At 40.4% G+C, this 263,395-nt stretch overlaps 5 protein-coding genes across 9 annotated transcripts; 2 read left to right on the top strand and 3 right to left on the bottom strand.

Moving 5' to 3' along the window:
* Positions 1 to 37,956: 37,956 nt before the first annotated feature.
* adamtsl3 (ADAMTS-like 3) lies at positions 37,957 to 187,437 on the bottom strand. The gene is made up of 32 exons (XM_080520951.1): positions 187,188 to 187,437; positions 184,677 to 184,777; positions 161,247 to 161,366; positions 108,912 to 109,039; positions 104,222 to 104,267; positions 101,252 to 101,488; positions 95,911 to 96,037; positions 90,472 to 90,546; positions 87,360 to 87,517; positions 84,604 to 84,715; positions 84,333 to 84,471; positions 83,830 to 83,880; positions 80,363 to 80,573; positions 79,530 to 79,677; positions 78,092 to 78,176; positions 74,443 to 74,726; positions 74,230 to 74,359; positions 67,912 to 68,122; positions 67,650 to 67,829; positions 66,354 to 66,507; positions 60,484 to 61,227; positions 60,120 to 60,363; positions 55,281 to 55,405; positions 53,539 to 53,676; positions 52,060 to 52,242; positions 51,752 to 51,877; positions 46,845 to 47,099; positions 45,116 to 45,299; positions 44,623 to 44,827; positions 44,431 to 44,534; positions 43,575 to 43,789; positions 37,957 to 41,602 (listed from the first exon to the last, which is right to left on the bottom strand). Exons 2-32 carry the CDS (start codon positions 184,734 to 184,736, stop codon positions 41,490 to 41,492), a joined length of 5,292 nt encoding a protein of 1,763 aa, XP_080377077.1. The 5' UTR covers positions 184,737 to 184,777; positions 187,188 to 187,437; the 3' UTR covers positions 37,957 to 41,489.
* A 4,415-nt stretch (positions 187,438 to 191,852) lies between these two features.
* Positions 191,853 to 200,252, top strand: lmnl3 (lamin L3). Its single transcript, XM_080520964.1, has 12 exons — positions 191,853 to 192,468; positions 193,512 to 193,668; positions 195,196 to 195,321; positions 195,408 to 195,578; positions 195,667 to 195,792; positions 196,393 to 196,613; positions 196,724 to 196,934; positions 197,176 to 197,283; positions 197,515 to 197,631; positions 197,793 to 197,903; positions 198,016 to 198,070; positions 200,132 to 200,252. The coding sequence occupies exons 1-11, from the start codon at positions 192,074 to 192,076 to the stop codon at positions 198,046 to 198,048; spliced, it is 1,776 nt and encodes a 591-aa protein (XP_080377090.1). The 5' UTR covers positions 191,853 to 192,073; the 3' UTR covers positions 198,049 to 198,070; positions 200,132 to 200,252.
* Positions 200,253 to 201,487: 1,235 nt separating this feature from the next.
* LOC308148956 (E3 ubiquitin-protein ligase MARCHF3) lies at positions 201,488 to 206,228 on the bottom strand (the record flags this gene model as incomplete). Its single annotated transcript, XM_080520548.1, has 4 exons — positions 201,488 to 201,646; positions 202,183 to 202,389; positions 205,089 to 205,284; positions 206,095 to 206,228. 4 exons carry the CDS (start codon positions 206,226 to 206,228, stop codon positions 201,488 to 201,490), a joined length of 696 nt encoding a protein of 231 aa, XP_080376674.1.
* A 5,285-nt stretch (positions 206,229 to 211,513) lies between these two features.
* Positions 211,514 to 212,716, top strand: gjd6 (gap junction protein delta 6; the record flags this gene model as incomplete). Its single annotated transcript, XM_080520975.1, has 1 exon — positions 211,514 to 212,716. The coding sequence occupies one exon, from the start codon at positions 211,514 to 211,516 to the stop codon at positions 212,714 to 212,716; it is 1,203 nt and encodes a 400-aa protein (XP_080377101.1).
* A 5,506-nt stretch (positions 212,717 to 218,222) lies between these two features.
* sh3gl3a (SH3-domain GRB2-like 3a) lies at positions 218,223 to 249,263 on the bottom strand (the record flags this gene model as incomplete). Of its 5 annotated transcripts, none has more annotated exons than XM_080520987.1 (11): positions 218,223 to 218,425; positions 220,192 to 220,257; positions 221,576 to 221,644; positions 221,771 to 221,895; positions 222,609 to 222,712; positions 224,450 to 224,608; positions 226,107 to 226,240; positions 227,583 to 227,726; positions 227,811 to 227,883; positions 229,989 to 230,057; positions 249,219 to 249,263. In XM_080520987.1, the coding sequence occupies 11 exons, from the start codon at positions 249,261 to 249,263 to the stop codon at positions 218,223 to 218,225; spliced, it is 1,191 nt and encodes a 396-aa protein (XP_080377113.1). The 5 variants fall into 5 exon arrangements, with proteins under 5 accessions (XP_080377113.1, XP_080377114.1, XP_080377115.1 ...); XM_080520988.1 differs by having other exon boundaries at positions 221,606 to 221,644; XM_080520989.1 differs by having other exon boundaries at positions 221,612 to 221,644.
* Between the last annotated feature and the right edge of the window lie 14,132 nt (positions 249,264 to 263,395).

Raw genomic sequence — 263,395 nt, 5'->3', positions numbered from 1 at the left:
AGAGCTGATTGGTTAAATATTAACATGTTAAACTCAATTCAGTTTTATTTATATCACGCCAAATACAATGCAGTCATTTCTAAGAATTTCTACAGAGAAAAACTATTTCAACGGGACGAAACCTACAGAACCAGGCTCTATTCAAGATTATATTCTTAGTTGAAAAGCTCTCAAGAGCTGTGTACATTGAATATATTAAAAACAGTCAAAAACACATCACTTTTCATGAGATGGCATTATGACTTGTTCAGGACTTAACTCTAAAATTTAAGAACTTGTACTTGACTTAGGACTTGCCTGACTTGACTTGGACTTTACTCTCTGGACTTAAAGAAATATCTTAACCATGAAGAAGTAAGAAAATAAAAGTCTCACACAATCCACACACTCTCCATATATAAAACCTTCCACACTGTCGTGGCTGACAATCATGAAGTGACGTTGATCTGTGAACTGTAACTACAATCTCAGCCCAGTACCTGATTTCCATGCAGAAAAGTCTCAGACTATTGCGAGTTCACCAGTCTGAAAAACACATACTGTGGAAAATAAATGATAATCTTGCAAACTGTATTTATCAGGGTTTCAGTCGAAATCAGTTTTCAAACTTGATTTAAAAAAAAAAAATCATCAAAGTTTGTCATGAAGCAACTGTGGTTGCTTTTTTTTTAAATTATTGTTTATACAAAATCCTTCAACCGTTAATCTACTTGTCCTCAATTATATAACAAGAGTTAAAACAACCTTAGAAAGTAATTAATTTTTAAACTTTTCAAATAAAGTTTAGAAAAGTGAACAACCCATATAAAAGAATAATGAAGAATAATCCGGAGAAAGAACAGCTTGCTACTGACACATTGGGTGCAGCAGTCATGAACCGGCAGTTCTTATTCCATTGAAGAAGAGTCATTGTGCAGCATTTAACAGAAAACTCACTAAACACAATTTCCGATGTGGAATATCTTCCAGAGGTTGCATGAACTTAAAACATGTGGTGGGAGTACGGTTCACTCCCAGATGGCCAAATTGGAAATTTTCTTCAAATTGCTCTAATTAATTCATATCTTTGTGAGGGGGGTGTAATTACTCTGACAAATATGTGATGTACCTGTGGGGAAAAGCTATTTTAATTTCCTTATGTGAACATTCTGGCAGTTCTCTTCACCCCATGGGAGTTACAGTAATTACATTTAAAATATATACTAAATGTTCTGCATCTGCCAGACAGACCTGAGCTGAAGCAGAGCCTGAAGCTGCGGTCTGGCTCTGCTTTCTTGATTACAATAGGTTCTATGTGATTTAATGATTTAATATAACATATTGTATGATGGGATTATATCTGTCTGAATTTCAGAGGACAAATTCCTAAATATGTATTTCAGCTGTAATATTTATCCCACTTCTACGCTGCTTTGTCCTTTTAAAAGTTGCAGGCTCTTGAGGCGATCCCAGTTGTTGTGAAGCTGCTGTGATCTGGTAACTCTCAGCTTTGGCTGCAGCGTCTCATTGGATGTTTCATTCTCCTCTGTGTGTTTCCTCAGTACAGACTGCCTGGTCATATAACTCAGAAGCTTCACTGGAGGGAATGATGCAATTCAAATGTGTATTCATCAGAATAAATGGGGGATTATGCAAGCAGTGGTGGTAATACACATGATTTAATAACTTGTCTTCAGAAAGGGACGTCAAATCGCCTCTCCATGAAAGTACAAATTGATGTTTTTTGATGTTTTTTTGTTGGTTTCAATGCTGAATTATTGATTTTACACACCCAATGTTTTCTGCGATTTCAAAAGAAATTAGTAAATTTTCACAAGTTGACCGACTTATTTAATCAAACTTCCAAACCCAACTCCAGCTCTACATGACCCTAACATGGATAAAGTCACATAGAAAATGAATAGAAATGATAGATTTTTTTATGGATTTAGTGACTCTGATATATTTTGTTCAGTACGACGAAGCTTCTCATGTAAATGAGAGAAAAATGAATGTGGTTTATCTCCAGGTTCTGATATTTGTCCCTCTGACAACACAACTGAGGTGCACGATAACAAATTCATGAATGTGTTGAAGACAGATCTGCTCATTGGGGTTTCTTGTGCTGAGCGGTGATTGATAACATAGATACACTAGAGAACCTGTGAGGTTAAACTATTTACACCGTACAGAGACACAAGAAATGATCCTGCTATAAAGACTCCAATCCACCATTCAGCTGGTTTTAGGATTATTATCAGGGATAATTTATCTGCTGCTCTCATGGAAACAATCAAGTCTCACTGAGATTTCACCAAATGTTTTTCCTCTTGTTCATTCAAGTGAAGCGTCTCATTAGAAATAACAGTTATATATATTAATAGAATGTTCATGCGCGGTACAGGCAATTTTTCTTTTCCCTCTGACTGCCTGTTTACGACCACAGACACAATTTTATTCTGAAGCAAATATTCATCTGTAAGAAGCTCATTTTTATTTTTTTTTGCTGTGAATATACATGCAGCTTGTTATGTGTTGTTATCAGAGCTGATAGCTCATGGAAAGGAGCAGATGTTCAACTGGAGCCCGACATTCATTACACGGGCCATCATCCTGATGACTGCGATGCCAATCCTGTGCTTGTTAGTCTTATCTGGACTGGATTCTTTCTCCCTTCTTTTAATCTGGAGCGCCGGCTTCACCCTGCTGCTGATGGTGGTCTGATGTGTATGTGATCACTGTTAGCAACCAAATATTTACACACACACACACACACACACACACACACACACACACACACACACACACACACACACACACACACACACACACACACACACACACACACACACTGAATATAGCATTTCCTGTTAAGTAGATTAGATTTTGGATTTTGGATAGAGAAAAGACTTTGGATGGAGAACATCTTTGGTTTGATTGAAGGAGGTGGAGTTTGCATGTTACCCCTGCTCTGGATTCCTTCTCTGTTCATGAACTTTTGATTTCAGTTATTTGGTCACTCTAAATTATCATACGTGTAAATTTGACCATCTGTCTCTGTGTGTTTGTCCTGTGATGGACTGGTGATCTGTTCAGTCTGGATCCTGCCTTGACCGATACTCTGCTGTGACTCCACGTTGGATGAAGGGGGGTTGAATCAGGGTGGATGACATTGACTGAGGACTGGTCTTATTCACACCACCAAGTGGTTTTCTTGACATCCTGGATGCTTGTGCACCAAACACCAGCAGATGGGATTAACGAGAACACGGTGAACCTGAGTGCTTTCACAAAGGCTCAATCCTCATTAGCGGCTGTCCCATATTTCATTTTAATGGACAAATATCGTTGCATCCATCTGAGAGGCTCCACTAACCAGCAACACAAGGCTGTGTCCATCTTCCATATAAATTTGAAACACACACTTGTAAAAACAGCACTGAGCTAGTTTCCTTTAGCAGATGCAAACAGATCGTTTGCTGTTTAGAAGCTGAAACACAAAAGTCCGAGAACAAAATTATTCTTTTGGTGGCTGTTCATATCTGAACAGCTCTGCTCAGTATGAAATGGACCTGGTGAGAGAATTAGACCTCCCTCCCCGCTAATTCTTCTAAGTGAAAATCCGAAAATTGAAAATGTGCAAAGCGACTCCAACCGAAATACTGTGGAGAAAGGAGACGTGTCAGCAGCAGTGTGGGAGGCACATGAACACTCATTCAGCAGGTCAAGATTTGAGAGGCTGCTGCAGCTTTGTGATATACACAATGTTGGAGCTTTGAATGACTGGATTGGAGTTTTTCTGTGTGAGTGTGAGTGGAATTAAGAATGAAACTGAAGATTTACTGAATTACTTTCAGGTGAAAGTGGATGAGAGGGCATGAAGACACAAAACCAGCAGCGACGTTAAACTGCAGAAGAGCCTGCACACCTTCATAAATATACCAAACTAAGCTAAAATCTAACTTTTATTTTACTTTAGAACAGAAGTTTTAGGAGGATGAGCTCCATTCAGCTTGGTTTTATTTGTTCTGGGAAAGACACAAGAATACAGGAAAAAAGGAGACTATGCAAACTCCACTCTTAAAGGAGCCTGGAGTCAAAACAGAATCTTTGCAGTGTGAGCTAGGAGTGCTAACCACTACACCACTATGTATCCCTGATCTGTTATTGTGTTGATATATTGTTGAAAATTATACTGTCAGGTTTTTTTGTGGGGGGGTCAGAAAGAGTGATTTGGGTGCATGAAGGTTGTTGCTTTTTTCAATTTCAGTGAATCGTAAAGAATGAGAAAAGATGTTAAATAACATCTGAAGACAGATGTGATCCAGACACACTGTGGTTGCTTTGAATATGAGATAGGAATTGATTGCCAAGTGGCACTGATTTGTCCAAAGTGTCCTGCACAGGTTGGAAATAGTTCATTAAAGTAGAGGAAACTATACCACCGTTGTCCTTCAGTGACTGCTGCTCTTGGCTTTATTTCACTTTCATCTTTGAAGCCTGAGTTATAAAGTCCATCTTCTGACAGTATGGTCAGTGCTTCCAGCTAAACAGATCGCTGTATGTTGGGATAAAATATAAAATCAGGTGTTTATTGAATGTAAGAGGACAGCCCAGAGTCTCAAAAGGGTTTTTTTTAATCTTCAGCTTGTCCCAGTCGACCAGTAATTTGCTTTTTCTTCACTTAATTTACCGCTATATTTAAAGGAAACTTGATGCTTGAGGCTGTCCACTGTTAAAAATTCATCTCTTTTCATTTTTGTTGCGATTGCTGCTGCAAAGGCTCCAGGATTCAGGCATCTCACTGAGAGTAACGTCCCCAAGCAAATATAACTTTACAGCTCAACTGGAATGAGCCACTGTGGATCCGTCACATAATTACGAGTCCATTGGCCAATATGGTCCCATCTGGGTGGGCAAAGGCTACCATAAATTGCTTGAAAGCTAACAGTCTCAGGTGTCTGAAAATGCATGATAACCTTTTCAACTTTCACCAAAGATCAGGAATTGTGAAAAAATATGGAAAACTGTGAAAATATAAAATTGCAATAGCTCAGCATACAAAATTGATATACATTGGCAATAAATGCCTACTTATAGGTTATTTGATATGGGGAATTAATTTATGGCACTCTATCATTAAAGGTCAAGGTCATGCTCTAAAGTCAAGTTCAATATAAAAAATAGGCAAGATCAAGGATATGACTTCATTAACATGCTCTAGATACCACCACATATATTTTATAGCTCAAAGAGTAATGTATGCTTGAAGACAAGGCTATGGGCTTTCAGGAAATGTGTAATATGTTTCGCAATTTCAGATCTTTGCCGAGCTGTAATTTCTAAAAGCAAGCAAGTTGAAAAGGTTATCATGCGTTTTCAGACACCAGAGACTGTTAGCTTTCAGAAGCCTTTGCCCACCCAGATGGTACCACTTTGTCAAAAATAGGCCTCTGGCCCATGGACCATACTGCAGTTTGAACTTTTCAGAACTTTACAAATTAAATTTCTTCAATAATGACTGAAATCTTATGTTGCCACCTTCTCCAGTGTTTTCCACTGAGAATTTAACACTTCAAATGTTAATTACATGTAAAATTAGTGACTCTGTCGTTCTGCCTCCAAAGCAGCTGAATAACAGCTCCAGACCCTTTTGTTTCTTCCTGATAAATATTCATTATGTTTCCCTAGGCATCACTGCAGTCTGTGTGTGTGTCTATAAAGGGTGTGATTTCTTTTACCACGTGTGTTCAGTGAGTGGCTACTAAATGGGATGGAAATCGTCATCCAGGTAATGAGTCCATTGCCTTCATTAAAACAGCTGGAAGCTGTTCAGCCTGAGTTCAGCCAGTTAGATGAGCTGCGACAGATAGTCAATGCACAATGTTTGTGCAATTATAACAAGGTCGATCTCAAGGGAAAAGAAATCTCAGGAAAATCAGGGAAAAAATCCTCTTCTTCAGATCAAGTGAACCTTGTGAGCACCGTGCAGCACATTTGAAACACTGATCAGGGAAAACAACATTTTACTGACTCCATGTTACTAATGGGAAAATAATATAGTAGAAAATGTGCTACAAATGTGCAAATTCAATCAAAACTATCAAAAAAGATAAATACAAAATAACCAAGGTGCAAGGAAATAACAAAAGCAAATGAAACTGGAGCTTCACTGAAAGGTGTAGTGGGGAAAATAAGCACAATAAATGTTTGTCCATGTTATTCACTTTATCTGTAATTAATCACAAAATATAACTGTGCTCCTCTGGAACAACTTACATCCTGCTTGTCTGTTCTTCCACAGATCGCCATGTGATCCTGGACACAGACTCTTATCTTAATTTTATACCTGTCTGTAAAAAACAGTTCATTTTATATCCTCCTAAATCTCTCAACAATTTATATCTATCAAGCTGACCTGCCTTTCACCTTCTTTGGGAATCCTTTTATTAATGACTGAACAAATCTTTATTCAGTCCTCATCGAAAATTACTCTTTCACTGTGGAATTTTTGGCTTTCTGGTTTTCCTATTATCATGATCAATTCTTCTTCTGATATACTGAGGAGATGGACAGTGTGTCCAGTTTGTCATCTGTGCCACCAGCAGCCACACTGCTGATACTGAACTATGCAGAGCTCACACAATAAGCCTGACTGGCTCTCCTGTCCAAAAAAGCCTTGGCTGGACAGATTCTCCTCATGCCAATGTTATTACTGTTGGAGGTCTGTGATGGATGTTCACTGGCTGAGCCTCACAACAAAAGCTGGTTTTATCCTATTAGCGGAGTGCTAACATGTCTAATTCCTCTCGAGCACATCAGTCTGTCTCTTCGGATGCAGCAGGTAGAGAAAAGTTCTACGGCCCTGCGGGAGTCCAGGACACACTAACTGTTCCCCTCTATGTGGGTATGATGGAACAAGGTTTAAGACTGAAATGCTTCGGCCTGCCTGTTGCAATGTGAGCCAATAACCCGGGCCAGAAGAGGCAGGGTGAAATGAAACCTGCAGAGGCATGTCAGAAATGTTAATTCTGCTTGACCAGGCATAAATAACATTGTGAGAGGAATTAGAGCTTTTCCTGTGCTGTGAGGTTCACTGACACTGGAAGAAGTGTTTTGGTGGTGGGCCTGCACCATCACTTCTCCAGGAGAAACAGTTTCTTCACTCATATGAATATATGTCGGGACTGTTGCTCGATGACACTCCAGGTGAAGGACACAATTTAATTAGCACTTCAAGGATCAGTCCATTCTTTCACTGGCTTATGATATTTTCCACATCCTTTATTGTGCTGCAGTTTTCCTCATGTATTCGCACACACACACACACACACACACACACACACACACACACACACACACACACACACACACACACACACACACACACACACACACACACACACACACACACACACACACCTCCAGCTGGGTCTGTGGTGACATCACTGAAGCAGAGAAGCCAATTTTCCTATTTTTGGTGAGACATGTCCAGGAAAGCCTCTTTCCCTCCACCTCTCCCACTCTCTATCAAGGTCTCGCTCTGCCCATCCCGCCTTTCATCTGAACTCTTCACACAGCTGATAAGATAAAGGGTAACAATGTGTGTCAGATGCAGTGAACCTGTCAAGTAGATGACTGTATCACTGGACTGTGAGGTAACGCTGCTGTTCAGTGTCACAGGGTGGGGTGGTAGCTGTCGGTCACATTGCAGCATGCTGTGATCTTAATGGGATGGTGCTGTAGGACATGCAACCACAGTCTGTTCATCTTGGATTGGATTGTTTGGGATTATGTGAATAGATGGAGTCAGGAGAATTTGGGTGGTCCTTGTAAGCACTCCCCCCTGACGTTTTGGCCTGTGAGTTGGTCAGCGAGGATAAAGGGTGAGCACTGCTTCAGCTGGTCCTCTGAGAGTTCTGGCTCTAATAAAACAGTCTCTCATCAATGTACTGGAAAGTACCAGTAGATCCAAGTCACTGAGCTGTACACCAATTATTATTCCTGTCTTGGTCATCTCCTGTTGTTGAATGAAAAATCCACCTGCTCACCCATCCACTGAAGCATTTCCACCAGATAAATAATGTCTTAATAGAACAGACAGTTATCACATTTCAAAAAGTGGAAATTGCAGTCTGTTTATTTCTATTTGCAGTAACCTGCATTTGCTGATGCTTCAACCATATAATGATATTAATTATTCACCTCAAAGAGACTTTTTTTCCTCAAATGCAGTGCATCAATAAACTCTCTGACATCATTGTCATATTCTGCATTAACCTGCTTTTAAAACCCTCTGTGTGTTGTACATAAAAGCAGAGAGGACATAAAAGGAAATGACAGCATGTGAATCTTTATACCCGCAATATATCTATTGATAATCTTTCCACACGTTGTGAATGATTATGTCTCATTCATAATAGAGCAAATTGTCCACTAAGTTTTAAAGTGTCACCATGAAAGTCTCTGAGTGTGATTACACTTTTAATTTGAATCTTTATTTCAAGGTGTTTTATAGTTATAAAATTTACTGCAGATTCTTTCATGACATTAAGTCGGTGAGGCTGCGAAGCCCCAGCAGCCTGATCCAGCTGTAAATAGCTTAATGACATTCAACTGTGGCTCCTCTGAGATTTTATAACACCTCTCAGCTGTGACCTTCTCATTCTGCCTGTGTTTACTTGATGTTTTGTCCACAGTTCTTTACAAACAGGTACCAGCCTGAGGTTAATAAATATTCTTTCTTGCCTGCTTTTAGCTGCAGGGACTTTAAGTCTTCCTCACTGAGGTCACAGTCTCAGTCAGGAGTCCTTCACAGGAAAATCAGTTCATGGTTACCTGATCTCTTCAAACTTACGTGCATGTTACTAGCATGTTCATCCACGTAGGGAAACATGTACCAGTCATCTGTGCAGCACATTAAAGCTCTTGGGGAGAGGTGTGTGTCTTTTCAGCCTGACTGAATTAAATTTATGCTGCGTTCACTCAGAGTGTAGATTTGCTGGCACACACAATATCTGCTTGAACACTTTGAGTACAGCCCACTGGACCTTTAAGCTCACTGTTTGTTGAAGACATTGCAGGTGCTTGTGAAGCTTCACTGATCAATAACTGATAACACTCCAATACATGTTGACCATGTGGATTAATTAATTTTGTTTTATTTTATAGCACTGTATTAATCCTGAGGGGAAATTCATACCGAATTGACCCATTGCAGCCACACAGAGCAGTGCTCAAGGGGAGCTGGGAGGGAACTGAGGGCCTTGTGGTTTGTTAATTTGCCACTGCGACTGTTTCTCAGTCAGGTTGTAGTTGTCACCAACAACAATAAGAAGTGGGTAGCCTTTGACACAACATTATGTTTATGAAGTGGAAAAGCGACAAATGACAATCTGGTGGCATAAGCTATCATGCTGCAACAAAGCCTGGTCTTTAGAGGTAATTTCAATACACTCTTAAAACGTCTGGCTCTTAAGTGATTCGATTGAAGTAATTCTAAAAAACTAGGAAATGATGGATAGTTTGTGATTGTTTAGCTTGTAGAAGAGAGTGACTGTCGTGTTGTTTATGTCCACCTGTCGGCCTTCAGGACAACCTGCCCAGATGAAGACAGACACTTGGGTTGGGATGCCTGGTGGAACCTGGAGCGACTGCTCTCGAACCTGCGGGGGCGGGGCCTCCTACTCACTACGTCGCTGCCTCAATGGCGGGTAAGCTTCTCTTAGGAAGTTTCAGCCTCCTCCCAGCCCATTGGGCTTCAGCATTGATTATTTTGTTATTAATTTACATAAACCAAAGGATATTTTGTTTCTTAAAAATTCTGTGCTGCTCTGAAAGTGTGAAACCTTTTTTTGTTTTTGTTTTTTTCAAATGCTTTGTACTGACAGGGCAGTAGGAGTCTAGATGTGGGGCAAAAATTATGGAGGAGCAGAGGTGACGGAGGAGTGAAAATGGTGGTCAGGGTAGGCCACATGAGGGGAGCAAAGCTCATGACGAGAAAATAGATTCTCTCGTCAGTGTGATTTTTTTCTCTTGATGTTTTTTTGGAATGAAAAAATAAAAAATGAAAATGAATTATGATCGAGCAGGTTTCTTCTGCCAGTGTTTTTTTTTTGTCCTCTACAGTTTGGCTTCACGCTCACCTCACAACAGCTTCAACTGACATGCAAAGAGACAGAATTTGACAGCATATGTGAAAGAGGGGAAGACTTTACGACAGAATCCAGATCATTAAAAAGAAAAAAAAGGATTTGTCCTCTAGTAAAGTTATCTGTGGGCAGAGTTGCTGCTCACTGCTGAGGCTGATGAGACCGGATAATGACTAAAAGTGTCAAATGGTCAGGGCTCCACATCTACTCCACTTACACGTCACTTCAGCCGTAGACTGAGCCTTTGAAAGCATTCGTGAGCATGTTTATTAACCACAGAGTCATGAAAATTGTAAAAAAAAAAAAAATACCGGTACCTCACTTCAAGTAAAATACATGATTTTGAAAATCTGAAGTAAAGTATATAGAAGCATTTGCAGGTGTTTGCCCAGGGCAGAAAACAAGCTCAGTCCAGGAATGTGTGTCATTCAGTAACTTTCTGATTTGATCATGTGCAAGTGGCTGAGAGAAAACGATACTTTAAAGCGCTTAGGGACTGCACATGCAGTTGAAAAGCTCACACAGTTGAAGAAAAGCACTCTATCAGTGAAGTCCACTCACCATTTACCATTTTTGGAGTAATTGTAAAAATCTATCCACATGCATACATTAATTTTGTTGCCATATGATCTCTGACCTTGAGCCGTGATTGGCCATTGAGTGGCCATCAGTTTGGAAATGCCTGCCTTATTCTAACCTTGAAACGTGTTCACGTCAACTTCCTCAACTTCTGGGAATTATGTGTTGTTCTACAAAGAAGCCACATTCTCACAGTCTTTGAGTGTTTTATCGTCTCGTTGTCTCCATAAGGTTTAGAGGTTTAAAGGTTAAAGTATATTCTGGAGGTGTGGCATTCCACCAAACTTTAGTTTGAGACAAATAGTGGGCTGTTTATTTGTGATTGATCCTAACGTGAAAGTGACTGTTTGTGTGCCGGAAAATTATCCAATTTCACATTTTTTCTAAAAAAACATTTACTCACAGCCGCTGTCAGCTGTGAAAGCAGTGTGCAGAGTAATCGTGTATGAATGCTGTGGCGAGTGCTGCAGAAGAATTGCTCTGAGTCAAAATTCTATTCTGCCAGCTGAACACCAGAGGCTTTTATTTTGACATGAACTGGAACTTCCTAACAGGATGACATTCCACACAACACATTTCTCACTCATGGTTGCACACCAATATTTAACAAACCAAACCAAACCAAACTAGACGAAATAATTAACTACAACTCGTAGTATAAACAACCCACCAATGCTATTCCAAACCGAAGACAAAAGAAAATAAAAACTCTTTTTTTTTCCACACCTGAAAAACAATCTTTTAGCTCAATTGGTTAGAGCGTGGTGCTAATTAAGTCAAGGTTGTGGGTTCGATCCCGTACTGGCCACACATGCTCTGTAGTCAAACTGAGTCAAGGCAGCTTCAATAAACATGAGTTAAGCAATTAGTGCGTGGCAGAAGCATTGCTCTGAGCTGAAATTCTATTCTACCAGCTGAACACCAGAGGCTTTTACTTTGACAATACCACGCAACCAGAATTTCATAAACAGGATGACACTCCACATAACACATTTCTCACTCTCCAACAAACCAAACCAAAAGAGACGAAATAATTAACTATCTGAACCGAGGAACAAAAACACAACACAAGCACAAATCAACACACACAACAACCCCAACAATAACCCTCAATAACCTCCGGCAACACATAACCTGAACTCCCATCATGCCCTGCAGCGACCAACTCCGTGATCGCTACAATACTCTTCGCCAATAGATGGCAGCACAGAACGTTGACGGTGAAATCGAAACTTAACAGACGTCAGTCTGGTTCATCACCACCACCTGCGGCTGCTCTCATCTTGTATCAAAGTACTGTGTCAGTGACAGTGATGGAGAAGTTTTTGAAAAGGAAGAATGTTAACCAGGATCTCAGCTCTGTGTTCATCCATCAGGTCCAGGTTTCACACTGCGTGAGTACAAATAAAAAAAAGAAATTGGGAAATACTTTTTTCTGTATTTATTTGATTCCTGTTGATAAAGCATTGATGAGAATGACTTTATATTGTTAATATAGGATACAGAGTTTAAAATTTTAACATTTTCGGTTGGTGGTGTGCCTCGACATTTTTCGAAAGAAAAAAGTGTGCCTTGGCTCATAAAAAGGTTGAAAAACACTGCAATAAGTAAGTGCATGCATGTGCGCCAAAGAAATGGGAGCCAAAGAAATGGGAGCTAGTAATTTGATTAGCTTGGTTGATGTTTTGCTGAAACCATTCTGATGACTAATCAAGACTCAGGTAGAACCTCTTTAAACTGTGACCTGGACTCTGCATTTGATCCAGATTTTAATGTCTTTGATTTGATTACATTAGTATTGGATGCAACCTCTGACCAAATGACACTCGTTTCCTCTTCTGTTATCCATCTTCTCTGATTGCGATTATATCAAAATAGAGTTATGAGTCTGGCCCATGTGGTCCTCTGGACTGCCGGACACCTGAATATTGGACATACAATACCCTTGTTATTGCTACATATATTATTTAAAGTTATCATATTGATCCAAATATTTTCCAACTGTTAGATTAAACCAGTGTTTTTCAACCACTGTGCACACTGGTGTTCCGCGAGATATAGTAAGAAAAAAGTGTGCCTTGGCTCAAAAAAGGTTGAAAAACACTGGATTAAACCAACCTGAGCCACTCTATCTGGACAGAAACATGATTTTTCTAGATTAAACCAGACTGAGCTTGTATGCGGTTTTGAGGTTCCATTCTTTGTAGTCCTTTTTTTTGTTTGACATAAGACTTACATGCTCTTAAATCACATTCTGAATGAGCTTAAAGTAGTTCACTTTTGAATGACTACAGGTCTAAAAAGGGTCTAATAATCTTCCTCCCACAGGTTTTGTGATGAGTTATAGAGCTCTGGCACAAAAACTGTCACATGTTTGCCTGTTTTCCTATTTGTAGCTCCTGCTTTGAAAAGTGGAGCAATCACACTGACAGGATGAAAGGTCTCTTTTATTAATGCTTGAATGATGGCCCGTATTGATTAGAAAACACTTTGCAGCTTCTATATTATTGTGGTCTTGTTATTTTAATCTACACTCTTGACAGGTAGTAATATTACTTTTCCTTTGGCTTTCATTTGGAAACAAGAAGACACCAGACTGGAGTCATAATCATCACTTTTCATTTTGCCTGCTGTGGATTTAGTGGTGAGAGATGACAGGAAGCACAGTGATGACTTTTCAAAGGAGTAATCCACATATTTAGAATGTTTTATTTAATCATTCTGACATGAAAGTGAAAGAAAATCCTCCCTGTCTTTTATTCACCACAATGTTTTATTCATTATGTCCCTGAAAGTGTTTGATGAAGCGGCAGTATATGAGGTTGTTAGAATTCTGCACTGTTATGAAGCATTTTGAAACAAAGACCATAACTATTGATACACTCCAAAAAGGTTGAAGTGAATTTTAGAGTTTATTGCTAGACACCAGTAAGTCGGAGTGTTTACAACATCATATGCCGTCGAGATTTGTTTTCCACATTAACCCATTTTTGGCTGAACAGTGGGCAAGTGTATGTGCTCATTTTTCCAAGAAAGCTTTAGCTCTCAGTATCTGGCAGTTACCTCATATCACACCATTTTTCACTGTGCATAAGAATAGTAATGCATGTTATTTATCATTACATTTGGTTGAAAGGTATCAGTGTGTCAACCCCATACCAATGAAAATATCACCAAGGGGGAGGAAATAGACAATGGGACCTAGAACTGTCTTGGGCTATCTTTCCAAGCAGCTAAACATTTTCCCCAATAAACTCAACGAGTCAGGATCCTCAGGTGCATGACATTTATTGAGTATGTAAAATTGTGTGATTCTGGAAAACAATACAAAATAAATAGTTTCATTATCTAAAAATAAACAAACATAATTCAAGAGGTAATAGTAAAGAAGACCATTGCACTTACAGAAACTGCCTTTGCAAGGGAGAAGGATAACAAAAAGAGATGGAGAGACCGGTCCAACACCAGAGGTAACAAACATCTGCACCAGACACAGACGTCATTGTTTAATGACGTCTCTTCTCTTCTTGTGAGTTGGGAATGCTCCATATATTAACAAAAGATATTTCTCCCAAAATATAAGCCTGAGTGAGAGCACAACAAGAAGAGAGCCCTGGCAGACACCAGAGGAGTGGGGACATGAATGGAACGTGAAACATTTTAACTGAATGTACTGCATTTTACAAATATGCAACTTTTCTGTGATTGGACGATTGTACAACAGAAGCATTGTACACACACACACACTCTCTCTCTCTCTCTCTCTCTCTCTCTCTCTCTCTCTCTCTCTCTCTCTCTCTCTCTCTCTCTCTCTCTCTCTCTCTCTCTCTCTCTCTACTCTCTCTCTCTCTCTCTCCTCTCTCTCTCTCTCTCTGATTGTCCAACCATGGTTGACTGGTTCGTGTATTTCAGTGGGAAAAATCTATTCATTACTTCATTAATGTGGAGCCATGCTTCACTGTTGTCTGTGTTTTAACATGAAGCCAGCTGAACGCTTCTCAGCTCTCGACATGCACTAAACTGGCAGATTAGGCCAGGCCTGCTTTACATCTGGACAAATGGGCTGCTACCAGTTTAGTCTGACGTTATTGTGTGGCAGCAGGAGAAATCAGGCCTTTATGGCAGTTAACACACACTGAGAGATTGGGTGTTGTTATTGTTGCTAACAAGGTGGAACGGATTGAACAGCGTGTCTGTGCTGTCACGGGGAAAAGAATGTTCTGCTATGGCACATTTCACACAAGGCTCAGGTTCACAGGTTCATTATTACGTGTGTGTGTGTGTGTGTGTGTGTGGTCATCTGATGCATTAAGTTCTGGGCAAAGAGCAGTTCACCAAAGTTGAAGGTGAACATGAGGGAAAGTATTTAAATGGTCGAGAAAGAAAATGTACAAGGACTGGAGAAAAACCTGTGAAGAAAAACAGTTCTAGGTTGAGTACAAAACAATCACCAAACCAACAAATTAACTTCAACACAATCCAGAAAAGATAATTACATTTGTAGGATGAATTTAAATGAAGCCACTGTTGTGGCCAACAATGCACCCCAGTAAGTACCTGATGTTCTCTTGTTTGTGAATCTGCTCAGAAAGCAAGTACACTAATGTACTGTAATGTACTGTCGTGTTGTAGCTGGCATTATCGATGAGATGATTGTGGTGCATTTCCAGGCTTTGGGCTTTTTTGTGTGGTGTTTGCACTGCAAAGGCTTGGATTTTGTTCAGGACATAAACTGTGTGTTGGTGTGTGTGGGATTATGTGCAACTCTGTGTTAGATCTGTGATGAATCTGCCTTTCAGTGTCAACTACAATCGGCTGAAACTCTGTGAGTGTGGATAAATCTCGTATCAAAAGTGGCTGGATGGGACATTCCTCTGTCAACAGTTTAAAACTCTCATTCCCACTGTGAGCACTGTGGCTTAAAATAGTATGTTTTGGGAACAAATTCAACTCGGAGACCATCTTGGGGAGGATTTAGACTTTGTCGGGATCATGAGAGCAGTTTGAATAGCAACCCATAGGAAATCGAACGTCTTACAGACTTATAGCTATACTTTCATGTAATCTCTTGCATTTATTGATGAATCGGCTCTCATGGCTCTACTAAACACTTACCACATTGTTAAAACATTTGTTAACTGTAGATGTTTCCGTTACATCATGATGAATATATTTTACATTGTCTGTTGTACTACAGTATGTGAATTGATTTGTCTTACATGATTACACTTGGTATAAAAACACCAAGATCCAGAGTGACATGAAAGCTGAGCTTTCAGCACTGTGTGGGTCAGTTTACTGATTTACTGAATTAACATCTGGTGTTTCATACTGAGAGGGAATCAAGAGAAGCGGCAACAAAGCAGCTGAGATGAATTAATAACATGCAGACAGCGGAAGACAACTTTTATACATGCCTGTGATTAACAGAAAGAACACACTCGAATTTGCACTTCAGCAATGTAACAAGGTTTCCAACGGTGTACTTTTGATCATTATGTAAATCAACAGTCAGCTGATAACTGACCTGAAGACAGAGTTTAATACTCCATTACATTTGGGAATTCGAAGATATGACTTGACGAGATATGATTTCATCACAATATGATTCCTGCAAGTAAAGTCTAAAACTATACCTTCCCTTCCACCACTGTTTAAGAATCGGTTGTGTAATAACAACAGTGATCATCCGATCTTTGAGGAATGAAAAACCACAATCATGTCTCTGAGAGTCGCTCTCCTGCAGGACTGAGCTTTCCCAGACCGCAGTGAGCCGTGAAGCCTGTTGAAACCACCATCGTACACCGTTTTCAATCAGAGGAAGACACATCGTATTTCTTTTTCCCCCAACAAAGTGGTTTAGTCTGGATTCATTATGGGGATTCAATCACATCCAGTGGGAAGTGTTCTAGAGTTTTAGAACATGCATAATTTCTCTGATCATATGCAGCTTATGAGTAGAAACAACAGAAAATTCAGTTTGTCCAGTCATCTAATGCAGTGATTCCCAACCGGGGGTACGCGGACCCCTAGGGGTACGCGAGGGTATTGCAGGGGGTACGCAGAAAGATTATAAATTAGCCTACAGTATCCACACACAAAAAAAATGTTTTATACTATATTATATTGTATTATATCATGAATTTTAGTAAGGCTATACGTTTATTTTCCATGAGTAGCAGTTCGTCCACAGTGATTGTAACACTACAATGCACATAACATGAAAAGACTATAAAGTGGCGCGCTTTAAAAAAAAAAAAAAAAAAAAGGTTCGCGCACGATTCGCGAAGCTAGCTAACTCTAGCTGCATACCGACTGTAAACATGGATGCATGGCTAGGCAGGAGTCAACGTCCAGCTACCGCTACTGCTACCGTCGCCTCGGACGCAGGCACAGGGGAGCCCAGTGAAAAAAGGAATTATGAAAGACTTATGAAAGACAAGCAAGCGCAAGTGTCTCATTAAAAGGTATGTTTTTACACTCACAATAATTGTTTTATTTAAATGAGCAGTTGGATAGATAGACAAAGGGTTAAATATAAGTACACATTAAGGCGAATAATCACACACGAGAGAGGGGGTACTTTTCACATGGAAACCAGCTCAAGGGGTACACTGGTCAAAAAAGGTTGGGAACCACTGATCTAATGAGACGCTTATGTCTCATGTGGTTTCAGTGGACTGCCTGTTTGTGAGGAGTTCACAATCACATATAGCTTTGTTTTAAATAACTTTTTTCTTTTTCAAATGCAACACAAAAGTCTAAAGAATTACAGAGCGTACTCTAACTACTTGTACTCAAGACAATGTTGAGATTTTACATTAAGTCAGTATTTTTAGGAACATATGTTTTTGCCTTTGATTGGAACTAACTGGATTATGAATTTAATCGAATGAACATCATCCCCACTGTAAAGTATGGTGGGGGGAGCATATTGATGTAGGGCTGCTTCTGGGTCTGAACCACCTGACTTATTGAAGAGGAAATTATTAAAGACTCTATATTCTTCCCAACAGAAGACATTACACTGGTGTGTTATCATCATTTAGATCATTTTATTCTCTGTACTTGTGTTTGAGATGCAGACCAGATTAAATCAATTAGCAACATTATGCAGAGAACATAATTCTCTTTGGCTGCACAGCCTCATATTGCCCTAAAACATGAAACAAATGCAACTCGTAAAGAAGGGAATCATTCTTAAATAATACAATTTTCGTTCAGTTATTGTGCGAAACACGCTGTTTCTGTAAAAAGACAGTAAAGGGTCAGTTAAATCAGACTTTGGGCTGTAATGAGTGATTGATGCTCGTCACGGGAGCTCAGTCCCTGCTGGTCCAGTAACAGTGTGGGTGAGGTTGTGGAATGTGGTCATGGTAAAAAGCATCAGTGTTGTCTTGTGAGAGGAAACAGGAAATGAGGAACGTTCTCCTGTGTTGAAATCCCACATTTAGTTGACCCATCTGTCCATCCTCACTCCCTCCTTCTGCTGTGTGTTGCTCTGTAATCACATCAGCAGATTTCCTCCTTCACTCCCAACAAACAAGAGTCAGATTGAAAACAGCCACTTGGGGGCTTTATCACTTGAACATAAAAACACATGCTGTTTTGGCAAAAAGACAGAATAAGACAGAAAAGACAGAATAACTGAGAAGCCAAATATGCTCTGGAAGGATTGTTTACTTTGTGTTTAACAGCCAAAGGAGCAGCAAGGCTCAGTTGGAAGAGTGGTCGTCTTCCAATTGGAAAGTTACAGGTTATATTCCTATGTCTACCTGTCTACGAAGTGCCCTTGGGCACTTCAAACTGCTCCCATTGGAGTGACAGCACCTTGCATGGCTAAAGCCGCCAATGGTGTGTGAATGTATGGGTGAATGTGATGAACTATGTACAGTGCTTTGAGGCTGCTCTGTAATGTCAGTAATGTGGTCCCACCAGTAATAATGGGCCATCATGAAATGAAAGGATGCACTGGAACATGGGACTCTCATCCCTACAGTCTCATAATCACGTCAGGGGGTCTATTTTTATTTTAGCTTTGTTTTTGGACACAGAAGTTCACTATGATCCGCTGTGATCCAATTTGTGTATGTGGAGATTTTTTCTGTATGTGAACATCCTGGAACGTGTTTTACTCCACTGTTGTCTACTGAGCTGAGCCATCAAATCAGTACATTATTAGATGGGAGATTTCAAGAGGGAAGTTCACACAAAGATTTAGAAATTCTGAGGTAAACATATCACCTAATACACTGAATAGGATTTTATCTGACAGGTGGACATAAACACATTAAGTATACTGCATTCCTTTGTTTAGAGTTATTCAAATGTGTTAAGCAAGATAAGGTGCAATTATATAGTTTACTCCACAGAATGAGTCCCACCTACAACACAAAGTGATGTATAACGACAGCTCTGATTTCAAGACTTGAGAGGGATCTGTCCTCATGCCAAGGTTGACTGACGACACTGACACCTATTATATCTTTCTTTATCTCCGTGACTTTGATCAGATCCGACCTGACTGAGAGGATTTCTTTCAAAACCTTCATAAAAAAAGACATTTTCTTTCACCTGCAAAACTTTCTAAATTCACCAATTTTAATGGTGTGAAGTACAAAATTTGAATCACATGTGAGAATCAATTCAGGTGTATTTGCATGACTTCTTGAGTTCCTGGTCCTGTGGAAACATACTGCAGGTTGCTCAGACTCTGCGCTGCACAGGGACGTGACCTGAGTGTGACTCGGTGCCAGCGCTCATTTTCTCCCGGACCAGTGGGGAACCTGTAAAGCAGTCTGACACAAGAATCAAAGTTTCCTGGCCGGAGCTGCTCTACCTGTCACACTCATTTGTACTTTTTCCATTCAGTTTGAAAGTTTCCCTGTGGAGACCTCCCTGCCTCGCCCTCAGTTTTAACGTCCCACAGAGAGGAGCTGATATAGTAAACCAATCACCATCATTCAGGATTAAGTCACTAAGTGAGTTTATTTATTGAGACCAAGTGCATCACCTTTGTTCCTCCTCATCCATTATTCAGGACTTCACTGTTTATCATTCATTGCATTTGGAATATGAATTGGTCTCAGTATTCCCTAAAGCTGGAATTTACAAATCAAGTCGGCTCCTGAAATGAGCTCATAGCTGTTTATCTATTTTTCATTCCCTTAATTTACTTTGAAGGTCACAGTAAAAAAGAAATAAACACATTTCTTTATGTTTAATCTACATTATAAACTACAGAGAAACATGCAAATGGATGCAGCTTAATTTATTTCCTTGCTGCTCTAGATTTGAAGTGTTGCAGATGCAGTTTTCAAATATAAATATCTAACGGGGCGAAGCCCAGCGGCTGCCGCCAAGAGCAGCTTCATTGTTGGAGCTCAGCTCTCATTTGTTGCCAAAAGAAAAACTAACATTCATAAAGTGTATAGAATAGAATTAACACACCATTTGTCCATAAAGGTCTCACCTCATTATAACACCTCCTTGATTAAGCTGAAAGCGAAAAGCCCTCTGCTTTAAATAAAGAAGCAGGAAACTAAATTCAGCTGAAGTTTTTCCACACGAATGACTTTCAGGTCAGTTACGTCACCTAGAGACAAGGTGTGATAGTGAAGTGAGTATCTTACTGATGCAGCCCTGAGCCATTTGAACGAAGAGGCTGCAACAGTTTCAAGAGAAATTTTCACTAAAGATTGAAAGCCCTTTTTTTTGCATCAACTCCACCGATAAATACGTCCAAGGGATGGTGGGCAACGACCTTCAGTTTGATTTCATTCATTGACACTTTTGGTCTTGAGAGTGTCAGACAAGACACACATGATTCCTCCTGGATGCCTCTCAGTGGGATTCATTTATTCATTTATTCATTTACAGATTGACTTGTCTGTTCCATTCCGAGATCTCCTCCACCTGTCACTTCTTCACGTTGTTCTCATCTCCCGTTGTGTCTCTCCTGGTGTTGTTCAGATGAAGTACGGAGGCTCCAAGGACACAGTGGTCCAGTTTCTATTCTACCAGCCAATCAGGTACCAGTGGAGGGAGACGGACTTCTTCCCCTGTTCAGTGACGTGTGGAGGAGGTGAGGTGAACCATCAGTCAGTCAGTCACAGCTGGAAACAAGCATGTGTATGTTGGATTGAGTTTTCCTGAAGGTTTCTGATGATCAGCTTTATCTGTTGATACTGGATCTGTGCCTGGTTCCGTTCTCCAGGTTATCAGCTGAACTCTGCCGAGTGTCTGGACATCCGGAACAATCAGACGCTGCCTGAGCACCACTGCAACAGCTACCCAGAAAACACCAAACCCACACCCAAACTCAAAGAGTGCATCGACATTTACAGTCCACACTGATAATTAAATGACAGCGTGAGCTCTCATTGTTACACATGTTGGAAAACTCTTGTGAGCTCTAGATTTCTACCTGGTTAACATTGTTCCATGAACTTAATGGACATTTTCTCCTCCAGTGATGGTTTCAAAGAGGCGATGCCTTATGATCACTTCCAGCCTCTGATTTCAGTCTATATCATGACAGGTCAACTGTGCAGACATATTTCAACTGTTTACAAAATTCGACCTGAACATGTTGAATCTGAACATGTTTATTATGTCGTTCACTATTAAACAATGAAACTGTGTGACATTGTTCCTGTAGTTGAATTTAAACACTTAAATCACAACAAACATTCAGCACCTCATCAGATATGTACATTTTTAAAGTGTTGAAGGAAGCTGGGAAAAATCCCATACATACACAGAGAGAACATAAAATACTGCACACAGAGAATTCCCAGCCTGGAACTGAACCTTTCTTTCTTGGCTCTGACAGAAGACTCTGAATCACTGAAACACTACTAACTTAAAGCCCTCCATCTTGGAAGTAACTTTCAGTCGTAAATCCTTCAGGACGCTCCTCTTCTTCCCAAAGTGATAGAAATGTTCATATTTCTCCTTTTATTGCGCTGCTCATCATTTCTTCTACTTCTGTGTGGTTGTAACTGTTGACTGAGGCTCAGTTGATGACTGATGTGACCATAACTCAGGAGGCAGAGCGGAGCAGTCGTATTGCTCCACATCTTGTTCTGTGCTGAAGCCAGAGTGTGTTTGGGAAACACTCAGTGACCCGGGTGGCTCCCTGTGCTGGTGGAGCAACTTGCACGGCAGCTGTGACTCCATCAGTGTAAGAGTGAATTAGTTCAGTGCTTTGAGACCACAGAGGTGAAAACATGTCTGTTGATGAAAGCATTTGCAGTTATGTTTTATCAACTCAGAGAAAACACTGACCCTGGGTGAATGATGAAAACGATACCATTGAGGTGAAGCACAAGAAGGATTTTCAAGGTATATTGCAGTGTTTTCTGCTCCTGATCTTCCACTTGGCACACTGGAGGTTAACCGCTAATAATTCTATTTTCAAATCAGACAAGCCATGCGAAAAGAGCAGAAAACTGTCAGATTCAACTTATTGAACGCACCTACAAAACTTCTTGACCATGCAGGTGCACAACATCTACATATTCTGCACCTGCAGGGAAAACCTGACTGGTGATAATATAACACACCACTTTTCCACTGCTGTTTCAGACTCCTGGTTTTATTTACAGACCTTTCTGGCATTATTGGAGACTCTGGCCTGAAAGCACGTGTCTCTCTGCAGTGATGCCCATCAGTGAGCAACGGATGATGTTGTGAGCTCCATTATCGTCTGAAAGCCCTGATGTGCTCAGTGGCTCTGCAGCAGTAGTCGGTGCAGAAAGAAGCCCCACAACACCAAAAAGGACTGTGTGTATGAATTGTTGCTAGTCTCAAGCCTGGGTAAAAAAGGGTTTCACATAGAGTGAGTTCAGCCCACATACCAGTATTTTGATTAGATTTTTTGAACAGTGAACAGAAAAAGACTGACTTATGCAATGCGTATGTGGCAGAAAAGTGAGGCCCCATATGAATCACCACATGATGCTTCATCACCTCTTTGTTCATAAAGGAGGAGCCATCCAGAGACTCAGTCCATGTTTACATATACCTAGGTATTTTAAAAAACAGTGATATTTCTCTACATTTGATCTGCGCATTTCCACATAAACGCAGCTGCGACTCACCACAAACGATAATTCCTGAAAACTCCGGCCACAGTGGAGATCTGGATAAACTCCGTGTCTCCAGTTGCATCGAAATAGGGGTAGGCAGACGTAAAGTACGTGTGACATGTCCCTCCTCTCTCCTTATCTATCAACTTTCACTTAATCCCGGATGCGTTTTGTGTAGCAGCCATGATAAGGACTGTCCGAATCCTCATTAAACACAGAAAAGGAGGCTTGTTGCTTCCTTTAGCATAAGTACCGCTGAATTTAAAGTAAAACCGCTTAAGTAAAGTCTATAGATAAGGAGATAGGAGGGACTTTCCGTGCATGCCCGTGGTGTTTTATTTCCCAGAAATCTGATTGGCCCTCATGGCTTTATGCTTCTTGCTACACTGTACCCTACAAGTTTGCCATGCTTATTGCAGCTCTGAAGCAGGTGGATATCCAGGTCAATGTAATTACGTGGCCACAGTGTGATAGGTGGGAGACACAGGACTGCAGAGTCTCTGTGTGCCAGTGGACGTTGCTGGTCTTGGATGAGAGAGTGAGGTGAGGTGGACATCGCACAGTTCTTCTTCACTTTAAGCAAAGTCACTGCGCAAGTCATCTGAATGTGCAGCCACAGCATGAACAGTCTTTGAGCTCTTTCTATCAATGCAATAGCAAGTATATACAGTTGCTTTACAAAGGCTTGTGTAAATTAGTTGGCGTGGACTGGGCTCAAATTCCAGACTGATTATTAGTTATATAAGCAGTGAACACTGTCTATTGATCTATGAGCTGCTCCTGCTTCATCTCATCTGGTAAAGTTGTAGATTGTAAAAGGAACTTTTTTCGCAATCTGTGGACGAGTGAACGTTTCCACATGACTGATATTTGTGAATAACAACACTGCATATGTGCGTCACAATGAAGCTAAAAATGTCTGAGCAACATCTGCGTTTTTTAGATTCCACCGACCCGTGAATCACAGCGAGGGTGTGAGTTTGACACCGTCTGGGCGTTAAGGGGTTTTAAAGAGTCTTAATGGCCTCTGTGAGCGATGTGTCTCAGCGCCTGCTGCTGCTCCAACGGCTGAGCTTGTTAGTGAGCTGAAGAATCTCTGCTGCCAGTTGTTTTCTGAGCTCTTTCAGCTCAGACAAGGTTTGCTTCATGCATCTCCACATGACATCTTTATCTCTCCCGCATAGTTTGAAAACATTCGGTCTAAGATGACAAGAAGTTCCACTGAATTTATCTTAATACATACATTACTATTGAGGAAATTAAGCATAAATAGAATAAAGTAATTTGTAGTATTTTGGCGTTAAGACAATTCAAAATGAGGTCAGAACACATTGTAGTCTGTACAATCTCTAAACAGACTTGATCACAAACACGAGGAAGCAGTGACTGGTTTACATATCATAATGTTGAGAGGACCTAATTCAGTTTAAACAATCACTGATCAAACGTGGTTTCTTAAAGGCAGGGTTGTCTAAACTCATTTCAGTTCAGGTGCCACATACAGCCCCATTAATCTCAATTAGAGTGTTTCCTTAGTTTTAGTGTAAAGAAAACTTCAAAGAAACCATCAAGTATATTCTGAAAATGTTCACATTTGTTTTGAAACAGTTGAGCTTCCCCAACAGTCTTTTTACATTTTTATCTGAAATGCAGCTTTCTAATTTTCAATGTCAGTTGATCTTGAATGCCAACAAGAAGATTTGAAGGTATATTAAATAGTTTTGTGACCTGTTTATTGGGGTATAAAAGTGCAACGTATTGCCAATGGAGATGAGCATATTGGTGTGCAGAGGTGAGCTTCAGAAAAATAACAGCGCATATCTTGTTTTTACAGTAAGCGCGGACGGCAGGGATCCACCAGGGAGAGACCGCTGTGACCAGTGACAGAGGATCATTCGGATAAGGGGTTTTCAGGCTGGACAGAAAGTAACACAGTAACACTGCCTTTGGCCCTGCACACTTTTGGATGTTTTTCCCTATTATTTCTTATTATTTTAGTTATTTATGTGCACTGTAGCCAGTGACAGATCTTCAGTCAGTTAAGGTATTTTCACTCATGTAGTAGCACTGAACATGACCTTTGACTCTAACTAATTCTTTTTAAGTTATTGGGGTTTTTGTTGTTGTTGTTGTTGTTGTTTTTGTTTTTTACTTGTTCATTTGGGCTGAATGTTGCACATTTGATTAAAGTTCTAGAGCCTTTCTTTGTAAAGTCGCATAGATAAATAATGTTGAAATGTTTTGCACTTTGAATGTTGCACTTTGAGGTACATTTTAAGTTTCTTACCTCAGCCTGGTTCCTACCTCAGATTGTTTTTGTGTTGATAAAAGAGTTATGTCGACACGTATTCTGGACCTTGTTGTTAACAGTATACTGCAGTTCAGAGTGGTCTCCTTGAGAATTTTACTATTTTAAGTTTTAATTTATTTGTAGAACCTGCCTGGTATATTTTCCTTTGCACCTAAAGGACTACTGTCCTTTTCTTTTGCTTTTATAATTCAATCATTCAAAAAGACCATTCAAGCAGCATGTTTTTTTTGCCTCATGTATTTGAGAATATACTGAAATGGTGGGAAGCTGCAGCTGGCTACTAGTGTGTACTGAATGGAGAAATGCCATTATTCTGAGGGTTATAGCTCGCTGCAACATATTGGGGAAAAAAAGAACTATGAACTACTTCATTTTTGGAACTGTGAATTTAGAACTATGGACTGAACGAGAATTTGTGAACTGAACTTTGAACTAGTTCATGTAGAAACGGGACTTTCCCAATACTGGAATCTGTCTAGTACGACACAATTATTGTGCTTTCATGGGGGTTACAATTTCCTCAGAGATCCACCCAATAGAGTGTAAAAGAAATAAAAATAGAAAATTTTTTTCAGGTCTATCACCACATGTTAATGAGGACCGTGTGAATCTGTCCGGCTCTATTTCTTCTTCTTCCACTGCTGAAGATAAGCATGTGATCATGGCCTGCTGCTCTGGGCCTGCTTGGCTCTGATAGCCTCCCTGGGATCTGTCAGCTCTCAGAGCTCACACACACCTCACACACTTGGCAGACACACGCAGGCCCGTCAGCCTCTGCAAACACACTCCTGAGACACTTCACACACTCACACCTCCGACACTTTGCGCACAACGACAGCAGAATCAAACCAGTGAGGCAAACTTGCTGAGGTTGTGGTCGTTACGCAACATGAAGAAAGAATGAGTTTAAGAAATTCCTGGAACAGTGGTTAGGATCAAACAATCTTCAAGATGTTCTCAATAGTAACGTTTACTCACATTCAAGTGGAAATAATCTTAAAAGGACAACGTATTGGTTAAAACGGTGTTTATGTCCCATTTATACAGTGCTGACCGGCGTCAAAACACAGCAGAGATTCACTTCGCTCTGTCGTGTCTTTCCAGTCTCTGCTATACGCTCTTCTTGCTGCAGTACGAAGCAGGTGATTAGGTGTTTCCATTGTTATCTTGTTTGTTCTCTGTTTTCTGCACATGTTGGAAGCACATGATCCTCTCAAGTACATTGTAAAATATGTGAAATATCTTGAACACAGTAACACATTTTTGTTCTTTCTCAAACTGCATCTGTGAGGTTGGTCATTTATCATTTTTCATCACTATTATAGCCAACAAACGTTGGGTTGAAAGTCATGTTTTTTACATGTTTATTTATTTATTCAATGCTTTTTATGTATGTATTTTTCCTACTTCTCACAAAAAATACTCACAAAAATTGCATGAAATCTGACTTGGATTTCAGTTGACTGGAGTCACTGTTTTGATGACTGATGACTTGACTTGGACCTGGAAGTTAAACTCAGGACTTGACTTGCGATACAATGACATGAATGACTTGAGTGTTGTTGATTTCGCACTTTCAGTTCTAATATAAATACAAAGATAATAACACATTTTACCTGATCTAAGCACAGGCTGAGAATAGCATTGTCATGATTTGATCAATACTCTGTCAGTCATCCAGCTAAAACAAAAACAATGGCAAAATGAATGGCAGTCTTCTGTCATTTGCATGTAAATGGGGCCTTAGAAAGCTAAAATGTGGTCTATTCTCTTTGACTCCCATGTCCTCCAACTGGTACCAAACTTATAACCAATAGTAGAGGATTGCATTTTCTGTGTTTTTCAGGTGAAAGTTTCCTCCTCGAGTCATCTTGGAAACTGGAATCATCACAGTGATTTACTGCTCTCTGCTCCACTAATAGACATATACAGGAAGCAGCTGCAGAGTGCAGAGCCTGACACACACACACACACACACACACACACACACACACACACGCGCACACGCACACACACACAGTGTGTAAACGCCCGTGCTCCCTCTCTGTCTCACTCCTCTTCTCTCCCTCTCAGTCTCTCTGTTGCTGCCGTATATCATTCTTCTCAGAGGGGATTCGTCTTTCTCAGTGTTCAGTCTGACTATGAACTTAAAGTGCACTACTAAGAGATCCAGCTCTGCCATGAGCTTCTTGTATCTTATGTCATCCACTTCTACCTGCAGCCCATGTCAGAGTCCCCTTGTCAGACAAGATGTTTCAATTTGTTTCAAGATTGATCAAAAGAAACATTACTGGGAGCAACCTGACGTTAACACAGTATTCAATAAATCATGGACTCATGGTCAGTCTTCACCTTTATAATTTGTGTGTGTGCTCATGAACTTGTTGCACGTGGGCATGTGAACTTCAGTGTGTTTTATAGTTTTGTTCAGTATAGGATAGAGATTTCAGGGTCTCAGTGAAGAACTATTGTTTCAGTTAAATCTGGTGCCGTTGTCATTTGAGGTTTTTTCTCATTGAAAGTTCTTTAGGTTTGCTTATATATTAATATATAGTGGAAATACTGTGAATAGCTTGGAGGAAGCAGAGCTCAAATTATCCGTAAATAAATAAAAGCTAAAGCTCAGACCCCCATGCACTGAATGCAAAATTGATTTGGATACTTAAAACAACACAGTACATCATCTGAGACAATGGAGTGCCTGCTGAGTTTTGGACTTCCTGTTGCTTTTTGTAGTAGTTTTTTTGTTTTGCTTACAACATTTGATCCACAAGCTTCTTCTGGAATCCTGACCAATAGTTAGCAGATTATACTCTGATCAATCCAAATATTATGACCACTGAGCTGCCACAGTGTTTGGTGTCTGGAAACGGCAGCACTGGATACAATACCAGAATTTCTCCATAAAACTCAGTCACTGAGTTGTTGTAAAATTAATTAGCGAGTTTGGTTCAGAGGAGGACTCAAGACAGAAACACAGACAGACCAACAAACCAGAACACCCTGAGGATGCCAAATATAAACCACAGTCACCAGGTGAAGACAATCACACACTCAGACACAGGTGAAAGTCATCAGGGCAGCAATGAAGACCGGAAGTCAAGGAGCCTGAAATAAAAGACAGCATCAAAACCTCACAAAGACGAAATGTGAACCATGACACATCCACTCCATAAATATTCAGTTTTTAGTGTGAAAAGTGTTAATTAAATTTTTTAAAGCATGTGCATCTTAACCAACGCGTTCGGTTTTGTCATTAAGTTAGAAAAAAAAGGCATTTCTTTAAATTCATAATTTGCAAAACCACATTTTGTTACTTGTTGAATGAGCATAATGATCAGTCATCTTTCAGTGTTTTCAGTTTTGGGAAATTTATGTAATTGTTGAGTATGAATAAAAAGGTTACCTGCCCAATGTGTGATCAATATGCATAACACAAAAAAAAGACACATTTGATACATATTACACACCATTTTCAGTGTGTTGTATAACAAAATAGCCCAAAAGGGAAAAAAACTAAGCTTCTTACCCATTAAATGACCCCAGAGGCTTCAACATACTGCAGGTCATTTTGTGAGAAGCAGTAAAAGTACCACAAATATGATTTTTTTACCGTTAAACAATTTTGACGTAAAGTGTGGAGATTCAGTACGAGGTGGGGCATGTTGAGGATTTCAATGTACCTTTTTCTTTTCTTTTCTTTTTTTAACCACAATACACATATAATACACGTTCATCATGTAAAATACAAGTACATCCATTTGTGTTTCAAACTATGCTCATTTTCTGCTCAAAAATTAAGACATACTCCTTTTTATTCAGGTCCCACACGACTGGTGGTGAATTCAATTTGGAGGGTACATTTTGTACATGTTATACCAAAGTTAGCTCATCAACCAACCAACAAATTTCACTGGAACATGTTTCCATCTGTGGGTTTTTACTTATCTAGATCTTATTTTAGCACTGTTATGAATGATTGATTGTTTTTTGGGTATGAATCCTCATTTGATGGATGGCTAACTTCAAAGGAGTAAACTGTCATGTTGTAGCACTTGGTCTCAAGGCCAATACAAAAGACACTATTTTGTTTTCTCTGATGGGATCGTTTGAACTATTTCCTCCCAGCTGTGCTGACCTGACCTCTCCCTGACTGTCCTGCACCAGGATGATGTCTCAGGTCCCGTCCAGGTCAGCAGAGCAGATGAAGAGAAACCTTCCCTCCACTGAACAATCATGTCTCCACTCCTCCCACTCCTCCCTCTTCCATCCTGTAGTGACGCATCAAACCAAGGACTGGGGCTGTTTGGTCCCAGCAGGTACAAAAGGTCAAAAGCAAAGTGCTGTACATCAGCTGCCTGTGGGCCGGTTTCTTCTCAAGAGTTTTCCTGCTGAGATCCTGGAGGTGGGAGGAGACGGATGGACGTTAAATGAATGAATTGCATGGATGGAGAGATAGGTGGATGGATGGATAGATAGAAACATTCACCTTATTCTCATCTCTCTTTACATTTCTAAGTCAAACCTCTTGATTGGCTTGAATCAAATGAAAAACTAACAGTTATAAGTTATTTTAGAATTCATTTGGTTCCAACTATTTATGGATGCTCCCATGAGACATGGAGCTTTTTGCTACATAGGAAATATTTGTCAGAAGATTCATTTCTCTTCCTTCCTGTTGGTTATGAAGCCATGAACACTTTCCAAGAGTGACTCCACTAAAATAATCCACAGTATTTGTTCTGTCCAAAATTTAATTTGGCGAGGGGCGCTCGTGAGCCGGTAATGGAGTAGGTCGTGTTTGTGGAGGCTCCCGCTAAATCTTGCTAAAAGTATCAAAAACTAGTATTTTTCCGACCTACAGGAATATACCATCTACTTCAGAAGGAAGTTAAGAGTGCAGGGTGGCGTATTTTGCCCACATTTTTGCTCGGAATGGCGTCCAGCTTACGAAAATATCGATACACCGGAGCGAAAGCTAAGCTAACCAAACCGAAAGCCACCGCAGCTAGCCCGGAGGAGTCGGCTGGTCCGACTGAAGCCGGGGACCAAAGCACCGATGAGGAACAGAACATCATTGCAGACTTAAAATCACAAGTTATTTTGTCTATCAAAGAAGACATCTCATCCGTGATAAAAGAGGAGCTCAGAAGAGCGCTCGCGGAGGACTTCGGCGCCATTAAGACTGAGTTGCAATCGGTGAGGAACGAAATCACGGCTTGCAGGGAAGCGACATGCAAACAAGTGGATGAGGTGAAAGCCACGGTGAAGGACATTGAAAGCGGCCTCTCCACCTGGAGTGACGAAGTAGCGACTCTGCAAACTACGGTGTCCGGTCTCAAAAAAGAGCTGAGTGAGCTGAGGGCCAGGAGTGAAGATGTGGAGAGCAGAATGCGTAGATCCAACGTGCGCATAAGCGGAGTCGAGGAAGGACCAGATACCAGTACTCCCGCCGCTGTGTCCAAACTACTGAGAGAGGTACTCAAGATGGACAAAGAGGTTATGATTGACCGCTCACATAGAAGCCTTGTTCCTAAACGCCCAGGAGGAAACCCGCGAGCCATCATAGCGAAGCTTCACTATGACCAGGACTGCGTTGAGGTGCTCCGCCGGGCCCGGACCCTGGGTCCACTTAAGATGAATGGTCAGTCCATTGCCATCTTCCCCGATTTCACTCCGGCCGTTGCACGGGCTCGTGCTGCTTTCACGCAAGCCCGGAGACTTCTCCGTGATCAGCCAGGGGTCCGGTACGGCATTATTTTCCCAGCGCGACTCCGGATTACGCACAATGGAACGGAGCGGGAGTTTGTGGACGCCGCAGCTGCTATGGACTACATAAAAAGACATGTGCTCAAAGAGGCCCCAAACGAGACCCTGGGTGTGAGTGGTCCATGAAGAGGATCTCACCAGTCCATGTTAATTGTATTCTGTCCAGTCGAGGTAATATTCTCAACATCCTCTGCAAAGTGGACACTGGTTTTCCTCATAGTTTTTGGACATAATGTGACATTTTGCTAGTCCTGATATGTTTCACTTGTTCTCACTCTTACAAACAACAGTAGGTGATTTATATTGAGCGGGAGCCTACGCTCTGTTTTGGTTTACAGCATACCAAACAAGCACTATTTGTGTGGATTTATGTGGAAGGGGTTTTGTGGTCATCATGTTCAGGATGACAGAGTTGTACTTAATGTACGAGGGTTAGGGGTTTGCCAGACAGGTTTATTATTATTGGTTGTTACAATTTCTCTTAAATGTATGTTATTTACTGCCATTTTTCATAATTTTCATCTCTTATTGTCAAATAACTATCTCACTCTACAATACACAGTAGATGGCTGGTTCGAACAGTGGCTGTAGTGTTAATTTTGTGAGCTGGAATGTAAAATCAATGAACCATCCAGTTAAACGAAACAAAGTTCTTGCTCATTTACATAAACTCAAAGTAGACATAGCATTTCTTCAAGAAACTCACCTGCGCGTTTGTGATCATTTTAGAATTAAAGGTAGATGGATAGGGCAAGTATTCCATTCTAAATTTAACGCCAAGGGGAGAGGAGCTGCTATTGTGATAAATAAATCATTACCATTTGTAGTTACTAATGTCGATGCAGACTCCGGGGGACGTTTTGTTATTGTGACTGGACAATTATTTGGGTTCCCACTGGCTTTGGTCAATGTTTATGCCCCTAATTGGGATGATGTCACCTTTTTTACTAATTTATTCTCACGGCTACCAAATATGTCATCCCATAATATTATAATTGGAGGTGATTTAAATTGTGTTTTGTCTGCTTTGGACCGCAGCTCTCAGAAAACAACTCCGGTCTCCAAATCAGCGCGTGCAATTCACTCTTTTGTTGATACCTATGGGCTTGCTGACGTTTGGAGGTTTTTAAACCCCACTTCACGCAAATACTCATTCTTTTCAAATGTTCATAAGTCATTCTCCCGTATTGATTATTTCCTTCTAGACAAAAAACTTCTACCTTTAGTCACGGACTGTGATTACACAGCCATGGTCATTTCGGATCATTCGCCTGTTATTTTATCATTGCATTTCCCAAACACTCACGCTAATTATCGGCCATGGAGACTTAATCCATTACTGCTTGCAGATGAGGAATTTACAAATTTCATACAATTTCAAATTAAACTATTTGTTGATATTAATCAAACCCCAGAGGTGTCTCATTCAACGGTCTGGGAGGCCCTCAAGGCGTATTTGAGGGGTCAAATAATTTCATTCTGTGCGAAGCAGAGACGCGCTTCAGTCGCGCGCCTCACTGAACTAGCTAATCAAATTGTTGAACTAGATGCAGCATACAGTCAGTCACCTACCCCCACTTTATATAAACAGAGATTACAATTACAGACCGAATATAACCTTTTATCTACAAAGCAAGCTGAACATCTTCTCTACAAATCACAAAGTTTTTCATATGAACATGGGGAGAAAGCAGGCAGGCTCTTGGCTCAACAGCTGCATCAAAGAGCTGCCAACCAAACCATTGCAGAAATTAAAAATGATCAGGGTATCAAATGTACTGACAATTTAGAAATAAACAAGTGTTTTCAAAATTTTTATCAGAAATTATATAGTTGTCCCCCAACAAATGATAACTCTGGTTTAGACTCTTTCTTCAACAAAATTAATGTACCACAGTTGGAAGCAGATGCAGCAAAATGTTTGGAAGAACCCATCTCCTGTGTGGAAATAGAAAGGGCCTTGCAGAGAATGCAATCAGCAAAATCCCCAGGTCCAGATGGCTATCCATCTGAATTTTATAAGAAATTTGCACCTCAAATTGTCCCATTGCTAAAATCTACATTTGATGAATCATTTCAAATTAAATCCTTGCCCCCGACTATGCGCCAGGCTGTAATCTCTCTGATCCCTAAAAAAGATAAAGACCATTTAGATTGTAGTTCATATCGTCCAATTTCATTGCTTAACGTAGACACTAAAATTCTTGCCAAGGTCCTGGCTCTTCGATTAGAAAAGTTTTTGCCATCCATTATCTCACCCGATCAAACAGGATTTATCAAAAACAGATACTCTTTCTTCAATATTAGACGTTTATTAAACATAATTTATAGTAAATCCAAAGATGAAGTACTTGAGGCAGTGGTCTCACTTGATGCTGAGAAGGCATTTGATCGGGTGAGATGGGACTTCCTTTTTTATGCACTGCAAAAGTTTGGATTTGGGAGAAATTTCATTTCCTGGCTTGAGGTCCTTTATTCCTCCCCTTTGGCAGCTGTGCGAACCAACAACCATCTGTCCTCATATTTTCAACTACAGTGTGGAACGAGACAGGGTTGCCCGTTGTCACCACTTATCTTTGCTTTGGCTATTGAGCCTCTTGCCATTGCTTTGAGACAGTGTGCTGACTATTCAGGAATACATCGTGGCATCACTGAGCATAAAGTCTCGCTTTATGCAGATGATATGCTCTTGTTTATATCTAATCCATCGAAGAGTCTGCCCAAAGTTCTGGACCTGCTGAAACAGTTTGGAGCCATATCAGGATACAAGGTTAATTATGAAAAGAGTGAAGCAATGCTTATTGGAAAGCGATCAGGAGATTTATCGACAATTTTGGCCCCTTTTAAACCTAGTTACAATAAATTCAAATATTTAGGAATTTGGATTACACAAAATCATGCAGATCTATACAAATCTAACTATCAAGTGTTACTTTCAAAACTAAAGCAGGATTTCGCAAGGTGGGAGTTGTTGCCTCTTTCACTCGGAGGTAGAATAAATATCATCAAAATGTCTGTCTTTCCTTCATTTCTGTATCTGTTTCAATCACTTCCAATTTTTCTGACAAAATCTTTTTTTACTAATTTGAGCAGCCAAATATCATCTTTTATTTGGAATAAAAAACCACCAAGATTAAAACAAAGTGTATTACAAAATCCTCGGAGCGCAGGAGGCTTGGCAGTCCCAAACTTTTTGTTCTATTACTGGGCATCTAATATCAGGACGATGTTATACTGGACCATGGATCAAGACAATTTACCATTATGGGCAATACAAGAGAAAATGTCTGTGGACCGCATTGCACTGCCATCCCTACTTTGTGCCAGATTACCACTGGTAAAACCTGTGTCCAATTATACCTCAAATCCTCTTGTTATCCACTCACTCAAACTGTGGTACCAGTTCAGGAGACATTTCAAACTGCTTGATCTATCCCTTATTGCATCTCCTCGGAGACATTGTATGTTTTATCCATCATTAACAGATGAGGCATTCAACATCTGGGTAAACTGTGGAATAACTTCATTGTATAAACTCTATACTGACAATGTCTTCTGCTCTTTTGAACAATTGGTTTCTAAGTTTGACTTGCCATGGTCACACTTTTACAGATACTTGCAACTCAGAGATTTCATGATGTGCAATACTGACGCCTTTCCTTCCTGTCCATCGTACTCTCTTTTAGATGATATCTTTAAGATAAAACCAGATGCCAAACATGCTATAAGTCTGATCTATGGGTTATTAAATGAACATAAATTGACATCATTGCAATCACTTAAATGTAAATGGGAGGAGGATTTGGGTAAACAAATTTCAATTGAGAGATGGAATAAAATAATTGAGGGAATTTTTTCTTCGTCCATCTGTCTCAGACATATAATTATTCAATTTAAGGTTGTGCACCGCCTCCATTGGTCAAAAACCAAGCTAAGTAGGATGAGGGACGGATTTGACCCCACTTGTGACCGCTGTAGGCAGGAGCCTGGCTCTTTGTTGCACATGTTTTGGACTTGCTCGAAACTGCATTACTTTTGGAATAGTATATTCCAGGTCCTCTCCAGGACATGCGGTAAGACATTGACCCTTTGCCCATTTATGGCAATCTTTGGAGTGAGCTCAAATCCACAATTGACCAAGGCCCAGGCTAGTCTGGTTGCTTTCTGTACACTTATGGCTCGAAGGAGGATATTGCTGGGTTGGAAGGATGCAGAGCCACCTGTGTTTAGACTTTGGGTCAGTGATGTCATGTATTACACACAGCTGGAAAAAATCAGATACACAACAAAAGGCTCAGTTAAAAAATTTCACGACGTTTGGGACCCTTTCCTTGCCTATTTCCAAAAGATGGATGCAGTTGAAATTGTATAGCTGTAAACTAATAATTTGTAAGGAAAGCCTACTGTAGATTAGTCAATTACACAACATCTTTGTGTGCATTCTGAGGTATTTTATTGGCAGTGATTATTGACAGTATTATTATTGTATTTGTTTTTCCTTTCAACCTGTCTGGCTTGTTTCTTGTTATATGTTGACTGTGGGGTTCGGGGAGGGAAGAAAAGTGGGAAAAACTATTGGTAATTTCCAATGTAATATTGTTTAACTGAATCTTGAATAAACAAACCTTGTTTAAAAAAAAAAAAAAAAATACAACTTATTGAAAGTATTTAATAAAACATTTTATCATAAAAAAAAAAAAAAAAAAAAAAAAAAATTTAATTTGGCGCTTCAGCTGAAACTAACATGAGACAGTCTGACTTTGCCAAATGACCCAAAGTCTGTCAGTCCAAAAGCGTCTTTTGTGGATTTCCACAGCGTCCTGCTGAGCACAGCTGCAACAGAGGGAGACATACCGACACTTTCTCAAAGGTTTTGTTGCCGGGAATAAAATCCCACATGCAAATGCCAAGACAAAGGATCAGACTGGATTCAGTTGAACTTCAGAAAGCATTTTTATATGTTAAAAACTCACTGTCATGCCTCTGAGGTTTCTCTTCAAAACCCATTTGGACCAAGATCTTAAATCTGATATATGCGGCATGTAAGCAGCATATTTGAATATAATTGTGGAGAAAAACATCTAATATCAAAAGTTAAACAAAATATATACAAAAAAAAGTAGTCAGTTAACATATAATTGTTTCTAATCTAACACTGTAAGTTGAATTATAATGACCCAGTCCTGCAACAAAATGTCTTTTTGGTCTCAATTTGACTCACTTAAAACCACAAGTCTAAGAAATGAATGGTATTTCCCAGTTCTAGGCTGTAAATATAGTTCAGTCCCTGTGAAGTCCTGTCCTGCTCAGCCTGCTTTCATTCACTCCATCCTCGCAGTAATAACCATCATGGCCTTAAACTGCTCCTTCATTTTTCTAACCTCGCTCAAATGAAGCAACTACTGTAACCCAGACCTTCTCTCACAATATTTTATTGGAGTTAATGATGTAAAATGTATTTCCATGTTCCTCTTTGACCTGGGAGCTCAGAGCAGAGCCTGGAGGAGAGTCTTGTTTTCATTTTCTCACAGTCTAAGTATGAACATCAGTCAGTGTGGTTGGTGACGGCCGTTACTCACACTGACCCGCAGTGCTCCGATCACTGAAGACGTATTGTGTGGATTCATCTGATGGAGGAAACAGTGGACAAATGAAAAGAGGCCTATTGATTGACACATGTTCGCTCTCAGGCTGAAACTGGACTTCACTCCAGCATTTTGGCTTCATGTTCAATGATTTGCAGTTTATACTGAAGCTAATATAAAATGATATCAAATCTGTATGAGTTCAGCAGAGATCAGAGAAAAAGACTGAATGGTTACGTCCACAAGCTCTGGGTAAGAAAATATTTAGGGCTGTTGAAACACTGTCTTGATCATGGAAAGTTATTTGATTATAATCTATCTCAAAGTGGCATCCCACCTCTATGCTCTGGTTTATCTTGAACCCTTTTTGTGGGAAAATCATCTCTGGTCTGAGTTGTTGCTCCAAATGAATTCAATTGTTTATTATAAAGTGATGACATGACAGACCTATGGACTGGGCTATTGTTGAACCACGTCATGTTTTTTATTCTATTGGATTTAGATAATTTTACAACCCGTTCATAAAAATGTTTCAAGTGAAAGCACATCATTTTCGTTTCAGAGAACTTTCACGTTTCCATGGAAATATTTTAAAAAGGATGTCTTTTTACACAGCATCAGCAAAAACAATGTAGTTTTGCCAACTATAAGACTACCAACACCCAGAAGAACATGGAAGGAAAGTCATGACACTCCAGAGGCTGCCGGAAAAGTGGAAGAAAAAAATAAGTCACTCAACAGGATCATTAATGTTACAAGTCTGCAACTGGTCTTTTCTCACAGCCTCTGCAAAGACAAAAAAAAAAGAAATCCCCACAAACGGTTTTTCCTTGTCTCTTTATCTCTCATGTTCCTGATTGGCTGACCAATCAGCTCAAAGCTGATCTCAATCTCCCTTCAGGTGAAGCTGAAGACCAAATTGTTAAACGCCACACAATTTTTTTTATGTACATGCCCAAAACACATTTAAAAAATATACACAATGCAACAAAGTTGCAAAGTCCTCCTTAAACAAACTTTAAATACCCACATTGATGTGATGGTGAGAGGAATGTAAATCTCCCCTTTACCTTAACATCACCGCTGATGCAGAGAAAAAAAAAATATCATATGCTAATGAAGACAAGTGGCTCCATGATAAATAAAGTAGTTTTGAGTATCCTCCAAAGTGCAATAACAGATTTTAACAACAATGTTTACCTCCAGTGTCATGACTTTCAGCCCATATTCTCCTGGGACTTGGTAGTTTCAGTTACGTTTAGACTCATGTTGATAGCGTCTTGTTCTCCGTATGGTTTCATTACTAAAAGAACCAATTAGCGCCAACTAGTGGTCTAAAATAAATATTTTCAGAAAGTTGCCGCGTAAACAGTAAACTTGTCTGAAAGACCATGCGTTTACATTTGGAATATTATCATGTAATTGGGATCTTAGTTTCATGGAATTACATTAGAAAAAAAAACTCCGCATTCATAAAGTGATCAAACTGTTTTTATTCCTTTGCTTTGTCATGAAAATCGTGTTAATGAGTCATTGAACCACCTCATGTTCTTCTGTCAAACCTTGTCCACAAGCACAGAGATCCTTCCACTGCTGATTTATTCTATATGGTTGTTTGCAACCTCATCAACAAATACCTGTGACTGAGTAGTCCTTCAGATCGGAGCAATAAAACATGAGAGATTGAAAAGACATGCAGAGAAAACCAGGCGGGTGGCAGCGAACAAAGCCACCCAATCACCATGTACAAGTGCGTAATATGCTGTAACATGAGATAAAAAGACACCTTTACCATGAAAAAGTAAGAAAATAAAAGTCTCACACAATCTACACACTCAGTATACAGTATTGCACTCAGGACACAGTATATACAAGACATTTTACAATGCAGCACATCGGTAGAATAACCAACACAAAGGTAACATGAAGAGACCTCAAAGGCAAAGTCAGTGTCGTGCTGGTTCCTCTGGAGCCGACTGATCTTCACCGGGAACATTGAACTTATGATATAAAACCTTGCACCCCGTCATGGCTAACAATCATCAAGTGTTGTCGATGAGTGTGTGGAAGTTAACTTCTCTGTCGTCAGTGACCTGTGACTACAATCTCAGCCCAGTACCTTCACACGTGTTTAAAGATTTCACTTCTGTTTCATGTTTAGCTTCTTGCTACTTTCTGTGAACAGGAGAAGTTTTATAAACCAGTCTTATACACGCACATTGTGAAACAAATTTTTATCTTACTGACTTACTGTATTTGTCAGGCTTTTTATTCAGTCAGAATTCAACGTTCGTCATGAATCAAACTGGGATTGCTTAAAGTTTTGAAGATCTTTTATCTAAAATCACCAGTTCATTTCATCTACTTGTCTTCAGTCAAATAAATAAATGGAAGATGGAATAATAAACTAAACAAAATTCAACAGATCGAACATGTACAAATGACCAAATGTACAAAAGTGGCATTACATCAATTTTACATCCTGCATCTTTAAAACTTCTAGCATGTCAAGTTTCTTTCATGACAAGACTGAATGAACCATCTGGAGATCTTGACATTTTGGAAAGATTTTAAGGTCTGGTAAGACAAAAAAAAAGCAAAGATTTTGATCCCAATAGACATATGACGTTTTTTCATATTCTAACAAAAAAAAAGAAAACTAAGCAATTATCCGTTGGAAATTTGAATTGCTATTCATGTTTAATGCTTGTTTTTAATGTAACGGAGGAAGATTTTCCCAGTGAGTCATAAGAATGGGTCTCAGACTCAATCTGAACTTACACGATTTGGCTGTAGAGGACATCAGTATGGACAGCACATCAGAAAAGCACTTTCATTAATGTTCTTCCTCTTTCTAACAAGGCTCTTTCAAGCACCGTATAAAGTTGTAGATCTCCCATTTAAGTTCAGAGCCAGAAACAATAAACTACAATTAGAAGTGTGAGATGAAGCTTTGTGTTGCATAAAATGCTTAAAGTGTAAAAAAAAAAAAAAGCTGGATTAGTACCCAAAGAAACTTGACAGAGGCGCAGGACAAACATGCAAACTCAACAAAGAATGGCCAGCAGGTTGAACAATATCCACTGCAGCACAACACGAACACTAAGCTTCCATCTGACTGTGGCTTTGCTCTGATCCCAGGTTCCTTTGTGGTTGTAGATTTTGGACCCCAGTTATCATCTTTACAAACCTGGTGATGTTGAAGTTCGATTTTAGACACGTGCGTCTTTGTTAATTGTCAACAGTCCCCTCTGACACCTCCCGGTTCACAGCTCCTCCTGCTACAGCTCTGTATTCAACTCAGACGTATTTCAACATTTAATCCAAACACAGATTTGCCACAACCAGCACTGTTCCTCCCCACACAGATAAATCACATTTAAACATCGGTACTGAACACTGAAGGACGTCAGCAATGAACACAACCTAAGGTTTTGATTCATAGTCAACGTTCAATCTGCTGATGAAGCAGATTTTACAAGTATGGGTTTAAGAATCTGATCTGAGGGAATGTGAGTATCTTTAAACTAAAAAGGAGCAAGGATTCAGTGTGCCTACCAAACGTTTAGACTCATTTTAACAGCTTCTCTTTGGGTGAGCAACTCTTTCTCAGTAAGGCAATCGGAGTATCAAAAACCATAAGTGGCATATTTCATTTTTGAAAGGTTGGAACATTTAAATAACTGAGAAAGTCATTTTTTAAAGACTGTGTCTCAAATCTAAGTTGTGTGTTTTGTTTTAATTGCTTCAAATTTGTTCTTGTCATGTTCTAACTTGCAGTGGTGGTTTGGTCATATAAACTGGACATTCATTCAGTGCTATATCAATTACCATTACAACACCCTGAAGGGTTTTCTCAAAACATTTGTAGGAGTTAGTGGAGTTTATGAAAATACCTCCAGTAGGACACAGCAATGCATCTGAGCTCTATATGTCACTTTCACTTCTGCTTGGTAAGTCTGCTCTCCTCATAACAATGTGTCATGGTGCACCTACAGAAGGAAGTCATCTGAAGCAAGCAGTGGATTTTCTGCACAGACTGTCCAGGAAAACCAGGAAAAAAAGATTTGGAGGAAGATCAAACGCATTCATTTTTGGGTTCAAGATGGTTAAAATAAGGTTCTCAGAGTCAAATTAAATTAATCTTTTATCCAAAGAATCCACAGTTGTTCATTTTGTTCTGACAGTTATGCAGATGCTGCTGACAAATCTGGTCAAAACCCAGTGGTTTGTTCAGATGGGGGGAAAAACTCAAAGCCAAACCCATTAGGAGTTAATGATGCAGTTTCTCGAGGCCAGATTCAATAATTTTTTTCCTTGACTTCAATCTGGTTCCTTTTAGTATAAATAACATGAGACAACAATTTGAGGAGCTCAGAATCAGATTTGCCTTAAAATAAATTAATATGTTTGTTTATAACATGTCGCAAAGTTGCAGTGTTATCTACCAATTACCACAAAATGTGGCCATGACATTAAAATTGAGTCTCAAATTGTCATAAGCAGGAATTTTCTGCCTTCGTTTTCATCGGAGTGAAGCTTCTGGAAAAATGACCACCCCCCCTCCTCCTTTCAGTAGTGGAAAACATTGAGTTAATAATTGCAAACCAAATACATTTTTTTTTTTTTTTTTTTTACAAGACAACAATGGTGCAAACTTTACAATAAACAAAAGCATTATGATTTTAGTTGGTGTGTGTTGTTTTTTTTTTTCTTTCTATCTCGATGGAAACTAAACGTTCTATCTTTGTAGTAAAGTCCAAGAATTTGATCCACATAGTGAACACTCGTATTCATAACAGGAGATTGGGTCCGGATCAGATAATAAAGCCCAGTTATTCTTTCATCCTTTTGGAGGCTTCGTTCAGTTTCCTTTCAAGAAGAGAAAGACTCGGACTGAAGCTCATCCACTTGGCATGTGTGCAGTTCTTCCAGCATCCGCTCACAGATCAGATCTGTACAGTCTTCAGTCGTCTCATGTCATCTCTCTGTTCAACACTGAGTTCACGACAGTTCCTTGCCACTAGATGGCGTCCTGTGAGCACGACCCACAGCATCTCTGTTTGTACATATCCACATGGCACAGCCTCAGTCTTCTCACCACACTGCAGTACTGGGTGCTGTCCTTGCATTCGCCTGCACGGAAAGAAAACATGTGACCAACCAACCAAAGACGTCCCGCAACTTAATTTGTGCTACCCACTGACAGTGGGGCCAGCTGCCGATGTTGAAATTTTGATTCCCTCTCACTCTGACCACGTGCTTCAAGACACTGAAGTGAAAGTTGTTCCCAACTGTGAAGAGCTTAGAGACAGCTGACGAGTGAAAGTGAGGTAAAATCAATTCCCTGTCTCGTGGAAGACTGTGCAGGATGGTCCTCATCAAAAGCAGCAGCACGTATAGCGTTTTCCCAAAAGTCAGTTTTATTGGAACAGGTGGTTTTTGATTTCCCTGAATGTGCCATTGACCTCAGTTTCCCTCTGCTTTACTGTGCTGCTTCCTCATTAGACCAACCTGTTCTGCAGTGCAATCGTGTATCTTCAGTACTGTAATGAAGTAATTCTGACATTTTTAATGTCAATGATTAATTAAGGCCTACTCCCTGTTAAAGACTTGCAGGATCAGACATCGCTCAGAAACAGGCACCATGCAGAAAAGTGTATCTGGACTTATCTAAATCAGAGACATAGGGACAATCGGGATTAGGAACAAACCACAATCCTACTTTCTATAGAAGTATATAATAAACCAATACATTGAGATTTGAATGTAGAACTTGAGGATTATACTTTCACACTTTGAGCAGTGCCACTTCACTTTACATGAACATTCACACACTCATAGAGTGATGCTGTCAGCTGCCATGAAAAGTTCTGCCACATCATTGGAAGCAACTTCAACGTATGGACAGGGTGATGTGGGTAATAATAATAATAATAATATAATAATCTTTATTTCTATAGCACTTTTTATACATTAAGCAACACAAAGTGCTTCCACAAAAATTAAAAACAGTGCAAAGATAAAATAGATGAATAAAAAGCAGGTGAACACACACGCACACATGCAGACACACACCATAGGTGAAGACATGCCGAGTGATATGGAGACATGGCAGGACACTGAGGACTAAGGTGAGGAAAGGGACATATTTGGGCCGTCCACACTGGGGGCGGCACAACTTCCGACCACAGGGGGCGCCGCCCCACAGATCCCCCCCCAACCGGGCAGACAAGCCAATCCCACCGCATACGCGGGGGACCTGCCAGGTGCCCGGGCAGGGAAACCCATGGGACGGCTCCACCAGCGGCAAAAACCGGCCACCACCAGTGTAGCGCCCCCTAGAGGAACCACTGGAGATAAAAAAGAAAATTAGATAATTATCTGAAATAAATAAATAGAAGTAGATAAATACATTGATCAAATACATAACTATATACACACATACATGTATAAAATCAGTTAAAAGCCCGATTAAAAAGGTGAGTTTTTAACCCTTTTTTAAAAACCTCAATGGACTCTGCAGCCCTGAGGTTCCCCGGCAGGCTGTTCCACAAACGGGGGCCATAGGAGCTGAACGCAGCCTCCCCGTGAGTCTTGGTCCTCGTTTGAAGGACAATTAAAAGGCCGGTGCCGGAGGACCTCAGGGCCCGCGAGGGTTGATATGATAAAAGTAGTTCGGATAAATAAGAGGGTGCAAAACCATTAAGAGACTTAAAAACTAGTAAAAGAACCTTAAAATTGATCCTGAAGCGAACGGGGAGCCAATGCAGCAATTTTAAAATAGGCGTGATGTGGGCCCGCCCTCTGGTCCTCGTCAGCACTAATCAAACCTTTAACCTGATAGGACGATGTCAAGATGACCAACTCTTGGTGTTTGGTGTTGAACATCTTTTGTATTTCCCTTCTATTTGTAAACCTTCAGAAGTTAATACAAGCATGAATCTGCTTCTTAACATTTGACATATTCAAGGGTGCAAGTTTCAGTCATGTCTCGACTTTTATGCCGTCGATGGAAACACAATCTTGCTCAACCTCTATAGCCTGTACAAGCACAGAAGAAGACCCTGAGCGTTCGGCGGCGGAGTCGTCATTCACACAGACTTACTCCCACATGTGGTGACGTTGCAGTGCTGCCAGCTGGACGGCCTCTGCAGCCAGGCACAGTGCTGCTCCGCCAGAGTCCGCCCACTTCTGCGCTGAACACAGTCCACCTTACGAGACTGGAAGCCGCTCCCGCAGACGACTGTGCAGGCTCGCCACGCTCCAGGGCGCCACTGCACATCACACAGGTCTGAGGAGCAGTTGCGTACGGACACCGGCCTGAAAGAGAGTAACATGTGGAACTGAGTGAGGAGCTCAGTGACCCTGGAGCCATCAAGCCACTTCGCCAACAACTTTGAGAAGAGCCAGTCCAGGTGGTTCGATCCATCCATCCATCCATCCTGGAGCCAAACCCAGTTTACTATGGGCAAGTTTCTATGATGAATTTATAGAAGCTATATCTGGCAGCTGAAACATGGATGTTCTGCTCTGCAGATGGAGTCCGACATTAGTGGCAGATTATTTCTTACCGGATTTAAAGAGTTTTAGTGTTGCTTGTAGATACATTGGAATGTTTAAAAAGCAAAGGATACTGGTGGTTCTTTAAAACAAAATTTTAGTCCTTTGAAAATACCCCACAATTTGGATTGTCACAAGCTCTTTGTTCGAGGCCACCTCTGATTAGCGTTGTAGTACTCGAGCTAAGACCAGTCTCAAAACCTCATTTTCAAGGTCTTTGGCTTGACTTGGTCTTGACTCAGTGGTGGATTTAGAATATTCTGGTCGGGTATTGGGCTCGGTGGTCTTGACTGCAACACTCCTTCTGATAGTAATTTTATTCAAACACGACCACTGTTGAACTACATTGAAAGGACATGATACTGAGTAGCTGGTTCACACTAATATGAGCTTGTCGATACCTGCTGCTGACGTCACAGTCCGAGTAGGAGGAGCCATTGGTATGTTGGCAGGTGACAGATCTCTTCTGTACAGTGGTCCTGGGACTTAAACACCTTCCTGAACACTGGAAATGAAAGAGACGCATCAAGTTTACAATCAACAGTATGTTTCTTGTAAATGTGGAACGGGTTTGACTGAGTGTCTGAACGAACCTTCCCCCAGGTGCTGGTTACCCAGATGGGGCAGTTATTAGCGGTGCACTGCTCTGTGTCCTCTGGCCGGTTCGTCCTCTCACAGGCAGCTGCAGTCAGAGTCCTCAGAGCACCTCTGGCATCCAGCTGCTGACAGCTGACCTGCCTCTGCTTCCATCCGCCTCCACAGGACACCGAGCACTTCGACCACTCGGATACCAGCCACCTGAAATCAACAACAGAACCGTAATGTGGAAAACAGCTTTCTTAATGACATGCTGACATTGCATTGTAAAGAGCTACGATCAACAATTTACACTTTTTGTAAACAAGAATTCATCACAACATTTCTTGAACTGTTTTCGTCGGTCTTTTTTTAAGCAATAATTCACAACAACACTTATAAATGGGAAAATTAGTCAAAATTGCTGGAAAATGGACTTGTGTGTTTTACTGATTGGACAATAGGCTTATTACTATAGACTCCAAATAGTATTAGGATAAACCTGTTTACCTTGGAGGGCAGTCCTGTCTGCTGCAGGGGACTGGTGAGGTGACGGGTTTGGGTATGTGTTGACACATGATTGGCTCAACGTCTTTACCACCCACTGTGACGCAGCGAAACCGCCGCAACCAAGTTCCCCTGTTCCCACAGGAGGCGCTACAAGTGGTCCAGTCTCCAAAACGCCAGCTGAACTCTGTGGAGCCAACAGCATCCAGATATAGATGATCCATCAACAACAATAACAACAACAAATGAAAGTTCTTTTGGAAGAAAACCGATTTCGCCATAATCAGAAGATTTATTAAAGCAAATACACATATATTCTGTTCATATTCTCAATTTTGAATGGTGATTTTCAAAACACCCAAAAGAAAGTTGTCAGAGCAAAACACAGGCAACTGTTGCAGTCATCATATAATACATTTCAAGTACAAAACGGTGATGCGAGTTACTGTTGTGAAAAGCCTGAATAAAGCACTTTATCTTCCCATCAAATGGCCAAATATCCAGGGTGTAATTTAGACATCATTGTAAATGATCTTATCCATAAGGGAAAACTGGACAACTGTTGGTGGAAGCAATTTATTTAAAAAAATCTATATCACTGTATGTTCTGCAACATTTATGTTTTTAAATTTTGTTTCCATAACATCGTGTTATTTATGACAGTGGCTTTCATTAGAATATGAAGTTGCTTTGATGTTGTATAGGTTTGTGATGGGGGAGCTTGAATATTTGCAAAAAGAAAATACTTACAAAGACTATTTGAAGATGCTGTATACAGTATATATGGCATTACACAGTGGGGCAGTGGTTAGCGCACTGGCCTCTTCGCGAGAAGATCATAGGTTCAATCATTTAACACTTTTTCTGCACTCCTTTCTGTCCAATTGGCTTTGCACAAGCCCTCAGATATTCAATTTCAGACTAAACTCCAATGTTTGGTGCCGATGGACTGACTCAGCTGTACTTCCCTCAATTGCGTTTATGAGTACCGCATTGATCATATTAGGAATAATGCAAGATATCGTAGTGGATTTTGATTCCTGTGTTCACTAACAATACTCTTGTTTTTGTATGTTGCAATAGTGGGTGTGTCCACCAGTATTTGGCTTCACTGCAATGTTTTGTCGAATCAGACCTCAGAATGCTGGACTGCAGCGTTTCTTTGAAGAAACATAACGGTGCTCCATGAATAAAATGTTTGGAACTGCTGCTCGAAGTGATCGTCAATCTTTTTTTTTGTCTCTATTATCAGTTTCTGTTTGCTTCACGTTAACACAGATTGAGTCTGAGTGGTCGCAGATTTCAGGTGTCTCACATGCTTTTGTTCCTCTGGTCCACATCTCGAATTGGTATTTTGCATATTGTGCTTTGCTTCGCTTTCGGTTCAAATGAAGGTTAAATATCAAAGATCCTGATCCCGAGTGTAAAAAATTTAACGGCTCTCTAAATAAAACAATACAAGCTTTGCAGAAAGGTGTTTATGATGGACCCTTGGAATAACCTTTTATCACATCTGCTGCATTAAAAATAAATATTAGTCTGAAAGTAGACCTTTTAGCGGATATCATGCATTGCTTTTGACTTGCACTTGTGCGTGCATATGAATAGGATTCGCTCTGAATATTTTATATAATGAAAATTTTGACGTAACCTTTTGTTATAGCTCCATATCTGCAGAAGATTATATATTCACATTCTCTACAAATTCTCACAGGTCACACAGGCGGCTCACCTTCAGTGTGAATGTAAATCCAGGCTGAGAGTTTTTGCCTGGTGCTGCTGATGGACGTTTGACATCTGTAGCGGCCAGAAAACATCACCTGCAGCGTGTTGACCTCAAGCACACGACCTCCCACCAGCATCCGGTACTGCAGACCCTGACCAGGAGCAGCATCCTGGTTCTGAGCTTTACTTGAAACCTCTTTCAGGGTCTGATTGTTGTAATCCCAGCGCACAGGCAGTTTGTGGTCAGGAAGCACCGGGCAGCCTGTTTAAAGACACAGACTGGTTTCACATTTTTATTCAGATCTAGTTTAATTAACTCTCAAAATGATGAAGTGAATCCATTAGTTTAAAACATGACTGCATTATTCATAAATATGTAGAAACAAATACAGTAGCTGCTTTAGTTCCCCTTTTATTAAAAGCCGTGTAGCTAAAGATAATGTCCATGAATAAATCTGTTTTACATGATAAGATTCATGAAAATTGTGTGCCGCAATTTGCATTGATGTATTTACTTTGTCTCCTGGTAAAGATAAGAAGTTGGCTCAAAGTCAGGGTTGCACTCTCGCCTCAGAGAGAAGGTCCTCAAGCCTTTCTCCCACAGTCTAAAGACAGTAGTGTCAGACGAATTAGTGTCTCTAAATTGAAGTGTGTGTTTTGTCGTCTGTCTTTGTCCAGATTCTGTCTTGTCTGTAGTGTCGGTTGGAGTCAGTTCCAGCCTCCCATGACCTTGGTAGCAGAAGGTAGGTAGAATATAGAAGCTGTGTGCATGGCTTGCAAGTCCTTCTCCAACACACCACAAACTAATCAATGTGTCGTAATGTGAAATGTTTACATTTTGGTGTTTATTTAACTTTTTTATAAATCAAGGGTGTTAAACCTAAGGCCTCTGGACCTAACTGGCCTGCAGAAGACTTCAATCCAGCCAAACCAAGCAAATTGTAAAGAATTCAAAGAAAAACACTTGGTTGTTTTCCAACAAATTTCGTAAGAGTACTGGGGTCCGTTTCACGAAGCAGGTTTAAGAAGCCATGGGCTTAACACCGAGCTCTGAATTGAGTTACACTGAGACAGAAAACGCGGAGTTTTCGGTTTCACGACGCTGGATTTTGATCAGTTTGATGAACTCAGAGTAGTTTCACCTGGAGTCAAGCGCGTGCACCACGACTCTAAAAAGACCGCATCAATGGAGCCCCGATTCAACGAGTCACCATGACAACTGAGACGCGGAGGGCGGAGTTTTTGACGCCAGTGGAGCAGGAAGTATTGATCCGATCATATGGCGAATATGAACATATAAAAAAAAAAAAAATGCAACAGCGCAGCGGCTGCTAAAGAGAGGGAGGCGGCGTGGAAGAAGATTGCTGCTCAAGTGAATGCGTAAGTTCAAACGTCTTTGTCATCGCAACATTATTGCAAGGGAATACTGCTTGATGGTAGCTTATTAATTTATTTCTTTTAGGTGCAATTCCGCGGGGGAGAAGCCTCTTGGCAGCAGCTGAAACTGAAATATAAAAACATTGTCCAATCGGGTAAGACCGCTGCCAATTTAGTTGTTAATCAATACATTTCTTAACGTAATTTCGATCATGTGTGACATTGTACAGTAAATATCAAGTGGCCATTTGACTGTGAGGTGTTTTATTCCCAACATAATGCTGTTTTCAAACACATAAATGTCTTCTCACCCATATCATGTGCTGTCAAATAATTAAGGCTAAAGTAAGACAGACTTTACTCAGCCAACAGAAAGAAGGCAGATGTAAAACGGGTGGTGGCCCAGCACCTTCACCTTTAACAGAGGCAGAGGAGCCCTAAGCCAGAATGTTGGGAGGCCAGTGGCTGAGGGAATCCCTGGAGGAGCTCCTCTTCAGACCTCACCCCTCAAGGTACCACTTCCTTCATAATATATAATATGCCGAGGCCTATATATCTCTTTAAGCCTCCTTTTGTTCATCTTTATTTCCCCATCATGTCTTTTTTTTGTCACCCAACAGATTGTGATGGTGCTCTCTGCCTGCTGGACCCCCTCATGCCACAACAGACCTTGTAAGTAGGCAACACTCCAAAGATCTTGCAAAATGGTAGTTTAAATATACTGAAACATATTCATCTAGGATGAAGAGTACAGGAAACCCTGTCTGCTGCCTTTACAGAGGAGGATCCACAAAGGCCTGTAGAGGTATGATAGTTCTCATCCCGTTTACATTTCTGAAACATTGTGGTGGAATAAAGAGTGATATTTTGTCTACACTGAAGTATTGACACATTATCATCCTTTTTAACAGGGCATGGCTGGGCAGCAGCAGGAGGGTCCCTCAACATCCACTGCAGGGACTGACAGTGAGACAGATGTTCAGTAAACACCAGAGGTTCATTCTGTGGAATTCATGTCCAACTGTAATCATTGAATGTCCTCCTTATGTCTTCCCAGTTATCTGTAAAACAGATCTATAGACTCCACCTGCTCCAGAAGATGGAAAAAACTGCTAAGGAAATGCAGATCTGTAAGTTGAACTACTGGAGCACAAGTTAAGGGTGGGTGTACAGTCCCAGGTGAATTATGCTAACTACTAACTACATTAACTAAACTAGCTCTTGTATTTGTAGGAAATAAAAAAGACCAAATGAATTGTGCATCATGTCTTTATTTGGTGGTGGTGGTGGTGGTGGTGGTCAGACCCCGAAGTGATGATGTCATATGGTGTCTCTGACAGCTCTGCCATTTGCGAGGAAACGCAGCGCAACTTACAATATCTGCTATGACGTCAGGGCAAGGCTCAGCTGGTGATGTTGCTATTGTACAGAGCGATTAAACTGTGGATGTGCATAATGGTCTCGGCAGTAAAACGGTACCGCTCAAAAAGGAAGGTGTCTGCAAATGCCAGTACATCTATGCGCGGTCTGATGATGCGAAGATTATCTGCGAATATTAAATTCTCAGCGAAGTAACGCTGCGCCTTCATCAATCGGATCATTATCAAAAGCACATTCCATATTGAGGGAATAAAGTTGACGTCTAATTTGCCTCGGGAATAAGGCACTGCAGAACTGTTTCGCCAAAACTCCCCCGCTGAATGAGGAAATGAAATCCTGTGTCCGTCTGAAAGGGGGCGGAGCCAGAGCAAAACTCCAGGTTCACTGACAAAAACCTGCTCCCGACCAGGTTAGTTCTAGAGCGTCTGTTGCCCCGGTAACTGACCGGGAGTTGACGTTACACCGCTTCGTGAAACAGGCTTGAGTTACCCCGCTTCCTCCGGTTTGAGTTACCTCCCTTTGTGAAACGGAAAATCCCGCATTTCCCTCAACTCGGTGTTCAATAACCTGGGGTAATCCTTAAACCTGCTTCGTGAAACGGACCCCTGGACACAACACAACACTGAGACCTGAGCTGACAAATCAGTGATGCTGCTATGAAAGACAGCTACCTGGTTGCTATTAAACCATCCTCAAAGTCATGCTGTCAGGATGATTTTGTAAAAACCTGCATAATGCAACAGCTGTAGGATACGTTTTTTTATTTACATTTCACTTTATTTTGCACCAGAGGGTTTCATGTTTGGTCATTTTTATTAGTAATTGTTTGATTTTGCAAAAATATAGAAGTTTTTGTCACGTATACTCTGCACCAAAGCTTAAATCTAAAGGTTATTATGGCACTTGTTTACCAGTCTGGTCCACTCAACATGAAATTAAGCTGCATGAGACCCTCGGAAGTAAAATGTGTTTGACAATCCTGTTGTAATTACACTTGACAGTTTTACTATAGAGGATTGTGTGGCCCGTTCTTTAATTTGTATTTAAGAAAACTCAATTCATTATTTTGTTATACGAAATACAGTTTATTAGATTTCTTCAGCGCTTCAGTATGCTAAAAGAAATGTTCCTGATGGCAAAGAAACAGTAATGTATTGTGAAACAAACCACTCATAATGATCAGGTGTGTTGAAACAGCACACCTTTCATTACAGAGGCCTTCCAGGAACATGCATCCAGATATTCTGATCCACAGAGCATCTATTCTAAATGTATGCATTGAAAAATAAAAGTTCCCTAAATAAACTTAAACTCAGTAAATATGTATGAAGGTGTTGTGTGTACAAGCTGGACAGTTAAATCATCATCAACTTGTGAGCTAGAAGAACGCGAACGACTAAAAAACACCCTGCAGGTTTTACAGTCCGTACTGAGATCATTGAAACAAAAGTCAACCTTTACAAAGTAAACCAATCACTGATCGATGATGCAACATTCTTATGTACCGATTTCATGTTCTTGTGGCACTTCATAGCTTCTTACCACAATCCAAAGATGTTTTCATTATATTAACTCTAAAGATTGAACAATTAGCTGGGAAAGGCTTTCCTACCTTTACATGAATAACATTAACCACTCAAACAATGCTTCATAGCAAAAAGAGGGGGTAAACTAATCGGAGAAAACATTAACATGTACTAACGTTATAAGTGCACTAACAAAAATACACATTTTCACAGAGTCAGTTATTAATTCTTCTGGACTCCAGACTTCACATTTTTATTCATACAAAAGTCTAAATATCGTTGGACTCAATTTCAGTTACAAGTCGCTGTGCACCTCACTGGAAAGTTTTTGTATTTATCTAAAAAAAATGTCTTAAATCTTTTACTGCCTCATTTTATTTTGCCCCACATTTGAAGATTATTTAAGGAAGTGAGAATTTATTTTCCTCATATCTGTAGTTTTATCTCTCAAAGCGATTAGTGTGGTTTATGAGGCCGTTTTTAAAGTCTTCCGTCATAATAGAGTAGAGGAGAATGATAGAGCTGGAAACCAAGTGTGTGTGTGTGTGTGTGTGTCTGTGTGTGTGTGTCTGTGTGTCTGTGTGTGTGTGTGTGTGTGTGTGTGTGTGTGTGTGTGTGTGTGTCTGTATACCTATACGCAGGATGTCCCCTGGTTTGATGAAGACATTTGTACCGCGACGTGATGCCATGAGGACCCTCCTCCTGTTCATTTCCTGTGACACTGGAGGAACCCTGATCTTTGCAGCTGGATAGGTATCTGTGCACACACAAGCAGAAAAAACATTGGTCAAATATGAACGTGTGTGTGTGTGTGTGTGTGTGTGTGTGTGTGTGTGTGTGTGTGTGTGTGTGTGTGTGTGTGTGTGTGTGTGTGTGTGTGTGTGTGTGTGTGTGTGTTGGATACATGTTAGCAGAGCAGGTGACAGTGTGTGGACCCACCATAGACCTGCAGGACTGTCGAGGCCGTGGACTTGCCGACCGCATTGGTGGCAGTGCAGCAGAAGGCACCTTGGCTTTGCAGCGACACATTTTTGATCCACAGAGATCCAGATGGTAGGGAAACAGCCCCGGCTTCTAATGGACCATTCTTTCTGTGCCACGTCACTGTGGGCTGAGGAACACCTGACAAACAACAAACACACCAATGGGAAGTCTTGGCAGCAGCTGGTTATGAATCAGCTTAATAGAGGGCTGAACGGTTGAAGTACAGATTGAGCGGAAGCCGGTTTTGATGATGGAGATTAATTTGAGCGGAAATTCTGGCTCGGTCAACTTGCAGCTGCATCGCCACATCAGACTACACATCCAAATCTGAAACTACTGGATACTGAATGATGAGCCTGCAGCATTTGGCTGAAGTTGACAGGTCGTGCTGCTCGCAGCGGTGTGGTGAAATACTGGCTGATATGGTGTAACACAATCACAACGAGAACACATGCAGCTTTCACTCCTGTTTTTATTCCCTTTCAGAGTTTGGAGCTGGGTGGACAGATTACATACTGTAGGATTTCCATCAAGTATTCAGCACCACAGCTCTGCAGAATGAACAAAAGCTTATTTTCAGTATTTGGGACAAAGAAATATCCGTCACGATTCTCTCCTCTGTCACTCCTCCTCATGTCATTTTCACTGATGAATTTTACAAGACTCGAAAGAAAAGAATACATAAATAATTAACATATAAGGCCCAGGACGTGTTTGCTGATAAGAGTTTAATAATTGTCTTTAATTTTATGCAAAGGAAATTTGAATGCTATTGGAATAAAAAAGCTTTGTTGAAGGCAAACCCTCACCTATGGTCATGAACTATGGGTCATGACCGAAAGAACGAGATCCCGGATACAAGCGGCTGAAATGAGCTTCCTCCGTAGGGTGGCTGGGCGTACCCTTAGAGATAGGGTGAGGAGCTCAGTCACCAGGGAGGAGCTCGGAGTAGAGCCACTGCTCCTCCACATCGAGAGGAGCCAGCTGAAGTGGCTCGGGCATCTATTTCGGATGCCCCCCGGACGCCTCCCTAGGGAGGTGTTCTGGGCATGTCCCTCCGGTAGGAGGCCTCGGGGCAGACCCAGGACACGCTGGAGGGACTATGTCTCTCGGCTGGCCTGGGAACGCCTTGGGGTGCCACCGGAAGAGCTGCAGGAAGTGTTTGGGGTGAGGGAAGTCTGGGCAACTCTGCTCAGACTGCTGCCTCCGCGACCCGGCCCCGGATAAGCGGCAGAAAATGGATGGATGGATGGATGTTGAAGGCAATGAAAATCATTCCATTATTTATTAATTAGAGATCCATTCACGACCTAAAAAAGAAGTGATTTGACTTGAGTAGTTACTGCATACCTGCCAAAGTCATTGCTGTGTCAGTTTTAAATACTCTGGATGGATGATGGGTGGTGATTGGTTTTATACACTGAGGTAACGTACCAGTGACTGGACAGTCCAGAGTGAGGTTGGTGCCCAGCCGAACGTTGACTCGTCCTCCAACTGTGGCGCTCACGCTGTGGTCCAACATGACCCCGAAGTCAGAAACGTTCCTCCATGACACTGCGATGGCTGGAGGCTCTGGCGGTTCAGACAAAGAAAGTGTCTCGGTCTTTAGTGCACTTTAGTTTGAGCCTCTCACACCGAAACAGGAAAACACAAGAAGACGTTTCCATCAATCTGCTTCTTAATGTGAGGTTTTTTTTATGAACTCTCATCCTTTCATTGGATTCTGTGCCTTTCAGCAGCTAAAGTAATTATATGTTGCTCCTCTGGAAGTGATTGAAAATCCTAATTGCTGTAGTTTTAATTGAAAAAAAAGTGGAGAAAAAAACACGCACTGCGGCAGATCAATGCTAATTGGATGTGCAGTTAAGGTGATTTATGAATAAAACAGAAGTGCAGAGAAGACAGTCATCCCCAAGAGGATTAATAGAGGTTATTTTTGTTTTGTTTTTACTGGACGTTCAGTTTGTTAGGTGAGTGATTCACAACAAGGAGGGGCCCGTTCCCAAAGGATGGACACCAAAAATTCATTGGGGGGGGGTCATAACGCCCTCTACACAACAGTGGGAGAAATAACGCATGGGGGCAAAGACAAAGGTGAACCTGTCAAAAACAGCAAATGTACAGAGATGGAGGGAATATGTCTTCATAAAAGCAGTCGACAAAATTACAGCTGTTGAGGTCAAAAACTGGCAAATTGAAAAAAACTGAAGGAGCACCTGATTAACAAACACTGAGACGGTGCGTAAACCCGAAGAGTTTCTACTCAGAGAAAAGGAACTCATTGTTACAGAATACAACATATTATCATATACAGTGTGTTATGAGGCTCCTTCAACTTTTTCTTCAAGGGTCACCAAGGTTTACAGTGATAAAACTTTAGTTCCCTCAATGAAAAGGTTGGGAGTCACTGTCTTAGGGCATCTGTTTGTTTTCTGAGCAGAACTAATGAACACTGTTTCTTTAAAATATTTCAAACAACTTCAATGGCTTTTCTCAAAACAGAATTTGTCTATATAAAATGTATTTGTCTCATTTGTCTCACATATATGAACCATGTCTGTACTGGCAATAATACTGAAACTTCACTGCAATCTGTCATTTCAGTGGAGAACAACTCCACACCCACACATGCTCGTGATGCGATCTGTTTCATAATACTGAAGCCTCACTGCCAATGACACAAACTGATTTCCCCATGAAAAAGAGGAGAGAGAGTCAGAAGAGCTAAACTCTGTGCTGCATTTACACAGGCAAGCAATGCAAAATGAGGAAGGTGTTTCACTAATAGATTTCATTTCACTTAAAAAGCCAGTTGTAAGCAATATTGAAACAATTTCTTTTCATCCGAAAACTGCACTTCATCTATTATTAACTACAAAAAGCAAGACCAAACACGAGGTTGTTGTTATTAAAGTTCTTGACGCAGTAAACAAGATAAATCCCACCGTTCTTGACGAAGACGCTCACAGTCAAAGTGTTTGACTTACAATTATCTGAATAGACACTGTGGGAGGCTTGCTTAATTTGTTTTTAAATCACTGTGAGGAACCAAACAAGTTTCCTGTTTGATAAAAGGATTTTGTTTTACAAACCCCAATAGAACCAAACAAGTTTCCTGTTTGATAAAAGGATTTTGTTTTATAAATAATAAAATGAGAGTATAGTGTGGGACCCACCTGCCAGCAGGAGCTGAGAAGCCTCTGAGTCGGAGCCATGTCTGTTGGCAGCTCTGCACTTGTACTGTCCTCGGTCCGATGCTCTGGGCTGAAGGATGTGGAGGCCAACGGCATCCCATGATACCCTGCAGGTGATTTAAAAAAAAATGTGCTGCATTATTGTCTGGCGCTCAGACCAACAGACCGGTTAGGACCTAAAATGTGAATTGCTTTGAAAATAGGACACCTTCAACAGAAGAGGAGCAGAAATCAATGATGATGTGGATGTCAGTGCAGAAAGAAGAGTGAAATTAACAGACCCAAACCAAAAGAAAGTGATACAGTAACTGAAGAGTAACAGACGGGAAAACCCAGCAAAACTTATTTATTGTTGATTGTCTAATTGAGAAAAGCTTCTACATAAATTTCACATAGGGAAGATCAGAGAGTCACAAAATGTCGAAGCCTTGAGGAAAGGGGTGTCAAACATAAGGCTCGTGGGCCAAAACCAACAAACAGTATACCAGACACAACACAAAACAGCACCCTGAGCTGACACAGTGCCCTCACGTATACTCTGCACTCCAACAAAGAAAAGTAAAAAATGTAAAGGTCAAGATGGCACTATTTCAAGATGACACTTTGGTTGTTCGTGGCTCTTAAAGTAAAATGTGTGTGATGCTTTAGGTCTATATCTCTGACATTATTAAGCTGATCACTGCAAGACAAAAATGACAGAAATGTTTAGTGATCATTACTCAACAATTTACTATCAAAGATTTCAACAGAATATAACTGAATGGGATGTGAAGAGGCTTAAAAAACTAAATCTGTTTGTTTTATCAATCAGTCAGTTAACAGAAAGTCAATACATGCTAAATTGTTGTGTAGGAAAAGTAGCTCACTTTAACCTCAGCTGCTGTTGCCTTAAGCAAGCTCACCTCAAAGTTAAACAACTGAAACATTTATAACCACCAACAGTTGAAATGAATGTCACAGATGGTCTATTTATCATAGCACGTAGTCGTGGGTGGGATATGTGAGGCAGCAAGTGAACATTCTGTCATTAAAGGAGATGTTAGGAGGAGAGAACATGTCCACGTTTAAGGATTTGATCGAGTCTGACAAAAGGCAAACCATGACGGACAGACGATTGAGTTTCTTAGAAAATGCAGTTCTTGGGAGTGTTTCTGGTCTGCAGCAGGTCACGATCGAAAAAAAGTGATCCACGGATGGAAAAGCAGTGACGGCGTGTGCACACTTTCAGAGGGCCATAGCTCGACGAGTGAGAACTGTTCAAGCAGCAAAAGCGGTACCAACACAATATGCTTCAGGTGGTTATATTGTTATGGCTGATTGGTGTAAACAGGACATATGAGAAAATGTTTTAGGTTTGAGAAGATTAACTACAAAATACTTAATGTTTTTAAAACAACTATAGGTGAAATAAAACAGTACCTAAGTGACAAAAATTATAACTTACAGTTTCTGTTTCTGTATTAGGATGCTATTTTCCCAATTCTCTGGAATAAAGACAATATTAAGTTTTATATCAAACTGTAACTTGTTCCTGATTGGAGAAATTAGCATGACAACAACTGTTACAACTGCTCAGAGACGGTAAACAGGATTTTATGACCATTATGGTTATCTGAGCACCTGTCTTTTTTAAACCTTTTTTGGCATAATGTGATGGAAAAACTATTAAAGCTATTCAAAGAAGGTCAGCTTCTGTACAGCATTTTGCTGAGAGGTATTTTCTCTGGTTATGACTCATTGTAGTGACTATTGTACTTCACAGCTACTATAGCTATCTCAAAAAACAAAAAAACCCCAAACTAAGTCAATGACAAAAGTTATGTGCTTTCCTCCAAAGCCCACAAGCTTATAAATGCCAATTAAGTGTCAGGCTTTGAATTCGCCACCGTGCGCTTTGATCAAGAGAGCTGCCTGACATTTTGGTTGAACGTGCTTGTTTGTCATTTTTACCCAATATCAAATAGCAAACTCGATCTTTTCGTGTGTGTTGGTGTGTATGTTTGTAGGGGGGTGTCATTGGCTTTGTGTTGGTATTTGCCCTCTAATCTTTTTTTCTTGTTTATTTTTATTAGTGTTTGTTATTGAAAATGCTACAATTGATGCACAATAATCTATATATCCTCTTCCTTTACAATCAAGACTTCAAATAAAATCTTGTGTCTGGTAAATTTACTGACACGATCGCTTTCAGAGTCCTTGAGCATCTCCTTGACAAACCATGGCAAGACTGAAACAGCCGGTTTGAATTTGTTACCTAATGATACCATGTAATCCTGGCAAAGTCGAAGCCGTAAAATTGAAGAAATTAAGAACGGAGCATGTTGTGTGAGCTATTAGACCAGAAAAACTCTCTGCAGCAGTCACTCATGGTGTGATTGACATGTCCTGGGGCAAAATGGTGATGGCTTCCATATGCAGCCGGCTGCTGCCAAGCATGAGAAAAAGTATCAGTGAGTGGCAGCTCTGAAACCTCAATCTGCATTTCAACAGGAGAAGAGCAAATACAATGTTCTTTTAAGAAGTCGGGGAATGAATTTCAGCTGAAAAGGACATCACGATGCAAGTTCCCGATAGAGCACGACGTGAGGTCTGCCTCCATGTTTTTTTGTTTAAAAAAAAAAATGTCATCAATATTCATCAATGAGACTGAAACTCAGCTACACAGTTCACTTGTGTGCCACTCTGTCTTTCACTGCACCGGGAGAGGCATGGTATGTGAGTTCACCTGAACAAATGTGGATAAATGTTATTCTGCTTTTATTTACCATTATAAATTTTAGTTCTCATACCCAATTTAACATAATTACGAAGAAACATAAGACAATCATTCTATATATACATCATTGGAAAAATACAAATGTATTTTTAGCCAGATGATAATAACAACCCACATTTTACTTGGTTTCTAATTCAAAGACAAGACATTATATATGATAATTAAGAAAAGGCTGTTGTGTTGCTGCAGAATCATCAGACCTCAGAGACCCCATTTACACGACGTTTCAAAGCGAAAATGGAAAACGCTTGTTGTGTTTTGTGGGTTTGTTTACACGACAACAGTGGTCAGAGCCACTGACAATGCAACTTTTTGAAAACACTTCGACTCCATCTCCGTCTAAACTAACTTTATGTGCAGGCATTTTAAAAACATTGCTGTGTAAATACAAAACGTGTCTGAAATGATAATTAAAAGATGCGTTTTCACTTGAAACGTTGTCGTTTAATTGGACAAAAGAGGAACACTGGACGTCAGCGTTGTACTAAAACCACATCAATCAACTGTGAATGCCTCTGAAGGTATGTTGCGTTGTGTTACATCAGTGGTGGGAATAAACGGTATTTAGCGTAAAAGTGTCCATCTTCAATCCTTATTCCTCCATGTATGTCAGTGACATTTTAAAATGTATTGATTGTTGGTTCAGTTTGATTCATCTGGTTTTGTCCAGAGGCGCAGGCCAGCGACACACCATTAGAAAGAACTTCTTGTGAAAAACCCAACAACTCAAACATGCAGATCAAATGATCAGCTGAAGTTCCCCTGGAATAAAGCAGAAAGGCTCTCCTATTACAAACTTTATATTTAATGAACTATGATATGCTGTATTTATAAGTTTGTGCTGACTCATGAAACTCTGGGGATGCGCTTATCAGTCATCAGTGCTACAGAGACTTTGCTTTCCACTCGAGATGCGACTGAGAGTAAGTCAGGCTGCACTTCACTGAACCTGATATGTTTATTCATCTTTGCTGGAATGAAAAAGCATCTCAGACAACAACAACAGAGATTTACTACTAATGGCTCAGAAATAATGACATGCATAGAGATAAGAGAGAAATAGTGCCACAATAAAGACGATCAATAATACGTGGTTGTTATTTTTAACTAGGCTTTGTCAGGAAAATGCCAAAATCAATACAAAGGAGCTGAAACACTTCGAGCTCAATTCTTTTTTATCTCTTTGATTAATGAATCTCTGCACTCATGTAATGACGTGTGTATGTCACCATGATTACGTTGATCTTGTACAAAGCAGGACTTTATCAAGATAGAAATCACTTCAGCACTTCATTATGGTTAGCAGATTAAATTGAACGGATTCCAATTTTTGGATTGGTGCTAAAAATACACAGAGTCTCACAGTGTGGGGGCTGTGTTCACACTGCAGGGTGTATATGGATGCAGAGTGAGAGGCTCTCCTGCCCTGAGTCTGATTGACGTGTCAAAACAGCTCAAGGACACACGCAAAAACGAACAGTGGACACATTTTAGTTTGTTTTACCAAAAGAAATAGGTGTTTAGAATAGACTTGTAGATCCACCATAGTTAGAAGAACTTGACATTATATATATGTTAATAGTACTTTTCAACTGTTCCTTCAAGCTGTAACTGTTTTTGTACATTTCTAAAACCTGGATAGTATACTTTTTTTTTCATATTTATGTATTAAAAACTCGAATCCAATCAAACATAAGGGCTGTGGACCAAAACCGGCCCACAAGAGGCTTCAATGTGAGCCGTGAACCATAAGATGCAACAGTTATAGATTTGAGGACTTTTCACAGAATTTTACATAATTAAAATTGGCTTTATGTTGAGATTGTAGTAATTATTGGTTCTAATTGTTCAGATTTGAAAAAAAAAAAATACTTTTTCATCTATCTTAAATCTTAAAGCTATTATGCTACTATTTCACTGGTTCGAAATGAAATTGGATTGTATGTGGCCTCTGAACTGAAATGTGTTATTTACCCTTCCGGACCTTGCACTAATCATAATGTTGTCTGTGTAGCATCAGGACAAGTTTGTCTGCTTTGCCTTACCTGTCAGTGCACTGCAATACTGCTCCATCTTTGGTCCAGCTGATTTTCGGAGAGGGGAAGCCGTCTGCTGGGCAACGTATGGTCAGTGATCGCGTGGCATTGGTGAGGAGGGCGCTGTGTCCGATACTGATGTTGATGTCCTTTTGAAAGTTCAGTGGTAGGGTCTGTTGCTCCCTGACAATCACCGCTGGCCTCTTTGCAACCATTTCCAGGGAGGAGTGTTCGGACCAGTTGGGCAGTCGGTCTGTCGGTCAAATCCAGATACATGAGAATCACAAGCTTCATCCAAGTGACTGAATGATCGAACCAATAATTGACTGTTTTCAAGAAAGCATAAAGTTAAACAAACTCTGTGCAGCATTACCTTTAACGTGTCCCACTCCCTCTGCTGTCCTGGTCCAAAGCTGGGCAGCAGACATGTGGGTCAACAGAGAGTAGATCATTTCTGAAGCCTGCTCCTGCTGGATCTCTCCTCTGTCTGCCTGCAAGGTGATATTACTCAACCTCTCCTCCACTCGTGCCTGCAGGGAGGCCTCCTGGTCCCCGGGAGGCAGCAGAGACACACTGACTCTCGGCCAGAACACCTCCAGGTCTGAGTTGTGTCTGTGGCAGCTGGGCAGCATCTCCTCCCCGGTGGGACTCGGATTGGCTGCAGACACTCGGCCAGTCAACCTGCTCGCAGGACCAATGAGCTGTACGGTGAAGATGTCTGAAGCAGGTCCCGCTACACACTTGTACACCCCGACATCCTCTGTCGCAAGGAAGTAGATCTTCAGAGAGCCAGACTTGGTAACACCAACTCGTTTGGAGCTGGGCAAAGAGCTCCCGTCTTTAAACCAGAGGATGCTGGCTTTGGGGAATCTTCTGACGGGGCATTTGATAACCAGAGAGGTGTTGGGTAGGAGGTAGGCGTGGCCTCCAATGGTCAGGTGGAGGCGTTTCTCTTTCTTGGTCTGGATGTAGATGCGGTGCACACCCTGCAGCAGTGGACACTGTTTGATGCCTTCCTCGTAACCTCTTTCCTTCACTGGACGTCGCTCCGCTTGCTGGACCTGGTTTTTCTGCAGGACCTTTCGACTGTCTTTGGGCCTTTTCTCTTTGGAGTGTTCTGTTGAGAAGGAAAGTGAAAAGTAGGTAATTAATAAGATTTTTAAGATTGTGACAAATATCCTCAAACACCACATATAAAAACTAAAAAAAACTAAACAAAACACAAAATATGTGTACTTAATGACTTTCTCTATTTTCATGAACAATGAAAAGTACCTCACAAATTGGATCCATAATAAATGTTTTAGCTGAACAGGTTTAATTCTATGTACATTTTACATGTGTGTGCTGTGTACTGTGTGTGTGTGTGTGTGTAAAACAACATTTTCACTTGTGAATGCATACATCTCAACATCCATGATGCTTGATGTCTAAGTGTTTTGCCTTCAACATATGATGAATCGGACCAACAACCTTGAGATTGTACTCTTTATCTCAACGTCAGGGCATAGCATGTAAGTGGGATGCCACTTTGAGAAATTATAATCAAATAACTTTCCATGATCAAGACAGTGTTTCAACAGACCTAAATATTTTCTTACCCAGAGCCTATGTACATAACCATTCAGTCTTTTTCTCTGATCTCTGCTGAGCTCATACAGATTTGATGTCACAAGATTTTATATTAGCTTCAGTATAAACTGCAAATCATTGAACATGAAGCCAAAATGCTGGAGTGAAGTCCAGTTTCAGCCTGAGAGCGAACATGTGTCAATCAATAGGCCTCTTTTCATTTGTCCACTGTTTCCTCCATCAGATGAATCCACACAATACGTCTTCAGTGATCGGAGCGCTGCGGGTCAGTGTGAGTAACGGCCGTCACCAACCACACTGACTGATGTTCATACTTAGACTGTGAGAAAATGAAAACAAGACCTCCTCCAGGCTCTGCTCCGAGCTCCCAGGTCAAAGAGGAACATGGAAATACATTTTACATCATTAACTCCAATAAAATATTGTGAGAGAAGGTCTGGGTTACAGTAGTTGCTTTATTTGAGTGAGGTTAGAAAAATGAAGGAGCAGTTTAAGGCCATGATGGTTCTTACTGCGAGGATGGAGTGAATGAAAGCAGGCTGAGCAGGACAGGACTTCACAGGGACTGAACTATATTTACAACCTAGAACTGGGAAATACCATTCATTTCTTAGACTTGTGGTTTTAAGTGAGTCAAATTGAGACCAAAAAGACATTTTGTTGCAGGACTGGGTCATTATAATTCAACTTACAGTGTTAAATTAGAAAAATCATATGTTAACTGACTACTTTTTATATATTGGATCATGAAAACCGTCATGACGGCATACTTCTAATAACTGAAATAACACAAACTTTGTTTAACTTTTGATATTAGATGTTTTTCTCCACAATTCTATTCAAATATGCTGCTCACATGCCGCATATATTAGATTTCAGGTCTTGGTCCAAATGGGTTTTGAAGAGAAACCTCAGAGGCATGACAGTGAGTTTTTAACATATAAAAATGCTTTCTGAAGTTCAACTGAATCCAGTCTGATCCTTTGTGTTGGCATTTGCATGTGGGATTTTATTCCCGGCAACAAAACCTTTGAGAAAGTGTCGGTATGTCTCCCTCTGTTGCAGCTGTGCTCAGCAGGACGCTGTGGAAATCCACAAAAGACACTTTTGGACTGACAGACTTTGGGTCATTTGGCAAAGTCAGACTGTCTCATGTTAGTTTCAGCTGAAGTGCCAAATTTAATTTTGGACAGAACAAATACTGTGGATTATTTTAGTGGAGTCACTCTTGGAAAGTATTCATGGCTTCATAATCAACAGGAAGGAAGAGAAATGAATCTTCTGACAAATATTTCCTATGTAGCTAAAAGCTCCATGTCTCATGGGAGCATCCATAAATAGATGGAAACAAATTAATTGTAAAATAACTTAGAACTGTTAGTTTTTCATTTGATTTAAGCCAATCAAGAGGTTTGACTTAGAAATGCAAAGAGAGATGAGAATAAGGTGAATGTTTTCTATCTATCCATCCATGCAATTCATTCATTTAACGTCCATCCGTCTCCTCCCACCTCCGTGATCTCAGCAGGAAAACTCTTGAGAAGAAACCGGCCCACAGGCAGCTGATGTACAGCACTTTGCTTTTGACCTTTTGTACCTGCTGGGACCAAACAGCCCCAGTCCTTGGTTTGATGCGTCACTACAGGATGGAAGAGGGAGGAGTGGGAGGAGTGGAGACATGATTGTTCAGTGGAGGGAAGGTTTCTCTTCATCTGCTCTGCTGACCTGGACGGGACCTGAGACATCATCCTGGTGCAGGACAGTCAGGGAGAGGTCAGGTCAGCACAGCTGGGAGGAAATAGCAAAAACTATTTTTTGTATTGGACAATGGGCAAACTGCAGTTACCGTTGACTTGTCAAAAACATTATATGGGCCATACAACTGGTACTAAGTGAAGAAAGTGTTTTTCCTGAATTGAACTGTCAGTGACCTTTAATCCAATGCTTGTGTCAAGACTAAAGTTACCCAAGATTGTATCTATCTTGTTCTTTTAGCAAGGGTTTCTTGGTACTACATCACTCATCGCTCCCATCTCCATTCCTGTCATGCCTGGCACAGTGGCTGCTACTTAGGGGCGCCATGGCTGCAGTTTTGGTGTCTGTCTCTCTCCTCTGTCTTCCAGGTGGGCGTGCCAAGGTTGGGTTGCAGGAGTAGTGATCACGGGCTGTTACAATCAGCTGATTAGAATCATCTGCGGCGGACGAGTGGATCCACTTGCCATATTGATGACCCTCACCATTTAAATGGGCATCGGACTTCACTCTATGCTGGACCGTAGAACCCCGCTTAGGGTTTGTTTTCTACCTGTTCACACCAACTCCGGTTGATACTCTCTCTCTTTTTCCCTCTGAAGATCCGTCCGTCCAGCCCATGCTCCCTGATGTGCTTCCGCTCTGCCTCTGGCTGCCAGCCCGTCCACCTGTCTCTATCTCGTTCTGAAAATACACCTTCTTTCTGCCTGCTTTCTGTGCCTGAGCCTCAGTCTGCGCTCAGTAACAATTTTGGCTTTAATTGTCATGCTGTTTGCAAATATCTCTCATCTGTGGTGGTTTTAATAGATGGTCATCATCAAGGAGTTCGGCGGCGGAGGGCCAGTGGATCCCCGAGTGACTCTTCAGCTCCATCTGTCAAGTCAGGCTATAAACTTGGGAGTGGAAATGCAAATAAATATGAACATATTTTGAATCACAAACGATGCAAGTATAATTAATGTGTTGGAAAAATATACAAGGCGCTAAATAAATGTACAGTGGAAGCATCAACACGCCGACCCATGTACTGGCTCTATACTGTGTGCGCATGCGTCAAAACCGTTTAGTGGTGAAAAAATAGTGGGGTACAAAAAGTGTATGAGACAGGATCTCACAGCAGATGATAGACGTCTTCGTTTCAGATTCAAAAGGTGTCACACACTCAGCTTTTGCTCATTGATCGTTCTCGGCTTTGAACGCCATCCCTTTTGCTACAATTTTCTCCTCTGGGGAAAATGTTTTTGGATACTGTTGAAGTAAATGGTGCCCTTGTACCCCAAGGAGCAAGTACTCTTCAGAGAGCTGAACATTTTTATATGTGGGATTATTCAAAATGAAGTCCTACCCCTTTGAACCACCTCCTGAATTTTGTCCTGATGAACAGATGATTTTAATATTGAAAAATCACTAACGTTACTAATTACTTCTTTAATCGGTCTGCAGACATTCACTGGAAAACTGTAAATCAAATGAAAGTTACATTAACTTTCATTTGATTTACAGTTTTCCAGTTCTAGTACGATGCATATAATATCTGAAAGTTATTATTGGCTTTGTTACATTTAAATAGTCAATTTGGTCAAATTATTTTGGTTGCTACATAGTGTCTATGTCCTTCGATGGACTGGCGACCTGTCTACGGTGTAAACCGCCCTTGCCCACAATATGCTGGGATTGGCTCCAGCACCCCTGAACAGGCTAGATGAATGGATGGATGGATGGATGGATGGATGTACATAATGTCACCTGGGCTATTAAAGCAAACAATTATTACTTTGCAAATTTGTTGGTTCGGAGTAAAAAAAAGGGTAATGGATAAATACTGTTTTTACTTAATTACTTAACTTGAAATTTAGAAAAATGTAAGCATGATTATTAGACTAGGAAAGACAGAGAGAAACAGTGCTCTAATAATAGTGCTAATTATTGCATGTGGAGCCTTTGTTTTAAAAAAAGAGCTGAACCCTGATGTAGAATATAAAGCTGATTTAAACTACCAACATCCAGGCAGCTCTGAGAAGTCAGGTAATGTGCATTTAAGGCTGTTAGCATATCAACGAATACGTTAGTAATTCTATGTATAGCCAGAAATGTTTTATCAGAAAAGACTGAATTCAGCATCAAGGGGGTTTCTTGTCATTTTCATTTATCTGATGCACAAATGTAAAAACAAACACCCGAAGACATTTCTCTCATGCAGCTTTGTTATAAGCGCACTCGTCCTCATACTGCGGCCATAGTATTTAGTTTAAAGCTCAGGTTTATCATTTAAGTATGAAAATATGTCTGAATGCATTTTCAACACACTTCCTTAAAATGTTCTTTTCAAAGGGTGATCAAGATCTGCTGATAGCTTGATAAAGTGAGGCTGCGGCATGTATACATTTCTCACTGCTCCCCCGGGTAATGACTTACAGGCTCTATAACAGCACGCTGTTGATGGGAATGTTTAATGGAGCTTTAATCGAGCAGATCGCAGTTCAAGTTCTCCTCATAGAAAGTTTCCATTAGAACAAACAAGCCAACAACTCTGTCAACTTCTGCTTAACCTGAGACGATAAATCACAAAGCACAGACTGCAGCGGGCTGCCTCGTCACACAAGTATGGACTTCATTCCACTGTATAGCAATTTATTTACAAGTTAAATACTGTCAAAGTGCTTCACACAAACTGTGACATTAACCCGTTTGCATATATTCATGAAGGCACATGCACGAACACAATTTGACAAGCAATAACCTCAATCGATGAAATCTGGTTTACATTATCCGATCAAACCTTAATGAAACAATAATTAAAAAAAAAAGTTAGATTATACTTTATTTCAATCTATCTATCTATGTGTGTGTGTGTGTGTGTGTGTGTGTGTGTGTGTGTGCGTGCGTGCGTTTTCTTACTGGGGCAGGCCATCATGCGGCAGGTTCGTACGAGTGGTGGTGAGGGTAAACCTGAGCACTGCTCCCTGCCCAGTGTCACCTGCTGACCCGTGGCTGTCGTCTGGAGACACAGAGGCTCCCTGCGCTGGATCCCTAAACCGCAGGACACAGAGCACTGCAGAGGGACACAAAACAAATGTCATGAATTCACAAACAGCAAGAGTAATGGACAACTCAGCAAAATCCTGGATTTGCTTTGGGTTTTTTTAGCTATGATAAAAATAAGAAAATATTTTGAGTTGGAATAAAATGAAAAATATATCAAATGTATTTACATGAAAATATGACACAAAGCAAGAAATGTCGAGTAAAATGTTTTCTGAAAGACATTTTAGTACATTAGTCAATACACCACAATACAGTGAGAGGCTATATGACTGCAATTGAATGAAAATATCCACTTGTGAAACAATAGCATGGAGACTATTGGCTTGCCCAATATTACTATATAAAGTTTATGCACAACTCAATAAACACACGTGCAGTATATTAAAATATAACGATACTGATGAGATCAATTACTCATGGACAAACTAGTTATTGTTGAGGATTTTAAATTAATAACAAAGATGAGTTTGGCACAGAGCTGACGTGGTCAGAACACCACGTCAGAGCAAGAAGGTTCCTGCCTTCTGGTCTGCTGTGGAGGGCCAATCCATATACCAATTTCACTTCTGCTCAATGTAAACATCTTTCAATTAAAAAAAAAAAAAAAAAAGGCTGATGCACAGTTTTTTGACTTGAACTTCCATCACATCAACAAATAATCTGCGCTTAGAAAATAAGGACATAATTGAGTGAAGACCCCTAAATGATGCAAGTTTTGTTATTTGAATCAGTAACGGTCATTCACCTCCTGCAGGCAGCAGCAGGGACAGCCGACGAACCATATATGGCCTGGAGGTTGTAAAATGCCCAGGTCTGGTTTAGCTTATGATTCTAAACGACTTGTAAGGTGAGTGTGTGGTTAACCACTTCTGTCTGATAGCACAGTGAAATACTGAACACATGTCTGGTGTGTAACCTTTATTTTTGCCCTGAGCTCACTTATGATCAGTACCAGCAGATTGTATGTATGTATGTATGTATGGCTGTATGTATGGATAGATGGATGGATTTATGGACAGACAGACAGACGGATAGATGTGCCGACATAAATACGGATGGATGAATGGATGGATGAAGGGTTTTCATTCACACTTGAATTCTCCAGCTCTCCTCCTCATTTCTTCCATCTCTCTGCTCTTGGTAACTCACCTTTGCCCAGTCCCCTCCCACCATGCGAGGCAAGCAGTCTTCACTGCTGCAGCCTCTGTTAGTAGCAGGTTTGATCCCCAAGCAGAGCCCATCCTCCAGCCGCTTGTAAGCTCCTGTGGAGAGCAGTTGCTTGCAGTAGACCTTCCGGACCTGGACACCACCGCCACAGGACTGGGGACACTGGAGAGCCAATGAAGAAGAGGTCAGTGGAGTTGGACTGATCTCCATTGGTGACACGTACAGGAGCCAGCGAGGTCCATACCTGCTGCCAGGGCTCGGTCTCCCAGGTGGGGGGACAGTCCACTTGGTTGCAGGGCTGCAGGATGGGGGGTTTGAATTCTCTGCACTCGTCCTCTGAAATAGTCAGAATGTCCTGCAGGTCAATGGACAGCAGCCGCATGCAAAACACGCTTCTGGTCTGTATTCCAACGCCGCAGGACGCAGAGCAGATGGTCCACGCTGTCACCTCCCATCTGCAGACACACAAAGCATCTCCTGTCATTTCCCTTCTCTCTAGATTATCACCACAGTTTATCATCAGTTCTTGCTCCCATTCCTGTTTTCTACAATGTTATTTTCCCCACTCTCCTGTTAGAGGACTGAAAGCAAGCGTCTACACCTCCACAGGAGTGGAGTCAGTTTGTGTCATTGAGGAGAATGAAGTACAGATAAAATGCAACATTTGCAAAATGAAAAGCACCTAACATATTTATTTCGGTCATAAAGCTCATTCTAGCAGACACCAGTTTGTTTCCATAGAAAGTGAGTAAACATGAACGTTCATATGTTAAACATCTGATCTGCTGCATCGCAGACTGTTCTTCACCTTCGCCCATCAAATACTACCAAAGTTTGAATGGTAAGCTCTATTTTATTAACTTGTGGACATTTTTGAAAATAATTAAAATTTTAGGGCACATATTTGTGACAAAATCACTGTATCTTGTGCCTTATAAATCAGGTTGTTACGGTTTAAATAAAAAAAAAAAACCTCACTTGGACGACTATCATTTTGAGTGGCATGAATGATTCATGAAGCACCTCAGCTTTCACTGCTTCCCACCGAATGATCTGCAATGTTTGAAGCCACTTGGCTCATTTAATCGGCAAAAGCTGAAATGTTCAATTTGTTCTATTGCTCATCTATTCACTATTTCATAACAAACTGGAAATCCAAATTTTGAACTTTTCCAAATTGGGCATGTAAGTATTTTATTCATCCTCAACAATTACATTCAAACCTGTGCCCCCGCCAGGGAGAGGGCTGGGCCCCTGTTGTGGATGTATGTGGCGCTTTAAAAACATGCTCCATGGGTGTGGGGCTTGGGGTGTGTATGAGGTGTGTGTGAGGTGATTGTGATGTGGTTTAGGAGGAGATGCGATTGTGGGTCCAGCCCACCTGACCAGGGGACAACAGGGCAAGGAGATGTGGCCCACAGCCCCCCAGCGAGGTGTGCAGCCGGGGCGCAAAGAGTCGAGGGCTCAGCAAGGCCCCGGAGAAGACCGACCACCCCAAAGCCCCACCTCGACCTCGACGGTGACGCCGTAGCTCAACCACCAAACCTAGCGAGCCACCCCGACACCGCCACAGGCCGGCAACACAGAGGGCCACCACCGAAATGGATTGGGGGCAAGACCGGACACCCCAGAGACACGCCTTTAATCTCTTCTTGTCCGGTTCTACCTGTATACATGTATATGTGCATGTGCACATACACTAAAAACCCATTCATACATATACACATACACACCCCTGTGCAATATTATTATTTTTACAATATGGCATCGACTAAAAGACAAATATTATTTTAACTCATATTTAAAGCCTTAAGAAAAAGTGACAGTTATTTTTTCCAGTGAAATGGATTCCATCAAAAGATTCTGCCACAGGTTGATGTTAAGAACCTGCTTATTTTTCCAATTTAGTAGGATTATTTTCTTAGCGATTGTGAGAGCTAGAAATAGTGTATGTGGTAGGTTGTTTGTGATATCAGTTGTCGTGAGGCCACCAATCAGACACATGCTGGGCGATATGGGAATCCTGCAGTCTATTATGGAAGAAAGTCGCTGGATAATTATTGACTGGAATTGTTGGACTGGTGAACACAGCCAGAGGTTGTAGGTTGGTGTCTCTTGTCATACTGAACATATTTTCACAGATATCCTGGTCCGGGGGGGGCGCGTGCATGCATGTGTGTGTGTGTGTGTGTGTGTGTGTGTGCGCATGTCATGCTCTGCACTCAGCAGCTGCTTCCTGTATATGTCCATTAGTGGAGCAGAGAGCAGTAAATCACTGTGATGATTCCAGTTTGCAAGATGAGAGGAGCAAACGTTCATCTGTAGCCAGGAAACACAGAAAATCAACCTGTGCAATAATCTATCACTAAAACTATTGTTATTGATGAAGGAGCTACTTCATGCAGCAGCCTGGGGTCTGATCTACAAGTGAACAAGTTTGGTACCAGTTGGGGGACGAGGAAATCAAAGAAAATAGACTTCATTGTAGCTTTCTAGGGCCCTGTTTAACCCCCTCAACTCAAGAAATAGTTTTTTAGATTCTAGAAACTATAAAACACACTTATGGAAAGTTTAGAAATGTCACCAATAAATCAATACATACTCTATTTGTGTCTGTCTTTTAAACTCATCTTAAAACCCTTCAGAGTTGATCAACAGGATTATGTGTATCACAGTTTTAGAGCACCTTGCTCACCAAAGTTGTGCTGCAATGATCTTGAAATTTTAAAGAAAACAAAAATACCACTGCACTGAAGAAAGAAAATGGTTCATACATTGATGTGTTTTCACAAAGCTCATCTCTCCACTGTCAGAGGAAAATCCAGCTGTCAACAACTGTGAATCGGAGCGGATGGAGCTGTTCAGCGGGTGGAACTGAACATTGGAAATACACACAAATCCACAGCTTTGAAAGAAATAGTAGTTGAACACTTTTAGCCACTTCGTTTTATATAGGCACCTGCACATTCACATGTATTAGTCTGATAATAACTTGAAGAATACATTCAAACATCTGTTAGATTCCTCTTTCATTTCATGTACTTGTTTACTGCAGATGTTACGAGACCGCGACAGCAGGAAATTCAACAACAACAAAAAAATAGTGATGTATTTCTGGCAGGAAGTCTGTTCTGTATTCATTTTTGAACCCAGATGACAACATGTCTCCTGTAATTTGTGATCATGAATTCCTTCTGATAGCAGTCATATGCAGGTGCCACGCGGCTGTCGGGTGATCCCGACACACTGGACTGGCTGCAGTGGTGCACTGTGGGTAAAAATAACGCCAGCTGAGTATAAAACACTAAAGCTGCTGAGTGGACATGAATGATAGCTTGACAGAAACTGTCCCTCACACACCTTGATTACTTTCTGGCTTCAATACAAATACATTTGCTAATCAGCAGCGAGCATGAAGGGCAGCTGGGACCGAGGAGAAAGTCATTGTTCTGGCAGGTGTTTGGTGAAATGAATGAGTTATGTTTCACTCTCATGAGGACAATTTGGTCTGTAAATTATTTGGAAATCACCAAAGGCTGCCATGACTCATTATTTCAGACCTTAAATGTCAACTTGCTTGTCGCACAAGAAGAAATGTCAGAGGATGGCTAAAAGTCATTACAGGTGAAGTTTGGAAGAAAGATGAATGCTTCCACCAAACTTCATGATGATCAACTTTGCTGTGGCATTTCATTCAGAGTCTTTATCTGTGAAAATAAAGATGACTGAAACTCCTCACAAGATTACACCTCAAAAATGACATGAATTGACATCAGCTCAAGTGATGTAGTTTGTTTACATTCACAAGACATTTTCTGATCAGAAGTGTTCATTTTTAGCTATCAACTGCAGCACAAAACTACAAACTGTTTACGTAGCGGTTATTTGTAATTGAAATATCTGATTGGAAAAGAGAAATTCTAGTTCAGCAAATCAACACGAGCACACTTAACGGCACTTTGCAGCTGTATCACTCTACCTCACAGCTGTTGTTATCTATTCTGCACATAGCTTTACAACTCTGGAGCCGATCTCGGATAAAGTCAGCTTCAGGCTGAGGTGGAACAAAGTTTAGTCCTGTTTTCACCCTAAATACACCAATCAAGAAACCAAGTTGGACTGAATCGGACAAAAGTAAAGCAGATTGTCTCTGAGCAATCAAATGAAGCCCCCAAAAAGTCCTCTCTACCTAAAGTGAAACATGGTAGAGGCACCATCATGCTGTGGGGCTTCTTTGTTACCGCTGGTAGTTGAGGGATTGAACGTAATTAAAAGGAAAACAATGCCTTTGGTTCTAAAACTGGGTATATTGTCAAACTGTTTGATCTTTGAGTCAAAACTCAGATTCAGTATCAGAAAGGAACAGAAGAAGAACAAAAGGAGAAGCAAGTTACTATGAAGGCTACAGAGCCTGTTACTGTGCGTGCGCAACTCTCCCCCTGCCTTCCCCTTCCATCCCTTGTAAACAAACATGGCGACCCGTATGACTCGTGGTCAGTATTGTAGTTTTATCATCCATATCAGTAGTTTTATAGTTGAGACTCACCCTTGATAGCATCCGATGCATCATCAGTCCATGCGGATGTCAGGTGCTCTCCATTTTCTTCATGTTTACAGCATATTCTTTTGTGCACACGTCTGTGTGGTTTCATTACAAAATCAAGCAACAGCGCCCTCCCATGGCCCGGCATACTAACTACATTGTTGTCCCTGTGTCCGCTCCTGTGTCACACTCTTTTTTTATTTAACGGGTTTGGTGTTGTCACGTGAAATGTTAACAAAACAGATTTATGAAGTTAATTTGTGCCAGCGTTCTAGTTTCTGTATTAACAGATCAGGGAAGCCACCACAGCACCACGCGGTATTGTGCTGAACCTTGAATGTAAGAGGCCGTTTCATGTTGCTGGACTGTCATGGCGCTCGCTCAGAATATGAAGACAATTCAGGGTCTATCGCTCAACTGCATTATTCAGACACAGAGAGGACTTCCTGGTTCTGGCTGGTTGATGTATTTTCAGGTGGTTTCTCCCAGAGTCCCACAGACACTCAATCTGAGACTGAAAAGGTCCAAACCAACTCATCAAGATACCTTTTCACAGTGTTCAGAATGTCATCTATCAAACAGAAATGAGCGGGAGACTTTTGCTCGAGTCACACAAAGCCTTATATTAATTAAATAGCTGCTCCAGTCAGTACATTTCTGTTTACATTTGATCTTGACTCATAAACGAGGATTTAAAAAGGATTCATGTGAAAATGACAATTTTAATGAAGGCTGCAGGGAGCTCTCACTGCCTGAGCCAATATACATTTGCATTCATTGGAAATTCACTTGATCTTAGTATAACATAAGCTTATATTCCTTATTTCCCTCCAAGGAATCTAATCGTGTATTTTATTTGAAGCACTGTTGGGTTGCATCATTTTCTGAGCTCAGGAGCAGAACAATCTGCTGCCTGAAGAATTTGGAAGGAAAAATACACAGAAATCAGTCTCCTTACACATGTAGTTGATGTTACAATCAAGTACTTGGTCTGCACGTTTCATACTGGATTGATTCCAAACTATTGTAGTGGTGATTTATGAATTTGTCGGACAGTATGTCTCTCCTGGTTTGTGAGTCTAGACTGCTGCCATCACTTTTGATGCTCTCAGGCTTGTAGTATCCCTCCTGCTTTCCAATCTCATTTAGTTCTGGCAAAGAAAGGTAAACTTTTGTTCTGTGCTCTTGAATGCTGGCAAACGAAAATTGAAGTGTTGACTTGAACTAGAAAATCTTCAATTTTCTGAAGATCAACATTGATGTTCTGTCTTTCCACATATATTAAAACATTACTTTGAACTGCAGTCAATTCTAAACTAATGTCCTGAATACATAACTAAATGCTTTTCTCTCTTTCTATCCTCTAACCTTACCCTAGAAAGGAGTCTGGTTCTGCAGAAAGTCTGAGCCTGGTTCAGCAGGTTTCTTCCTGTTATAAGGGAGATTTTCTTTTCCACCAGCTCCTCTATTTGCTCATGTGTGATAGTTGGATGTTTCTCAGTAAAAGTGGCTGTTGTATTTGGGACTATAGAAATAAAACTGAATTGAATTATTGAACTGATGAGCAGGATGGGAACCTACATCTCCAACATGACTCCACACTTACACATCCCACATGTCCCACAAACTCTTTATGAATACCTGCTACTGACATTGCTATTTTCTGCTCATACGATATGTCTTCATGATAACTGTCTCTTTATGTGTATTTGTGTTGTAATTTCTCTTCAACTTATTGTCTCAAATCATGAGGGATTAGTTTGGAAAACCAAGGTGATTTCTTAAATAATGTCAAAGTTAAATATTTATATGATTTAAAAAGTAAAAAAAACAAAAAACAATAATATTATAACAGTAAGAAGTGATGCAAGTGTGTTCTCAAACTGTGCTGAGCCTTGAGAGTCCAAGAGCAGAAGTTTCTAATAATGATTCTTGTGATAAACAAGAATCATTCCAGTCAGAAGTTTCAGGATGTCATGTGCTCGGCCCATAACTTGTAGAAACCTGGTGGGTTCTTACCTCGGAGGGCACGGCTCAGGGTTACAGATGCGGATCATTATCAAAGGCCTGCTGGACGGATCACACATTGAGTCATCTACCTCCTCTCCATGCTTTGTCTTAATACACCTCACAACTGCTGTCTGCTTCCCTGGACAGAGCACAGAGAAAGAATAAGATTTAATATTAATGATACAGTTTTTCAGGAGCCAGGTCCTAAAATGAAAACCTCACCAGCAGCACATGTGGCTGAGCAGGAAGTGAAGCCTCTGTAGTCCCAGATATATGGCTCCTTTGTTTTAATGAAAGGAGCACCGTGGTCCTGGAGCTCTGTCACGCTGCTACATGGTCCTCGGCTGCACGGCCTCTCCAGTGAGGGTCTGTCTTTACCACACTCTTCCTCTGGTAGGTCCACCTCTGTCTTGGTGAATGGCAGCAGCACCTGACACTTCATCTCCCGACTTTGTCTCCCAGGTCCACAGGTGGTGCTGCAGGAAGACCAAGGTCCAGGTACAAATCTGGAAAAAGAGAGAGAAACAAGTCGCTGTGTGGTGAATATCCAGGGGAACTCCATGAGCTCCACCTGTTACTGTCCAGGAATGAGTGTAAATACTCCCTGATGGAAATAGTTATATAAGAAGGGTATTGAATATGGAGAAAGGGTAGGATTAGTGTGATAAGTGTGGGCAGACTGACTGTGCAGGGGTCTTTTCCAGCTGAGTGACATCTGAATTAACCATCCAGTGAAGTCGGATTAGTCTGGCAGCAACTATCTTGCAATATTCCTTGTTTTCTATATAAATGATAAAAATGATAAATGACAAACCTCACAGATGCTGTTTGAGAAAGAACAAAAATAGAGATATCTTACTGTGTTCAAGATATTTCACATATTTTACATGTACCTGAGAGGATCATGTGCTTCCTACATGCACAGAAAACAGAGAACAAACAAGATAACAATGGAAACACCTAATCACCTGCTTCATAATGCAACAAGAAAGAAAGAAGAGTTTATAGGTGAGACTGGAAGGACACAACAGAGCGAAGTGAATCTCTGCTGTGTTTTGAGGCCAGTCAGCACTCTTTTAGTCTGAGAGTAGCTCTTTAGAAGAGATCCTTTGGTATGTCAACACAATCTCGATGGAATTTAAACCAACAACTAGAAAAAAATAATATGTACAGTTTAAAATATTTTACAGTTTAAGACACTGTTGTGTGAGTTAGTGAAAAATCAATGATTGATTAGTTACTATTTACTTTTGTAACTACTTGTATTTCCTTTATAAAGTAGTGAAACAGGTTCAGAACTCTGATGAGTTTAATGTTTGACTCTCACACGACAAATGGATTTGTTCAGGCCAAGTGTGTGTCCGAATGTGTACAAATGGGACATAAACACAGTTTTAACCAATAAGTTGTCCTTTTGAGATTATTTCCACTTGAATGTGAGTAAACGTTACTATTGAGAACATCTTGAAGATTGTTTGATCCTAACCACTATTATATGAATTTCTTAAACTCATTCTTCCTTCATGTTGCGTAATGACCACAACCTCAGCAAGTTTGCCTCACTGGTTTGATTCTGCTGTCGTTGTGCGCAAAGTGTCGGAGGTGTGAGTGTGTGAAGTGTCTCAGGAGTGTGTTTGCAGAGGCTGACGGGCCTGCGTGTGTCTGCCAAGTGTGTGAGGTGTGTATGAGCTCTGAGAGCTGACAGATCCCAGGGAGGCTATCAGAGCCAAGCAGGCCCAGAGCAGCAGGCCATGATCACATGCTTATCTTCAGCAGTGGAAGAAGAAGAAATAGAGCCGGACAGATTCACACAGTCCTCATTAACGTGTGGTGATAGACTTCAAAAAAAAAAATGTGTTTGGGATGAGAGACTACTGATAAATGTGTCTATCGAAGAGATGCATCTACTTACTTTGATGTGAAAACTATTTTCGATATTGGTTTCTGATCATGGTTACAGTATGAATGAATATTGAGAGTATAACATGCAAGTTCAACGTAGTGCCAACTTCCACAACTTAATGGACCTCTACTGAGTTTAAACTAATATTACAAATAAAAAAGTTGCATTCCAGATTAATATGTTGAATGACTCTGTCTGCCCGCTTTGGTTCAGTTGGTAGCGTCGTCCAGGTTTGAATTCTTGTCTTGCCTTGACTTTCAAAGTGTTGTGAAACACTGATGTTTTTCCCAGCGGTGTGTGAGCACCTTGCATTAAAGCCATGTGTGTGAATGGATGAATGTGACTGAATATGTGGAGCTGGCTGAACCTGGCTGGCAGTAAAATGTGTTTCAAGAAAGTGACGTGAAATTACCATTTAAAATAGATAAATGTCTACAGTTTGAACTGAGTTGCAACCTGAATAAATGTTAAGGATGATTGAGAAAGATATCTGAGTATATAAAGTGTACACTCAGCCATAACAGTATGAACACCTGCATTATATGATGCATTTATCATTATCCCACCTCTGAGGGTGTGTTGCTTTATGAAACAGATCTTTTAATTCAAGAATCTGAGCTTTTGTTCTGGAGCAACCCAAACATTTAAACAGATTGAGTTAAGGAGGAGTTTCGAGGTCAATTCAACATCTTGAGCCCTTTTGTTGTGTTTTCCAAACCATTTCTGCTGATTGGAGGAGACATTATCTACGTCATCTTGAGGGGAACCGTTGATATTGATTCATTGATTTCATGAAGAGTTGTTTGTCCGCTCTAACACTATTTCAACATAGTGGTCAAAAATCTATAACAATGTTGTCTTTAGGAGACCCACGTCCAAGATCTCCTCATCTAGAGTCCATTCTACTATCAGCTGTGAAAATCATCCTCATCATCCATTACAGTGTGTCTTAGTTCACGGATTCCTAATCTCAGGTGAGCAAACTCCAAGCTAAGTTTTTCCTGGTGTAAGTATCTAAAGTTTACCTGCAATCATTATGCAGATCATAACCTGAGTGCAGCTTCTTGCTGTAGTGCATCTGGTGACTCACCCCGACTCCTTCCCTGCCTCAGAGAGGCTTCACAATAATTCTCCTTCCGTAGATTTCTTTTGAAAAATAATGATCACTGTCAGGAACTGCAATCATGGGGATGATCTGATCCGGTCTTAAAGTCTCTACAATTGAGTCCTTGTGACCATTTCTTCATGATTGTCAATTTTTCCTGTTTCAAGTAGGTCAATTTCAAACACAAAACGTTCAATGTTTCTGCTAACATTTTTCACTCACTGGCAGGTGGCTCACGGACAAGTCTGTGTGATTCCCTTCACCTGTCTGCTATCGTAATGTTACATTTGACTTAAGTTGGTCAGATTAAGTTAATCATACAAGTTTTAATGTTTGAAACATCTGCTGCTGGAGACCAAGGATCAAATGCAGGCGTGTCCAAATCAGAAGCAAAGAGCAGATACTTAGGATTGTTCTAGATTCCAAAAAGTGTCTATTTATCTTTATCTCTGATTTTGACCGCTTCATAGTAGGCCCCCTGTTATCTTTGACTTGCCTACCTAGGGGGGTTCCAGACTGCTGTATAAATGTGCTTATGGGGGAAGGATTTTCAGTGAAGTGTTTGTGGCACATCATTGGAACTGTGCAAGCAGTGAAATAAAAGTAGGAAATATTGAGCTCCTGCAGTTTGTACAGAGCAATCTGTTTCTGTGTATTCCAGAAGAATGAGCCTTTAAAAAATATTCAAGTGAGGAACGTGTCCCTCTCTCTTCAGGTCCTATTTACACAATAACAGTTGACAAAAAACACATAATTTTTGCAATTGCAATTACAGGGTTGTGCGTTTGGTTGTTTTGTAATAAAACTACAGACAACAACAAGTTATAAACGTTAGTAATTCCGATGTGTCTGTCTACACTCACGTGGGATTTTCTGTGGCGGTGTACCGCTCCTCCAGTTCCTGGGCCTGTTTTGTCCAGGGCACCTTGGACTCCACCGGCAGGGATTCTGATGGACACAGTGATGGTGTTAGACCACCCAAACATCATCTCATTAGTCTTATCAGTCGTGTGTTAACTTTCAAATAAAATTCGCAATGATCTCATGCTGCTTGTGAGTATCGTGTAGACAGAGAAAAGATCTGCTGTGTGAGAGAAAGGGCACACACTCACATCACTGCAAAGTCTAAATGGACATGTTGACAAGCTTTTTCAGGAAAAGAAACTAAGACCTTTTAAACAATCCAACAGGAAGCAAAGCTTGTTTACAGTGCTGTATACCTCATACATTAAACATAAATGATGAAAACTGATGTAAATGATGCCTGTTATTGTGCTTGGTGACCACTGGAGAACGCACACAAGGATAATGTGGTCAGCATGACCGGCAAACAGCCCTGAGTCACAACTGCAGTAGTGTTCACTCTGTCACACACATCATAAAAACGGAATCTGAAAAACACTCAGACACACACCCTATTTCAGATGTTCTCAACAGTTTTTTCAAGCTTCCAGATCATGTCTGAGAACTGTTGTTGGCATGTTTTCCCATTTCTGATTTCCCACATTACAGTGAAGACAAACACTGATACACACAACCAGCCGTACCATATAATAATCAAAAAGGCAGGAGTAGGAGGATATTTACAAATCTGATTTTAAGAACCAAAAAGGTTTTTGAGGTCTCATTTAAACAGCAGTTTATGAAGATGTTATACTTGAAAAGAAGAGACAATCTTTTAATATCGGTACTTGAAGCATCTATCCTTTCAATTCAACTCTCCACTTTGAATGCACATTGTGTCAATGGGAACTGGGATTGTTTTTTTCTATTTCAAGAAGAATAAAAAATAAATCTGAAGGCTGAAAATGGGAAAATATCTGGAAAAAGTGTAACTTTCAGAGAACTGACATTGCAGTTCAAGTGGAAAAAGCTAGATTGTACTATTGCCATCAAGTAGTTTGATCACAAAACATATTTATTAAACTTCACAGAACATTGTTTCACATGAGGAAGGCAGCTTAATGACTAAATGACAAATGACCAATCAACAAATTGTAGAAAACATTCTTCATCTGATTAAATACTCTACCATGAAGCAGTTAAACAGGTGTGCCCAACATTCTACAATATATTACTGATAATATGAATACTAAATGGTGCATGTAAATGTAATTTCAAATGGAATGGAATCCCTTTGAACACAGAAAAAAGAAAATATCAAAACATGCAGCATGCAGTCATTTTGTTTATATTACCAAAATTGCAACAGTGACCATCATATAGTAAAAATAAAAGCATCTATAGGTTTCAGTTCTTAGCTTTCTTCAGCCAGACCTCAGAGGTTTATTGGAGACCTACCTCTGGGCTTGTGGCAGGCCACAGGGACCAGACAGTCTTCTTTAACATGAGGTTTGAGTGACGCCTCACAGCCACCGATGTGCTGCCCTCGATGGTCGATGCACAGAACCACTCGATAACGCAGGCCACGGCCACAGGTCACCGTGCACTACGACACAGACACAACAGGAGCCAATTTATGTTTGTGTTTTCATAAATCCTGCAAACATATTGTAGCTTTTGAGTAATCGGGACTGAGCTGGGCTCTTCTGGCCATAGACTACTGCAGGGTTTTAAAATGTGCGAGCATTGCTTTTACACATGTTTGTTTCAGAAAAGTTTTGTGTTTACATGGCAACGTTTTTGAAAACAATGTGCGTTGACATGGAAAGAACAGAAATGCTGAAAATGATGTTGTTTTTGATGTTGTCCTGAAGTGAGGACATTACCGTGACGACTATAAAATTATAAAACTACCAAGTCTCAAGAGAATATGGACTGGGAGTCATGACACTCTGGAGGAAACATTATTCTGATTGTTCATCTACACGCACAAGAGCAGAATTTATTATGACCATGGTGTCCATGTGCAAGAGCAGCATGTCAGAAAAGTAGTCTTTTTCTCTGTTTCCAGTGTTTTCAAAAAGTTCTTCCTGAGGAGATTGTTTCAAAAAGTTTGGTTTTCAGTGTCTCCAAGGGCCTTTGTCATATAAACAGACTCCCAAAAAATAACAAAAGTAAAAAATGTTTCACTTGAAAAAGTGTAAATGTCAAAACTGTGTCTCCCTTTGAGTTCACCGATTTATCATAAACATTTATTTATTTAGATGTTTGGCTGTGCAAGAGCCACTAACCTGGGACCACTCCATGGCCACCCACTGGGGACAGGCAAAGGTGTTGCACATCTGTTGAGTGACAGGACGAGGGGAGTGGGTGCACTTCCACTCCTCCACCTGGGAGAACTGTCCGTGGGCGTCCTCCTCCACACACAGCACGCTGCGATCCTGCCTGCCGCCACCGTCACCACAGGACACTGAGCACTGGGTCCACGGCCCCTGCTCCCAACTACACACACGCACACGCAAGCACGCACACACACACACACACGCACGCACGCACGCACGCACGCACACACGCACACACACACACACACACACACACACACACACACAGCTGATACATCAGCTTCATTATGACCACACATGGATACTAAGGTGATGAATATACATGTAATACATCATATGTGTGCTGGAGCAAGGTGACACTGAAAACATGCAGGGCTTTGAATGTCCACCTTCGGTATAAAGGAGAAACAGCAATATGTTCCCAAGTCAATAATGACGAACAGCACGTTTTACCTGATCACAGCTATAACTAAGATTCTTCAGATTTTAGCCCACTTGTTCCCCATAGAAGTTGATGCGGTAATGGCTTGAAAATTCTACCAAACATTTGGCTCGTGGGACAAAACTGGGCAAAAAACACAAAACTGCAATTTTTCAATAAAGATAAACTTGTATTTCTAACTTGTTAAATTGGGAGTTGCACAGTTTGAGTTACTGTAGCTGACATTGAAGCAACACTCACTCACCCAAACAGACCCAGCAGCAGACGCTATCAATGCCTGTTGTTGTGCAGGAGAGATGGCTACATACCTTATAGATAGTATAAAAGCCATGTGACTGTGGCGATTTCAAAATAACCGAAGGATGGAGAAATGGTGCAGTAGTCTGACGAGACACACAGTGGCAGGATGATGGCCTTTTATTGCAGTAAAACTAAGGAAAAGGATTGACTTTAAGAAACCACATCTTTGATCAGTATAAACTAAATGAGGTCCATACAACATGATACTTGACCCAGTCTCTGCTTCCTTCTGCTCCCTTCTGTTGTTTGCTGAAGCCTAAATTCTTGATGATTGTACAGACTACGATATTATGTGTTCTACTCTGCCTTGAATTGTCTCTAAACAGTAAAGCACCACACCTCACCCGACTTTATAATTTACTTTCTAAACAGTAATGTATGTATCAAAATAACAACCTAAAGTGGAACTTCTTTTCATCTTAGACTGAATGTTTTCAAACTATGCGGGAGAGATAAAGATGTCATGTGGAGATACATGAAGCAAACCTTGTCTGAGCTGAAAGAGCTCAGAAAACAACTGGCAGCAGAGATTCTTCAGCTCACTAACAAGCTCAGCCGTTGGAGCAGCAGCAGGCGCTGAGACACATCGCTCACAGAGGCCATTAAGACTCTTTAAAACCCCTTAACGCCCAGACGGTGTCAAACTCACACCCTCGCTGTGATTCACGGGTCGGTGGAATCTCAAAACGCAGATGTTGCTCAGACATTTTTAGCTCCATTGTGACGCACATATGCAGTGTTGTTATTCACAAATATCAGTCATGTGGAAACGTTCACTCGTCCACTGATCGCGAAAAAAGTTCCTTTTACAATCTACAACTTTACCAGATGAGATGAAGCAGGAGCAGCTCATAGATCAATAGACAGCGTTCACTGCTTATATAACTAATAATCAGTCTGGAATTTGAGCCCAGTCCATGCCAACTAATTTACACAAGCCTTTGTAAAACAGTAGTTCTCAACCTTTCAACCCTTTAATAAAATAGAATTAATAGCAGTTAACCTCCAGTGTGCCAAGTGGAAGATCAGGAGCAGAAAACACTGCAATATACCTTGAAAATCCTTCTTGTGCTTCACCTCAATGGTATCGTTTTCATCATTCACCCAGGGTCAGTCTTTTCTCTGAGTTGATAAAACACAACTGCAAATGCTTTCATCAACCGACATGTTTTCACCTCTGTGGTCTCAAAGCACTGAACTAATTCACTCTTACACTGATGGAGTCACAGCTGCCGTGCAAGTTGCTCCACCAGCACAGGGAGCCACCCGGGTCACTGAGTGTTTCCCAAACACACTCTGGCTTCAGCACAGAACAAGATGTGGAGCAATATGACTGCTCTGCTCTTGCCTCCTGAGTTATGGTCACATCAGTCATCAACTGAGCCTCAGTCAACAGTTACAACCACACAGAAGTAGAAGAAATGATGAGCAGCGCAATAAAAGGAGAAATATGAACATTTCTATCACTTTGTGAAGAAGAGGAGCGTCCTGAAGGATTTATGACTGAAAGTTACTTCCAAGATGGAGGGCTTTAAGTTAGTAGTGTTTCAGTGATTCAGAGTCTTCTGTCAGAGCCAAGAAAGAAAGGTTCAGTTCCAGGCTGGGAATTCTCTGTGTGCAGTATTTTATGTTCTCTCTGTGTATGTATGGGATTTTTCCCAGCTTCCTTCAACACTTTAAAAATCTACATATCTGATGAGGTGCTGAATGCATCAGTCTGTTGTGATTTAAGTGTTTAAATTCAACTACAGGAACAATGTCACACAGTTTCATTGTTTAATAGTAAACGACATAATAAACATGCTTCCTGAAAGTATGGTAAGGACGAATTCAATCAGCTGATGTAAATGCACATAGTCAGATAAATGTGCGGGATCCTCTCCTGGTGATCTGCAGAGTGCTACAGTTCTACACAGATCTGCTCCCCCTGCAGGAAACTGCCATTGCACCGACACGTGAGCTCACACTGCTGGAAACATCACATCACTGCAGCACAGTCAGCTACTTGTGTGAGGACATCTGAGAAAATGAATGAATGCACAAAACTCTAAAGTTTTTCCTTCTCCAATGAGCAGATCAAGTGAAACCGAAGATGAGAGAGGACTCTGATCATTGATGGGGAAAAACTTTACTTCAGGACGAAGCTACTGCAGAAGAACACTGAGCTTGTAGTTTTCAAGATACAGTAAAAATGAAGATGGATATTTCACCAGTAACTGTTTCTGCTCTGATCTTTGCTCGGTTTAAAAGACAGATGGTCAGACTTTGATTGATCGGGAGTTGTATAAATGAGGATGTGTGTGAGGATGTAAGAAAACTAGAAAAAGAGAACTGAAACTGTAAGGTAGAGAGCCTCAACACTATTTGATGTATTTACATTTCTGATATGAAGGATTTACAGAACGTTCTCTCTGTGTGAAGGAAATGCAAAGATTAGTGTTGGAATATATTTTACATGTTACACATACGTTGAAGTGTGAACTCATTCAAGTCAAAGACTGATCCATGTAGGATTTTTTATTCTAGGTTTTTATCCAAGCGCTTGAAAAACTGCTGACTCATCAGTTGACATGTTGAGATCTAATTTTGTAAACAGCTGAAATATGTCTGCACAGTTGACAACACAATGACCTGCCATGGTATAAACTGAGATCACATTGAGAGAAATACTCACCGAGGCAGAGGCTGGAAGTGATCATAAGGCATCACCTCTTTGAAACCATCACTGGAGGAAACAAAATATCCAATAAGTTGAAGGAATGATGTTAGCAATGCAGAAATCTCGAGCTCACAGGAGTTTTACATGTGTAACAATAAGAGCTCATGCTGTGGTTTAATTACCAGTGTGGCCTTCATGATTACAGCCAAATGTGTCAGGATACAAAAGAAGAAGGCTTTATGGCTCTTCTTTAACATTTCAGCTAATTCCATTAAAACGTTTGTAGCTCACAGAGTAATCCTGAATTTGTCTCAAGTGTGAACATTTGTGCTTGAATGCGTTGAGAAATGATCTCACACTGCATTTAACACATAATGTTTCAAGTGAATTGACTGTCTTAAAAATAATTTCTTGAATCCAGTCAAGCCTGCCTAAAGCTGAAGACAGAAGAACATGAAGGAACGTGGGGAATTTCATAAAAATATCCTTAAAACCTGGATTCCTGTGCCGATCCTCACCTCTCTGGGCAGGGATCCATGTTGCACTCTTTGAGTTTGGGTGTGGGTTTGGTGTTTTCTGGGTAGCTGTTGCAGTGGTGCTCAGGCAGCGTCTGATTGTTCCGGATGTCCAGACACTCGGCAGAGTTCAGCTGATAACCTGGAGAACGGAACCAGGCACAGATCCAGTATCAACGGATACAGCTGATCATCAGAAACCTTCAGGAAAACTCAATCCAACATACACATGCTTGTTTCCAGCTGTGACTGACTGACTGATGGTTCACCTCACCTCCTCCACACGTCACTGAACAGGGGAAGAAGTCCGTCTCCCTCCACTGGTACCTGATTGGCTGGTAGAATAGAAACTGGACCACTGTGTCCTTGGAGCCTCCGTACTTCATCTGAACAACACCAGGAGAGACACAACGGGAGATGAGAACAACGTGAAGAAGTGACAGGTGGAGGAGATCTCGGAATGGAACAGACAAGTCAATCTGTAAATGAATGAATGAATAAATGAATCCCACTAAGAGGCATCCAGGAAGAATTAAAGGAGCAATCCTCTGTCGGTGTCAGTGTCAATTTATCTGTCATGTCTGACACTCAAGCCAAAAGTGATGAGAAAATCAATGCGAAGGTCACAGCCAATCATCACTTGGACGTTTTTGAAGTTGATGCAAAAAAAGCTCTTTCAATTTTTACTGGAAATTAGTCATTAAAAGTGTTGCAGCCTTTTCAATCAAAGGGCTCAGGGCTGCATCAGTAAGACACTCACTTTGCTACCACACCTTCTCTCTGGGTGAAGTAACTGACCTGTAAGTCATTCATCACAAATCCTCCAGCCTCAGAGTTAACGGTAACTTATCTCCAGATAGTAATGTGTCACATTTGAGTCTTTCCAGTGATACACTGGAGCATATTGATTATACCTCATGCTGCTGAATCATAAAAAAAGAGATAGAAAAAGTCAAAGTCTGTTAAAAACTCTAAACTCTAAAACATTACAGAAGCTGTGACAAAACTTAGTTTAAAGTCTATTTAGAAGCAAAATTTCACAATGTTTTATTGAGGCTACAGGTTTATCCTTCAACATGGATCAGTGTTATTATGTAAGAACCTTAAGAATTTCAATGTCACTAAATAGATCTACTGCATTTCATTCAACCTCACAAAAATCCTGTTTATACTCAAACCATGAGTGACATTATTTAGAGGTAAATATCAACAATTCTTTTCATTGAATGAGTTCCACTCCAACTGTAGTCTGACTTGAATGTGTAACAATGAGAGCGCACTTCAAGATTAACAATACATCTATCAGGATACTAAACAAAATCACTTTGGAATTCTGCTTTAACATTTCTGCTAATTCCAGTAAAACTCTGAACTTTGACTAATTATACGTAGTGACAACATAAGTGGAGGTAACACAATTCAACTGGCTTTAAGTAGCTATTACAAATCTTTATTGAAAGTACATTTTTAGATAATTCTGATGAACTTGGAAGTAGTTTTAACACTTTGGAATGAATACAATTTTTAGCATGGAGCTATGGAGCTCGGGTATTGGAGAGAAAAGAGTAAGGTTAAAGAGTAAACCTCAATGTGTCCCAAGTGTGGAAATGTGTGCTTGAATGTGTTAGGAAATGTTGTCATACTATATTTAACATTTAACACTTCATGGTTCATGTGAATCGACTGCTGTTAAAACAGTTTCTCATGAAATCTGGACTCCAGTCAAGACTATTTGAACCTGAAATTAGAAAAGAAAATGAAGGATCATTGGGGAATTTCACCAAATATCCTTAAAATGTGGTTTCTTGTACCGATCTCTCACCCCTCTGGGCTTGGATTTGGGGAGTTTGGCTGTGGGTTTGGGGATTTCAGGGTAGATGTTGTAGTTCAGTGAACAGATCTTCTTCATTTCATTCATCCTCACAGACAGCTTGTTTATACTCAAATCATGCGTGACATTTTTAAAAGTAAATATGAATGATTCTTGTCATTGTGAATGAGTTCCACTGCAAATGTAATCTGACAATGAAATCTGCTTTTACCTGTGACCTTGTGGTCGATGACTGAAAGTCAAATCTGTCTAAAGCTGCCGAGCTCTGCCAGACAAACGTCATACATCTGTTTTTGAAAAGTGAGTTTGTATCATACAGTAAGATTTATGATTGAAAACACTCAATCCTCACTTAGGTTTTAGGAGCTAAAACATATTTAATGTGCTACAATTGTTCCTGTCGAGGTTGTGCTGCTTCTGGAACCACAATTTCCCTGAGGTACCCTACCAATGGGATTATTAAAGTTTTATCTAATCTAATGAAAATGCATGAGCTGCATTAAGTGCAGTGTGGCTGTTCATACTCTTTTTTTATTATTATTAAGTCCAAAAATAGATATTACAATGAAGTACACATATCTTTTCGTGTGGAGTTATATCACATAATACATCCTTAAAGCACACTCGACTGTTCATATTCTTCTAAATCTAAAAATGTATTTGATAGGAAGTTTTATGGAATGAAGGCATTGAAATTCTTCGAGATTGAAATCAAATCTTTAGTAATTTAATGAGTCCTTGTCCGTCACTGAATTACCAGTGCACATTATTGAAAATGAGCCCTTTATTTCAGTTGTTAGATAGCTTTTTCAAAATTTAGTAGAGTTACTCCTTCATAATTAGTGTGACAACAAGTTCACAGAACCTTGACTATCTGTGACGGTGTAACAATTATTTTTGAAATAGTGATCTATAACTAACAGTTCAGTTTATGATCCATAAATCACCACATCTCTCCTGAATAATGTGGACAGATTCAGGAAATGTTGAACTTGAATCACAGTCATTTGACACACATGTGAGTCAGTTGAAAACAGGCTGCGGGAAGCTTTCTGTTTTGATTGATGTTTTGAAGTTTTCTCCAACAGTAATTCCTCTGGTGCTGCTGGCACCGACCTCTTGCTCTCATTCAAGGCTCACATCATTATAAATATCATGAAATCTCCAGAAGCACAAAGAGTTTATTTGTCTTTCTTCACCTTGATGATATAGTCAGCATTGAGCGGTCCGTGTGTCCTGAACGTCTGCCGGTCAGTTCCTCTCTGAAAGTCCAAGGAGGTGTTTCCTATCACATAGGAGCCTGTGGACAACAAACTGCTCTCCTCCTTCCTCCCCTGAAGAGAGACGGCTTCAATCACTGAGGGAGAGATGAAGAAAGAGCCACATTAAATCATGTAATTCACTAACTTTACCATAAAGCCAAAATGTGACGATCAAACTTCAGCATACAGTGTGTAAAATGTGCTGTTTGGCTTTCAAAAGAAAATGTCACTCTGCTGTCCAACAGAAGGACGTACCAGTAGGATTTAAACTCACTTTTATACTACAGTTAAAAAAAGCATATGAGATACTGTCAGATAAAGCTTCATAAGACAAATCAAAGCTTTCCACCTAAACACAACAGAAAATCAATAATTGAGCTCAGGTTCCGCTTTAAAGATTTTTTTTATTTTTTTTTAGGGTTTGCGCAGTTTTTGTCCAATTAAACATTGGCAGGGGAAGACTTCTGTCTCAAGGTGGAGGAGTTGAAGCATCTGCAGATCTCAGACATGGACATTGGAGACACCCGATCGATGGTGTAGTTGGAGAATGTTGAGGTCTTGGACATTGGCTTGGCTTCAGTGTTGTTTTGGTCAATGCCCAAAGCACAAGAACACTGCACTTGTTTGTCAAAATAATGTAATTCAAGCTGTCTTTAGTCTCCTCACCAGAGGTTTGCTGAGCTGAAAGAACTGCTGGTAACGCTCGAGTCTGCAGATCAATCTTATCTTCATCCCAGATGCATCTTTGCTCGAGGAAGAAACACAATCTCAAACTCGCAAAGCAATTCCTCCTGTCAGTATTTTACAATCTCAGATGGAAACAGACAATAAGAAAAAGTACTGGTCTCACCGCTGATGGCTTCTCATCAAGACTAAACTAACATTAAAACGTCTTCCTCTTGGGTTTTAATCACATTCATTTTGAATGCAACACACACACACACACACACACACACACACACACACACACACACACACACACACACACACACACACACACACACACACACACACACACACACGCACACACACACACACACACACACACACACACACACACACACACACACACACACACACACACACACACACACACACACACACACACACACACGCACTTGGTTTCATCATCAATTACTATCTAAAACTCTTCCAATGCTCCTTGACAATCTAAATCTGCCCCCTCGCAGGGCGAAGCAGCTCCAATCTCTTTGTTGATCCTGCAGATAAACAGTGAGAAGCTGGAAAGCAGGTGAGCTTGGACATAATTCTTATTCCTAAGACTGGCTTTCTGAGGCAGTTTCTTTCCTGGTGACATAATTTATGCTCATATAATTAGAACAGAGCTGAAAATTCAAGCCAAACTTTGCAACACTCTGTCTCAATGTCTCCACAACAGTTGTATGGACTCTCACTACTGCTCAAGCTCTAACCTTCAGTAGATCTTTATCCGATGCAAAGATGCTGCGAAATCTTTCTCTTTGTTCAAAGCCCACTAGCTGAGTCCATATTCAGAGAAAGGCAAAGAGAAAAGGTCACATATTCTGTCCTTCCTCTTTTCAAACTTGCAATGAAGTGTAGTTACACAACGTTTGAAAAATCCACTCAGAACAAAGAAAACAACCAAAAGTGAATGACGGACACAGTCTTTGTGAAAACATAACCATGCCAGAGAAAAACAAATATCAAAAATATGCAATACTTTTAGAGTGAGACCAGAGATCACCAATGTTTTCATTTGAGCTCAAAATGATATTTAAAGTATTCCCTAAAAAATTTTGAACTTGAGAGCTGGTCTAAAAACATCCTGTTCGGACTTCATTGCTTCATGTCCACCACTCATCTCATTAAGTTCTCTTTATTTCCCTTTTTCAATGTGCTCAACTTTAATTACAGGATGCAATATTTACTTTCAGAGTTCATGACATTTTGTTAAACTGAGCTGGATGTGTGCTTTATTGCCTCTCTGTCGTTTGTGATCTATTTCTCTTTCTTCTTGTCTCTCCAGTCTTGCTCATCCACATTATTTGCCAGCAAATCATGGATGATCTGTAAAAGCAATTCTGAGGTAAATCCTGGATTCCAGAGCAAAAATTCAGTAAACCTCACACCTCCTCATGACATCCGACTGTCAGAACTGGAGAATATTAGCAGGAGGCTCTCATTCCTAAACTTTGAAATTACTTCACTCAACAACAAAAACAGCAGGAAATCAAATATAACCTGCTTAAAAACTGATTTTGGATGTAAATCAGAGGATTCAGTCCATGTAGGATGTTAAGGTACGCTGTCAAGATAAAGTAACTGAATATCCGCAATATTAAAGTTTCAATTCGTATTTTGGTTGACAGCAACTTTACTGAGACTGTTTGTAAAAATGCATTTTAACTGTACTGAATGAAATTAAAATCATGTCACATCAGTGCAGCTGGCAACAAAATAGAAAACAGAAATGAGTTCAGACTGAAATTGACGTGAGGGAGAAAAAATCAATTGAGCATCATCAGTCTGTGTGATAATTCCTTTGTTGTATTAAAGTTACTGAAATATATGAGCAGGACTTGTCTATTGAAGTGAACACATGTACATATGTGAATATGTGTGAACATTTATACGAGATGAAGCCTGTCCAACCTATATTTTCCCTTTTGTGATAATTTACTTTTACATGGAGAAGTCTGAACAAGCATTAAAGTGACTTCATCAAAATCCAATCACAAAACAATATACTGTTAACTTCTGAGTCTCAAATATGTTTTATTACATAATAAATATTAATTTTGAACTAACTTTTTTTAGGATTTCTTCTTGTAAACAACAAAATCCAAAGCATGATGGGAATATTTCTCATTCCCAGTCTCCACTGTCGAGAACATCTTCCCCTCTAGTTTTGTTACTAATTGCACCATGACCATAACTGGTGTATTGTTCACAGTCAGATCTTCCTTCAGACCAGAGCGACGGTGAAAAAGCAGGTCAGCAGGTATTAAACGTCCATCAGAGGATGAGGATGTGAGCACAGAGTTTGGACCAAAGTGTCTTTACTCACCGATCATATCGGGGCCTTTGGCACTGAGTCTGAGGAAGCGACTTCCCACCGGCACCTCCAGCACCGTCTTCACAGCTACACACACACACATCCACACACACGGAAAAGTTTTCTTTGAGGATGCAGGATGACACAATATTCTGCCGAGTCACATCAAACCAATGGTACACAGGTTCTGAAAATAAATCTGAACTGGGGGAAACAAATCTTTCAGCTCATGTTCTGAAATCGGAGCACAATGCACATACAAACACATTTTTGTTGTTGGTGTTGTTGTTGCAAAAGTACCAGTCTTTTAGTTTCTTTATAAAAGTACCAACTTTTTGTTGTTGGTGTTGTTGTTGCAAAAGTACCAGTCTTTTAGTTTCTTTATAAAAGTACCAACTTAAATAAATCTGTACTGTCAGATGAGATTCACAATTAACACGAGGTTTAAAAACATGTGATGACTGATGTTTGTCCCTGTTCAACATCCAAGATAACTACACAGGAGGCTGATTCATAACTATCCAGAGGTGTTTCCTCTGTAACACTGAAATACTTTTGACTTATTAGAGAATGGATTTGGTCTCAGACTGTGGAGATATTGGATTATTGTGAAATCTCTGGATTAAGAGGAGCCAATCATAAACCTGATCATCAGCACCCGAAGGGACCAGAAGCACAAACCAAGAGTCAGGAGCAACAGCAGGATGAGACATTTAGTAGTAGAAGAGCTGATATGGGCATTTAATGATGATTTTTTTTTTTTTTTTAAGAAACACCTTTCTAACAGTACAAGATTTGTTGCTAAAAAGTTTTGTTTCAACAAACAACTATTCTTCGAATCCGAAATGTTTTTTTGTGTTTAACTTGTTTCACTTTTCTGTTTACTGGTGGAAAAGTAACCAAATAAATGTTGAACTCATGCCTCCTGACAGCAAGATGAAAGATGCTTCACTATAATTAACATTAGTATTCTGCAGGTTTCACACTGCAAGTGATGCATTCACAGATTTAAATAAAGTTATTTTTCTAAAAGCTGTCTGCTGCTAATTATTTCTGGTAGTTTACCTGTTGTATTGTTGCTGCCAGCCCTTATTGTCAATAGCTCATAAATGGTTAAAGAAATGATTCCTTTAATAGATGCTATCATTCAGAATATAGAGCATCTTCCTTTACTAACCGATGTCACTTCAGCTGAGTTTGAGTGAATCAGTAATGAGACACTGACAGTGCTGATAGCTCATCTTATGTGTCACATACATATCACACATGTCCATTAATAAAAAAGGCCTAAAGTGAGTTACTTGCCAAAGTATTTATTTTTTGCTTGATTTAAATTTAAAAAGCAACTGCACAACTCAGTAGTGAGTAAATGTTATTCAACATCACTTGCTGATTTTCAGACTTTCAGTCACTTTCACAGGTCTGATCAGCTGCATTAGAAATCAATGCTCATACTTGATTTGCATTGATGCGTTCAGTCTCTACTTGCAGTAAATGTTTTTTGTTTATTGGTGAGAGTTGACTCAAAGAGACCACCACACCACAGTCTCTGACATTTCTGAATCTGCCGGCTCTAAAACTGCACAGCAGCCCCGATCACCCCTGGAGATCTAAATAACATCCAAATATGTGCCGTTAAATGTCAGAGAGCCTAGCTAACTAGTCAATCATGAGACGCTCCTGAGTACACAGGGAGGTCACGCTCGCAGTGCACACAAACAGCACAGGGGTAAACTATTGAAAGTATTTACTGCTGTGGAAAAACTTCAGCTGAATTTAGTTTCCTGCTTCTTTATTTAAGGCAGATGACTTTTCCCTTTCAGTTTAAACAAGGAGGTGTTATAATGAGGTGAGACCTTTATGGACAAATGGTGTGTTAATTCTATTCTCTACACTTTATGAACGTTAGTTTTTCTCTTGGCAACAAATGAGAGCTGAGCTCCAACAATGAAGCTGCGCTTGGCGGCAGCCGCTGGGCTTCGCCCCGTTAGATATTTATATTTGAAAACTGCATCTGCAACACTTCAAATCTAGAGCAGCAAGGAAATAAATTGAGCTGCAGCCATTTGCATTTTTCTCTGTAGTTTATAATGTAGATTAAACATAAAGAAATGTGTTTATTTCTTTTTTACTGTGACCTTCAAAGTAAATTAAGGGAATGAAAAATAGATAAACAGCTATGAGCTCATTTCAGGAGCCGACTTGATTTGTAAATTCCAACTTTAGGGAATACTGAGACCAATTCATATTCCAAATGCAATGAATGATAAACAGTGAAGTCCTGAATAATGGATGAGGAGGAACAAAGGTGATGCACTTGGTCTCAATAAATAAACTCACTTAGTGACTTAATCCTGAATGATGGTGATTGGTTTACTATATCAGCTCCTCTCTGTGGGACGTTAAAACTGAGGGCGAGGCGGGGAGGTCTCCACAGGGAAACTTTCAAACTGAATGGAAAAAGTACAAATGAGTGTGACAGGTAGAGCAGCTCCGGCCAGGAAACTTTGATTCTTGTGTCAGACTGCTTTACAGGTTCCCCACTGGTCCGGGAGAAAATGAGCGCTGGCACCGAGTCACACTCAGGTCACGTCCCTGTGCAGCGCAGAGTCTGAGCAACCTGCAGTATGTTTCCACAGGACCAGGAACTCAAGAAGTCATGCAAATACACCTGGATTTATTCTCACATGTGATTCAAATTTTGTACTTCACACCATTAAAATCAGTGAATCTAAAAAGTACAGCAGGTGAAAGAAAATGTCTTTTTTATGAAGGTTTTGAAAGAAATCCTCTCAAGTCTTGAAATCTGTAACTATATCATTGCACCGCTTCTTGTTTAACACTATAGAATAACTCGAAACAAAGGAAAGCAGTATATTCAATGTGTTTAAGTCCAGTCAGATAAAATCCTATTTAGTGTATTGGGTGACATGTTTGCTTCAGAATGATGGCACAAGATTGCAAAAGTTTTCGTGTGTGTTCCCTGCAGAAATCTCCTCCCGTCTCCTTTCCAGGATAATTTCAAAAAGCTCTTAGTGACAGTGAAGATATTTCCCCCATCCCATCTGGAGGGATTCACAAGCCTTTTCTAGGCTCACACAGACGATCTTTGGAGTTGGTCTTGTTGTGACTTCATGGGCTCGTCTGAGTCGGACATGAATAGTAAACCTCCACTGGCAGGCTGGAAGACTTGTTAGTTCCACTGTATGTATTCTCATGGGCTTGGTAAAAAATGTCTTAGCTCTTTCTAACTAGAAATCTCCATTGTCTTCCAGAAAGATCCTACACATTATAAGCCAAGCATATATTTCCATGAGCCCTGTCAGTGAGTTCTACGTTTACCTTTTCACAGTAGGATTTTAATACTAATTACAAGGCCGAGCAGCTCAACGTGAGGCATTACTCAAACAGCCCGAGAGCAAATAACTCTGCTATGCACAGAAGTTGATTCAAATCGTTTCTGTCAATCAGTATTTTTTTTTTTATCACACTGACATAAAATTAGGAAGGCTGCCAATCGTTCTGACACACTAGATTACAGAGGACAGATTATTGGTGGTGGTTATCAGTCAAAATGACAGCCAATAAAAAAATTTAAATTGGTTTTATATATATATATATATATATATATATATATATATATATATATACACACACACACACACACACACACACTATCATGGATGAACACTTAAAATATAATCCGCTGATATACAGAGAACTGCCTCTCTGTTTCCTTCTGGCCATACTTACATACAATGACCAAATATTCATTCACAGTGACAGCAAAGATCATTGTGACACATTAGATTATAAAGGACTGATTCAACATTCAGTAATGAGACAATGAGAAAGTCTGATTAAACTTGTGGTTATGAGGATTTATATTTTACACTTAGAAATAATTTTTTTTTCACAATTTAAGTATTACGGTAAGTTTTTTATTGTTATTTTTGCTGCTGGTGTTTCCACAGGCAGAAGAGATTAAAATGAGCAATATAACGCAGATATTTTGTACAGTATAGTTCAGCTGAATGCTACATTTACGTTTAAAAAAAAAAAAGTTTAAATCAAAGTTAAATGTTGAGAAGTAAAGATTTTGTGTTTTGGTTGATTTGTTGATTTTTGAGTATTTCAAGAAATCTCAGTCAGAGATGTCTTTGTTGGTACTTTAAAACTGTTTGATCAGTGCGCAGCCAGTTTTTGTTTTAAAGCTGAGGTGAAAACTGAACAAACATTTGTTTCCAAACAAACATTTATCTTGATAGGCTGGCGGGGTTTTACTTTTAATGAATTAAATCTCAGAAATAAATATGTGGAATGTTCATCTCTGGGTGTTCAGCTTGAGCCAAACCTGCAAGAAACAAGCCACTGAGGCATTAATGGTGAAACGCCATCTGTTAATGGGTCGACTCGTGGAGCCAGATGACATTTGGACTGTTCAACTTCGGTAAATAAATAAATGCTGGAGGCGGTAGGAGAGGAGCCAAACAAAGCTGTGATGACTCCTGAGAGCCAGTGGCCAACTGTGCCAGGACTGACGAGTAAAACCAGGTGAGACCCAAAGACAAATCTCCACTGTTGTAATATTCCTGTGACGGAGGCTCAATGGGAAGTGAACGGGGCAGAGATACAGGATTCATTTTGTCCACAGCTATAAGGGTAGCTGAGTGATTTCGAGCTGAAGGTGCATTGAGACAGCGGCAGTCCTTCAATAGTAAAACTAAAGCTAGTTGTCACTGACATCTGCTTATCAGTGGAGTTTCACAAGGCTCAGTTAATGTCTAACAGGTGGGCTACTAATGTTTGGTACCACAAACTTACATTTTGATCCAAAATCAGCTGATACATCACTGATACATTACAGATCACCGTTCAGATTCTGTTATGATTCCAGCACCATTCTAACAGCTTTTTTAATAGTTTATCATACAATATAATATACATAATTGAAAATAATTAAGACACTTTGAACACAGGGGGTATCAAACAATTGCAAGACTGTAATGTCACAATTTATTCAGAAGTAAATAAATAAAACGGATAAAATAATAAAACGAAAAGCTGAACTGTCAGGGTAACAACTGGTGAAATAAAAGACATTTAACTCCATGTGGACATTAAATATGATAGCTATAGAAGCACCGATGAGCGATTCAGGAGGACTTCCTCCACACTCATCCTTTCACAACCAAACCAGAACCAAAGAGTACAATCGCCAAAAGATTTACCCATGGAGTCAGCAGTCATGTTTCTCAGCAGGTCGAAGAAGAACCATATGAAACTGCCCTGTATTGATATCTACTTCACTGGTAACTTTTGACATCTGGCTGATTTACCTGAATGTGTCATGGCTCAAACACACAGATATTTGTATTAAATGACACTTAATAGTTGAATAAACACATGTTGTGGGTGGAATCATTTGGAGGCTGCTGGTCAGCTACCTACGTTGTTCTGCTGTCAGGTGAGGCAGGGCCTGTCCTCGTACCAACCGGCACGTTGACCCATCACCGCCACAAACGCCACAGTTGTCTTCTCGGGCGCCACTGGCCAGCTGCCGGTCACAGCCCACCTCCTGGACACACATCAGAATACACACTGAGATGAAGACATGAGGCAGATAGACAGCTGCACCACAATCAAAGGTTGGATTAAATATAACATGAACAGAGCAGCAGATTAAATTTTGATAAAGTATTTTGATAAAATACCTTGAATTAAATTAACACGTTCTTCATATTTTAAATAATGTGACTGAGCCATCCAGTCACTGGGGTTTTGGTCATACTGCCCTGTCTTCTTTGCTTTTGTCACAGTCACTCTGAGTTTCAGGAGAGATGAGGACGGCTCTGCTTTTCACAGATGATCCACACAACAAACTTTAAGGGGGGAAACATCTCATCTGTCTTCTGAGGACTTGCTGACACCAGCTGGGTTTCAATGAGAGATTGCCAAACTCCACAGAAGAAACAACATTGAAGATAGATTATAAGATACTAAAGGTTCATTCATCCATCTTCTAATCCCGTTTCATCCAGGTTAAACTGGCTGGATGCTTCCATCAAGCAGGAGGCAGAGTACTGCCTGTACAGCCACACAGAGAGCTTCGATCTCAGAGGCCTTTTCTCATATCAAGCAGGCAGACAGCTCTCCGCAGCAATAACTTAAACTTTGCTTTTTAGTAGATTAGATATCAGACCTGTGAGATGCTCAGTGAGAAGTTTGAATCCTTCTTTCTTACAGATCTGCTTCTCTGACCGTCTTCCTGTCTGCTCCACAATACTTCAGCTAGTTTTCCCTCCAACTGGACATTACCCTGCAGGATTATTTCTTTATATGTCTTATTCTTTCTGTGTGTCCTGTCTTGCAGCTCAGGCCATCAGTGAGACAGAAACGAGAGCTTCATTGTTCTAAAACAGATTTGCTTTGCAAACGAAATATCTGACATCCTCTTTCTGTTTAATATTGATTTATTGTTGAGGTCACCGGACAAGAGACGGAAGCAAGAGGCAGAAAGCACACAACAGTGACGACAACACCACATCCAAAGAACATGATTGTATTTTAAAGAAAGAAAATAAACTTGTTTTCCGTATTGACCCAGCATTTCTTCTATCCTCTAAAGTCTGTCGCGGTTCACATGAAGTCCAACAGTGTCAGAGGGTTAGGGTGAGGCCGCCACGTGTGGTTTCTCAAGTAGGGGTTGTCCGCCATCAGGTGGAACACGGGTCAGTCCAGAACTACTTCTGTGTCAACAAAGACACATGTAATTACCATATTGTTCCCAATAGACGCGCACCCGGAGGAGTGCACTGCACATCTATTGGGTACAATACGGTTTATCTATTTATCTATATATTTTTAAGGCAATAAGACATTTAAGCCTTCGTGTGGCGGGTCACATTTGGCCCGCGGGCCTTGAGTTTGATACATGTGCTCTAACTTCTGTCGTGGTTCACATAAAGTCCAACAGTGTCAGAGACTTAATGCCGATAAAGTTCTTTAAACTATTCTGGGCGTTTGTTTCCTGTTGTGGCTGATGAGTGTCAAGAAACAGAGTAGAGCTCAGACATTCTGCTGAAGCTGGTCATGCTGACCGACTGTGACAGGAAAACAGACACGCACGCACGCACGCACGCACGCACGCACGCACGCACGCACGCACGCACGCACGCACGCACGCACGCACGCACGCACGCACGCACGCACGCACACACGCACGCACACACACACACACACACACACTCACATGAAAGATATTATTGATCTCTCTGAATGCAGCTGAATTCTATGCTGCTGTATTATCAATCCACACACACACACACACACCAGAGGAGGGATTGGCCTCATTCCATCACAATCTAACTTCCTCCCATACCACAGAAAGCATCCCTCCTTCCTGTGCCGCAGCCTCCGTCACCATGCAACGCTGTTTCAGGACCGACATGCCTGGTGGCTTCTCTGCACGCCACGCCTAACATCTGCTGCTTGCTTGAGCCAACATTCATCTTCCAGCTCTCATCACTGCCTGTGTACCTGTGTATAAATCTGCTCTGACTGTTGGGAGGGTTTCTGTTTAATGAGGCACCAGAAATCACCGGCAATAGTTTCAAACTACGTTCTACTCCAGTTCTCGTTAACAACCCAAACCAGAGAGGAGGAGGAGCAAATGAGCTGTATTTGTGCAAGTGTGTGTATCTGTGTTTGTGTATTTATTTCTATTGTCAGGATAATATCTGATTCGGCACCGTCATTATATTGACTTCTTATTTGAGGCAGAGACATGTCAGACTATGTCTGTTCTGTAATCAACAGTAAAAACTCGTGTTTCACTGTTGTTTCATTATGGGATGGTTTCTGGGTGGAGCCACCCTCAGATTGACCGTAAATATGACAGAAGATGGTCTGAAGTCCAATAAATAAAAAGACACCTGAATATATTATACCTGACTCTCACCACCAAATCAACAGTTCTTTCAGAGAAAAACTACAAACTATGAGAAGGAAAGCCACGACACAAGAGCAGCTTGAGTAGACGACAAAGGTGTGAAGTGTTAATACAGTGTGTGACTTTTAATACAGAGAGTTTTTTTTCCCAAGATGTGTCATAACAAGAAAACCTTTGACAACATACAGAGTCCGATTAATTAAGATCCTGTGGAGCGTGTGGTAACTATATCTCACCTTCAGTTTGCATGCACTTGTTACAGGTGAGAATAATACCTGATAAATCAAGAAACGTATGAGAACCACAGGATGAAGGTGAGAGGTTTGATGTTAGGTGAGAGGTTGACAAATTGTAATCATGTTGAGTTTAGATTAAATCTTCAGGAAATGAATGGAAGTCACATTATGTTCCCCAATAGACCTGAGAACAACTTTAACAGGGTTGAAAACATTGTTTTCAAGAACATTGTGTTCCTGAACTGTGTGTCTGCAGAGTTTTGCCAAATAAAATAACCTCACCTTGTGAAGGTGACTATTCTGCACTACTTTAACCTCTGAATTGCTCTCTTTTGCATGTTTTGACAAAACACACTCTTTTATGTATTTGTTGCAAACCCACAGGCTGCACTAACATCTGTATTATTATTGAGGTCACATGAGCAGTTTTGGAGATTTTATTACAGAACAAAGTGGATGAAAGTGACACTAATGAAAACGGCACAGCTGCACAATGAAGATAAATAAAAGACAAATGTTTTCTAAACCATCACTGACAGCCTGTGTTAAACCAGAACTACACTGTTCATCCTTCATGTTATCTCTGTCTGCTGGAGGAAGTCAGCAAATATTAACATCCACAATATGTCTGAATGACAGAATCACTCTGCTACCAGATGAGATGACAGCAGGATTGTCTTGTATTCATATCTGAAGACTGCAGGCACCTGCTATGATGATGAACACAGACCTTTAGGAAGATTTTAGAAGAGGTCGGCCAACGAGACAACATCCTGTGACTTTTACTATACGAACTATGCTGTGACATGAGAGGAAATTATGATAGTTGCAAACAATATTAAAGAAAACAGTTTTCATGGTTAAACTTATTTTCTCATTTCTTAATTGAATCTGAGCAGAGAAATTTGGTCTCCACTGATTCACTTGAGACACTAAAAAGAAAACTCAATGATCAACTAAATGAAACAAATTTTCGCCTCTTAACATTTTGCATCATTAGAAACAAGACAGCGAGTGGAGTCAAACACATTCCTGGATGAGAGAAAACAAGTGTTCACAAACAGACAACAGACACAAATTGGATCATAGTGAAGTTATAGTCCAGGGCTCGGCTATCTTTCAATGTTGGATTCCTACATAGTTTACATATTCCACAAATAACTACAGTATTAACACGATTTTACATGAAAGCATGTGGTAAAATGTTCAGTGTTATAAGAAAGTACTCAAGTATTTTCTCACTGGAAGAAGTTCATAGTGAACTTCTGAGTCCAAAAACAAAGCTAAAATAAAAATAGACTCCCTGACGTGATTATGAGACTGTAGGGATAAGAGTCCCATGTTCCAGTGCATCCGTTCATTTCACGGTGGCCCATTATTACTGGTGGGACCACATTACTGACTACAAAGCAAAGCTGCAATGGCAATATGGCTGCTAAACACAAAGTAAACAATCCTTCCAGAGTATATTTGACTTCTCAGTTATTCTGTCTTTTCTTTTTTGCCAAAACAACATGTGCTTTTATGTTCAAGTGATAAAGCCCCCAAGTGGCTGTTTTCAATCTGACTCTTGTTTGTTGGGAGTGAAGGAGGAAATCTGCTGATGTGATTACAGAGCAACACACAGCAGAAGGAGGGAGTGAGGATGGACAGATGGGTCAACTAAATGTGGGATTTCAACACAGGAGAACGTTCCTCGTTTCCTGTTTCCTCTCACAAGACAACACTGATGCTTTTTACCATGACCACATTCCACAACCTCACCCACACTGTTACTGGACCAGCAGGGACTGAGCTCCCAAGCTGAGCATCAATCACTCATTACAGCCCAAAGTCTGATTTAACTGACCCTTTACTGTCTTTTTACAGAAACAGCTTGTTTCGCACAATAACTGAACGAAAATTGTATTATTTAAGAATGATTCCCTTCTTTAGTAGTTACCTTTATTTGTTTTAGGGCAATATGAGGCTGTGCAGCCAAAGAGAATTATGTTATCTGCATAATATTGCTAATTGATTTAATCTGGTCTGCATCTCAAACACAAGTACAGAGAATAAAATGATCTAAATGATGATAACACACCAGTGTAATGTCTTCTGTTGGGAAGAATATAGAGTCTTTAATAATTTCCTCTTCAATAAGTCAGGTGGTTCTGACCCAGAAGCAGCCCTACATCAATATGCTCCCCCACCATACTTTACAGTGGGGATGATGTTCATTTGATTAAATTCATAATCCAGTTAGTTCCAATCAAAGGCAAAAACATATGTTCCTAAAAATACTGACTTAATGTAAAACCTCAACATTGTCTTGAGTACAAGTAGTTAGAGAACACTCTGTAATTCTTTAGACTTTTGTGTTGCATTTGAAAAATAAAAAAGTTATTTAAAACAAAGCTATATGTGATTGTGAACTCCTCACAAACAGGCAGTCCACTGAAACCACATGAGACATAAGCGTCTCATTAGATGACTGGACAAACTGAATTTTCTGTTGTTTCTACACACAAGCTGCATATGATCAGAGAAATGATGCATGTTCTTCTTCACACCATGGATTCTAAAACTCATCATGTACATTTCATTGTAAACTACAAACTCTCACCTGACAAACTCCACTGATGCACATGTCCAAGGCCTCTGCTCGGCACCGCGTTCCGTCCAAAACTTTGGGCGCCAGTTCAACGGTGAGACTTCTGCCTTTGGCCTGGCACCGCAGAGCACAGGGTGCAGAGGGGTCATAAGGTGCTGGCAGCCACTCATAGGCCACACCTTGATACTTCATGTCATTGTGGGCTGAACACTGCTGAGCTCGGAAATCACCAGATTCTGCAGGGCATTCCTGAGAAGAACAGCCAGGAGAAGACATATTAGAAAGTATCACAATTACCTCTGACACTTTTATTTTTAATTAGGTGAAATCCTTGACAGAACTGCGATACTTACAGTCACCAAACATTATGCCAAAACGAATAATTGGAAGGTAAAACCTAACGTGTTAAAGCTTCTTTCAAAAGTTAATTTGTTACCTCTAACTGCATCCAGCATAATCAACTGCATCCTTGTGAGCAGCTGGACACACATGAACTTTGCTTGGTGAGAATGCAGAAACAGGTTATTTATGGTTGGTTTGACTGGAGTTCATTAAGATTATTCTCCTTTGGGTGAAGCTCTCCATTTTCAGTGAAGCTGGATACAGATGCAGGAATGAAGGCAGCATGACAGCAAATATAATATCCATCCAGAAATGTTGCTGTGCATCTGTTGTATATCGATCTTCTACAAATCCATGCATCCAGACCACTTTATCTAACTTGAACTATCTAATGACGCCAGATGACACTGGGTAAAGAAGATACACCCTGGAAATGTAGGGAAAACAATCATAAACACTCACATTCACATTCACAGCTAAAAGCAATTTTCAAGTCATCATTCTTCACAGTGGGAGTGTCATGGCACCTGTGAGTGGGAAGGATATATTCACCAGCATGGGAACATGTTGTTGTTAAAGTTGATGTGTTCAAAGCAAAAGCAAAAAACAAACCCACTCTATCAAAAGTTGTTCAAGAGAAGAAGCAGTGGGGAAGTGGAAGGATGCATGAGTGAAGGCTGACAGTCACAGGTCTGATACAGCTGAATGGAGCCCAAACTGCTGCAGAAATCAAGGCAGATTGTGAAAACAAGGCAGTGGAGCCGGTGTTTGAAAGATTCAGGTTTTTTTTTCTTTTGGTGGTTCTAACGTTATGATTGATTGGTGGGTAGTCAACAAGGAGAAACCTAATGGGAGCACTATTTACTGCAATTATTGTATTCACATGATACTGCCCTTTAAAATATGTAAAGCATCAACATTAATGAGATCTGCCAGGTGAAAGATGATTTGAAATTGAGCTGTGCTTCAAATTTCACTTTGTCCTGTAAGTGATAACATGCAGCTTATAACTTTGTCCTGCTCTCCCAGACTGAGAACTAAACTCATCCTGTCTGACACCTCGGCCTCACTCATTCACACTCAACCTGTCTACGTATCTCGATGAGGCCTAACGAAACAGTTTGACTGCAGCCCCCGTGTGTAAAGTGGAGAGATGGGATAAATATTATCCTGGGAACATTTCCCACTGGACGTGATTGAATCTCCATAATGAATCCAGACTAAACCACTTTGTTGGGGGAAAAAGAAATACGATGTGTCTTCCTCTGATTGAAAACGGTGTACGATGGTGGTTTCAACAGGCTTCATGGCTCACTGCGGTCTGGGAAAGCTCAGTCCTGCAGGAGAGCGACTCTCAGAGACATGATTGTGGTTTTTCATTCCTCAAAGATCGGATGATCACTGTTGTTATTACACAACCGATTCTTAAACAATGGTGGAAGGGAAGATATTGTTTTAGACTTTACTTACAGGAATCATATATTGCGATGAAATCACATCACGTCAAGTCATATCTTCCAATTCCTGAATGTAATGGAGTATTAAACTCTGTCTTCAGGTCAGTTATCAGCTGACACTTAATGATCTAAAGTACACCGTTGAAAACCTTGTAACATTGCTGAAGGGAAAATTCGAGTGTGTTCTTTCTGCTTTATTTTGATACGACAGTGGGCGTTGGTGGTGAGTGGATGGGAGGGCTGTATGAAAACAACTATATACATAAAAGTTGATTTCAATAAATGACATTCATTTGGAGAAACCAGGCTTCCCCACAATTGTATGTATTATAATTATGAGAGTGATGCATCACATGTGTTACATGTGTTACCAGATGTTTATTAAGTGAATCAGACTGACCTATAGTACACAGTGCTGAAAGCTCAGCTTACGTGTCACTCTGGGTCTTGGTGTTTTTATACCAAGTGTAAACATGTAAGATAAATTCACAAAACCTATTTATCGAGATGTATCAGAAAAATATGCAGTTAAATGTTTTAACAGTGTGATATTCCCATTTTGTGACACAAGGTGGTGCAATTAGTCGCGGTGCCTCTTTCACTTCAGTCTAAAATATAACCAAGAAGACAAGAGTCAGAATGGTAAAATTCCATGAGCACTAAGATGCTTGGATACTGAAGCCCCGTTTACATGGCAATCATTCATGTGAAAACGCATTCGTTTTGCATTTTTGTTTCTAAAAAGTTTGGCGTTTACATTGCAATGTTATGGAAACAATGTCTGCACGGAAACGGCAGAAATTGTGTTTTTTCTTTTTGTAATGAAACCACACATACACAGGCGTACAGACAACAATCCACAATAAACTAACAATAACGAGTACATGGTCGTTTGTATGGACAAACAACAAAGTTGAATTGTTATTACGGTGACTCTCAACTATAAAACCCCCAAGTTCCAGGATAATATGGCCTGAGAGTCATGACACTCTGGAGGCAAACATTGTTCTTCGTGGCCATCTTCTCGCACGTGTGCTCAAGATCTGATGTAAACTGGGTATAAAAGAAACTCAAAGACAGTAACTCACTACTGCCACCCTGTGCACAAAGGTATCATTACACCTTCCCTTGAAAATGAATGTGACGTCTAATAGAGACAATGAGCAGTGAAGACCAGACTCACCATGTTACTGCAGGTTCTGTAGCGGATATTTTTGCCATCACAGTTCCTGCAAAGAGATGAGAGAGAAAAAAATGATCAAATCCACCAGATTTCAGTGATACTTGAGTAATTGTTGGAATAGTAATTGCTCTGTTTTCACACTGTTTTCACACTATTAGTTCCAATGAATCAGAGTATTGTACGCAGAGGTGAATAAATAATTACTTCCCCAATACAACCATTGTGGGGTTTTATTTGGGTTTTTTGCCATGGTTATTGTTTTGTACTCAGCCGAGGACTGTTGTGTCTTGGCAGGTTTCTCTCTGCCTCAGTTCAATCCTTGTCAATGTTTTAAGACCATTTAAATACTTTCCCTCATGTTCATCTTCAGCTTTGGTGAACTGCTCTTTGCACACACACACACACACACACACACACACACACACACACACACACACACACACACACACACACACACACACACACACACACACACACACACACACACACACACACACATAATAATGAACATGTGAACCTGAGCCCTGTGCACAGACACGCTGTTAAATCCGTTCCACCTTGTTAGCAACAATAACAACACCCAATCTCTCAGTGTGTGTTAACTGCCATAAAGGCCTGATTTCTCCTGCTGCCACACAATAACGTCAGACTAAACTGGTAGCAGCCCATTTGTCCAGATGTAAAGCAGGCCTGGCCTAATCTGCCAGTTAGTGCATGTCGAGAGCTGAGAAGCGTTCAGCTGGCTTCATGTTAAAACACAGACAACAGTGAAGCATGGCTCCACATTAATGAAGTAATGAATAGATTTTTCCCACTGAAATACACGAACCAGTCAACCATGGTTGGACAATCAGAGAGAGAGAGAGAGAGAGAGAGAGAGAGAGAGAGAGAGAGAGAGTGAGCGAGAGAGAGAGAGAGAGAGAGAGAGAGAGAGAGAGAGAGAGAGAGAGGGAGAGAGAGAGAGGGAGAGAGAGAGAGATGGAGAGAGAGAGAGAGAGAGAGAGAAAGAGAGAGAGAGAGAGAGAGAGAGCGAGAGCGTGAGAGAGATCTGTAATCATGTTTAACTGCAGCCATTTGTTATTGACTTGAAATCACAACACTGGAAAGTAGTAATGAGTTGAACAATGGACGTTCAGACATTCATGTCCTTGTCACATCTGGTGTTTTCTTTTGATCAAGTAAAACTAATTCGATCTGTTATTTAAACTCAATATTAAAACAAGACTTTTATGGACATTCACAAATGATAATCAACCGATCGATATTTATAAAGCACATTTCAGAGGAAAAATAACGTCACTAATAATTGACAAAACATTAAAAGTAAAGTGTTCATGCAAAGACACAAGAAATGGAATTTAATCAAATTAAAGTCCGAGAAGCTGATCTGTAGAGTTTCTTGTATTTGTGTAAATCATGACACGCATCACACTCCTGACTCACACTTCTAATAATAGCAACATTGTGTTTTAGTGAAGCATCTCTTACTCTGTCGCAAAATGATGCATTCATTGGAAAACGTGAAAATAATATAAAACACAAACATTCATTGTGTCTAATAAATCCTAGTTAAGGATTCATTGAAAATAGCTTATTGTATTGTTCGAAAGTAAGACCGCAGAGTGTAAATGATGTGAACTAACCTTTTCCAAATACTTGACAGAGTTTTAGACTATAAACCATGAAATAAATGTGGTTTTGGTGTGTTTCAACATTTCCAACATGTTTTTATCATAAATATATCTTCATCAGTACAGCGGTCTACAACACCTCTGCAGTACAATCATCCAATCATAGATAAGACACAATTGCAACACGCACTTCATCCAGCTGAAATATTCCATATGTCATCCATCTCCCCTTTCCTCCGGTGTCCCCCAGGGCTCTGTTCTGGATCCCCTCCTCTTCAGTGTCTATTTCCTACTCCTCAGCCAACCTTTCTTGTAAATATAATATACAGATTCACTGCTATGCAGATGACAATCAGCTCTACATTTCCAACTAACCCACCTCCACCTTCACACCCACCTCTGTCTAAGAATGACAGGACATCGAATCCAGGTTCTCTCCTAACTTTGTCAAAATGAACAGCGGTCCACCTCTCTGTCTTCACGTCGACCCTCACAAAGGTTCATAATGCTTCCATCACCATCGGCAGTTCCTCTGTTTCCCCTTCCTCTCAGGTAAAGAGTCTGGGTGTCATCCTCAACAGGGCTCTATCATTTCAAATCCACCTCAATAACATCATTCTGTCAGCATACTTGCACCTTTGTACCATCAACCACCTTCGCCCCTCCCTTTCGCCCAGCAGCACCTCCACACAGGTCTAATACAGTATCCATCCTTAAACTCCAACAGTCCAAAATGCTGCTGCCTGCATCGTCACCAAAACTCCATCCATCCATCACATAGTTCTCCAGAACCCCAAGTGGCTCCAGTTTCAACAACACATTCACATCAAATTGTTACTTCTGCCATTTAAGGTCTTCTATGACCTCCCTCCTCCAAACCTCACTGACCTCCTCCACATCTATAAACCCAGCCGCACTCTCAGATCTCAGATCACAGATAACCATGGGGCCCCAGACACGCTCGGTGCCCCACCTCTGGAATTCACTCCCAATCAAACTCCAAAGCAATCAAACCCAAGACCATTTTGAACCCCATCTTAAAGATTTAAAAACAAGCATATTCATGTTAAACAATATCGGTGTGCAGCAAATTCTTCAAGGTTTTTGTTTCTTTTCTTTTTTTGAATCAATAAATACCTTTGGTATTTCTTTCAACATGCTTCACAAATCTTCATAACACTGCTGACTACACCTCATACTAAAGCTTCATCCAAACACTTTCAGGGACTTAAAGAATAAAAAATGAGTTTCTGCTCCAACAGAAGCTTTAACATTATAGTGAACAAAGACAGGGGAGATTTTCATTCACTTTCATGTCAGAGTGATTGAAAAAAAATATTCTAAATATGTGGATTACTCCTTTGAAAAGTCATCACTGTGCTTTCTGTCATCTCTCACCACTAAATCTACAGCAGGTAAAATGAAAAGTAATGATTATGACTCCAGTCTGGTGTCTTCTTGTTTCCAAATGAAAGCCAAAGGAAAGGTAATATTACTACCTGTCAAGAGTGTAGATTAAAATAACAAAACCACAATAATATAGAGGTACATACTGTTTTTATTCACTACTGGCCATCATTCAAGCATTAATAAAAGAGACCTTTCATCCTGTCAGTGTGATTGCTCCACTTTTCAAAGCAGGAGCTACAAATAGGAAAACAGACAAAGATGTGACAGTTTTTGTGCCAGAGCTCTATAACTCATCACAAAACCTGTGGGAGGAAGATTATTAGACCCTTTTAAGACCTGTGGTCATCAAAAGTGAACTACTTTAAGCTCATTCAGAATGTGATTTAAGAGCATGTAAGTCTTATTTCAAAGAAAAAACAAATACAAAGAATGGAACCTCAAAACCACATACAAATACAAGCACAAATCACAAGCACATGACTGTCACCACCCACAATTTAGAAGAGTTTGAAATGTTTCTTCACTCTGTTCATCACTGAGCAAAACCATTCCAGTTCTGGCAAATGTCCATGAAGAAATTATGCACTGATGTTCTGATGTTAAAACTCTCAATCTATATTGCAAAACAGTAAAAAGACAACAGTATCAGATGGGTGCACTGTGATCAAGGCTTTGATCTGTCAATCTGACACAACTATGATCAGTTTGTGAAACCTGGTGAGGTTCTGTGTCCAGTCTTCAGGTGTCCGACAGTCCAGAGGACCACATGGGCCAGACTCATAACTCTATTTTGATACTATCGTAATCAGAGAAGACTCGGATAACAGAAGAGGGAACAAGTATCATATAGTCAGAGGTTGCATCCAATACTAATCAAATCATATCGCATCGCATCGCATCGCATCAAAATCAAAATCAAAATCAAAATCAAAATCAAAATCAAAATCAAAATCAAAATCAAAATCAAACATATTAAAAACTGGATCTGGATCAAATCCAGGGTCCCAATCAATCACAAGTAACATCATGTGTATCAGTCTGCAAGCAAAGTCCAGGTCACAGTTTAAAGAGGTTCTACCTGAGTCTTGATTCGTCATCAGGATGTTTTCAACAAAACATCAAGCAAGCCAATCAGATTACTTGCTCCCATTTCTTTCGAGCACATGCATGCACTTACCTACTGGACCTATAAATGATAAATGGATTTTTCTTATATAGCAGTTTCCCACCACTTGAACAGTCCCCAAGGCACTTTATATTGTTGAGGACATTCACCCATTCACATACACACTCACACACCAATGGAGGTGCTCAATCCATCCATTAGGAGCAGTTTGGGGTTTTGTGTCTTGCTCAAGGGCACTTTGACATTTTTGCTTCACCAACATAACTCACGATTCAATATCCTGTGACATAAAGATGTGATGTGTGAGTGGCGTAGATCTGCAGCCCTGACCATTTGACACTTTTAGTCATTATCCGGTCTCATCAGCCTCCGCAGTGAGCAGCAGCTCTGCACACAGATAACTTTCCTGGAGGACAAATCCGTTTTTTTTGCTTTGTTAATGATCTGAATTCTGTCATAAAATGTTCCCCTTTTTCACAGATGCTGTCAAATTGTGTCTCTTCGGATGCTAATTGCAGCTTACCCGCCGTTGAGGCAGCGACGTAGTGAGTAGGAGGCCCCGCCCCCGCAGGTTCGAGAGCAGTCGCTCCAGGTGCCCCAGGCATCCCAACCCAAGTCTCTGTCTTCATCTGAGCGGGTTGTCCTGGAGGCCTACAGGTGGACAAAAACAACACAATGGTCAATCTCTTCTACAAGCTAAACAATCACAAACTCTCCATCAAACAGTTTTCAAGTTTTTTTTATTATTTCAATCAAAGAGCCAGAAGTTTTAAGAGTGAATAATGACATTTAAAAATGACCTCTAAAGACCAGGCTTTGTTGCAGCATGATAGATTATGCCACCAAATTCTCATTTGTCTCATTTCTCCACTTCATAAACATAAAGTTGTGTCAAAGACTATCCACTGCTTATTGCTGGTGGTGAGAACTACAACCTAACAAACCATTAATCCACCGTGGTCAACATGTATTGGATAGTTATCAGTTATTGGTCATTGAAGCTTCACAAGCACCTGCAATGTCTTCAACAAACAGTCCCAGAGGAAGTAGTCCTCTGATTTTAGTGACTCCTGACAATCCTCAGTTAGTTTTACACTTTAGATATGATGGATCAATCAATCAATCAATCAATCAATCAACTTTATTTATAAAGCGCTTTTAAGCAGCCGCAGCTGAAACAAAGTGCTGTACATTGTAAATAAAAATATAAGTCGCAAAATAAAAACATTAAAACAATAAAAACAATAAGATGTTAAAACAATAAACAAAACATAAAAGGTTAAAACATCCATAAATTCATTGAGAATATTCAGGTCAAATATAAGTGATTAGTGATCTTTTACTCTGAACATCGTGTGCTGTGGTTTGTTCAGGTAGATATGGACAGTTGGTGTTCAAGAAACCCTGTGAAGATGCTAAATAATCCAAACTAATCTAAACACATACTGTACTCTAAAAAGTACATCATTGTCATGATCATTCCATCACAGAAGTACAGAGGCAGGAGTGACAGTGAAATGATGAAACCAGCTGAAGGAGAAGTTGCCTCAGGTGTTAAAGTAAAAGCCCTGCACCCAGAAGGTGTGAAACTCCTCACCGATGAAGCTTAAAAGTTTAAAGGTCCAGTGGGCTGTACTCAAAGTGTTCAAGCAGATATTGTGTGTGACAGCAAATCTACACTCTGAGTGAACGCAGCACAAATTTAATTCAATGTGACATCAGTCAGGCTGAAAAGACACACACCTCTCCCCGAGAGCTTTAATGTGCTGCACAGATGACTGGTACATGTTTCCCTTCGTGGATGAACATGCTAGTAACATGCACGTAAGTTTGAAGAGATCAGGTAACCATGAACTGATTTTCCTGTGAAGGACTCCTGACTGAGACTGTGACCTCAGTGAGGAAGACTTAAAGTCCCTGCAGCTAAAAGCAGGCAAGAAAGAATATTTATTAACCTCAGGCTGGTACCTGTTTGTAAAGAACTGTGGACAAAACATCAAGTAAACACTGGAAGAATGAGAAGGTCACAGCTGAGAGGTGTTATAAAATCTCAGAGGAGCCATAGTTGAATGTCAATAAGCTATTTACAGCTGGATCAGGCTGCTGGGGCTTCGCAGCTTCACCGACTTAATGTCATGAAAGAATCTGCAGTAAATTGTATAACAATTAAAGTTTGAAAAGAGTCTCAAGGAACTGCTGAGTTTCCTTGTTTATATGACACCTTGAAAAATAGATGGGAAAATTAAAAATGTGATCACAGTCAAATACTTTAATGGTGATATTTTGAACTTTAGATGACATTTTTGATGTCGCATGAATGAATACGGTGTGGAAAGCATATCGATATTTTATGAATAGAAATTGAAAGTGGTTAGTGCTCTTGCCTCACAGCGAGAACGTCATGGGTTCAAGTTTGACCCAGGGCCTTTCTGTGTAGAGTTTGCATGTTCTCCCCGTGTGTACATGGGTTTCCTCTGGGTACTCGGGCTTCCTCCCAAAGTCCAAAAACATGCATGTGAGGTCAACTGATGATGCTAAATTGCCCCTAGGTGTGAATGTCAATGTGTGTTGTTGTCTGTCTATATGTGTTTGCCCTGTGACAAACTGGCAACCTGTCCAGGATGTACCCTGCCCTTGCCCACAGTCGGCTGGGATCGGCTCCAGCGCCCCGCTGCCCTCACCCTGAATGGTTGGATGGATGGAAGGATGGATGGGTGAATGGATGGATGGATGGGTGATAGTATAAGAAAATTAGCAAGTCAAGCCCATGACCAGTCATGATTGCAAGTGGATTTCATGGAATTCTACAAAATGTTTTCAATTGTGGCCAAAAACAGAAATGCAAATCCCAGTGGAATATAAACAAAACATACATTGCAACTAAGTAACTAAGACTTTTGTTTATAATATGTGATGTTTTATCTCTATTTTAATTTTGATGGCATCAAAGACACTCACATTTGAGCAATGTTTCACATTTTGTTGCGTCCCCTCTTCTAAAACACCAATCTGGGAAGTGAAGAGACCAGTTTATTTTTGCATGAGCGGGTTTTCCTCCTAAAGTGCTTCTGAAGTCCAAAAATATGCAGTTAAGTTTAGTTTGTCACACGAAAATCGTCATAGATGTGATTGTGGGTGTATGTGAGATGAATGGATTAAATGTAATCTCCTTACTAAATCAAAAACTACATTTCAGTAACTTTCTCAACAGGAGACACGAGACAAACCAAATACAGTGATAATCCTTAAGATGACTGGGTGAGTTAGTACTGTGTGAATTCGTTTAGCTGACATGTAAACAACCTTAACGTTTCAGACTTCTCGTTCAAATTATAATAGCGTTCCTGGAACAAACATGTCACTCAGACAATCCCAAACAATCCAATCCAAGATGAACAGACTGTGGTTGCATGTCCTACAGCACGGTCCCATTAAGATCACAGCATGCTGCAATGTGACCGACAGCTAGCACCCCACCCTGTGACACTGAATAGCAGCGTTACCTCACAGTCCAGTGATATAGTCATCTACTTGACAGGCTCACTGCATCTGACACACATTGTTACCCTTTATCTTATCAGCTGTGTGAAGAGTTCAGATGAAAGGCGGGATGGGCAGAGCGAGACCTTGATAGAGAGTGGGAGAGGTGGAGGGAAAGAGGCTTTCCTGGACATGTCTCACCAAAAATAGGAAAATTGGCTTCTCTGCTTCAGTGATGTCACCACAGACCCAGCTGGAGGTGTGTGTGTGTGTGTGTGTGTGTGTGTGTGTGTGTGTGTGTGTGTGTGTGTGTGTGTGTGTGTGTGTGTGTGTGTGTGTGTGTGTGTGTGTGTGTGTGTGTGTGTGTGTGTGTGTGTGTGTGTGTGTGTGTGTGTGTGTGTGTGTGTCTGTGTGTGTGTGTGTGTGTGAATACATGAGGAAAACTGCAGCACAATAAAGGATGTGGAAAATATCAAAAGCCAGTGAAAGAATGGACTGATCCTTGAAGTACTAATTAAATTGTGTCCTTCACCTGGAGTGTCATCGAGCAACAGTCCCGACATATATTTATTTGAGTGAAGAAACTGTTTCTCCTGGAGAAGTGATGGTGCAGGCCCACCACCAAAACACTTCTTCCAGTGTCAGTGAACCTCACAGCACAGGAAAAGCTCTAATTCCTCTCACAATGTTATTTATGCCTGGTCAAGCAGAATTAACATTTCTGACATGCCTCTGCAGGTTTCATTTCACCCTGCCTCTTCTGGCCCGGGTTATTGGCTCACATTGCAACAGGCAGGCCGAAGCATTTCAGTCTTAAACCTTGTTCCATCATACCCACATAGAGGGGAACAGTTAGTGTGTCCTGGACTCCCGCAGGGCCGTAGAACTTTTCTCTACCTGCTGCATCCGAAGAGACAGACTGATGTGCTCGAGAGGAATTAGACATGTTAGCACTCTGCTAATAGGATAAAACCAGCTTTTGTTGTGGGGCTCAGCCAGTGAACATCCATCACAGACCTCCAACAGTAATAACATTGGCATGAGGAGAATCTGTCCAGCCAAGGCTTTTTTGGACAGGAGAGCCAGTCAGGCTTATTGTGTGAGCTCTGCATAGTTCAGTATCAGCAGTGTGGCTGCTGGTGGCACAGATGACAAAATGGACACACTGTCCATCTCCTCAGTATATCAGAAGAAGAATTGATCATGATAATAGGAAAACCAGAAAGCCAAAAATTCCACAGTGAAAGAGTAATTTTCGATGAGGACGGAATAAAGATTTGATTGAGTCATTAATAAAAGGATTCCCAAAGAAGGTGAAATGCAGGTCAACTTGATAGACATAAATTGTTGAGATATTTAGGAGGAAATAAAATTAACATTTTTTTTTATAGACAGGTATCAAATTAACACAAGAGTCTGAGTCCAGGATCACATGGTGATCTGCGGAAGAACAGACAAGCAGGATGTAAGTTGTTCCAGTAGATGCAGGCCAACCAGGTGATGCATGAATGTGAGTCTCCAGCAGACACGTTGTTGGAAACCAGCCTGTCCAAAGACCATCTCACTTCATCTCTCAATGGGACTATTGCTGCTTTGTAGACTTCACAACCCATGGAGGTAAAAAGGCAAAATCATTTTCAGATCTTCTCTTTCTTCTTCTACTGAGCTTTAACCAGCATATACACATTACAAGAACATTGACTGATTCTTGGTCAGCTTCATTCATTTCTCCCCAAATGCTACAACCAACACACATTTGTTGGGCATTGATGTCATCACTTCTGAATAAGTGGAGGTTGATATGCAGTTCAGCTTGATGTTGGACCCCAGCTGAGAAGGTTTGTGGAGCACAGTGCAGCAGATAATAGAAAGAAAATCAATAAACTTGCAGAAGGGAATGTGAATCATTTGAAAGTCAATCTATCTTCCAAGAAGACACTGCCCACATCCTACCATCCTGTATTCTCCTCTCACATCTAGTACATCTACGGTTCGGCCTCAGGCTTTCTTTTTGTAGTCTGCATGTTGTCTCTGATCATTCTTCCCCTTCTTTTTGATTTCTACAATCAACATTAAATCACAACCTGATGAGCATTTCTTTCTTCCGAGTGTCTCAAGATGATTGGATTCAGCAACTAAATCCCAGATTTAGAAACATTTGAACTTTCATTAACCATGTATTTGTAATAATCAAAAGTCTTTTCAGAAATTGTCTTGTTTTGTACTGAAATTTAGCCTCTCCAACAAGCTCCTTCACTGGTTTCCCACAAATGTCCTCAAACATTTTTGTAATTTAAGCAAACACGATGCTATGAAGAGGGTCAATCCTTTCAACATGCATTCATTTACTCAGCTATCTGTTCATTTACTGATCAATTCCCTCAATAATTCATTTATTGATTCATTCATCCCATTTCATCCTCCATTAATTCCAAATTGCCTCGTAGATTTGCCTCTTTGTATGAGCTTCATGAAACATGTACAAGTGCAGATCCTATTAGGTTGCTTCACAGTGGATCTGCTAAGTTTCCGAGCTGGTAAATACACTTGCATCACTTTGTTTGCTGGTCGGAGCTCACACCGAGTGAAAATAGCCAGCAGCACTAATCTCAGTTTGTCTGCTGATATGGGAGTGTGTCTGATGGGATTATGGGGGGAAAAAAGTCTGCTTTACTTCTTATGTAAAAACAGATTGTTGAAATGCAGGGTACAATGAAATACAGTACTAACAAAATGTGTGTACTGTATCTTCATATGGCTTCCATTGGTTTTACATGGTTGTGTATTTATCCTCAATCTGTATTGTTGAGGCAACACATCCAAAACCCTGCGTTACAAAAAAGGATTATTCTCTCTGTGCCTGTGGCAGGAGTCTGTGATTCAACCATGTCTGCGAGAAGGTTTGTATGAAACTAATCCGTATTACCAAGTGATGCTCTGGAAACATTTAGTTCCAGCTAAGAAATCAGCAAAAGCTTCACATGATGCAAGACACCCTCAGTCACTGCAGACTGAAGATCAGAAACACAATATGAATCCCATCCAACACTTTGTCAATTGAAAGAAATATCACCAATTTGTGCTTTTTAAATTCAAAACATGCACTTTTTCAATTTAGAAGGTAAGTCCTCCAATTTTAGATTTAAGATGTTAATCATCTTTTCACATTTTAATATTTGCTCTTGAAATTGTATTAAATCCTCAAAACCTCTTCAGAACTGCATTGTGATTAACTTTTAAAACCCTTTAATTATGTATCAGATATGCAGGAGTGCTGTGAGTATTGTGTCGATATTCTCAGATTTGAAGGCATCTCTTCTCTCTGTTGGCTTTAAACACCAACTAGTGTCATGTTTAACATGGAGCTTTTTTTTTTTCTAAGACATTTGAAGAGACATTTAATTAAAAATGTATGACAATCTTGGAAACAAAGAAGACATTTAAAACAAATTAAATAAATACATTAACTCCAGGATATTATCTTCCAAACTGCAGCTACAAAGATAATATAGTTAGAAGTCCTTTCCTGCAGTGTTGATATAAAACAAGAATTTACTGGACTGGTCGGAGCGGTGAAGATTGTCTCATACATATTGTGGACAGGTTGGACTTTGGACTCATTATAAATGATTAAGCTCATTTCCTGGCTGATTGCAGCAGAGCTCTCATGCTGGGAGACCTGGCCTCAAAATACCACAACTGTAAAAACACGCAGTCGCAGCTCGGATCAACAACAAACTGAATGCCTCACACACAGCACACACAACTCTCGGTTGTTTATCAGCCATGAGAGAGCTGTGCTTACTGAGCACAGCCAATACAGTGACTTATTGCAACTGGACAATTAATAGAAACATAGATAGAATTAACTTGGCTCTGCCGAGAAGCAGTTTAGAGTTGCAGTGAGAGGAGTGGCAAATTAATTCCTAAACAATTATCTGGATGTAATATTGTGACTACAAATGTCTTTTTTACCTCTGAAGTAAACGTATACATTGAATTGATCAGAGGCATCAATCAAGCTGGATCTTCAACACCTTTGAAACAAAATGGCCTTGAATTTGTCTGCATTGTGACTCACTGTCATCTGGCGTTGCATTACATTGACCATTAAAATAACCTGTGGGAGCACATTTCAGGCAATCATGAGGACAGCAATATTTCCTCATTAGATACTCTTTAAAAACCTGCAGATATAACTGGAATTTGGCTTCCTCATCTATATTTCACATCTCAACAACCCAAGAAAACATCCTTCAGTTTTTTTTCCAGAGCTATTTCCGACCATGCAGTGAAAGTGGAAGCAGCACGAGGTCAGTCTGCCGTCATAAACCCTGGTAAAGACAGGACTTGTTTATCTGTACAGAGCATAATAGAGTCCCGGAGGAGATTGGAGCTGCTTCCTCTCAGTAACAAACTCTGTTTCCCTTGAAATAGTTTGAGAAGCTTGAGCCATATTTTCACTGAATAATGAAACAATTGCACTGAGCAGGATAATGAAACTTGGGAACATCACAACATCAGAAAGGGTCGGAGCGATCTCGATTATATGGCCTGACGAAATGGTGTGGGACGAGCAGAGTGATGCAAACATGAACTCACAACACAAGGAACCTTGAAGCTGATGGGCTATTGATGACTTACAGGAGTAAAAGTATTTAGAAAAATAAAACTGCTTCTGTTTGTCTCAGGATGTTTCATGAATTCAAAATGTGATGAGGAAGTTACTTTAATACTTCAGGGGGAAAAAAAGCATAACTAGTTTGTTGGTGAAGTCTGTTTTGTGTTACTTTCAATAGCAATATTAATATACAGTATGTATATGGATATACAGACTATATGAATATATAATAATATACATTATATTAATGTTATTATTATTATCATCATCATCATCATCATTGACTGATTTACTCACTTGAAGTTACATCAATTACTAGAAAGTCAAACATTATATTTTCAATCAATCTGCCATTATTAAAATCAAATATTGTTCCTGTGAGTGTGATGTATTTTTCAGCAATCATGCCCTTTACAAAATATTTCAGAACAGGTAACGTGTGCTGATCGAAATAACAGATTTTCAGGAGGATAGAAGCAGAGTTATATTTTACAGAAAAAGTGAATAACATGGACAAACATTTATGTGCTTATTTTCCCCACTACACCTTTCAGTGAAGCTCCAGTTTCATTTGCTTTTGTTATTTCCTTGCACCTTGGTTATGTTGTATTTATCTTTGTTGATAGTTTTGATTGAATTTGCACATTTGTAGCACATTTGCTACTTTTTTATTTTCCCATTAGTAACATGGAGTCAGTACCTTCCACTTATTAAAATGTTGTTTTCCCTGATCAGTGTTTCAGTAAATGTGCTGCACGGTGCTCCCAAGGTTCACTTGATCTGAAGAAGAGGATTTTTTATTATTATTTTCCCTGATTTTCCTCAGATTTCTTTTCCCTTGCGATCGATCTTGTTATAATTGCACAAACATTGTGCATTGACTATCTGTCGCAGCTCATCTAACTGGCTGAACTCACACAGCTGCTTTAATGAAGGCAATGGACTCATTACCTGGATGACGATTTCCATCCCATTTAGTAGCCACTCACTGAACACGCGTGGTAAAAGAAATCACACCCTTTATAGACACACACACAGACTGCAGTGATGCCTAGGGAAACATAACGAATATTTATCAGGAAGAAACAAAAGGGTCTGGAGCTGTTATTCAGCTGCTTTGGAGGCAGAACGACAGAGTCACTAATTTTACATGTAATTAACATTTGAAGTGTTAAATTCTCAGTGGAAAACACTGCAGAAGGTGGCAAAACAGGATTTCAGTCATTATTGAAGAAACTTAATTTGTAAAAGGTCAAACTACAGTAACCATGTGACGGATCCATCGTGGCTCATTCCAGTTGAGCTGTAAAGTTATATTTGCTTGGGGACGATACTCTGTGAGCCGCCTGAATCCTGGAGCCATTGCAGCAGCAATCACAATGAAAAAGAAATTAATTAATAAATTTTTAACAGTGGACAGCCTCGAGCATCAAATTTCCTTTAAATATGGAGGCAAACGAGTGAAGAAAAAACGAATTACTGATGAAGCTCCAGCTCGGTCGGCTGGGACAAGTTGAAGAATTTTGAATGTAAGAGGAAAGCCCAGAGTCTCAACAGGGCTTTTTTTAACACCTGATTTAAAAGAAATTTTCCAACATGCAGCAATCTGTTTTGCTGGAAGCATTGACCATACTGTCTGACGATGGGATACATGGTGCATGCTAAATAAGAATAATTAGATTCAATGTGATCAAGGCTCAGGTTAAATAATGAAGCTGAACCCGGGTTCATCTGGACTGTGGTGTGCAGTGGAGCCGTGGCTTTGTGCTCTTCCAGCATTACTCAGGGAGCAGAGGATTGTGGGTCAGGCTAATGGTGACTTACAAAGACAAATTCAGAGGCTCAAAAAGGTTCAAAGATGAAAGTATAACAAAGTCGGTGGCAGCGGTCACTGAGGGACGCTGGTCTCTACTTTTAATGGTTAGGTTATCTATCGCACTTCAAATCATCACAACTTGGAAATAAATTCCTATTTTATATTTCAATGCACAATCGAAGTTTCCTCTCCCTGAATAGCATATTCTGTCTTATGGTCTAAAACTCAAAATTCATTAAATAACAAGCAGCAATCATGACTTGATCTCGATAAAATATCCCACTAATGCTGCTTGTGACATAGTACGTGTCTATAAACAGTGTTTGAGCATGACATTGAGTTTATATTTGTGACTGTGAAGGAAATCTATTCATAATTCGTGAAGCAGAATACATGAAGACAAGGTTGCTTTTCTTTTATTGCTACTGAATGTTAAAATCCATCCCAGTCCTATTATATGACCGGCAAATTTGACAAACGATAATATCAATTGAGGTTGTACACACCTACACTGATTGAAGTGAAACACATTTTGACAAACTTGAGTGCAACAATGTGCAGTACAGATAAAAACATTTCCAGTATTTCTATTTGCTTCACAGGACTTAGTTCAAGCAGTACTAACAGAACCATGGAACGACTATCTGAGCTTATACGCAGCTCCCTCTAGCACAGCAGGACAGAGAGTCAGATCTTTAAGAACTGCAGATGGCAAAAATGATCCAGAGATGACAAGTTGTTACACAAAAGAAGGTGAACCAAAGAGAAGCAGCTCAGGACAACATATGTGGCTCATGACTGACTCTTGCTGAAATATTAACACTGTTTTAAATAAAGTGTTCACAGACACGTCACACACACGTTAACACAAAGAGCCAACATGCCAATCAAATCAGAAGATAAATAGATTATATATAACTGCTTTATCCATCAACACAATATTTCCCCTTTTTTAAACGTCGTTGGAGAAGAAAAACTTTAGAGACTTTCCAAACTGGCACATAACTGCTTTTATGTATTGCTTGTCACTTCTCTCAGATCCTACAGGTACAAAAACAAAGCAGTGAAGAGACGGTCACAGCATGCTGAGCAGCAGAGGTCACAAACAGCAGAGATGCTGCCGTCAACCTCGATATAAAGCTCAGAAATCCAGTGAGGTGAAGTCAGTAAACTGCACAGAGTGAGTCACGTTCACCAGCCTGCCTGCAACGTCTCTCTGCTGAGAATACTAACAGGAATGAGACCGGCAAAAGTCTCCATGTGGGTGGAAGTGAATCATTGGCTGTTTCATGGGGACACAAAAAAACCTTTTCAGCAGTTCAGACTGTAGAAAACCTGAATACACACAATTTATGAAGACAGTTGATTGTTTGAAAGCCCCCGAAGGTGTCCAACCACCATCAGCCATCAGGTAGGACCAAACACACGGGGTCTCCCGGTCCTCTGCTCTACGGATATGCCAGCTCATCCCGGGAAATCTCCAACCGCTAATTTGTTCTGCAATAATTCTCCAGGCCGGGAAAGGAAATATAAACTGTATTTGTGAGAAAAAATGAGGCTCTCGTTGTAAATCACTTGTCGGTAAGCGACAGAAAAGCAGCTCTCAAGTTGCCTCGGGGCGATCGAGTGACTCAGCCACGGCTCGCAGCAACCGGTGCACATATAGTTTTTTTTTTTATTAAATGCAGCTCGGTCATAAATCAGCTTGTCCATTATGGTGAAAAAAATCTGCAGAAGCTTTTGGATGTTTTCATTGTAAGTGAGCAAAGGCAACTTATTGTGCTCCACGTTCTCTTTGTCTTTTTGACAGGAGAGGCAGATTCTTATTCAGGGATTTTCATTTGTACTTTTACCTCTTTGCTCACAGAGTTAATGTCCTCTGGCATCCCTGTGAGATATGTATTTCATATGTATTTCATATCTCACTGCATAAGTTTTTATGCTTGTTATAGACAGAAAGTTTAGCTTCAATGAAAGACTCTTCTAATTAGTGCTGTGAAGGAGAAACTGAAACAAAAGACTGCAGGGCGTTTAAACACGCTAGAAATGTAATGCTGCTTTACATTTAGCATATAATTAATAATCAAGACTTTAAATAGATTCAAGTATGAGTTATTTCCGCAAAAAAGATCCAATGTAATATACTATGTTGTAGATTTGAAATGATTTATGAACATTTCAATGCAGATGGAAGCTGGATTGATTGTTCAAAGAGTTGGTTTCTGATTCAGCAGGTAAAGCTGCACTCTGTCTCTGGGTGCTCAATTTTTATAGTTCATTCCTTATTTACACACAGTAAACAATGATATAAACACTTTATACGTTGGTATTTAAGTCAGGGTAGACGTCATTGAATTCCCAGTTGTACATCCTGGACAGGTCCGCAGTGTAACACAGGGCAAACACACACTTACACCCCAGGGCAAGTTATAGGGACCATGAGAGACGGTTTTGTTGATCATTAAACACCAATATTTTGATATTCACTATTTTATGTGTGCCGTTTTACAGCCTTTGTGTGATTTAAACATCCAAACAGCATTTTATGTTACATCTGTGAAAATCCATCATAACGCAATTCTCAATAGTGTTCAAACTGTTGTGTCTGTAGATGCAGCAAATGAATTGTGAGGATCAGTCTACTCTTTAGTTATTTAAACCTGTGAGGCAGAAATAAATCTGACTCAGTCATTCTGAATTATCTCGAGTCATACATAAGGATAAGTTAAGAATAGGCCTGAAAGTAATTAAACTAATCATCATTGTTCTAGTTGAGGCTGTCTTCTGTAATTCATTAATCAAAATATTAACAACAACCAATTGAAAAAGTAGAAACTGCAACCTGGGATTGGAGCTTTATAATACAAACAGAGAGTACATTACAGTAACTGGATAGGACTGTAACATCAGTGTCAAATATATTTGAGAAAGAAAGATGAAGATGGAGGAGGAAGTTAAAAGGAGCAAAGGAAGGTCGAGCTGCTGATCCTGAGCTCTTGATCAACATGACTCCTCGTGGCATTTGAAGGGAAGTTAAAGTAGAAAATGAAGCTGTTTCTGACATCCAGGGAGAATCCATTTAAAGACAAAGGGTAGAGCCGGCTAACGATTTTTCGTCTGGAACAAGTGTTTTGATTAATTCACACCCATGTCAGCTCACTTTCACACTATATTCATGTCTGTCCAATTGAAAAAAACATCAATCCCTCCGTCCATTGGGAATCATCCCTCAATGGTCAAAAGGCAGCGTACACCCTGCAGAGGTTTCTACTCCCACACGTGGTCACTGATGACCCAACATGCATGTCTCAGCATTGAGGACAAAGTCAGATCGCCTGCAGGAAACCAAAGTCTTCCATGGTTAGAAAAAACAGTCCTAACCACTGCTACTCAACTTCACAATACGTAGATAACAGTTGCTAAAATCTAGTTCAAAGACAGCAATACAGAGTGTATTTAGTTCAAACCAAATCTTTAAACTTGTTTTACAAAGATTTTGAAGTTGGATCACATCCAACCATTGTAGACATTCTTTCCTTCTAAATCCCATTTCCTGTCTCGGCAGCAACCCAAATCAGTGAAGAATCACAGCAGCTAAATGAACAAACAAAACATTTGTACAATCAATCTATTGTTCCTGTTTAATCAGTTAGCACCTCTCTTCATTCCTGTTTCATTTGTTCCAGGCACGGAGGACTCTGTTCAATCTGTTTTTCCATCACTATTACCTACAAATGGATCTTATCCAGGAGCCCCAATAAAACTTCCTCACCTTAATGTCAAGGCTTTAGAGCAGCGTAAGACATCCTGCAGATTGTATTTTCTTCCAAAGTGATTAGCATTGCTGCATCGTTTTGTTTTTTTCAGTGACATTTGGACTTTGCAAAATTCTGGAAACGTGCAGTGAATTTCATGTCAGAAACTATTAGGACTGTTCCAAAGCACAACAAGCACCAAGGACAGCTTGAAGGGCAAAACAAAGGAAGCAAAAGACTGGTCAGCTTTTGAATAAATGCCTGGAAAATGTCCTTCATCACTTTAAAAATACATGTGTTTTATGTTTGGCCTTTCCACCTGGCTCCTCTGTGAATGATTGAAGTTACGAATGATCAGCAATGAGATGCAGAAACTCAGCTTGTTCTGTTCTAACTATTCATCTCTTCTTGATAAAAGATGTATGTTTCAATGATGGCTGTGGAATTACAGGGTGAGTGTTTCTGTAATGTATGGATCCCTCTTGTGGAAATTATTTGTCCACATGTAACTCATCCTATTTCTGGGAGCATTGGGCTGGCATTGTGAGCCTCGCAAGCTGATGGGGGTCAAGGGTCATGCTCAGGGACCCACAACTTGTCAGCTGTGGGATTCAAACCTGTGAACCGCAGAAATCCACTTCTCTAACCTCAAAGCAGTGGACTGTGGTGCCTTGATTATGTTAACAAGTGTCAAGGACACGTCGACATATGGGAGGGGGGATATGGGGAATTGAACCTGCAACCTTCTGATTTATTCTAACAACTGAACCACAGCTGCTTTGACAGTACTTATGAAGCTGTGGCTGAACAGAATCCTCATGGTTGTCCTAATATACAAATGTCCTCCAGTGAATTGAAATAAAACTGACATAATTCTGTATCAAACTTGAGAAGACTCAACAAAAAGAATAAAAAAATTAATGGTTTCATGAAAGAAATGCTTGACTTGTTGGTTTTTGATACCAAAGGAGGTACTTTTTGGATTTTTAAACAAGGTTCACTTACTTCACCCATGCATCACGCTGAAGAATCTCTGTACTAAATGAAGACATCAAATATGAGAATTGCTTTGAGGTTAATTAACATTTCATGAAGGAAGCGAGGAAATTTCACAAATGGACGACAAAAACATGAATTTGAAAATGCCTGCAAGCTTTTTTTCTCCTCTTTCATTGTACTTCTATTGGACAGAGAGCACTAAAGCTGCTGCCATCATCCTCCTCCTCCTCCTCCTCCTCCTCCTCCTCCTCCTCCTCCTCCTCCTCCTCCTGTCTTTGATTTTGCTCAATTACAAGAAATCGCTCCTTGTAGGAGGCGAAGATCATGTGGGATGTAAGAGTCTGTTGGCCAGCCAGTTGATCCATCACTTAGCCTAATGCTTTACAACAGTTATTGATGAATTGACATCGATTTGGCCCTCATGGCTTCCACTTATGGTTTCCTACATTTTAGAAATGACAGCATAAATGTTTGATCGACTGCTTGATTGATTAAGACACAGTCTAATGCAGACTAACCACATGAAGGTAATAATATCACAAACTAGAAAATCTATCATAACTGAACCACAATCAAGACAGATACGAGAGCATTCTGCAGTAAATTACACTGACTTTGCTCTTTATTACAGATTTTCTAGTGCTGCTGACCAGATTGAGGATGATAATTTAAAACTACTTCTTGCAGGATGAACATAGCTCAGGTGGCAGAGCAGTGGGATGAGATTGTCTTTCAATCCCATTATTTGAACATTGTGTCAACAGCAGAAATACCGTGCATTTTATTAATGCATACTGTATGTGGAGCATTTTAATATAGATGAAAGTAAATATTCAGTAAGTTAAAAATAGTGCTCTTTCTTCTCAAACTGAAAGACTCACTGAGCATCAATGTAAACCTGAAGGAACCGTCTGCCACTTTTTAGAGCAACAATAACACAGTCTCCTGTGGGGAGCCCAGATATGCATTGTATTTAAAAATCAAGCAGAAAGAACTTCAAAAGACTGCAGACAAAGATGTAGAAAGAGGGCAAAGGAAACACAAGGGGGGAAATGAAGAATAAAAATGAGGAGCAGATTGAAAGGTGAGAGAGTAAGACAGAGAGAGAGGAGATCCACGGGGAGACAACAATAGTATGAATGGAGGAAATGAGTCCTGGAGGCCTGCTGGGCTAATGATGGAGAAACTGAGGAACCCTGCGTGGCCCTGCTCGCTCTGATCAAGCTCAAAAGCTGTATTTCACACACAAATGCAATCCTCTTTCCATACTATCTGAGGGCCTTTGTGCACAAATGTGAGCTGTAAAGGTTGCAATGCAAATTAAAATCATTGTCAGACTATAATCTATCATTGCTGCTACTCAACAATAAACTGTTCAGTTGTAGCATAACATGATAAATAAGCTGAAAATTACAGAGACAGTTGATTGGCTTCACAGAAAAAAAATACATTTAAATGCCTTTCTCAATGTTTTCCTCCAAACAGTGTGTGTGTGTGTGTGTGTGTGTGTGTGTGTGTGTGTGTGTGTGTGTGTGTGTGTGTGTGTGTGTGTGTGTGTGTGTGTGTGTGTGTGTGTGTGTGTGTGTGTGTGTGTGTGTGTGTGTGGGTGTGTTAGCCATTTGATGATGACCTGTTCAGAGTGTAACTTGCCAAATCCCTGAAGTGTGATCGGAATGGCTGAAGCATCATGCGATCATAGAAGTGTACATGACGAATGGATGAGGGGATGTGAGATACACCCCATCTAATCAATGTATCTGCTCTTTATCTAATTTCTAATTTGCATTGATCTCTCATTAGTGATCAAAGCTACTTCACCAGCAGACAAAACACAAAAATTAATGTATCAAAAACTGTATTTATGGCAGGGGGTGCAAATTCTTAACAATTGAGATTGAAACTCACCCAATCAACACTAAACTCACACTCACGTTAGACACAATTTACCTCACGTATTATAACGTGATTTGGCAGCTGAGAGTCATATTTAGGAGGTTTGAGTCTTAAAGCTTTAGCGGGTTTACATTGCAGATCTAAATGTTAATTTCATATTGCGTTAAATGGTACAGTTCACATTCACATAGACTCTTCCTGATGTGGTCCAAATGACAGAAATAGCTCATTTCTGGAGATTATATGACATCACTTATGTAACTATAAGAGTCTTTGAAGCTCAAACTTGTGGAAAGGTGTTGCACTAGTGCACACAAGAAGTTGTAACCTGGGATTTGAGTTTGTTTAGACGCTGGAGCATTAAAAAGGTTAAACACTGTTGGATGAAAATACCTTCAGTGTGACATGTTAACATGAAGACAGTCAAAACATGAAAATCAACATGATTATATTATTTTAAAGTGACATATGATAAATGTCTTAAAGAAAGAGGTTTCTTTTGGTGCCCGTAAAATACATTGAATTATTATTGGAAACAGATAAGCAGACAAGGTCTTTACTGTCAAAGTCTTTACTGTCTTTTAACGACAGTAAAGAAAAAGTCTTGACTGTCTTTTAACGACAATAAAGAAAAAGTCTTTACTGTCTTTTAACGATAAATTCATACTTAAATAAATGCTTCACCAATTTACAGCACGATGACAAATAGAGTCACTGTCCTGCTTATGTACGAACTAAATCCTTTAGAATGAACGAGATACTTCATTAAAAGCACCACAGTTGCAGCTACTTCTGATTGTGTCCGAGATGTTTTCAGCCAAAGATTGAAAGTAAATCTTCCCAAATCAACTCCAAACATAATTTGACTCTGGTGGCCACTGATCAAACTGCACTGTTTGAATAGAAACCCCTCTGCTCAGTTTAGAATAAACGTGTGATACTGAGAGAAGACGACAGGTGGACTCGATGATGGTAAACAATCCTCTACAAAACAAGGACACTGATTCACAGGATGGAGTCCAGCATGCAGACATCTTCATCTACACACAGCAAATGTTTGAAAGTTTGTTTAATTCCCTCCTGGACCACACTGCAGCAGAAAGACAAGTGTGCACAGTATTAATGGTGTTCACATCATGTGGTAAACTAGTGACCTGCTGAGCCACAAAATGTGTGTTTGCGTGACTGTGATCCTCTTATGTCTGCGTCTCTTACACGTTTGTCTCTTCTTGTTTTATTTGGTAGTCTCCTGTCTCGTCTGCATCTCCGTTCACTTGTTCTTCCTGTTCACCCTCCTGTGTTTCTGATTACTGTTGCTGCATCTCACCTGTGGCCTGTCTTCCCTTGTGTATATAAGCCCTATTTCCTTATATCTCAGTCCTCGATCATCATTGTAGTTTTTGTCTCATGACTCCAGCCCTTTCCCTCATGCTATCTGTAGGTTGTCTGTGTTTTTGGACACAGCCCCTCTGGTTTTGTTCACCAGTTTTCTAAATAAACTCTGTGAACCTCCCATCCGAGTCTGCGTCAGCTTCTGAGTTCACCACGGTCCCTCACAGATGGACTGAAGACCTGTCATTTGTCCCGTGCCTCCATCCAACTCAAAGTAACTCTTAAGTCTGATGAAGCGAGTGAGAAGATGGATGCATGTACTCTTCAGCAGACCGTGATTCGACCACCTGAGACCAAAGAACCAACAGAGACTTGGAGGAGCTCCACAGCTTAATTCATGAACCCGCTTACTTTCATCTCCATTCTTGCTTGTCTGGGTGGTCAATAACACAATTCTTTGTAATGTGACAAACTCAGAACACAGATTTATCGCAGCTTCATACAAACCCTCCATTCAGAGTTTGGTCTGTGCCGCCCCAGTGTCACAAATATAATAGAGCCAAAAAATATATATTATATAAATAAAGCAAACATCTTGAGAAATACAAGAGCCCCGGTTTCAACCTCAATATAAATCTCACACTTCTAACAGGTTGGCTTGATGTGGGCTTTCTTAAAAGTGTTGGGTGAAATGTTCTTATCGCGTGTAAGAACAGTGGATGTTCATCACACTGTATTTATGTGCGATAATGAAACAGTATTTAATAATGTTGAGACAATAATTACTTTAATAGTTGTGTCATTATTGTGTTGTGCTTTCAAACTATCAAGCTCGACTTCCATGCACACACATTGTGCACTATTGCACATCCCATAACTGTTTCAATAGTTCAAGAAACAGACAGAGCTCATATTTCTGAGATTGAGCAGCAGTGAGGTTAATGAGCTGGCAGGCTCAGCTGTAGTGAGAGGCAGGCTGTTTCCACCTGCTTCATGTCATCATGCTAAACGAGACAGACCACATCCTCGCTGCAGCTTTGGACTCAATGCAAATTTATAAAAACCCATTACCTTGTCTCACTCTTTAAAAGCACTTAAATAAGAGGCGTCCAAAACCTTTCCACACATAAATGTACCTTCCTGTCAGCACAACTAAATGAAGCAATTTCAGACCCAGCAGGTTGGTCAAACACAAGCACAAACGAAGCTCATCATATTTTAGTCTAAACACTCAGCCTGAAGCCTGAAGCCACACATTGAGGAGCAACGTGACAACTAATAAAAAAAAATATTTCAAGAAGACACTCCGAATTATTCTATATTAGGACGAGCTTTGCTCAAGAATGAGAAACAAGGAGTTCAATTTCAAGCACATGTACCCTCATCACCTTTTCACCCACTCAAACAGCTCCCATCAGGAGAGTAAACTAAAGTGGTAATGAGATATTTCTTGGGAATGGTTGAACTTGAGTTGAAGCTCTAATTTTAAACTGTCCTGTCACTATGTTTGCATGCAGCTTCTTTTCATTTATTTTGCTCCACAAATGTAAAAGACCCTTTGAGTGTTGCTGCTGCTTGGTCTCCACACTATGTTTGGCTTCTTTTATGGTGCAAAAACAAAGAAATATTAATGGCCCAGTGTGTCCTTTCAGTGCCACTGGCTGCGGTCCAGACAGCTCCAACCTGAAGAGGGACACAATCCAGTCCAGCAGCCACAAAACCAGATGTGCTTCATTCAAACCGGGTGATATACTGATCTGAAACTAAAATCAAGGATATTGCAAGGAAGCAATTATTGCTCTTTCGGCTGAAGGTTGAACAAACAGGCAGTCGAGTTCATGTGGCCAGAAAGCTACTGTGAAACAAACGGAGGTGGACAGCCTCCACGAGAGTGAATCACCACAAGAATGTTCCAGCTATTAGCTATTATAGGAGCTGTGTGTGTGTGTGTGTGTGTGTGTGTGTGTGTGTGTGTGTGTGTGTGTGTGTGTGTGTGTGTGTGTGTGTGTGTGTGTGTGTGTGTGTGTGTGTGTGTGTGTGTGTGTGTGTGTGTGTGTGTGTGTGTGTGTGTGTGTGTGTGAGAGAGAGAGAGAGGGAGGTAAATATTTGGTTGCTAACAGTGATCACACACATCAGACCACCATCAGCAGCAGGGTGAAGCCGGCGCTCCAGATTAAAGGAGAGGAGAAAGAATCCAGTCCAGATAAGACTAACAAGCACAGGATTTACATCGCAGTCATCAGGATGATGGCCCGTGTAATGAATGTCCAGCTCCAGTTGAACATCTGCTCCTGGCCATGAGCTATCAGCTCTGATAACAACACATAACAAGCTGCATGTATATTCACAGCAAAAAATTTTTCAAAATGAGCTTCTTACAGATGAATATTTGCTTCAGAACAAAATTGTGTCTGTGGTCGTAAACAGGCAGTCAGAGGGAAAAGACAAATTGCCTGTACCGCGCATGAACATTCTATTAATATATATAACTGTTATTTCTAATGAGACGCTTCACTTGAATGAACAAGAGGAAAAACATTTGGTGAAATCTCAGTGAGACTTGATTATTTTCATGAGAGCAGCAGATAAATGATCCCTGATAATAATCCTAAAACCAGCTGAATGGTGGATTGGAGTCTTTATAGCAGGATCATTTCTTGTGTCTCTGTACAGTGTAAATAGTTTAACCTCACAGGTTCTCTAGTGTATCTCTGTTATCAATCACCGCTCAGCACAAGAAACCTCAATGAGCAGATCTATCTTCAACACATTCATGAATTTGTTATCGTGCACCTCAGTTGTGTTGTCAGAGGGACAAATATCAGAACCTGGAGATAAACCACATACATTTTTCTCTCATTTACATGAGAAGCTTCGTCGTACTGAACAAAATATATCAGAGTCACTAAATCCATTAAAAAAATCATACATTGTTTTATATATTAAGTATTTCGCAGTCTGGATTAGAGTGAGAAACTTAAATAGTTTTTTTCCTCCCACATTGAAAAATATGCATGTGTATGCACTAATCAGGGTTGGTATAATTCACTATAGGCCTGAATGTGAGTGTTGTTGTCCGTGTCTGTGTCTGCTCTGAGCCTCGGCTTTGAACCTGTCCAGAACGTATTCTGACATTCACCCTTTGTCAGCTGAGACTGAATCCAGCTTCCTGTAATGAACAAAGTGGCAGACGAGAACGAAGGATCGATAGAGTGAACATTAGAGTGTCCGACACTGAAAGAGGCGTGAAGAGGCCAGAGATCCAGCAAACATAGAGCAATACTGTCGGGCTGAAATCTCAAATCTGAGCCCCAACAACTGGCTGAGCCTTTTAATATTATAGAGGCACATTTCTATTAATTTTCTATGTAACTTTATCCATGTTAGGGTCACGTAGAGCTGGAGTTGGGTTTAGATTCTGGTTTTACGAAAGTTTGATTAAATAAGTCGGTCAACTTGTGAAAATGTACTAATTTCTTTTGAAATCACAGAAAGCATTGGGTGTGTAAAATCGATAATTCAGCATTGAAACCAACAAGAAAACATCAAAAAATATTTTTCTTTCATGAAGAGATGATCTAACGTCCCTTTCTGAAGAGAAGTTATTAAATCATTACCACCCCTGCTTACATAAACACACATTTAATCTGACGAATACACGTTTGAATTGCATCATTCCCTCCAGTGAAGCTTCTGAGTTATATGACCAGGCAGTCTGTACTGAGGAAACACACAGAGGAGAATGAAACGTCCAAGGAGACGCTGCAGCCAAAGCTGAGAGTTACCAGATCACAGCAGCTCCACAAAAGCACTTCAGAGAGAGAGCAGGGTCCAGAATTACTGAGTGGAGGACAGCAGCAGCAGCAGCAGCAGTATGAGAATGGAGCCAGAAGATTGCCAGAGTGATTCCCCAGATCAGAAAACATGGAGGTGGGAAGTGAAAGAGAATGGCTCTGAGCAACGATTGTTGAGGTGCGACTGGGAAACATATTAAACTCTTGATTGCGAAAGGAGAGTGAGTCAGCATACAAAACACAACACTTTGATGGATTGTGAGTCTGCTCCAAATAACCGGAGAACTGGTTGCATGGAATTAAATGATTAAGTGGTAGTGGCTTCTCGCAGATTGCAACCAACTCAAGTCCAAATATTGTTTTGGAAAAATACAAAAGTAATTTGGAAAATACATTAATGTAAAGACAGTTTTGACTCTGAACATATATTAAGATCTGTTGGCTAACTTGTGACACATCCTTCACTTCTCACACAGTAAAGTCTAATATTCTTCTCAATTACTACCAATTGTTTTGTACATGAGCAGATTTATTTGCATATTTTGAAAATGTGCATTTGTGAGCTGTTTGATGTTGTCAGGTTAATGCCCCTTAAATCGCATTTTACTTTTCACACGACCTATATTTCACGTTCAAAGCCAAGCTAAAACTCCCAGCAGCTTTTATAAATGCCTGGAATGAGCGTCCAATGACCTAAAGCAGGAAACCAAAAGAGTTTCCACCAGAAGATGTCTCGACCTCCTGATATTAAACTCACAACATAAAACGAGTGAGGATAAACATGTTTAGGCAACACTCTGGACTTCAGACTACATTTTCAGTCACTGAGTCCACTCACTGAGGCCAACACACACAGTAATGGTGCACTGTGGTGGGGAGGTAATGAGATTACTGTGGTTACTGTAGTGACTGCAGAGCAGCTCTGGTACAAGTCTCCATGCAGCCACATTATTAGAACCAACGGCCTCGGACAGTTTATATAGGAATCATCCTCAGTCCTCAGGTCGTTAAAAAGGTGCTGATTAAAGAGATTTTAGAAGCATTTTTCCACAACAGTATCTGGAATATTTTCAATCTAGAATGTATTTTCAGTTTGCCTGAACTCCATGACTAAAATTCAAGATACAGGGATTAATGTGAATTTCGAGTAAATGTATTGCCTCTTCCGAGTTTAATCTCCTTTGTGGACACTGTTGTTTTTTGTCTCCACTAATTAAATCATATGAGGGAAAATACACTAAAGAGCGAGAAGGGAAAACAGAGGAAAGCGCACGGTATAAGTAACAGCACACAAAAATAGCCATCACTTCCTATTATAGAGCACACCAGTGTGAGAGCCACACAGAGAAAGGCACAAACCAAGAGAAGAAACAGGTGGATGAAATACTGCGAGCAGCTCTGGGCTGTCAGCTGGAGGCTCCAGAGCTGCAACCTCTGGGCCGTGCAGAACTGTGGAGGAGGTCTCACTCTGACAGGAGGATTTAGGAGGGTCAAGAAAGACAGCTAATTGGTCCGTTCTGACAGTGATCAGTGCCTGTGGAGTCTCCCTGGGTTTCCTCCGACAGGCTGCATGCATATGAGGTCATTGATGGTTAATTGATGATCTGAAGTTGTCTGTAGGTGTGAGTGTCTCAAATTTTTTTCTGTGTGTGTTTGTCCTGTGGTGGACTGGTGGTCTGTCCAGGGTCTGTCCAGCCTTTTCCCTTTAGTTTATTTAGCTGGGATCGCCTCAACAGCCTGCAACCTTTCAAAGGACAAAGCAGTGTAGAAGCGGGATAAATATTACAGCTGAAATACATATTCATGAATTTGTCCTCTGAAATTCACACAGATTTAATCCCATCATACAATATGTTATATTAAATCATTAAATCACATATAACCTATTGTTATCAAGAAAGCAGAGCCAGACCGCAGCTTCAGGCTCTGCTTCAGCTCAGGTCTGTCTGGCAGATGCAGAACATTTAGTATATATTTTAAATGTAATTACTGTAACTCCCATGGGGTGAAGAGAACTGCCAGAATGTTCACATAAGGAAATTAAAATAGCTTTTTCCCACAGGTACATCGCATATTTGTCAGAGTAATTACACCCCCCTCACAAAGATATGAATTAATTAGAGCAATTTGAAGGAAATTCACGTTTTGGTCATCTGGGAGTGAACTGTACTCCCCACCACATGTTTTAAGTTCATGAAGCCTCTGGAAGATATTCCACATTGGAAATTGTACTTAGTGAATTTTCAGTTAAATGCTGCACAATGACTCTTCTTCAATGGAATTAGAACTGCCAGTTTATCACTGCTGCACCCAATGTGTCAGTAGCAAAGGTCAACTTCTGAGAAACTGACATTCAGGCAAATTCATTTTGGATTTAATAAAAGAATAATCCAGAGAAAGAACGGCCTGCAACTGAATGATTCCGTTTTGGGAACAGACTTTAAGATTCATAGTCGACACTATAACGTACGAGAGCAGATCAAGACCTTCAGCAAACAATCCAACACGGACCTGCATTAATATATTTGACCACAGGAGGAACAGGTGGGTCTGAACCTCTCCCACTTCGGAAGAACAGTATATTCTAGTTCTCAGTTGGCGGTACATATTTTAATGGATTCATCTATACATCATAGCAAGTTCCAACTTGAGACCCAGCAGGTACATCCTGGACAGGTCTACAGTCCATCACAGGACAACACACAAAGAAACACACCCACAAATTCACCTAAAATGCATGACTAAAAGTGGACATAAAAAAATACCAGGGCAAACTTTCCTCAGAAGCCCAGAATTTAACCCTGGCTATTCTCACTGTGTTACAAACTTCTCCGAAGTTGTTTTGATTTCTATTTCAAGTTAACACATAAACAACGTGGTTTTGACTTCACATTTTATTCAAATAGGAGCTAAATAGGAGCCTGAGATCAGGCCTCTCACCACAGGCTTTAAGGTACCGGTAGTCAAAGTGTAGAGATCAGAGCTACTACACCATCCACTGGCCAGATGCCCAGAAGGAAAACTGCTACAAGGTCCAGCTGTGGTTTGCACTGTTCTAAGGTGCTCTCACATTATTTATTCAAAGGACTTTATGATGACAGGTGTGAGATCTACAAGCTTGTGGTCACTGAGTGCCATGATGGAGAGCTTTCAGAGGACCAAAGCCTTTGTGAAGATGAGGCCAGTGGGTCCACATGATCTATCAGAGGACAGGGTGGTAGACTCTCTGACTCTGTTTCAGCTCACACAGACTTCTTTACAGATTCCGAGTGAAGGGTCTGTAAGGCTTCCTTCATGACAAAGTTGTGTGACGGGTTAATTTCGCTCTATAACACCTGGTTCACTGTCTCTGCAGATCTTAAGGTCCATGTTCATGTCCAGTCAATTGTCAGAAATGCCAATTACTTACATTTAGTCTGGCCACATCTCCACGAAAAACAAAGACAAAGTTTGAATGTTTGAAGTCTTTTACATCAGGCCATCAAAGGCTCGAGTGAGGATGTAAACATAATAAAACTCTTGCTGTGGAGAAAATGGTCTTTAAAAACTAATAAAATGTCAGGTTAGAGGACTAACTTCTATTTGGTTTATAGAGACAAGCAAAGACATGTAAGCTCTTTGAAATACCCTCAAACTGTCACTGCAGAGTCAAGCACAATCTTTCAGCAGTTGTTCTGAGAATCTTTTCTACCTCACGGGATATTATGAAGTCCTTTCGAGTCAAGTTGATTGGGTGCACTCTTGGAGTACCTTAAGTATCTAATCATCTCCTTTTGTGAACAGTTTATTCAACTATTCACTCACAGATAGTTAAATTATTTGGGATGAATTTGAAATGCCTCCAGTCTTAATCATTATTGTTGATCAAAGTATTTTCTTTTCAGGTCAGCACAATTTTGTAGAAATCAAACCATTATTAGTGTGAAGTTTGACTTGACAGGTCCTTCTGTTTCATGCTAACTTATATACAAATAATATTGTTTTATGATTAATCCATGTAACAGTGGACATAAAATAGTATAAATCAGTCTGAGTCTGTCCAACAATCTATAAATTCCCATTGTATCCAGACTTAGGGCACTGGGGGTTGAAACGTCCCCGACATCACAGATATCCAAAGAGAAAGTATGCTCTAGACCAGGGGTGTCAAATATAAGGCCTGTGGGCCAAAAATGTCTTATTTAAAGTCAAAGATAACATTGATTTATAAAAAAAAAAAAAAAAAAGTCTAAAGAGTTGTGGACTCAACACAACACTGAGGCCCGAGCTGAGATATCGGTGATCCTGCCATTAAATATTACTGCCTTGTTTCTAACAAACTAGCCTCAAAGCCATACTGTCAGAGTGAGTTTTGAAAAACATGCATAATGCAACAGTTATAGGAGCAGTGTTTTGGACACTTTACTGTATTGTTCACCAGAAGGTTTCACTAAAGTTGGCTTTAGGCTGAGACATTGTTTTTTTGCAGAAATATAGACAACTTCATCATGTAGACTCAGCGCCACAACATAGAAAAACTTTAAAGTTTAAATATAATGGTAATTATTATTTTAATGGTCCGGCCCACTCAAGTTGATATTGGGCTGTATGTGGCTCATGGTCTAAAATGTGTTTGGCATCCCTGATGGACTGATTGCCAGTCCATCACAACACAGCGACACACAACCTTCCATTCCAAACACACATGCACACCTATGTTTAATGTGCTCACACTGTGAAACAGGATGGATTAGACCTGATAAAAACTGAAAACAAACAACACACTGTGGAAGGATAGAGAGTCTTGTACTAACAGGATGTATAAATATATAGATAGATAGATATAAATGAGATGGAAACAGGTGAATGGGGTTCATGTGACTACATTTTTGCAAGAATAAGGGGCAGCTCTGTAATGACATGGAAGTTACTGAAAGGACAAACAGACAAAGAGGAAGGAAGAAAGAGTTAAGAAGCATACAGAGAAAACAGGGTCTTTAAGAGGTTCTATAGCTGATCAGCACATTGGGTTAGAAGGTGAGGTACACAAACATTAACATCAAAATTTAAACATTTCCAAATCCTGTTTCTTGGTCCCATCTGTCTAGGGCATCTCTAAAAAACATACCAACATTTCATGCTCACCAAATAAACTGAAAGTCAGCAAAAAATAAACCTCAAATCTCAACAGAGAGGAGAGAGAGGACTCTGACGCTAATGTTTAAACACTCAACAGGTCATTGTGTCCTAGCAAGGTTCTCCTGTTCTCAGAGTGGTGATCCAACAGCAAACACAACAGTTTGTCACCATGGTTTCAGGAAAAAAAATGCCTGTGTTGCATTAAAGGAGTGGGTAAATGAAAAGTGATCCACGTGGAGCTCTCAGGTGGAAGGAGGCCCAGTCCTGTGTCAATAATGAGATGTACTGGGTCTGCTACAAACTCCTCATCCTCCCTTTGTCCATCCCTGTACCTTTATGTGGTCTTCAGTTTCATCCAATACAAACGCTGCTGGAAATCGAAAGCCTTCAGATTGAGCTTGAAATGAGAATGAAAAAATACATTGTACCTATTTCGCAGTTGACCTGCCATGGATGGAAGGATGGATGGAGGTCAGGTCAAACAGAGTGTATCATGACAAATTTCTTTTCTGAGACAAAAAAAAAATCCTGCCACACACTGTTTGCGATGTTAGCAGATGAAAGGTAATAGTTCCAGACCAGGTCCGGAGTGATCCTGGCCATATCAAAAATTTTTGATATTTTAGGTGATGTTACAGTACTGCTCGGGTAGGATTCATAGTTCAATGACCAAAGTAACATGCCAACGCGCAAAGTCACATTACCGCTGTAGACACTGTAGGAATCACATGGAATACCTGCAGAAAAAATTCCACAATATTCCTCTCTGGTCCGGGACCAGAAAGAGTGCAGAGGCCTCATTTATAAAGGTTGCTTACTGACTAAATGGGCCCCGAAAGATGCGTACGCCACTTCCCAGACAGAGTTTGTGATAATACAAAAGAGCTCAGTGGGCAATAGGACATGTTTATTCTTTCACCTCACAACACAGGTTCAAACTGTCATTTATATTTTGATATCATTCAATAATCACTAAGAGTCTCTCTATTGTATTCTTGTTTTCTCTATAATATCTATTCAGTAGGTATTATGAACTTACTTTTAAAGGAGGAGATACATATAGAGGTGTCCCTGTTTCCCTGCAGAGACTGTCAGTCAAGTTACTCGGAGTGAATTTTGTGAAATCTGAACTTTCTGCAGCCTCCTCATTAAACCTGAAATGGAACTACTTCTCGAGTAAAGTTTTCCAACTTAATCTGGTCCAAAACTAATTTGTTCTGGATTTCCAGGCTTCCTATCCATTAAATGTCACATCTACAAAATCCATTGCACCACTGTCTTAAATTTTAATACCATTTAAAATACCAACACATCAATGTAATCATATTAACTGAACAAACGTCATTGGAGTAAACAGATACGAGGCAAAGGCTGCCCCAGCGACAGCGACAACGCAGGAGTGCTTTCACAAAACAAACTGATGCAGCTGGAAATACGACAGCTAAAACCAATCTCACAGAATCCTTTAGCAGCTCCAGCAAGTATAACAGCACGAGTCCAAAAATAAGACAGTCCTGCACATTTATCAGGAGACACATCTGCACAGAAGACAGACGCCACATGTGACTCAATGAATCAAACTCCATGAATCAAAAAGGCTGAATCGAATTTGTTTTGTCCTCCCGCTGCTCTCTCACTCACACACACACACACACACACACACACACACACACGCACATGCACACGCACACGCACACGCACACACACACACACGAATCATTCATCACAGCGTCTTAGCACCTACTGGGAGATTCCGAGCTCTCCTCCCCTGCTGGACAGATTTGAAAGTGAGAGACACACGTGATGCAACTTCCTCTAAGACACACACTGATGTGGTTCCTGATGAATTTTTCACTTACGACTGAGAATCTACTCAAAGTCGATAAAAAGCAGTCATAAATATGAGCGGATTATAAAGTATTTTAAAGCGCCTTTTTCAAACAAAAATAAACTGTAAAATTTATGTTTGGCATCTCTTTTATTCTTTAAGTGGATTCAAACTCAGCAGTTCACTTATCATTTTGGGACGTGAGCCCAGCGAGACTGTAGGTTTACAGTTTACGGAGTTCTTCTGTGGTTTATCCCAACATCTTTACACAATCCAGCGACAGCCTTTACAGATTAATCCACAGCTTTAAAGTATCCACTGGTTTTAGTCCTATGGTGGACTGATGACTTGCTCCGATGTACCTTTGACTCAGAACCAGCTGCCATCAGCATCAGCTCTCTGTGACTTTAAGGTGGATAAAAGGTACAGTGATGATATAGTGTGGATTGGAAGTGAACTTTCCTGTAAAGACAAACACTTCTGCGAGGTGGTTGAATTCTGATTCTCTCCATTCACTCAGAGATGGACTGACGTCTTGTCCAATGTGCGCTCTGTTTCTCATTAATGTCGACTGGGATCATCTGGAGCTTTCAACAAACCTACTCCGGATTAAGACTGTCGAGGAAATGGAGAGATGGATAAATAAATTGCTGAAACCAGCTGGTGTATTTTTAAGTGAGAGCTTGATTAGCTTGCAGTTTGACTAGAAGCAGTTCATCAGGTTCAATCTAAAAATCATCAATACAGAGAACTGAACAAGTCTTTTCAGATGATTAAATTGATCTTGACCTATTGATCTGAACACGTTGAGCTTCTGCTTGCTACATCAGTGATACATGTATTTGTGGAGACTAGCGAGGTTTCTAATTCTTTTCACTCGGGTTAAAATATAAGTGCAGAGTGGAGCTTCAAAAGTTCAATTAGTCCTGAAGTCACCACAAAAGGCACAGTGAGATACGTGACGAATGTAAGTAATGATTGAAATATGAAGAGTGTGATGAATGTTCACCTTCCTGTTCAGAGCACATAATATAACAAAGACAAACAGCAGTGTAATTCAATCTGTCGGAGGGAGACAAAAACTTAAACTCAGAGATTTCAGCGCTTTGGTGAAGCTTGCCGCAATGCAGCTTAAAATTCAACCGATTGTGCCTCACATTGTGAATATGAATGTGATTCCAGTATGATGATATTCATATAGCAGTGATTTCTGGGCCAAACACTAAGTTGTGGATATTAGATGGCAGCACTAATGAGAAGCATGCTTAATATGACCTAGCCAGCATCAGCATGCATCCCAGAAGAATCTCTCTGCAGTCTTCGAGCTTTCTCTGACCTGTACTTTGCATTTGAGATAAACAATTTTGTTCCCTCCGTCATCTCTAACAGACTGACAAGAGAAGTGAAAGGAAACTGTATTAGTGTTGTCTGGTTTCAATATATTAACTGGAAAGACAATCAAATGTGATCCAACAGGAGGATTTTCCAGTTCTGTTTGAAGAGAATAGGAGAAGAGACCATTTAAGTTATTTATACAATAATTGCTTCCTTGGATTAAAAAAAGGATTAAATAAGGATGATATGTAATGTTTATTGTGTGTTAATTCAAATAGAACTATATTAGCTTCATCTTTACACATTTAGCCAGGAAATAGAACATGATGTAGCCACCCCAAAGGCATTATGAGAGGGTGAGAATACCAAGCATAACATATGGCTACAGATCCAAACACATCCGAAAATTAACTAAACAAAACATCCACTTTAAAAAAAACAAGAAAAATAAACATAGCGTATGTGATTCATACCTCAATCTGCTGATGGCATCTCTCTGGTAAAATATTCAGATCTTGCTCTCAGCTCTTTAAAAAGTGAGCTTCTGAAATGACTGAGATGTGATATGACCAAGAAATTCAAGATATTTAACATATGAAACATGTGAAGAGCAGAAAGTGATGAAACTTGGTCATTGTGAGAATTTCAGGGAGAAATGTGAAAGGATCTTCATCTGATGGATGCTTTGTATTATTAGAATTGGATTACAACTATGACCTCTGACCTTTTGAAAGTGACTCTCATGTGATTTAATATCAGTTTGTGTTGAATTCTGGCAATCCTCTCAATATATTGTCAACAACTATAGAAAACTCTCTATTTGAAGCCTACAGCATTCACGCTCATTACACTTACAGTCATGTCTTTAATCTCACATTTCCATTAGTCTGCATTACATTTAATACACAATTAATTGTTACTGAAACTTTCCCATTGTAAATCCTTTTGTTTAGTTGCAATAGATGTAAAAATACAATGTTTTCATCACAAAGTACACACAGCTTTCAGATCATTCTGTCTTGATTAAAATCCTTTTTACTGCTTTAATCGCTTTAACAAACTGGACTCTTGACAGTCATGAGAACATAAACACGTTCACATGAACAATGCAGCAAATCCCAGTTTCTTTTCTGAATCAGGAGGGAAACATCTAGTGTTCTCAAACACATGCTGCCTTCTTTTCTCATTCTAACATTCTTTACTCAAACAGACTGTGCAAATGAATTTTAATTCTAATCATGAGTTTTGTCTGATGTGTTGAATGTTTCTGTTTGGAATGACATTTAAGGACAAGATGTAGCGATCAGACAAAGCAGGTGTACTTTGAGCTCTGCGGGACACAAAAGGCCCGAGAAGCTTTTCCCAGGAGGGGCTAATGCGGCGTGAAATCTATGCACAGCTCCCATTTTAACCCTCAACCCGCAATAAAAGTTACACACTGATTGACGGTGTGTGTGTGTGTGTGTGTGTGTGTGTGCGTGCGTGCGTGCGTGCGTGCGTGCGTGCGTGCGTGCGTGCGTGCGTGCGTGTGGCATCAAATGACATTACACTACAATTGCCTCTCGTTACCGGGTTGGATGGGGTAGACGTTGCCACGGTTACCACAGAGGCAGACATATAGGAGAGAAGAACATGATGCATTCACTGACTTTAACTTGATCTGTGCAGAAGTATTCAGGAGGCCAGCTGACTGCTGCTCTAACCCGAGGTCAAGAGAGAGAAGAAGAGGAGGACAGAGGAGGACCCAATGAGAAGAGCTTGATTTAAAACGCTGGTTCAACATGAGTAGAAAAGAGCCCACAGACTCTTAAACAGACACAAACTTCAACTGTTTGCATGTTCTACACCCAAACTATCTGAGCGAAGGTCCGAAAGGGTTGGGGCCTGTCCACCATCAGACACAGGGAGAACATGGTGACTCCACACTCGAAGTCCCCACAGATAGCAGATTCAAACCAGGAGCTTTCTACCTTGAGATAATATCAGTAATCTCGTCTCCACTGTTCCACCAATTTGAATATACAATATGAATATATACGTACCTGTATATCTCAAAAGACACACGTGTTCATTAAGTGACATTTTGTCTTCCCTCTCTCCCTTTCTTTTTCTTTTCCATTTGTCCTCTTCCGTGCCCCCCGCCTCTTCCTCTTCACTAACTTGTATCTTCTCATTCCTTCATTCTACTGATCAAAACCAAACAAACACATATCCCGACCTTACCACTTCTTTTTAATCCAGTGGTCATTAAACTAAAACACTGCTGTCTCATTTAGTAATCTGTTACTATTTTATTCTAAACTGACAACCTGAATAAAGCCTGTTTTGGAAACCTGACTTAACCACAATCTGTTGCTGTGTTGTATCTTCCAGTTTTCACTTGTTGCAGCTGTTAAACAATCTTAGCCTTAACTTGTCCTCCTCATTCACATTTCAATTCAAAATATCTGTTTACATTGTACATGACATGGCCAGTAACTAACCTCTACTCCCTTTAAACCTCTCTGTTATTTCTTCTTGGAATCCTTTAATGATTTTGATTTAAAAGATGAACCATGATTTCACCACTTGAACATGAATTCTCAGTTTTCACAGCAGCAACACAAAGAAAGAAAAGACAAGAATAGAGAAAAAAAAGACACCAAACAGCATATGTCTATTCATTTCAAGGGCATCATTTAAATGGAGACTTGCGTCTCAGCATGCTGCTCAAGTCAAATCTCTTGGTTTGGCTCCTTTGGTAGCAATCCGTGTCCCTTTTGTCCAAGGAATGAAGCAGTGAAGGAGACAACTGGATTGATGCAATAAGTGACAAGTCCATTTTAGAAGGATCTCAGCAGAGCCATGTGATGCTATATGAAAGTCTCTTTTTGTATTTATGGTGAGCGTCTGGTGACGCTTCAATTTCGACAAAAAGAGATAAACTCAGATTCCTTGAGGAGTAAAAACTCGAGAAAGTATCCGTCCTTCCCTCAGCCGCCTGCTGTGTGCTGATGCTGGAGTGAGGAAGGCTGAATGCAGCCAGAAGGCCTCCACAATCTGCAACGCCGACTCCTTTTTCACTAATCTGCGCTCATTGTTGCCTTCACATTCTACCTTTATTTCCAGAAACACAGGCAGAAATAAAAGGAAAATAAATTCCTGCAATTGAGTTGATATGAGTTGGAGAGGTTTGCCATCAGGTAACTAATGCCTCAAAGCTCTGGATGCCTGGATAAAACCAACTCTCTAAATCTTTAGAGTTTGACTTATTCAGAAGCAGTGAAATATTCACCATATGAGAGCAGTTACCAAGGAAATCTGACTAAATCTGTCCAAAATGGTTTCAAGCACTTCTCTAAACTATTTATCAAAGAGCAAAAACTCCCCTAAAATGAGTTCAGTTAGTTGTCCTGATGTTGAAATAAAACATTTTGTTCAAGTTGAAGCTAAAATGGTTAAATCTTACACTTCTTTGTCGACATCATCCCCAGAACAGTGATATATATACAGATATATCACTTTTGCTTTATTATTTTCTTGATATTGGCACATGTTTGGTTCCCTATTTTGTCACATCGTATCCACTTCTTCTCATTCGCAGCAGATCTTTGCCATAAAACAGATCTAAGTCTTCTCTTCATAGCTTCACTTTTTTACTTCTCACTTTTCCAGCCTTTTGTTGCTCCTGTGGGTGTGATGATGGATTCAGACCTGAAATTTGACAACCACATTAAGACAATAACAAAACCAGGTAACGTATTTCAAAATCTTGATCGCTGAAGATTCTTAAATTGTTTTCATGTATTTCCTTTCATTTTACTCTGAACTGCCTTGTGTCTGAATGGTGCTGTATAAATACAATATCCTTGTCTTAATTCACAGTGTCTGGTATGAAAATAGTCCCCAGCAGCTGACTGCTAACAGATTATGAGATGCATCGGAAAGATGTGAAGACATTCTCATGTTTTTATGATTAAAGACTAGTCAGAATAAAGTGAGGAGACGAATATATTGGCTTCATCAACTCGTTGTCTTCATGCATTTTGACAAAGACCTATCAAAGAGATTACCATTAGGCTGCTGAACTAGCAGAATGATTTTTGTGTGCAGAGTTGAACTAACGCACGGTGCTGTAGTGGTTAACACTCTCAACTCACAATATTTGCAGTAAAGACTTCTGTGCTGAAGTCTGCATGTTTTCCCTGTGTGGATTCTCTATGGCTCCTTCAAACCTCGATCATTGCATTTAAATGAACCCCCCGCCAAATTAGCTGTATCATTCACAGCCTTGGATTCATTGAAATGCTCATATGAAGCAACAGATATGCAATGATCAAATGAAGTCGTTTTTTTTTTTTTTCTATTGTATTTCCTGGAGTTACATCATTTTAAAAATTTCAGTATTGAGCTGAATAAAGTATGTGATAATTAGATAACACTGAAAAAAAACTTCAGAAAAAGAAAAAACATTTTTTTCAACATTTACTTCTACAATCTTTGAAAATGAAAATAGATGAAGATGAAGTGAAGATGAAAATGGACACGGACAACTCCATAACAACAAACAACAAACAGTACAAATCACATAATGGTCCCACCAAAGGAGCCGCTTCACTTCAGAGATTCTCATTTAAAAGCTTTTTCTTGATCTGCTCTCTATGGTTGGTCAAAGTTCAGTGAAAGGAGACTACACCTCATCTATATTACACATATTATCCACCATGAATCCACCATGTCTGCTTCTTTTCTTATGATGTATGAATGAATAATGGACAACAAACAGTTATGTAAACGGTGGTCCTGGATCCATGCATCATGTCATTACATCGTATTCATCCAGCTTCTTTCCCACTTAGTTCGTTTGGGTCGCGATGGCACTTTAGAGAGCACAGAAGCCGACTGCATCGCTGTCCCCCGCAACTTCCTCCAGCTCTTCTGGGGAGACCCTGAGCCGCTCCCAGGCTAAGCCAGAGACAGAATCTCTCCAGCGAGTCCTGGGCCGACCACGGGGCCTCCTCCCAGGTGGACGTGTCTGTTAAACCTCAAAAGGGAAGTGACCAGGGGGCATCATGATCAGATGAACCACCTGAACTGATTCCTCTCAATATGGAGGAGTAGCGGCTCGACAGAGTCTCTGCCGGTGGCTGAGCTCCTCACTCTATCATGAAGAGTGACGCCCACCACCCTGTGGAGAAAACTCATTTCGGCCATTGTACCCATGACCTCATTATTTCGGTCGTGACCCAAAGGTTATGACCATCGATGAGGGTGGGGATGTAGACCCGACAGGTAAACACAGACCTTCGCTTTATGGATCGGCTCCCTCTTCAGCACATCAGTCTGGTACAGTGACTGCATTACTGCGGCCGCCTGTCCGAACCTGTCCGGACCATGCTGATGATCGACAGGAATGCATACACATGAAGAACCCTTAAACTGCACACAGAAGATTCGATCGGATTCAAAAACAGATCTTGTTGATATGACTCGTATCTCACTACAAAGACGTACAGCTCCAGCTTTGGTAAATTCAGACAATCACAGAAAGTGAGAGATTAAAAGACAGCGCTTCAAGTGACGTGACATCATATTTGCATTTTTGTTTTGGAAACGTTTACATGGTAACATTTTCAAAACAATGACAGAAATGCTGAAAAGTATGTCATTAACATGTATGGCCACCAGTGTGTGGTGTTGTTTGTATATATAATGAAGCTACGCACGTGCATGCAAAAAACAATGTGTTATGGCAAGCACACAGACATTCGTATGGACAGACCACCAACTTGGATTGTTATTACAATGATTATCATCTATAAAACTACCAAGTCCCAGGAGAATATGTACGGGGAGTCATGACACTCTGAAGGAAACTTTGTTCTTATTGTGCACATGTGGAGAAGAACTATTTACTACTGCCGTGGTGCTCGTGCACAGTAGCAGCATTTCAGAAAAGTTGCATTTTTGGTTTGGTTCGATTTATCCACTAAAACATTGTGCGGGAAGAATTATAACCACTGCACCACAAAGTGTGTATTCAACATTTTCAAGTCATATTTTCTGATTGTGACTGAAAAACTGTAGCTTGAGGATGCAGCCCATAGTTACCATCAAAGTAAATGTGACCTGACAGTAAAATCACATCATATAGCAACTTCCATATAAGCAAAACTATCTCTGAGGATATTTTTAACTTTATGTTCTTCAGGGGAACTTCACAACAGAGCGGACATGAATATTTCAGTGAAGATCTTTGGCAGTTGATCTGCTGTAGACACTGACATGCATACAGATCTCTCACATTATACACTGTACAGTATTTCACAGTGAGGCTCATGCCCCACCTCTCTCTCTGACGCTCTCTCTCTCTCTCTCTTTCTCTCTCTCTCTCCAGCAGGTCTGCACCTCCTGGCTGCAGCCTCCGTCACCTCCATCACCTTCAAGCACTTAAAGCTCCTGCTAGAACATCCAGTCATTACCCAGCAGCTTAATGCTGCAATAACACTGTGTGATTAATGGGCAGAGAGAGAAGATCTGACGTAATGAACAGTCATTCCTGCAAAGAGTACACACACGGCTCTGTGGTTCACTGAAAAAAAAACCAAAACAATTAAGGCCTGTAACTTATTATCACAACATGAAATACAAGGAGTGCGAGGATTGTGGGTGAGTGTGTGTGTGTGTGTGTGTGTGTGTGTGTGTGTGTGTGTGTGTGTGTGTGTGTGTGTGTGTGTGTGTGTGTGTGTGTGTGTGTGTGTGTGTGTGAGGAAGATATGTGTGTCTGGATGACAAAATGTTTTGGCTACATGTTCCCCTCCATCATACCTCATTGTGTATTCCAGATGTTCCTCACAGCAGCCAGGGTGTGCATGCATGATGGAGACACAAGGCCAATGTTTCACTGATCAGCCATAACATTATAACCACTGACTGGTGAATTGAGAAACACAAAATATTTCTTTTTAATGGCACCTGGTCTGTCAGTGGGTGGGACATTTTGCTCCTTCAGTGTGTCATTGGGTAACAATGCACAGTGCTATGTGTCTGCTAAAGCGTACTCCAGTGACAAAGTTTATGTATTTAATTATTAGAAGTGGAGTGATGAAGGTGTTGCCACAAATGTAGAGTTGAGATCAAGTTAAAGAAAACTGAAGGTATTGATGCTTTATGACATACAAGCCAAATTTAAGAACAGGTGACATTCAGAATCGAACATTTGCTGGTTTTATCCACTGAACAGTGGTGAGAAAAACAGTGCAAGAGAAATGTATGAACATTTTGAGCAGTTTCTTCTGCTTCATCCATGTGTGTTTAATTAATTTATTGTAGCAGTCTGTCATGACCAGTGGGCAATAGACACCAAACATAGTTTGTCGGAACATTTAATACTCTGTCAATAATAATTTCACTATATTGCATCACATTATAATCTATTAGAATTGCAGATAGAACCATATTTATACCACTTATATTAATTCAAAAAGCTCCTTCATAGAATGTGTTACATCAAAGTTTAGTCATTTCCGATGGTAGCTGGTTGAGTTTACATGCCTGAAGGATTTTCTGGGACTATTTTGATAACAGACATTCAGATTTTTGCTTCACAACAAGAAAACTATTTAATTCCACCCTGGGGTTTCTCTGTGTGACTTTTCACAAGGTGGTCTGGTTTCCTCACACAATCCAAAGACATGTTTCTTGAGTTAACAGCTGAGTCCAACGTGGCTCCAGACGTGAATAATTGTAGATCTGTTTGTCTGTGATGACTGGAAACCTGCACAAGGTGCTTTATCCAACGTCAGCTTGGATAGATTACAATTCTAGCATGTATTGATAACGGATAGAAATTGATGGAAATGTGGAAATACAGATCAAGGGACTAGATTTTAATGTATCACAGCAGCTGCATTTAAATACATATTTGTTCCGTCTGACTGACTGATCTTCAACTCCGGACGTGCAGACGAACCATTGTTTTAAGTAAATCCATGAAACAAAGCTGAGCAAGAATCTCTGCCACGAATACAAGCCATAATTTCAAAAGATGTGCATGAATCGCTGTCTGACACCACGTTATAATACCACAAACACTGCAGTCTGGGAGGAGCAACAACCTGGATTTACTGTTTCTTCCTCACTCTTCCAGAACTCAGTCTGTAAGTGCACCGCGGCAAAATGTAATGATGACAGGAAAGCAGCCTATAATGAAAGCGATAATTAGTTGTTTGATAAAAGCACGGCATTTGATTCGCTTTTTTTATTATAATGGATTATTCATTGAAGTAGCAATTAGTTTTGAGGCACTTAAATAGACTTGTGTGACCTGCAGGACAGTCGGTGGTTTAGGAGAGGCGGAAGCAAACATTCAACAACAAAGATAATGAATTCATGTCCTTCATATTCTGTCCACGTTCAGTCAAATGTGGGTGTGGAGAAAACAAAAATATCAGTGAAAGTTGTTTTTCTGTCAAAGAGGTTGAGAATAAAAATATCTTAGTGAAGGAAAATGGAACATCTCCTCTGAGGTGTTTATTATGTCGCACTACATATTCAAAATCAGAAAAAGAAATGGTGACAATCCTGCTCAACATCATTCTTCACATTTAAATCATACACACCCACACCGACGAGACCAAAGCCAAACCTTTTCTTTTCAGTGAAGATACAAATCAGTGATTACATCGATCAACACCAAAGAGAAAGGTTGGAGCTCCAATGAACTTTACACGCCCAGATCACTGCTCGTCCTGAATTCAACCATCTTTGATTTGAACATTGTAGAGAAAGGGCACAGCAGTTTACGAGATGCTTTTATCCACTATCTGTCACAAATCTACTCGCATCACTTTTACGCACATCACCGATACATCAGATGATGCTAACTTTAAAAAGCAACTTTAAAACTTATTGGCTGAGAAGACAGGCTGAAAATAGATCTCCGTGCGTGTATGCTGAAAAGTGTTATATCCAGCCAGAAATAACACAAGCGGTAATGTTATTGGAATAGTCAATGACTACATGGATGGATTCTGTGCAATAAGAAGGAAACAAGCATATGCAAACATCCTGTTTTCTATTATCTTGTATTTTCAATAAAAGGTAAAAAAAAAAAAAAAACGTCCCTGATATGCAGCATTTTCTCAGCTTTCATCATGCAAAGTGTGAGATCAAAACCACAACTCAAGGTTCAGGGTCTAAAAACACGGTCCACAATATTTTGCTTGGTTTTTGTCAAACTGTATGATCCTTGAAATTGTCCTTGAAAAAGCCTGTGAAAGTGATTTCCCTTCATAATAAGGTTGTATGTTTAGCTATACCTTAGACTGTCAAGCTCACAATAAACAACCTCCTGATTCGAGGACGTATGGTCATAATAAATACTAAGTATGAAGTTGGAATCATTAATTGACAAAACACATGAATTGTAATTTGATTCAGAGCAAGAACAGCAACTTGTGAAAACTACTGACCAAACAGCTGTCTGTGAAGGAACATACAGTGATTTAAAACTAAGATCCGAAGTCCTGTGATGGCTCAGCCCTGTGCAGCAATTCTAAGTTTTCATTGGATTTTCACAAAAATCAGTTGTTCCCCGGAATCTGAATATGTCTCTAATTCACACAGTGTTCTTCTCTATGGGACGAGAGAATACAATATTTACAAAATGTGAGAAACATGTTTTAGGACAGACATTTTTAAGCTTTTAATTATAAGTAAAGACACTTAAATATGTGACTCTGTGTAGATTTACTATGCGTAATAATGTTTTACAGACCTCAGGATGACAGAAAATACTGTATTCATTATTTGATTGATAGCTGGGAGAAATGAGGCATTTGTTTGGTTATGATGTAAATCTCTGTTTTACCACAGACAAGTCCCAGTTCAGAACTGTCGCAGCCTCTACATATAAATCACTACCATCTCAGAAGTGGACCAAAACCATCTCCAGTATGTATCTGAGCACAGTGTGAATCCAGCCGCTGCTGCAGCAGAGCAGCTTTACTTCGCTGAGCAGATAAACTGCCGCTCGCTGGCAGGCCTCTCTGTCCACACACTACCTGCTTTGTGGATACTGTGCTCCTTTGGGACTCGCATGCTAGGACTGTGTGTGTGTGTGTGTGTGTGTGTGTGTGTGTGTGTGTGTGTGTGTGTGTGTGTGTGTGTGTGTGTGTGTGTGTGTGTGTGTGTGTGTGTGTGTGTGTGTGTGTGTGTGTGTGTGTGTGTGTGTGTGTGTGTGTGTGTGTGTGTGTGTCACATTACTAATTTTAGCCATTAGACGGGCTCTTTTCCAGGATTAGGTAAAGGTATACAGGGCATGGCTAATGGCACTGAAATCCACACTATCTGGCAGTGTAATGAGTACAATAACATGCTAGAAGAGGAGAACTGGTACAGAGAGCTCCTGTTAAACAGCCACTGACCATGCTGGAAATGGAGATGGGTGGATAGGAACTGTGATGGAAACAATCAGTCCATCAGCTGGTGGACTACTTTAAGCTCTGCATCTGTATTTCAGAAATGAGCAATTCACTCATAATGTGGCAGTGCAGTTTTCTCCATTGTATGCTGTTTGAAGAAGCTCAGCAATGAATACTGTATGAGTAATACAAGGTAGGACGGCGTGCTGCTGAGGAAAAGTACGAGGCTACTGATGCCAGAAAAAAAAAAAAAAAGAATCTGACTTCAGCCAAACACAAACACCTGCAGAGAGGATGGAAATGGAAATAGATGTGTCATGAAGAATATTCAACAAGAGTGGAAACAACTTAAAAAAAAAAAAAAAAGATCATAAAGGAAACTCCAACATCTCATCCAAACTGTGTCACACTTCCATCTGTTCTCCCATATGGCGACTGCATCATGTGCCAGTAGTTCTGTGCAGAGCCGTCAAAAAAACAGCAAAGAAAATTTTTTTTAAATAAATAAATACTTCCAGTAGTTCCTCTTTCATGCTGAAGCCAAGCAATGGCCTCACATCAATTAACCTTTTGAACAGTTTGTGAAAACGCGTCGCTGACAGCTTTCTGGTTTTGTGTCTTCACATATTAATTCAGAAAAAGCCATGCTGAAGACACAAGTTTGTAGCAAAAGAAAAAAAAACATAATTATATGTGAAAGCTTTGAATTATCATAATGTGGACATAATTTGCTTTTGGACATAGGTATTATTGTTCCGTTGTCACTGACATTTTTCACAATGAAGTGTTTCGAGAAGCTCATCCTAAAACACAAAGTACTGCAATACTTCCTGACCTGGACCACGACCACAGACAGCTTGCTTCCATAACTGGACTAAGCGAGATACGTCTCCATAACACTTGAAGATCAAGCACCTGACTCAAGACAACAACGTGGTACTAAAGACCATGAAGACCAAAAACATAATTGTAGATTACAGGACAACAAGGAGGATTGTACATGGTCACCTAATCACAGATGCAGAGGAACTGTAGTGCGTGAATGACACGAGGTTCCTTTCAACCCATACAGCTGATCACACCTGGGCTCTGAACACCTGGCACCTCGCGACGAAGGCTGAGAAAAAGCTCCTCGGTCCAAGGAAGCTCAAGCAAGATGGCCTGATCTCTCAGCTGGTAGTGAAGTTCTACAGAAGCAACATCAATAGCTTATTTTATCTCTGCATGACTGTATGGGAAAGCAGCTGAACAGCAGGTCAAGGTAGAAAAGACCGGAGAGGTAAGAACCACTTAGGTGGTTGTAGGTCAATCTTTCCCACCTGCATTGCCACAGAACCTCACCTGGGCCAGAGTATGTCTGCCTCCGTGTCCTCAGGAAAGAGATTCAAGACAAGTACGAGTAGACTAAGGCACAGCTTCTTCCTCTGACCTGCATCATGTATAGACCAATACAAGACTCTGCCACCATGCAAAAGGTTTTGCACTTTAGCCTGAAGTGTTTTATGGAGAACATATTACTTGTGTCTTCTCCTGAGCCACTGTGTTATGCATTCCTCTCAAAAACAAGTCAAACAAAAGCAGCTCAACTTCCTGCATTTTGAAAACACTTGGTTTGAATCGTATGCTCCGACTTTACGTTGAACATGGAGGATAATGAGCTCTGCAGCAGTCTTGTTCTTGTCTAAATTTATCCCCACACCGCCTGTGATTTCACAATAGAGAAATATAAAGAGTTTGGTGATGGTTTTGGGAGTACGATGAAATTGACGAGGCGTCCCTCAATGCTGCAGCTAATAGAAGAATGAACAGCCCATTCATCACAATGTGAGAAGAGATCCGAGGCCTAACGAGATGCAGAGTGGTAAAAGGACACATTTTAATGAGCCTGCACTGAATGTCACCTGCCGTCAACACTGATATTGTAGAGATGTGCTGCGCAGGCAGACTTCGTATTAGACCCGAAACTTCACTGCGATCGCATATCAACACTTTCTCTGCCGATCACCAGTTGCTATGGCAGCACAACAAAACTGTCGGACTTGAACCGAGACTTGAAATAACCTTCACCTCTGGTTTGCGCGCTTGCGACTACACGCAAATGAGCAGAAAACGTATTTACATGAGCATCACTTAGTCCACTTTTTAAGAGTCTGTTATTCGAGTGTCGCTAGCAAAGCATGAGTGTGTAGATAGAAATCATAACACACACTCATCCTCGCCATGAGGTCATGTTCTGAGCGCTGATAAAGGTTCTTGTCTGCTGCTGTAACTTGTTCATCACAGTTACAACAGCAGGAAACCTTCACTGTCGTGAAACATGTTTTGCCATGTTTATCATCAACCACTTGGTAAACATTTATGCAAAACGTCGCCGCATCTCATACCCTCTGTCATAAAGTCACTTTATTCTCCGAGCGCAACATGACTGTGACGAGTCACTTTTGTTTTTAAGCATTCTGTATTGTTCATGTTTCTGAATTCAGCATTTTCCTCCTGATAACTCATGTTCTTTCCTTCACCAGATTGTTTTTGTTGAGCATGTTAGTAGAGATCCTGCAGCAGAGGCCTGCAACATTCACCTTTGTTATGCTACTGGCTTATTTTATGATATTTTATTATTCCTCCGTATCCCCATCAGCTCGGCACTGATGGTTGGAAACATAGCTGGCATACACTTAAATTACCCCCAAATTGTTTTTGCAAACTTTTTTTTTTTTTTTTTAAACTGGAATAAGTTCTGTGTTAAAATATTTAAAGGCACTTCTTCTAACTAGTCTTTTTTAATAGAGCAATAAGGATATCCACACATACTTCACGCAGTCCAAAACACACAACCATAAAAGCTTTCCAGAGTTAAGAAAGATACACTAAAAGCATGCATACATGCAGAAGCACTGTGAAATACAAACGCAATGCTGTGTTGGCACTCCAGTGTGCGCAGAATTAATATGTCATCATCATAAATCAATGTGCCAACCAAGGAAGGAGCAACATTTATAGGCAGCCCACAGCATGCAGGCAAGTGACACACACACACACACACACACACACACACACACACACACACACACACACACACACACACAGACGCACGTGCGCACACACACACACGCACGCAAGCACGCACACCACAGTGGTCTGTGTGACTACAGTGTATTTTGTCTTCACAATGTGTCACATCACAAATAAGCACTGGAGCTAAAAGCCATTAGGCCACAACCACAATTTTCCTTTTAACCACTGTTGGAAAGACAGTTCCAGAGCATCTGTTCCAGAGCCCGCCTGTCTCTGAGCCTCCGCAGATGGTGGACATGTCCACAAATGCCAAGAAACCTTTGACGACATTGCCGTGTCACGTTTTATTAGCAGTTATTGAAAGGCATGCCGTATTCTGGGGGCTGTAAAGGCGCTCACTGGCTGCACTGCTGATGAGTATGCCAGTGTTGTTTTTGTATCGTCGGCTATTTTTAGATGTCATGGTCTGAATGACTTTAGCAGTGTCTTCAACACGAAGACACGAGAGGCTTGACTGACATTTGTAGCAAGCGAGAGAAGTGCCCTGCTGGACTTCTGTGACTAGTAACGCTCAGAAATGACATTTTAGCTTCAGCAGTTGCACATATTCACAGTAAGTCTGTGTTATTCTGACTATCCTTGACACATCCAGACAAAGTCCAGATTGAAATCCCTCAGAGCATCTTTGAAGAGATCTGACGGCGGCACTTCACACATCTTTTCCATTCAATGTAATGAAGTTTGACAGAATCTGAAAGAAACTGATGCAAAACTTGACCTAACCAAGAGACCTTCTGAGCCTTTTCTGTCAGATTAGCTTCCAGTCGATGCAGAATGAAGGCTGTGAAGACTTTGCAAAGAATTTCATTTTTCAGTAACTGATTTTCATATTATTTTCACACAAAAAAAGACAGTGGATGCCTATTACATTCAATGGAAGAATTAAACTATCATCACAATGCAGTTTTTCCAGTACAGTAATAAAAGGTTACAGGCTGGTCTGAGCATTTCCATTTAATTTTAAATCAATAAATAAAGCCAGTATTTTACATTCAAGATGTGGAGAGACAACAACCCAGTGATATAAATACATATTCCGAGAGGCTACGACAGGTTGAGTTCATGATATTGACTTTTCCACCATCCAGTCACATTGAAACTGTCTTACACATCCCCACCAGTTTGAACATGTTTCCAAAGCCAGCACTGTTGTACAGAGGAGACGTACAACAAGCTGCAAATTGATTTTTACCTGAGGCAAAATTAGTGAACGCACTCGAATACAAGATATATGTTTGTATTTATTCATTTATTCATTTATTTATTTATTTATTTATTTATTTATTTATGTGTTTATTTATTTATTTATTTATTTACTCTGCAGAACCACATTGATATTAACAATCTCTTGCACAAGTGTGTCCTGGCAGCAGCACTTAAAATAAATTCACAGCATCAATAATACTAAAATGTTCTGAAAAACAAATAAATAGCAAAAAAAAAGTACATGTAATACAATAAAAAGTTCAGACAAAGATAGCATATGAAATATGGCAGATATACAGTCATCAACACTAATATTCAAAAGAACTATAGGACAAAAGACTGTTGTATGGATACTGTAAAAATTTCCCTGATTCTATAGTCTAAATCAGACTATAGAAGACTTTCCCAAAGCCTCAAATTAAATATTTCTGTAGTTTGTTTGGAGGAATGAAGACATCTCTTCGTTAAAAAAAACAAACCTCAAGAAGCTTGGAGAGTCCTCTGTGGTACATTGTGTCACTCCTCATCGAGGATTGTTCAACCTGTCCATACTCATTAAAGCTTCAGCTGTGGCTAAAAACTCTTCACTCCTCACAGGGAGGCTCAGCTGCTAATAAAGAGGTAAAAGATTATATCAGTTCCACTTGTTTAAGTCAGCAAATATTAACGAAATGAGTCACAGGAGCTGAGGAACAGACTGCGGGGCGGCACTCATCCTTCCCCAGATATCAACGCTGTCACAAGCGCTTACTTTTAATGCGATGTGGGAACTGGGAATCCAGGGTGGAGCGCGTGGCGGACGGGGAGGGAAATGACAGGAGTGGAGCAGAGCAGAGCTTTGTTTAAATGAGAGCGATAAGAGAAACGTGAACACAATACACTGAGTATATTTCTGAGGCCGAGCATAAATTGACAGAAGAAGTGTAACATGAAGGTTGTTTGATGGGCGAAGAGGCTCAGGTGGAACCATTCACGATGCGATGACAGACAATGAACGAAAAAGAAACCTTGTAATGAGTATATGGTATTGTGAACAATAACGTAGTTGGCCTCAGCCTGAGGACGCCGCCCTCTGCAGAGATTTTGATGGTTGAATTACGATCCAACAGAATACGACCCACACCTCTGCCTCTTTTCTCTTTTCTCTTTCCTCGCCAGCTTTTACATGAGCTGCTATTGATCTTCAGCTCGCTCCATCCATCTTCTCAAATCACCCTTTTTTAAATCTCTTTCACAAACACAAGGACAGAAGAGAGCACCTCCCTTGAAATGCAGCCGAGCAAGCAGGTTGCATAGCTGCAGATGTCAGCCGGTCTCAAGAAAAAAAGCCTGTCTTTTAGCAGGACGTTTGGGAAATGAGAGCATTATTAGTCACAGAGTGTCTCATATCCCGACAACGCAGGTAAAGCATAATGACTGGACACCACTGCCAATACAGACTTATTTCATTCTAATGTTTTCCTGCGAAAACATCAGAGCTCCACAATAACACTGGAGCTTCTATTTTAGACAGAAACACTGTTTAAAGTCTCATGCTAAGAAAAAATATTGGATTGAATATGAAACATGCAAAGGGGGACAGAAAGAGCAAAGAGAGAGAGAGTGAGGCAGAGACTGAAATACAGTATCCGACGGAGCTGTTGCTGTTAGCGTCCCTGCTGTCATGTCTCCAGTATGCGTCATATTCTCTATTTGTGGCTCAGACCTCTGTCAGACAATGGGCAAGAGCTGGCGTCAGAGCAGTGAAAGCCTGACACGTCGACATTCTGGAGCTTTTTAGCACAGTGGCTCGCACATACGCACACACGCAGGCACGCACACACTCACACGCACGCACACACGCACACACACACACACACACCAAAACCTGGATCCAATCACGGCTCAAAGAAATGATAAACACCAGTTCAGAGAGATCCTGCCAAGCCAGCTCTGATAAAACAGAGAATCTAAAGAACACAGGAGGACTTGTTTTGATGAGTAATCAAGCTCGATTTGGCAAATCAGACACTGCAAAGAAACAACATAGCACCTGCTTGTCACTTCATCATTTGAACAGACTTCCCTACCTGAGCAACGACTGGTTACTCTGATTGTCTCTTTACTCCACTTACAGTATCCGTCACAGGACTTTAAGATAGCATTATCCTTTAATGCATAAAGAAATGACTGAATATTTATGAAATCACCTTTTCCACAATATGATTTGAACTCAGTGACGTTATTGATTTCTGTTCCCACTTTGATACTGAAAAGGTTTGGTGTATACGAGCAAAATCAAATAGACTCTGAGGACAGAACACTTCATTTATTTTCCCAGCAGAAGTGTTGTTTATTGTGAGAAACTCACAGTGTCGACACAAGAATAAAGTGTTAACAACCTTTGAAAGAACGTCAGATGTTGCATCAATCCGTCATTTCTTCCAGCTTCCCTGCCTCCATTACACAGAAATGATTGCGCTGACCTATTGATTGAGCCTGATGCACCTTGAAGCAGATAGAAGAGACACATTGCTTGAAATGGCTGGAGCTGGACTAAAAACAGCCTCCACTCAAATCCACGTCTCCCTTTAAACTAACTTTTTTTTATGGCATATAAATAAATAATGACTTCAGTGGAATGGAGCACAGGTAAATGGAGCGATGCTGAATACATTTATTTAGTGAAACTGCAAACACAGTCCACAAGCTGTCACTGTGTGTGTGTGTGTGTGTGTGTGTGTGTGTGTGTGTGTGTGTGTGTGTGTGTGTGTGTGTGTGTGTGTGTGTGTGTGTGTGTGTGTGTGTGTGTGTTTAATAAGGTAGTGATGACAACATCTGTCTGACATTTCTGTCTTCTTCTTTTTTTTTCCATCACTGCTCTGAGACGTGAATAATAATTAAAATCATGTGAAAAAAGGTGTATCAGACATGCAGGGACTTTGCTGATATAAACAAACAGTCTGAGTAATGGGCCGCAAGTCATCTTGAGCAGAATTGAGTAATTACAACAAAAACTGAAATTATTTACTTCTTGCTTACTTGTTTAGTCTCTTAAATATGGTGCGGTTTATTTCTTCACACCACAAAGCATTTCAGTTCATCCTTTTTAACTCTAATGTTGCTTTTTTGACAGAACTTTTCACTTTATTCGGTGCTATATTATTTATAAATTAACTATTAAATTGCTAACTGAGTCTGTTGGATACTTCATCCACTAATATTTCTCTCAAACTGAAGTGCATCATTTCCTTCCTCTTCAGCGACATTGAAATCAGTCTTTTGAGCGCAGTACAAGTTGAGGGAGAGATTCATAGAGGAGAATAACTCCACTCCTCGAGACGCATTATGTAACAACCGCCACCAATTCAACTCTGGCGGGAAAAAATAAGCTTAAAGTGAATAAAAAGTACTGTGAGATTTGCAAATAAATCTTTACACTCTACTGGCGCACTTGGACTTGAAGCCAAGTGAAAAGAAGAGTCCTGATAAATGTTTCAAAAGAGTCCATTTCCTCTGGAAGTGGAGCAAAAAAAAGGTCATTTATAGAACGAATGTCTTCCCTTTCTGGATGTAAAAGCCTTCGAGTAATGAGTGCTTGGTGAGCTCTGCTCAGACATTTTCTCACAGCAGCATAATGTCATCCTCCACTTTAATACAGGCTCAGCCTCCACACAAGGCTCTGGCACACTGCAGCACAACAACAAAAACAACCCTCAGCACTGCAGATGGCCAGAGAGACCTCCAGAGAGCTCATCCAGGCACAATATCTCCAAACAAGGTTTCGTGGCTTTCATTAGGGACCGTTTGCATGATATTTTGTCAGATACAAGGCTTTCAAAACACAATGTACTCTCAGGTTCTTCACCTGATTTATGTGAGTGTGTGTCCAGAGCCGCACAGAGATTTCCTCATTGACCACACGAAAACGCCAGATAGATCAACTGATTTGGAAAGAAACAAACAGTTAAAGTATTTAAATTACAGGAGTTATAAGCAGAAGAATGGCTGCATTGAGTGTGTGAGTGTGACTTAACCTCTGACACAACATACGCAGGATTAATTTTCAGCATGGCATGAAAAGTAGAGAAACGCTCTCAGAACAATTTGCATTTTTCAAGTTTTCCCCAAACAGCAGAGAGTAGAAAATTACCTCACTCTCCTCATCAAAGCACACAGGACTCTGCAGGAAAGTCACATGAGACCAAAAAACTACTTACTGCTCCAACACCTACGCACAGCACTTTTGAAATGCAAGCATTAAACTCAGTTCCTCCGCCGACTGGGTCAACAATACAGGCACCAGATCTTAAAATGAGCTCTGTTCTGATGTGGGTAGATGATGTAAATAAGCACTTCAGGAATTGTGAGTATTCACTGAATGTAAACAGGATTAGCTCTTGGTGTAAATTCTGAATCAGCCTATTTTTTATGTTACTGAAGTGGATGAAGCAGTATTTTTTTTTTTTTATCAAAAGCACCTCGATGGTCTTAGATAGTGAGAAAAACAAATAAATATGCTTGCATATCAAGCTGCCAAGGTCAAATTTGTGAAGACACCAAAAATGCTTATTCTGAATTAAAAACTTTAAAGAATACAGGATGATAAAGTCATGCTAAGCAGAATGTACATATATTTACACTATCATGGCACTGTGGCTTGATATTTAAAAATGCATACAGTGGTATATATTGCCACTCATGTGGCAATAATTTTTACTTTATTCACAATGGAATAGAAAATTAAAGGAAGATCCTTCAAATCCCTCTCAGAAACCCAAATCGTGCATAAACCTTTGTATGAGCAATGGCGCCAACAAGGACTTTAGTTTTACTCAGACTGAATTCTTTATTATATTTGACATTTTTGTAAGGAAATCATGATTTTAAAAAAAGAATAAATGGAGGATAAAACAAATATGTGGTTTATTCAGAGACAAAAACGTTACAGTGCAAAACCAGTGAAAAGCACCGACTCTGAATGTCACATACAGCTTATAACTCCCACTCCCACAATTACCTTCACTTATCTATGCCTCACTAAAGTCACTAACTAAATCATATATTGGTAATATAATGTATTCCAGGATTGAAGACAATTACTACTTAGCATGAGACAAAAGCACATGAGGCGTATATATAGCAACAGATTTAGCCTGAACTGAGTCTGCACTCTCTTCACTGTCTCCACTGGAACATCGAATAAATGGAAGAATCATCAATGTGTCCAAATTTATTGTTTCACTCACAAATATCAGTCACGTTTTAGCAAAATAATGCTAATGCCGCCTGGAGAAGATGAGCAGCAAAGCATTTCCAACACAGGAGGAGTGGATGGTAAAAGAACCCAGGGTACTGTATATTTTCTGTTTTTCATGGTGGACCTGTCTTCTGGATGACTGAATTATAAGAAAACCTCATATTTTCTGGGGATTTCAATTATTATTTTTTTGTGGAGCGGGATGCCAATAATCCGCCGAATGCCACCTCGCAGGTGCTTGGTGTCTGCATGAAGCAGAAGTGGGACATATGAGGAGCTACGAAGCATTATTAACCATCCCGGAGGGGAAAACAGAGGAAGCAGCACTGCTGACACCTCAGATCTGCTCTGTGCAGCTGCTGAAGGAGAAACAGCAGCAGCAAGTAACATCCCGCCATGAGGAGGGCGCTGTGGATCACAAAGCTCGTGGTCATCGTGTTGCTCAGCCTGTGGCTTAGCCTGTGGCTTCGGGACAAATCTGATCGAACAAGGTAACACGACCGACTGCTAACAGCAACAATTAACACACATCAGGCTGTAATATGAGTGTCTGAGAGGTGTTTTTATTAGTAGTAGTATTTACATTTCCTTCCATTCGTCTATGTTCGATAAAAAGTGTCCAGTTTGCAATCCTATTGAGCATCTCTTTAAAATGTAGCAGAGACCTGCAGACTCTTGTCTGACCTCAGATTCAAACCACGAGTCAAGTCAGGCCCCGTCTGCCGATCATGTGACCCAGGGATGTCAAACTCCTTTGAGTATGCATTTACACATTTCAGGTGAAAATGCATGATCTTTGTATTTTCATTTCAGAAACGTTTAGTTTACAAAGCAACGTTTTGAACATGATGTCTGCTTCCAAGGAAATGTCAGAAATGCAGAAAAATATGTGTAGTTTGCATGTTGGGCCACAAGCAGGCACTGTTGTTTGTTTCGATATAGAAACCACACATGCAGAGAACAATATATTATAAAAAATTAACAATGGGACAACAAGAACATTCGTATGGACAGACAATCAAGTTGGATTGTTATTATAAAATAAAGTTCCCCACTGTGGTGACAGTTACTGTGGGGTGGTGTGGAACTTTATTTTGTAAAGAGGCAGGTTTTCGAAGCGGAAGTAATTTTGCTGTTGCACCACGTGTGCGCTCCGTTGGAGAGATGAGAAAAAAATTAAAGAAAAGAAAAGCATTTCTGAGAAGTGTGTTCAAATGGAAAATAAAGTTTGGACTTCCTTCATCCGACCCCGTTCATCGGCTCGACACCACCAACATTTTATTTTGGACCAAATTACCAAAGTATTTACGTTGGACTTATTTATTGAAGTATATCTATCTCTTATTGTATTTTATTAATTTCTTGTTTTCAAAAGATTGAGTGCAGTACAACAGTTTATTTTTTACTAGTACATTACAAGATATTTTTATATATTTAACAGGAGAGTATTTTTTTAGACATGTTCAACAAATGCTGTTCCAAATTCAAAGACATAATCGTGATTTCAATATTGCCCAAAATAATCATGATTATATTTTTTTTTCCATAATCAAGCAGCCCTACTCTGGTGCAAAATGTGTAAAAAAAGAATTTCAGTTACCTGTCACTTTATGCAGCTTTTTACTTGCATGTTTTTACAAACTGAGCCTGAAAAATTGTGTTGAAAAGTCAATGGTTTCTTTGCTATTTTTCTTCAATTTGACCAAAGGCCTCCAGGCCTTGTGTTTGATACCTCTGAACTAACCTCAGATGAATTCACTTTGTTTAATAACAAAACTACACACAACAATCAGGGCTCAATGATGGTGATCTGTTTGTGTTAATCAGTCAATATTAATTATATTAATTCAACTGCAAACTAATACAAGGAGGATACAATTTTCAGCAACTCTGTATGCTGTCTGTTATATTGAGGCTTTTTTGTTGTTGCTTTTTTTTGCGGATGCTGTAGCTGTGGATTTAAAAAAAAAAAAAAATATTTTGGGGCTCTATAAGGTCAGTTTGACTTTGGCTTCAGTGCCAAAATCACCTCACAGCTCAGTGCTGCTGGTGGGGGGGCCGAGGTATCACTGAGGGAGGCAAAAAAAAATGCCTCAAGCTGCTACCCTGCTCGAAATCTAACGCCAGAGGAGCAACGTATATATATCTGACTCAGCAGAGAATGGAGAGCAGAAAGATGAGAGGATTTATTGCATCACATTGTTTGAGTAATGGAATACACTGCAGGAATCGAATTAATCCTTCTCGCCTGGATTGAATTCTATAATTACATCTTCAAGACTTCAGTCGCACTTTTTTACGAAATTGAATGTTACAGTCTTCAGTGTTTAATGAGTTTTGGAACACTTAGATCTCATGCTCCTTCACACAGATTATACAGGTATAGCAACAAAAAAAACTCAAAACACAGACATTTATTTTGAAAGAGGGAACAGATCTGGGGTGATGTCCCATCCAGCCACACCGACCTCTTCTGTACAGATTTTGACTTGTAACTATCACGGCTCACTTATCCTTCAGTGTGCAGTTACAATGAAACTACTGTCACTGTTTGCATTTCTGCTCTTTTAGTTCATTCGTTTTTTCTTTTTCTTTAGTTAATTCTTTCCTAGTTAGATACTTAGTACTTAGCATCCATAACCAATCAAACAAAACAACCGTCCATCTCGATGTCCTTAATTGACAATGGCTTTGTGTACTGTATGTGAAAAGAGTTGCCTTTCCATATAAAAAGACAATTTCACCGAGAAAATCTGACTTTCATTTAAAAACAAGAAACAGAATTCTCCATATACACCAGAGAGCGATGTCCCATCAATCCACCCTGACCTCCTCCCTTCATACACCTTGACTTATAACTATCATACTCACTTTTTCTTCAGTGTACAATTACAATCAAACTACTGCAACCGTTGTCTGGATTAATAGAAATGTATTTAGAACGTATTTAAACTCCAGACTGACCTGGTCGTCGTATCTGTAGGTTAGAAACTGGTCCTCCGTGGCGTCCTCCATGAAGCTGCCCTGAGGCGAGAGGGCGAACTCCGGCAGGAACACTGCAGTCTGAGACGGACTCTCTGAACCCTGAAAACACAGAGAGAGCCTCATTCAATCAGCATCCCAGTGAAGTCCACGGGAACCATATTAGAGTCTGAATCAATCATAAGTCAGTCAAAGTGATGATTCAAGACATACATGCAGCTGCAAAGTTGAACATTGGCTATCATGTGCTGCATAACTCATATGAAGGTTAAATATCAGTCTTTATTCATCAGCATTTTCCAAACAAATCATCTTTCTGAGCTGTCAGGAGAGATAAGCTGTGCACTAATATGATCAAACCCTCAATTGACTCTTTAAAAACTCTGCTCCACACGAAGATTTCCTATTAATTTTTCCCTGATTTGTACAAGACAATCAAGCAGCTGCACCTCACAAAGGATTTTTGGAAGATCAGTCTAAACCAAAGACAGGCAGGGACAGGCTGATTATCACATTAGCAGGGACCGAGAGAAGGACGGATAGAAATAACTGGCATCTGGCATTTGGAGAGCTCCCGAGAGAGACAGGGGGAGGGGGTGGCTGCTCAACTGTGTGTGTCCAAGCCACTTGAATTGTACGAGAGAGATGATCCACCATTAAGATTAGTGGTGTGTCCTGCAGGCTTTTAAAGCCACTTAGAGAGACACACAGAAGAAGTGGCAGTGGTATGTGTTTCCCTGAGGAGCGTCTGAGGACTTTCAGTCCTCACGAACCCTTCACTCTCTCTCAGGCACTCACTCAAATTCACATTTGTTTTACTAACAAAGCTGAGTAAGACACAAGCAGATGGTACATGGATTATGAATGTCTGACTTAATCATGACTATCTCATACTGTGTAGATTCACGTTTTGGCCGTGGATCACCTTTTAATCAGAATTTGCTTTAACTTCTCTTCATGTGTGTGGAGCTGAAGATGAGCAGCGTATTTTACACAATGTCGCATCACTGACTTTGATCACAGACGACAGAGGTGGATTCATTCTTGGTGACCTTCGTCATGCAGCACTTTCACTGAGTTTCATGACCAAACTCTTTACCAGTGTTTCAGAGTTAATTTCATCCAGTCATCCATCGTGTCAGAGTTCGATTCAGCTCGTGGTCACAGGGGGACTGGACCTGATCCCAGCTGACTTCATTTCACACGCTTGCCAATTTTTTTTTAATTATCCCAATTTGGAACAGTGGCAAAATAACAACTCAGTTACTTACTGACTGAAACCAAGGTGCTTCTCAGTTTAGCCGCCAGCTTTTTTTTTTTGTCAGCCAGAGGTATGAGACTTAAATTTCATGCCCAAAAAGTTGCATCATGGAAAATGAGACTCACCAACACCAGAACAGAAAAAACATTTTACAGTGTGTACCTCCTGAGAAACTGTTGAGTAGCTCAGCTTAGCATAAAGTAGCAGGAAATATATATATGTATATATATATATATATATATATATATATATATATATATATATATATATATATATATATATATATATATATACACACACACACATATATCAGTGGAAATTATTGATTCAGTTCACGGGCTTGGAAAGAAAAACAAAAACAGCTAATCTACAAGCTGGAGATGTCATCCTTCAACTGAACTGATTTCCATGATATTTGTAAAATATTCAAGGTCTGTGATTCTCCAAAGTGACAAAGTCTCCACTTCAAGAAGGATCTCACTCCAGAGTAACACAAAAAGAAAAAGCTGCTCTTGTTGGAGGGAGAGCCTTTGTGAACAACTGGGAAATACACAAAATATCAGGATTCAGCGAAGTAGAGAAGTTCTTTCTTATTCTATTACTATAGATTTATGAATGAGAAAGGCTGATTGACATTTGGGGAATCAATAATCCCAAAAGGAAATAATTGTAAAACATTTCTTTCAGGGATTATTGTATTGTATTGTATTGGCCTGGTAAAATTAATGTATCTCTTTAAAGTCAACATTACCTTTTTAGCTTATCTTTGATTTTCATACTACACTCTCAGTGTGAAGCAAAAATTCCAACACCATTGACAGATCAAAAAGACATTTCTTTAATCTTAACTCAGTCATTGGACAATATCATAAATAGTACTCCTGCTTGGTGAAAGCTCAATACCTTTTTCCACAGGAATTTGGCGAATATAAAGATAAACAAGTGAAAATGAAAAACACTGCTGGAATATTATCTTCACACTTCAAGTAAAGCGTGACCAGTTATAATCAGCCTTCATCCAGTCACAGGTCAGTGGATGGAGAATAATGATAATCCAATCCAATCCACCTTTATTTATATAGCACATTTTAACAGCAACGTGTTCCCAAAGTGCTGCACATGTGACTGCACATAAAAACAAAAACTAAACTAAACAGTCCAACACTAAAAAACCCTAAAATAAAAATAAAAACAGATTAAAAACTACAAACACATTAAAAAACTACAAATAAGAATACAACAATTTAAAAATAAATAAATAGAAATGGTGCAAAAATAGAATAGTGCAAATAGAATAATGCTTCCTTCAGCTGAATTAAACTATTTCTTTATGGTTACGTTAGAACAAATGGCTATAATAATTCCAAGTATTCCATGATGCTCTATGAGGTATTTCTGGATTGAAATGGTTTATTATTAAACTCGAATTATATGAAACTCCACAAAAAAACAGAGCTTTCTTCTTTTTTCAACAATGTCCCTCATGGAAGTATCAGACAAGAGAAAATGTAACTTATTAAACGTATTGTAAAGTTCAGAGTAACTGTGGACCCCAATAATCATTTTTTTTTACGTAAGAAAATATAACGTTAACGTACTTATTTCTAAGAATGAGCGTTTAGCCTGACTATATGGACTGATCTCAATCTGTCTTAACACAAACTCTGGAGATTAATTATTAAGTCAGAAATGAACTTGTATGTTTACAAGCAAAAGCCTTTTGGCACAAAACTGCTTGTTATCAGCGTGATTTGTTCACTTGCCAAATTCACATGCCAGAAATTTTGCATAACCCCAAAGCTGACTAAAAACAACAGTTAAATAAGTTTCACTCAATCTTGCTCAATCAGAAATCCTTTAATTCTTGCAATATTCTTCAGATAGTCGTCAGCTGCTTTTTTTATCGTCTTAATGTGGTTGTTGAATTTCAGGTCTGAGTCCAGAATTAAACCAAGATTTCTGCCTTGATTTGATGTCTTGAGAGTCAAGATAAGCGCTGACCTCCAACCTTCTTCTTCTTCTTCTTCTTCTTCACAATTACTTCTATTTTGTTTCTGTGTTGAGTTTTAAAACGTTCTGACGGATCCACTCATTAGTTTCATTTTACTCAGCAGGAATAAGGGACTGTGGTTGTTCACTGACACTGATGCATAGTGCTGTGTGTCGTCCACATAATTACGATGGAAGATGACAACACTAGTTTCACTTCATAAGATGTCACATTTACTTTAATATTTTAGGTGGATCAAATTAAACATTGAATTAAAAACATAATGTGGTTTAATATAATTGCCGTAGGGGTTTTTCTCACCGTCTTCAGTGCCATACACACCTCTGGACCTGACAATAGCTGATATGACACTTTTTTTTTAAAGAACTTGTGCTTCTGAAGCCATTTGTTATACTATATTGCTCTAATCAAGGTCAGCATGAATGATATGAGCAAGTCTGTCTGTCTGAAATGGTTTCGAATTGTCCTCCCAGTCGAGGATTATATCCATATGAGGCTACACACATGCCCACACACAAGGTGACAGAAAGTCAGGTTGTTCTGCTGTGAAGTTGCTGAGTCGTAGCCATGCAGCACAGCGTACGGCAGCCCCTCTAATTGAGTTTACACCCCAGTGGAAGGAAGGTGTCAGGAAAGCCTTCACACTCCCAGCGCCCTGCAGCGGCTGGTTCATGCTGGATCACTGGCTCACTTCAGAGGAGCCCGTCCCGGGATAATCACACAACGAGGGCAGCCGCTGTCTCAAGGGACGACACCGTGTACTGCAAGAGGCAGCTGTTACATCGCATGGCACGGATTATGAGCGAAAGCCAGCAGTGAACCTCCAGTGTAGCAGTAGGTCAGAAATCAAAGTGTGTTCACATGGAGAAGGGTTGGAGGATGGATTTGTTCAGCTTCACCAGTTGACCACAAATACTCGAGCAGGCATTTTGAAACATTGTCAAGGTCAGAGCCATAAAATATGAATCAGTACAGCAATATGGAGGCTGGTGATAAGTCAGTCCATCCTCATGTGAAATCCCTCCACTGGTTCTGGCTGTTTAAAGCTGCTTTTGACCATCAATCCTGAATAATAAAACTCCACATTCCTGTACTGGTTGGTTGTAGATAACTGGAGAAATACTCATTTTAAATCAGGCTTATAGTTGTACGACAGTGGTCAGAATTTCTCAACAGTAGTGAGGTGAGCAAAAAAAGGTGAACTGGTGATGTTCATGTACGGCCAAGACTCACTGATGCCCGTCAGCACAGAAAGCTGACCTGTTTGGTCCAAAACAAAAAGACGAGGTACTGCAGATTTCAGATTCAGATTTCTTCAGAAGTCATGATTCCCATGTAAACCACCATTCACCACTGAAATGGCCAACAATGCGCTTGTTTTTGCAAACATCACATGGGTGGCCACGAATATTTAGCTGGGAGACATTGGCCCTCTTCATCCATGGAAACAGTATTCTCCAATGGGATAATGATGGATAATACATAAAGAGCAAAAATGGTTCAGAAATTATTTGAGAGACACAAACAATGTGAGACTTCCAAAAATACCCAGATCTATATGAAGGCCCCACCTGGTAAATTCCAAGACTTTAAGGATCTGATGCTCAGATACCACAACACACCTTCAAAGATCTAGTTTAGTCCATGCTTGAGGCAGAGTAGAGCTGTGACGGTCATAATGTTGTGGTTGATTGGAGTTTAGGAATTGTCGATGGATAGAAGAGAGCTTAAAGGAATGTAAACTGACTTATAACACATGATAAAATTGCCAGATAATTAAATAACTTTGATGTGTCTTTTTGTCAATCTCCTCTGCAATCTGTTTAATCAATGCATCTCCAAAGTACTTTTCTTTGCAGTAAAAACCGTTGCATAACATTTTGCATGGCTTCAAGGAAGCTTAAGACATTTGGTTTATCAGCTGAGCACGGCGCGCTACGCAAATACTGTAGAAGTCTATAACAGTAGAGTTTGAAAGGCAAACACTTGGATGAGGAAGAGACGTGCGGAAAGCAGTTACTTGTTGGTGAGAGGAAAAATAAACAAGTCAGTGTTTTTAGAAACTGACAGCAATCAGTACCTCTAAATGCTGCTTTACTTTTTTATTCTTTTCATACTCATTTTTATTTAAGTAAAGTAGTCCTAATTGATGTTATTTATTCAAATTTGCCTGGTTTCTGTTTCTCTCTCTTCTGTAAAACACACCTCATTGACTATATTCTTTCCATCAACACAAGATTTGGCCTTTATCTAATTCGGCACACGAGGCTGACTACCGTAAGATAATCTTTTCTTAATATAGAGGCTGAAAGAGTGGGATGAAAGGCTTTGATCTCATCGTGTCTAAATATACAGAGTCTATTTTCACTCTGAACCCTGTCCACCACTGCAGCATATAGCCACCCTTGAGTTTGTACCGTCTTTTTATAGTTATTTCTTTGGCTTATTTGAATGAAGAGCTTTTTTTATTTTTTGCATGAACCCTTAAACGTGCAGTAAAAGAGAACGTTTTCAGCTATTGTTTCTCATTTCAAACCTAATGAAAGGGTTACAGGTCTTGTCTTATAAGTGAACTATCCTTCATGCAACATCAGTATCAGACTGCAAGCGTCTGCTTTGCTGGAAATACTGTGTGTCTGTGTCTGTGGGCAGTTTTCCATCTGTTTGTGTTGAAGAAGTGAACAGTGAAAAAGTCATCCTAATGAGGCGCGTTTTTACCCATGAATGGGCTTTTGTTAGTGGGTGACGACCTCAGTGAGGAACCTAAACTCTTGACTGATACAGCCATGAAAGGTAAGCCCGTGCTACACAGAGGGACTTTAACCTCCATCAGGAAAAAAAAAAGCGATGAAGCATTTTAACTGAACTCAACAGAAGTCAAAGGATAAGCCTTGTGCTTTGTTTGGGGTGACAAAACATTTAACTGATGCCGAGTGGGCAAATTTGAAATTTACACCAAACTTCCCACATCTGTGGCTGCAGTTTCCAGAAGCTGCATTGTGATTCGCACAAAAACATTAAAACTGTCAGTTATCGCTCTAAAGGAGAGCTTAACAGAGTTTTGCACTGTGACACATCCTGACATTGAAAATGTCACCCAAAAACATGAAAACAAAAAGTTTACTCTCTTTTGGGGAGTCAGTGTACTCTGCAGGCTGATGTGCCCTGAGGAGGAAGATCTCTTTGAGACTGTGTGACTCTCCAAGTGGCATCAACTTCAATGTGAAAGATTGATGGCAATAAAGAAAATCCGGAGCCTCACTTGCGTAACTGACCAGACCGTTTTCGACTGTTTTCTCTTTGGCTGACGACTTGCAGTGACATCAGTGAGATTTGTCATGGGTGGATGATAAACAATGTGACATTCTGGATGATCTGGCAGAAAGGGAATAATGAAAGAGATGAAAACATTCAGTGACTTGTTCAATCCGTGTTTGGACAAACTGAAGCTAAAGTGGGATGATCTGTCCATGTGCAACAACTGGCGTCTGTCCAAATCAAATTATAATGCAAATCAGAAAATATGATCACAAGAACATGATACAACATAATCATAAAATTTCTGACATGGAGGTCAGTCTTTGTTATTGGAAATGTGGTATTCTTTGGTTAAAATGACATTTTCAATTAAAAGTGGAAAACAATCATTGTGTTTTGGGTTTCACGGCGCTCAAAGCCACTGAATATGCAATTTTTTTGAAAATGCTGTGCAAGTGCACCACAACGTTAGTAATTAGTTTTCTGCACATGCGCGAGTCGATGGACAACAACGATGTTTTTCTCCAGAGTGTCATGACTCCCAGTCCGTATTCTCCTGGTGCTGTATACTTTTATAGCTGACAGTCAACAATCCAACCTGGGGCCTGTATAACTACATACAACAACTACCCGTGATAAACATATCCAGGATGTCTCTCTGTTTCCTGGGTTGACTTACACAGAAACACACGATCCTGATAAGTGTTAACATACAATTATAGCTGATCAATGCATCTATAAATCCTAAGAAATTTTGATTAACACACTTTTGAAAAGTTGGTCTCCCACAGGGATGTGTGTGTGATTCTGAGTCAGTGTTTACGCCTCATTCGGCACTTTTATGTGCGACATGAAACAGCCTGCCTCTACAGATAATTAAGAGATACTTGAAGATGTGAGAACCCCGCTGACAACCGAAAATAGCACGCCCGTACAGCAGACCGTGAGTGCTGGAGGAGAGATGTTAGATTAATTGAGGGCAAGTTGGCCCTCACTGACTCATTGTGATCCACTCTGAGCTTCCAACCAAACCTTTCCGGGAACATCTTATCGGAGTGATGCTGCAGGTCACAGGAAAGCTGAGCGCTTTAACTGAATACTGAGCAGTGAGATGCAGCTTTATGCTCGTGTGGGACTGAGTCACAGCGATCAACCCACTGGAAGCAGCGGCTTGTTAAAAGATGCCATAAGGAGAGATTCTCAAGACTTTCTCAATCAGACTTCCTCTTTCAATACAAATCAGATATCAGCACAAAGCCAATGAAGTACTGCATTTATCTTTTAAAGAATTATTACCAATAGTTGTTCTTTTTTTGTTGTTTTTTGTAGTGAGAAGCCTTAAATGTATCATTCCATGCTAATGTTGAGCTGTCAGCTCTCACACACTGACTCATGCTTTCGACTATAAACTCCACTCACACACCACACGCTTTTACTCACTGCTGATCGCTGGAGTTTTCAGCTCAATGCTGAACTAATAAAGATGATGTTTGAGCTTCAGCTGATAACTTCATCTAGCTGTCGGTCCGTATTTCTCCATCACTTCTTTTATCTCTCACTGGCCACAACATTATATACACATGTTGAAGTAGATACCGTAAAAAAAAAAAAATCACACGGCAACAACACAGAAGCCAAGTCAATTGGTGAATTTGTGCAGCTCATAGTGATTTTTTATCATTTTTGTTGTTGTAGTTTGCAATCATCTTATCTAAGTTTTGTGACTCTGGTGTGAGATGTCAGAAACTATTAACTGTAAAAAAACATTTTTTTATGGATTTTGACAGTGTTTGTTAATGACTATGTACATCAAATATAACTACCCCTTTTCTTATTACAAAAACTGATGATCACAGTTTCATTTTATCTATTCATCATATATTAATGTGGTTATTCAGTAAGTGTCACTCATTTTATCTTTATCACTGAATAAAGAACAATTTCACTTAATATTTCCCAAAGAAGGAGATTTGCTAGTTTTGATGTCTTGTAACCAAATAAATATACAGTATAAAGTACATCCGAGTATAGCTCAACTTTTAAATGTAGGAAAGTACAGTGGAGGAAAGTGTTTCCAAGCATGGCTACTTTTGAAGACAACCATTGTCAGTTCTGGCAAACTGTCACACAGCACAACAATAGAATAGAATAGAATAGAATAGAATAGAATAGTTTTTAATTAGGAAAATCCATTTCATCAAGTATGGATTAAATCGTTTCTGTATTTTAATGATTACATTCATTCAGTTAGTTACATTATGTATTATAAGTATCAGCATTGTAACATAGATCTGTAACGTGAACATCTGTCACACACCAAAGTGCTGATGGGAAGATGCTCTCAGAGGCATCCTTATGTTTGCTGTGTGACAGAAAAGGATGTTGCCCTGTGGACAAACTTTATCGACGTGTCAGGCCCTGACCTCAAGTTCCTCAGAGGTAAGAAGGTTGGGTCTTTAGGAGGGGAGGACAGAGCTTTTACTCTTCATCAAAAACAAACACAGCCACGGCTGGAGAGAGGTCAGCGGCAGAAGAAAACACAGAATGAAGAGAAATAAGTGAAAAAGATGAGAGGAAGAGGAAGGATTCAATCCAGGTGATTGGCAGAAACCCAGAGCGGAGGAGAAAGAGAGCTGACAGACTGCAGTGAATGAACACACTGTGTGAGTGTATGAATAAGCCTCTGTCTCCACACACACACACGCACACACGCACACACGCACACACACACACACACACACACACACACACACACACACACACACACACACACACACACACACACACACACACACACACACACACACACACACACACACACACACACACACATGAAGCATGTGTGCAGTGACTGTGTGTGACATGTGGAGAGGTGACTGCTGACCGCCCGGCTTACTGCAGTTGTGGTGTGTGAATAAATACTGTGATCTTTTCACTTCTCACCTTTGGCTGAAATACCAGAGCTGACACTAAACCTGGGCTGGAGGGGAATCGGTGTGTGTGTGTGTGTGTGTGTGTGTGTGTGTGTGTGTGTGTGTGTGTGTGTGTGTGTGTGTGTGTGTGTGTGTGTGTGTGTGTGTGTGTGTGTGTGTGTGTGTGTGTGTGTGTGTGTGTGTGTGTGTGTGTGTGTGTGTGTGCGTGCGTGCGTGTGTGTGTGTGTGAGAGAGAGAGAGAGAGCTACATATATTTAGTGCTGGGACTTAAATCTCTTTTCACACTCATATTAGAGGGACTTATGATCTGTACTGGGTTTTTTTTTTTAAAGTTCCTACTTTTGAGTTTTATGTTGCAAGGAATGTATTCCAACAGAATATTCCCAGAGGCTTCTGTGCATGATACAGTTTGATTTTTAATGAATGGGTGGCAAAGTGTTCACAGACAATGGCTTCAATGACTATTAGTGTCTTTCAGTCAATGCAATGGTTTCCAGTAAAGAACCAGTGAAAATCTGAAGATCACCAGCATCCAAGATTGAACTTTGAGTGTCGTTCTTTATGCTCAAGTTTCTTAAATAATATAATACGAAATATATTATCTACAACAAAGTTAGATCTTCAAAGGTCTTCTCAATTTTAAACCGTATTTGTCATATTTGACCTCATTTAGCGTGTTGACTCTACCGACTCTTTATTTGGAAAAGTCTCCTTCGGTTGTTATATATGGGTACAAATAAACCTTTTTCATGCTGCTAACTTTATAATAATGACGGTCAATATGCATGGGCATTAAGGTATTCCTGCCACATTATAATGAAGCTTAACCCATAGAAATCACCTATGGCCTCTGAACAGCAGCAATAATCTGTTCAATATCTCCAAAACCAGAGAGCTTAATTGGAAAAGTTGTAGGAATAAGTTAAAATTTTGGGGTGAGGATGAGGACATCATTTTTTTTTTAGCATTGCTGCACAGTTTGACGTGTCATGTTAACTGTGACATTTTGATAACTTCCATTGCTTTAGTAATCGAGGGTGGCACACTGGTCTAGTGGTTAGTACGCTCACCTGTTTAGTCCAGACCAGACAAATCATGCATTTTAGGTTGGTTCGTTACTGTGACTAAAGTTTTCAGTTTGCATCTACATCTTTGAGCTACTTCAGTGTGTGGCACACATATGGAGTGAATTCTAATAGTTTGTCTACATTTTTAAGCTATTATAAAAAAAGCCAAATCTTAGAAATGCCCCGTAAAATGATGCAGCTCACCTCAGCAACACTGCAAATACCAACAAACCATACAAACATAATAAAAAACCTCTTTAGAAGGCTGAAGCTGAATAATGTGACCTTTATATGGGCACAATTCAAAACAGGGCTGTTATACTGGATCATTTTAGAACATAAAAATGTACTCTCAGAAGCGGTTCATTGAGTTTATATTACAACATAGAGAGTAAATATGAGATCGTCAACGATACTGTGTTGCCTTTTAGTATTAATAATGTTTGGAACAGCCTTGGGAAGCAAGTGGAAAAATATATAAAATTTTACAAAATAAGAAAGACTAAAGAAAAATGTACTCGCCGGTCAAATAGCTGGATATGTTGTTTGAATATGAGATTTCTGTAATTATGCAAGAAGAGTTTCAAATATATTCCACATTTCATTTTAGACCAATCCTGTATTTAATCGTATTGATTTCTTTTTTAATATATGACTGTTAACAAACATGGTATTCCTGGTTTCTATTTTGAATATTACCTTGGAACAAATGAATTTCTTGTTGTTGCAGCTGGTGTGAAATCTCCCCGCAGGCACATTGACGATTCTGCAGCTCAAGATGATAGGGACTTTCTCCATTCTTGTTACCCAGAGGGGATGAGCTGTTTGCCAGGATATGGTTGTCATGAAAATAACTGTGCGAGTCAAAGCGCATCAGGAAGATCCATCTGTTTCATTCATTCATTCATTCATTTGAGACAGACTCTTCTCAGGACTTCTGTCATAGAAATAGCTTTACCGTTTGTTTTCATAACTTGTGATTCAGGTGGAGAAAAGCATTTTCGCCATACTGAGATTTTATATCTTAAAAGATCTAAAAAGGAAAAAAAAACATCTGAATGTATGGCATTCACATGTCTGACTACACAGAAAGATGTATTTGTTTCAATCTTATCTTTATAAGAGTGAACAAAGTCAATACTAAATTACAAAGTAGAAACACAGCACGTCCAGCTCAAACAGTGTGTGTGAGACTACTTTTGAATTAAGGGTCGAAGTTGACAATACGGATGTATGTTCTAAAAAATTAAAGAATCTCAATTCATAATATTTGCAAAGTGTAAAGATTCCTCTGAAATCATTATGGGAAGGAATACATCCTTTGTAAATCCAGTAAGTCTGGGATTTTACATCACGTCATGCCCATTGTCCTTTTTTCCAATCATGACAATGATAAAGATACAAATTTGCATTATAATCTTATTTGAAGGTTTTAGAAACCCTTGAAGGTATTTAAATATTTTAGTTGGGTTTTTTTATTTCTATGCCTGAACAGCTCTGACTGTTCTGGCTGAGAGGAGATTGTACAGAATGTAACTTTCCTGTGCTGATATGGAAGTGCAAATCTGAAACCTCCCACAATTTGAAGAAGTCAGGATGAGTGCAGACATGGGGGAAGCTGTGATGGCCCTGGCACCCTTGAGTCAGTGACGATTTGTGATTTTTCACCTTTTTCATCATGAACAATAATTCACACCAAAGAAATCTATTTTGTCAAAGATTTGTTGTGGAAACATTCTTTTATCAAATCATGAAATCATTGAATTTAATTTTTTTTCAAAACACATTTTCTATGTGTGTAAAATGCGTGCCCTTTTCAATTCCCTTTTCCTCTGCTGATTGTTTAATGGAGGTCACATTCAGGCCGGGATCACTGTACATTTACCAGTCATGCTAAATCTCCCCCAGAGTGTATACAGCAAGTCAGAGGCTGGAGTTGTCTCCATATCACTCTCACAGGGACTTCTATAGAAAAGATTTCTGGTCTTATATACTCTCCCCTCACTCCAAACTGCATTTTCTAATCATATTGAAACAGCATAGCTGAAAGAAAGAAAGAAAGAAAGAAAGAAAGAAAGAAAGAAAGAAAGAAAGAAAGAAAGAAAGAAAGAAAGAAAGAAAGAAAGAAAGAAAGAAAGAAAGAAATGCTTAGATGGTGAGGGGGGAAAAGAGTGATTGAGAAAGTGAGAAAAGGAACATGAGAGGCTTTAAGAAAGAAAAGATGACAGAAAAAGAAAAAAAACAAAAAGTTGAGATGGAGAGAAAAAAACAGAAAGACAGAGAGCAAAAGAAAGACATATAATAGAAGGGAAAAATACAGGAATAAGAAGAGGGACAGAAAAAAGAGGAACAGAAAAACAAAGAGAGGAAGAGAAAGAGTGAGATGGAGGGAGAAGAGAGGGAAGATAGACACAAAAAGAGTGACAGAAAAAGAGAGAGAAAGGAGAGAGACAGAATAAGAGAGAGGGGAGAAAAGACAGAGAAGGGGGAAGACTGAGAAAGAGTGACAGAACCAGAGAAAGAGTAAAATTAAAGGAGCTCCGAGTACAATTACCCCGGTCAAGTGCTCCCTTGTCCACAAGTATTTTATTAAAGTTTATTTTGCCACTCTCCAGAGTCTCCCCTTCTTAAACACATTTATGTGTCCCCTGATTAAAGCCTTTATCTCCAATGCTGCAATTACACACAGCTGCTTACTAGTTGGCCCTTCAGGAGGTTTAACTCTGGCAGCGGCGACGAGGGCAGGCCCAGACATCGCAGGTTAACAAGTTAATGGAAAAGGTAAAGCTTAAGATGAAACTTATTAAAGCCACACATGAACCAGCGCTTGTTCCCCGCCAGAGAGGAAGGAGCCGAAACGGGGGGAGGATGGAGGAGGCGAACAATAATAAACCCCAGAACTCCAATTCACCATCAAGACGTGAAAAGATAACCACATTCCCACTGTAATGAACCCACTGCTGAATAATAAACACGGACCAAGCTGTGAATAAATAATGACAACTCCGATAGCGGAGGCGCGGCCGGGAGAACACATGGCCAGAATTACATTATCCCTGATGGATATCTTAATCGCGTCTCGTCTCGTTTTGGTTTTCCTTTGAACAGAGTTTCCTCAGAGAGCGCGGAGGGCCGCGGGCAGGGATGATTGACACTGAAAGCCTGGCCCCGACTTCGGCTCTGTCGAGGACCTCATGGGCTCAAATTTGTCAGAGCTCACAAAAAAAACAAAAAAAAAAAACAACCAAGATGCCGCCTTTGGCATCTGTCTGGTTTTTTTTTTCTTTTCTTTTCTTTTGACACTACAGGAGAATAAAACATCTCCAACAATTACAAGAATAATACATCCTGGGCCGGGCCGAGCCCTGAACCCATCCCTGATGTACTCCGCTTATAAGAGCTGCGATCACAGAGAGCTCTGTTCTCATTAGTCCTGCTGACTGGGGACGTGCAGCACAGCAGTGGCCATCGAGGCTTTCTGAACGCACGCCACGCTGAAAAATAGGCTGTTAAATATAGAATAGTAAGGTTTTTCTGCCTTCTTTCTTTTTCCCCTGCCCAGGTCTCGTGAAGCTGTGAGGCAAAGTCGAAGTCAAGATGCATTTATGTCAAGAAATCATAATGATGTCCAAGTATGGTAAAAATGTTCACACTGCAGAAATCTTTGTTCAAATTTGAACCATACAGTAATTGCTATTTATAAGAAAACGAGTACAAATATAATTTTCATCTGTTGTTGTCTGTTGATGAAAAAGACTGCGTTACAATTGTCCCTAAAGGCAAATCTTCATGGTTTGTTTTGGAATTTCATCAACATTAACATCATGTAAAATGCTATAAAAATAAAAGACTTTTTTTTAATATGTATATGTATATACACTCAGGATTCTGAGTATATATATACTCAGAATCCTTCCCTCTCAGCTTAAACTTTTAATTACAGCCTGAATGTTTTTTTTTTGCTTTTAACCTTCACCTTTAAACCATCATTCCAAGTTTCCTTGAAACTTGGAAAGCACTACAATTTTTTAACAGAGCTATGCCATTACTAATTTTAAAATGAAGGCCATGAGCTGGGCCACAGATAGGGAGCAGAGGAAAATATTTGAGAGAAAAACAAGTAGAAGTAATGAATTACACGTTATGAATAGGGGTGCACTGAAACCACTTTTTACAGACTGAGTAAGTGAATGAATGACTATTTAAATGTAAGTACTTTCTAATGCTATATTAGTTCTGATATTAGTCACTGAGATTAGATTTAGAAATGCAGCAATGATTTCATAGAATGACTTTCAAAATGTTTTATTTCCATAAGATGCAGATGATTTACTGTCTTTCACCATTTTTAGCTACTGACACTTCAACTTTCATTGCATTTCAACATTTAAAAGACTAAATGACTGCAATTCGTCTCAGTGGTGATAAACAACCCCAAACCAACTCTATGCAGTACAGCTTGTATTTACTTCCTCCTGAAAAGATTTCTAAAGTCTGCTCCACTTCCACTATTTTCAACCGTCATGGGACTTTGTTCGACTACTTCATATTCTACATCACACAACAAAAGCTTTTCTACTGGCATACCTTTCATATAGATTATACAGAAATGTGATCTGACACCAACAGGTGCTACAGTTACCTGCATACCTTCAGGTAAAATGATACAGTTCATGTATTGACTCTGCTGGAACTGCAAGTCCTGGAAAATGAGCACAATTTTTATCTCGAGCCAAAGTTTTAAACAGTTGATATCTGAAAACAACTCGTATCCACGGAATAGCTCAAATATAACAAGGCTGGCCTTGTCAGATGTCTGTCTCTATTACTGCTGGATCTTGACCTCACTAATACCCCCAAATGAAACCAGATTGAATCCAAATTCAATAGAAAGCCTGTTCCCTGAAAATGTAGATAATTACCAGTCATTTCATAGGAAAACAGTGTGCACACATGAGAGCACATTGTCCTGAGCTATAATTTGGACCTGAGCTTCGGTGGCATCCCCAAGACCTTCAAACTACACGTGATGTGAATCTTCGACAACAACATTTTCCAGAGTTGCTCTTTTGGATTGATATCTGGTGATTCTGGGGGCCATTTTAATTCAATAAACTTATGATAGCATCAAGAGAGATGTGGGGTGATAGATTTGCTCTATGAAGTAGCATTTGAAAATGGTGCACGAAACTCAGAATCAAAGCACATGATAAATGGTCAGCCACAATACTCAGGTTTAAACTGGTCAGTTGGTACCAACGGTGTGGCAAGAAAAATACAGTTTTGAGTGAAATTTCCAGTAATCTCAGCTGCTTGAGACTCAACAGAACAATCATGCTGATTCACAGTAACCTTTTGAGAACCTTTCTTCTGCATTCAGATGATCACTTTGACCCGGCTCTGTTGTCACATCACTGCCAAATCAGATATCTGCAGTCAACAGTTGAGTAAATATACCCAATGTAATCTTGTAGCCAGAAAGAGAATAGAAACATAGTCCTTATAATTCACTTAGTATGTAATCAATCAGTGGATGTCATAACATTTTGTCTGGCTGTTTTGGCTTTCTTCAACTTTCCAGAGACATGTTACATTTGGTTATTTGGTTACTTTAAATTGACAACAGCTGTAAATCAAAGTCTATGTAATTGTCTCTGTGTGCTAGTCTTCTGACAATGCCAGCTCGATCTAGTGTGACAATTGCTTCCAACACAAAACTACTGTATGCAATTTTTTATCAAAGATGGAAAGACGCATTAAAAACTCAACAGGAAATGTTGCCTCTGACAAATTCTGACAGCGTGTAATGATATTTGGACATAAAACCTCTGGCAGTGGTGACAGTCTCTAACGGGCATGGCATCCATGGCATCTTTGGCATCCATCAAGAGCAAAAGATGGTCAAACATGTACTGCTGGGCTAAAACGGGGCTGTAAGGAAGGTTCGATTTCTGTAATAACCCAGAAAAGCACCTCAAAATACCATTTTTAAATTAAATAATATAGGCCCTTCCTAAAGGTTCATAGTGAGAAATCAGTTTTGGTACAGTGAAAGTAGTTACCTGTAGCAGTAGCTTCAAAGCATTACCATAAGTGTTAGTTTGTGAAAACATGGCTTGCTCCCTGTCCAGCTCAAATTCAGGTATAATTTAACAATGTTTGGCCTCAACAAGCCCGATGTAGAAGCCCTTACTGTTTGCTGTGAATCTGACACTTTTCCTTGAGTCCAACCAGTATTTATTTGTTTACTCAGATTTTGTGAATGCTGACAGTAAGGAACAATTGAGTCTGAGTCAAAATGCATGTATTATTATGTATTTATTTTATTCAATTATTTCCTAATTTTATCATTTTCAAATGTAAGAAAATTCTTTTCTTGTCCAGGATTCATGATTCAATGGGTATTTATGCATTGTCTTGTTATATATGGGTCTTGTTAGGTCAGGTTATCATCAGTTTGTTGCAGATTTTAATCCTTTCCATTTGATGTTACTTCTGACCACATCGATTTGTATTGTTCTTGGCTAGTAGTGTTGTCGACATTGTACTTCATGTTCCTCTCTACGCTGACAACAGTTCTATTAGCCCTCACATCCCTCTGTATAAAAATGGCACCTTTAGTCCTATTGTTAGTTTGCTTTGTTTGTTTTTTTTTATTGCATGCCATGTTTGACTTGCTTGTACATTTTGTCTTAGCTACATTAGGTCTATATATAGTTCAAACTATCTGGTATCACCATCATCCTGGGTCATGTTTGTCCCTGCTCTTCTGACCCTGACAGGCCGAAGATGGTGGCTGCGTGCAGGACTCTCACACACCACTGGTAGAAACTTGGTTTCAGTGTGCTGTTCAAGATCTCAGTATCAGAAGATGATCACTCAACCAGCTGAGTGTTAGAAAACTGTGAGTCACTCTTGATTGCACATCATGTCACGTCTCAGTTTCATCAATACTGCATGTAGAAGATGAGAAGTCCGTATGAAAGAGTTGGACTCGTTAGAAGGCACCTTTGCCAAAATAAAGCTGAGGGTGTAATTTATCTGTCTTTGAGCAAGGTAATATAATTAGATGTTGGATAAATAATTCACACTGAACAAAGGCCTCTGGGTTGTACTTGAAAAGAAGCTGGCGTGTGAAAAGCTGCCCTCCGAGTGAGGAAAGCCTCATATAGCTGGAAGATGTTCAACTTATTATCGAGAGATGCCTCCCTGATATTTCAAAAATATAGTTTTACCCCTCTCTCTGTCTCTCTTTCTCTCTCTCTCTCTCCCCGACTAGTTCAATGTTTGCAGTTTATATGCTTCATGTACGGCAGCATAGGCTACCTTGACATTCCATGTAACTCATCACAGACATTCTTAATAACTCCAAATGGCCCTGAATATAAACCATTTCTCTCTGTCTGCCTCTGTGGACTGTTTTCCTTCGACAACTCTCCGCAGTCCCTCCACCTCTGTCATCATTTCGACACACAATGGCAACAGCAAGCTGCATTCCTTATGGCCATACCTCATAGCTGGTTGGCATCACAGACAATGCTGTTTTCAGAGTGGGGCTCGGTGATTCCGTGCGGTTGTTGTTTGTGAATACAGGGGAAGAGGAAGCTGGTGCTGGTGAGGGTGAGAGTGAGGTGGTGAGGGGCAGCGGGGCGAGAGAGGTGGAAAAAGTCAAGGCTGGTAATGATGATGGGCTGTATTTGAACAGCTGACCCCGCAGAGAGGTTGAGGGATGACAGGAAGAGGCTGGCACCAGACAGCCAGGAGGAGGAATGCAGCTCTTGGCTTTGTCCTCTCCCCTGCTTCTCGTTCACGTTCTCCTTTACCACTCACCCATTTCTTATTTCTCTGCTTCCTTCCTGTGCAGTGCAACCACTAATAGGCTTTGCCCTTTTACTTCCAAAACACAATGCTGTGAAATATCAGCCACAAAAAGGGGGTATGTTAGGTCAAACCCAAGCGAGGGAATAAAAAGTCTGAGAGCCGGCTGAGGTCAGTGCTCTAAATCTTGCAGCATGTCTAGGAAAGCCGCCCGACAATAAAAGGCAATCAGGCGTGATTGTGATCCCACATCTGCTTGTGATAATCTGCGCGGCTAGCCAAGCGTGCACCCTCTACCAACAACACCCCCATCTCACGTACGCTAAACCCCAACCCCACCCTCCTTTTTGTGCATTGTACCCAAAACATTCCTGTACCAGATCTGAACGCAGCAGGATTCTCCATTACAACTAGTAAACAAAACTGTTTACCAGCTTAAAAGCGTAGCTCGTGTTGAGTATTCATAGTTTGACTCCGTGTCCTGCACCGGACCACGAAGCAGGTCCACCAGCTTGTTTTTAACAGTGCTGCATCAGGCTACATGGTTGTCTGTATATGTTCTGCTGAAGGCAGCATCAGCCCACACAACAAACTTGCTGTTTAGTTTCATCCTATTGGTGGGTAGTAGGCGGTAGTGAAAGATGATCCAACGATAGCTACAGAACAAGAGAGGACATTCATCTTTAATATTGTTGGGAATAGGCAATACACTGAGGGTAAATTAGACTATTTTCAGTCAATTAGGCCTGTATATATTTCAGGATGAAAACAGATCAAAATGTACTTCATGCCTCTGGCTGAATGTCACAGTGATGATGTCTTAATGTTGGAAGGTCTCATGGCTTCTTTTTGAGCTACATCACTTATAATAAAGCCAAAGTACTTTCAAACAACAGATGACGATCCTTCAATAGAAACCTCCTTTCACTCTGTTCTCTGGATAAATCTCCGACCTTCAAGGCTGCAGGGTGACAGCTCTTTAGAAAAGCTGTTATGCAGTGAAACTCACTTCTCTGTCTTTATTATAGTTGACTTAACTGTGAGTTTTCAAAGACATCACTGCAATTGTAGTTTCCTTTAGTCCTGACAGATACATATTAATAATTTAAAAAAAACTAAATAAATTAAAAAAACTTACTTTGTTCAGTAAATGTACTCACCACCAGATGCTTCCTTTTCAAATGGTGTGGTTTATATTGATTGCCGACTTCTGAAAACCACTAAATAACCACTGGAACAAATCTGACACCTGAGGATGGATGACTGAAAACCTGTTTTTTTAGTTGAGTAGATTTGGATTGAATAACATCAGGACAGGTGAATAAATAGAGTCAGAAGCAGGTTGATATTGTAGATTTCAGTGTGTTTTAGTTCAAACTAGATGAGGAAAGATGTAGGAACCCTGTGGTTACATTCAGTGGTGCCAGAGACATGTTACATTAATTGACACTTGTTGATGTGGGACTATCTCACAAACATCTTGTTTAAATTTGATTCAGACTTAAGGTATTGGTTTTTTTATGTAGTTTCTACACTTTATATCTGAGGCAAATTTAAATCCTAATATCTTTGTTATTATTAAATAGGCATATTAATTGGTATCAACCCTGGGCCGTACAGAGGTGTAGTGGTCCATACTCTCATTCCACATCAACAATCCAGCAGGTCCAGTTTTGGTTGATTGATTTAGGTGTAGAATTGCATGTTTTGCCTGTGTGCATGTAGTTGTTCTGCAGGCACTGTATGAGGTGAACTGGTGTCTTGAATAAATGAAAAACAACAATTATCCCAGCACCCACTTCCTAAGAGGAGCAGTCGATGTGTGTGAAATTGAAAAGTTTTTAAATGGTCTAATGCATGCACCAGCTTCAGCAATGCTCCATCAGCAGGTCTGCGTTATAGAGAGAAATCAACCGATGATATGCTTGTCTCTCATTCTCTCATACTGTGAGCATCATCTCATCTACTTTACTGTCATCTTTTATCTTAGAAAACAGCGTGTTGAATCACTTCCAGCGTTCAAATATCTGATTTTTTTTTTTTTCCAAAAAGAAATGGAGCGCGACGAACCAACTATGAAACAGACCTTAAAATAATGAATAAATCACAGTAGCTTTTTCACAAAAAGCACTGAGTAACTGTTCTAATGCCCACACTGCTCTGGTATTCACACAGCTGATGGGAAATGGTGATGGTAAAGGTGCACGTGTGTGACTCTGTTTAGAAACCATTAATTCCATATAGACTGAACATATTTTCCACCACCACCACTCACAATTTTTAACAAAAATGCATTTAGAAACTATCCAGATGAACCACGTGTATGTTTGAAGTTCATGATGAGTGTGAAAATTATCTTTTTTTTATACATACTGTATATATTCAATAATTTGTGAATCAGTTTGTCTTTTTTGATATAACTAGACTTCTGAAGGCTCAATCTTTGGGTCATACTGATTATTTATGAAGCAGAATGTTAAGGAGCATAAAGAGGCTCGGATGATGGGTTTTACCGAGACCATCGTTAAATATTTACATATCAGGCATACATTTCATCGACCTCATGACAGGGAAAAAGTTCTGGCCTGTTCTGATGATGTACAGATAATCTTGTTACAGTTCAGGAGCAATTAAAAAATGAACATGAAGAAACCTGACACTAAGTAATTAAAACATGTTTCAGGGAAAGTCCATTTACAACTCATCTGTACACTGATCGGCAATAGAGGGGGAAAAAAGCTAAAGTGTGATAACCGTTATTGGGTAACATATATTTCAATGGTCATGACTGACTGGTGTGTGTATATCAATAGAATCCCAAATGTCCATGGTTTATAAATACTGGAAAAATCAAAATCCCTCCTGAACGAATCACATGTGTAGCAGCCGCACGGAGCGACACCGACAGGATGCAACCATCACAAAAGCCGGGCTGTCACTATGTGGCACGGTGGTCGTATCTGCCAGACGTACTAGAGTGACATGTTGTTTTTGCCACGCGCCACCAGCAGCATACCAACGTGGTGCCAGAGTGACAATCAGCGAGTGACACTAATACAGCAAAGTGTCCATCAACTCGCCCGCAGGCCACTTCACACATGAAGGCCTCAACAGAACAAAACTTAGATAAGAACATAAAGACATGACGGTGGTAGTGGTAAAGGCATTGTGAGGACAAAAGTAGAAGCGGGCAGTACAGCAGTAATCCTGTTATATCATAGTTTCAATATTATAAAATATCTGGAATTCTAAGCAACAGTTTTGTCTCATGTGTCAAACCTGAAATTCAAATAAGAGAAGAAAGATCCTCAAAAACATGTATTTTAATCACCGTAAACAAGTTGTTAGATGGTGGCAAGAAGAAACACATTACCATCATTAAATCCTTTTTACTCTGATAGCAGCACTATGTTATAAAATGGTACAAGAGCAACAAAAGCTGGAGCCTTTGATAAATAATTAGGATAAACGCTGACTGGCATCATCGTCTTCAACAATCATATTTTAGTTGTAAAACTGGGGGGGGGAAATGTATCTGTTGTAGCAGCAGGCAGGAACTACAAGGACTCAGAAACACCTTCAGAACAGTTTGCTCCTGTGTAATCCCCAGAATTAAATCTGTATCATGCAAAGAAGAGGAACACAGTCCAGGAATTTCTCTGAACAAAAGCTTGTTTGAAATGGAAATTGGGTAAAATAGAAGCACAGGATGAATCAACATGTGAATTTTCCTACAGATTAAACAGAAAAGGGACAATACAGCTTTTATCAGCGCACATTTCAAACCGGCAGCCGTGATGCTATGGAGTTACATCAGTCCCTCACATCCAGTCAACCCTGTTTCATGACACATAATTCATGATTCACTCAGTATTCATGGCAAAAGCATGGCTTCACTCAAGAAGGCTCTGGACTGTTGGGAAGTGAAAATCCTACATTAGACAAAGATGGAACATTATTCTTCTTCCAAAATGCCCAGAGATTGATTGACTCTGGTTTCAAGACGAGTGGATGTGGCACAGTGAAAAACATATCCCTGTCCCAGCTTTTTTGAGATGTGTCGTTGCCATCAAATGAAATTACTTCTATTCATCAATTTAACCATAATTAAAAAAAAAAAAAAGATATTGCATTTTTTTCATAAAAGCAAAAAATAATATTGGGAACTGAAGGTGGGAAATGCTAAAAACATTTTTAGCGTGAAATAACGTGACACAACAGCTAAAATGGCGTTATAGTGAGGTAAACTCTGAACCACCTGTACAAACCTTAAGAACTAAATACTCAGTCCACTGAACAATCGATAGTAAACACTGCCAGGTTTGAAGTCCCTCGCCTCCTGAAAATAGCTGGAACACATATTCCCTGCTTCCCTGAAGGACTCGGGCCTCACGATCTTGGGTAACAAAGTAAAACTCAGACTAAAAGCACATCAGTGGGGTTGTTTTGTTTTGGGTTTTTTCCTCCGGCTAACGTTGCGGCCAGTGCCAAATAAAGATCTCTTTGCTGAGTTGATGGTGCAAAACACCAGGTCCACAGCAGCCTGTTGTCAGGGATTAAGTAGCTGCTATATTTGCCAGAGAAAATCCTGTGCTCAGTATTGCTTCATATAAGGAGGTGACATTCAGCCTTGCTCTCACGCACACACATACACACGCACCCAGACACACACACACACACACACACACACATACACACACACACACACAAGCATATACAAAGACTCCAGCCGACTCTGCCCCACAGCCTTTCGACCTGTACAAACAATTTGATTTGGATGGGAACCGATCAAATTAAGCGGCGGAGCTAACTCAGTGGGAAGTCGGAGGCTGGGAGTGCAGAGAGCGAACCCCAGCCTGGTCACTCTAATTGGATCCATGTGAATGTGATGATAAGCTGTGACTATCAGCCGACTGGCAAAAATCTATTGTGAATACTCATAAATATAAAGGACTCGTTTGAAGACGAGAGTGACACTGCACCTGAGCTGCAGGAAGGTGCTGCTCGGCGGCGGGATTCACCTCAAAGGGTGAGGTGAATCATTCATCCATTCATTGTCATTACCTGGACAGAGCGGAGCAGCAAGAGGACGAGGACGGCCCTCCTGAGAACGAACGACTCCATCTTCTCCGAGTCCACGTTTCTGTCGAAGTGTGAGCTCCAACCTGGAGGGGAAGAGAGCGCGGCACGTGAGTGTCCCTCTGCAGCTGCTCACTGTTTCACTCGGAAATAAAACTGACACCGAAGTGTCATTTACAACCAGACTCTCGGGGCCGGATCTACTAAAGGGGATTAAAAACGGGCGCAAACGTGTCATTGTGTGCCTGACAGCCAGGCAAAACAACACCACTCTCTATTCAGTGCATTTGCTTTCATAAACATGGTATATCGGGCATGTGTCCCAGACAAGTTAATGCTAATTGATTCAATTCGCTATGTCTTGTTTATGATTGCCTCCGTTCTTCTTAGAGATGCTATTGTATGTTATTGTGGTGGACAGAGACGTTTCTGCAGCTGGCTAGCCACCACTCTTGTTTGCTTGATTTTATGACAGGGTGTTTGCTGGATTGTAATTTAAACATTTTAAAAATTGCCTTTGGGGAAAATCAACTCATTGTGTTTACCTTTCTTGTAACATTTCACTTTGTGCACGTGGAGACTCAATGCTCTTTTCAGTCTCTCCAGGCAAACAAATACAGAAAAGATATAGTTTCCAGAAGATCTCACTTCAACACTTCTGTAATCATGACTACAAAAATTACTTTCTATTTACTCTCCCGAAAACACAATCAAGGATCAATCAACAAAGAAATCCCCCGACTGGGAAAATCACATCAACAGTTCAGTTCATTCAGCAAACAAGTACATGAGTCTCACATGAGATGTGAGACATGACAACGTTTTCAGGTGAAAACGAAAAACTTTGGGTGTCGACTTATACAACAACTGTGCTCGGACCCCCAGAAAACACATCTTTTTTCAAAATTGGGGAAACACAGTAACTAGATCTATTGCACATGCTCAGTAGATGGACAATAACATCAATGTTTCCTCCAGAGTGTCATGACTCACAGTACATATTCTCCTGGGACTTGGAAGTTTATAGTTGACCGTCTTTGTAATAATGATCCAACTTGGTCGTCTGTCCACTAGAATGACTGTGTTCTCCCATTATTCATCTTTAGAGCGGATTGGTCTCTGTCTGCATGTGCATGTAGTTTCAACTATGCATTTTCAGTTAAAACATCACCTAAACAGAGCCTCAGAGTTAATTTTGACAATACTGAATGAAGCGAAAGGTTACAGGACTCAGTTACCATTCATCTACTTCAAGCCGGACCAGTGGTTCTCCAACTTTTAACTTGTCTGCAGAATATGAGGGGAAATAGAACTGAACAACAATGGAAAACTCCAGTAAACTTCTGGGAACTTACTGCCAGAAGTTACAGCATTTTAGTAACATACTGTTTTTTTAATCATCGCATCATCGCAGAGAGAGTGCAATATAGGACATGTAGATCCGAATTATGGGTTAGGGTTAGCCTAACATTATGCATGAGTACATGTTCTTTCTATGCAAACCTTATTTGAAAAGTCAAACAGTTAACTCCAAGACAAACAATAATAATCCACGAAATATGAAATAAAATCAGAATTTTGATTGAATTGATAGAGCATTAAAGTGGTCAGAGCTAGCTTCTTGCATACTATCTGCTTTATATTCTTATATAACTGTCAATTATATTTCTTTGAGCCTGAGCCACTTCAATAATTGGAAATTTGTGATTGACATCTTTCATTTTCACACTAAATAGATTATCAAGCAGACTGTGCTCCGACTCTTAGCAGCCAGTGAATTAATTTCAAAAAATTGTAAAAATGTACTAATAATTTGATTTTAACCACATTTGAAGAGGATATCAATTGTAAGTCATTTGAATGTGCTAATTGGTCATTTCTTAATGGCCATCGCTTAATTCATGTGAGAATTATTGAATTACTGAATTATTTAATGACCTTTGAACAGGCTTATAAACCAAACGTCTCATACATCTCAGGGGTGTACTTTTAATGAACACATTAATCGAAAAACATTCACTCACAAAGCACAAATGCAGGCCCAGAAAAAGGTTCTTCAAACAGGAACATCCTGCAGTGCTTGAGCATCAGCAGGGGGCTGATATTACTGCACAGGTTGCGTATGGACCCCACCTTCGTTGGGAAAAAACAGTTTCACCCCCCCCCCTCCCTCATTCAGCCTGATAATTCCAAAATGCATAATAAAACAGAAAGCGTGGGTCCAGTAAAATGTCCGCGCAAAGGGACGCACGTGTGAGGCTTAAACCTGTGTGGATCAGGTGTTTGACGCGTGCGCGCGATTGGAGATCATGCGAAGTTTCTAAGTTGTGTCATGCGTCGCCTGCACCCAAAGGCTCTCTCGGCGGGTTCTCCGCGTAATGCGCATCAGGAGAGCCGGGATCGGAAGAACTGATCCCGGTGACACGCAGCCGTGACGGACGGCAGCGGCTGAATTCTTGACTGTGTGTTTGTGTGTTGAAGGAATAAACAGCTCACCTCCTGACGGGGGAGACGTCCTGCGCTCCCTATGCGCTCCTGCCGAGACGCAACATCAGTTATTCCACAGTCCGACTGCGGTGCACACGCGCCCCGCACCACGGACCTAAAACACGGGGACGTCCCAGAAGAGAGCGGAGGGGACCGGAGTGACCAGAAGACCAGAAGACCGGAGGACCGGAGGACCGGAGGACTTGGAGGACTAGATGGAAGACCAGAGAGAAGCGCGCACCGGTGCTCTCTGTCTCCGGGAAAAGTCTCTCCAGCTCCTGGCTGCGCGCTGCCCGTCTGCCGCCCCAACACACACACACACATCACACACACGCACACACACACACGCACACGCACACAAAACTTGGGACCATAGTCAAGTGACTCACACACACGCAGCTTCCGCGCAAGACTTTCAATGTAAAGCAGATGGGCTTTACAGATCAATAGAAACGTATAAAACCTGAGTTTTCTTCAGCTTCTATTTGATGGAAATGAAATGAATTTGCACATTTAACAGATGACTTAATTGAAAACGAATATGTATATCAAAAAAAAGAATTTTTTATATTTTTTTTCCTTTGCGATGTTATGGTTTTAAAGCAGACAGAGAAGATCAACCTGCTTATATTTATATGAAACACCTATTGTACACGAAATAGGAATCTTCATCCTGCTCAGGTATTACGTGTACTAGATATTTAACTGTTTATAAAAAAAAAAAACATTGTCAAACTTCCAAAACTTTTCATAGACAAAAGTTTATACATGTATGTAGCAAATACAAGCCATAATAGCATGATCATTCGGTCATTTGATTTGAAATGGAATCTGAGAAGTTCAAGGTCATGCTCACATCGTGGGATTCCCATTTATTTCATTTGATCATATTTAATGTCTACAGGTTGGCTCAGGTCGCTTTACATTTTGACCACGTGAGGTTTGTGTGCCTATTTTATATTACTTTTCTGTTATATTCTACATTTTACTTCTATTTCATTCTATTTCATTCTTTACTATTTATGTAAGTGTTTGTCATCAGCCGGGCTTCATGAACAGAATTCTGTACCAGGACATTTCAGAATATGTAATGGTATTGACAACTGGAAGGTAAAGTAGGCTAAATCTGGAGCATAAATGTTACATATATGTATTCACACCAATCATATATACTGTCTGTAATATCTTCCTAAATTAATGGACTTTCAATTTCAATTGTGATCGTAATCATGATAACAGGCCAGCTCCTGATGTTGGATGTCCTTTCATTATATCAATAGTTGCTATGTTTGGTTGGTCATTTTATTAGTATAAAAATAAAAACAAAAGTCATTGATCATTAATATAGTACTGTAACATCTCAGAGTAGCAATAAGGAAATGGTTTGTTTTATTTTATTTTATTCTATTTTATTTTGGTTCTATTCTATTCTACTCCATTCTATTATATTATATTTTCCTTTTTATTTATTTTATTCTATTTAATTCGAGTTTTACTGCGTTTATCGCACTCACTGTTTGGCTGAAGTAAACCTTTAATTGTGAAGGGTCTCTCTCCGGGTTTCCTGTGAAGTTCTGGTTGCGTTACGAATCTCTGAACACAGAGGAGCTGACATTAAATAATTTAGAAACTTACCATCAACACTGATCAAATATTCAGTCATTTTGCGACAGGGCACACTCTCAGTGTGGGACAAGGATCACTGGTGGATTTCATAAACCAAATTGCACTAAAACATGCAGCAACAAGTGTCATTCTTTTGTAACGTAGCTAGAAATAAAAGGTTTCCGGAACATGATTTGTGTTTGTTTTAGCCTTTTAAAATATAATGAAGCTAAAAATGTGACAAATTGCCAATTGTGTCTTAACATAATGCAAATCATTAAATAAGTTGTTACGTTATTGAAGTTGTATTAAAACATTTTAATGTGTAATAACTGCAGTCAATAATGTAATAATACATAGACAGGACTGGCTTTTTTTGGAAACAGAAGACTTTGTTTGCATATCTCATTTGTTTGCATTTCATGCAGTTTGCTAGTTAAATATAACTATAGTGGATGGCCAAATCATCATATTCAGTCTTTTAGGAGACATACCCGACAGCACACCATCTTGATTATGGTTGTGAATAGGTTTTTACTCTTTTATTACATTATTGCCTTTGTTCCATTTAATACTGCTAAAATTATTACATTAACAGTTGGTGATAATCATGGAGTCAGTATTATTTCTAGTTCATGGGTGGGATATATTAGTCAGCAAAATAGTTTTTTGTCCTCAAATGTGCTTAGAAAGCTTATGGATGCAGTCTAATCCAACAGACCGTCGCTGAGATTGCTTTGTATTTATCATGTGTGTGGGAGAAAAGGGGGCACACACAATGTAAGTCCATAATGTAATGGATGATAAATGTATTGTTCCCCATCACAGACAAAGAGCTTTTCAAGGATTCCTCGAAGAATGGTTTCAACAAATGCAGCTTGTTATTTGAAATTAAGCTGTGAAACCCATTTATGTTTTAAACCAATGGTTGAACAATGATATATTCTGGGTATAATAGAAAAGAAATTGAGAAACATCACCATTAGTGGGTTGGAAACTCTTGTGGGGTTTTTTTTGTAGGACTTTCATGTTTTGGTCTGTGTGTGATTCCAGAATACTGGAAGAGTTGAGATTTAATAGTTCAAAAGATGTGACGCAGCAGAGAGCTTTCTGCTCAACCCTACAGGTATCAGGAGGGGATCAAAGTGTGTGTGTGTGTGTGTGTGTGTGTGTGTGTGTGTGTGTGTGTGTGTGTGTGTGTGTGTGTGTGTGTGTGTGTGTGTGTGTGTGTGTGTGTGTGTGTGTGTGTGTGTGTGTGTGCGTGCGCGTGTTCCAGCCGTTATTATGAGGTGAAGAATAGAAGCTGGCACAGTATGAGAGAAGTGATTTGGACTCATAAGAACATGAGAGAGCTTCAGTCAGCAGAAGACCTCGAGGTCCTCAGCTGTCCTAAACACTCTGTCCACATAGGACAGGGGAGGGTCGAGACACCGAACAATGTCTTTTTTATCTCATTCTTATAATATGATTTTGTTTGCTTTCCCGTTCATTAAACCATATTTTTATCTCAAGTTTTATTTCAAAACTGGGTTGTATTTCGTCTGGCTTTTTTTTTTTTTTTTTTTAGATTCAATTAAGCTTAAAGGCATGTTTTTTTTAATGGAACTTGCAAACTACATAGAACGAATACTGGAGCTCAACCATGACGCCATCATCCATACGGGATGTCTAAAAGAGGAGCTAGTAAAACGAATGAGTCGATTTAATTCATTGTACTGCTGTAACACACAGTAAGTCAATAGCTGCATTATGTTAACAGCTTACAGCCAATTACAGGAGGTCAAGAAATAAACCATCCTCACGTGAACAGATTGATAACACAAAATCATTCAATGTTAAGTTTTGGCGCCCTCTTTTGTCTGCGCAATGCCTTTACAAGAGGAATCGTTTAACAAGAAGAACAACAAAAAACGATCCACAAATTAAAATGATCAATTTGTAAATAAATATTAAGTTATTCAATACTTTCTTAAATGATGTCATCAAATCGTCATGTAACTGTGGAAAAAAGTTATTCTTCTTACTTGAGGACATTCAGAAGATTGTGGAGCTGCTTGTGTTTCCTCACTAGAAATAAAGCAAAATGTATATTTGACTTCTGGGAAGAAATGTTTTCAAAAGTTGTTTTTTGTTTTCTTTTTTTTTCTGTCTTTGTTCCAGCTCGGCCTCGGTCTTGTGATCAGCTGGTTTCCAGAGTCATCTCGGTCAGCTGATGTCCTGCAGTACCCCTCAAGTCAAAACAATGAAGTCCTGCAAGGAGGACCGGAAGTGAGATTTACCTTCACAATAAAGCTCATTCAGAGCTAAAATCTCGTCTTCGTTATTTTAAAAGTGTTTTTACATTAGATCAGTCTTAGTGTGAGGCTGTAAACATCAGACAAAATGAAAAGTAAATAGTTCCGTACAATGAGGAAGGAACTTGATGATTTATGTGTAAGTTTTGTGGCAGCTCTACGTTCTATCAAGACAACTGTAGTAATATTGGATTTTGTGTATTTATTTAGAACTTCATCACATTTAAATGTTAAACACTACTGTTAATGAAGTTGTTGTCTTATTAATTCCCCACCCAGCTCAGGCATTGTAAACCTATATTATCAAACATTTTGCCCCATTATTCTGGAAGGTTTCTTTTCATAACTTTATCAAAATATCTTTCTTGTAAATTGTAATTTCTATTTATCTATTTATCTTTCTATTTATTTATTTATCAAAACAGAAGGACACGGATGCAAAAGACAGTCAATCTCATTTCTAGGTTATAAAATGTGTCTTCTTATTGTGTTTTATCTTATTTATTTTGATTATTTTTGCGAGTGTACATCATAGTTTTTACAACCCGAGAGGAGCTGACGTCTGAATATTGTAATATCACGACTGTAATACAGACGTTGCCTTGAATATTTCCTCTTAGACTGTCCTTTGCCTACTTTTTGTCTGAAAGTGTACCTCCATTCCGAGACTCATTCCCGGATGTGTGGTGCGTAATTTGTGCGCACTTTGCGCTCTCGCTCTGTCAGGTGCGTCAACTCATCACATCTGATTCATCGCAGCTGTGGAGGAGTTTATGTCGCAAAAACCGAAGGTTTTCAGGTGAAATAAAACAGATCTCACTTTTCCAGGATCCGGATTGTGGGAAAACTTTCCGTGGAGCTTCGGGGCGTCACTTCTTATATTTGGTTTTAAACTGCAGATGCGTGGACCTCACTGCGGCCCGTAGCTGCGCGTGTTTTTACAGATCGCACTGAAGCATGCGGATGATTTGACAGATCAGCCTTCCCACCTCCAACATGGCCTCAGCCACCTCCACCCCCGCGGCCCCGGGCGGCCGCTCCACCCGCTCCTCAGCTGCCGCCGCCAGCAGCCGCGGCAGCGCCTCCGCATCCAGCCCGAGCCCCACGCGCCTGTCCCGCATCCAGGAGAAGGATGACCTCCGCCACCTCAACGACCGGCTCGCCAACTACATCCAGCGGGTGCAGGATCTGGAGCGGGAGAAGTCCTTCATGCTCACCCAGCTGGGGGACAAGGACGAGTCGAAGAGCCGGGAGATGAGCAACGTGCGGCGGCTGTTCGAAGAGGAGCTGGCCGATGTGAGGAGGTCGCTGGACGGGGTGGCCGGGGAGAAGGCCCGCCTGCAAATCGACCACGGAAACCTGTCCGAAGAGTACAAGAAACTCCAGGCCAGGTCAGAGACGCAACACACACATTTCAGTACAGTCTGCAATCACACTGCTCATTTTACGGTCATTTCAAATAAGGGGACGCGGGTTCGAGTCCCGGCAGTGACAAATTAATATTGTTAACAAAATTATTAAAGACTTTGTCAAATGGAGATATTTATTTAACCCCTTGGCATAAATGGGCTACTTATTGTAAAGAACACATCTGCTACATTTAACTCTTAAAAACATGTTTGTTATTTCATTGGTCAATCTAAATTGTCCCGAGATGTGAATGTTGGCGTGTGTGGTTGTTTGTCTCTCTGTGGGGGGGTCCTGTGCGCAAAGACGGCCTTTTTTCCCCGGGGGGAGGGGGAGGGTTCGGAAAACCAGCCAGATCTGCCACTGAGACCTGAAGTGGAGATTGACTTGATGCCACATTGACTCACAACTAGTACCTACTGCCAGAGCCAAAGTTTTGTGTATTCACCAGTTGAACTAAATGATCAGTGTTCATTTCCTAAGACGGTCTTCAATAAGGCTGTCAGAGATGTGTTGTGATAAAGTGACTCTCCTGACTGAAGAATGTAGCCGCGAACTTTCCTCCAAAAAATGGCAGAATATCAAAAAGGTTGCAGTATCACTTCTTGGCTGTGTAGTTGTCTCAGGCCACCATGTTGCAGTTCATGAGCCTAGTGTCTAGGCTGTTCTGGGTTTAAGAGAAATCTCATGTTAATGGTCTAATCAGGAAGTTGTACAAACATCGAGGACCAACTGGACAGTACAGCTACTCATTGTTGTCCTTCGATGTCAAATTCCATGGCTAAAGTGATCTTTTTTTCCAATCCAGTAACACTAGAATGCATTCCAAGATGGTATGAGCACCATCTACTGTGGGTGGATTTAACTGGGAAATATTAAAGATGGCTGAACATGGTGTTGACCCTGGAGGGCTGGATGCCACAGCAGCTCACCATCACCACTGAAACATGACGATGCTTGAATGTTTCCTCCTGTATTTTCTGACATGCAACATTGGTGCCTGTTTTGGTGATTTATTTTTTTTTAGAAACCAGAAGAAAGAGCGGGACCTGGCTCACGCTCTGACCCAGTGGAGGAAAGTTGAGGCGGTCCTCAACTCGAAGGACGCCGAGTTCACCAAGCTGCTGTCGGAGCACCGGAGGCTTAGTGAGGACTTCACAGACCTGCAGGGACAGCTGGAAAATGTATACGAGACTTAATTCATGTATATATGTATCAGAGCTGTCTAAACTCTTAATTATCCATCATTGGGATTTAAGATTTCTAATACAATTGACACATCTGCAGTGCAGAATGACTCCAAATCCCTAAATTGTCTCAGGCAATGTATTTCTGGAACTTTGTCCAAGTCGACTTGCGTCGCGTAACTGATCAATGATCCGATAGCGAGAGAACCAACTCAATATGCAAATGGGTCATTGGCACCTCTTGGAGGGAAAGCCGAGTACAAAAAAAAACACAAGACAGAACAGTGTACCAACAAGGTATTATATAGACTCTGCAGGAAGGAGTTTTCTTTGCACCGAAGTGCCTCCAGCTTCAAATCCCACATTAACGTGAAGCAAACGGATTCTGCTGACGTTCTCAGCTGCAGCAACTTTGTGAATAAGAAGCAGTCAGCTCTCGTTTTTGTTGACATGAACTGTTAAGTGAAGATATATTCCTTGCTTGAGTCTGTTTGCTCATGCAAAATTAAACCTGATTAATATAGATGAAAAGGGAATATTTGATTTAATTAAAATTAATATATATGCTGCCAAACATTAGGACTGTTGCATATTCAGGTGTACAACCTGCATGGGTGGATTATTTCTACATGAATGCTGTTTTAAAATGCCCATTGAGATTTCTTTTTTAAATGTTTTTGATACAGATTTATTCCATTTCACAACCTTTGAAATACTCAACATTTCAAATCCTTCAAAATGTTATTTGCTTTTAATTTGAGTTAATATACAGACTTTGTTATCCGTTAGCCTTTTTAACACCCCGATTTGTTCTTTATGGAAAGTGGCTATGTGAATTAATGTTTCTAGACCGGAGTTGCTCTCCGGCAGTTTCACACAAGATGCAAAGGTGGAGAAGCTGGAGACAATTATCCACATCCACACTTCCATCCCACACAAGTTAGCATGGGCCTCCGGGTTTCTGCATACAAGTGTCATATTCTTGCACATCTGAGACAAGCCTCCGTTTGCTCCGTCACTGCAGCTCATTCACACACGTTTGGTCTTTTTAATGCAGAAAAAAGTGCCAAATTCTGCAAAATTGCTAATATGTGAATTCAATTCCTAAATGGATTGAACAGAGAATGAAATGGTAGCCTATGAGTGAAGGTGAGAGCTGATCTCTACACCACTGTGCAGTTTCATGGATTCAATAAGTTTTCAAAAAAGCTAAAAGTTTGTTTTTTTTATCTTTGAATGCTTGGTTAATATTCAAGCTGGTTACATCTTCACATTAAACAATCTTAATTCATTGGTTTTCTCTTTTCGTAATTTAGTGTTTAATGTTCATCAGGAGCTGTTTGGTGTAGAAATGAAAGTTTGTACCTTTTCTGTAAAGCTGATAGAAATCTGGGTCTTTTTTAAAGAAAAGGTTGTGGTTATCTGGAATAGAACTGGAAGATCCTCACAGTATTTATCAGAATAGACATTTTGAAGCCAGGAGAGTCTGCTGTTTTGTTTCATTGTGTGTGTGTTTGGTGACAGGCCGAGGAAATGCTGGCCGAAACGAAGAACCAGATGAACTCTGAGATCTTGAGGAGAATCGAAGTGGAGAACCAGCTGCTGACGGTCAAAGAGCAGCTGGAACTCCAGAAGAACATCAGCGAGCATGTAACGCACACTGAGCTGTCTGACATTCTCCATCTTGCTATCCCTTCAAAGCCACTCTCGTGACTCCTCTTGTTCGATTTCTGCAGGAGCTCTTGGAGCTCAGGAGCCGACACGAGAGCCGTCTGGTGGAGGTGGACTCCGGCCGCCGGATGGAGTTCGAGGGTAAACTGATGGAGGCCATGCAGCAGCTGCGCGAGGACCACGAGTCTCAGCTGGGACAGTACAAGACGGAGCTGGAGAAGACGTTCAGCTCAAAGGTTCACACCCACAGCCGGCTCTTAAGTCTTTAATCTCCAAAACTTACATTTACCAGCTCTTTTTTTGTTTGTTTTCCCTGCACTGCAGTTGCAGAATGCTAAACGAGCTGCAGCGGAGAACAGCGATGTTGTGTTGGCTGCCAAAGAGGAGCTGGAGGCCACCAAGCTCAGAGTGGAGACGCTCAGCTCCCAGATGCAGCAGTACCAGAAAGACGTAGGTGAAGGGCCTGTTTCCCCGACGACCAATGAAAGTGGAAATGTTTTGTTTGTTTGTATAACAAAGATGCTCAGACTCACTGAAAATGCCAAAACGATGCAATTTCAGGTGAAATGTGGCGTAAACTGAGCCTTAATCCACTCGCACGACATGATCTCCGTCAACATGTAGAGAATGACACAATGGACCCCCTGCTCCAAATCACTGCCAACTTCTCCAATATGTCCTTTTACTTTTCTTTTTCTTTTTTGTTTAGAGAAATTTTTATTGCGTAGAGATGGTGATTTTACTAATTTTACAGAATTTATTAGGGCTTTTGATCTCGATTGGGGAAAAACCAGTAAAATTATGACGACCTCTTCTCCCTAAAAATGTTTTTACAAACTGGATTGAAAAGTCTCTTTAAAAAATAAAAAATGGCAAGCCACTTACTGAGTTTCTGAGTACTGTTGAGTTACATCGTCTACAAACCAGAGCTTCAGGCCCTCCGATAACCTAGTGTATGCAGTTTGGTACGCCACTTCTTCGTCCCTGGTTTAACGCTGGTCATCTTCAAGGTTATGAGTGAATCTCAGTCTTGATGTTTCACTCGGGCAGAAAATGCTGCTGGAGGGCCACGTGCAGGACCTGGAGAGGACTCTGGACCGCGAGCGCAACGCCTGGCAACTGAAACTGAACCAGAAGGAGCAGGAGCTGCTGGACCTGAGGAGCCGCATGTACAGCCAGCTGGAGGACTACGAGAACCTGCTGGACGTCAAGTTGGCTCTAGACATGGAGATCAACGCCTACAGGAAGATGCTGGAGGTGGAGGAGCAGCGGTCAGTCTGTGATCCATCCACGTCTCTGAAACAGTCACAAATGAACCTGATGCTACACACATCAGTGTTTTCCGTGTTTTGTTTTGGGTTTTTTTTTGTTCGTCCTCCAGACTGCAGCTGTCTCCGAGCCCTGCTCAGCGTACCACCGTGCCCCGGACACACGAACACGCCAGCCGGGGGAAGAAACGAAAATACGAGGGCGCCTCTGGCAGCTCGCCGGCCTACAAGATGTCCACGTGTTCCTCGGAGCGCGGCGCAGTGAGCGTGGAGGAGATCGACAGTGACGGGAGATACATCAGACTGAAGAACAGCTCAAACACAGTAACTCCGTCATATCCTTCATCTTTTTGTTCCCGAAACTCAAGACATTTAAACAAACAAATGCTTCTACGGATTTATCTGTAAATGCCCTTTTATGGGGTTTTCTTTCCCATGAACTTGTAAAAAAGATGACAAATCCAGTTGTCTCTCTTCATCGGTGGGGATAATCTCCATCACATGCTAAAGAGATAAAGCATCATACTAGCATTTGTACAGTATGGGACTTTAATTGTGCCTCCAGGAGCAGCCGCTGGGAGGTTGGGTGGTGCGACGAGTCATCCCGAGCTCTGCTGACCTCTCCTTCCACATCCCGTCTCCCTGCGTCCTGGCCGGGGGTCAAACACTCACAGTAAGAAGTGAACTCTGATCTGAACCACCTGTCTACAAACTGGAAGAAAAGTTGTATTTTAAGCACTTTATTTCAAGATATTGCGAAAATTCCAGCATGTTGATGTCTTTGCAGCTCACATGCATGATAATGTGGATCATTATATGGATATTCTGGATTATTTGTGCCAACATACAAGAATACACAAGCTAAAATCTGGCCTAAACGTGACAAGTTGTGTGCATTTGCCAGATCTGGGCAGCGGACGCGGAGGACGAAGCCAACTCGGACGACCTGATTCTGCAGGGCCACAAAAGCTGGGGGTCCGTGGTGGACGTCCGGGTCACCCTGCTGAACTCTGAACATGAGGTATGCAACACAAAGCTGCATCTCCCAGCATGCAACTGCACAAACGACCCTTTATTTTAGTCTTTTTACCATCAACGCTGGTTAAATGCACAACTTTCTCAGAGGCTTTGAAACAAAGTACGACGGGGTTTGAGTTGAATTTGGGTGCGACGTGTTTCCAGGAAGTAGCCGAGCGCCGGATGCACATGCAGGCTCAAGAATACGACGAGACAAGTCTGGATTTCGATGAGGAACTTGTAGCAGGCACCGACCTCCAGCGTCTGAGGAGACAGGTAAACGTCAGCTGCTAAAACCACAACAGAACAGTTTTGTTACCTTCGCGTGACTCGATTTTGCAGATTTACTTAAAAGAAAAAAAGGCTGACGTCCTTGTTTTTCCTGAAGCCAAAGAAAAAGAAGTGTTGCTCTGTGTCGTGAGGGGACGGGGCAGGTGAGGAAGGTAAAACCGTCCGGAGGCTTTTCTGCTCTTGTGCTTCATGATGCATGGCTTTAACTGCAGGCTTTTACTCATGCCATCATGAATTGATGTTACTGGTGATCCACTGCAGGTCTAACGAAAGACTCCTACTCATCAATTTATAGTCCCTGCCTAACAAGCATGTTTTTGTAAGCTTAATTACTCGGGGAGAACTTGCAAACTTGAATTTGATCCTGGACCTTGATCATGATTGAGGCATCAGCGCCTTCCACCTTTTAACAATCTGGCTATAAACAAGTTTAGGATTAATTTAACAGTTTTTATTTCTTCTTTATTTAAAACTTCTGGTTTTAATATGCAGCCAGTGGAAGCTCATGGTTGTGACCTTTGAAATCCCAGTTTAGCTGCGCGAGGAATTTAGGAAACAAAATTGGCTTAATTGATTTTGTTCTCGATAAATAAACGCTGGGTTTTCATTTGGATTTTTCGAGCAAAGAAGTATTGAAAGCTTTTGATACACAAAAATGCATCACAGATGGATGTGAAGCGCACAGCTGAAACTCAGAACTTCGACCCAGGAGCATGTGGCATACACTCTCAATTTCCAGTAATGGGAAGAAGAGCAGAAGAGGTTTTAAAAACCATAAAAATATGAGCTGTGGTTGCAGGAACACTTTGCTGTAATCTTTCATTGTTTTTTAAACGACACCTGGCATAAGGTCGGATTCAGTATTTTCACCTGTAAAGACCAAGCCAGCGGTTTCAGATTTATCCACTTTGATGTTTGTAAACAGGCTCACAGTCTGATTACAAAAAACCCCAAACTTTAACCCATTTCCATTTCAAAGGATCTTGGGTGGAGATTTCTTCATGGACTTTTTCCAAGACCTTGCACTTGGTTTGGCTTTCTGACAAATGGGGAAAAAAAATCACTAAAGTATGAAACCTGTTGTGATCACTGAGTAACTGAGTAGTATTTAGTTTTGTTGTTTGTTGTTTTTTTTTTTTCTTTTTGGTGAAGCTGCATTGGACAGATTTGACTCATAAAAAGCTTATTAGTTGAGTTGGCTGCGTTAAGTGCTGCGTTTTACATTTTTGCACCTGCTTTTTATTCAATCCATTTAAATTTTTTGCCTTGTAACGTCTGTCTTGAAAAGCACTTGTGTATGAAGGACACAACAAACCAGCGTGATATTTTATATCCTGATAAAGAAGGATTTTTTTTTTGTAAATCTAGCTTGATGCCACTTCAACTAAAGTCTCAGCTTTCTGAAACATTTGCTCTTTGGCCTCGTTGATACTTTGATTGCTGCTCGGACTCCATTTCAGCTGTTGCATGTGCATTAATAAATTCAGCTGTTAAACGATAAATAATTGTGAATATTAACAGCATGCATCTCTTTTTAACATGTTTAAAAGATGTTGAAACACTAACTGGCAGAAACCGCAAACAAAATGTATAGTAACTACAAAGTTTTTAAAGCATTTTCTTTAGAACTAACTTTTAGTTGAATAGAATGTAATTTTTTTTCTTGGCTTATGTTAACAAAAAGCTTGAAACATTAATGCAATGTAAAATATATAGACCTTTCACTATAGTGGTTGTGTAACGATGCTGCTTTGACTTCCAGGGGCCCACTGGGCTTATACAGCATTTGTGAATAGTTTCACGCAACTCTGTGAATTCACAATGAGTTTATTATCTGCACGTACCAGAGGAGACGTTGGCTCCTCTTTCACGCTGTAGAGTGAACAGTAATGTGGTAGAGAGACGCCGAACTGGGCTGGTGTGTACACAATTCAAGAAAGAGGATTTATTTAACTCTGTGATCCTGAAATCATCTCAACATTATACATTTGTCAGTCATCACACAGCCTGGAAATGTTTGGTAGAAACACACTTTTGTTAGTGATATAAAAGGTCCACAATAATCTGAAGACGTAATACAAAAAAATGTAATTGTTCCAGAGCGTTGCATGGGGTAAGTTTCCTGAAGTAAAAACTGGCTGAATATCTTCAAGGTGCTTGTGACGTCTGGCTTTAAAACTGATTGACTGTGATCTTTGTTTTTCCTTTTGCAGGATCTTTTATCAAAGGAGGCCAGTTGTGTCGTGATGTGATCCGCCTGGAGAACCTGATGTGAACTAATTTAAATCATTGTGTGTAATTGTTAAATAAAGTTTTTTTTTTTTTTTAATATTAGCTTCAGTATTTTGTTCAATAGATCCTCCAAACTACAAATACCTCAATATATACAACTCATAATATTCAGTCTGCTTGAAGTTATTCCGATTGATTGTAGAAATGATGTGCAATGATTCAGTTTTCAACCTTTTTTCCTCGGATAACTTCAGTTTTCAATTTGGTTTTGCGATATTACGTATTTGTAAAAGTCACCATAATTGCAAGCAATTGACAATGAAGTGCTACTTCTTTCTCTGTTACTTTAAATGTTTGAGATGTACTGATCAACTTTGTCGATGGCAACATTATCAAAACTTGAGTTGGTGTTTGTCAGGTGTTCTCCAACTTTTCTCGGCATTACAAATCCCATCCTCGCTGCCGAGGAACAGGCTCCTGGTTTCTTTGGGTCGTCCTTTAAACATTGTCCTCACAGAGTTCAGCTTCTTCACAGGTTTGTTGGCACATTGGAACAAACATTGATGTGGCTTTGGGATTTGTGCTGCTACAGTTTGGAGAATTACAAGTGGAGCAGCAAACATCTGTTTTTCACATGTTGAATTAAAAGTATAGTTTGGATAATACATATTACGACCGATTGCTTCTTTGCCATCTCTGCTTGTTGAAATCACCTAAATGTGTCAACTCAACATGTCACAAATGTTTTCCTCATTCATTTTGGGTTAAGATTCTTCTCTTGTCATGTTGCCACCACCTGTCTCATCAGTGGTTTTTCCAGAGGTGTTTTCTACGATTGTCTGAATATCCACAGAACTGTTCTTCCACTTTTTGTTCTTAGTTGAAGCATGAAGCTCAGTTGCCTCCAAGAAGAGAGAAATCCCTTTCACACGTCTAAAACTGACATTTGTATTCTGGATTAAACCCATTCTGCAGGAACTGGAGACAGATTCCAGATGCCTTGATCAAGACTCCACAGAAATACCAGTAAAGACAAACTTTGGGTTAATTTCCAGCACTGGAATTCAGATATTATCCACCTTAGCTCAGACCATGAAGTCAAAACGGTCTTGAATTAGGATGCATAAATAATCTCCATGTAGAGGATCAGCAGATTGTTAGATTTGACCTCTTTCTGGAAAAGATGATTGTCTCTGTAAAACATCCAGAGTGAAAGTGTTGAATTTGAATCCTTCAAATTGAGCAGAATGGAGGTCTTCACCAGTCTCCTCCTCAGGATTCTGAAGCTTCATCTTTCTGGTGTGTTTGAGGTAGTTTCGTCTCGGCGTGGCCTCTCGCTACACCCCAGTCTCCTTGTTGGGGGCCTTGAGGGGGTTTATGGACAGGATGTGGTGGTTGAGTTGGTTCGTCTGGACTGAGGGGGGAATCTGGAGCCGCACCCTCTGGTCCGTCTTCTTCCACGTCCTGAACAGATGCATGTGGTAACGCACAGACACCTGCAAGAGAAATAAAGCAAACTCGTGTACACATTCAGCAAAAGCTCATACTTTACACTTAAACGCTACGGTGTGGCCCTTTAGATGATTGTGAACACAAAAAGCCTCAGAAATGAAAAGTTAAATTTTCTTTCTTTTTATTTTAAATGTAATTAATTTTTTTTATTAAATCAAAGAAAACTACTTGATCTACCTGCTTGTGGAGGTCTCGTGCATGTATACCGTATAACCGTTTTTATTGACAACATAGTCCAGTAGGTGGCGCCAAATGCTTGGCTCCTCCAAGAAACGACATGACGAGAGACAGTCTTTAAATAATGTAGAGAAATTATAAATGCTTCAATTATTATGGAGCCAAAATAGAAATTAGGCCTAAATAAAATAGCTAATTGTTTATTCTCAGGAAACTGAAGTGAAGTCAGATCATCTTCAGCTGCTCTTCTCTACAACTTCTTACCTGTTTTATTTAACTGATGTGGTCAGTTGTTATTTCCCCTTCAAATAGGAGAAATAAATTCAACATGTTGCAAACTCACCACAGTCCAGAACACGTATATGGTGAAGAGGGCCAGAGTGAGGACCAGGAGCCCCAGGGCCTCCATGCCGTTGGTGAAGTAGAGGTCCATGGCCCCCTGGACACAGAGCCAGCCTGACAGGCTGGCCAGCGGCGTGATGAAGAGGAAGCACGCCACGTCTCCACACAGGGTCCTCCTCTGCTGCTGCATGGAGGGAGACCACCACCACTGAGGGGGGACAGGAGGGAGAGGAGCTGCTGAGCCTCCTGAAATTTTATTGTCAATGCCTCTCAAGCAGGGGTCCCCAATTCTGGGCCTCGAGGGCCGGTGTCCTGCATTTTTTATGTTTCTTCCCTGCTGCAACACACCTGAATGCAAAAAGGGTCCCATGACTTGGCTTTTTTACAGGCTTGACGATGACGTCAACATCAGATTGAGGTGTGATGAAGCTGGGAGAGAGCTCGAACGTGTAGGACCCCTGCTCTAGAGGTTAGAGAAGTGGACTTTGGATCAGGAATTCACAGGTTCAAATCCCACTGTGAGTCCCTGAGCATTAACCTTGACTCCCCACCAGCACCCTGAAGTGCCATATTGTAGTGCTGCTGCACCTCCGCATGCTAGAAATAGGACTGATCAATTTGAGAACATTCCCCACTTGTGATCTAACGCTTAAAGTTCGTATATCTTTTTTCACACATGAATTAAATGCTGCTTAATCTACAGTCTATATTTAATCAATCATTATACCCTAGAAAATAAAGAGGGCTTTGGGACCCCTGTTAAACTGACACTGCTGAAGTTATAGAAAAGACAAGACAAGCCAAGGTAAGCAGCCAGTGGACAGTAATAAAAGAGTAGCAAAGGAATGTAAACGGTGATAATAAGAATGAAAAAGAATGACATAAAAACAAGATAAAACCCTGACATAAAGTAATATTAACATCGACAGTGGAAATTGAAGGACCCTGTTTACAAAAAGAAAATTAGTTTAAACAACAGAATCAAGATTTCAATTTTAATAATAAAGACTCAGTGATTATTTCCCAGTTTAACTCGTTATACCCTCTGTGATAAATCTAAAATGCTCTGGATCTTGGGTGTCTCACTTTACAACAGAAATGTAGACATAATACACCCGCCTGTACAGACAGTATAGTATCTGACCAGTAGGTGGCTCTACGTGTTTGGATCATTTGGGTATTAATGACTTAATACTCTGAATATACTACAAATAATCTAACCTGTAAAGATTTCCCGTTTGATGGTAAAAAGTAATCAAACAGTCCGACACAGACCAAAAACAATGATATAATCAGCAGTGCCTGTGTGAGCAACTCTTGCTGCTGTGAGTCATGGTGATGAGCAACACATGAGCATGTCTGCGTAGCAAACACAGGCATGTATATACATGTAGACATGCTGTTCAGCTATTAATGCAGTGCATGTGTGCACAGGCGTGCAACATTGCCTGATAGCGGGCTTATGCAATTCAGTGTGTAGCTTAACCTGGCGGAGCACATGGTGCCTAATCAGCAGATTACTGGCCACAAGCACACAGTCAACAGACAGAGAGAGAGAGAGAGAGAGAGAGAGAGAGAGAGAGAGAGAGAGAGAGAGAGAGAGAGAGAGAGAGAGAGAGAGAGAGAGAGAGAGAGAGAGAGAGAGAGAGAGAGAGAGAGAGAGCACTGTCCTATGCAGAGAGCAGCATAGGAGGGAAACACCATCTAATCTGAGCTCCCAGCCTAAGTGGCTTTGTGGGGAGAGACGTTCCAGGGACCAGCAGCAGGCTCTCCAACGTGAAGACAAACACCTGCCATCAAACTCCTCCCTCTGACTGGGACATCTGCTCCCTCATTCAGTTGAAAGAACTGACTGTCACCTCTCCTCAAGGTCTGCAGCACTGCACCAATTGGTCACATTGACGACAAAGATATCTGGATAAAAATCACGCAAATTGTTGTGAAAATGAACCCTTATGTTACTTTGAAACGTCTCTCGGTTTTTTTTTCTTAATGGTGTTCACGCTGTTGTATTATTGTGCTGATTCAGTCTGTGAGTTGCAACTGAAATTACATGGCTGATTTGGAGGAAGATGCTCTTAAAATCTGTACATTAGTGCTTCTTGACCAAAAACAACTGGCTTGAATGGAGCAGGTTAAAGAGTCGCTTTTTGCAATAAGTAGCTTATGATATGTAAAGTACTGAGGATAATGTCTTGTAAATGTTTATCTCATAATGACAGAAATGATCTGACTGATACACTGAGAAGCTCTTTCCTTTGATTTGGCTGGAAAAGTCAAAACAGACCTGCATGTGTGTTTAATGAGAACTTGGTCAGAGGTTGCGCACAGACTCACATAAAAACTAAATTCAAGTCACATTCATATCATAAAACTGACCTAAATCATTGTTATATGGAAGAAATATAGCATGTGTGTATCTCAATCTGTGTGTGTATCATGGTATTTGACTGTACAGTTTCAGGAACATTTTTGCAAGGGCAATTAGATTGTGTTTGTAATTCAGTCCGTGTGCATGTGATATATATAGTATGCAAGCAGTATATTTCACGTGATGAATTTTAAATATAAAAGTTTGTGTTTGCCCATAGTTTAAGCACAGAGGATGCAATGGAGAGAAATTCTTCCATGCAGTCATTTCTTTACACACGTCCTTGTATCAAACCCATTAGAATACAGAACATCTGCACACTTTGATTACAGGTTTTTCACCTGCAGCGCAGTTCGGATGTGATGTAAACCCCCATAGGTGTGCAATGCTGAATCTGACTCAGGATGATGTGTTGATGTGTTGACATCATTCTAAGTGAAGCTGCAGAGTTTAAGCTAATAGAATGATGCGGCAGCTCCTTCATCATTTCCCATCAGATCTTGTTGAGTAGCCAGAGGCGAGTTCCTCATTCCTACCTCAGTGAGAGGCTTGGGGAGGCGCTCCAGTGTGAACTGGTGGTGGCAGAGCTCACAGTGGCCACTGTTGGAGGAGGTGAGCCAGTGCTCCAGGCAGGCCCGGTGCACCATGGCCAGGCTCCCGGAGCACTGACATGGGGAGAGCAGCTCGCCCGCGGCCGGGCCCTCGTGGCAGATCCTGCAGAACAGCTCATCGCTGCACACACACAAACGTGGAGGATGTCATGAACAGTTACCTCAATCCTACAAAGCTGCTTCCAAGTGGAGGCTTTCAACCACAAAACAAACCTTGAGTCTGATTGGAGTGGCTGCGGTTTACAACAAAACTGAATCGTTCAAAATGATTAAAACATCAAATAGAAGCAGTTTAGTCAAAATTAATTTGAAAATGCGGGGTATAGATACTTTATCTACCTTCCATCCATCCATCTGCAGGCCCACAATAAGGAAATGTAGTTCTACTTCCCTAATCTTGATGTAAACATTACCTGAGGTCATGTATAATCTTTTTGAAGTGAACATGAAGGGCCCTCGCATCACAAACACCCTGAAGTATCCGGCTGCAGGCTACCAGGTATCTTTCATTACAGTGTATGTAACACTAAAACGTATTTTTGCCAAGAAATGTAATGTTATTCTGGACAGGAACGTCTTTTTGATGATCACCACAGAGACGTTGAGCCTTCCGAATGTCAGTATTTGAACAAAACAAGGTTCCGCTTACTTTATAGTACAAAACAAGAATGCTTTTTATGAGAATGTGATTATATAATGACAGTTATGCACACACAGACAGACAGTCACCTACATTCACATTACTGGTGATTTCGAGCTAAAATTACACCTGATTGCCCAGATAATAAAGCCGATGCTCACACAGGAGGAAAATGCAAACTTTGCACAGAAAAAGCCCCAAAGTTCAAAAAAACAAACCAGAGATTTTAACACTGTGAGGCGAGAGTGCCGACCATTGCTCTACCGTGCCGCCCCTGATGTGTGCTTTTACCTGTCGGTGATGGCTGGGACGTCTTCGGTGGGCGTGTCTGTGTGATGGCTGGTCGTGTCCTGGCTGCAGATGTAGAGACTTTCCTTCAGCTGGTGTTCAGACATTAACTTCACCTCCACCACCTGGGCTGTCATCTCTGCTGCATTGGGGGCCATTCACTCATATCATCTGTCAGCACACACACACATGCACACACACACACACACACACACACACACACACACACACACACACACACACACACACACACACACACACACACACACACACACACACACACACACACACACACACACACACACACACACACACACAGAATCAAACAAGGGTCTTCCACACCATTACACCACCCTGCAGCCTTGCTGTTTCAACAAGAAGTGAACTCATATTTAACATATGCCCAGTATCGCTTAACGTCTCTTCAAAAGGTTAATCATAGTTTTTGTATTTTCTATAGTTCTCTCCTCTCTTTCATTTAAACTCTGACACACCAGCAACCTGTCTGTCCTTTTTAATTCTGCCCTGTCACTTCACAGAAAACCACTGCTCAGCATTACACTGCAGACACAAGAGCACCACATCACTCTGCGTTACGATACCAAAACCCTCAAGACGTATGAAAGCAGTGGAAAAGATTCACACACTTGAACCCGTTTCCTGGTCCAACCACAACCGTAGAGAGACGATGACGCGCAGCAGGATCCAAACACCTCACACTACAGTGAACAGTCAGTGTGTATCAGAGCTCTTACCCCGTAGGCCTGCAGTCCAGTGTCAGTGTGGGATGATATGAGTCTGCATACAGTCGTTTCCCTCGGTGTTCATCAGACTGTGTCGGTGTGTGTGTGTGTGTGTATTTGCATGTTTGTGTGTGTGTGTGTGTGTGTGGAAGCTGCTCCTCTTTAAAGACTACCAGCAGATTAGCTTGGCCGAGGAACGGCGGTGAGACTAGTGAGGGATTAGAGCGAGGAGAAAGTGAAGGGCCGGGCCCAGACAAATGGAAATCACATCAGAGTGAATTACACCAGCAGGAGCACCACCTCTCTGTATCCCCCTTTTAATCCTGTTAGAGGACTACCGGCAGGCTGCAGAGCCTCCCAGCTCCTATGGTAATGCAGACTGGACCTGAGGAGAAAGGACTGATGGGGATCTGATCAGTGAAAAACTAGAAAAACTGAACTTGACAACAGCTTCAGCCCATCGTGTACATGAGTGTCATTTCAAGATCTTTTGATCTTAAAATTTTTTGAAATTTTAAGTCAGTAAAAAAAGCCAGTGGGCCAAAAAAGGACAACTACAGAGTAAAATCTAGGCCAGAGGATGACAATGGGAGTATAAAGTTGACCATTTTTCAATAAGAGTAACCACATAAGCATCAACATTAGCATGAGCATCAAAACACCAGAAGGGTGAATTTATAAAAGACTGGAGAAGCAATGGAGACTGAAAAACTATCTGTGGATGAATACGATAGCTAAGAAGATTTCTGAAACTTCATACAAAAAAAATTAGAACGGCTGTTTGTATTTTGTGGAAAAGTACTCAACTAAATTCAAAAGTTGTTGAGATGTATTCATACTTTCTTGCATTAACATAAAGAGAAGCGTTTGGATTGATTGTTTTGTTTCAAAATCTCATCTTCTCCACGTGCACACAGAAATAACATGCAACACCAACATCTGTCTAATCGAACATGTCGAACCACATTTTTCTCACTGCAAAGATAAGTCAAGACTTTTAGCGTACTATATCTCTATTTTTTTTCTGTCATTTTATCACAAGTTCTACTGTAGCTCTCCATTTGATTGAAAGTGATTATTTTTGGATTACATCATCCCTTATAATTTATTGAAAGGAATTGCAGTAAATCAATGTGGAATTCACGGTTTTCATTGTATAATGCACAATGTAAAGTAAAACATCCACTCATCCACACTACAACATTTCCCATTATTTAAGTTTATTTACTAATGGATTTATTGTACCAGTACACCTGGACACATGTCTCTTCGGAAAAGTTAATTAATTACCACAAATAAAAGTGTTAGATATCTTATTTTTTTAATGATTTACCCTGGCAAACTTTCAGTTCAAATAGTTTCAACAATTTATAGTGATATTTTACAATAACGTGTATTGTTGCCGCCATCAATAGTGTTTATCTGTGTTTGTTTTACAATATATTTTTTAATTTTACTGTAATTGTATATAGTTGCGTGATGTTTTGTGAATTTATAACATTATCAAAATTATCAATGCCATTTATAATAATTATTCCTGGAAATTTTAATATTACCATAACATCTAGGATACTGTCTGTTTAGATCAAATTTACAGTCAAATATAACGTATCTTTATCTTAGTAGCAGATATAGTAACATACTGTGCAGAAACATATTGGATCACTGTGATTTGCACATTTTATTCCATTGTCCAACTGTGAGCTTTTAATAGGCACACTTTACATACTTTTCTGAAATAGTGTGATTTTCCGCAGCAGTAACATTTTTACCATGAATTTTGACAGTAATTGCTTTTCCCCCTTCTCAATATCGCCCTAATATTTACATCATTGTTTGTTTAGAATCATTCACAGCACACAAACACATTTTAATCCTGTCCCTTTTGAAATCATTTAGTTGAAAGTGAATCGTAACCAAGGAATGGAAAGAATTAATTTCACGACATGATGCACCAACATGCTGCCATAATGTGTTGTTTAGTTTAAAACTGATGGATTTTCACTCCTGTTTGCTGAATGCTCTTGATCCCTTCCTGATATCCACACCATCAGTCCCATTGTTCATCGACAAACTCCTCGACTGTGATAAATTCAAATAATATGGCTGCAGCAGGATTAGAAATTCTATTCTGTGCAGGAATCGATAATCGAGGTGAATTAAATAATTGCACTGTTTTCAGGTGAGTACATGTTTTGTTCTTCAGTTTGTGGAGCAGACCTGGAGCCCTGTTGGTGATCTTTTATTCACCCTCTTTCATTTATTGTCTGTTTTCAGTCTCTTTTTCTTTATACCCCCAACACAAGCCTGGAGAAAAACATCTCCTACCCAGACAGGAGAAAAAGAAAGACATTCAGTGGCTGCCACAACACCGGTGCCTCTCTTTCTCCCTCTCTCTCCTCTAATCCTGTCTGTTATTCATCCGCAGGCTGCTCCCGACAAAGCCCAAAGGAAACGCAAATCATTGGGAATTCCTTCATGAACAGACTGAGAGGGTGGATAATTCCTTTGACAGTGGCGGGACAGTAGAGTGCGGCGCCCCAGACATCCTGGATAAAAGCATATATGCGGAGGACAAACAGAGAAGAGCCACATTTCCATCGTCCCGGTGGCCGGAGCTGGCTGCACGCTGCATCTGGCTGCAGGGCCGAGGCGACTCATGTTGTGTCTGGGCTTTAGTCAAGGTCTATTTGGGATGACGGGAACCCCGGGGCAGGTTCCCCTCCTCCGTTTGCATTGTGTTCAATGGGACTGGGGCCCTCTCTAATCCGGCTCAGGGCAGGGACGAGGGGCCATGCTCCACTCCATCGATTGCTCGCTTCATCAGCTCCTGTAACAGCCATTAAAAGATGGTAATCCAGCGTGCGTCTCAGTCTGGATCGATGGCAGACAAAAGCTCCGTAGGAGGCTGTCTGGCCATTAGCTCACACGTTGTGAGTTCATGCTTTTACCTGTTCACTCTCATCATAACCATGAAGGCACCACAACACCTGCTCCCACACAGGAAACACTCTCAGGGTTCGGCTTCAATAATCACGAGATTCAGACTTTCCCACTGTTGTCAGAGTTCATGCTGGGAAGTGAAAAGCCTGCCATCACAGCTGGAAGGTGACCCGGGGGTAAATTCTTCTTAAAGCACTCTCTACCCAGATGACAGTTTTGTCAAGTTAATAGATGTAGTAGTAAATGCTCTTTGTTAAAGGGTGGTGGCGAGCAGAGTCACAGAGACACTGCGTCGCAGACGGACCGACAACCTGAACACACAAGAGAAGCTTACAATACACCAGGTGACGAAGATCACTCAGGTACAGGTGAAAGGGCGGGGAACAGCAATCAGATGCGAGGAGAGGAAACCAAGTAGCCTGAACTGAGAGACAGAGTCAGAATCTCACCAAGAGCACCAGAGATAAACAAGAACCTTGGCAAATATACCAACAAAACAATGCAAATGACCTCTTCCGTTCACAATACTTGACAAGAAATCCCTTTGATCATTTCAAACGTTTTAGCACGGGGGTGGCAAACACATTTTTGCTTCACTACATTCAAGTAAAATCTGCCTGAGGCAACGCCATCCCATGATATTCTAGAGGAATGAATAAAGATCCATGTTTACTTATGTACAAGGAAACAAAAACTCCTGCACATGTGACATAATGTAAAAAAAGAGGTTGTATGAGGAGACAGAGAAGCTCAATGCAGGGCCTGGTGTTATATGAAAGCAGGGAAACATCATCGAGAAGTGATACTACATGCAAGATTAAAGCACAATTTGTACATGAATTCATGGATATTTACAGGTCGATGAGCCAGAAGGAAATTAATTTACTTGTGATGGAAAGGATAATTTGTGTGGTGTGACACCAAATCGTCGTGTTCATGTCAGAAATAGAAAGTGGGCACAGGGACTCAGACTGGCCTCACAGCCTGTTTGAAGTAAGGAAAGGGGTCACTGAGTGTTTTATCTGGGGGACACAATGATTTAATGCTCGCAGACCTTTCAAGGGGCTTTTTTTAAAACACAGATAAGACGATTGGCAAGTGGCTCGGAAGGAGCAGTCAAAACAAGCCCTGAAACTGAAAATCTCAGCAGGCACCAGGCCAAACTCTGGCCGCCTCTATTTCTCCCCTGATTTCCCTCAGTTGTGTATCCTGTCACACACGTCTTGATCATGTGACAACTCCCATGCTCTGCTCTGTGTGATTTAAAACGTGCTTCTCCATTAAAGGAAGAGTCCATTAGCTTTCGGGGGTCTAATCTGGTAAGAATGTTCTATCTGTGGGCGCTATCAGCAGGCCCTCCAGTCGAGGAAGGAACTCTCCCAGTTTTAAAATGGATCCTGAGGGCAAGAGAGAAGTTTGCATGCCAAGTGACTCATGTCAAGTGGACATCCTTATCTATGAAAGATGGGTGGCTCTATGTTGCGACGACTCCGCTGGTTTTGAGGGCTGGCCAGCATTCAGGCATAGAGGAGGCTGCGTACAGACTTCAGTTATGAACGGTCGGTGCTCTTATTTGGAAAGTCTCTCTGAAATGACGAGAAAAAATCTCTAAAACCAAATAAGAAGGTGAAGAGGAGTGGGTTGGCGAGAGAAGCCGAGGTGGACCGGTTCAGGGCAGACTGCTCTACTCCAGGCAGATCGTCGCTCCTCGAGGCAGCCGGCAGCCACAGGCCGCCATGACAGAGTGGACTCTGCTCAAACGGCTCCTGGACGCCGTCCACCAGCACTCCACCATGATCGGCCGCCTGTGGCTCACCGTCATGGTCATCTTCCGGCTGCTCATCGTCGCCGTGGCGACCGAGGACGTGTACACCGACGAGCAGGAGATGTTTGTGTGCAACACGCTGCAGCCGGGCTGCTCCACCGTCTGCTACGATGCCTTCGCGCCCATCTCGCAGCCTCGCTTCTGGGTCTTCCACATCATCAGTGTCTCCACGCCGTCACTCTGCTTCATCATCTACACGTGGCACAACTTGTCCAAGCTTCCGCAAAACACCAACCAGAGGCCGGGGCAGGCAGCGGGCGACGTCGCGGGGCAGGGAGGCCCAGACGCAGCGCGAGATGGCGGACAGGCGGCTTACGATCGAAGCTGCGACTCCGACAGCTGTTCCATCCGCTCCCACAAGCACCTGGGCCACAGTCTGGCAGACGTATTTGAGGGCGTCGCCGCCCAGAGCCTCCAGAGGGAAGACCCCAACAACATCGCCTCACTGAGCCAGGCCAGAGCTTGTACGTTCAGGGAGGGGAGTGCACCCGGACAGGTCGTTTCCGGAGGAGTTCTATCCAAATGTTACGTCCTCCACGTGTGTTTACGGGCCGTCCTGGAGGTGGGCTTCGTCCTGGCCCAGTGGAAGCTGTTTGGCTTCCAGGTGCCGGTTCACTTCCTCTGTACCTCGTCCCCATGCAGCCAGCCGGTGGACTGCTACGTCTCCAGGCCCACGGAAAAGACCATCTTCCTGCTCTTTATGTTCTGCGTTGGGGTTTTCTGCATCCTGCTCAACCTGCTGGAGCTCAACCACCTGGGCTGGAAGAAGATCCGTCAGGTGGTGAGGCTGCGGGAGAGGGCAACCTGGGCAGGGTGTGCAGGTATGAAGGGCTACGAAACCTTCCCAGCAGATAGCCCTTCTCTCTCATCATCGCTAGGCTACAGGGAAGTAACCAGCACGACATCTCTGCCCACTTTGGACCTGGTGGTGGGTCACCAGCCCGACTGGACATGTGCGCTTAACTGTGAGAGGATGAGGGAGATCGAGGAGGTCAGAGTGACCAGAACAGGGTTTACAAATGGACATGAGAGCCAAAAAGGTGAAAGCCAGCCTCTGAAGATGAAGAGGGAGAGCAGAGGGTCCAAGCAGAGGAGCGCTGAGGTCTGGATTTAATCTGAGACTCTGGAGAGGTTTAATGATACTGATGTGTGATATTGTTCTATTGTATTTACTTTAGGCACGTTGGAGGTAGAGTGCTGCTTATGTTTACAGTAGAAATAAATCAGGATGAAATCACTGTGCTTCCACTTAATTAAAGATATTCCTTCAGCAGGGGTTCCAGTAAAAACTGCTACTAAATTCTACAAGAACTTCTACAACAGCTGTCTTGATACAACCGACGTCAAACATCTTGTTGTGCCGAGTTGCACACTGGAGGTTTAACACATCTCTTATTTTTTGCACTATTTATATGAGGAAAAGGTGGATGTAATATGTAAGACAGGAGGGGTATTAAACAGAAGACCCACGAACCAAAGCTTCACCGCAAGAAGCTCTAATCTGGCCCAGTAAAAACAAATTGTAAAACTTTCAGGGATAACATTGATTATTTTTTAATCAACAAACTTACCACTAGCAGACACAACACAACACAAACACGGAGCTGAGGTATTGGTGATGCTGCCATGAAAGATGGTGTTGCTATCAAGCTAAGCCTTGCTGTCAAGGGAGTTATAATACATGCATAACTCAACAGGTTATTGAATATTTCACTGTATATTGCAAAATAATTCACCATTAAAATTGACTATGTTGAGATTGCAGAAATACTTGGTGGTAACCTTTTGGTTTTGTGAACATATAGATGATGTAATATATAATGATGATGTAAAACACAAGGCTGAACACCAATTCAATATTTCCTTCTCATTTATTTACGCAATATATTTATCATTATAATTATTTACAACATCTATAAAACACCTTTTGCATAAATTATGCTACTGAAAAAGAAATAAAAACACAGAACCGCGCAGCCACTTTCCTTTGCAGAGACGTGGGGTGTAAAACAAATACTGAGGAGGAAACTGCAAAGGTAAAAAACAGAGGTACAATGTTGAGAGAGAGAGAGAGAGAGAGAGAGAGAAAGAGAGAGAGAGAGAGAGAGAGAGATCTTAATTTAGTGTCTCACGGTCAGTCGTCCGTTCAAACAGTGAAACCAAGTGCAGAGAGGACTGGTTGACACGGGTTCATTGTTCTTTCAGTCCTTAATCTGTAAACTAAATCAAGACAGTCAGTGTGTAGTTCAAATACAGTCTTTCATGTGTCTTTCGTGAAGCCGAACGGCAAAACCAAACTTTGTCAAACGCATTCCTCAGGGACTGTGATCATCAGGGTACACATTCTAGCATAACAATCTTTAAAAAACAAACAAACAAACAAACAAAAAAAATCATCATGCAATTTCTTGAACAACTAAGCAGCTGCAAGCTAACATTGAGCATACAATGCATTATTCTTATTCTCTCTATTTTAAATAAAGTGAAGTTGGTCACATGATAAAATGTGAAACTAAACCAGTGTACATTAAGAGGAAGATCCATTGAGTCGATAACAAGAGTTTTGTCTCTTCATATTGTCGGGGACTCATTAACAGCTGGATTTCCCGAGAGAAAGTTTTGAAAACTGTTCAATAAAAAACACAAAGTAGAACAGTGAGGCAAACTTATTTGGTACATTCACTCCACTTCTCTCTTTTTATCACAAGAAAAGAAAATCAGGTTGCCCATTCTGACTTTGGATTCAGCAGCTATCCACTTCATGTCATAAAAAAATACCTCACATACTCACCGAAAAAAAAAAGGGGGAATGTTTGATTGTAGAAGTTTTTCCTGCATTTCCATTTGAATCGAAGATAAATATGACAATACTCAGATCAGAAACGTAAGACAGTAATAATATGTATTAATCTAACAGTGACTCATTGTGGACAGAAAAGAAATCTATGTTTCTTCATTTTGGCATTAAGGACACAGCAAACATGACATTTCCCATGATCCTTAGGTGCAATTCAAGATGACGTTTGTTGTTATTGTTAATTCAAATTTATACCAAAAAACCAAAACAATGATAAAGCTATAACAGTGCAACAGTTAAATACAACATGAGAACCTTATACTTTTAGACTATCTCAATGGATGCCTTTACATTTTTATCCTTAGCCTTTTTATTTTCCTTTTATTTATTTCAATCATGTCTTTTTCTCAGATTTCCATTCCATTGAATGTTCACATAATTGAAAAGGCGCGCAAAGATGATACAACTTTTAGTGGGTTCCGAGCCTCAAAAAACAACATAAGGTTCACGTGTATCCAGCTGGTATTAAATTGAGGCTGCAGATTGAATTTCTGATCAAGAGATATCAGTTACATTCACTCTGTTTCTTTCTCGACTTTTCATCCGTGTTTAGAAAGAACATAGAAACACCTCAAATGTCCTGAAGCAGGAAGCTGAAGTGGCTGTGACACTTATTAGAAGAGGATTTCCTCCTCAAACTCATTTTAATCTATCAAACAATTCTTTTTCTGCAGATTGATCATGGATTCTTAAAATAAAACCTCACTTTCTAAGTAAGACATGATCGTGTCGTTGGTCCTGTTTTTTCTTTTGATGGACTTTATCCTGGAATGAAGCTATGAAACATATAAATCAATATGTATTTCTTGTTTCTTTCCACCTCTCCCTCTTTATGGTAATTCGCAGCTTTTCGCCGGTTTGTGGGGTCTTGGATTAATCTAATCCAGACTACTGAGTGCTTTAAAGCTCTGGGCCACAAGGCTACTTACTGCTCATCACCAGCTAGTTGAAATAGCTCACAAGTTAACAGAATCATATACTTTTGATTTATATTGTGATACAGCCATTTTTCCGCCAAACTACGCCACAGTACTCTATATAGTGGATTCATCATAGCACAACACAAATATCTGCGGTTATAGAAATCTACTGGTTCATTTTCACACTTTATATTTCTGCTATAGTAGTGATTCAAACCCCGTAGGCAATAACACAAAGTGCACGCTGGGAAAGAGGGAAAAAAATACATCACAGACGGAAGAAAGAAAAAATTTGAGTGTCTGTAAACGTGTGTGACAATTAGACTCTAAAGCTTCAGTGCAATACAGGCGACAGTTCAAGAAGCACTTTCATGTGGTTGCAGGAGGACAAGGCAGCGATCCCTGTTTTCAGGTCAAAGGTCAGAGCATGTAAACACAGAGAGACATTCAGCTCCTCACAAATCTGGGTTTTGCAAACAGGCTCAATTTGGAAACGAAAGAACAAAACACCCGAGGATAAAAAACAAAAACCCAGTGAAACATTTTGGCGAAGACTGTCCAAGTCACAGACTCCCCCGAGTGGGAGACCGACTCGGTTGCAGTCCATTCCAATCACAGACAACAGCCCGTCCGAGTCATGGACCGACACACGACATCGTCGCGACCGTCTGAGTCACAGACCGTCCGCTGTGGTCCAAGGAAAAAGTGAACATTTCAAGTGCTGCTGACTTTCAACTGTCACCGATCACAAACATGAAATGTTGAAATAAAAAAAAACAACAACAACAACAAAAAAACAAAACCAAATCCCAAATAAACAGAAACAGATCATCTGCGTAGAAAACATGATCACATGTTTCATATTCTAAATAATTCAGCTTTGTAGGACTCGAGTGTTGTTTTTGTCGTTGGGATCATTTCTGAAACATACGTTAAGTATCTTTGTACAGAAACACCATCAGTCAGACAAAGTGGTTATCCAATGAATTTCTTTAAACTGTGTTAACTGAAGGAACACAGGAAAATGGCGGAGCTGAATGAGACTTCCACATCAGAGTTTGTTTTTTCAAATCTTGGATTTAACCGACTCTGTGAGATCCACATGATAAACATGTGAGAACAATGAGCCATTTTGACTTGGCCACTTGGTCAAAGGATATAACAAAAAACCATGATAAAGCAATGCTTTCATTCATTTAGTATTTTGGATCCAGACAGTAGAACACTCCAGTGCAGAGTTTTAACTCCCTGCACCTAATCCAAAAAAAAAAAAAACAAGCCTACAAGATGGCGGCCCAGTTTAAAGAGCTGATCGAGACTTCACAGGTTCATATGTTCAATAACCATCCAACCCAATGATTCCCAATCTGGGGTCCAGGTCCAGGGCCCCCATTGGGGAGGCCCCAAAGAGCCCATTGAAGGGCCCGAGCCACTGAGCAGTTAAAATAACATTTGTACAAAAGAAAACCCAGAATGAGATACTTTCTGATTCCAAGAGCTGATCTTGAAAACTGTCAGTTTCTCTCATTTTCAAGGTTCCTGCGTTTAGTAATTCTACGTCTCTATATGGCTGATGGTGTTTCATGACCGATCAACAACTGTTCTGAAGGATGTTGCAATGTTTCCCACCTCAGTTTAACAGAAATGAAGCCAAACGTTAAAGTCGAACCACCCAAAGCAGATGAAAAAGATTGGTTGTGAAAGCTTCACAAGGCACCACAAACACTGAAAACCCACACAGGTGTTTGAATTATAACAAAGAACATCAAATGCTAGTGGAAAGATCTTTTTGAACACTTTGTCACAAGAGCAGAGTTTTTTTCTTTATATGATCTCTTTTCATACTTCAATTTGAACAATTTAGAGAATTTGTCATATTCTTGTCTTTCTTGTGCTTTCGTGATTGGAAAATCCTTTTTCAAAGTTGGGAGAATTCACAAGACATCAGGAAACTGAAAACATGCAGATCGATAACCCACATTAGCCGACACATGGCTGAAATGATGGTTAAATAAATCACTTTAACCCACAGACATCACTTCGAATTACTGCCGTTTGTAGTCACTTGCAAACAATGGCTGCTAAGCTAACGCTGCGGTGCTACATGCAGTATGTCTTGTAGGTTGGAGTTGAGTGACACCAGTTGTTATTGACGCACCTTAAGCTGGATAAATGACATCTAATTCAGCAGAATCTTCAGATTTCTAAAATGTGCACATACTAAATTGTTTTCATTATAATGCTCTTTATCGCTCTGAGGAAAGACACCGTCTTTCAAAAAAAGAAAAAGAAAAGGTAACGAAAAGTAAAGAAAAGCACCTTTTTGTGCCATTTTTGGGCAAAAAACAAAACAAAAAACCTTCACAAACCCGAAACTGACAATTTCATTGCTAAAACTAAAAGAAGAGTTGTGTTCCAATTAGACAGAACACCTTGAAATGCAGTAAAGGACTTCAACTGAAATGTGACGATATAAAGAAGAATTCTTAAAAAAAAAAAAAAAAACTTTGAGCGAAGGTTTGTGTGCAGGAGGGATAAAAGCAGGTGGACATCTTGGTGAGAGCAGGCTGGGAGGGAAGTAGCCCCACACCTTCACCTCGGTCAGACCTGGAGGACCGGAGCGGCCCAGCCGGGCGCGGCGTCCCGCTTAATGGCTTGGGTTTCAGTTGGCTTCAGGTTCATAAATAGAAAATAAACAGAAAACTATGCAGCCAGCCAGGTTTATCTGATGTCGACCGGGAGAGGAAAAAAGACCACCACCTCGCTGACTCGGCTTGTAGACCAGAAGACAGACATGTTTGTTTGGGTTTTTTTTTTAGCTCTGTGTTGATCCGAGGGAGTCTTCACTGGGGCAGGGGGACAATGACCGTCACGTAGTTGATGGGGAAGAAGCCGGACTCGCCGTTGATCATGCCCTCATACCAGTTGTCGTCTATCTGGTTGGTGAGGATGATGACGTCGCCCTCTTTGAAGCCCAGCTCGCCCTCGTTCTCCGGCTCGAAGTCGTAGAGGGAGCGGCAGCACGGCTGGTCCAACACCTCCGACTCTGCACACAGACACAGTTCACCGATTGAATGGTGTGGCTCTTTTAATCATTTTTCCACTTCCAAACATTCAAACACCCGATCAAATATTGGAAGTTTCGGTGCCAAATCTTTAATGCAACTTGCTCTGTTTCCATGACAACGGTGCTCAGAGCCACTGGAACTTTTTCAAAAAGGTGGAAGTTTTGGAAATTGCTCCATTTCTGTGTAGACACAGGAAAGTGCAACTTTTCAGAAACGCTGCTACTGCCCATGTGCACCATGGCCATAGTCAACAGTTATTCTGTCCTATGCTTCTATGTGCAAGCAGATCAACAATAACAACAGTACCGGCTTCCAGAGTGGCTGCACGTGTGTGTGTGTGTGTGTGTGTGTGTGTGTGTGTGTGTGTGTGTGTGTGTGTGTGTGTGTGTGTGTGTGTGTGTGTGTGTGTGTGTGTGTGTGTGTGTGTGTGTGTGTGTGTGTGTGTGTGTGTGTGTGTGTGTGTGTGTGTGTGTGTGTGTGTGTGTTCTCATTACAAAAACGACCACCAGCACCCTCTCGTGGCCCAACATGAAAACGACATTGTTTTCAGCCATTTCCGTGTAAAGAGATATTGTTTTTAAAAAAAACGTTGCCATTGAAACATGAAACTTTTCTGAAAAGAAAACACCAAAACAATACGTTTTCACTCGAATCGTTCTTGTGTAAATGATGACGTATATACACAAAACCACCAACATAACCAAAGCTGACAACTAAGTCCAAGTTGTATCAAAGGTTTGGTACTAAAACTCTTATTTGATGCGGGTGTCAGAATGTGTGACAATTCCGCAAGCCTGGTAAGTTTGCTTTTTCAAATCTGCTTTTTATTTCATTCATTCATCTTCTATTCCACTTTTGTTTTTATATTGTGTTAGGGCTGAGTATGGGCAAACCATCACTTCACCACAGCGTAAACACAAATTACACACACTCATGCTTACACTACTGCATGTTTAGAAGTACAAATTACCCTTAAATACATGTTTTGGACTGGGATTTCAACACGAGATAATCACTCAGTGGCGTGCAAACCACTAAATTAATGTACAGCCAATTTGATCTAATCTAATTCATTTGATTCTGACAAAAACAGCTGGCTTTGAGGAGGAAAGGAGCTGAAAACTGACTGGGAAGGGCAAGATAACTATACTTTATTGCCCCCTGCTGGTGTAAAAGGCACTTTACACCTGTTTGCATGAATACAACAGGTGGTGAACAGAATGTATGGCAGTTACATAATACATAATAAATCATCATCAGCGAGTCTGAGTTAAAGGAAAAAATGACCACAACAGCATTAAAGCCAGTGGGTTTATGAATTAGACAAACAAATAAACTTTTATCAACACAAGTGATGCAGAAACATTAAGTGTTTTCCCCTTTTTTTCGTTTTGGTGTGATTGTGCCCGTCATGTCTGAGATTTTGTGAAAAACTTGTCTTCCCCTCAAACAGTCAAAGATGGAGAGAAAATGAATAAAACGGGACCATTTTAAAAGCTGATTTCAGTTGAGAAAACTACTCAATAATGCAAAACGTGACAGAACACCAGATGTCATTGGTAAAATACTTTTAACGTATTCGTCCCGCACCAACTATTTTGTATGATCAAGTAAAAAGTCATAGAGAAAAATATTCCAATGATTAATCCACAGTTTTGAGTGTTGTTCACAGCAGCTTTGTGCTGAAAACACACAACGATCAACTGTTCAGGGTTCAGGCTGCGTCAGTGTTGGAGATACTCACGGTGAATATTGCCATTGGAAGTGGGGCTCTCGGGCCATGACAGTGGCACTGAGGTGATATGATCAGCTGGATGAGATGTAAAGAAACATGAGGATGAAGTTGAGCACACGGCAACACAAACAAAAACACAAATTAAAATGAAAAAAAACAAACAAGAAACCTGCAGAGTGTGGAGCTCACCAGCAGAGGACAGACACTTCTTTTTTTTTTTTTTTAAATAAACAAGACATGATCAAAACGTGATCTGGTGTGTTGCAGGATTAGATGTGCAGTGTGAATAATATTAATGCTGCCACATCATCAGCAATGTGCGTAGAAATAACCCGACATCTGTATCACTGTGACAACAGGAGGACCAAACAAGCAGATGAAAGTGTGTTAGATGGCGAGCGATCATACTAAAGATACTATCCTCTTTGAAATAAAATTTAATGTTCCTATTAAATGGAGGAATTGAAATCAGTGTTTAGTGCAGGATGAGTCTTAAGACAATTACTGCTGTTTCACAGGTAGAGTTTAGTCTGGCTTTTGATATGAAAACATTAATAATAATATGTATTTTTGGGCCGATGATCCATGAAATAAAGAAGAAAAGAGTCAACAGGTACAAAAACAACAAATGAGGAAGTATATTATAAATTGAATAAAGCCTTTTATAAGGGTGGAAAATAGGGAGAGAAACTAAAGCAGCAGATGGGCCAGCTTGTATTTGTCACACTTTTACACTAATAATTAACTCTGGAAATAATCCTCACAGGTGAAATCCTCAGTTATTAGTTGAGTTGTTCAATGTGAGTTTGTGGTTCAATAAAAGCTGAAGACAACAGACTTGAGGAAACGAGTCACTTTCATAGACTGATGTGCTGAAAGCCGTGACTGAGAGGATTCGCTTCATAGCAGGGGTGTCAAACATGAGGCCCGGGGGCCAAAGCTGTCCTGTAATATGACCTGCCAAAGCTCCAGGAAAACTGAACATTTCAAAGAAAACTTTGACCTTTTTTCAACACAGTTCTTCATGAACAAAACACTGAGACCTGAAGCACAGATATCAGTGATGCTGCCATGAAATACAGCAAATTAGCATAAGTCTCATAGCCATGCTGTCAGGGTGAGTTTGTAAAAAACACCCATAATGCAACAGCCATAGGAGACGTTTTTTTGGACATTTCACTGTATCTTGCACTGGAAGGTTTCATTAAAATTGGCTTTATGTTGATATTGTTGTCATTTTCAGTAGCAATTGTTTGGTTTTGTATTCTCTGTGCCCCAAGATGAAAAAAACAACAACTTTAAAGTTTAAATGAAAGGTTATCATGGCACTCTTTTACCTATGCACTCATTAGAAATATTAGTGCAAGCAGGAAAACAATTGGAGATTTTGAGCCTTCAAGCTGAACCCTGTATATAACGGAACACCTACTTTTGCCATTGACTGTGTTGTTGATCTGCGTATCTGAAAGGACAACAGAAGGAAAACACTGGAACTCAAAGCAAACTGTGAAGATGAAGCTTACAGTGAAATGCACATGAAGACAAGAGTGGCAGCAGTCAGACCCAGACAGACACGAGCGAGTCGTACCGGTGGACTTGATGGAGGAGCTGTAGGACAGGCCGTTACGCTGGCCGTTGTCCAGGGTCTCCATGCTGCTCCGGATGGACTTGGGCTTGAATTCTCTCTTGGGCCGGCTGCTGGCGGTGGATATCCTGAGGCAGGCGAGGAAAAGGACACATCAATAATTCAAAGCCATGACAGCTTCATTCATTTAGCGCAGAACTGGGCATCATAAAGCCCCGTGGACCACATTTCCCACATCATAAAATTGGAGACACAGTGGAGAAAAATATGGTTGATAAAAAAAAAAAAAAAAGTTTAAAAATAATTATCATTGAACCAAACTCAAGTCAAGTGACGCCTCGGCCCTCAACAACAGTTTTTCTAATTAGATGTCCACCCCTGCTTTCGAGACATGTTGAGATGACGAGGTGATATAGATGCAGAGATCATAGGAAAACAAAGGCAGGAATTTATACGTTCTTTCCTTAATAAATGTAGTGCTGGAAATACAATAATGTATGTTTCATGTAATCAAGGAGGAAAAAACAGTACAAAATTTCCTGCAACAAATCTTTTGAGGTTTCTGTGACATGTACTAGAAATATATCTAAATGTATAATTACATATATGGATATACCAATGTGCAAGCTTCATGCATCACAATAGCGACAAAGATCCCGTGTTTTGTTTTTTTTTGGGTGGGGGGGGGGCTTTTTGTACGAAGCTGCAGCATCAACAACCGCTGAGAAGACCATTTGAACCCTGGAGTCTGAAGCCGGTGCCAGGGAGGACGCCTGCTGCGCGGTAATTACCTCCGGTGAAGTGAAGTGTGAGGCTGAGTGCAGCGGAGCAGCTTTCTTACCTCTTCTGCAGCTTCCCGCTGAGCTCCTCCAGGATTTCACTGGACTGCCTGTGGTACTCCAACGCGGCCTCGATCAGCGCCGACAGCTGGCTCACCTGCTCCACCTGCGGACAACCCCGGCGCATGAGCGCACATATTTTAACTTCCCACTTCACAGAGAGCAGATCTCTTATTTCCTCGCACATCTTGTGAACTTTCAAAGAAAACTGCTATTTGGTGAATTATTACAGCAGGTGAAAACATCAGGTAGATCGTTCACTGCTTTGGCATCTGCAGTTTCAGTTCCAAACATAAGAGGTTTTTAATATTTTTCAATTTGCTGTATGAAGTTGACAATTGTCAAATTAAGGAGTTGTGATTTTATGGGAGTTATGATCAATAGCTTAGATCTTGTCCATTTTAGATCCATGGTGCAATATGATAGAGGAGAAGGAGAGATCTCACCTCCTTCTCCTGGATTATTTATAAAATCCTCCTCTGGGAAAGTGATTCATGCTTTTGTTTACCAGCAGGCAGAAAAAAGAAAATTAGACAAAACCATTCTAAAATCGAAAAGAAAGCAGCTGGAGTGAAACTCTCACATTAAGAAGTCTTTCTTCTTGGTTGAATGATGGTCTTGCAGGTGTGTATTACACTAATAACAATGATTCCCAAACAGGGAGTCCAACCGCCATGGAGCCAAAGACTTTAAGAGAGCAACATTTTTTTTCTGTTACAAATAAGTGAGACAGCATTTATTTCATTTATGTCACAAAACTACCTAGTATTAGCATCAGAAGTGTATTCATTTAAAGATATAGAAAAAAATCGTTATCATCCTGCACGGTGGGCGACAGACTGGCTCAGGAGGGATAAATGACAATTTGACCAATTTCCAACTTTTCGAATATTGAAAAGATACAGGTGTGTTTAACATGAACCTCCAACCTTCAGTATAACACAAAGGTAAACTCACAATGTGACAGTGTTTTTACACTGAAGTGTTTTTGTAAAAAGACTTTATCCTCAGAGATAATACAGAATGTATCAGTCATATTTTAATCATGTTGCTACTGTAGGAGCCCCGCAGCTCATTAGCATTTTAGAAGGGGGACTTACGTGATGCACCTGAACGCATCACTCAAAGCTGTCAGCTATGAAGCTGCGTTTTAAGTTTTCAACTGCACAACTTATTTGTTCTCAGAAATATATTTCTCTGAGGCGTTTTAGTAATAAAAGAGAAATTTTGTGTCCGAGCCGCGATGTTGGTCTGGTTTTAACTGCAGGAGCTGCCAGCTGTCTGTGCAGACAGGGGGCGGAGTCACAAGACGTTTCTGAGCAGGTACACGGTGCGTCCCTGTTGAGTTTGCCCTCTGGGCGGCTGCCCACTTGGCCCGTAACAAGGCTACTGACCAAGAAAACGGTTGGGAATCACTGCATTAAAAGATGGTTATAGCGATGGCTTCAAGGGCGCCGGGTGATGAGAAGCATTCACAGGCACACCCACAGGTCTTTCATGCATCCTGTTACGCCCTCAGACATGAAACCTGTGTCTTCATTATATTTGACACAATGATTTTCCCTCTGGTTCTGAAAACGTTTGTTTCAATGAACCAAGTATGAATTCAACTTTAAATGAATACTCTTTTTGCTCATTTTTTTAAGAAAAACTCCAACCCTTTCTCAAATGGCACTCTGGGGAAGTAAATACTGAAAATCTACACGCAAATACTGCATGAAATATATTGTGCTGCTCGGCTTTTACCTTCACATGCTGTTAATAATGCCAAATAATCCATTTTAAATACAAATCACTTTCTCCAGCTCTGTCCCGCTTCAGTGCGTCCGCCTTGCGCTCTTACATCGTTCTCCAAGAAGTAGAACATGCTCCGCTGGGCCAGATCTTTGCTTTCCTCGAACTTCTCCACGGCCTGCCGGATCTCCTCGTCCGGGATTTTCCCCTGACGCTTCTTCTTGTAGTCGAAGTCTAATCGGCGGCCCTCCAATTTTTTCAAATGGTGCTGCAAATAACCGGAACATGTTAGAGAAATATCTGATTGAGACCAGATCCCCATCTGCATTATATCTCCTGTGATTTACACTTGAAACGGTTATTGGTTGTATCTGTTGGGATCGATAGGAAACATTGAAAGAAAACCCATAAATCTTGCCTTGCAATTTAGACACTTATTCCAATATTAATTCATCTGTATTATATGTACAATAAACTTAGTGCCTTTTTTCATAATTTCCACTGAAAAATGTTTTTAAAATGCAGTGAAAAAACACCAAAGTATAGGCTGACAATCGTCACGGCTCTAAATCAATATTCTTCAAATCAGAGGTTCCACATGAGCAGAAAATGATCTGAATCAGGTTGATTAGTGACACTTTACAACATAATGTCCTTCTTCAAAGAGTGCCAAGAAAAAACCCTTTTAGGTTTCCAGTGTAAAGTCCAGTGCACGACCGTACAAGCTGGACTTGTGTAATTTCCAGTCATGCACAGCCTTTATGTTGAACTTTCTGTCTCAAAGCAGGTCTTTACTCATTTATACGGATTTGTTCGGGTATGATGATTACGGGAATGTGTTATCTCTTTTTCTAATTTGACAGACTGTTTCACAGACACATCACTCTCAGACTGAAGGCACGGCAGAGTGTTAATTAGCTCAAAAATCTTTTCCAAGAGAATCTTTTCTTTCCCACCGACACTCATAATAGCAAATGATTTGAACATATGTGTATTAACAGTGCCGTAAATAATGAAAATAATCTCATGCCACATCTTTTGTAATAGTAATCTTTTAGTAACTCATTCCTAGTTTGCAATTGTGGATCAGATACTTATGAAGTCTAAATGGTCTATTATTACTTATTACCTTAGTTTTGTCAACTCAGTCTGGCCATTTTAACATTAATCTGTATTATAATAGTGATGACTGTATGTTGGAAGTTTATCTCACATGTTTTGTTCTTTCTTCTCCCCAATATAACCTTTTAAGAACTATCTATTGATGAGCTGTTGTTTTTTCCCAAGGAATGCTAACATGCAGATTATAGAGCATCATCCTCTACTAACTTCAGCTAAACTTTATGAATGAATCGTTCATCAGTCTGACCTGCACAGTAGCAAGAGAATTACATTGTATTTGTATTATTTTTTAAAGATTTTAAAGAGAATCTGTAATCTAATTTTTCTGAGATGATCTGGCAGCGATGTTTGTTTGTAATTCTTTATTTCATTCAAAAGCAATAAATAAATAAACAAATTAATTAAGAATAAACAAACAAAGTCTTTGCAATAAAACTTCACATTCAATACATTCTGAATGAAAAGGAGCAAAAGAAAAGATACTCTTATAATATCTGCTCCTCAGTTGCCTTAGTGTGTGTGTGTGTGTGTGTGTGTGTGTGTGTGTGTGTGTGTGTGTGTGTGTGTGTGTGTGTGTGTGTGTGTGTGTGTGTGTGTGTGTGTGTGTGTGTGTGTGTGTTGTTACAGCAACAGTTAGAATGTACCGTGATCTCTTTGAGTTCTTTGTCCTGGAGATTCTGCAGGGGGTCGATAAAGTTTTGTTTGACGTTAATGTCCAGAGAGTCCTTCACGTCTGCCATCTGCCTCATGGCCTCACCCATGTCCACCAGAGCGGCGCCTGGGAGACAGGGAAAACCAACACAAGCATGAGCAGCATGCACACTTCTGATTGGTCCAGAATTCCAACCTTCATCACTTCTCAGTTTAATTTTCAGCGTGTGGAGTCGGGTTTTAAAATGTGTTTCAACACATTTTAGCAGGAAGACAAACAAACGAAACTGCCTAAAAGCTGGATTTAACAAATATGATTCTGTGTGCCTGACGCAGGTAATTTGATGATACTTTTTAACCATTGCTGCTACTTTATTGATATTTCTTTCAGCATTATTAAAGTTCCAACACTGTCAGTGACGTAAAAACGAAGCTTTAAGTAACAGCTAATGATTTGAAGGGGACATTGAACTTAAACAAAGCTTTGGCCTTGAAGGAAGAGTTATCAGCTCATTTTCTATACATGTGACTTAGGTCTTTCAACTGTCAGTGCAAGTCATTTAATCGCCGTATCATTAGTGTAACTAATTTATAAATAAACCATTATACTGGTTCTAGTCCACGATGTAGCTGCTGACCCACATGTTGATGAATAAACAGCTTGGGTCACAAGAAGTGACACATTAGTATTTCTGAGAATCCGTTTCATTGAATGTGGTTTTTAGCTACTGCAAAGACAAACTCACCCATTTCACCTCTGTTAATATTTGTTTTGAAACCATTTCGTAATTTTTAATGTTTGCCACAGACTGGTGGCAGATTTTTCTCTTTCGTTTGTGCACGGATTCATTAGAAAGGCACGTCACTCATGTGAGGGTCAACCTGCTACAAGTGTTCGAGCACTTTTAAACATTACTACTGTGAATACCTTTTTGAAAAATTCCTATGTTTTTAAAGTTTCACAAGACAAATGACAGATTTAATCTGTGCATCGGTTAAACCTAAAGCCATTACTGATGAAGCAGTTTCTGTCCTTTTAGTTATGTGAAATTGGTACGTACGTGTCTTAAACGTGGCAGAAAAAGTCAGGAAGCTGTGCATGTTGAATTCTTTGTTGCGACAAGGTTTTGCGGCAATAAATGCTCTAAGTGTGGAAAAGCTGCATATTTTCCTTTAAAACTGTTTCGTAATTGTAAAAATACATTTAAAAGTTAAGCAACAGATTATACACCTACAGTATCCGATGCAGTGCCAAGACATTTGTGAAAACAAAAAGATTAATTCACTTTTTCTACTCGATTTATCATTACCCTGTGACATCTGGTTTCTATCACCTCCTGTGTGCACAGCCTTAGTATGAAGCAATTACTACCAGAATCATTGTTTATTAAAAAAACAAACAAAAACAAAGTGTTGTATGTTTGGGTGTGGGTAATCTGTAATCTCTGTGGAGTTCTGCGCTCTGGTACCGAACACCGAGGCGTCGCCGAGCTCGTGGCCGTAGCGCAGCATGCAGTCTCCCAGGAGGCCTTCAGTCTGAGGGTATCCGGTGGTCTTCACCTGCCCCCGGATCTTCGACACCGTGTTCAGCATGTTCAGTTTGGCTCGAGAAGCTACAGAGGACCAACACGTTCTTTCAGATTAGCCTACAGTGGTAGAGATGAGGAAAATGTCCCGCGGCGTTTTTTGTCGTTAACCTGGATTGGGCTGAAGGTATTCCGTCGTCTTGGACAAGAGGTCAAACACCGACTTGTTGGTCACTTCGATTTTCTGAGGGAGAACAGAAAGCTCACAGTTAGGAATCTGGATCAAATACTTCCAACGTGTAGATGAAACACATTCAGGTTTGTGGCACAGTGATGCCGAGGTTTAGTACTCTCGCCTCGTACAGTTTTTCATCCATGGGCCAAAAAAATGTCTCGTAGGCCTCATAACATTGGATCTAATGCCAAGTTTATGCAACATTTTCAAGTGAAAACTCAAACCTTTGTTGTGTTTTGGGTGTCTGTTTAAAAGACAATGGTGCTCGGAGGCACTGAAAATGCAACTTTGGGAAAACACTTTTGTTACATCTCTGTGGCAACGGAGGAAAACACAACTTTCCTTCCTACAATCAATAGATACTGAGTGGACCAAAACGGAGACCAACGACAGATTAAAGAAGCTTTAATGTTTACCATTCTCTGCGTGTGCATGTAGATTTCATTACATCAAAACTGCCCCCACTAGTGGCCCAACATGAACACAACACTGTTTTTCGCATTTCTATTGTTTCAGTGTAAACAGACACCGCTGGGTAACGCGAAACTCTCCTGAAACAAAAATGTAAAAACGATGCGTTTTCACTTGAAACGTTGTCGTGTAAACAAGGTTTAAATTGGCTTTAGTTGTTGTCCGGGAAGTCTTGTTTTCTCTCATAAAGAGTGATGTGCAATGTTGCAGTCTGTGTTCAAGGACGACCCGTCTCAGGACTGTGTCCTTCAATGCAGGAAGCAGGTGGACGTCTCTCAAAACAGTTCAGCCCTTAAGAAGGCGTCTGACTTCAGAGTTCGACAAACTCCAGGACCAACACGCAAAGGTTGTACTGTGACATTGTCTCTTCTTGTAAGAATAATCCAATAAAATTGTTTTAAACTTTTTAAATTGCTGCCAGTCTGATTCCTGTGTATTATGTCTCCCTGGGTTTTGTTTTTTGTTTTTTTACAAGGAAATGCTCCTGACGACTGTGCGTCTCTGTGTTAGCAGTGTGAACCGTCTTACACACATTCACACACACCTACACAGCAGTTGTGAGTGAGGTGTTCATTTCTCATTCACCAGGGATCGAACCACCAACCTCAGAATTCGTGGACGACCTGCCACCACCTGAACAAAGAAAACTACAAGAGGTTCAACAGGGTAAAACAGGAGGGTGATGTAGAAGCGTGAAATATTTACAGGGCTTCTGTGGCTTGATCAAGATCCCTGAATGCTCTCAGAACAACCATCTCTCCTCCAACCTGAAGGTTCTCCGGGGTATACCGTCAAATGGAACAGTCCCAAAGGAGCCTGTGGGCTTGTTGCACTTCTTCTCATCCTCCTGCACACTCTCATTACTGCGCGTCTCTCCAGAATACGTCTCATGTAAGATCAGAGCCTCTTACTCTCCAGCGCCTCTGATAAAGCAGGTAGAGAAGATGAATGGATAGATGATGCCACTCATTTCAAACCTGGCTTCGGTTGGTAAGTGGCTATCTGTTACCTCAGCCTGGCGATGCTCCTCTAATGGGCCTGACCGCAACACTTTCTAAGACCAATATGACCCACAGGGGGAAAGATGGACACAAGTTCTTTTGCACCTAAAACAATGCAGGCGCCAACAAAATTGTTAGTCTGAGGCTTTCAAACACACCAACAAAGAGGGCCTGTCTTATATCGCACTATGTACATATAGCAGATTTGTTTAAATTAAGCGCAACATAAAGACACAAGCAGACATTTTTTTTTAGATTGTGCATCTTTGGATCACTACATCTGATTGTGTCCTTAACTCAAAGCCTGTGTTTTACAAAGGTTTTTGCCTTCCCGATTTAAAACCTTCCGTAAAAACCCTTTAATTTCCCCAGAGTCGAGAAACAAAGGTGGTTACTGTCGTCCACACTGATGAAATGGATGAGTGAAAAATTCATCTTGTTCAGACGCTGCACGATCACAGGAAACAAGAGTCATGAAACAAACTTTCCGAGTTAGATGGCTAAATACAAATGTTATAAGAGACCTAACTAGATTACCATTTATTCTCATCCATCTCCTAAGATTATCCATAAAAGTGTTGGGAAGGCTGCGGAGAGAGAGAAACAGCTGCATGAATGCTTTCTGTGACAGACTGAACTCACCCTTTCCATCTCCATGAAGTCTTCATCGAGCTTCGTCCCCTCAGCCCCGCTGATCTTCTCACTGAGGAGCTGTAGACACACACACACAAAAATATATATAAAAAGCCTACAAAAGTGAGGAATACCAAGATACCTTTACGGGAAAGAAAACAGTTTGATACATCCTTTTTTTTATTATTATTATTGATTCCTGGAGTGTTTGCAAAACCAAGTTCTATAAATAAACCAGCTGTAATGTCAGGAAATTATCAAACTTTGCAAAATTTTACATTGTTACTTGAATAAGGTGAAATGTAATATTGCATGCAACTTTTCTGAAACCCTGCAACTACGCACGTTCACCACAGCCGTAGTAAACAGTTCTTCTGCCCATTCGTGAGAAAATCCACAATCAACAGCACCAACTCGTGGCCTGGCATGCTAACTACATCCTATTCTGTGTTTCTGCAATTGTTATGCATTGTTTTCAAAACGTTGCTGTGTAAATGCAATTAACTTTTCTGAAATAAAAATGCAACAACAATGAGTTTTTGCTTGAAACATTGTCGTGTAAATAGGACCTTTAGTTTACATTAGCTGTTGGCTGAAGCATTAATGGGTCTCAGAAGCCACATGAGACGGATTTCAGTCTGACAAGTTGTCTGACAGCTGGTAAAGTAAAAACACTTAACTCAAAATCATTAATTTCTGAAAAAATAAAGATCCAATACATTAAATATGTTTTATTCATACTTTAAAACATGCTATTGATCAACTAACAAGTGAAGGACTAACTATGTAGAAGTTAAGGTCATGTTATTGTGTCAAAACAATCCTGGGACTTTTTAGAACTTTCTAAGTCTGAGTTCTAAAAGGGTTTGTTATGCAGAGCCGTAGTTTTGTATCTCAGTAACTGAGAATAAAAGCACAGTGTGCTGGTATATAATAGTTCTATAGTTTTCAATAATGTAAGATGTTCAGGTGAATTAACTACAGTCCAATAGAGAAATGCCTCTTTGTAATCAGACCCAATCAATCCACAGAACTGGATTTGTTCACCCTCTCTCTTTGAAAGTTGCCACTTCGTGATGAGTCACTGATTGTTCGGCCGTGCGAGACGGTTTTCCCCTGACTGGTTTCTACTTGACATTAAATGCAGCCAGAGTAAAGGCAAGAGCACTTCCCAGCAGTTGGTCCATTATTCACTCATCTGTGGTGCGTTGTGTTTCACGCAGCATGATATCATCCTCACAACCTGTCAGTGTGCCGTTTGTATAAAGATAAGCTCAGTGAATCACAGAGGAATTTCCTGAAACAAATAACTGAAACTGGCACCGATCCCTCTCTCTATCTCTTTTCAGTTTGAACACACCTCTTAGTTCATCATAAACTTTAGTGGCTCTCTCATTAAAGGTTGTTTAATCGAAACCGACAAGGTTCTTCAGTCTGAATTCAAGCAGCTCTTTCAGACTTCAGAGATCTCCTGTGAACTTTAGAGCATTCCACAACTCTTCTCAGTTTATCATCGCACATCAACGTGATGCTTGTTTTCATTCTACAATAAATACGATGGGGGAAAAAAAAGCCAAACAAACGACTTCAGAAGAAAATAGTTCTGAAGAAATTAAATGTCTAGTCTGATCTTATTTCATTATAAACCAACTAAGTCCCAGGAGAACACGGACTGGGAGTCGTGACACTCTGGAGGCAAAATTACTGTCCATCTACTCGTGCATATGCAGAAGAACTATCTACTACAGCCGTGGTGAGCATGTACAGTAGCTGCGTGTGAGAATCGATTTTGGCAAAGCAGTTCTCAAATAGTTGCATCTTCAGTGGCTGCGAGCACTGGTGTCGGGTGAGCAGACACACAAAACGCAACCAAAGTTTCGCAATTTCTCTTGAAAATATTGACGCGTAAATAAGGCCAGTAATAATCAAAGTGCTTTTTTTTTTTTTATACAATCTGAGGACATTCACTGCCTGAGCAGCAGTGGCAGCATTACTCACCCTGCATGGCTTTATGTGGGCCAAACAGAGGAAAGAGACTTTGACACCATTCCCCTGATGAGAGGATTAAAATTCTGTGAGTGCAAATAGTGGACTAATACTGAAAGATTTAGGGCAGCCGGCCAGTTAGGAAGTACTGTACATTTGGTGTTTGTAGGTCAGTCGACTGAGCTGGCGTTTTACAAAGGAAAGATCGGCTTTCAGGACCCTACATGTTGATCACTTGCTGCATTTCCACCACATTCCAGCTGTCCACCTGTCAACATACTACATATCTTGCTTGCTACATTCCACAACTCATTCCGAAATGAAATGATTATGAGATTGAAGATCTTCGATGAAGACAGGAAAACATACCACAATGTGAGTATGAGTGCTTTAACAGTTTATGTCCATGCAGTGCACTCAACTCTATCCTTTCAGCAACTGTACCAGCAAGTTAAAGATTGAGGTGCAACCAAGCAGGAGACGTTGTGAGTCAATCCAGGACCAAAAATGAGACGTATCTTGTGCTGTATAACCGCAACGCCGAAAGGACTTCACTCGCTCAGCCTCAACCATTTTGTACACGCTCACACATCAATGGTGACTGCTGTCATTTAAGGGGATCGCCACCAGAGAACAAATGGGCCTGAAAGTCTTCCCACGTGCACTTTGACACGTGCACAAGCCTAAATGAGGGTCAAACCATGAACCCAAGGACAAACTTTCATTTTCGACCAAAAATATCTAATAGGTTTCATACGGAACTGAAAATAAGTGCACATGACGACTGTGGTCTGTGATATCAGAAAAGTCACACGCCTCTTCATCGCTTAAACACACTCATGAATGCTTAAACTGTTAGGGGGGAAAAATTTAATCCCAAGACTTTATGTCCATCCATCAATCTATAGACAAATGGATTGATTGTCATCACAATCAGGAGTTCCGCCACTGCTAAAACTGAATGAAAGGTGGGGTAAACTCCACATTTAATAATGTTGAATAAGACTTTAAGAAGTACAATGTTATAGGAATCTACTGCATGTTGTCTTAACATTTATGATTTACATTCACACTACATGTCCTCATTCAACATTTCTGAAGAAGATGGAAGAATATGTGCAATAATAATGGAACAAAGTATTGGCAACTCCCTATAGATAGGAACTCAAGTGGTTGTTTGACACTGAGCTTTAATTTGTAGAGAAGTAAAGATAAAAACAGGATGGGGGGAAATGTAACAGTGGCAGGTGAAGTGCAACTAAGAAATAATGAAACACAACATTGATTAGCTAGTGTTTAGACAGTTTTTATGTGGATTATTCTCCTCCAGTATTCATTGTTCACATTGTGCTGAACTTGGTGTTGGAAGAGGTTTGATCCACTGGTTATTCGATGATGTGTCTGACTGACTGCGCCATCAGCAGATGAAGTGGCAGTTAATAAATATCCAGCATGTGACAGTCATCATTGTCACCTTGCGATTGGTGTTAATTGAATTATCACCACAGCTTTGACAGAAAATAGAGATGCAGCGTGCCAAAGAGCAGATGCATGGTGTTAAGAGTATTTTAGGTGTAAGACAAACACGTGTCACGGACAAGCACGTCTTCGGAGGCTGTAAAGTTATTATTAAAAGATTTCTTTCTTTTCTTTTTTTTACAATTCGCAACTCTATAAAGCAGGCAAAGGTAAGTATCAGATTACAAAAGGATCAGGATGGATACTTATAAATACTTAAAAATCAGCAAATGTTGTTTTGTGACCTTGAACCTAGATCTTAAAATGGATTGATGCTCGTGGCTGTGTAAATGATAGACGTCTCGATACCTGGAAAACAGAGTACCAGTCAATTCTCAATGACAACACTCAGTCATTACAATCAGGCGGTTATGTAACATTGGGTAATAATGCTTGATATTACATTAGCAGAAAGAGTGATTCAAATTATATAATAGCTGTTGAAGCTGGGAACCGGTTATATTTAGAAGCAATGAGGGAACAACATCCTGCCAAACAGTAGCTGAGTTTATGATGAGTAGATAACTGAACTGCTTGAGGCAGGGGGTCACATACAGAACTCAGAGTACCGTCGTATGTGAATTACCTCAACCTCCGATTACACCTCGTTTCAGCAGGAAGCTGTTAGCACAGCACCGAGTGCTGTATGAGTGACGTGATGCCCTGCAGTCGACCTCGAGGGCCGGTGTGTCACACCTGCAGTCACAACCGAGAGCAGCCACGTTTCACTGCTCAGAACATGAGGAAAGATTTTCCTAAAATCAAATAAAATGTATTTATTTATTTATTTTAAGCAGTGTATGCAGATGGGGAACATGAGGGCATTGAAATCACAGGTCAGTCCATGTGAATCATATCTTGGAAGACGTTATCCAAACAGTCTTGATCAGTTTGTGCTGTTCCCTTGATGAGACTGGCTGGTGATGAGCTGAGGTATGTGAACTATTTCCTGTCTGAAATGCTCCACCTATATATCCCTTAAGCTCAGTTTTGCTTATGAAATAATTACATTTTTCGCCGCTTCTGGATCTGGACTTGTACTTCAACTCGTCGAGCATTTTCAGTTGCTGCCCCGAAACACTGAAACAGGCTAAATAGCAATATCCGGTGCTTGAAACGGTGAACTTCAGTCAGCATAGAGAAACAACCTGATGCTCAGTGAGGATGAATGAACCTCATGAGGGAGTGAGGGAGGAACTAAAGGAAAGCAGCCATAAGCATCGTGTTGCAATGTTTTCCTGCCAGTTGATGACGACAGCAGTGCTGGACGCCGAGTGAGAGCTGCCAGGCCTTACGTAACCTCTGTGACTGATCAAACACATTTCCAGTACCACTGACGGTTTGTTAAACCATTGGGGTGTGTGTGTGTGTGTGTGTGTGTGTGTGTGTGTGTGTGTGTGTGTGTGGGTGGGGGCAGTGACGCCACATTGACTTTGTTTTTGTGACTGCCACACGTTGTGATTAAGATCACATTTCTGCAGTTCCATTACACAAGCATGCATTTTCTGATACCAATAATGTTGTTTCTATGAAATGTAGTATTTCAATTTCTCAAATTGTTTAATATTCATACTCGTAACTGCTTTGGATTTACCACTGAAACATGTAACATTCTCACATTAAAGATCTGTGACTGTTATGGTCCTTTCTGGGTCGAATCCTCACACTTTTTCTCTCTTTGATTTTACAGGATATGTTACCGTGTCCATCGCCTCCCCATCAGGTCCCTTCTCACCATTTTCCCATAATTATCGATTACCTGACGCTAAAGTCAGATATTTGAATATATCGGGACACTTGGGTCTACAGAATCTTTCCTCAAATAAATGTTGGGATTTCTTTGTAATTATTATGAAATGCATATTAAGTAACATATTATATAGCTGTATTTTCTCACAGATTGGTGAACCACTGCCAACCTTTAATCCTGAGAGAATCTGCCTCTCTTAAATACTCTTTATAAGTCACTGATCTTTTTATAGCAGAAGGAACATTTTTGCAACAAGATAACTTACTGTTTTCAATGTATGGCTGTAATACAATTTCAATAATTCAGCTGAGATTATTACCTTCAATAAGCGTTAAAAAAACGTTTTTTTAATCACCTTTATGGTTTTAATCACTGCATCCTGATGCACGGCTCTCCTGCGTTCTTCCTGGTACAGGTGGTGTGCATCGACAGTATGTGTAGGAAACATTCTAACTTGGAGAGCTGCCAACAGTAAGAAATCTGCAGGCACCAAGTGGGTCAGCCTGGGTAAAATTAGCAGACTGGGAGCAAAGGAGCCTGAACAGACTGGCAGAGTATTTCTAGGACAGTTTAATAAGAGAGGTTGCATTGTGGTGCAGGCTGAAAGATAACATAAAGCTCTGTTTTCAAATAAAAACATGTTGTTTACAAGAGGGAAGATTTATGAGTCCAGCTTTTGTGGTTCAAGAAACTAAACTCAAGACTGATTAACTCGAAAGCACACAAGCACACCGAGGTTCATAAAACAACAAAGTTTTAGTTTAAAAGTCTTATAAGTGTAAGAGGTCAACAACAACAACAAAAAAACAACATATTGTAAAAGCAGCCTTTGAAGAGTTTGTAAACAATTGTTGAGTTGTGATATAGATGTCACAAAAGCGGATGACAATCATGAGTTCATCAAGTTCACCATCTACAACTATGTATATGACCACAAATAACGTGGATTATCTTTATCATATTCCACCTGCAAACAGGCGACACAATAACCAGCAGTGAGTGTCTTTACCTCAAGTTCAAGCTGCTAGAAGAGCAAACCAGTATTTTTACAAAGTCCAACAAAGAACCAGCGTCGATGTCAATATCAATATCACTCTTCCATCAAGTTAATTTTTACACATTGCGGGGGAATTATTTCTTCACATGTTGTTGCCCTTCTCAGAAAACTGTATTTTTTTCAAGGTAAAAAAATCAATGTAACACATCGCTCACAATAAGCTTTGTGGGGTTTCGGTGCAAAAATAAAAGAGGAAGGAAGCAGCAGAGCCTGATGGGACAATGCCATGCTCCAGGGGCCGGAGGCATTAAGAAAGACTGTAGCAGCAGGTGACAGCAAGGGCAGAACATGGCTAGTGCCGACTCAGCGTTTAATCCACGCTGACACTGTTTATTCTGCATGTAAGTGCAGGAATGATCCTGAGCAGTAGGTTCACAGTAGGTTCAGCAGTCGCTCTGCAAGTTAAACTGTTCCAGTCGATGGGGATCGACATGAAAGGACTGCAATCTTCTCGAGGATGTTATCTGTTTCTTCCCGATCAAAGGTAGCCATCACAGCATTGTGCCTTCAGTTTCTTTTATTATGTGGCAGTGGTGATACATCACTGGCTTCCTACTTCCTGCACTCTGAACGCAGGTTTTCCCAGAGGGGCGTTGGACATCAGAAGGAGGACACACTTGGTTTCTTCCTTTATAGCAAGATTTATTTTTTTTTCATCAGAGAACTCCCAAACAAACTAAATGATGACAAAGCAGCTAAATAATAAGACCGTAACGAAAGCAGACATAATACAATATTACTATATCACATTTTGTATTTACTAAAGCTTCTATAACTCCGTTTTACAGAGCTTTTGTTATTTTTGTCTTTTCAAAGGTTTAGTAATTTTGTATAAAACTTACCAAGGAGTTAGCATCCACCGCGACACCAGCTATCAAAAACTACTGAAGAGTACCACGTACCTGATATCTTTTTAGTACATTGCAAAACTGAAATTAGTCAGGAAATGCAACGTGCAGTGAAACCTGCACTTTCACATACAACGCCAGCACAAATCCACTGGATGAAAATATGAACGTGTCATAACGTGTCACTTTAAAGCCAAGTAATGCTATTGGCTAGCATTAAAGCACTGTAGGTTTAACTTTTTTCAGTACATAACGTAAAGTAACTTCATATATCCGATGGGTGAAACAGTTTGTAAAGAGTGAAACGAGGATTAGCCCCTCCATGCAGTAGCTAATGCTTTGCAATGGAGCTCGTGAAGGTTTTAGAGAAGCGTGGTTCTCACAGGACGGCCAAAGTACCAACATATAATGTAAAGCAACATGATGCAATACTGTAGTTTATGTTAGTATCTAAAGTTATGTATTTCTTGTTTTCGAAAGATTGAGTGCAGTTTATTTTTTACTTGTACATTACAAGATATTTTTATATATTTAACAGGAGTCTTTTTTTAAAACATGCTCAATAAATGTTGTTCCAAATTCAAAGATATAATCGTGTAAATAATCGTGATTTCAATATTGCCCAAAATAATCGTGATTATGATTTCTTCCCATAATCAAGCAGCCCTAAAAGAGGATATCGAAGAGAAAGAAGATCAGGGCTGTTCTCGAAAGTTCACAAAACCACTCATTTAATGTATTTGACCACACAGGTTTGCTGAAACATTGCAGCATTAATCAGTTTGCATTCATTACACAGACTTCCAGCTATTTCTCAAAGAAATTTTAACTCACTACGGTAATTCTAATCTGAAGTCTTTTTAATCCTAAAAATAATTAACCTCTTGAAGATTTACCTTTAGATTTAGAGGTTAATGAGACGAGTCAGATTTACAGACGGCGAGGTTAATGAAGTTATTGCGATTTGTCCGGGTGTTAGTGCCGGCTCACAGTAATGCCTGAATAATGTAGAGCTCAGACTTGTGCCTGGGCCTCGTGCTGTGCTCGAACCTTGTGGGAAATTTGTCTGGGCAAAGTTATGAGACACTCAAGTGTTTTCGGCGACTGTGACACAGATGGTTATAAGGTGAAAAAGAGAGTGTGAAGCTCTGCCTGTTTGCTGCTTGGTGACTCATTGTCAGTGTGTCACAGATCACACTTTCCCCCTCGGTTAAGACACTGACAAGAGAGAGTGTCGAGCTTCAGCTCCACGTACGGCAGCCTCCTTTCAGAACCACGAGGAATGTCTCGAGGAGGTGAATCACCGAAACGCACACGTACACAGGAATTCGGCTTTTGTGGGTCTGTGTGTGTTTGTGTGTGTGTTACCAAAGCCACACTGCTTCACTTGCGACTCCCGGAGCAGCAGCACTGCAGAGGTAAAAACAGGTCGCAGAAATGTGCATGGAGTGCAACTTCTGGACTTTTGTAGATTATGCCTCACTTCTAATAACACGGAGAACTGAGCTTTCCAAAGCACAAACAATAGTGACATCATTACGACACGCTCTGGACTATTTGTTGCTGTTTTTGAACAGGAGTCTGTTTGTTCAGAGGTGGGTGGGATGCAGTGGAAACTGGAGCCGCCCAGTGATTTCCCGCTGAGATCCTGTAACCTGCGAGCTGCGCAGTTCAAACAAGGTCCTGCATGTTTTTACAGTTGGCCAGTTTCTCTGAAGCCTGACGCTCGTTTGCATTAAAAACCACAACACCGACATTGATGCGTAGTGTTATTGGACATATTTTGAAAAAGATTACAGTACTTATTTCTCTCTGGCAATAAGAGATGTTCCATGTGTTGGACAGCAGCAGCAGCAGCATGTACAGGTGTAGAAATTGGTCTGATTCTGTTGTGGCTGTGATCAGTGCCTCAGTTCCATGATAAAAGATTCTTGATTAAGTTCAGGACTTGGACAGACAAAGGCCCAAAATGCAAACAGTGCCACAAAAAGCACAATAAATGGAAGAGACAACTCAAAACTTATCTCAACAGCTCAAGGAAGGACATCCGGATCTGTGCACAGAATTCAAGGTAAGGTTTCATTGGTTAACTGTAGACTGAAGAGGCATTACCTTCGACACACAAAGATAACAAGGAAGGCCTTCATGCCAGTGCGGATAAGAATTCCAATTTCTTTAAGTAAATAGACAATCCCTCGGGATTTGTGTGTGGGTCTGAAGCAAATTCTAAGTATATACTGGGTGGCTTCGTGCATGGATTAGCTGATAAGTGACTGTACACAGGACAGTATTGTCGAACAACCAGGACCCCCCACAGAGCCCATGAAGACCCCACAGTGCTCCCCAAAACTGTTATCAGAAACACCAGAAGGGATTAAAAGAAGTCATCTTACTAATACAATTTTGCCATATGTGCATGCAATCAAATGTCAACTCAGGCCACTGGGTGGCTTTAGTGCCAGCCTGGAATTGGCAAGGATTTCAGAGGTTCGGCTCAGCTTTTTGATTTCATTGATCTAGATTGTAGAGAAAAATGTTCTGGATTTCCACTGAAGCTATTTGAACATTAGTATGGTGGCATGGCGAAAATATCGGTCGCCAGATGTATTTGTACTAAACACACAATCGGAGGTCTTTTTGTTGTGTGGTTAAAGTAGTTCTAATTTCTGTTAAGTGAATTCCTTAAATATGTTTATCACATGAAATGTAATATACAGATTCTATTATTCTATTATTGCATTAACTGTTTGTCGAGTTTCTTCTTCAAGAGGCAAAAGACACCATCTTGTGCCACAAACTTGTATTGTGAGACTTTAATAAAAAGGCTGTTGCAATGGGACAATTGTTTTTTTTTTTTTAACTTTGGTAGGTATACCAACAGCATAGCACTGTCTTTGAGATGAAATAGTGAGTTCTCTTTTGAGTCATCGAGCTGATATTTTAAGGTTATATTTATTTAAATTAAGCAAACAATCTGAAATATTGTATTTTTAATTAAATAGTTAGAGAAATCATTGTATTTATTTAGCCTTGACTAAGTGCATGTTTTTGGGACTGTACCCAGAGGAAACCCACACACGAGGAGAACATGCCAACTCCACACAGAAAGGCCCTGTATTTGAACCCACGACATACTTGTTGTGAGGAGAGAGCGCTTAACCACTGCCCCACCGTAAAAGTACATTTCACCTTGATAACACGAGAACCAAACCCTATAGGCTCTCTATATGTCGGTAATGTTGAAAAGCTTGAAATGTCCTTGGAGACATCACACAAAGACAAGAGACTTTCATTCAGCAGATACAGTATCGAATAACACTGTTATCTACTGTGTTCATGTGGAATCACAGCTTTCGCAGTGTGTGCACGTGTGCGTGCATGTGTGTGTGTGAGTGTGTCTGTGTGTGTGTGTGTGTGTGTGTGTGTGCAGCAGGAAGGAAGCGGCAGGAGCAGATTGTGTAGCAGACACTGTATTGTTTACATTTCCTGTTAGCAGTCACATGTATGAAAATCTCAACCTCTGCTCCATTTCAGATCGTTTCAGATAATCCAAGCTGCTTGTTGTGGGGCCATTATCTCCCGATAAGACGAAGACCGCTGGAAAACAGACGTAAAGGGATTAACTCGAAAATTTGTCTTTTGTCAAAAACCTCAGACAGGATGACAAGACAATATTGGATTAATCCTCCTTTGTTATGTCGGTGTTAAAGCTGCCAGTTCAGATAATTGCCTCATTACAGTCCCGTCCAGAATGGGGACACACTTGTCCATTAGCATCAGCCATGTCGCCAGCTGATGTGCCTGGTCAAAACTAATGTAATTATTACCTCTTCAGTCAGAATGACTGGAACAAAGAGCCATTATGGCAGCTGGTTCACTGGTCAGCGTGAACGTTTGTATTTTACATTCCAATGTTATCAGTTTACGTCGCTGCTTAAAACTTCATAGCAGAAGGTAGTCTATAAAAAAAATAAATAAATAAAAATAAAACACCGGCATCTATTTGAAGAGTTTCACAACTGAATTATCATGTCTCTGTTTGACGTCGCCGTGTGAAGCTTTAAGCTCCGAGAGCTGTGCACGCTCAGCCTGTTCCGTGTGTCCAAGTATGCGTTAATCGAGCCAGTCTGATTAAGTCACATTAGACAGGAGATGATACCGTGAAGTACAGGAAGACTTATTGAGTGGTAGACAGGCTTAACCAGTTCAGAGATTGAAAATGGATCAGGAGAGTTTCTGAGCGGTAAATTCAGAAGGTCTCCAAGGAAAAAAGGTTGGGAACGACGAAGCGAGACAACAATGGTCTTGCAGCTAGATTTTTCCTTGAATACTCACATTCTAAAACAATGGTTTATGTTTAAAACTGGCATCTTATTGGCTGAAAAATGTATTAATGTCAGTCTGTTTTTGGACTCTTTATGCACTCCTGGATGAATTGTGTGAAATTGGTACAAGTCGTGATCTAAAACTAACACAGAAAACACTTCAAAGTTCAGCTGCAAACCAAATCTCTAACCTTTTGGCATCATTTTATTTGAAAAATAAGAGGTTGGACTAAATAGAACATGCCATCAAGCGGTGAGCCCAGGCTATATTGGCTCTTGATTAAGTGCCATTCAGCTCATCTTTTTTTGAACGCATTTTCTAACAGCATCCATTTAATAAAGCCCAAAATGCCCCTAAAGTAATTGAAATGAGGAAGAGCGTTTCAGCATTTTAATGGCTGAAAAAATGGGAACAGCCTATGATTTACAAAGCCTCTGGATTAATCCTCTTGTAATTTTAAGTGACGTCGCTCATCATTTTTGGAGACGAGGCGAGTTCACACCAAGACAAGCTGCCAATGTGAGGGTGACTGGTGAAATTCCCCCATGCGAAAAGAAAGTGAAAACTGCTTCGGAACAAACTTTGTGCGACAAAAAATAAGTATGATTTGCTCTATATAAACAAAAAGTGTGCATAATCTAAAGCCTAAAAGTGCTGTAACTACTGTTTCCCTAAAGTTTGTTATGGTAAGACATGATGAGGATAATGTTGGAGCGTGCAGACATGAGTTATATCTCAGCAGTGTCCTTCAGGGTTATGTAGGACCAGTTTTTTTCAATCAGGGACTCAAACCAGAACCCAAAAAGGTCCTGGATACTGGCTTCGAACCTCACGGTCACACCCTCACACACTGCTTTTCACAACAATCCTGTGATTTCACAATCTATTGTTCCAAGTTGGCTGCAGCTACCATTTTATTTCTAATCCCAACTGAATTCTGCACCATTGTTCTGAGTGTGACAAACAGCAGCGAGTTCAGCTGTAGGTTGTAGAGCGCTTTCTCAACACAGACAGAACAACTGAACCAGTTTCCTCACCAAACATACTTGAGCATATTGACTGTCTTGGTTAAAAAAATAACCAAGGTTTTAGTTGGGGAATGATAATGATCCTGAAGCATAAAAACCAAATGAGTTTCATATTCAATTCTCCAGTTGGAAAGTGACGATTTTGCCTCGACAGAGAAGAAAAGATGTCTGTATCATATGTCACTGTTTTGGGAAACAATCCAAGTGTACGCCCAGTATATCATGTATCAACTCATTTAGTCCCACAAACACAAACTGGCTGCTCCACGTCACAGTGAAGCTGCACATAATGATGATGAGTCGCTGCAATGTTAATGAACTGAAAGGCAGGCTGCCAGGCCGCCAGGCGGCCTGTGGCTCCGTCCCTCCATCGCTCGTCATTAAAGATGGATGCAGTCTTTTCGCGGAGGTGTCAGCTCCTCCACTTCCAAGTGGTGGCATTTTAGTTTTCTGTTGCAGGTGGCCGGCGCACAAAGGTTATTGTGATAGCACGGCGCTCCTGCAGGAGGGGAGATAAGTGATGTCGCAGGCGGGCCAGCATGTGACACCTGGACACCTCTGTGCTCGCACTTGGAGTGAGCTCCTGTGCGTCTGCGTTAACCGAATATTGTGAATTAGAGAAGGTCACCAAGGGCAAATCTTTGCAGAATTGGACACAAAGATTGCCGAGAACGAGGTGCAATTAAACCAAGACACGGGAAACCAATCAATTTTTGATACCAACTTCATCTGAATTTGGATCAGGCAGAACTGAGGTCAAAGGCGTTTCATTCCAGAGCAACAGAGTCTCTCACCAATTCACAACTACAGCACGGACATTTGTTCCTCGATATAATGTGAAATTGTTAAGAAATTCAAATGTGTTTTGCCATGTCAGCTTTATGCTTCAAACACCCTATGATTGTTGACTCTGGTGTTTAACATGAGGAATGCAAGTACAGACTCTCCGCAGACACTGAAACCTCAAAGTGTGGCCGTTTCCTGTTGATACAGTATGTCATAAGAGGCACCGTTCTCACAAAACTCAAGTGACAACATCGATTACAAGTGCCGCGTGTGTTCACAGCAGACTGAGAACCTGTCAGTACAGGCCTGTGTATTAGTGTGTATTAGTCATAAACCTACAAGGACAGAAGGCTCCACCTGTACAACTGACACTGGACTTTGCACGGTAGAAAAGAACAAGTGCTTCTCTGGAGCGTGAGCTCGAGGCTGAGCAGACTGTGCCCACAGCCACAAGCAGCAATGCACCTAAAACACACTACAGGATGTTATAGGTTTGAAGATTTAATTGGGATTTGGCCACGGTCAAGCTGACAGCATGGTTTTCTGTCTCTGTTAGAGGAATTCACAATTATGTATTGTTTCTCGTTTAGCAAAAGCCACAAAAACAGTGAATCAATGAATCGACTCTGCTTCATTGTAACCCAATTCTCACTTTTTTGATCAATTTACAAATACGTTTGTCATGTATTAGTGTCTTCTTTAAGTTCCCTCGAGCAAGGCAACATTTCTGTTTCTTTGTTTTTTTTTTTGCTTTACTAATAAATGCTGACCACATTCCAGTCTGTAGGTCCTTCCAAAACAAATAAATGCCGGGAAATGGAGATTGAGGCGGAAGAGGAGTGATGAGAAACTACAGGTTTGGATCCCCAGCAGCAGTTTGTACCAACCTTCTTTATAGTCCACCTGGGGAATGAAAATAATGAGTCTGTGCAGCTGTTTCCTGTTCCCACCGTTTCACAACACTCCATCTTTGCTTCCCACATATTTGAAATTTGCTAATTAATTTCGGCATATATGCCCTACAACCATTGCCAGAGATCATATCTTTATTGCATCCAGTAATGTGTGGAGTGTCACTGAAGCCTGCCAGGGTTTGTCGATGACGCGCACAGAGGAGATCGAGCCAGACCGGAAGCACCACCACGAAAGGAATAGTAAATCTGATCATTCTTGAAATGAGGTATCTCATGCCGCCGGTTTGTCTTTCACTACGTTTACTGATTATTACATCATACCCAGTGGCACTTTCCCGAGGCACAAAAAATACATAGGGGAAATCTGATCGCGTTAAGCACTGTTCGGTATTGGCAAGTATCCAGATATGAGTACTGGGTTTCCCCGACGACGTGCCTAACGACAGACCTGTCCTAAACCCCACTTCATGATTTTCCAGTAGCTTTGAAGTTTTTGTTGCATTTCCAAACACGAAATCCAACAATTCTGCAAGCAGTGTGGAGACAGCTCCCTACTCATGTTGATTTATGTCAAAATATCAAGAGAATGCATCCCTCTTCACTCAACTTGAAACAAAGACAGTGGGAACAAAGAGTCAGACATGGTTAAAATAAACAGGAATGGACAGCGTTTCCCTTCCTGGTTATCTTCTGCTCAATGACTGAGGGGTTTCAGGCTGGGTCATGTTGCCATTTCTTCTCCAGGAAGCAGGTGAAAAAGCCAACGAGGTTGTTGGAGTACACGACAAATGCTCTATTGTCACGTGACTGATACTTTCAGCCCTGTGGTGTTTCTGTACTGTGGTTCCCCTCACAGCAGCTTGGGAACCTGTTCGTATGGAGTTTGAGTGGGTTTCAGTCTGGGAATCCAGTTTCCTCCCACAGTCCAATAACATGCATTTGAGGCTAATTTGTGACTCTCTAATTGCCGTCAGGTGTGACTGTGTGTGATTATCTGTCTCTATGTGTTTCCCCAGTGATACGTTTCACTACTATCGATTCAAAAACACAGTGAGATCAAACAGTGATGCTGCTCACGGGGGAATTTCCAGGTTTGAATATCTGACCACTATATATGTTCATCGCATGCTCTTTTCTCACATCTGATAAAGTGAGGAAGTGAAAATGGAATTATGTCTTGGTTAAAGGCCTGACATTTGTCTTCAACTTAAACACGGAGAGAATCAGCTCAGACAAGCGTGCAGCAAGCAGCACTAGAAAATAACATGCATACAGGATGTGGCATAGTTGACATTTCGTTCGCGCACACGGGAATCAATTTACAGGTAATCAGATAGATAGATGATGACATTTGCGTTCACTCTGCACGGCACCGGATGCCTGACATGTGACTTTCTCTGGGCTGTGAGGGACCAACAGAGCAAATTACACAGTGGCTCTCTAAATATGTGGCCTGATCTATGATTCACCCAGATGCTGGTCGAAGGTTATCACCGACGTCAAAGCGCCCTCACTGGTTGGATAACTGATGGCCATTACAGTCTACGACAGTCCCAATCTAAGAATAAACGTCCGCTGACCATGAGGGTTAATTTTTTTAATGTTTCTGAACTGAACATGTTCTACGTCAACGACACAGCGAGGCACCGGGGATACTCGAGTTTTCTGTGCTTTTCCTACCAATATATTTTTTGTCCTATTTCATTAAAAATGTCAGTAATACTTGATTTATTATATTTACATTATTTCAGATAAAAGTTAATCATACTAAATGTGCATTAAACCCGCTCACCCTCTCAGGCAAAGATGAGTCACCAGACATTTCACACTCTTAGAGAAGATAAGGGAATGTTCATGTGAAACTATAATAAATATAATTTGGCACACCCAGTTTTAATTAATTTAGGGTCGCGGGCCCTGAATTCTCAGTTGACTATGAGCAAAGAAAAAGTCAAAGTTAGACAGATCGCCTGAGACAGATGAGCAAAAAAATGCAACAATTTCGCCTAATTCCACTTATCAACAAAGCTCAAATGCATGTTTCTGGGCTATTGGACAAACTGGATAAACCTGGAAAAACCTGTCCCCGGGATTAGATTCACACCAGACTGTACGCCAGTGAACAATGAGCCAACAGAGACTAAAAACATCTGTACTTTATAGTGTTTGCCTATCATCATTCCCTCTTCCAAAGCTATATTCCACAGCAACGCCACCTTTAGCCAAACGTGCGTGTCACAGTCTCTTATATAACCATCGCCTGGATGAGGCAGGTGAAACAGGCGGATGGGTGGATTACGGCGGATCGTACATACAAGAACCAGTTAGGTTTGGTTTTCTTTTGTTACAATGGACACAAATCCCAGATGCCAAGCCCTGGCAACTTGCTGAGACAACTTCAAAAACTTTAATTACAATTTAAGGAAAATGTCAATACTCTGCGTGAGTGGTCACAGCCCCGAGGACAGGCTGGGCTCCATTCATTTAAACTCTGATGCAAGACTTTTTAAGGAGACTTTCACAATCAATTTGGAACGCTAGCTGCTTACGGTGAGCCCCCAAAAGCAACTTATAGTGATGTCAAGAAGAAGGAAAACCATACTAATCTCTCTTAGAACTAAAACGACAGTTGCGTTCAAAACATCTCGATGTTTATCATATAGAGCTGGAGGTTTTTTTCGGTGAACACTTTTGTAATGTACCAACAGGCCCAGACCTGTAAATACTGCACGTGACCAGGTGAGTTAAGCTTAAAGAATTGACAGTGAAGTATTTCCCGCTTGACTGAAGACAGCTGGAAATAACAGCACCTACAGCCTCACAGTGCTTCTTATCCACAACGGTTAGGTAATACACAGAATTTTGAGGAGTTTGCTTGATATGCAGTCAGCCTTCTGAGATAAGAGCACAACTGTTTGTGTTTCTGTGGGAATGTTTCCCCTGCAAGCGAGTGGGCATTCAACCTGCAACTCGGAGCTGCAGCTTTAACCGAGTCCACAGCCTTTCTCTCTTCCTGCCAGCAGTCAGCGGGCTGGGATCGGCTGCAGGGGATCTGGCATCACCTCTGTCCTCGGGGAATCTGCCCGACCCCGTTTCTACCGGGGAAGCTACGGGGCTCCGGCTCTCAGCACCGACAGGCTGGTTTCAGAGACGCACCGACACATTGCCAACTATCTGCAACCGCGACCGGTTTACATCAAAGACTGTGTGAACCTTAGGAAAGAGTCCCAAGACCCAAAATGTGAAATGACTCCTGATTGTTGAATTCCTGTGTTTCTTTCAAGGTAAAATTATCTAAAGGGTAAGGATGTTAAAATTAGATACAAATGAGTTTGGGATGGTGATGTGACCAATCTGCTCGATCTTTCCTATTTCATCAGCATAGTGTTGACCTCCTCATAATAGAAAATGAAAGAAAAAAAGATGCATACTTTTGAGGCCAGCAAAGGGGGAAAAAAAACAATTTTTCAAAGGCGACCCTGAGAGCTCAAAATACAACTGCATACTTTAATACAGTCAGCAACTCCTCTCTGTCTCTCTGTACGATAAGAGAACACTGAACAGATGGAGAAGAACCTGTGAAGTCAACATCATGCCAAACTCCGTCCTCCAGTACCTGCACATTTCAACAAGCAGCCTTTCTTTCCAATGACATCTTATCTAAGTGTACGAGGTGCTTCACAGTTAGTCAGAGCCGCCCACCACTCTGTATTTTGGTGTCAGGAGACTGTGGGAAAAGAAAAACCATAATAATTCTAAAATCGTATTTCTATGAGATATGGGAATGGTTATTTGAGAGTACTAGATGTGTGAACAGATGGCAATAATTACAACCTGGGTGCGTGTTTCTGTATGCATTGGAGCTACAGGATACACTGATGTGAATTTATTGCCATTGCAATATCAAAATTTGCAAATGAAAAAACTGTCTGAATTGTGTGGGAAAACGATTATGTTCCCATGCACAATGCAGTCATAGTCAACACTTCATCATTTCAGAATTACTTCATCGCTGGTGGCAAAAAGCCAGCAATCAAAAAAGAAAAGAAAAAAGTTAAGGCAAAATGACCACAAATAACAAAGCCACCAGTTTTATCCATTTCTAATTCGCTGCTGGTGGGAACTGCAGACAGACATGTAAAAATAGAAGTACAAATCCCACACCAGAGGCAAAACAAACGTAGGTATCATATCTTTAATTGCAATACTTGACAAAACGATCACATATTGCATGTTGAAGTAATATGGTCCAGCCTTCATGTGTGTGTATATTCCCTCTCGTGATCTGATGGCGGCCCAGCTGAATTCACAAGATAGTCAAGACCTATAAGATATGCTACCTCAGCTTGCTGGGGTATGATTTCCCAACAGAGCAGCCAAAACAATCCCTTGAATGATCAGACATGTGCAAAGACGTAGACAACACACAACAGTGCACATAATAGATAACTGATTAAACCACAGCTTGGTCGCCTTCCAAGGTCTCAAATAAGGATATTTATACACTCTTATCTCCCCTGTACATAGATAAGGCCAGAGCAACACACAAAAGAAATAGTGTACGTTCACTGGCTCTTTAAACAGTCATTTGTTTCTTATTTCTTGTATCTTATAAGCAACTTTGAGAGACATCGTGCGGATATGCATGAGGATAACTTATTGAAGTGTCAATGTCAACAATAATGCCGAATCATAAAATGAATTCTGGATTTTGTAAGCATTGTAAAATTAAACCGATCAGTTCAGGTTTGTTGGTTTGTATTGGAAAAGAAATGTTGAATGTCTTGTATTTTCAATGGAGTTTGGTGCGAGGATTTCGCCTCTCAAAACGAACTTACCGGGATAAAAAAAAAAAAAAGTAGAAGAAATGCTTCACATCAGCAGGTGGACCTGAGCCCTCCGTTAGAGCATCACCTGGTGCGCTGCTGGTCGAACACCTGGAGCCCGGTTCCGCTAACGGGAAACACGATCCACATCCAAACAATCGTTGTTATGAAGGAGCGATAACAAACAGGCGTCTCCATACCTGACTGGCTTTGTGGAACTGCTTCTTCAGCCCGGCCACAGACATCTTCGACAGACGTGCCAAGCTTCTTCAGCCCCAGAAAAAAAAAAAATCCCGTCAAACTCTGAAGACCGCGGAATGAAAATCTACCTTTAAAAAGATAAAGCCAGGGGGAGCAGCACGCCGCACTCATCAGTCTCCTCCGTTCAACATTCACAGCAGCGGCAGCAGCTCAGTGAAGCTCGGCGAGACGGAGAGGAGCCATACCGGAAGTACACCGGTCGACTTCAAAATAACGGAAGATGATGTCGAACCAAGCCCAACCATAACTATTACTTTCAGTTTATTGTTCGTCATTTTTATCATCACTTTGAAATCTTTAATTTTTTCCCTCTCCTATCAACGCGATAGTAAGTAGTTCTCCACTCTGTGGTGGTACTGATGCTGAAACTATCTTTTATCTTGAAAGCACATAGCGGATATTATTTATACGTATTGTAACTTGATGTCCTGATTGGTGGAGAGGGAGAGGGTTTCCTGAATCGCAGAGATGTGGTCTTTTCTCGAAGCTCATTGGCTGAGAGCGAATCGTACGGAAAAAAAGGATGACTTCAAAGGAAAGCGTGATATCTGGTCCCCAAATAACAATTTCAACACGTCGCAATGATATAGAGAAAATTCCCCTCGAAATCGCCATGTTTTCAGGAACATATGTACCTTTCCTAATCTTTCATTTAATTAATAGCATACCCCCCCACAACAGTTCCATTCACATCCAGAGGACAAACCACACACACTCACACACACACACACACACACACACGCACACACACACACACACACACACACACACACACACACACACACACACACACACACACACACACACACACACACACTCCTCATTGACGAGATTGTTCTGTTAATTATCAAAACCAAGTTGTTGTTTGCTTTTGTTGTTGTTGTGTTTGTTTGTTTGTTTTATTTATTTATTTATTTATTTATTTTTGTTTTATGTCCTTTTGTTTTTGCTTTTGTTATAATTGTTGTCATTATTTAGGCCTTTTGCTCTGTTGTTGCTCAGGCTGGACTTAATCTCATGGCAGTTGGGAAATATTTAGATCACTGTGGTTAATGTATTATCAAAAATAAAAAAATAAAAAAATAAAAAATGTATGTAGCACTAACAAGGGTATTGTATGTATTTTTTTTTTCCACCAAGTCTTTCTCTGTCTCTCCTCTCCTCTCCTCTATCCTCTCACCCCAACCGGTCCGCAGAATGCCGCCACCTCTGAGTCTGGTTTCTGCAAAGGTTTCTCCTTGTTGGGGGAGTTTTTCCTTTCCACAGTCGCAAACACACCTGCTTGCTCATGTGGATATGTTGGGCTTTTCTATTTTCTCTATAAAAGCAAATTGGAATGACTGTAAAAAATGTAAAAAAAAATTAATAGCATACATAGCCTGTTGTACTACTTGAAACCGGTCTCAAGAACACATGTTCAAGGTCTTGGTTTCAGCCCCTTAAAGTTTTAGTCTTGTCTGGGTCTTGTTGTTCTGGTCTGGGAAGATTTAGTCTTACATTATATTTCATTTTGAACTAGGGCAGCGATGGCCTACAGGTTAGAGAAACTTGAGGACTTGGGATCGGATGTTTGCAGGTTCAAATCCCACTGCTGAATGGCTACAACTGTGGCTCTGTGAGACCTTGACCTTATGTTTCCAGGACACCACATCATAGCATCCCACTGTTTCTTACATGCATAGGGTAGGATAGGGTTTACTATGAATAGCATGGGTCAAATGAAAACAAATATCTTCCCCAAGGGATTAATAAAAATTATGCTTTCTTTCTTTCAACTATGTAGAACACAAAGGGACTACAAATTTGAGAGAAGCAAAACAATCTCACTTGGAGAATATCCTCTGATAAGCCACGACATCAGTTTGTTTATAGACTGCCAAATAAAGCCGAGTTAGTAACATTTTGTCTGAAAACATGGTGGCGAAATCATCACACTGTGGGGCTGCATTGCTGCCTCTGATGCTAAATGTACCAAACGCATCAACAGACAGGTGATATTTCATTACATTTAATAGTCAGATATGTTAGCCTGTGTCAAAGCACTATATTTGGGGGAAAGCCACTCTGTATTTGAAAAAAATTAAAAAAGCTGAATCTCACAGGAAACAACAGACCACACTATAAAATGGGCAGCAATGGCTGCTGCCATAAATCCAATTCAAATCCTTTGAAAAATAAATAATTTTTGCCATAGAAATACATTAGCATTATTGATGAGCAAATTGTTGCAGTTCCTTGCTGTTTTAGTTCTGAAAAAAAAAATTCTGAATTCACAGGCCACAGAGATATCTGCATAACCAGCCAACAGAAGGAAAAAAAAGTTAACGTGAGAAAATGTATATGATCATTGTGTATGAACAGGTTTTTATATCTAAATAAAAAGTCAAATCTTTTCTTGTGTCTATTTAAACATTTTTTAAAGTATCAAATATTTCCTTGCATATTTGAATTCACTGTTCTGGAACTACCGCAAAATGAATATTCAGTGTTTCAAGAACTCAAAACGAATTTGTGAACCCAACTGCAGTCAGTATATTTAAAATTGCTTCTCTGTGTTTGTGAATTTCGTTCTTCACAATGTTGCAAAGATTGTTCAGGATTTTTTCCTTTATGTTGCTGTTGTAGCTCGATACTTCAGGCTAACTTTGCACCCATCTGTTAAAACAAAACAAAAGGTGAAAGTTGATAAGGTACTCAAACTAAAAGTCATGCAGATTGTAAAACCAAAAACATTAGCAAGTAAATAATATTATAAAGGAACTCTCAACAGAGCTGTGAATAAAGCTGATTTAAATGATCCAAAACATTTGTTTTCAAGTCTGTCCCAAAGGCAATCTAAGTATACTTTGCTAAATAACCAGTCATCTCCATCCAGGAAAATGTGACAGTTTATCAACACAATGGCAGATTTCTTCACATGATTTCTTGATTACGTGCATTAAGCTGTGTACGGTTTTTACTGGAGAATATCTGAGTTAGAGGGCCTGAATCAAACTTTAGGTTAATTACATATTTTTCATTTTATTAGCCTTGTGGCATCATAGTTTAGAGTGCAGAGTGTTTCATAAGCTCAACAAGTGTATATGAATCTGCAGTTTTCTAAGCGTATTGACTATGTAGCTGTATATATGAACCTTTTCTATTTTTTCCACATTATTTTGTATTATATAGTATTATTTCAGTGTATGTCTTGCTGCGTATGTGCCCTGTCAACTGGGATAAACTGGACCCTGCACCCATTAACTGGATGAAGAAGTATAGCAGATGGATGAATAAATATATATCATTATTTGTCATAGTCCCGACGAAATAAAGAAATAAAAATGCTTTTACCATAGTAATGAGGACTTTATCAGAACATTTTAAAGGATCAGGTTTCCCACAAAGCAAAAGTAACTTATTGCTACCATCTAGTGGTTTGGGGGGTTAATACATGTCGATAGATCTACACTACTCACAAAAAAGTTCTGGATATTAGAAATTCTGGTGAAATTCAAGGAAAACGTAAAAAGCTCATGCAACAAAGATATTATATCATGAAAGTAGTGCACCAATGAACAAACATGCATTGGTCATTTCCAGTAGCGTGCGGTGGTGTTTCAGTCAGGGCAAGCAGTTAAACCAACTGCAATTTACCTGAAAAGTTACGAGTAGTGTATATTCAGGGGTGATAACATGAACATCCACCTTGTATAAGTCTTTATCCAGTTTGGGGGTCGTGACCACTGGGACTGATTCCAGGTGACGTTTCAGATGGTTGAAAATCGTGCTGTTTGTGGGAGGAGGTCGAAGACTGAGCCCACCTCTGGACAGGTGAACAGAGTTCAACCTACACAGACTGACAATCACATAAACTCTCATTCACGCTCAATTCAAACACTAATTAACCACAAAAAAAGTCGTCTTGGGACTTTGGAAGAGACCTACACCTGCACAGGGAGAACATGTAAAGTGAATATAAAGGCACCCGAGACAAGACTCAAACTAATTTATTCATGTATTTATTCTGTATCTACAACCTTTTGTAAATTTAAATAAAAATCCCTCCAAATTTCTTAACATTACGTTCGGAAAAAGTGGTGTGTGCAGTTGTTTACTATAAATAAACCTCATTTGGTTTCGTGAAAGCCGATAGTACTTATCTCCATCACCAGGTGGCAGTATAGGATTAAAGAAAGTCAAACACTGATTCCAGTTTGTCAGCGATTTTAACCAGCAGGGGGCAGACTAAGAGCAGCTCTCTTCCCTGTGAAGGCATGTCCACTGTAGAGAATTACACATGAGGTTGATTGGCATTTAAGTTGCATGAAGTCTACTTTTTATTAGACGACTTCAAGGGTCCTGCCGATGGCAAATAATCATTGTTTGATCAAAAACAGGGATCTCTTACGTCTTTTTGAACTGCATAAAACTTCCCAGCAGGAGTAATGATGGATGCAATAACAATATATCGGATGGAGGGTTTTTATGACAGGGCATGTTGGGACACACAAAAGCTTTTAAACATGTGAACATGTTACGATCCAGAGAGGGGAAAAATTCCTCTTCAGCCTGTGTCTTCTCTCAAACACTCCCCCTCTTCTTCTCCTCTGCTTTCACCCCTGTCCAGCTCATCATCCCCACCCTCCTCTTCCTCCTTCGGCCTGCACAATGTTGAACAGAACTCATCTGCTGTCCATCTGGCTGCTGTGCCGGGCGGTAATACCCCCTCATATTCCTGTGCTTCCCAAGCACCCGTGGACAATCCATTCTCCCCCCTCCACACACCCATTTTTCTCTGGCTTCCCCTCAAGTTCCACTCCTCAAATCTACACCACCACCACCACCACCACCACCACCCCCAGCCCTGATCCCCGTCCCAGGACCGAGAGGCAGGATCCGGTGTCAGTGCCCCAGAAAGACCCTTCTCTGAGGAACATGTGGGGGGATCAGCAGCAGCGTTGCCCAGAGGGATCGCTTTCACTGTTTGGGATTCTCACAGTAGCGTGCATGTATCCATTACTTCCCAGGTGCTGGCTCACAAGCAAATCTTACTTTTAAGATAGCAATCAGCTGATGTATTCCCACCAAGAGCATGAGAACCTTCACTTTGACGAATAGAGCTTGACCACCCATTCATGGCTTGAGATTAATGCAAGAGTGATTTCTTTATTTTATTTCAGAGCTGCTGGTTCCCTCTTCCTTTTTTTTTTTTTTTACCCTGTTTTAATATTGAAGTGTCTTTAAGTCGATGAATGGATCCCAAATTATTGACTGACTAAGGAGGTTTGGTGGCTTCTATGGCTGCTGTGAGTGAAAACTCGCCAAATGAGTAACCACTGAAATTCCTGTATGTCTTTCAGTCCAACAGTTGGAGGCTTTTCTTGGATGTGGCTCCATTTCCAGTTTCAGTTCATTGCAATGGGAATCAAATCTCAGGTAGACCATTCCTGGCTTATTTCAAGTACTAATTCAAATGACTAATTATTGTCTTGGTGACGGTTCACCTCTTGATAAACTTAATGTTTTACACATGGCCAAGCAATGTTTTATTATCATAGGATGCAGGATTCATTGTTGAATCAATGACTCTGCGGTGTCCAGTCCATAAGGTAATGAAGCAAAGCCAAGCCACAGCATTCTCACCACCATGCTTCACTGGTATGACAGCGTTTTCCTTTAAAATGAAGTTGTTGATCATCATCAAACATGTCTGCTCAGAAGTCTGATTTTGCTGCAATGGATATTTTATATTGCTTTTTCTGGAGGTTTAATGAAATAGTGGGGTTTGACGGTAATGTTTAGGATAGATAAGCCTCAATACAAACTAGGTCACTTATTCAGCTTTTTCCAATCACACAATAGCTTCAGTTCAGCCTGTGCTCCATCAAGCTCAGAGTATTATTGTGATATTTTAACATTTGTTCACCAGAAGTCCACAAATCAACTGCAAGTTGTTACAAAATGTCTTTTTTTACAAAGGCTGAAGAAATGTATTAGGTTTTAATATTTCTTTTGTTGGCTTCCTTCCTATTGGTTTTGTGGAGAGGTTTGAAGATAAGAATCATGGCTTGTAAAGCTCGGCATGGCATGCTCTCAGAATATTCATCTGAAGTCTTGCACGCAGACTGACCAGCGTGTAACCTGAGATCTTCTAGTAGCAACACGCTGATAGTTCCCACTGCACGATTAAAAACAAAAGGAGAATGAGTCTCGACTGTTAGAGCAGCACAGTTCCAGGACAGCCGGAGGAGCTCCGACTCACCTCATCAGGATCTTATTTTAGTCTCTTTCATCTTTATCTAGGAGCCTTTAAAATCCATTGAGTATCTTTGGCTCTGTTTTAGTCCTTCCCTTTTTTGATTTCAGACTTTCCAATCATCCATTGTTTTATTCCGTATGTTATGTAGTTTTTATCTTTGTGATTTGGTTGGAGAGGACAAATCTGTCCATCACCAATATTATCTGAATTTGGATGAGGGAGAACTGAGGTGGAAGGCAGGGTTAAGGCCCTGTTTACATAGCAACGTTTTCAAGTGAAAACAGTAAAAAAAATAAATAAATACTTGTGTTTGGTGTATTTAATTACACAATGGTGCTCAGAGCCAATGAAAACACAACTTTTTGAAAATGTTTCAACTTTGTAGAAACTGGGGAAAGTGCAGCTTGTCTGTAAATGTTACCAATGCGCATGTAAATCATTCTTCTGCACATGAGCAAGTAGATGGACAATAAGAACAATGTTTCCTCCAGTGTCATTACTTGGTAGTTTTATAGTTGACAGTCACAGTAATAATAATCCTACTTGGTCGTCTGTCCACATGAATGTCTCTGTACTCCCATTGCGTAATGTTTAGAGCTTATTGTTATTTGCATGCATGTATGTGTGTGTGGTTTCATTGCAAAAACAGCCAACAGCACCCACTACTGACCCAATATGCTAACTACATCGTCATCAACATTTCTGTCATTTCCGTGTAAACATCACTTTTAAAACATTGCAGCATAAACTCGAAACTTTTCTAAAATGAAAACACAAAAACAATGTGTTTTCACTTGAAAAGTTTTCATGTTAAAGGGGACCTTGTGTGTGAGTGACCCAGCGTTAGATAAAGTGGTACAGAAAATAGAAATATACATATACAGATATAGGAAAAGGAACAAAATGCATACAAGAGGAAATATAAATCACTCGTAAACATATGTATTCTGCATTAATAAACGTGCTGTCATGAATATTAACGAGCATCCACCACATTGGGCCATTTATCATTAACATTCAGAGTTTAGTCGACGATCCTACACAGTTCATCGAGTCAAAGTGATTCAGCCTGGAGGACGAGTGGCTTAAAATACAAATTAAAGCAGAATATCGAAAGGAACCAACATGTTTGAAATAAAACTGATTTTTATTTCAATATGTTAATTAAGTTTGAGAGAATACTGAAGTAAAATTCCATTCCAGTATATGTTGAGTATCTCTCTTTGGAAACATTGAGTCATTGAGGATTAATTGGTGCCATCTTGAAATTCACAAGAATGAGAGGTTTCAATGACACACAATGTGATTATTTGCAACTAACCTGACACTGCTCTGTAGATTTGTATGGATTGTACAGTTTAGGGCGAGTTATTTGTATTTTGTATCAATTCACAAGGTTAAAAGTAATGAAAATCGTATTTGTTCTGATGTATCTGTTTTATCTGCCAGTGTCCAACTACTTCCTCAGGATGCCTTTTTTCACGGGGCTGAAGCTACATCGTTATATTGTTGAAACCAAACAGTATTTTGGACGGTGGCGTTCAGACAGGCCCACAAAGAGTTTTGCTCAGACTCGGTTGTTCTCCTCCACTATAGAAAGCCTTTAAGCCTTCTTCAGATCACTATTTTGGTCTTCCAGCCCACAACTTTACAGTTGAGCCTCATCGCTGTCATCAGCCTTGTTTTCAGCAGCAGGAGGCAGCTGTTTTCAGTGAAAGAGAAGTTTCCAAGCTACTGTTTTCTACCTTCCAGCAACACGGAGCAGGCAGACCTGGTGACTGACCGGTATAAAGGAGCATTTTAGCAGTTTAAGAGCCACGTCACTTTAACAGACAAGAGAAAACTGGACAGAGGATTGAAACAGGACTCAAATTTTTGCTTCACATATGCATCTGGAAACACAAAGCTTATCTTGATTGTGCGATTGAAGCTCAGTGAATAAAAGAATTATTGAATGAGGACATTGAGTATTTTACATTTGCATTAAATGAATCAAAAGAGGAAAACATTCCACTTATCAGCATAGAAAATATACTGTAGCTATATTAGCTGTGTGAATATGTATATTCCATAACAACTAACCAAATGGATTGATTATGTTCTCATTATACAGGTATAATGATTATTATTGGGAACATAATATTTCCGCTTCAGTGAGTATCCATATTGCATTCTGAATATAGTTTTAAGTTATTGATAAAAACAGGCCATACTTATTTGTATGGAATTATATTTACATGAAATGTAGATGTGAATATATTTATGGAGTGTATATTTCAATATGTGCAAGTATATCATTGTGTTCGTATTACATTTTGGCAACTCGACGAGTAAAAAAAAAAAAAAAAAAAAAAAGTCTTATGAAATAGTTGAGCAAACTAGGACAGCTCTGAAACATGTGTCAGTGGTGTTGGCACAGATCCACAATGTTCATGAGAGGGATCAGTGTTTGGAAATATTCTCTTCAGCTCTCGGTCAGACTGGTACAGTATGTAACATCTCACGAGGCTGAATGTGATGCAAACAGCCGGTCGAGTGCTTCTTCACGTCAATGTTTTTAAATATATATATGGACACAGGAATATACCGGATATATCGGGAGTTATTTTTATGAGGAAGGTTAATAAATAAAAAAACAAATCCAACCTTGGTGGATCATTGAGGTTGAAAAAAGTTTTGAATAAGATATACATCATGCCTTAAAGTGAAAGATTCATTTCCTCACCCATTCATCAACACAGAAATGATAAACTATAGTAGAACTGTATTAGAATGATTTATTTTAAGGAGAACAGCTAAAGAGCATGTCGGTCAGTGTGTGTGTTTTCTTTTTCTGAAGCCAAATTCTGAAAGATTTCGACGTTACAGGATTAGGATTAGAGCCAGGACCAGGTGAGGGTATTTGTTACCAGTGCATCAGCGCTGATGTAGCTGAAAGGTTTTTGTGATAATGCAGGCTTTCTAAAATGTTAATTTGTGTACAACAAGATTTAGTTTTTTAATTGAAGCGAGCCTGACCAATGTTGTACTGTAAAGCAGCTCACACCAAATGGCAACTCTGGCTAATTTGTAATATTTTTCACATTATAAGATTGTTATTGTTAACATTCCAAAGTACCTTCTTAAATCATTTCATTTGTCTACAAATACCAAAATTCCCTAAAAACACAAAGTAAAGCTGATCTATTTTCAAGTCCTTCAAGTTAAAATTGGAACTGCGACTGAGTTGAAAATTACTCCTTGAAATGAATTGCAGAAACACCTTTTGATTATAAAAGGCCTAACGATATTCCAACAACAACAATTGTCTGAACTGTAGCCTCGTGTATGTCACAAAACTACTAAGTTTAAGTGTTACATTCCAAGTTTAGTTATATATTTGAAAACGATAAATACAAAATTTGAGTTTTAAAATAATGCATCTTTTCCAGTGGAAAAACTGTTGACTGGATGTTTGACGCTGTAAGTTGAAGCAGCACCAGTCCACCGATCACCCCAAGACGGAATGTAAAACCACAAAGGTCATCCTCGGAGAAAAGGAATTCATCATTAGAGAATATGACAAATACATAGTATTTAACTTCGAGTAGTGTTTTATGAGGTTGCTTTAACTCGGTTTGTAACTGTACAGGGCGTGGTAGGGGGGTTGCCGAGATTTACCGTGGTGAAAATCCATCTATATTTTTGTCTCGATGGCCCACCTCAGGATTTAAAAGGAAGATTTTAATAACTAATTTTCTTGTGTGCTTATTCCTGTGTATAAACCTGGAAAAGGCGGTGATTCAGAAAATATTGCATCGAGAACAAACATGAGCATCTTTTGAGTCACATTTTACATGTGGCCCTCATCTAATTAACCAAAAAAATAATACAAAACTGGTTTCACGTGTTGTGGAAGCAAAGTAATTTAATCTACATATGCAACACATGCCTGGTGTAAACACTTTTTCAATGTAGTGACAAATACAAGGTCAAAATGAAATTAGAAGGCATGAATATGACACACGCCTGTTGTTTTTATTTAATGTAGACTAGATTACATTTTTGTGGCTGTGGATAAGACACTGGATCCACCTCATCTTCATTTGACCGAGTTCAAAATCGGTCTTTTCTGAACAGTGGCCCACATGAAAAGGCTCCCCTCTGTCTATTTGTTCCACATCTATCACTGAACATGTTCTGAAAGTGGTCCGCTGCTTCTCAAAAATAGCCCGGAAGATGCAGGCTGTTCCCGATACGGATACAGCTCTGTGGAGGAAGCTGAGCAAGTGCTCCACCTCTACAGATCAACCAGGTTCGCTGCTGAATATTGTCGCCTACATACAGCACACAGGAGGGACTGAAATAACCCATTGTGCCCTCTCTGAGTGGTACTAGATTTCTGCAACGTGCCAGAGAAAAAGGATGGGGGCCACTTGTCAGAACTGGGTTTTTTAGCTTCTAAGTGATGACGGCTCTGCAAGCTCACTAATGTACAGTAAATGTGATGGGTGGGTTGGATTGTTGAGTTATGCAAGGCTTTCAGCACTCCGTAATAGTGTAATACTTTGGTGTGTTGTGTAACAGATTTGTCCTCCTCACTTTTTTAATGTGGGCCCAACGATACTTCCACTGTCCCTGGTCCATTTCCATCCATGCCCTTTAACTTTGCATAGCAGCATTGCAGCGATTAATTCACCTCTTCAATAGCTGTGAGAGCTTTCTCATTCTCGCTCTTTTTTTTTTATTGGTTGGCAAAGAGTATGTCATTTTACAGCAATGCAAATTTTAATAACTGCTGGATGTCACTACGCTTTGAGTGTCTGGAATATTGTACAGTACCAGCAGGAAAAATCAAGGACATCAATATATAATCATAATAATATTATTCAAGTCCAGCCAATCATCTTTCACCCAATGGATTTAAAAAATATACAATTTCCAGCACAGTGAATGCGGAATAATTTTCACCGAAAGTTCTGGTTTCCTTTTGAAATAATAATACAAATATTTAAATATACATTTGGTGTATATTGCTGTCACTAAATGTGTGTTGTTTTCTTCCCCATTGTGGCCTGTGCAGGCTGCACCTGCCTTCACCCACAGTCAGCTGGCATCAGCTCCAGCATTCATGGAACTATATCTTGGAAGAATGGATGAATACAGACCACACTTCTGCTGCACTCCGTGTCTAATTTGGTGTCTGGTTTGTTTACATGGATGAGTGAAATGGTCAGAACAAGGTAGAACCAAACCAGTCACTCTGCAGAGTACAACTATCCTGGTGACAAGTGAACCTTCAAACTAACAGGCCTACTCCAGGGGCCTACTGGTCTTTTAGATCTCTTTTAATGTCATTTAAAAAAAAGGGAAGAAAAAATGCAGTTTGATATAGGAACATGTACAATACAGGTACCATTCAGTTGAGAGTATTCTCTTAGCAGCCTTCTATGATTCTATCTTCTTCCTTTGTCATGTTTTTAGTGTCCATTTACCAGACGGTGATGCTCAGAGCCACTGGACACCACTTTTTGAAAATGTTCTGACTCTGGAAATAGGGGGGAAATGCAACTTTTCTGAAACGCTTCTGCTGCACATGTGTACCACAGCTATAGTAAATAGTTTTGTTGCACATGTGCGGATAGATGGACAATAAGAGCAATGTTTGTCTCCAGTGTCATGACTCCCAGTCCATGTTCTCCTGGGACTTTGTAGTTTTATAGTTGACAGTCACCGTAATAACAATCCAACTTGGTCGTCTGTCCATATGAATGTTTGTGTAGTCCCATGGTTAATGTTTATAGCATGTTGTTCCCTGGGAGCATGTGACTGTGGTCACATTACAAAAACAAACATTTTTGTGTAACTGGACTTAATATTCAACATTTTGCTGTGTAAGCTCAAAATCTTTCTCAAAAGAAAACACAAAGATTATGTATTTTCACTTTAAACATCATGTAAATGAAGCCTTAGGGTGTGTTCACATCCCCCTGTTTGATCTGGACCAGAGTTCTCTTCAAGGATTTCTTTTAGGCAACGTTAGCACGCCCATAAACTCTGAAGCGGAGCTATAAGCCGTCCTGGTCCCCTTGAAATGCTACGCCTCGGTTCATTTACAAACTATGTCGAGTGGGCAGGGGGAGAGGACGTGACGTAGTGTACAATGCATTCTTGGTAGTAAACAAACAAAGCTAACCGTGTAAATTAGAAGAAATAGACGCAGAAAAAAAGTTGGAAAATACCTTGTGAGCAGACGTGTAGTGAAGGAGAATTAGTGAGAAAGGCACTTATTGATATCTGGTCTGAAGACTATATATTGCAATGGTTTGTGGCTACTGATTAGCCATGCACTAACTCACCCAACCACCACAGGATAAGGTGGCAGGACTTTGGGTTTCAGTCTCGATCAATGAATGAGCTGGTTTTCTTCTTTACTTCCTATCTGGTCGGTGGTTGTGTTGGGCGACAACGCCCCCAAACTAGCAGCTGTTGTAATTGCGTGATACTACCCAGGCAGTTTGGTCAGCGCTCAAAAGTGAATGTGAACGCCACCAGAACCAATTGAAGGTGAGAACCCCCCCCCCCCCCCCCCCCCCAGATGAACCGAGTCCTAGACTATCCACATGTGAAAGGCTCCTTAGACTCACAGAAAGCTGTGAACTGACGATGGGCAAAAGAACCAGGACAGGTCAGCAGTCTGTCACAGAGCTAACACAGAGGCCAATCACACACATGATTCAATCAACAATTAACCAAACAGCCATGTCTCTGGTATGTGACAGGGTGCCTGAGTACTTGCAGAAAAGCAATGCACCAAGAGAACACAAGCTGAATTGAGTCGGGCAAAATAAACCCAAATGTTAAGTAAACAATCTAGTTTGAATAAAATGATCCAGCATCTCAGCTAGAAAGATACATCAAAAGCAGACACAGAAGGCCTCAAGCTACAATCAAACTAGCGTCTTCTTCTTCTGTTAAGCAAGTTAATAACTAAACTGGTATGGCACTTCATCATATTGCCAGATTGTTGCAAACACTTGGCCATTCTTGGTGCCCAGTAAAATTTAAATCTAGTTGTGTAATTAAGCTACACTACTGTGCAGCAATAACAGCACAACCAACACACAAGCCTATTTAATTTCAAAGCCTTTTCCTTTTCCATTATCTTGAATTGCCACAGTGGTTTGTGATCTGCAGTGTGACTTGGCACAAGTTTGTTACCGAATTCTCCTCTTTTTGTGACAGTCAGTGGAAATTTGAAGCTGTAGGATTCAAAATCCGACCCTACAGTCAGAAGCAAACTGCTCTAATACTCAACCCTGTCGAGAAAAGGAATCTATGTCAATGTCTTTATAATGTGTGTGTGTGTTAGCTCCGTATAGTTTATTTTATGTGCTTGAGCTCTCCTAATAGCATGCACACTGATGCATTTAATTCCTGAAGACACATTGTTGATTAAATGTTAGAAAAGGCAAAGCACCGAGTCTTGGAAACATATGGCTTTTTATTTAATTGGAATGAATATTGTAACATTAATTGAAAAGAAACACCTATCAACAAGTATCAGATTTTGCTCCTTTCTCTTTTGAAACAAATCCAAACATCGAACAAATGGGATTTTAAGTCTGGTCCACTGTATTTAAATACGGAATGAAGAAGAAGGAAAGAAAAGTCAGGATACAGAGCAAAACCAGGACATTAAACCATGAAGAAATAATCAAAAATGTACAACACAGTGTTTTTGTTCATTCACTTAAAAAGAAAAGCAAACATTAGTGGTGAAATCATCCCATTTTATACTGTATATTTTTTTGGTTTCTTTGAGTTTACAAATTACTCTATTCACAGAATGTACATTTCCATAAAGATTTTTGTTTATCTGTCCTCTTTTAAGGG

This window comes from Blennius ocellaris (assembly GCF_963422515.1).
Source record: "Blennius ocellaris genome assembly, chromosome: 1".
Lineage (NCBI taxonomy): Eukaryota > Metazoa > Chordata > Actinopteri > Blenniiformes > Blenniidae > Blennius > Blennius ocellaris.
Note: the sequence above shows the minus strand (reverse complement) of the source record. Positions and strands in the feature narration are given on the sequence as shown.

Excerpts from the sequence above, each read along its gene's own strand:
- adamtsl3 (XM_080520951.1), bottom strand. The coding sequence starts at position 184,736 with ATGGAGTCGTTCGTTCTCAGGAGGGCCGTCCTCGTCCTCTTGCTGCTC. Across the intron at positions 74,360-74,442 it reads CTCAGCCACATGTGCTGCTG|GGAAGCAGACAGCAGTTGTG; the intron begins GTGAGGTTTTCA and ends TGCTCTGTCCAG. Across the intron at positions 45,300-46,844 it reads GATTTACATTCACACTGAAG|AGTTCAGCTGGCGTTTTGGA; the intron begins GTGAGCCGCCTG and ends TTGGCTCCACAG.
- lmnl3 (XM_080520964.1), top strand. The coding sequence starts at position 192,074 with ATGGCCTCAGCCACCTCCACCCCCGCGGCCCCGGGCGGCCGCTCCACC. Across the intron at positions 195,579-195,666 it reads AGAAGACGTTCAGCTCAAAG|TTGCAGAATGCTAAACGAGC; the intron begins GTTCACACCCAC and ends CCTGCACTGCAG. Across the intron at positions 197,632-197,792 it reads TGCTGAACTCTGAACATGAG|GAAGTAGCCGAGCGCCGGAT; the intron begins GTATGCAACACA and ends ACGTGTTTCCAG.